This window comes from Ovis aries, chromosome 26, assembly GCF_016772045.2.
Source record: "Ovis aries strain OAR_USU_Benz2616 breed Rambouillet chromosome 26, ARS-UI_Ramb_v3.0, whole genome shotgun sequence".
Classification (NCBI taxonomy): Eukaryota; Metazoa; Chordata; class Mammalia; order Artiodactyla; family Bovidae; genus Ovis; species Ovis aries.
Window position 1 is genome coordinate 14,973,396 of NC_056079.1, and position 288,358 is coordinate 15,261,753.

Here is a 288,358-nt window from a genome sequence, read left to right on the forward strand (position 1 = left end):
CAAAGGAGAAAAGGAAAGATATACCCATTTGAATGCAGAGTTCCAAAGAATAGCAAGGAGAGATAAGAAAGCCTTCCTCAGTGATCAATGCAAAGAAATAGAGGAAAACAATAGAATGGGAAAGACTATCGATCTCTTCAAGAAAATTAGAGATACCAAGGGAACATTTCATGCAAAGATGGGCTCAATAAAGGACCGAAATGGTATGGACCTAACAGAAGCAGAAGATATTAAGAAGAGGTGGCAAGAATACACAGAAGAACTGTACAAAATAGATCTTCAAGACCCAGATGATCACGATGGTGTGATCACTCACACTCACTGAGAGCCAGACATCCTGGAATGTGAAATCAAGTGGGCCTTAGGAAGCATCACTATGAACAAAGCTAGTGGAGGTGATGGAATTCCAGTTGAGCTATTTCAAATCCTAAAAGATGATGCTGTGAAAGTGCTGCATTCAATATGTCAGCACATTTGGAAAACTCAACAGTGACCACAGGACTGGAAAAGGTCAGTTTTCATTCCAATCCCAAAGAAAGGCAATGCAAAAGAATGCTCAAACTACTGCACAATTGCACTCATCTCATATGCTAGTAAAGTAATGCTCAAAATTCTCCAAGCCAGGCTTCAACAGGACATGAACCGGGAAATTCCAGATGTTCAAGCTGTTTTTAGAAAAGGCAGAGGAATGAGAGATCAAATTGCCAACATCTGCTGGATCATCGAAAAAGCAAGAGAGTTCCAGAAAAACATCTATTTATGCTTTATCGACTATGCCAAAGCCTTTGACTGTGTGGATCACAGTAAACTGTAGAAAATTCTGAAGGAGATGGGAATACCAGACCACCTAACCTGCCTCTTGAGAAACCTGTATGCAGGTCAGGAAGCAACAGTTAGAACTGGACATGGAACAACAGACTGGTAACAAATAGGAAAAGGAGTACGTCAAGGCTGTATATTGTCACCCTGCTTATTTAACTTATATGCAGAGTACATCATGAGAAATGCTTAGCTGGATGAAGCACAAGCTGGAATCAAGATTGCCGGGAGAAATAACAATAACCTCAGATATGCAGATGACACCACCCTTATGCAGAAAATGAAGAAGAACTAAAGAGCCTCTTGATGAAAGTGAAAGAGGAGAGTGGAGAGTGAAAAAGTTGGCTTAAAGCTCAACATTCAGAAAACTAAGATCATGGGAACCGGTCCCGTCACTTCATGGCAAATAGATGGGGAAACAGTGGCTGACTTTATTTTTGGGGCTCCAAAATCACTACAGATGGTGACTACAGCCATGAAATTAAAAGACCCTTACTCCTTGCAAGGAAAATTATGACCAAACTCAGTTCAGTTCAGTTCAGTTCAGTCGCTCAGTCGTGTCCGACTCTTTGCGACCCCATGAATCGCAGCACGCCAGGCCTCCCTGTCCATCACCATCTCCCAGAGTTCACTCAGACTCACATCCATCGAGTCCATGATGCCATCTCATCCTCGGTCGTCCCCTTCTCCTCCTGCCCCCAATCCCTCCCAGCATCAGAGTCTTTTCCAATGAGTCAACTCTTCACATGAGGTGGCCAAAGTACTGGAGCTTCAGCTTTAGCATCATTCCTTCCAAAGAAATCCCAGGGTTGATCTCCTTCAGAAAGGACTGGTTAGATCTCTTTGCAGTCCAGGTGACTCTCAAGAGTCTTCTCCAACACCACAGTTCAAACGCATCAATTCTTCGGCGCTCAGCCTTCTTCACAGTCCAACTCTCACATCCATACACGACCACAGGAAAAACCATAGCCTTGACTAGACGGGCCTTAGTTGGCAAAGTAATGTCTCTGCTTTTGAATATACTATCTAGGTTGGTCATAACTTTTCTTCCAAGGAGTAAGCGTCTTTTAATTTCATGGCTGTAATCACCATCTGCAGTGATTTTGGAGCCCCCCAAAATAAAGTCTGACACTGTTTCCACTGTTTCCCCATCTATTTCCCATGAAGTGATGGGACTGGATGCATGATCTTCGTTTTCTGAATGCTGAGCTTTAAGCCAACTTTTTCACTCTTTCACTCTTTCACTTTCATCAAGAGGCTTTTCAGCTCCTCTTCACTTTGTGCCATAAGGGTGGTGTCATCTGCATATCTGAGGGTATTGATATTTCTCCCGGCAATCTTGATTCCAGCTTGTGTTTCTTCCAGTCCAGCATTTCTCATGATATACTCTGCATATAAGTTAAATAAGCAGGGTGACAATATACAGCCTTGATGTACTCCTTTTCCTATTTGGAACCAGTCCGTTGTTCCATGTCCAGTTCTAACTGTTGCTTCCTGACTTGCATACAGATTTCTCAAGAGGCAGGTTAGGTGGTCTGGTATTCCCATCTCTTTCAGAATTTTCCACAGTTTATTGTGATCCACACAGTCAAAGGCTTTGGCATAGTCAATAAAGCAGAAATAGATGTTTTTCTGGAACTCTCTTGCTTTTTTGATGATCCAGCGGATGTTGGCAGTTTGATCTCTCGTTCCTCTGCCTTTTCTAAAACCAGCTTGAACATCAGGGAGTTCACGGTCCACATGTTGCTGAAGCCTGGCTTGGAGAATTTTGAGCATTACTTTACTAGCATATGAGATGAGTGCAATTGTGCAGTAGTTTGAGCATTCTTTTGCATTGCCTTTCTTTGGGATTGGAATGAAAACTGACCTTTTCCAGTCCTGTGGCCACTGCTGAGTTTTCCAAATGTGCTGGCATATTAAGTGCAGCACTTTCACAGCGTCATCTTTCAGGATTTGAAACAGCTCAACTGGAATTCCATCACCTCCACTAGCTTTGTTCGTAGTGATGCTTTCTAAGGCCCACTTGACTTCACATTCCAAGATGACCTAGACAGCATATTAAAAAGCAGAGACATTACTTTGCCAACAAAGGTCCGTCTAGTCAAGGCTATGGTTTTTCCAGTAGTCAACTATGGATGTGAGAGTTGGACTATAAAGAAAGCTGAGCGCTGAAGAATTGATGCTTTTGAACTTGGTGTTGGAGAAGACTCTTGAGGGTCCCTTGGATTGCAATGAGATCTAGCCAGTCCATCCTAAAGGAGATCAGTCCTGGGTGTTCATTGAAAGGACTGATGTTGAAGCTGAAACTCCAATACTTTGGCCATGTTATGCAAAGAGCTGACTTGTTGGAAAAGACCCTGATGCTGGGAAAGATTGAGGGCAGGAGAAGGGGCAACAGAGGATGAGATGGTTGGATGGCATCACCAACTCAATGGACATGAGTTTGAGTGGACTCTGGGAGTTGGTGATAGACAGGGAGGCCTGGCGTGCTGCGGTTCATGGGATTGCAAAGCATTGGACACAACTGAGCAACTGAACTGAACTTACATTACAGAGAGAAAACTAATTTCTACCAATTTTGAATTTATGAAATCCAAATATAATAACAGGATAATGTTTCTCTAATATAGACCTACAAGTGAAAAGAAAGGGATTCTTTTTCTGGGGAGAAATGTTTGAGTTAATTGGGGCTCAAAGTCAGTGCTCCTTATCATCAGATCGATTGCCCATGTTCATCTGTACAAACCATTCTTAACTTGCAGACCAAATAAACACAGGCGGCAGGCTGAATTTGGTCCACAGGCCATAGTTTACAGTTTCTTGTTGTATACTCTCTACAACTAACACCAGTCTCTGCTTGTGCTCTAACCCAATCATCCATGATGAGTAAATCATTTGAAATCATAATTGCTACATAAACAACAATTGGAGGGCTACAATCTGGAAAGGAAGGTGAAATAATTCAATCTGTAAATAGGCTTTTGGAAGCTGACAAAGTGCTTATTCTATCTGATCCATTTGTGGCTGAAATCAGGAAAACAGTAGGAAGAAATGATCAGGCAACACAAACTGACCACCTACACACAGAGATCAAGCCGTGGATCATCATGGCAACAGTTACTCTATCAGGTTCTTTCTGCTTCTTATCAAATAAGAGGTAGACATGCATATGTGTATTCATTCCCACCCCCTCCGTGCAAAGGAGGGATTAAAATTTGGCACAGAAAATGTCAGAGGGTCCCTTCCCGCTGCCCCTCCCCTGACCCGGCTGGCTGGTTGGTGCACGGGTGTGAGTCTGCAGCCCACTGAGGCCGACGAGTAGAGACAGTGCTCTACGGGGCTTATTGTGTTGGTTTCACAACAAAATGGATCCGATTCTACCTAGCAAGGCAACCGTTAATGGCGTAAATGAGGAATTTCATTGATGATCGTGCATTGACATAAAATCAAGCAAAATAGGTCACTAAGCATCAATTTTGGAGCAAAAAAAAATAATTCAGCATTCAACCCAGAGTTCTGGCATCGCTGAACGCTGGTTATGGCTAGTGTGGATCTTACAGCAGTGCTGGGATGGCTGAGTCAGAAGTCTGGGCAAAATGCAAAGCTGTTTAGGAATTCTTTGTACTATTTTCATTCTTTTTTTTTTTTTCCACCTGTGCCATGTGGCATACAGGATCCCTGACCAGGATCAAACCCATGCCTCCTGCACTGAGAGCACGGATATCTATCACTGGTTAAGAAGCACTGGACCAGCAGGGAAGTCCCTGTTTAGGCATTCTTGAGCTTGGGCTTTGACAGAGTTGCTGTTGCGTCTCAACAGATTCTGCAGAGGAGCACAGATGATAAAATTCTCCAGTGAGACAAGGAAATCCAGATCTTGATGCACGTGGTTTATAAAATCCCAGATTTACATATTTAGAGTGCCAATCATTTGGCAGATTCTCTTGCAGAAAGTTCACCAACAGCCTCCTGCATTTGATCAGATTCACCTGGTTAAATGACCATAACTGTTCTCACAAAACCAGGGACTAGAAGAATAATACAGGGCGTATTCTTCATACAATGGGAACATACCTTTGTGGAAAGCTAATACATGGTGGAAAGTACCCAGTGGAATAGAGGGGATCAGGGTGGATGTTTGGGTGAAGCTACATGATAACTAAATTGCCAACAGAGGAACGTCCATGTTTCTGAGTATGTGAGTGATAGATATGGAAGAGGGCTGAAGCACATAGAGCCAGAAAGGACTCCAGTTTATTAGAAATGATCCAAGTGGGAGAGCTAGCTGCTTACTATCTGTTGAGATAAAGGAATGACACCCAATGGCAACACATAATTTGAGATTCATTGAGTGCTTGTGAGTATTAACAGTTTGCCATGCCAATGGTGATAAAGCTTTTTGGGGCAAGGATGTTGAACTGAAGATTGTTGAATTTGTAAAGAGCTTACAACTTCTTATAATTAACTTCTCCTTAGAAAAATAGCTATTTTTGAGGCAGAAATATTTTAAAATGTGTTGGTTTAGCTGAAGAACAATCTTTAGCCAAAGCGTATTTAGCAAAGGAGCTTTGGTGATGGTTTTAAAAAATATTTCTTATCTGAGCTGATCCAAATGCATCTTTTCTCCATTTGTGTGTCAAGAGAACACAGAGCAAATGCATGTTATCTGAGTTTATCTAACAGGTTGGAATAAAATACACAATTCATGTAAGGATAAATGTCAAGAAGAAAAGCTGAAGTATATGTCCAAGCAAAATTTATTAGATGTCTATTCAAGAAAAACACAATGACCTTTGCTTGTAAGAATTTGAAGTCAATTACCTAAAAGCTTGGTATGAATATTTTTCCTTTTAAAATCAGATACAGAGAGTAGAAACATTAATTTTTCTTAAGTATGACAGGCAACAGATATTGAAGTCTTCTCTCATAAATGGCATCAAAGGTAATTATTCATTTATCAGCAAAGCTGCATGCAGTTGACCTAATTTCAAACCCAAAGCCTTTAAAATATAAAGCTGGCTGTGAACTTGACAATAATCAAGGTAGGCTACTCAAAGATGTTTCTTTACCTTCTTCCTAGTGAAATTCCTCTATAATCAGTATTTATATACATTTTAGTTTGGCTGCTAAAATCTTATATTCATAAACTTTTGCATAAGTGCTATCTTACAGAATCGCACTGTCGAGTCATAATAATGATTTGTGGGAGATGTAAAGGATGCTCTGTTGAAGGTGTTTTAGTTTAGTTTAAATGAAGGATAAAGACCAAATTAGGAAATTCCCCTGTCTTCTCAACAACTAAATAGTCTGTACAAAAAAAAGAGCAAATGTATGTACAAAATTCTAGAGTCTACGTACATTGTGAAAAGATCAATCACTGTTCACAGAAGAAATGCTGTAAAAAGTTTTATCTATAAGGTGCTAAAGATCCAAATATGAATAGTTCTTATGCAAAGTCATAAGAAATACAAAGCTAGTTCTCGGGGTATGCGTAATTCAGGCACTGTTAACCACATTAAATCTTTCAGGTCCCAATATCATCTCGTAGGTTTCTACTTCAGGGCAGAAAATATAACCTGAATGATTTAACACTGTCTCTAAAAAGTGCCTAATGTATTCCGAGGAAATAGTTTACACACACCAGGAAAATCAGGCTCAACATATTCCTGTCCTCAAATGTAGCCAGGATTCTGAGTTCCAGAGAAGAAAAATAATTGTCATAGTAAAAATAATTGTATTGATCATAATCCTTACTAAAACCAGCCTTAATACTTGTGATGCTTCCAAAGTACTCTATTTCTATAAAATAATGTGTGAGATTCTTCTACATTTCCATAAAACGTACAACATAGCATATGGATTGTCTGTTCTCATACAATCTCAGATGTATATGTGTACACACAGTGAAATCTTACCTATGAATATTGCTTACACATACTTTCAAGTGTCTATGTTAGAATAATTCATTGCCCCTGTCACTAACACTGCTTTTATTTAACTTTTATCAGATAAATAAAACACTAAGAGCTCATTGTTCATTATGCTGATTATTACATTTTAATATAAAATAGCAATGCAACTTTACAACACAATAGTTATTTTTTTTTGTAGTCTAGCTAAACCTCTTATATTCTCATGATTATTACCAAAGGCTCTTATTCACTTATTGTTTGCACTTCTAAAAAGTACAAAAAAAAAAAACAAACAAAACAACAAACCTGCAGGAAAAGACTCCTACTGGAAACTCACATTCAATTCAACAAAATCACACTCATTCGAATTAACTTTCCTACTCTTACTTTAGATTTTGTAATCACTGTGCATATTACAACAGATAAGTGCAGGCAAACAATAGTTGGAGTACAGTTGTCATATCGTGTAAACCAGGACACTAGGCAAACTCGTGAAAGGAAAATATACTGCCAAGCTAAGAAGGTGAAAATGCGAACCACAGCAAGTAGCAAGAAACAATCTTCTGGTTGCCTGAAGGGAGAACAGCTTTCAAAGTGGACCGGAGAGCCTCCTTGAGACACTTATTTTTTTGCCTCAACTGCTCAACCCTTATTAAGCATAGGGTTTTCTTTCTGATGCCACAGATCCACTTTTCCGAGTTTAGAGCAGAAAGCAGGAATATGCACGTTCACACGGAGGCTAATCCGCCCATCTCCCCATGGCGTGGCAGTTCAGTTGCTGGTGGTTTGGTGGCAGGTGGAGATGGTGACGGTGGGTGACTTCTGTTGGAAATGGAAGGCATGACAGCAGGAGGCCTGCGGGATCTCTCAGGCAAGGTTATGCAGATGTGCTGCTGAAATGCGGCATAAATAACCAGGAGAGTGATTCACAGCCTCTTGACATAGTTTCCGGGAAAAGTACCAAAGAATTTGGTTCTTCTAGAGGTTCCTGAAAATAGAAATGATAAATGAAATTGAGGGGAGGTAACAACCGTGAGATATCAGTTCATCAGTTCAAGGGGGCTTGAAACTCACTAAGAGAGCAAGCCCTCAGAGTTTGGAAAAGAACTGAGACCCACTGAAGGGATGGGATGACAGAGTCAGCAGTCTAATCTCTACTGCCCGATGCCTTCATCACTTCTTAAGCTTAAAGGCTGTGCTCCCATCAGTTCAGTTGAGTTTAGTTCAGTTGCTCAGTCGTGTCTGACTCTCTGTGATCCCACGGACTGCAGCATGCTGGGCTTCCCTGTCCATCACCATCTCCTGGAGAGCTTGCTCAAACTCATGTCCATCAAGTCGGTGATGCCATCCAACTGCTCCCATCACACCAGGCTAAAGAGAAAAGCTCAGGTCTGAGGGAAGAGACAATCTCGCCGAGGAGGTGGGTTTTTAAGAACAAGGATACTTGAGTATCATGGGGCTCCATCACTGAGGCTGCTAGACAGGAGTGAGGAGCGGAAGAGGAGATGCGTGTGGGTACAATCTTCTCAATAAAGACCGGGCTGGCCGTGGGATAGGATGGACTGGAAAAGGCCCACACCAAGGCTTGATTCTCTGAGCAAGAGGTCTGTCACGGCTCCTTAGCACAGTGTAACACGAAAGCTTTATCAGGAATGCCATCACCACCCAGGTCTGTTATTTCATAGACGATCATGCTGAATGCCACAGCATTCATTTACAAATAGCCCTGCCAGGGTCCTTCATAAAATGTAGAAAATTTGAACAACTTACCAAATCACTAAAGAAAAAAAGGCAGACCACCGTTAGCAGGTGAGGGTTCTATCACTGGGGAAGTTTTCAATATGAGGAGTAAAACCAAATGCATAAAGGACCATCATGATGATCACCTTTGGATTCAAATATTGTAATTCCTTTGAAGCTTTCTGGAAAAGCAAGTGTACCAAATTCTTCCTTAGGTTTTCCAGCTCATGTAGAGTGAACACAGTCTCTGTACTTCCCTTTCTCATTTACCCTCTAGAGCTTACTGTCTTGGTTTGATGACTGATCTTCTTTATCCCTATGCAGGTAAGCCATTTTACTCTTCTTCTCAGTGGGGAATTAATATAAACAGAGGCAGAGGCTTGTGGCTGCTAATGTGACCTTTGTTCCCTTATTTCCCCACAGCTGGCCTGTCTACAGAAAGCCTTCATACCTCCATCAGCTGTCTCCATCTTCCTACATCTGTTTCCTTTTTATCTCTTTCCTCTGTGACTTAGTGTATGATACTCTTGTCTATAAAAATTTTCTCAGAAAACCTTTAGTTTTCTTTCAAGATGGTAAGAATGGGGCTGTTTTGTATGTGGTAAGAATGGAACCTCTCTCTACTTGGACCACATACTGAAGCTAAGGTGGGTCAGTGGATTCTTAAGAAAAGCTATGACAAACCTAGATAGTGTATTCAAAAGGAGAGACCTCACTTTGCCAACAAAGGTTCCTCTAGTCAAAGTTAAGGTTTTTCCAGTAGATGTGAGAGTTGGACCATAAAGAAGGCTGAGTGCCTAAGAATTGATGCTTTTGAACTGTGATGCTAGAGAAGTCTCCTGAGAGTCCCTTGGACAACAAGAAGATCAAACCAGTCAGTCCTAAAGGAAATCGACACTGAGTCTTCATTGGAAAGACTGATGCTGAAGCTGAAGCTCTAATACTTTGGCCACTTGATGTGAAGAGCCGACTCACTGGAAAAGACCCTGATGCTGGGAAAGATTGAGGGCAGGAGGAGAAGGGGGCAACAGAGGATGAGATGGTTGGATGGCATCACCGACTCAATAACATGAGTTTGAGCGAGCTCTGGGAGATACTGAAGGACAGGGAAGCCTGGCATGCTGTAGTCCACAGGGTCGCAAAGAGTGGGACACAACTGAGTGACTGAACAACAACAAAGGGCACCTCCAGCAGACCTAGTCAAGCATGAGTTATTCATTTCATCTGTTTTCTCTGATGTTTTTCATCTGATGAGATCCTCACTGCTGATGACCAGCATTCTTTGCTGAACAGAATATTCGTGTTTCTCATTTAGGGGACAGAGCATTGTTATTCTAAGATCTCAGTCTTTACTGGTTGGTGCTATTTAGAGAAATTTTCTTCTTTCAGTTGACTTGGAAATAAAACCAGCAGGAAACCACATATATCTGAAGCAGTAATACTAAGCTCTGTTCAAAATGCAGTTGCTCTAGGATTACATAATGCATACGGATGTGTGAAAGATAAAGGCATTATGAAATCAAAGAAAGCTTGACTATCACATCCCACCATGCATGGGAGCAAACATAAGCAAATTATAAAATGGCCAAATGCCTGAAAGGAAATGTACACATACCCACAAACCATCCATCATCACATTTTTCCATCACATCAATGACATCACTTTCTCTGAGCTCCAGCTCATCTTCATTCCTAGGAGTATAGTTATACAGAGCCTGAAACCTTAAACAAGACAAATGCATGTGTTAAAAAAACATTTTGCACTTCTATGAAACTACTGAAAGAATATAATATTTATTTTACTTTGAACCTATCCTTAACATATTAATTAGGTAGTATAAGTCTTTGGTAAGATTGTAAAGTAACTAGAGGTAGTTAAGCTTTCATAAGAATTAGACCACTCTAACAGCATTTCAGAACTCACAATGAGGAAAATTTATGGAAGATTCTAATATTCATGAGTTGTATTAAAACATTTTAACGTTTATAAATTCGACCTGCACTTCAATTGTACAGTCATAGATAGCTATCATTTGGACATTAAATAATAATACAGAATATAAGAGAAGTGCTATGTGTACTTTTCAGCTATGCAACGTGAAGTCACTCAGTCGTGTCCGACTCTTTGCGACCCCATGGACTGTAGCCTACCAGGCTCCTCTGTCCACGGGATTTTCCAGGCAATAGTACTGGAGTGGATTGCCATTTCCTTCTCCAAGGAATCTTCCCAACCCAGGGATCGAACCCGAGTCTCCCACATCGTAGACAGATGCTTTACCATCTGCAATCTCAGCCAAAAGGCCGAGAAGAACAAGAAGGAATCATAGTTTTAACTAGCCATATTCAGAAGCAAGGAACTGCAACTTGCAAGTGGAATTTTCAAATGATTCTAAATTGAGATGTACCAAATGTCTCAGATAAAGCTTTTATATTGCTGTGTGGAAATTACTATAAAAGAGAAGTTTATTTTTTTTTTTTTACTGGGAGGAAGTCTTTAAAATAGTTTAATTTCATAGTTTGCATCCGTGTAAGTGGTGATCTCAAGCAGTAGAGTTAGAGACATAAATTCGTTTTTAAAAGGTCCTGGAAAAATTGTGCTTAATGTAAAAACTCTCTCTTGAAATAACTGTATGTAAAAGTATACTCATAGAATGCTGCCACTTTTCTTTCTTTCTTTGAATTCTTTGAGAGCATATATTTTGGTGGCATCAGTCAGTAATAAACTCAGAGAATTTGGGGTAATAAAATAGCAGGCATATTAATATGGACTGGCATTTTGGAAGGACACTGATTCTAGCAGTTTAGAGGGTCAGGAAGCATTTGATATGCAGTTAACATGAAAATGTCATATTACTACTAAAATATTGCCAGTATAAGTTAATGAATTTGTTTCTGCTGTTCTTCTTAACAGTTAATGTAATTTTGCCAAAGTAGGAAATAAGAACCATATTTCAGGGCACTTTGGATTTTTTCAAGCCAACTTAAAAGGCTGGTAATATTGGATATTGCTCAGGAACAAGAATGATTTGTTTTGATTACGTCATTCAGTCAAGAGAATCCTGCTCTGGTAGGAACAAAACTGCTCCCTCACCTGAACTCAAATGTCGTGTGACAGATCAGAGGCAGCCGCACTGGCTTCTCCCACTTTTCAGGTTGCGGGAGGAGGGAGTCTGGATAGAGCTGGACTGGAGGAAGGTGTACTGGGGAAAGACCTGATAAGATGTGGTGTCTAACAGCCTCACCTAGAAAACACTATCTTCTCTGGCCTGAGAGCAAAGCCTGGAATTCCAGTGTTAGGGATTTCTTCCCCTGTTAACACTGTTTTCTCTGGGTCAACCTTTTTAGCCACTTGGGGTTTTGAGGTCTTCTATGGAGAAAGGATTCTGGTTGTGGGGAAGGGCTAAGAAAGATACCTAAATCCTAGAGCAGTGGCAAAATAGACAGGGAGCTCTTGAGTACCAACATTCCTTAATTTGGATATTTGCATGGGGCCAGCCCCGGTTGGAGGAGTCAGATTATTTTCTTGTTTGATTTGAAGATGCTCAGGTGGAGGAATGGTATCTTTTGTTCATTCCTGGGGGAAGTTAGTTTTACCACCGTTCCTTTTCTGGTCTCACATTTGAGGGAGATAGGCATTCCTGGGCTGCTAAGTCTATGGATATACACTGCATCTCTCACTTTGGGAAATACTGGATCTCTTCAGGCTTCAGCCTTGACCCAGGCCCATCTCCAACCACTCCCAGAAATAGGCCTATTTAAGGCCATAAATCCCAGCTGCTTGAAGAATCTCAAGGTCCCAAGAGCGGAAAAAAAAAAAAAAAAAAAAAGAATTGGCACAAACTCCTACTTCTCTTTAACATGATGAAAACCAGTGTGCTTGTCAAAGTTTACTTACCATTCTGGTTTAATTAGACCACCAAAAAAAAAAAAAAATTGGAAGTTTCATGGAAACATAAACAAACCTTTCAGAAATCCTCCTGCCTCTGTTGGCTATCAAAATCAGTGTTGCACGACAGGAAATGCAGTCAAATTACAATTTTAAAAAAATGCTGTTTTGAAGGATGTATTGGTGAGATGAATGATGGTGGTGGGGTCAGGATGCCTCAGAAAGAAATTTGTCTTTAAAACAGGAAATGCTCGGCCAATCATGAAACTCTGTCTATAACTTGCAGCTTTTTCTGTAACATATTTTACCATACTTCTGAACTGGAGTGACATGATAACATTTTGTTCCTATTTTCAATCAAAACCTATTTCTTGAATGAAAGAGATTAAGTGATACCCTGCAGTCCATGGGGTCACAAACAGTCGGACATGACAGCGACTGAACAACAAGCTATACTTGGCATTGTAATCAAATAGAAACTTAATACAGAATTTTTCTAATGTTCAAAGCAGGGCATTGAAAATGTGCCTTCTCCCACCTGTGAGCTCATAAACACATGTGAGTATTAACTTCATATGACATGAAACAGAGTAACATCACCTATATCCTAATCCATAAATTGATTAAAAGCTGCTAATGCATTGATGCAGTGCAGTAAACCTAATCAGTCTTGGATTTATTCTCTATGATTCATCTCATAGTCAGTTGAGTAAAAAAGAACACAAAGTCAACCTTTAGGCTTAAGGGTTGTACTTAAACTTTTTTTTCCCCAACTAAATGAAAATTTAAATGATTTGTTCCTCCAAACCTTTTCTTTTCATTAACAAAAATTTCTTTCTAGCTGTACCGAGTGAGAGCTAGTTTGGTGTTAGAGATGGTTTCTGAGGCCTGTGCTTTTAGCTAAGCACCAGGTATGTGAGCAGTGAGGAGCGACTAATGGCTGGGAGATCGCCAGGCCCTGCTGGATTGCTCTGCTCCAGCCTGGCGTGCTGAAGTCCGTGAGGTTGCAGAGTCGGACTGAGCGACTGAACTGAACTGAACTGAACTGAGGGGAGTGGAACTTGGCCAGCCAGCAGGGGGCGCACTATGTATCCTCAGCTCAGCCCGACAAGGTTTAGCCCTGTAACTGCGCCTTCCCCGGGGCTCGCTCCTGACTCAGAGAGGCAACAGCCAACAGAAGTGGATAACCTCTAAATGTCTCCCTTGGGCAAAATGGTACAGAAAGACAACCTTAAAGACAGTATGTGACACCTTCAGGATTGGTTGAACTTAGTATCAGGAGGTGGGGATTTGAAAGAAGGTGTGAAAGGCATTTATTTTCCTGGTCCTTTGTGTAAACATCACATAACTTAATAACAATGCATGTTTTAAGACTGACATTTCCAACATTCTGGAACTTCAGAATTATGTCACTAACTTATCACTGTAGGTCTACTTTGACATTCTCTTGCTTTTCAAATATGTATAAAAACAATGTTAGAACATTTTCAATGTCTTTAAGGCTGCAGTTACTAGAATCTACATGCTGAGTAGGACAGGGAGAGAGACAGATTCATGAATCTTAGGAATCACTACAGCATTGGAAGGTTTTTCTAGTGCATAAATCAATCTTTGCAAAATCATGGATTTTTTTCAAAAGTAGCTTCTGTTCTCTGTTGTGAAAGATGGAAGTTATTGCAATTACTCTTAATCTGGGAGGTCTTATCTCGTGTTAGTTACTCTGGTCTCTTTCATGTGCAAAGTTGTATCATCCTCGCTCATGGTACATCAATGGTCCATTTTGCGGGTCAAGGTTAGTCTCAAATTTATAAGATAAGAAGAATACTTACGGTTCCCCCCCACCTTGAATGTTTTCATGAGTAAACACAGGACGCTGTGGCTGAAATGAAATGATTTTCAATGTAATCAATGCTTAAACTGGTACTAATTAAAAGATAATTTGGATAATGGCATGGCACTTTTCTTGACATTTAATATTTCCTGTTGTAAAAAACCAAGAGGAAGAAAAGAAAAACCAAATAAAGGGTTTCTACAGGATTCATAATCAAAATATTTTGAAGGGTGCTTTAAATTAAGTTGAAATAACCAAAGTTCAAATGTTTGAAACGTATCTGCAATCTCGTCTGCTCAAGCTTTAAGGAAGACTCAGTCCCATTGATTTTTCAAAGGCCAGGAACAATGGCAAGAACATAAGACACCAAATAACTAGACTGGGGAGTTTGGACATCTTCATTCAACCTTATTCTTCAGCATTTTCTCAAACAAGCAAAAAATAAACCACATGTAGTCTTAACAGCAAAGTATCCACATTCATTCTAATATACTTTTCCTTCACAGACAACATTTTCACATACGGTACAGAGGAACATGTCAGGAGGCAGACATGCCATGCTACATTTGAATTAACACTCTCTGTTCTCAATGTGGAGGAAACACATGCATTTTTAAAAACAGAAAACAGAGAGTTTTAAATTGCATGTAACAAACAATATCCAGGTAACACGTAACATTTTACCTGAGAAGAGAAATATTGGTAGAAATTCCCAGTGCACTGAACTCTCAAAAGAGTTTCCTTTCTTTTTAAACTAAGCATCAAGACCAGTATCTGTAATAGATACTTATAATATTGGAAATGACAAGCCTTTGAATCCCATATATCCACATAAATACTTCAATGAATGAAAGTTAACACGTTTCTTGAATATGTAAACTCAATGTCATTTATACCAACTGTCTAAATGTTACCTTTTAGAGGGGGAAAAAAGCATCACAGTTCATTCACAACACACTTCAAAACCATTCTCTTATAAATGATGGCTATGTGGTAAAAATGAGATAAATCAGAATCTGAATGACAAATTGCATGGCAATTATAAAAGTGATTCCTTATTGATGATTAGATTTTAGATCCCTGCAGACTTCAGGGTCAGTTCCTGGATCCTGGAGTTATAAATGGATAACTGAGAGACTGGGAATTCCCCCCTGCAAACTGTTCATCAAAACCCCACTGGTTCAAGAATGGAGGGTGACTCTGGGGTTTCTTTCAATCTACAAGTCTATAACCTGCTCCCTTCCTGCATTCTTCCTCCATTCCCTTCCCATCCAAGCTGGCTGTCTCACATAGAAGACTAGGTGCTTGTTACTATACTACTAACTCGATGGATGTGAGTCTGAGTGAACTCCAGGGGTTGGTGATGGACAGGGAGGCCTGGTGTGCTGCGATTCATGGGGTCTCGAAGAGTCAGACACGACTGAGTGACTGAACTGAACTACACTACTAAAACATCAAGCTTTCAGTTAATTGGAACCTAATATTTACCAGCAATATTCTTAGAAATCTCACTCAACAGTCTATGCATGGAATATATAAGATTAAAGAGTGGATAAAAATTGTTGGACACATGTATGGCTTAAGAGTATAATACTTAGCCTGTACATAAATGTAAAATAACTAACAATGTATTTATTATTAAAATTATAAAATATACTATTTAAAGATTGATTAAGACTAAATCAATTTAAATAAATGAAGAGGTAAAGTTAAGTCATTCTTAGGCCTACATTTCTTCAAGTTTTTGTTCAATCATATATATATGATATATTACATATATATCTTATGCAGAAATAAGATTTGTATTTATCAGTTGCTATTTATGTTTTATAATAATTTCCACTCTCCTTTTCTCAGTCTTCTTTTTCATTTTAAATCACTGCAGAATAATGTTCCCTCACATATGTATATATATCTTTTTTGATTGTCTTAGTCATCTCTCTCTCTTTTTTGCTTTTGAAATTAAGATTGATCTTGCCTTTTTCACTATCATAAATATCAAAGCTATAAACATTTTTATACAAAGAGTATTTTCTTCTTTTGAGCTATTCCTTAGAACACATTTCCAGGAGTAAGATTTCAGGCCAAAGATTATGCATTCAAGCCACATGATATTGCAAATGCTGGTGTTAGTTTCTCAAAAATACTACATTTAAAAATGCAACTTAGGAACATCTAAAATGCCATGTTTCAAATCTCATACCAAGATAGCTACTAGTTCTCTCACACACAAAAAGTCATAGCGCCATGTACAGTGCATAACAAAGTTATAAGAAAATAATATATGTTCTTGCTTTAAGAGAAAATGTTTTGTAAAATATATTTCATTGCGCTCTAAAAATGGCATGCCTATTTTCACGCTTTTAAACCATTCTGGTATTTTTGAGTTGAGTAAAAGTTTCACTTCTACATCATGGCATCAGTGCTTGGTTAAACTGGTTGGTCTAATTTCATTGCCGCCTCTGTTAAAATGTGAATACAACTTGAAAATCAGATTGTTAACATTAAAAAAATTTACTTATTACATCCCATATAGCACTTTTCCAGTGTTGTCATTATAGTTCTACTAGTTTAATTTCTTTGATTCAACTCATCTCCTAAATCATTTAAATGAACCATCTCTTTGCTAATTATGAAAGTCAGGCTTTTGCCAGAATCATGTGGGGCTACCTTAATTCCAGGGGCCTCTGTATCTTAATAATTCACGTTCCTGGGTGTGTCAGCCAGTAACATCCTTGTTTTTTAACCAATCTCTCCCAATACTTCCTTCATATCCTTTAAAGAACCCACCCCCACTTTTTTTTTTTTCCTGAATCACTAATTTTCTATACTGTTCACATACTCAGGCCAGGATTTATCACAGCTTTTATTAGCAGAGAAGTTCTGTATCTATTATAATAGAGAGTTTTAGAACTTTTCTGAGGTTACCTTTGATAGGACTCATCTCTATGTGAATGTGGATACCTGGGAACCAGTTACACCAACTGAAATAATTTATTTTAAAAGTATTTGGTCAGCAGAGGAGTGAGCAGTATAGGTACTTGTGAGGGCACGCTTGTGTCTTTCTGGCGTTGGCAGTGACTAACTGTGTGACCTTGGATACGCACTTCAGTTTCTTTATTGCTGAAATCAAGGAGTCAGACACAATGATGGTTTAAGTCATGTCCCCCTTAGGGAATCCATAAAGGAATCCATTTTGTCTCCATCACATAAAAGCAATTAATTTTAAAACAGTAATTAAACTTCATTTTTCAGGTCAGTAAACTAAAGCCCAAAGAAAATTTCTTTATACCACAAGCAGGTAAGAAGAAGGAACTGAATTATAATTTTGACTCCCTATATTGGATTAAAGATGACTATAGTCAAAATTATAATTCAGTTCCTTCTTCTTACCTGTTTGTGGTATTAAGAAATTTTCTTTGGGCTTTAGTTTACTGACCTGAAAAATGAAGTTTAATTATTGTTTTAAAATTAATTGCTATTATGTGATGGAGACACTTGGAAATTAACCAACGTCCGTTGTCACAGCTCTCTGACAACTGAACGGGTAACAAGGGAAAGACATCTGTGGAAATGGGATTCCTTTATGATGGAACAGATAGTGTGGGCTTATTAAAGTCACATCTTAATTTCTTCCTTTAGGCAAGTGTTTATGTTCTGTGTGGATACTCAACTGAACTGTTGTGGGAGGCTGTCTTTTGCTTTCCCCCTCCTGATGTTGAAACTGGGCACAAAGCTTGAGGCAAAGACCTGTGTCTGCACTCTATTGCCACCTAATGGTGAGTAACGGCAGCAACATGTTAAAAAGTGTTAATGCCTTTGGACAGCTCTCACCAAGTTCCTTCAGCCTGGAGTCATTTTGAAAGGCTATTTTAAAGACCACAGAGCGATGTGGAATACATATTCATCTCTGTTTCTGACCTGTCTCAGATTTTAAATTCTGAGAAAGGATCGGTCTTTAGCCACCAGTATTTTTGGTCTGTGTTCATTTGTATTTTCACTGTCTGCTCAGGCATTTCTATTACTCTTAACTTCTTAGCGGTTTTGTGATAAATATAGAACCAGATACATTAGTGACATTCAAGGCTTCCCTGGTGGCTCAATAGGTAAAGAGTCCGTCTGCAAAGCAGGAGACCTGGGTTCGATCCCTGGGTCAGAAGATCCCCTGGAGAAGGAAATTGCAACCCACTCTAGTATTCTTGCCTGGAGAATTCCATGGACAGAGGAGCCTGGTGGGCTACAGTCCATGGGGTCACAAAGAGTTGGACACAACTAAGTGACTTTCACTTCACAGTGAGTCTTAAGAGCACAATAAAAATTAGAAAATTCAATGAAACATGATATTTTTGTAGAATCCTAAATATTAGCTTTTTCCTTGACAATGTAGCAATCTTTTTTTTCTCTCCTAGTGTAGCCATTTTTTAGTGATGTCAAAAGCAGATACAAGAGAGAGAGGTTTTAAACACATGCTAATTTCGAAGCCAGAACCAACCACAAACCACTGCTCATAAGAAAGCTGGTTTGAAATATCCTAGAATCTCTGGTATCAGTAAAATATATACTTTTCTAGTTCAGATAATAAGTCTGTCCTAAAATTAGATAATTCTTACATAAATATTGACCTTTACTTTAAATACTAATGTGGAAAAATCTTGGAAAGAGCTATAAGCAGTTCTAGAGTTCATTCCCCCCCCCCCGCCCCCCCACCACCGGAAAATGTTAAGTGTGGTACTTTCCAAGCAGAATTAAAAAAAAAAAAAAAAGAAATTCTCTTAATAACAGTACCATGTTTATGTTTATAGATATATTTTTCTTCTTACATTATACAATTGTTTTAATATTTAAATTATTTTTAAATTGCAAAAATACAACTTTTCATAAATCTAAAGAATATAGAATATTTGTGTTTCATACAAATATGTATAATAGAACATATAAGCACATAATGTAAAAATCTGGCAAAGAAAAAACTTAAGGTGACCCAAAGCATACCATCTCACTGACCCAAGGAGGTTTATGGATGGGCCATATTAATTTTGGAAAATGCATTCTTTTTGTTTTGGCTCTGGAAAGCCCTTCCATGAGACTTTTTTCCTAGTCAACATTCCTCATTCGCTATGGCAACAAAAGAAGCAAAATCAGGTCTTATTATGCAAAGCAAAAAGCACAAAAATGGCCTAAACACAGAGAAGTATCTACATTTCTAAAAAACAGAAAAGGAAATCTTTTCCATCAAGCCCTTAAAAGCCCGCAGAACCACAACTTCATCATGTGATGAAACATGTGAGATTGGACCAGCATCCATTAAAATAGAAATGGGAGAGGACTGACTTATGCAGAGATGAAAATTCTCAAACTCCTCCACTGTCATTCTCAGAACTGATGGCACCAGTTAGAATCAATTTATTTTCAAGGGCTGTTGATGCTACAGAACTAAGTAGTCAAAGGGAATGTAATCTGACCTTTAAGTTCATTAAAAGCTCTCAAGAGACTGGGACACCCTGGAACCCAGAGAAGTAGCATTGGCTTGAAAGGGTCATGGAGCGAATGCAGCATATGTCAGCAAAGCAAGAAGATACTTTACAACAAGGATCATGGATTAAAGGAAATCCAAATAAACTGAACCACCCAGAAGCAGACATGCCCTGAAGGGTGTAAGTTCAGTGTGTGATTGGCAGCAGCTTTATTCTTTGCACTAAAAATAGCGGTGGGAGAGCGGTGATTCACACGAGATGGGGGGATTGAAGACAACATGTGCCACGCCCTTTTGTGTACTGAGGAGAATTGGGACATGTCTTTCTGGCGTTTGGCAGGCTTGCACACGCGCATAAAAGAGAAGCACACTGCTCACAGACGCAGGATAGGATTTCCGTGTTGATCTGACTTCGTAGCTTTTCATCAATAGATCATCTCCTTTCAAGGGTACGTCCAGTCCTACTTCCCTGGCAAAGTATGGCAATGACCACTAAGTAAGAGCCAGCCCGCCGAGGGCGGAGGGGTGGCCAGGAGCCTGGCTCAAGGTGGGGCGTTCTGACCCTACCCTGTGGGAACCGCCGAGCCCTCTGACAGGGGAGCCGGAGGTCCTCCTGGACATCACTGGGCTACGCGGAGGCTTACCCAGGACAAATACCTCGCTTTTAAAATCAGCCTGGAAAAGCCATAAGAAGTTGATTAGTTCTCGTCTTCATTATCCAGCCTTCAGAGGAGCTTTCTGGTTTCTTTTTTGTTCCCCCCATGCACACACAGCATGCCAAACTACCGAATAACAGAGCCGGAAGGTTAACGGTCCGCAGACAGCTCGCCTGGTGGCCCAGAGTTTTCACTACACAAGCATCAGTTGCTGCCTTAATAAGGAACTCACGAGCAGAGCAGAGAGACATTTATGGAGGGAAATTGGTATAGATGTCTGAATGCAATATTGCATGGCATGCAATATGCACCTGCAAGAAGTTTATGTCTGTTGAAATGCTTAACGATTGGTTTCTAGAGACTCTCAGATCTGACCTGTTTTCTTTGTGTTTGTTTGAATAGATCCGAGGTAAGATCCACGGACATTTCACTCAATATCCATCAGATTTCATAGATGGTGTCAATCATTTGTCAAAGGCAAACTTTCTAGTAAGACACATACGAACAAAATATGACTTTTCTGGAGGAAATGGTGAAATATAATTCAGAATGCTGTTCTAAATCCCAACACATTGTGACTGTTTTGATGTTCCTTCAAAGTAACATTTTTTAATACAACAGTGAAAAAGCTAACCTTTCCTGTGTGCCTGTCTGATTTTCTGTCCATTCATGGACTGAACCCAGCAGTGTATTGTCTAGTATTTGATTTGGCTTATGGGAACCTTGGGCTTCCCTGTTGGCTCAGATGGTAAAGAATCTGCCCACAATGCAGGAGACCAGGGTTTGATCCCTGAGTCGGAAAGATCCCCTGGAGATCTTCCCTGGAGAAGGGAATGGCAACCCACTCAAGTATTCTTTCCTGGAGAATTCCATAGACAGAGGAGCCTGAAGGGCTGCAGTCCACGGGGTCACAAAGAGTTGGACATGACTGAGTGATTAACACTGTACTGTACTATGGGAACTTTAGCAGGACTAAAGGACTTTTAAATAAAAGCATGTGGTTTTCTCAAATCTCATAATAGTTAGTAATGATTGACCTCCTATCTTCAGTCTCTGGGGATGAAATACATCAGGCACTTTTCTTTTAAGTCTTGGGGCAGAGAATGATTCACATTATCCAATATCCATTCTCTTCTTTGTCATCCCAGGAATGGAATCCTGAATGTCGGGTAGGCACACGGCCATTCTGAATAAAGTTTATTTTCCAGCCTTCCTTGTATCTAGATGTGCTCATGTGATAAGTTCTGACAGATGGGATACGTGCAATTACTAGCAAATGTACTTCAAGAAAGAAAGCATAAGCTCCCCTCCTCTTTTCTTCTTCCTGCTAGCTGGTTTGAGGAAGGGACTGTTGGAGCTGCTGCAGCCACTTTGGATCACCAGCTGGAAGGTTTTCATTGAGTATGGTGATTTGCCAAAATAAAATGGAGTCTCCTGATAAATATAGAGCAACATACCAATCCTGGGTGCCCTACATTTATGCATAAGAAATATATACTTCTACCTAATTATTTTGAGTTTTTTGGCACTGCAGCTGCCCCAATCTTGACTAATACGAGGTTTCTATAAACATCAAGAGTCATAGAAAAAAAAAGTAGCACTGGAGTGATGTGGATAAACAGCTGGAAAGATCATTTGAACATATTAGGAAGAATCAGGACTTAATTTCATGTTAGAAACTGTGTTCAAGGGGATCACCTTCTGCTGGGATGGATTTAAGGTGAGGAGACTTCCTTATGGTACCATAATAACTGAGTTTCTTGGGAAAAAAAAAAAACGAAGAGTTTTTCTATCTCTTTACAAAGCACCTCCACTGCAGTTTGAATCCATGGGCTACACGGATTTTTACAAAAGAGTTTTACATAGAATTGGAAGTTCAACTTACATCCAAGCTGAGGATTATAATAATTCCTTTTTGCAAAACATTATTTTCAAAAAGATGCTCAAAGACTAGAAAAAATATTGGATTCTGATTTATGTATCAAATTCTTATTTTATATGTACATTTCAGTCTTCTGTAATCTATAAAGTAGTGGCAACTTTTACAAATGATTTTGCATTGCATGTGACAGACATATTATCTCAGAAAATACTTTAGAAGAATAAAACTGCATTAAATTAATATGGATTAGGTAAAATAGTGGTTGACGAGTACTGATAAAAATGTTATAATGATTTCACACATACTATACTATGCCTACTAAAACATTATTGCCATCTTATTTTCTCTTTGTTTTTAGTGCTAGGTTACTTTTCTCCTTTGTAACGAGCATAATTTTTAACATTCTTGAAACAAGAGAACTAGGAAACCTTCTTAAAGGATTCACATCAATTTTTACTGTGTCAGATGTGGATTAAACCATAATGCTGCTGCTGCTGCTGCTAAGTCGCTTCAGTCGTGTCCGACTCTGTGCGACCCTATAGACGGCAGCCCACCAGGCTCCCCCATCCCTGGGATTCTCCAGGCAAGAATAGTGGGGTGGGTTGCCATTTCCTTCTCCATAATAATGGCCTAAAATTTGTAGTTGATTCAATTTGTATCTACACTTACAAGCATAAATTCAGTTGACTTGTATTCTTTCTATGAATAAAAAAATTGACTTATAAGAGTCTCAAAAAACTCAATAGGGGATTAAAATTAACATTTGCTCTCAAATATGAGATAAAAGGAGAAAAATAACTTAATTTTTCTGGAATTAATTATTTAAGTATTCTTTGAAAACATAGTTACTATGAATATCTCCATGGTCTCATATCACTTCATGAACTGAGACATAGAGAATGCATGAGATGAGCTTGGTTCTTGCAGGAGAATAAACCTGTTTAAATTCTGGTTTTGTCCTTGACACTACAATGGTGAGTGTTCCATCTCTCTAAATTAGAGAACTCCGATTCTCAAGTTACTTGCCCACTTAATGGCTAACCAATTGGCTGAAGAACAGGTAGGGAAAGGCAAGGAATAAATATTTTGGCTTTAAAAGGAAACCACACACACACAGAGAGAAGGCAAATTCTTAGTCTTAGACCTTATCTAAAGAATTATTATTATTTTAAAAATTTCCTAATTATTTCCTGCCAGCTAAGATAAAACCTCAAAGGGCAAAGAACAATTAGTCTTTAAAATATATTACATCCCCCCCCCGCCCCACCTTCCAAAGATTCCTTTTCTAAGTAAGATAAAATTCACATAGATGGACTATTTTGGCAGATAGATTTGGTGATTGGGGTTTGGAAGATTGCATAAATGGCATTTCTTAGGTGTTGGTGCTTTCTATTATTAGTTCAAAAACATGACCCTACCAGAGCCTTCGTTTTGCTTCATTTTTTTCCTTATCTGAAGAGGCTCTCATTCCAAGTGGAGAAGATTGCATGCGAGAATGAGTCATTATCTGAAGTCCTTTTGTATAAAGGAAAAGGTTTTGAGGATCGTTCTGAACACAGAAGTAAAACTTTTCTGTGATGGATTGATTTCATGCTGTGGTTCTCATTAAATGTCTTTCCAAGGTCAGTTATTAATTGTGTTAAAAATCTTTTATCACGGTATCCTAAGAGGGAGTTAAACAACCAGCAGAGCCGCCCGCCGGCCTGCAAGTCTCAGAGATGGGTGCTTTGTTAACTGCTACAAAAGAAACCTCCTTCCCACATCCCCATTAGTTTCCTGCAATTTTGTGGAAGAACAAGGCTCAAGACAGTCAGTGTCGAAGATCATCCAACCCTCAGGCTCTGCTGAACCTGCTGATTAGTTGGGAAACTTGGGAGGCAACGAGCCCACTAAGATGTAACAGAAGATGACAGGCATATAGCTGATGCCTTTAAACGGGGATGGTTCTCCTGCTGATCCTCAACTTAAAAAAAGAAAAAGTCTAACAATCACATTTTATTACTATACAAAGTTTAGCTTTTCTCCTCACTCTTAAGTATAGCTGCTGTGCAAATATATCTTTCAAATTTTCAGACAGAGGCCATGCTAATGATGTTAAAAGTTAGCAACCAAAATTGAATGACTTTTTAGATCTTGTAAGACAACATGACTCTAAAGACATACATTTAATTAATGAAGTTCATTGAAAGACATGCAATAAACCACACTCAAGATGCAGTTACCTTTAATTGTGGTGAACTTATCTCCTGTTGGTAAGAGTATTTAGGGAGGAGCGGAGATGAGTAGGGCTGGGTAGGCTGAGAGAATGTGGGGACCAGGTCAGAGACAGTGGCGAAGGAGGAATGAAAGGGAGGGGAGGAAAGCAGACAGCTGGGAAAAGATGTAGACGTTCGATGTCCCGAAGAGAATGAAGATGGCTTAAATATTGAGGAAAGACAAGATGCAATTATGCTTGTGTCCAGAATGAGGAGGTTACATGCTTTTCAGAGAATACCGCCCCCCAACACACCTAAATATTTTTAAAGTTACTACATACCCTGGGTGTGTGACATTTATGACAACTTCTTGCTTTGAAAGCACTAACTTCTGAATTTGATTCAAAATTCCCAGTGGGTTTGATCAGTTTCATTTTTCTGATATGAGGGGCTGGAGATCAGCATTCCCATAGTCTACAATTCCATAAGGTATTTGTGAGGTGGGGCCTTCTAACCATGAAGGGAAAAAAGTGTATAACCCTGCAATGACTGTCTGTAACTTGCTTGTGAAGTAGATCGCAATTTATGAAGAGTAGGTTTGTTACAAAGCTAGTCAAGTTAGGGCCTCTGTGCCTGTGTGTGCTTGTTGGGAACTGGCTGTGAAACTCAGCACCCGCTTCCTGAACACCATACCAGTGGTGCTGCCTACAGCCTGCAATAGCAGTTCCTAGGAACCAAGCCACGTATCTAATCCCATCTTAAAACTGATTAAATTGAAGGGAAAATAAGTTATTTAAGTAAGTGACTTAGAAATATTTTTTATTTACTGCAGTGAATGATCTCTATTGCTAAAAAGTGTGTTTATTTTATACAAATGCAGGCATGGCTGGGTTCTTTGTCCAGTTGACATTTCCTCACCTGGCTGGGGAACTGCCAAGACTCAGGGTTTTGTGGCTGTCCAGTGACCTAATGGACACTTACCATCGTTTAATCTCAAGAATACCCCATATAGACCAAATACCTCTACATTTGTTATTGGTAAGGTCTTAATAGGAAATTACGAGGTTTTAAAAGTGATTTTCATGATGGAAAAATGTTTCAAATAAATGAAATACACAAGAAAAAAATTGTCATTTTAAAAGATTTCTAAGTTGAGGAGCTATGGGAGAAAGTGACTTGCTTAGCAGCAGAATATGATTCATTGATTTGGTTTCATAATTTTAATATTTGCCAGTAGTCACATTTGCTTTTCTAATTCACAGATTAAATATTTGGTATATCAAGTTTTTTGTTTTTGTCTTTTTTAGAAGAGAGAAGCTTACAAGAAGCTTAAATATTTACAGCATTTCTCTCTTTATTGATTAAAATCATTGCCCAAGGCTCTTTGTTGGTAAGGTGAATATGCAGGACCCAATTCTTAAGTAGTTACCAACTTAAAAAATTATGTCTTCAGAGAGAATTGAAAGGGAACTGGCATGTATATATATATTTTTCTTTTCTTTCTTTCTCTTTTTTTCCTTCCTTCTTTTTCAGATTGCTGTTATATCAAAGAAATGGTATCTAGTTTTTACACTCTGGAGGTGAACTAATCTCTCGCTCTGTGTATCAATTTCCTCATCTGTATAGTGGGGATGAAAATAATATTACCCACCCTATTGAGTTTTGAAAAGTAAAGATGTATTGTTCTTAGAAAACTATTTGAAACTCAATAAGACCTCAAATATTAACTATTATTATTAATATTAAAATTAGACTTTATAAAAATGTTTAAATATGGATTTATAGTAATGAATAGCAGAATAACAATACATATGTATATCATTTTATTAAAATTTGATGTGTTTTTCATCCATCCTTCCACCTTGCCCTTATACTGCATGGTGCTGTGTTTATCGTGTGAAAACCATCTAAGACAATGTCAGAATTGATGTTTATTAATATGATTAACTGTCCTAGCTAATTGAAGTAAGACTGGTTAGTTCTTCAGGAATTAGGCAACATGAAAATACCTCATCTCTGGTTTTTGCTGCATTGCTGTCTTCCTTAGGGGCCCTAGGGCCTGTGAGGGTGGCTATCGGATATCTTGGGCAGTCATCTTTTCTCTCCTCATCCTCCTCTTCAATGTGCAGGTGTGACATCACCTCTGTGCCATCACGGCCACAGCACAAGGCATCTGGATCTTGAGATTCCAGCCCTCTTCGGTTGCCTGCCCTGACCCCCTCATAGACTTCCTCATCTTCCTCTCCAATGACAGGGAGGGTTTGGGGCAAGGGACCCAGGCCAGGGTGTGCGGAGGTCACAAACTTATCACCTAGGACCACCAGTACCTTCTCTGTGCCTGCGGAGCCCTCTCTCATTTTGGTCACATCTGCAGACTTGTTCGGAGGTGTCTTTCTAGAATCCGGGAGCATCATGGCCTCCTGAGGCCGCGCTGCAGCTGAGGTCGTAGCCGAATGGAGCAAAGGCAGCTGAGAGGAGCGGGCTTTGGCAGGTGTGGGTGCTCGCGGCCATGGGGGGAGAGTGGAGGGGTCCTCCTTAATCTCAAGGCTGATCTCCTCTGGGGTATCTGGTTTGGCTGGGTCAGCTGGTAAAGCTAAAGCACCAAGCTTCTCTAATTCATCCAAGAATTTGTCCAGAAAATGAGGCGGCGTTGGAGCTGAAGGATTTACCAGTGCACCCTTGGCTGGCAGGGACAGCCACCCCAGGGTGGTTCCCTGGAGAGCGTCACTATCTGGGTCACGTGAAGCTTTGTGCAAGAGAGGGGGGCGTGGTTCACTGGAAGCCAGCTTAGAGATGAGCAGGGATTATGACGTTACAGAAAACGTGAAAGTGAAAATGATGCATCAAAACACAGAGACAGAAATGCAGAAAGACATGGTGGTGAATATAAAAAATACGTTATGCTATGGTATAGATTGGCCGATAGCTTTTGAATTTAAATACACAAAATCCTTAGCATATTAATTAAAGATTGATCTGAACTATGCTAGCATTTGGAAAGGGCCCGTTAAATGTCAAATGACAAGGTAAAACTATCATAGAGATGATAAAACCAGGAAAATTATTTAGAGATTTAATAGACTACTTCTTTGAAAATAGGTTTCTAGATATTGATTTAATATAAACACCTCTGGAATAATGTTAATGTAGGATGAAAACCAACAATTAAGCCTTTTTTATTCCCAGACTTTGTTTAGTGTTCTTCCTGTGCCAAATCTTTTGAACTTTCATCATTTTCTCACTTACGGTTGTGAGGTGATTATAACATATAGCATAAACTATTTTTACATCATTATACGCTAACACATTTCTAAACGAATAAGTTCTGAGAAAGATTTTTTTAAGAAGAGAAACTTATGATCAAAATGACACTGAACTTACATAACTACTACTTCAAAGTTTAAAAAAATTCAAAGTAAATGTTTACACAGAAAGGGAGCATAAGATGTGAACAGGAGTAAATTTCTGGTAGGACTTCCATTCTCTTTTTCAAAAGCTTGACATTTTATGTAAACTAGTGGAGGTCTAATTTATGAAACTTAATCTGCTGAAGTACAAAAAAATACTTCTGTATATCTTAATATTACCACTGCATTTTGGATGTACTGAACAAAACAGAATTTTTATTCATTAAAAGTTTTTCTTGACATGTGCCTAGGAGCATTCTAATACATTTATATATTGCTTTTGGAGTCGGAAGAATGTTATATGCTACACATGTGAAGTATTTGAGAGGCTGGTGGAAGACATTTTACTTTGGCTCTTTCCAAGTAGATGATTGGGGTTTAGAAAGAAAAAAATCTTTAGGAGAGATTGCACTTTCTGGCTGACTGTTTTGAATGTCACTGGTGCACTCAGCACTCTTGGTCCTTGGGCCTTAGTATGGATCAGCGCCCAGTGCATTCTGCACTTAATTTTAACTTCTATCCTATAAGAGGAATGGGGTTTAATGAATTCATCTAGATTTTTTTAAAAAAAGGAAATGTGATGTCACATCACTGTGGGGTAGGATAAATGAGACAAAGCGTCACAAAACATTTATGAGCATCCTTATAGAAGATTCAAGACTAAAGGCTACATAGCACCTTTTAGTGCCAGGAATATGGCGTGGCTGAGGAAGAAAGGTCTTTAAATTCCATTATTGTCATGACTACCAACTACACCATTACTACCACCATTACCACCTGTTACTACTACCACTTCAATGCCATTACCACCACAGGCACTAATATACTTGTTAATGGGTTCAAAGTGCTTAGCCTTACCATGGGCTTGCTTCAAGTTAAATCGAGTACCCTGAGATACCTATACCACAAAAAATATACCTGTAGTACAAGTATCATATAATTATCTTATCTTCTAAAAGTATTAGAATTGGATTCTACTCTACTAAAAGCAGAAATATCAGAAATAATATCAACTTACATTTGAACCTCTCCTAAATAAAGATAGTATGTCTAAAGAAATGTGATTGGAGTGATTCATAAATCACAATGAATTCCCTTCTCTATTTACCAAGATCAGTTAGAAAATAGGATATTTAACATTTAGTTTATTTTGGGTGTCATGGTTTAGAAGTACATTACAGTTTTGTTTTTTTTTTTCTGAAAATGATTCGGTTCAAAACTATAGGAGTTTCCTTCATTTAGCCAGTGACATCATAGTATAGACTCCAGTTGGTGAACTGTTAAATATTTTTTGAAATTTATGGACATAAGCTTTTTAATGTGTTTTCCCCCAGCAGTGAGAATAAAAGACTAATTAGTTATTAGTGAAATTTGTACACATCTCTACTTATAAAATGTAGAATATGATATCCTAAGAAAAACCTAGGAAATTGAAAATACATTTAAATCATATTCACAACAAAGATCAAAACGTTGTGATCTAAACTATTACATTGCCAATATTTATTAAGAATTCATGGAAAAATTTCTTCTGATTCTTTCTTATAACCTTTTATTTGAAAGGACGGTCACTTTGAAATTTACCCAGGAGTTCTTTTAAGATGACTGAATGCTAGATAAGACAGATACTTAATACAGAGATGAAGATTTTTTTCTTTTTATCAGTAGGAACTACCAAAGGAAGGATATTGCTATCTAAATGCTGAGCTCTGCTAGCGAAGTATACATACTAAAAAAGATTGTGGAAAATTTTGTTACTAGTCAAAATTAGCAAGTATTAAACTGTTTTCACTCTCCAATGCTAAAGGATTGAGAGTAATTGCTCATAAACCCAGTCTTCAAAGAAAAGTAGAATAAATAAAATGCATAGCCTTAGCCCTCTAAAAGAAAATTCTTCTCTTAAGATAGTAGATTCTTTATGTCATTTCCCTTTGTGTAGCTTAAACCATTATGCTAGCACCCATAAGAAAAACTAAATTAAACACTGACCTGACCTGGCACTCACACTTAGAAATGCAACATGTAAATCTTTCATTTTGCCATAGATATGATGTTATAGTCTAATCCCCTAATATGTACCAATTATCTTACTCTGAGTTCCCAAGTATTATACTAATATGCTAGAATGTCTTCTTACCTTATTTGAACTTAAGCTGTGGATCCTATCACTGGAATAGCTGTGGGGTATTGGAAGTTCAGGATAGTCCTCAGCACCTTTGGTTGTATTCTTCTTGACAACTTCTACATAGGAAACAGGGAAGATGCCTTGTCTGTTGGTTCCTGGAATTTTACCTTCATACCAGTTTTGATCAACTCTTTTAAGAAGAATAATTCTATCTCCCTGTAATGAATAATAGGAAAATGCATTAGAAATAGACATGCAATAACATAAAAAGTTATAATTGTCAGTGTTTTTTAATAACAGTTTTCTGCCTGGGAAAGTCTTATACTTTGAGCGTTTTGTTTTTGTTAGGAGAATGCAACTAAAGCCTCCAGAGCTCACTCCTAAATTATAGGTCATCAACATATATAGTGTAATCATCCATTTATTAGAATCTTTCCTAAGGATACTTGGGCTTTAGACATGTTCAGATTGGCCCTGTGGGAAATGTCATGTGTGAGTTATTTCAGAAAGTGCAGTAGTTTAACCTGCAGTGTGTCGGTGACAAGACCATCCTCTGATCACTGACAGACTCAAGGGGATGAGCTGCAGTGGGCAGAACTTCAGAATGTGCACCAGAGGTTGCGGTGATGGTGTGTCTGAAAAGGGTTACAGAAAGCAACCTCTGGAAGGAATGAAGTTGGACAGTGCACCATTTTTCTTCTTTATCTAATGCGCTGCATAGTAACGAAAGAGTAAAAGCTAACAGGATGGGGCATAGCTAGCATCCTAAATAATGCATAGCTGTGCCAGGACTCACGTCCATTTGGTCTGCATCAAGACGGTGTAATACCAGCATCCATTCTGACTGGTGGGTGGTCATGCCATAGTGGTCAGTAATGTTTTTCATAAAACCCCTGGCTTTGGTAATGCTAGGACCTTCTACAGGAGAAGGCAATGGCGACCCACTCCAGTACTCTTGCCTGGAAAACCCCATGGACGGAGGAGCCCGGTGGGCTGCAGTCCATGGGGTCGCGAAGAGTTGGACACAACTGAACAACTTCACTTTCACTTTTCACTTTCATGCATTGGAGAAGGAAATGGCAACCCACTCCAGCGTTCTTGCCTGGAGAATCCCAGGGACGGGGGGCAGCCTGGTGGGCTGCCGTCTATGGGGTCGCACAGAGTCGGACGTGACTGAAGCGACTTAGCAGTAGCAGCAGCAGGACTTTCTACAGTCACTATTTCTGTGACTTGAAGGATCAAGCCAATGCTGCAAAACTCAGTTTGATATAACCTTTGAATAACAAGGCAGCAGAAGAACAATATTTTGAAGTGTGCTGCTGCTGCTGCTGCTAAGTCGCTTCAGTCGTGTCCGACTCTGTGCGATCCCATAGACGGCAGCCCACTAGGCTCCCCCGTCCCTGGGATTCTCCAGGTAAGAACACTGGAGTGGGTTGCCATTTCCTTCTCCAGTGCATGAAAGTGAAAAGTGAAAGTGAAGTCGCTCAGTCGTGTCCAACTCTACGCGACCCCATAGACTGCAGCCTACCAGGCTCCTCCGTCCATGGTGCTAGTTTCTTTTGATGTTTTCACTTGTACAGCTCCTGATATTTAGCCCAAGGCACCCCTGGGAGACAATTTGGAGCTCTCCCAGAGGAAAAGTCTCTCTGCAAAGCTTTGCATCTCACAATGACCTCATCAGGAAGCGCACAGGAGAGGTAGGTAGCAGTGACTCAGGGCAGCCTTACAGGGTCCTTTGCAGAAAATGAGGAAGATGCAAAAATTGTCGAAGGAAGAAGATGACCTGTCTTAGTTTTGAAACTATGCAGCCTTTCAAATGCACCAAGGAAAAAAGCCGCTTACCTTCCTCAGCGATAGCTCCACATTGGTGTCAGCACTGAAATTATATTTGGCGATAGCTTCTCCGATTTCACCAGGCTGGGCTGGGGGAGGTGGTCTTGCAGGCTGTGCTTTTTCAGGAGGTGTGAGTTTCTACAAAGGAGAACAGTTCTCTTTATTCTTTGTTTTCTTTTTAAAATTTTATTGGTGTATAGTTGCTTTACAATGTTGTGTTAGTTTCTGCCGTACAGCAAAACGGATCAGCTGTATGTATACGTATATCCCCTCTCTTTTGGACTTCCTTACCAATCAGGGCACCAAAGAGCTCAAAGTAGCATTCCCTGTGCTGTGCAGTAAGGTCTCATTAGTTATCTATTTTATACACAGTATCAATAGTGTATGTGTGTCAATCCCACTTTCCCAATTCCTCCCACGCCATTCCCCACCCCTCGCTGGTGGGAGTGTAGATTGATACAGCCACTATGGAAAACAGTATGGAGGTTCCTTCAAAAATGAAAAATACAACTAACATATGACCCAGCAATCCCAGTCCCGGTGATATACCCAGAGAAAACCATAATTCAAAAGGATACATGCACCCTAATATTCATAGCAATGCTATTTACAATAGCCAGGACATGGAAACAACTTAAATGTCCATCAGCAGAGGAATGGATAAAGAGCATGTGGTGCATGTATAATGGAATATTACTCAGCCACAAAAATGAATGAAACGGGTCATTTGTGGAGACATGGATGGTCCTAGAGATGGTCATATAGAGTGAGGTAAGAAAGAGGAAAACAGATATCATATATTAACTCCTAACTGTGGAGTCTAGAACAACGGTACAGATGAACTTATTTGCAAAGCAGTTATCTATTCTTGACCCATGATGACTCTAGAAACAATAATCACATAGGGGGGAAGGGGAAGGGCTTACCTCTACATATGAGATTGGGAAAATGCCCACTCTCCCGTGATGCTCTCCCTCATACCAGTTTTGGTCAATTTTCCTGAGGATGTAGACAGTATCTCCTTTCTTAAATGACAGCTCCCTGGAAGAAGAGATACATTTAAATGTGGTTTCTTTTTTTTCTGTGATGTACAGCAGTTATTCTTCAGATCAGCATTCTCACTGGATCTGCATTTGACTGGTTAATGTACTTTGAGTATTAAAAAAAAAATCTGTTGAGCCCAGTTAGCTAAGGATGCTCCTTGAAAGACTTTTAAAATTCATTTGAAACATTATCACTTTAGAAATAATTGAAAAAGAGCAAATATAAACATCATGACTGATTTAAATCACAGGCAGATTAATATGAAATTCAAAGGTGGGGACAGACGATTGCCATCTTGTCTTTGGTTTATGGGAGAAGAGTTGTGACGCTTGCCATAATGCTGGGTTCATTCTGCACTGATTTTTTATTTGTCCTGAAGTTAGTTAGCTAGTTAGTTACTTCTCTCTCTCTCTCTTTGTCTCCTCCTGTAAGCTCAAGCTTACAATGAGGAGTCCAATATCATTTCACCTTAGCACACAAGTGCTTACATGAGAAAAAATTTTATTTGTAGTTCCTTGAAGCTGGTTGACAGGCACTTAAGTAGAGTATCTTGATAATGATTTTATCTTGTGAAGCAGAAAAGATTTTATACTTTGATTTTTCAATGAGGCACAATGAGAAACATTTTTAAAAAGTGGAATATAATTGATATGGAACATTATGTTCGTTTTGGATGTACAACATAATATTTGTATATATTTCAAAATGACCACCACAATAAGTTAACAGTCACCCCATATAGTTATCAGTTTTTTTCTTATGATGAGAACTTTTCAGATTTATTAGAAACTTTCAAATATACAGTAAAGTATTATGAACTATGGTCACAAAGATAAACTTGTTTCAAGTGCAAAGACAAGCACAGATTGCTTGTACCCTCCTTTATATTTTTTGTTTTCTAAATATAAAAATAATTTCAAGAAACTAAGTATACTTTTCCATTTTGGCTGTTTCTAAGGAGACAGTAGGTAGACTGGGGTGTTTAATTTTAAGTTATAAAGATATTACTCATCATGAATAATTCATGCCTAAAGTCTCACCCTCACTGCTTTAGTTTTCATGGCTTCATCTCCCAGGTGATTGTGTCTCTGTGTTATTTTGCCTCCACAATTATCTCTCGTTGAAGGGTACTTATTTCAGATCTTTTGTCAAGAGCCCCACAGTCCCACACATCTGCCTTCCCACTCCCAAATCTTCTGTGTTGTTTTGTTCAGGATCTTGAGTTGGAGCATTTATGTGTGCAGAGTATATAATGCAGAGAGGTTTATAGTAAATGTAGAATATTTCGCATTGATTAAAAGAATTAATTGAAAAAAGTTGCATAGTAAAAAGAATTATCACACATTTAGAAGTGCTAAAACCTTCACAATGCAAGTGTGTTAAACTTTCAGTAACCCTAAAAGCAAAGAAGATTCACAGAGCCTTACATTCAGGCACAGTACTTCTTCCCTCATTATGCATGTGGCTAATACAGAAAATAAAAACCTAAGTATTTTCATGTTTATAATCCAACAGTTTTATTTATACTAAGTACATTTTGTATCTGGAAATGAGATCAGAAAGCTTAGCTTTAAAAAAAGAGTAATTAAGAGACAGCTAATCATTTTTTTTAATATGAAAAGATATCTTTTCTATGTGTGAAGACTTGTACTTAAATTTTTCAAGTCATCTGGGAAAAAAGGACACTGGTCTCACTTTTCAGTTTTCAAAATTATGTTCATCTCATCTCAGAGCCAGAATTTCTAGAAGTCTCATTTTTTAATTTTTTTCTTGAAGGATAATTGCTTTACAGAATTTTGTTGTTTTCTGTCAAACCTCAACATGAATCATCCATAGTTATACATATTCTCTTCCCTTTTGAACCTCCCTCCCATCTTCCCCCACCACATCCCACCCGTCTAGGTTGACACAGCCCCTGTTCGAGTTTCCTGAGCCATACAGCAAATTCCCATTGGCTACTATTTTACACAAGGTAATGTAAGTTTCCATGTTACTCTTTCCATACATCTCACCCTCTCCTCCTCTCCCCATGTCCATAAGTCTATTCTCTATGTCTGTTTCTACATTGCTGCCCTGTAAATAAGTTTTTCAGTACCATTTTTCTAGATTCCATATATATGTGTTGCTGCTGCTGCTGCTGCTGCTGAGTTGCTTCAGTCATGTCTGACTCTGTGCGACCCCATAGACGGCAGCCCACCAGGCTGCCCCGTCCCTGGGATTCTCCAGGCAAGAACACTGGAGTGGGTTGCCATTTCCTTCTCCAGTGCATGAAAGTGAAAAGGGAAAGTGAAGTCGCTCAGTCGTGTCCAACTCTTAGCGACCCCATGGACTGCAGCCTACCAGTCTATGTGTGTTAGAATACAATATTTATCTTTCTTTTTCTGACTCACTTCACTCTGTATAATACGTTCTAGGTTCATCTACCTCATCAGAACTGACTCAAATGTGTTCCTTTTTATGGCTGAGTAATATTCCATTGTGTATATGTACCATCACTTCTTTATCCATTCATCTGTTGATGGACATCTAGGTTGCTTCCATGTTCTAGCTATTGTAAATCGTACTGCAACGAACAACGGGATACATGTGTTTTTTTCAATTTTGGTTTCCTCAGGGTATATGCCTAGGAGTGGAATTTCTGGGTCATATGGTGGCTTTATTCCTAGTTTTTAAAGGAATCTCCATACAGTCTTCCATAGTGGCTGTATCAGTTTACATTCCCACCAACAGTGCAAGAGCATTCTCTTTTCTCCACACCCTCTCCAGCATCTATTGTTTGTATACTTTTTGATGATGGCCTTTCTGACCAGTGTGAGGTGATATCTCATTGTAGCTTTGATTTGCATTTCTCTAATAATGAGCAATGTTGAGCATCTTTTCATGTGTTTGTTAGCCATCTGTATGTCTTCTTTGGAGAAATGTCTGTTTAGGTCTTTTTCCCACTTTTTGAATGGGTTGTTTGTTTTTCTGCCATTGAGTTGTATGAGCTGCTTGTATATTTATGAAATTAATGCTTTGTCAGTTGTTTCATTTGCTATTATTTTCTCCCATTCTGAGGGTTGTCTTTTCACCTTGCTTATCATTTCCTTTGCGGTGCAACAGCTTTTAAGTTTAATCAGGTCTCACTTGTTTGTTTTTATTTCTGTTACTCTAAGAGGTGGGTCATAGAGGATCTTGCTTTGATTTATGTCATCAAATGTTCTGCCTGTGTTTTCCTCTAAGAGCTTTATAGTTTCTGGTCTTACATTTAGGTCTTTGATCTATTTTGAGTTTATCTTTGTGTATGGTGTTAGGAAGTGTTCTAATTTCATTCGTTTACATGTAGCTGTCCTGTTTTTCCAGCACCGTTTATTGAAGAGGCTGTCTTTGTCCCTTTGTATATTCTTGCCTCCTTTGTGAAAAATAAGGTACCCATAGGCACATGGGTTTATTTCTGGGCTTTCTATCTTGTTCCATTGGTCTACATTTCTGGTTTTTTTTTTTTTTTTTGCCAGTACCATACTGTCTTAATGACTGTAGCTTTGTAGTATAATACGAAGTCAAGAGGGTTGATTCCTTCAGCTCCATTCTTCTTTCTCAAGACTGCTTTGGCTATTTGGGGTCTTTTGTGTTTCCATATGAATTGTGAAATTTTTTTGTTCTAGTTCTGTGAAAAATGCCATTGGTAATTTGATAGGGATAGCATTGAATCTATAGATTGCATTTGGTAGTATAGTCATTTTCACAATATTGATTCTTCCTACCCAGGAACATGGAATACCTCTTCACCTGTTTATGTTGTCTTTGATTTCTTTCATTAGCATCTTATAATTTTCTGTGTACAGTTCTTTTGTCTCCTTAGGTAAGTTTATTCCTAGATGCTTAATTATTTTTGTTGCAGTGGTGAATGGGATTGATCTCTTAATTTTTTTTGATTTTTCATTGTTAGTATATAGAAATACAAGTGATTTCTGTGTATTGATTTTATATCTTGCAACTTTGCTAAATTCACTAATAGTAATTTTCTGATACTATCTTTAGGGTTTTCTATGTACAGTATCATGTCATCTGCAAACAGTGAGAGCTTTACTTCTTTTCTAATCTGGATTCCTTTTTATTTCTTTTTCTTCTCTGATTGCTGTAGCTAGGACCTCCAGAACTATGTTGAATAATAGTGGTGAAAGTGGACACCCTTGTCTTGTTCCTGATCTTAGGAGGAGTGCTTTCAGTTTTTTGCCATTGAGAATAATGTTTGCTGTAGGCTTATGGTCTTTACTATGTTGAGGTAGGTTCCTTCTATGCCCATTTTTTGAACAGTTTAAATCATAAATGGGTGCTAAATTTCATCAAAGTCTTTTCTGCATCTATTGAGATGATCATATGATTTTTATTTTTCAGTCTAATATAGTGTGTGTATATTGAAGAATCTTTGCATTCCTGGAATAAACCCAACTAGATCATGGAGTATGAGCTTTTTGATATGTTGTTGAATTCTGTTTGCTAAAATTTTGTTGAGGATTTTCGCATCTGTGTTCATCAGTGATACTGGCCTGTAGTTTTCTTTTTCTGTGTTGTCTTTGTCTGGTTTTGGTATCAGGGTGATGGTGGCCTCATGGAATGAATTTGGAAGTATTCCTTCCTCTATAATTTTTTGAAAGAGTTTTAGAAGGATAAGCATTAGCTCTTCTCTAAAGGTTTGATAGACTTCTCCTGTGAAGCCATCTGGTCCTGGGCTTTTGTTTTTTGGGAGATTTTTGATCACAGCCTCAATTTCAGAGCTTGTAATTGGGTTGTTCATAATTTCTATTTCTTCTTGGTTCAGTCTTGGAACATTGAACTTTTATAACAATCTGTACATTTCTTCCAGGCTATCCATTTTATTGCCATATACTTGTTCATAATAGTCTCTTAAAGTCCTTTGTATTTCTGCATTGTCTGTTGTAACCTCTCCTTTTTCATTTCTAATTCTGTTGATTTGATTCTTCTCTCTTTTTTTCTTGATGAGTCTGGCTAAAGTTTTGTCAATTTTGTTTATCTTCTCAAAGAACCAGCTTTTAGTTTTATTAATCTTTACTATTGTTTCTTTCATTTATTTCTTTCATTTATTTTGTATTTATTTCTGCTCAGATCTTTATGATTTCTTTCCTTTTGCTAATTTTTTTTTTGTTCTTCTTTTCCAGTTGTTTTAGGTGTAAAGTGAGGTTGTTTTTCTTGTGTCTTGAGGTAGGATCGTATTGCTATAAACTTCCCTCTTAGAACTGCTTTTGGGGCATCCCATAGGTTTTGAGTTGTGTTTCCATTGTCATTTGTTTCTAGAAATTTTTTGATTTCTTCAGTAACCTATTGGTTATGTAGAAATGTGTTGTTTAATCTCCATGTGTTTGTGTTTCTTACAGGTTTTTTCTTGTAATTGATATCTAGTCTCATAGCATTGTGGTTAGAGAAGATTCTTGACATGATTTCAATTTTCTTAAATTTACTGAGGTTTGATTTGTGACCCAAGATGTGGTCTATCCTGGAGAATATTCCATGTGCACTTGAGAAGAAGGTATATTCTTCTGCATTTGGATGGAATGTCCTGAAGATATCAATGAGATCCATCTCATCTAATGTATCATTTAAGACTTGTGTTTCTTTATTAATTTTCTGTTTTGATGATCTGTCCATTGGTGTGAGTAGGGGGGTGTTAAAGTCTCCTACTATCATTGTGTTACTGTCAACTTCTCCTTTTATGTCTGTTAGTGTTTGTCTTATGTATTGAGGTGCTCCTATGTAGGTTGCATAGATATTTACAATTGTTATGTCTTCCTCTTGGATTGATCCCTTGATCATTATGTAGTGTCCTTCCTTATCTCTTGTAATATTCTTTAAGGTCTATTTTGTCTGATATGAGGATTGCTACTCCAGCTTTCTTTTGCTTCCCATCTGTATGGACTATACTTTCCCATCCTCTCATTTTCAGTCTATATGTGTCTTTAAGTCTGAAGTGTGTTTCTCTTAGACAGCATATATATGGATCTCGTTTTTGTATCCATTCAACCAGTTTGTGTCTTTTGGTTGGAGCATTTAATCCATTTACATTTAAAGTAATTATTGATATATATGTTCCTATTGCCATTTTCTTAATTGTTTGGGGTTGATTTTTATAGATATTTTTTCATCTGTTGTATTTCTTGACTATGTAAGTCTCTTTAACATTTGTTGTAAATCTGGTTTGGTGGTACTGAATTCTCTTAACTTTTGCTGGTCGGAAAAGCTTTTTATTTCTCCATCAATTTTGAATGAGATCCTTGCCAGGTACAGTATTCTTGGTTGTAGATTTTTCCCTTTCAGTACTTTAAATATATCCTGCCATTCCCTTCTGGCCTGCAGAGTTTCTGCTGAAAGATCAGCTGTTAAGTGATGGCGTTTCCCTTGTATGTTACTTGTTGCTTCTCCTTTGCTGCTTTTAATATTCTTTCTTTGTGTTTACTCTTTGTTAATTTGATTAGTATGTGTCTTAGTGTGTTTCTCCTTGGGTTTATCCTGTATGAGAATCTTTGTGCCTCTTGGACTTGATTGACTATTGCCTTTTCCATGTTGGGGAAATTTTCAACTATAATCTCTTCAAAAATTTTCTCATACCCTTTCTTTTACTCTTCTTCTTCTGGGACCCATATAATTCGAATGTTGGTGCATTTGATATTATCCCGAGGTCTCTGAGACTATCCTCAGTTCTTTTTATTCTTTTTACTTTATTCTGCTCTTCAGAAGTTACTTCTACCATTTTATCTTCCAGCTCACTGATTTGTTCTTCTGCTTCAGATATTCTGCTATTGATTCCTTTTACGGTATTTTTTAATTTCAGTAATTGTGTTGTTTGTCTCTGTATGTTTATTCTTTAATTCTTCTAGGTCTTTGTTAATTGATTCTTGCATTTCCTACATTTTGTTCTCAAGGTTTTTGATCATCTTTACTGTCATTATTCTGAATTCATTTTCAGGTAGTTTGCCTATTTCCTCTTCATTTATTTAGACTTGTGTTTCTAGTTTGTTCCTTCATTTGTGTAGTATTTCTCTGCCTTTTCATTATTTTTTTAAACTTACTGTGTTTGAGGTCTCCTTTTTCCAGGCTTCACGGTTGAATTCTTTCTTCCTTTTGGTTTCTACCCTCCTAAGTTTGGTCCAGTGGTTTGTGTAAGTATCTCACTCTTCCTATAGGGTGAGATTTGTGCTGAGTTTTTGTTTGTTTTTCCTCTGATGGGAAACACTGAGTGAGGTAGTAATCTTGTCTGCTGATGATTGGGTTTGTATTTTTGTTTGTTGTTTAGATGAGGTGTCCTGCACAGAGTGCTACTGGTGTTTGGGTGATGCCGGGTCTTGTATTCAAGTGGTTTCCTTTTCGTGAGTTCTCACTATTTGATATTCCCTAGGGTTAGTTCTCTGGTAGTCTAGGGTCTTGGAATCAGTGCTCCTGCTCCAAAGGCTCAGGGCTTGTTCTCATGGCATGGGAGGCTCATCTTCCTAGAAGTCTCATTTTGATAAGTTTATTCCACCCCCAACCCCCACCACCTTTGAATAGTGGCCATTGACAACCTTTGGGTTGGGTTATGTATTCAGTAAAAAAAAAAAAAAAAAAGCATTTAAAACAGATAATTATTTCAAACAAATATCTGTCTCTTGTTTGTTAAGATGTTAGGCACAAGAAGTACTCACATTTCTTGCAGGACATTTTATCCTGCCCAGAACGTCTGTAAGACATTTGGTTTCCACCAAAAGGTCCTTGATACGTGCTCCTGTCCAAAACCATTTGGCATGGACAAATACACTCATGGATAGTTTGGATAGGACTAGATTTCAAGGACCTCTGGGCCAGATGTCTGCTAACCTGCACATCTAGCTCATGGTTGAAATGACTTCACAATGTGGCCAGTCCTCCTGAAACTTTCAGAGCTGTCTGGATGTGTGAGCCTTTTTTTTCAAGCTGTATGAGTCATCCACAACCATAATTTTGGTGTCAGGTATATAACTACATTGGGGGTGATGCATAACCACTCTTTTACATTTCCTGAGAATAGAAAGAGAGGAAGGTGATTAAGCTGCAATCAGGTAAATTTATTGATACTATGAGGGAAACAATTTTTTTTTCCTTCCTAAAGAATGGGAAAGTCTAAGGATCTCTTCAAGAAAATTAGAGATACCAAGGGAACATTTCATGCAGAGATGGGCTCAATAAAGGACAGAAATGGTATGGACCTAACAGAAGCAGAAGATATGGTGAAGATATGCCACCTTAAGAAGAGGTGGCAAGAATATACAGAAGAACTATACCAAAAAGATCTTTACAACCCAGAGAATCACGATGGTGAGATCCAGACATTCTGGAATATGAAGTCAAGTGGGCCTTAGGAAGCATCACTACAAACAAAGTTAGTGGAGGTGATGGAATTCTAGTTGAGCTATTTCAAATCCTAAAAGATGATGCTGTGAAAGTGCTACACTTAACATGCCAGCAAATTTGGAACACTCAGCAGTGGCCACAGGACTGAAAAAGGTCAGTTTTCATTTCAATTCAAAAGAAAGGCAATGCCAAAGAATGCTCAAACTACTGCACAGTTGCACTTATCTCACACACTAGTAAAGCAATGCTCAAAATTCTCCAAGCCAGGCTTCAGCAGTATGTGAATCATGAACTTCCAGATGTTCAAGCTGGATTTAGAAAAAGCAGAGGAACCAGAGATCAGCTTGCCAACATCCGTTGGATCATTGAAAAAGCAAGCGAATTCCAGAAAAATATCTACTTCTGCTTTATTGACTATGCCAAAGCCTTTGATTGTGTGGACCACAACAAACTGTGGAAAATTTTTAAAGAGATGGGAATTCTAGACCACTTGACCTGCCTCGTATGCAGGTCAAGAAGCAACACTTAGAACTGGACATGGAACAATGGACTGGTTCCAAATAGGAAAAGGAGTACGTCAATGCTGTATATTGTCACCCTGCTTATTTAACCTCTATGCAGAGTACATCATGAGAAATGCTGGGCTGGAAGAAGCACAAGCTGGAATCAAGATTGCCGTGAGAAACATCAATAACCTCAGATATGCAGATGACACCACCCTTATGGCAGAAAAAGAAGAAAAACTAAAGAGCCTCTTGATGAAAGTGACAGAGGAGAGTGAAAAAGTTGACTTAAAACTCAATATTCAGAAAACTAAGATCATGGCATCTGGTCTCATCACTTCATGGGACATAGATGGGGAAATAGTGGAAACAGTGACAGGCTTTATTTTCTTGGGCTCCAAAATCATGGCAGATGATGACTGCAACCATGAAATTAAAAGATGCTTACTCCTTGGAAGGAAATTTATGACCAACCTAGACAGCATATTGAAAAGCAGAAACATTACTTTGCCAACAAAGGTACATCTAGTCAAGGCTATGGTTTTTCCAGTAGTCATGTATGGATGTGAGAGTTGGACTATAAAGAAAGCTGAGTGCTGAAGAATTGATGCTTTTGAACTGTGGTGTTGGAGAAGACTCTTGAGAGTCCCTTGGACTGCAAGGAGATACAACCAGTCCATTCTAAAGGAAATCAGTCCTGAATATTCACTGGAAGGACTGATGTTGAAGCTGAAACTCCAACACTTTGGCCACCTGATGTGAAGAACTGACTCATTGGAAAAGACCCTGATGCTGGGAAAGATTGAAGGCAGGAGGATAAGGGGACAACAGAGGATGAGATGGTTGGTTGGCATCACCAACTCAATAGATGTGAGTTTCAGTAACCTCCGAGTTGGTGATGGACAGGGAGGCCTGGCGTGCTGCAGTGCATGGGATTGCAAAGAGTCAGACACGACTGAAAGACTGAACTGAACTGAAAGTTATGGGATGGCTTCCATGGGCGATTACTCACTCCACTTCTCTAAAGGCGTATAATACAATTAGATTTCGTTGGTTGAGGAAGACCTTGTGAAAGTGGGGGTAGTGCAGGTGCCCTTGAGAACAACTGTGTCATATACACTCCCGTGGGCAGTGTGTGGGAGAGGGGGTTTCTCCGAACCTTTGCCACGCTCACACATTCACAATGAGGACATGGCCATGGAGGAGGGTGAGGGGCTTGGCACTTGGAGCAGGTGAAATCCACTGACACAATCGACACCACAAACGCCTTTCCTCTGCATTGCACTTCATCTGTCTTTCGATGCTTGTTTCTAATGAAGATTTCTCAAAAAGCTTCTGAGCCCTTAGCATATGTTATACATCCTGTCATTCCTCAGGGCTTCACACATCTAAGACCACATTTGGTTGTCATAAAGAAGAAATGAAACTTACACGTTTTAAATCATTATTTTATAAAACTGACATGCCTTGTATGAGTGATCACACTACATCCGAAGAATAGCAGTGGAAACAGGGCAGATGTTATTTCTCTCATCAAAAAAAAAGGTTGTAAGCTTTCTTTTGGAATTTTTTTTAACCCCAGATTAAAGTCATGTTCAACATCTTCACCTCTAAATAGCATTTTCTTATTCATTCCCAAATTTTGAGTGGTTTTATTGTTTATATGTCTTCTGCCAGAGATGGATTCTTTAACTATTAATTCATATAATATTCATTTCTATGAACAAATGCTTTGGCTATTATATATATTCCATCTAAACGACATAGTGTAATTTAATGCCAGTATCTTGAATTCTATTGGAGACCACAGTTTCTTAAGTTAGGCATGTGACATGGACCCTAACAGAGCCGGAAGTCTTGCTCCTATTTAAACCTCCTCATGTGCTTACTATTAGCTTTCCCTAACCATGTGCTGATCTGATGAACAAGTTCCTAAAAAAAAAAAAAGTGAAAAATTCCAACACAATTTGTGTTGTGAAAACACCAACATTAAAGACCACAGAATAGGGAATTCCCTGGGAGTCCAGTGGTTAAGACTCCATCTCCATGCTTCCACTGTGGAGGGTGAAAGGTTGGATCCTTGGTTGAGGAACTAAGATCCCACATGACCCTCACTGTGGCCAAATAAATAGATAAAATGTTAACCTCTTGAAAAAAAAAAATGGCACAGGATAAAAATGTACTCAGAGTCTTTAAGCTCTGAGTATTGAGAAATGGTGATTTTTACTATTGGAGTTTTTGTACACAGTTATAGTCTTTAACCACAAACTATCCTTGATATAGTTGGATAAATAAATGTTATCAAATTCTCTAAGTGTTAATTACTCCCCAACACTTTATTTTTACTTCACTCTTGACATGAAAATTCTAGAAACAAACCTAATTTCGTTTTGTTTTTCGTATCCTTTTGAACTCATTGTGCTCAAACATATTTAGTGTAATTTAAAACTCAATGTTTCTCAATGAAACTCAATATGAAAATAAAATTACGCCCACATCCCAATTAATTCAAAAGGAACCGCTTAATTAGAGTTGATTGCTGAATTGGGAACTAGGTCTTATTTGTAAAACATCACAGTGCAATATTTGTCTTTTAATGTATTATTTATGTATGTAAAGTCAACTTAAATCATATGATGAATGCTTATACTTACTTGGATGTCTGAGCCTTAAAATCGTAAACAGCTTTTGCAGGCAGTTTCTGAAAAGGAAGGAAATGGTTGATGCTAACTTAAAATTTTGGATTTCCTATTAAAAAATCAGTTTCATATGAATTAAAGAGAAATGAAACTTGAAGGATTGATTAAACATATACAATGTAAATCATATATGCAATTTATAAGCAAATCAATTGGTTCTTTTTAGATAGTTAAACTATAACAGATGACCTATTCACCATAATTGTTGAATATCACATTTCATCTTAGGGACTAAGGTAAATGTATGCCATGAAAGGGGAATAAAATGTCTGCAGAGGATTTGGTCCTATGTATAATTTTGGCTTTTCCTGGGATAACTGTGGAAGATCAATTGTTCTGTGTCCTAAGTATTGACACAGCTTCTGAGCCATAATTAAAGGACTGGAAAAAGTCACGAAGGAAGTCATTACTCCTTTTACCAAACACTTGTTAACATAGTAGCAAAGAAATATAGCCTAGTTATCATGGAGAGGCTAGTTAGTGGCCAAAAGCATGGATTTGGTCATTTTGTATTCCCTGGGGAGTTCAGGAACTCTTCAGCACCCAGTAAACCAGCTGCTCATCTTTGAGTCCTGACCAGATTTGACACGAGCCCACACTCGAGCTCTGGGGCCCACAGATCTGCCTGGCGCACCTGTAGCTACATACCTGAGCTCTTCCTTTCTGATGCCAATCATCCTCTCACTGCTCTTTCCCTGAGACTCTGGTGGACTTTGGGCATCCTGGATCATTCCTGGCTTTGGATCCTGGATCCACAGGCATTGGACTGTGTTAGACACTGGTAGAGAACTTTCTGGAGTGGCTGACAGTCCAGGACTAGCCTTCTGGTTTTATCAAACCTTCATGGCTCCAAGATAGTACAAGCCAGACCATCAGTCCTGGCTCAGGACCACGGACAAGAGCCAGCAGGCTGGGGGTTCCCAGAAACAGCGGGGTTTTTTTCAGGGATCCTCCCCCAAAAGAGCAGGGCAGCAAAAATTATTTCCATGGAATCTGTATTGATTTGCAGCACAGCTGATAGGACTGTCCCCTTCATCGCTGGGCCAGAAATCTCGATAGGGAAAGCTTTCTTCCTCCAAGGGGTGGCCCAGCTCAAGACTGTTTCAGACAAAGCTATTAATCTATAGGTCAGGTTAAGACTCAGAGAGTCACTCTCAAAACTGGACTACAACTGGGGGAGACGTGCTGCTCAGGTTAGAATGCCGTGGCTTCAAATCTTTTGCTTGGTCTCCAGGGAAAACTAATTTCTAGTTTCTCCATCAACACTTTAATGTTTTTAATCAGGGCTCTTAACTGGTTTTACACTAACTTCAGCTGGCAAATGCTTTCTCAAGTATATTGTTGAAAAAGACTCAAGTGCCACTAAGCAGACTACCTCTTTTTCTGGAGTTCCTCTTCTTTCCCTGGGTGCGGTCCTTCCAAGATCAGTCAGTGTGGCCGAGTAACTCCTAGGGGACTCATGGTCTGTTGGAAAGGACAGGGCCAGAGTGAGTATCCACATAATCAAAAGCAGACTTGATTAGCCATTTTCCCTGGTGGCAACTATATTCCCCTTCAAATGTGGAAAGACACCACAATGGAAAACACAGGCCTAAAACTCATAGGTAATTACAAAGATGTGATATAAGACACAAAAGAGAGCACTTTTAGAGGAAAAGAATCCAAGATTTCAGAAGTATTATAAATATAAAGGTTTAATTGTTACACTGCTGATATAATTATGCTGCAGCACCAACTATAGGTAATTCAAAGTTACAGGGATTTTTCATCTCAAAGATGTAATACTTGCTGTTCTTTTTGCCACCAGTTTATAATTACTATGATAGAGCCTGTAGAAGCTGAAGACGGGAGCAACCGTTTATAAAAACTGAAGCGTGTTATGGAACAATTTAAGGATGTAGTAATGAAAAACAAAAAAATATGATGGCAGAACTACATCGTGACCATTCTCTTCTCTCTTTCTCTCTGTGTTTAGTGACTTATTGAGTCTGAAGATGACATCTTAAGGCTTAAGGCTTAATAGGCCATCATCTATTTGCTTCCTTTGTGTTCCAACTATCTGATTAGAAAGTGAATATTTATCCCAAGAAACAAAAGGATAAAAGTTTTCTAAACAGAAAGTGTCGTACTGGTGGCCAATGGCTTATGAACTGTTGCATTGTTTTTGTTTGCCTTAAAACAAAATATACACAGTTAATTGCATTATAAAATAAAAATGCAAGTATCTATCTTATGCTTTTATATGTGGACATGTAAATGATATTGAATAACTGGAAAAGGTAGATAATTTATGAAAACATTCCATTATGACAAGTCTCAATCAGTGAAAATTTCAAGCTGCTGACTTTGATTTTAAAAATGTAAATTTACTGTTTTTGAAGCATGTCATATGGTATAAATGAAAACAAACATAAATACTAATAAGATAACAAAATTTGTGCAATAGTTACTAAGAGTTGGGTTATACATTCTGTGCTCAAATTCTGAATTGCATGAATTTGAATCTTGTTTCTGCTACCTACTCATTGTGTGACTGTGGTCAGATTTATTGTCCTCTTTGTGTATTAATTTCCTCATCTGTAAAACAGTGCTTACAATAATATCTATCATCTAAGTTTATGCCTTACATAGAAAATATGTGTAAGGCACTTTGGAATGTCTGGTGCTAAAAAATTCTGTGAACAATCCAAGTTTCAGCCTGGAAAATTCATTCCAGCTTCTTAAAATTTACACAGTAAACAAATGCACTTTAAGCATTAATGAAAAGGATTGGATAAAAATATCAAAACATCCTGTGTTTTCCAGTGATGTATACCTGAAAAAATGTCCTCTGTATTTGTTCTTGTGTTCCACTTTAAGAAATCTATGAAAATGAAGTTGAGAGTCACTTTTATCCTAAATAATCTAATTCAGATGTCAGTACAGGATTGTTTTAGCAGAAATAGAAAATAAGTTAAATAATGGAGAGGAAGAGAAAATGAATAAATGACTGATGGAAATATGACTTTTACATATACAGCTTAAAGATATATTCACAAAAATTTTATCAGTTGTATCTTTTAAAAGAAGAAAGTTATTAAACAAGTCCTATTTAATCTGTTAATTGCCCATCAATTACTACATTACATATTTTGGTTTTGCTTCCTGAGTGTGCTAATTTTTTATCTTCTATATAGAATGTAAGCAAATTATTTATTGGGCGAGTGACTAGAAAGTTAATATAATCAAAGAAAAGATGTTAAACTAGTGATTTTGATTCATTTTTACACAATGAAAAAAGAGTTAATGCAAAGTTGTCAGTTTCTTAAGGATACTGATATTCAATTGTGATTTGTCTTGAAATTCTTATAAACTGGTAAATAAGATTAATTTGTCATTTCTATGTAACAGTGATCTCAACCCCAACAACAAGCTGCAAAACTGTTTATCCCTTTTGATTCCCAATGAGTAAATTTTTGTGATCACTTTAAGCCACACATCAAGTCCACATATCCCAGGAACAAATGAGAACTATTTGGTAAGATGTTTGTACAACAAGCATTTGCTTCACAACACATAATGAATTCAGGTGGTCACCGCTCAAGAATGATGAGATGTAGGGATGAAGCATGAAAGAACTGGAGGGTGTGTATGTGAACCACAAGGAAAAGGAAAGAAAAGCTGGTCCACCTTGGAGGTGCAGTGCACTGGTGTGGTCTTGGTGGTGGTAGTTGTTGTTGGTGTCGTCTTGGAAGGAGGCACTGTGAGGCATTCTCCCACAATCGTTCTGGTACAACGGACAATGAATAGCACCTTCTTGAGGCAGTGGGTGAAAAGGCTGGTGCATGGGGCTCCTTTTTACGGCTTTGAGAGATGAATTCCTTTCAGGAATATCTGGCAGCAGTTCACTGATAAGACGGTGCAATATACTGTTGTCTGGCAAACTTCCCCTTCTCTTTTCAGCCTTAATTTGGTCACAAATGTCTTTAAGGGCAGAGTCCAGAGCCTCAAACACAGACGTCTTACATTTTGCCTTTTCCATCTGTTTTTTGGGAGTCGAATTTTTTTTCCTCCGGAAAGGCACTGGACTGACTAGAAATGCCAATTTAGAAAGGCCAGGGTCCATTTCTTGTCTTCTGGGCTCATCAATGTTTTCGTGTTTGGCTCTTTCGTGTTTTAACATCGTGGTAAATCGAGTGTAGGAGGCAGGGCATCTGCCTTTGCAGGAGCTGATGAGGTGCCGGTGATGGTGGTGGTGATGGTGGTGATGATGGTGGCTGGATCCATAGAAACTCTCAGAGGATGTGAAAGAGAAGTGATCAAAATCACTCTCGCTGCAAAAGGACGATCCTTCAACGTGAATGTAATCACTGTGGTCAGACACAACTCCGTCCTGGTCACTATCAGAAAACTCCACGTGGGTTCTTGGTTGATCGTCACTGGTGACTTCAATGTGGATGGGCACCAGGGCTTTAGACTTGTAGCTTCGTGGTACCTGAGAAGGGTGTCTACCTTGATTCTCTTCCTCCAGCAAAGACTCAATGGAAAACCGCCTTTGGGGACATAAACCATTCTGTTGCGGCTCTAGGGTTACAGGAGATAACATTTCATCTCCCAGATTCGGCATGGACTTTGACTTCTGAATCAGCTTTTCAAATTCAGAAATGCGGGTGGGGACCATGTCCCTGGGCACCTCCTCCGTGGAGGACTGGCTCCATCCGTGGAGCAGCCCTTTGTGTTGCTGTTCCTTCTCATACTGCATTATTCTCGACTTGACGGAGCAGATGACCTCGGAGTTCATCAGATCCTTGCGGTTGATGCGGTGCATTTTCTTGTACATCTTTAGGAAGCCCGGGGCGTCATGGGCCGACCTGTGTCGGAGCCTTGATCTGCCGTTACTGCGGCCCTCCTGGATGTAGGGGGAAGCCCACGTCACTGGGCAGCTCTCCTTGGGGTCCTCCTCGCATAACAGAGAACCCATACTTTCCGACTTGGTTTTCGGGTCAGGCAAGCTGTCGCAGTCATCATTTAAAAGGTCGTCGCAACTACGGGATTTGATTTTGGGGGAGACGGTTTCTTCAGTGCTGCTCCAGACCTCTGCATTTTGCCGGGCCATCTGCCAGCCATTTTTGAAAGTAATGGCCCTCTGCGAGTCTTGTGGGACATCTAGATGCTGTCTGTAAGTGTTACAGTAATCTAACTCGTGGGAGGGGTGGCCGTTGAGCCCTGAGAAACTGCAAAGGGATGGACACGTTTGGCTATCGTCCCCACCTTTTAGTCCAAGGCAGCATGGTGGAAGAGAGATGTTGGAGAAGTTAAAAGGCTCGTAAAGAGGACAGCATGTCAGTTAGCATCAGACAGCACAGCAAAGAGAAAGCAGTTAGTGGGGTTCAATCCAGACACCGAATGTCATAGATGTAGCTTTAACTTAGAGAAAAAAGTCTAATTCTAAAGCAATAAGCATAGCTTTGCAGACAATAGTTAACCAAACCGTGTATGAAAAGTAACTGGTATTGCTAAATATATTTATTTCCATTGCGTACTTCATCCATCTTTCTGAGAATATGGTATGTCAAAAATCTAATAGTACCTTGTAAGCCAATAGCATGACCTGGTAGTGATTTAAAGGTTTTGTAATTAATACCAAAAATGTTATAGATTTAATCATCTTAATAGGATCAGAATTTGAGTCTTATTTGATTTATAATAATACGGACATAAAGAGTAACTTATACATTTATATTTAATTAATACACCAATAATGATATCAAATAATTTTTCATGGGCATTATATAGAAAAAGCTATAAGACAGAATATTTTCCAGAACTGCAAATAAACCAAAAAAAAAAAAAAAAGAAATAAACCAACTAGCACCTTTTTAAACAAACGAATTTACCTCTTTGATTTCTCTACCTTCAACCTCTTATTAGCAGGTTCCCATAAGGATAACTGGATATATTATGAAACTTTGATCAGAGGTAAATGCATTTGCTTGTTTCCAGGAAAGGTCTTTTTAAAAAATCATTTGCAGTATAATAATGTAGAGCTAACCCTGATGGAAATAGTACTTATGGAAATAGTCTTTTGTTTTGTGTTGCTGATCTAATTAATAAATGATAGACCACATTACATCTGATGTTCTTAAAAATAAGCCCAGTGGAAGAAAATCCCTCTGTTGACAGCTCCTGCCTTCTCCAAATTCTTCAAAAGTACATAAACACATTAAGTAGCTATGTAGTATTTGGGAAAGGAAGTTAACAGCCCCCCTAGGATAAAAGCAAAGATCTGAAGTAATCAGAAAGAATCCTTTTAACTTTTTGGAGGGATCCAAGCATAGTGAGTCAATGGCATTTCATGACCTATTGGTTTCTTTAGGATATTTGTTTGTATAAATCAGTAGAATCTGGTAAGCGTGCTTCTGATAATTGAGGAATGGTGTATTGAAAGGGACTTCCTCCTTCTGAATGCTGGAATCTGAATCTTCCAGCAAGTACAGCTTTACTAGGTCATGGACAAGAGCTAGCACCTCCTGCCTCTCCAGAGCCCAATCATCAGAACCAAAAATCCTTTCTCACAAACCAGCTAACTCTTAGCTTTACTTTTATGTGGCAGCACTTTCAGTGCCTGCCTTTGGTATGTGTAGCTGAATCTCTGCTACTTTATGGAAACTTCATTTACAGCTCACTTTCTTCCACACTTCAAATTGCTTCTGTCTTCTGTTTCAACCCTAGAGAGTTGGAAAAGACCTTGGGTCCCCAAATCGTAGGTACCTATGGATGCTGGTTCAATCCTGGGTTTCTGTTTTGGGACTATTCTTGTTACAGCTGCAGTAATATGTAACTAAACAGAGATTTGAAGTAGTGACTGCTCCCTTTCAACACAACTCACTAAACTTCCAGAGAGGAGACAGGCCATATAGAAAAATGGCTTGTTGATAAACAAACTTCACAATAATGGACTGTTGTGAATTGAACACTATGTTACATACGGAACATGGATATTCTACTGTATGTATGAATACTGACTAAAATATAAACCAAGTGATTAAAGAAACAACTTTCATAGGTTAGAAGAACTTTTGTCTAGAATTAAATAATTTTAAAAAAACCAACCCAATTTATGTTTTAGGCAACAATGTTCTCTGCTGCTTACTACTAATTTCTATTCTATAACTCTGATTAATTTTACTAGTTGTAGTAACATTAGAAAATTTTGACAGTATGCAAATATTTATAAATACAATCTTTTAATAGCCTGACCATACATTTTTTGATACTTTAAATTTGTTCCAAATAACACACGTGATATATCTGGAGACAAGAAAGCATTAACAGATGAGAGTCAGAGTCCTTTAAGCCATTCAGAAGGTTCATCGTCCTGACTTAGTCTGTGTATAAGGAAAGCTATGGTTTTGAAACTATATTTTATTAAAATACCAACCCTAACCATCTCTGGGTGGTCATCATTGGACCAGCTCTCCCAAGGTTAAAACTTGAACTAGTAAATTATTTCCACGCCATTTATCGCCACTCACCTTTTGCTCTTGACGGAGAAGAAGGAGAAGAACTAATGAAGGACTTTGTCAGGGTGGTGCTTGATCCCGGGAGGTCTGCTCGGCCTGGGCTAGTGCTCCTTGCACTTGGGTCCCCCAGGCCCCTGGGCTGCCCTACCGCAGGCTCGCTCCTCCGCCTTTTCCTAAAGTCGCTGGCCATGCCTGCAGAACTGCAAGAAGGAATCGGCTTCAGTTTGGCTGGTGTTGCAGGGATTCAAACGTGAACCAGAAAGACTAGTGGAAGGTGCTGGAGGTGGCCACAGAATGCCTCTCACCCTTCATCCCCCAAAATTGCATTTTTAGGAATTCATTCCTTAATATAAAAAACTATTTCTTTACAGTCACCTCTTTGAAAATTAACAGGCTCATCTGCAAAGAGTGACAGATTCATTTCTTCCTTTACCATTTGGATATCTTTTCTTTTTTTGTTTTTGTTTTGTTTGATTGCTGTGGTTAGGACTTCCTAGACTTTATTTTTCAGAGCAGTTTTATGTTTATAGAAAAATTGATTGGAAAGTACAGAGAATTCCCATGTACTCCCTTTCTCTTGCACACGGTTTTGCCTGTTATTATCATCTTTTGTTTCTTGCAGTTGATGAATCATATCAGTATCTTATTATTAAATGTAATTAAAGCCCATAGTTTACATTAGGGTCCATGTTTTCTGTTGAACAGCCTATGGGTTTGACAAATGTATGACAACATACACACATACATACATCCCTCACTTTTGTATCATATAAAGTAGTGTCATTACCATAAAAATCCCTTGGGCTCAACCCCTTCATCCCTGCCTCCCTATGACACCTGGTGGCCACTGACCTTTTTATTGTTTCTAGTTTTCCCTTTCCCAGAATGTCATGTAGCTGGAATCAAAAGTATAAAATGTTTTCAGATAAGTTTCTTTCATTTAGCAGTGTGCTCTTAAGGTACCTCCATGTCCTTTCATTGCTGGATAGCTCATTTCTTCATATCATTGAATAATATTCCATTATATGGATGTACCATTGTTTATCCATTCTCCTACTGAAGGACACCTTGGTTGCTTCCACATTTGGGCAATTATGAATAAAGCTACTGTAAAATCCATGTACAGGTTTTTGTATGAACATAAGTTTATAATCACCATTTAAAGTAAAAATTCTCCTATTAGAGTAGTTTTTTGTTACTGACAATTCAGTGCTATGATTTGCACCATACATCTTTTCTGTATATAGAGGAATTGCACCAACATGAATATATCCAGAGGAGGGATGCCAAAATGGAAGAGATGATTGGAAAGGAAGAAATCTGATAAGACCAATTTCTCTTACTTCAAGCTTTCCATAAGGCTTTTCCTAATCATCTTAGCTTTAAAAATCTTACACTGCAATTCCAACATTTAATTAATGAGTAACCAATAATCTGGTCATCATAAACTATTTAGAGTCCTTTCACTTAATTGGGTTAAAAGATGTTGATAGTCTGTAAGGGCAGGGGAATTTTTTTATCATGGTTCTGAGTATAGCATCATTTAAAACAAACGCTAATGAATGAATATATACATCATGTAGCATGCTGTCTGTCAAATCATTAGATGAAATTCTACCACCACCAGCAGCAACAGTACAACAGGTCCTATGACCAAAGTATGCTATTTACTTTACCGACATTATTGTCTTATACAGCATGCAGGCACAGTAACCTATGAAGTATTTCAGTGTTTTACAAATAAATGGAACCTACAGACTATGCACGTATAGAGGTGGAGCCAGACCTCGGAATTTGTCTGCATTCTTCCAAAGAGGATGCCCATCTTCTGTTATTATCCTGTCAGGGTCTGTGTGTCTTTATCGAAGTTAGATTAGAGCTCTAAAATTCAAATATTCCAGGTGCATACATAGTCGCACAAGATGTAAAAGGAGGGGTTTGGTGGGCTCTTTTCTTAGTGACCTTAATGCTGTTAAATGGCACTCGTGAAACCAATGGACAAAGGATCCAGTTTACCAAGTTTTTCATTTATGTTGATAGAAATTTGCAGAAGGGTAAATTATTGTTAACTAGTTGTTGCTGATGATATGATAGGGCTGGGAGTCTGCATTTTTCAGTATTGTCACTGAACTGTGTCTGAAGTTCTGTAGCACTTTAAGGTAAGTGAGATATTGAAGGCCTACAAACAGAACTTGCCTTGGTGGTCTCTTAGGGCAGTTAGGACCTACAGGTAATTTGGGTTCAGTTATACTTTGTCCCTTGCTGACTGTGTAAACCTGGCATGTTATGAAGCCTAAGTTTCCATTTGCTAGAGATAAAATGTAGATAACAGTACTTAATTCATAATTAAGGCTTGAGTATATTTTATGTACTTAGAATGCCTGGTATATGGTAAGTCCTCATTTATCAGTTCTAACAGTATTTCTAGGCCTCCCCTGGTGGCTCAGTGGTAAAGAACACGCCTGACAATGCAGGAGACACAGGAGATGTGCGTTCGATCTTTGGGTTGGAAAGATCCCCTGGAGAAGGAAATGGCAACCTGCTCCAGTACTCTTGCCTGGGAAATCCCATGGACAAGGGAGCCTGGTAGGCTACAGTCCATGGAGTCGCATGCAACGACTCCATGGTATTTTGAAATGTGTGATCAGAGTATAATGAACAAATATATGCAGAACATAATTTATAAAATAGTTTATAATTTACTACAGTTTTAAAAAATGTATCCTCATCATATCATCTAACAGTATTGAAAATTAGATGTTTATAATCCTTATCTAAGGAGAAGACAACTTGAGTATGGAGGAGACAGGAAAGGCAAGAGTTTCTCGGCCTGTAAAGTGACCTAGAATTATTTCACTTAAACTTTATACATTCTTGAATATTTCCTCATATAAAATGATGCAGAAACAAAACTATTTCATGAATTATGGTGTTTAAAATAAAGATGAAGGATAAAAAAATCATCATTACTATTTCACTGAAAAAGAAACCACTGGCATAAAATATTCTGGTTGCATAATGTAAGAAGATTTAAAAAATTTTTCATTTGGAGAATAATTGCTGTATAATGTTATGTTGGTTTCTGCTGTACAACAATGTGAATCAGCTTCAAGTATACACATATGTCCTCCCTTTTGAGCCTCCCTCCCACCCCCTCACCACCTGTAAAGAGATTCTTACCTAGTGGGTCTTTCCAGGCTTCTGTCTATAGAGGATTGATACAATGAGGCCTGTTAAGACAGAAGGATAGTTAACATGAAAATTTTTACCTTGGCAAAATTCTGTGTGTCCCTGGACGTTAAATTAGGTATCCTAAAAAGAATACTGTCAAAATTGACATTAAAAATACCATTTGTTGTGGGCATAAAAATGTTTTCCCCAAAAGAAGTCATGCAGCCTAATTTCTACTTTCCTCTTATCTACTTTTTCATCTAATATATAATTTGAGGGGAGTTGGTTCCAGGAGCTCCCCAAGTATACCAAAAATCTGAAGATCTCAAGTCCCTTATGTACAATGGTGTACTATTTGCATATAACTTACCCACATATTTTGTATACTTTAAATCATCTCTAGATTACTTATAATACCTAATGCAATGTAAATGCTATAGAAATAGCTGCTAGCATGACAAATTCAAGTTTTGCTTTTTGGAAATTCCTGGAATTTTTTTGTGTGTGTGTGTGGGAAATATTTTTGTCCCTAAGTTGGTTGAATCCATGAATGTGGAACCTGCAGATATGGAGGGCCAAGTGTACAACACTACTTTTCTCTGTATAACTAAAAATATTCATAAACGTTGCCTGGGGTGAGAAAAAGAAAAATTACCCCTTCATGTAGAAACAGCGTATAAATAGAAACTTCTCACATAAAGAAATGGTTGATGTTTAAAGAAGTATTGGTAGCCATCATTCAATCCTTATAAAGCATAAACCTTTATAAATTTTTGTCATATTGCCACGTGTAATTTTTATGTAGACATAAAATTTAAGCAGAACTTCTTTCATCTGTCAACATAAACATGACTTTTTAAATAAAAAAACCATAGAATTTGGTTTGAAATTAAACTACCTGGTCCTTGAATCAGGTACAGATTTGTATCTTTGAAATTATTTACATTCAGGGTTAGGTTAAAATAGAAGATTTAATGAATCAAAGTATCAACTTTTCTTTAAAAGTGGACTTTTAATCTTTTAGTCAGAAAATCAGCTTTCAGTTGTCCATGGATATAGGAACAAAGAAAAATAGATACTATAAATTTGATAAATAATTCCAAATGCTTATTGTACACACCATTTTCATATTCCTTCATTCTGAACAATACAATGAAATAGATATTAATATTTTTGTTAGACATGGATTTGAGAGGCAAGTAGTTGTGGTATGATGTATGATGTCTCGGAAAATGCATACCAAGTATTTGTAGATATATACTGACAAGCCCCATTACACACAACTCTAAAATATCTTCTATTAACTATGATTTTCATTTAATTCTCTCTTACTGAATGAGAATGGAATTGCCCCAAAACAAACAAAGCATGCCTATGCAAGAGAATACTACTCCCTCTTTTTAGACAGAGAAAAAGCATATTAGAATACTTTTAGTTCTTATAAAATATTTAATTCTGAGGTTCTCAACAAATAAAAAGATAGAAAAAAAATTGGTCTGCTAATTGGGTAAGTTTAATGACTGTTTTAACTTGCTACTCTAAATTGGACACTGGAAGGGTGGAAAGATAAACACAGATAAGAAGGATTGAAAACAAGTAAATAAATAAAACCAGATAATTATATTCTGATTTATAAATATTAGTTCTTCATGTTTGCAGAAGAGCAGCACCAAAGAGCCTCAGAACATCTGTGTGGTTCACAGCTTTCATGGGACACCCAACCACAGTGCCCAGTTGGCCAAAAAAAGTGTCCATTTGTAGACACTCTTAGAATACGCTTAAAGTGATCAGAAATTTTGAATCACTAGCTTGAGATGAGCATAAACACTATAGTAATATGAAATAAAACATAGTGTAAGAAGTGAAGACTCCATGCTGTTAAATTGTGTTTTAGACTTATGCTAAGAAGCTAAAATTATTCCTCCATGTGCTGGTTTCCACAAGGTAAAATAAATTGAAACCAGTATCGTGATGTATGCTCAAAGGAAATGGTTCAGTATTAAATTATAAAGAAGCAATAAGAAGTTTAGATAGATGACTAAGAGAAAACTTTGTATATGATTGGTACTCATTCTGAAATGGAAATTGTCTTCAGAGAGGAGGTACCTGTTTTACCTATTATAATGTACTGAGTGTTTACATGTTACCATTATTTTAATACACCCAAATGAAGGATGTATTAATAAAGTACAGACATTGAGTCTAAGTGATCATGCGGTTAAACATTGCTTAAAAATCCTTACTTGTTCCTTATTAATGTCAGTTTCTCACTTATGGATTAAAAATGTGTTATTCATGGCATATAATAGGCACTGAATAAAAAATGGTAGCTAGGTTGATGTCCAATCAATTATAAATTTTATCAGAAATGTTTTACATGAGGTTATTAGAGACAGAATTCAGTACCTTATCAGAGTATTTTTTAACACTGAAAAACTATGATGTGAAATTAATAATATAGTTAATATGCTATCAGAACAAATAACACCCTCTTCTCAGTCCCAAAGAGAAGATGAAAATCAGTTTAAATATCCAAGTGCGTCTATATGATATTTTCATCACTATCGTTAACATTACAGAATGCATAGGATTAATTTTCTACTATTTTTATACCAAGTATTACTATGTAATATTAATTACAGAAATGTATTTTATAAAAATCTATTATTATTAAGGAATAGTATAACTTGTATAATAGTATAAACAAATAAAACAAATAATTTGTATCTAAAAGGTTTTAGTTCTTAGTACATCTCTTGGAAGTGCTAAGAAGTATGGTATAAAGCAAGTTTAGGAGATGTTTTTTATCTTTAATTTGCCATATATTATCATCTGGTTTTGGATGTATTTCTTAAAATAGTTGGACTCTACCTTTCTTGACTGAAAAATGTGTGGGTTAGACATGGTGATCTCTGAATTCCATCTCAGTTCTCAATGAACTGTCTTAATAATATCCTTGAAATATTTGGCCAGGATATCTAAGAGAAATATGTGACCTTATCGAATTCTGAAGTAAATCCTTTGACTGCTCCTATGTTGAAATGATACTCTTTCTTCAGACTCTATATTACTTTTTATTTAATATATAAATATTTATACACTTTTAACATACACTCTGATGCATACCTCAGGGAAAGTCATTTGGAATTGCAGATTGCTCTAGCTAGTTGGGTTATTTTCTCCTGCAGCTGTGCCTGGAATTCCAGTTATCACCTTCGTGTATCAGTAGTATATCCTGCAGCATAGGTGTCCTACTAGCTTTATTTTCTAGTTGAATATATTTAACTGAATTAAGACTTTTTTGATGAAAATATTTATTGCTTTTTTCATTTATTTAGGATCACAGAGAAACTACTGTGTAAAAACTACTGCAAAAGCCAGTTTATTCACTTTGCTCTCATCCTAGCTGCATCTATAAATTCCCATGGGGGGTTTTTTGTTTCTTATTAGCTAATGTTTAAACAACCATCACTTTTGCTTATGTCTATTAATGGTCCTAAGTCTGCTTTCCAAAATAATTTCATTCTTCTTTGCAGAGAAAAAGCTTTTGGCTCTGTATAATTTCTTAGGTTCTTTTGGACTAATTCAAATAATACTTTACATTGCCAGGCATATTTTTTATGTATCAGATTGTAATGAACATCATATACAGAGGTGGAAAATACATTTCATCTCATGTGCCAGTGATAATCTAATCTATTATAGTGGCTGCCTGGATCACGGCATTGAGAAGGATCCGTAATGTCTGCCAAGGGCGTAGTAATGTTTGCCTAGGAAGTTGTAACATGTGTGCCAGTTATTTGTCAGTCCTATTCTTGATTTTATCTGATGTTAAAATCTAGAAATTGTATCTGTGAAAAAGAAAGAATTGAAATAAATTTTAGGAATATATGAGACATAAAAAAATCTGATTATGGGACTTCCCCAGAGGTCCAGTGGTTAAGATTACATGTTTCCACCATAGGGGATGTGATTTTGATCCCTGATTAGGGAATTTCCTTGTGCCACATGGTATGGCCAAAAAGAAAAAATCTGATCATCTAAGAATCCAAACTGTCATTCTATACCTCCAAGCATGATGATAAAATGGCTCTGAGGAGATTTTCAGTAGTATTTTATTCAGTATAATCAGATATAAGCAATAATGCTTTTTGATTATCACACTCAGATACCAGGATGCATTGAATAGTTCACCTGAAAGTAATGATTGGCATGACTGTTCACCTAAGAGCCAACAACTGTGATGTAATTAATGTCCAAGCAGTGATGATACTGGATACAACACAATGGTGCAAAGATAGACTTTAAAAAACAGGTTATAGATACTTCAGTGACTCGTAAAACATGGATGTTCAGAATCACAGTAACAGCTCCCAAGAAAGAAATCTGAAAAAGAAAGTAATTTGTTTTTTACCTCATTGGAAACACCAGGAGAGTGATCTTGAACATAGTCCAGAGCCTTTTTGGGAGGCTGGGTGGAGATGCACCACATAAGCAGAAGTGCAGAGATGGAATGGAGGAGAACCAGTGGCAGCAAGGAATGACCATGTGGGAAAGGTGACAACAGTTAGAGACCGACCAACAGCATCAGATACACACAAAAGAGCGACGTGAACGGAGCAAAACGGCGAGGCAGGGCCCGGTAGCCCGGGAGGAGGAGTGCAATGCTCGTAACTATTTCCAAGCACTGGGCAAAATCACGAGTGATTGGATTAGTATAAACTCATTTCAGCAAATCAAAATCAGCACTCCTAGTCTCTAGCCGCAGAGGAATGCAAGGTACATTAAAGAAACACCGAAGGAGCAGGTGGATAGCATGCTGGTGAGTTTCCATGTGTAGCTGAAAATGATGTTAGAAAAATGGTGATAATTTAGGCTCAGAACAGAAATTGGTTCTAGCCCCTGTGAACTGTCTAATCAACAGTAACAACAACACATTTAAAGCTGGGACATTTTTTTCTCTAAAGTAAAATGCATTTATGTGAATTGTTGCTGTTTTAGTCCCTATGTTGTGCCCTAATCTTTCGTGATCCCATGGACTGTAGCCCGCCAGGTTCCTCTGTCCATGGAATTTCCCAGGCAAGAATACTGGAGTGGGTCACCATTTCCTTCTCCAGGGGATCTTCCCAACTCAGGGATTGAACCCAGGTCTCCTACATTGGTAGGCGGATTCTTTTATCACTGAGCCACCTGGGAAGCCCAATTTATGTGAATACTTGGATACAAATTAGGGAAAATATTCTTCCTATTACTTACAGAAATTCTAAAAAATTAGTTGGTTTATATTCATTTACAGTCACTTTTGATCCAGTTCAATAAGATATAATGAATCTAATCAAGTCTCCTTTGCATTTTAATGGATAAAAGGGACTAACCATTATAACCACCTAGTATATAATACATGGTCAGTATATGAGTGTATAAATCAGTACATGATATGATAAAAGAAAGATTTACTAAAACTTCTGTGCAGTGCATTCAGTATGTTCTTCAGGCATTTAAAATTCAGAAACACCAATGAAAGTATAAAAACTGTGACATCGACAGACATCAAATGCACTGCTGTTGGCATCTGCACTTCCCCAATAAAATTTGAGTTGATAGAGGAAATTGTTATTTGAAGCTTGGGTCAACTCTTTATCCCAAACAGACTAAGCAATTCTTATTGGTGGGGTTTTGGGGACCAGAGATGTTGTGATTTTCAGTAGCAGGAGGGGAAATCAAGGTCTACAGAGTTTCCTTGTTTTTTCCTTTCTTTTCATGCCTAAGAGCACAAAGAGCAAATGAGACTTTTATGGTGGTGATATTCTAGCAGTATATTATAGTAGGGCTTTCCCAGGATGTTTGCTTTTTGTTTGTTTTTTGATAGGTCTGGGATTAACTTCTGACTCTGCCAGTTGCTATCTTGGGCAAATTAATTAACCCCTCTGTCCTCTGGCTTTTTCTTACAGGAGGGATGCTGTGAGGTCTCTCTGAGATCACACAGAACAGGCCCTCTGCAGGTGCTTGGTGATTCCAAACCAAACAGGAGCTATCATCATAGTAATTTTTATTATCGTAAATTTTACAGGGTACTCTTCTGATTGAATTAGACCTAAATGGACTGTAAACAAATACAAATCTTCTGTCAAGAATTGTCTGTCTATGGGAAGACAGATACTGGTTCAACATTTTGAATTTGCAATTAGATATAAAGTAATCCTAATGTATGATTTGGTGGGGAAAAAAAACTATATAGGCAGTGTCTGAACATGTTTAATTTAACCATTTGGTAGAGAAGTGAGTGTGAGCTAAGCTGTACCAAATTTGTGTGTATAGAATATACTTTTTTCAGTGGTTTTTGGTGTCTATAGAATTCAGCTCTTATTCTCTAAATGACACCTATCTCTTCTGATAACGATTATGTTTTAAAAATCAAACAACATTCTCCTAATTGTTTTATATTAACAGTCTAGCCTCACTTACCGGGCGTCCAAACTCCAGTTCTGAAAAGAATTTATACCAGGGCTCATTTTCTAAATCTATGTCATCTGGATTTATGCGATCAGTCTGGAGCAGATGTGAAGGAAAAGGGAAGGAAAAGTCACACTGAGCTAAGTGAGGGCAACGCTGTGAGGCATGAAAAACACACACGTTCGCACACAAACATGCATCAACTTTCATCCAACAGATCTCAGCCAGAGAGAACAGAGGTGGTAAAGTAAAATGAGTCACATTAGGATATGAAGGCTTAGCTTCGAGGGCGTCACTTAGGCCCTAGTTGTTTTCTCTGCCATCATTTCTGGTTTCCTCCTTAGCTGGATGCATAAACTATGACAGACTCTCTGTGACAGTGAGGTTGAGCACTGATATAGCCCAGCAAGGTATTAAAACAGCCTCAACTCCCTCCCCAGGTAGCTCTTCTGGGCGAGTGCCTGCATCGCCCTGCCCTCAGGGGTCCCAGTGAGTGAGCCTGCCTTCTGCTCACAGTTGACTTGCGTGCAGGCCCTTGGAGAGCCTCGGGGAGGAAAGGGGGGACGTGGAAGAGATACAAGGTCGGGGGAGGAGTGAGCAGTGCTGGGAGACTGTTAGCGGGTCCCTGGACGAGAGGAACCCGGAAGTCTCGGTGAGAGAGAAAAGGGCAGCAAGGAGGGGGGTGACGGTGAGTAGCCAGCCTCTGATTATCTTCTCAGCTTCTGGGGAACAAGGGCTACACCTGAACTTCCTGACGGCGTGAGTTAAAGAAGGAAGGAGCTCACCCGGATCGGGGAGAGAGCCGGGGCGCACGGGCTTGGTGCGGGGATACTGGTCCTGGGCGGAGGGGAGGGGCTACCAGTTACTTCTCCGCAGGGTGACATAGAAATAGGCTTCCGGCCAGGGTCCCTTGGAACAGGTGTCGGAGTGGTTGGGAGAGGGGGCTGCAAGAAAAAGGGGTGAAGGACAAACTGATTCATTAGATAGAGGTTCTTGGGGGAGCCAACAGGACACCAGCTAGCAGTGCGTTGTGCCCTACCTTAAGTCAGGCAGAAGAAAACGTTCCAGGAAAGTACATTGCCCCAGGGGCCCCCAGATAATTTAGGACTGATCCGAACACTGAAAACAGTGTGAAGAGCCTTCACAAAGGGAAGAAAGGTCTCATTTTATGATACCCCAAGTACCACCTACCTGTCCACCTTGAGCCTAGAGGCATGGATGTGGGTGGGGAAGGGTTTTTCATATGGTTAATCAAGGGTTGGGGAAGAGAGAAAATCCAACCCTGGTTAACATTCTAGAGAAAAACTAAAAAAAAAATTTTTATAATTGACTTTCACCTCTCCAGTGGTTTCTGAATGTCATATTTAAGGTACAAAACCTAGGACTGTTAATATCAGCAGGTTGAGACAATATATACAATTGTTTTGATAATAGGAAAAAAAAGAGCATTGACTTTACCCAGCAATATCCTTAATGCTTTTAAATAATACATGCCTGACCAGACTGATTCAGGCTACTGATTTTACATTCAAAAGGGATGCTTAAAGTACTACGTATGGGTTATGACTTTTTTGAGAATTCACTGTTTAGTTGCTAAGTTGTGTCTGGCTCTCTTGTGACACCATGAACCATAATCGGCCAGGATCCTCTGTCTGTGGGATTTTCCAGGCAACAGCGCTGGAGTGGGCTGGCATTTCCTGCTCCATTACATGACATTAATTAAATGTGGAGCAGCTGGACGGTAGTATTTTAAGTCAGGGGGGAAAAAAAAGCTCCTGTTTTCTAAAAGCCATTCACCTGGTCCAGGAGAGGACATAGTCCAAGAGGTCTGTGATGTGCTCACGGCCTCAAAGTGGATCCTTATATTCTCTTCCAATCCCTAAAGCTCTCAAGGACCTGCACTGAGTAACTAAATGTCAGCTCCAGAAGAAACGCTCTAACAACCTCTGAGGTACGCCATATTCAAACAGAAGCCATTGTTTGACCCTAGCTTGTCCAAGTGTTTTGTTGGCCTGTTGCATTCCCAATAGTTTTGTTAATAACACACGGTCTGTATTTAATAATCAATTATATCCAAAGTCTTTTAACAGATGTGCTTTTTATTTCAGTATTTTCTGAGATTGTGATAGTAGTTACAGGCAGTGATAGAAAAAGTCTGAGACATCATAACAGAAGGCTGAAATGGCCTACAATACCCGATATATTGTGGTGAACAAAGTGATAAAGCCCATGTAGTAACCTTGTAACACATTTACGATGGGGTGCTGAGTGAGTCAAAACAGACTGTGATACTAGTGATGGCGGTGTCACAAAGCTTGTGCCTCGACAAACACAGTGCTGAGACTTCTTTCTTTTCAAATATTATTATCCTTGACTATTATAACATTATGGAAAACACTGTATGATTACTATGAAAAATGCTGCAGAAATCTTGAGATGTATTCTCCATTTAGTAAGCATTATGTTTGGTTTACATTTCAGAAGTAATGAAATGGATAGAAAATATTCTGGTAACTAATTTACCATTTCCTTAATTAAAAAACTTGTTTCAATTTATTTCTGCATTGATAGTGCAAAAGTAGTCATTGAGATTTTGATTGTACTAAAATATTATTTTTCTCCAATTATCGTTTAGATTATAGCTGCAGCATGTAGGCATTTTGTGGAATAGTTTGGCTGGAGCTGATTTTTAGGGTAAATGATATTAGAATTTTCCAGCAATTTTGTTCTGTGTATAAGAGGCCCAGTACTGGTTCCAGAGGAGAATAATCTTTAACTTTTTCAAATCTCACTGTTTCTCATGCTACACCTTTAAGAATATTGCTAATTCTTGATTTTATAATCTCTGTTTTCATGTACGATACTTTATTTTTGTTAAGGGGAGACAGAAACTTCTCTTAAGAGAAAACATTTGTTTTAAAAACGTTTTGAACAGTAGAGGGCAGCAAATTTACCAAACAAATAAGTATATTTTCCAGTGGTTACAACTTCACTCTGTTTTCACCTTAAAAGTGTATATATACAGCAAACAAATATACTAAGTTCTGATTTATAGAAATCTATTTCACTGATAGACTAGGGAAAAGGGAGAATACTGTCTACCCTCCCGCATCCCACCTTAGAGCGGCAACTTCCCATGACTTATAATTTTGTAGAATAAAACTTCAATTTACTATTTCAATTAGAAGAGAACCCCTCCCCCCATCCACCCCCCCAGCCCACAACAATGATCATTAGCAGTTATCCATAACTTTGGGGCGTAATGAAAGGCACAGGCTTGAGCAGAGCCTGCCTGGTAAAGAAAAGCTAAGTGGCAGAACTGGAATTTTCTCTTTGCTGTGGTTGACCTTTTGAATCCCTTTAGTCAGGCAACAATTAAATGTATTATGTAGCAACCTAGAGTCACCCTAAGGCACACAGGGGCCTCATGGAAGTCAGTGATACACATTCGGATGGTCAGCCCACAGAGAGACAGACATACTCATGATCTCACAAAACAACACTTTCCATGAGCAACTCAAGTGTTTTCAATTGTGTAACACAAAGGTTAACAACACAAAGGAAACATTTAGGAGGCACAACCATGCTCAAAAAAGACAACAGAAGACCAGCGGTTCTGGTGCACCTCTTTCTACCCTCCTTGGGTCTCCTCTCATTTTGAAAAACTCGGCACACCTGTGCTCACAGTGAACGCTGGGTCATCAGCGCGAGAGGAAGGTGTGTGAGAAAACCGAAAACTATGAATCACATACGATTCTTAAAGGTAACCTATTTTTCAAGGTTTGTTTTCTACAGTTGAAATGAATTGAGTTGCTTTTCAGATTATAAAAAATCTCCTGTTCTCAGTATTATTGCAGGCATGGGGTTTCTATTTGCAGTTCTGCACAAAAAGAAATTGCCACTGTCATATGGTCATTAGATTTTTAAGCTTTAAGGATGTTGGCAACTATGTTTTATATTTACTGAGATTCCACAGTAAATGCTCTACAATTGTTAGGACAATTTTTATGGTTTAAACCAACAGATGAAACTCTCAGTTTTTATAGCTTAAGCTTCTAGTGACAATCTTCACTGCTGGAGAAGTTTAACTTCACTGAGGATTTAAGTTGCATTTCAACTCTGCACTGTATTTTCAGTGGTTGTTTGCTCACTTTTATGATGTGTGGGTTTAGTTACCGTAGAGAAAGATTACATCTCCAGGTTATTTTCTATTTTCAAGCATAAAGGTGTTCTAAACCAGAGCTTAATTGAATTTAACGTGGTTCACCTGTAAATATATCCAAGCCAGAGAGGATGTAGAATTTTTATCAATATAATCCCAGGAGAGATTTTATATGATTGTCTTGTGGAATAAATTGTGGTTCAAGTCAGTTTAAGATAAATTCCTGGTGATTGCAGAGTACTTTTCTAGATCAAACATTAGGGCCATTTAATCATCATTCCTGAATTTATAGTCGAAGAGTATGCAGGCACTTCCAAAAAACTGTATTCATTTTTACTTTCCTGTTAAAGAATATGAATATACATTATAAGGAAGATTTCTAAGGAAGAGGAGGATCCCTTTGGCCAGGGTCTTGGGGAGGACTTCTGTTCAGATAGCACTGTCTCCTCTCTCTACTTCATGTGCCAGGGAATCAGGGAACCACAGTTTCTAACAGCAGTGTGTGGGACCCCTTGTGTGTGCTTTGATGGAGACCGGGGGTGCCTTTCGTCCCTAGAAACATACAGACTTCACAGATAAGCAACATAACAAGGATTCCATCCCACCAACTTGACCACTTACTCCAAGGGGAAAACCTATCCCCATTCTCTTATTATTAATTCAGTGTGTGTTCACTGAGCACCTACCCTGTGCCAGGCATTGCTCTAGGTGCTAGGGATTCAACTGGTGCATCAGATATGGTCTATGCCTTCAAGGGGCTTAAAGTCTAATGAGGGACACAGACAAGTCAGCAGGCCGTTAACAATTCAGGGTGGTAAGGGGCAGTGCAGTGTGCTTTAGGGGGGCTTCTCACAGCAGGGGAAGCAGGAATCTGGTGTCTAGAAGTTAGGGTGGTGCCCTGGGGGAAGTGAGCCAGGCTGAGCAGGAGATATGGGACTTTCCATGGGAGGAAAGAGGTGGTGGAGAGAGCATTCCTGGCTGAGGGACAGCTGGACAGAGGTTCAGGGAGGAGGGCATGCAGAGCTCTCTGTAGAGCTGTAATGTGGTGAGACAGGAAGGGCAGGGAGATACTCAGGGCTGCAGAGGTCAGTGGGGCCAGACCATGAGGCTTTTTGTGTATTATGTTAAGGAACTTGGTTTTGCTCTAAGGACCCTTGAGAGCCAGGAGAAAGTTTTGAGCAGGAGGCTTTCTAAGGTTGTCATAGCTATGGTGTGGAGACGAGATTGGAGAATTAGGGAAATGAGTTAGTGGCTGACATTCTAATCCAGGTGTGGACAGCGGTGGGCCAGATGGACAGAGAAGGGCAGTAGCCCTTCTCCCACGAGGCAGGACTTTGAGATGGTTGGGGAGAGGGGAATCCAAGATGACAACTTGGGAAGACTGGGCAGATGATGGCATCATCTCGGAATTCAAAAGAGAAGCAGAGAGTACCCTAGCTGCGGTGTATACTTTACAGAAATTAAAGATGAAAAGAGCAAAGGAATGCTCACAAACTGTCTTGGAGTAAAGACATGAGAGTGCTGTCCATTTGCTGTCCCATCCCTCTTATTTAGCAAACCTGCTCCCTATCCTCTATCTCTTCTGTCTAAGACAGTCTCAAATCTTAGGTAAACTCTATCAAAATATCAAGACATAGCCAGTCTCTGCAACCACGCCCTGTGGCACCACCACCGCCCTTTTTTTTTTTTCTGGTTTAGAGAGGCAATTGGAATGGATTCAGGGTTGATGAAAAGAAGATCCTAGACCAGCTGAGCCCTATAATAAAAAGCCTGGCCAAAATGATACAGATGACTGGCTGAGATCATCTTGCATAAGGCTGGCCCTCAGCAAAATTGTTTAGGAGGCATAAACATTTTGGTTCTTTCTGTTTCTTCATGAGATATCCATTCTCACTTTTTTCCAAGTTTCTAGGTTCCTTTCACTGCCCTTTCCCTGTGGCAGCACAGAGCTATCGATATCCGAATCTTCAACCACACCCACCCTCCAGATCTTTCTATTCCTTTTAGAACTAGTTCAGTATACTGGGTATATTGGTTTTGTGTCTTAACTATAATACTCAGGGCCCAGGTTGCTGGTCAGATAAATCCAGTACACTATTATAAATGAACAAATTAACTTATACTATAAAATAATTAAAAAATCATCTAATTAAGGTGATAATGACTACTAGCTAAATGTGTTTGCAGTTGAGCATTGTGAAGGTGATGAAATGCACCAGGTATGAGTCTGCCTGGGCTCAGCTCCCAGGTGCAGTGCTAACCGGCCATGGGAAGCTGGGCAAGGTTGCTTAACAAGTGTTCAGTCTCTCTATCTGTAAAATGGGAATTCCATACATTTACTTCATGGAATTGTTGGGATCATGATATGGTAATGAGGCATGAATTACAAGGCCTGACATCTTAAGTAAGTGCTCAATAAGGAGCTACAACTATTGCTATTGCTTTTGTCGTTGCTGTTTTTAAACTTCGAGTCTTCAAGGCATTAACCCAAAGACGTGACTAAAGTGGACATTTCATTCACAATGACAGGGCCTGTGAATAAGCTCTTGAGGGGGGCAAGTTCATTCTGCATGTCTCCGTTTTAACCGCACTGGAGATGGTCTGCTTCTTACAAATGTGGGTCTACTCTGCATATTGGTTAAACGATAGACTCCAGGTTCCTTGAGGTAAAGACTATGTCTTGCTCATTGCCATGTCCCCTGCACCTAATCTAATGTCTGGCACATAGGTTGTGCTTCATAAATTTTGTTGCATGAGTAAATACTAGAAATATCCTGATGGACAGCTTCCAAAATCAGTCCTGTTTCCTGACACCAAAGCTGCAACAGCATTTCAGGACAGTAACAACCCCCATCATCCTAAGGGTCTCAGACATTGTTAGAATGATCATTAATGTTTTGGTAACTACATTTAACTCTGAGACTCATACTGAATGATGATTTTGATCTTTTCCATTTTATGCAATGGTGAATTCACGGTTCTCATCCTAAAAATTTCAAAGATCATGATATTAAATGATATTAAAACCTAGTGAATGAGTTATATGTTTGCAGTGGAACCTGCAGTTCAGTGGTGTTCATTTTTTTTTCTTTCAGTTTTTCTGGTAAAGTCATGTTACTCTAAAAGATACAAGTTAATTTGAAGAAAGGCAAAGAAGGTTTAGAAAAATATCCTGTATGAATTATGTGATTATAAAGTTTTGGGACATGTTTCTCAAGAACATAACCATAAATACAGGGTTTGAAAACTAAATCAAGGACACTCATATTGGGTGTGGTGTGCAACAGTTTCTAATCAAATTTCAGGGCTGACCTTATATATAATGATGTGGCTTCCTGGGTACTCTTAAAGACACTAACAAAGAAAACTCTATTTCCTGTTCACTGACACCTAACATTCTTTCAAGACAAGGACAAGAGTAAACCGCACAATTGTTTTTCTAGAAGCAGGTTTTGATAGAAATGACGCAGAGGAATTTCAGAATTTCAAAGAGATCCTGAAGGCATTGGTCTAGGAGAGAAAGCAGAGGACTCAGAAAGGAGGATTAGGGGAATTAAGAGGGCCAAGGAAGAGCCTGTTTGTTAAACTGCACTTTGAGGAGACATGCGGTTATTTTCAACTTTATAGATCTTTTCCTTTGCAGATAATTAAAACATATAATTGGAAAAAATGCTGCAAAGTTAAATATAATCTTGATCCATTAGATTGACAATCAGTCAGGAGACTTGAGGCTTGGTAACCTGAGAGAGATTTAATAAGAATCAATTAAAACAACTTTTATAAAAAAGGGCATTTGGAAAATTTCCCTTGAAGTCAAAGAAATACTAAGAAACCAATAATGGAAATGAAGGGATGGAAATGCCTGATCGCTTTGTATCAGAGAGGTCCAAGAATGATTGTTCTCACTGGCAATGTAGATGGGCAATTTAGTGCAGCATTTGAGTGTTCTTTTACTTTAAAAAAAAACCAAAACATTAAATTCAGGATCATGATTAGGCATAGTCATAGTTCCATGCCAATGAGTCCTATATTTGGTGGGTAGGGACAGTATATTAGTGAGTGCATCTTTGATTCTAAGATAAGATGCACAAGTCATCAAGATTTTTTAAATAATGCCAACTAAATAAATTACCTTGGTGATAAAAATTGCTAAACAATATGAAGTTCAGGTTTATTTGGGAACCCATGAAGCCTAGAGAACTGGCATTCTGTTTAATGACAAGCGCTTACTGGTCTCTCATGCTGCAGAATGGAGGACTTCCCAGGTTCATATTCAAAAATACTCCTCGGCTCAGAACGAAATTTCCTTGTGTCTACTTTTCTGTCTGGAGGATCCCAGTCATGCCTAGAAATCAACAACAAGTTACATATTAAAATCATTCTCTATGCTTAAAGCCATTGTATAAAACCACTGTTTTGAAAACAATATCTGTTTTTAAAGTTAATTCTGATATAGACTGTTTAAAAGTGTCTCAGGATAAAATGTTACCCTGAAAAAAAAAGCACATTTATGTTCTGTTTTACATAAATGATGTAAAGAAAGCCATTTCTTTGTTTTCATGTTGTATGTTCCCTGTTTTTTTCATACAAGGATGTGCCTCCTGCTGGTTCAGTAAGTCACAAGAGGGGTCTGTGCAATAGATATGCAGTCAGTGATGTGCTAGTGAACCCTGGGGTCACAAATGGCAGCTGTGTATGTTTGTGTTTAGAGTAAGTGGTGGCTACCCGCCATTAAGTCCTGTGAGTTTATCCCATCACTCTGTGACCTGGCGTCCTTGATCTGAAGTGACAGGGAGTAATGTACACGTCGTGTTTGATCTTGTTTATCTTGCAAATGGCATCGTAGTTTGCAAAATGTGCAAAAGTTTCACTTGGGTTGCTGTCCATAGGAGCAAGTTGTGTGACAGGCTAGCCCCTCCACGGTTTTACCCTTGAGAAACCAGAGCCTGGCATCTGTCCTGTGCATAGGAGACCTTAGAGTCAGCTCTTTTTCCTGAACTAACATCCTTCAAGAGGCACTCAAAGGGGGACTTCAAAAGTAAAACTCTTCTAGGTAGCTGAGGCTGAAAAAGGCTTCCTTTGGGAGGATCACTTTTGAGGAAGAAGAATTTTTTGCCTATAGATGGGGGCAGTTCTGGCCTATCGAACAGGATGAAATTCTGACTGAGAGGTTGGAGACACTCATATTCTACAAGACAGGAGAGCTAGGGGAAAGCAGGTCCTGGCTTTCTAGTAAATTGATGAGTAGTATTCGGCAGAGAAGAAAGCATTCTAGAAAATGTTAAGGGATTCTCATGTTTCTTAAGGAAAGATTAATTTTTACTAGACGTATAGGACAAATAATACATTTAAGTCTGAGTTAATCTTGGTTCTTTATGGCAGGGATACTGTTTTGTGTCTAGACTATTATTTCTCAAATTTAAGATATCATACCTGTAAACATATAATAATCATGAGGATATGGCATTAAAATAGAATCTCTTCACATATAATGTATGTCTTGTCTTTGTGCTGTCTTATAACCTATCTGATCGTCAATTACTCTTCATGGTACAGCAGGGTGTTGAATATAATTTCTGGGATGGGTCAGATAGATGGATGCTTAATAACCATATTAATACTAAATAATCCTTACATTTTTATTTATCATTGCTAGTATGGAATGAGCTGTGGCTTTAGTCAGAGACAAGTGTGAGTCTGGCTTGGACATACTAGCTGCATGAGCTGAGCAAGTTACTTTGGTTTTTGAAACTAAAGTTTTCTTCCTCTCTAAAATAGCTTTAAAATAGAGCATGTCTCGTTGGGTTGTGTTCAGAATTAAGTGATATTATACAGGAAAAGTACTTAGATGAGTGTTCGTAGGGAGGTCTCAATGAAGGTTACCTATAAGTAGGGCTATTAGTCATCATCCTAATAAAAATGGCACAATAAAAGTATGTTTATAAATTTTTTATTTTTGTTTGAATAGTTTCTATAAATGTATTTCAATGGGGAAATTAAAATTAGTGTGTGAAATGAGTCATAGGTGGACACCTGTTAACTAATGCCTTACTTATGAATAACCTTTTCTGTACTTTTGGATATCAGAGGGGAATTTTTAAATCAGTAATAGTCCTAACAGTTTGAATCTGAGGAACCTGAAATTTAACCTGCATAGTCTCTGACCTGCTATGCCAAAGGGAGTGGGTGTCCATTATTTCTGTTTGTCATATGCATTTATTGATCAAAGAGTGGAGATGGCGCTCAGTTACTTCAAGTCTGATTAAGGTGACTAGGGTTTTATGAGGCAAGAGTATGAAAGTGTTTGCTGCACTCTTGATAAAGGAGGTCAGCATGGCACCTTTACTGGTTGATAAGATGATACGTATAAGGTTATGCACAAACTATCTCGTAAGGTAAGCACCGATTCTTCTGCTGAATGCCGTGTGTGGAATTAGTTTTATCCTAAACTTACTGTTGGGCACTTTAAGGGGGAAAGCCTTACTTTTCTGTTGAAGACCGATCTCTTGCTCGAAATGGTGGAACCGGAGGAGGAACAGGCGGGGGAGGGACGGGGGACGAAGCATCCTTAAACGCATTGGTGCCGTTGTCAGAGTGGCTCTTGGAGAGCGGTCTGTAGGTCTGGGTCTTGGCAGCAGGATGCGACTGAGTACTGTAGGGCGAGTTGTATAGGCCTGTCAGGAAGCATAGCACAGCGGAACAAAAAAAGAACAGAGACAAGTAACGTTTTTAAAGTGCATTACACTATTTGTAATAAATAAAAATTCTTTTATTTACAAAATATCCCATGATTTTACCAAGATTATAGTCGGTAAACATATTCATAATGCATGCATTGAATGATATGCTCCTGATTGATTAATGTTGTTAATCATTGTTAATTCATTAATGTACTGTAGGCACAAGCATTGGTTACAGTGAATCTTCATCAATTATTATGGAATTAGTAATAATTCAGACTGGTACTAGAAACAGACTTACAGATACTTAGCAAATTTGCTCCTGGATAATGTAAACTAATAACATGTTTCCAATTATCTTCTGTTACTTTAGAAGCTTTGATTTGTATATAGTAATTGACATGTTAATTACAATCATATAAAATATTGAGCAAGTTATCTACATGCTGTGCAAGGCATAAGGAAACTTAAACCCTCAATAAGCTCATAGGACATCTCTGGAAAAGAGACATGATTAGAATTATGATTGAAAATAATTGGTAACATGATAAAGGCCACATGCAGAAACTTATATTGGGAAGTAAGATTTTAGAAGATGGTTGATAGGTTGGAGAAGATATAAAAAACCGAGGGCACTAGTGTGAGCCCCGAAGGATCGTTTGGGCGGGTAGGGGAAGAGGTTGTGGAGATAGCAGAGGAAAAAAAGAGGCTCAAAGTGCAATGCATAGAACAGCACCATGCAAGGTTAGTAAATGGGGAAGAGACTGATTAGAGTTGCTTTGTCTACTGATTAAATGGTAAAGCTCTCTAGAGGGCTCTGTGAGTTGATAGGTAACTGCTCTTCGATTTGTTAATTATGCATGGATACAAACCTCAGTATGAACAATAATTATAAAAATTCTGAATTTCCTGCCACCTCAGTCTTTTGAGCTATTACTAATTTCACCCCTCTCCTTCTCTTGGAAGCTCATGCACATTGGCTATGACAAATAAGATACAGTCTCTACACTTTGTTTTGCCTCAGTTCCACAGTTAGACTTCAACTGTAGTGCTTTTTAAGAAAACAACAGACCCAAAATGGAGTCACTCATGCTAAGCCCCACATCATGAAACCGAGACTTAAACTTAGTTATAGTTTTGACTCTCCTAGAAACAGAATCTTAAACCAGTCCATCAGAAACTGCCTGGTCAGCATGAGTTAAACACTCTGCTTGACAGACCTCTACCCTCCCGTCAAGGAGAGTGACCTTGAGGCAACGTGCTGGCTTTTCTCCTTGGTATGATTTCCTTGTTCCCGCTTCCCTCTGCCTATTTAAATTCTTTCCTTGAGTTCAGCTCCTAGGAGGTCCTTTCGGTCTGCTGGATTGAATGCCACCTGATTCATGAATTGTCATATAAAGTCAATAAGATCTTTGAAATTTTCTCAATTGTGTTTTGCATTTTAACAGGCTAAACCCAAGAGGGGAGTTGGGAGGACCTGTGACCAGAATATAAAAGTTGAGGGACTCTTAGGTGGCCGCCTGCTATCATCGAGAGGAGTGAGAGCTGAAAGCCAGATTCTTGAAGCTTGTTGAGCTTGTTCTGCTTGTATTTTTTTTTTTTTTCTCTATTTGTCCTTGGACGCTAGTAGCAAAATCCTCAACAGTTAAAAAGGCCAAAGTGCTGGCCTTCAAGTGTCACGGAGAGGGCAACCTCATCTAGTTCAGGGGCCAGGCTGACCCAGGGGACCCTGACAGGAGGCCGCAGCTGCCAAAGGGGACGTAGGCCTCCAAGCCTGCTCTAAGAAGGGAGTACAGACACAGTGCTGTAGTCCTGAGCCCGGAACTGGCAAGTGACCGGAGGCCCTGTGCAGGATCCCCTGATGTGATATTTAGAAGACAGCTGTAATCAGAAACATTTTTTAGGGGCCCCTCATTCTAGCCTGCAACCGTTCCCAAGATACCAGCTCACAGAAACACTAGTGGAAACGCCCGGGGCTGAAGCCGTTCCATCATGACCACTGGCAACTCTCAGTCAGAAAAGTGGTCTGGCAAACTGGGATTTTTGAAAAGCTTTCTGCGAATGGTTGCATTTGGAGCAAAAGCATGGACAGGGTCACAAAATACTTTGCTTGACTGTTTTACTGTGAAGTGTACTCCGAAAGATCTTAACGCAATTGTAATGATTCTTTACTGATAAAAGGAGACCTTTGTCTTACTTTGTACCCCCATTACAGTGTGCTCTTCCCTGCTGTCCTTCATATTTTGGTTAAACATTCCTGAAGCCGAGAATAAACTAACAGTGGGGGTGAAGCAGATAAAATAGTATTCGTTCTCATTTGCATGAGAAAAGATGCACCTTTTTTTGTTACACATGCTGAGAAAAGAAAGAGACACACACACACACAAAAGCATCTTCCTAATTGTAGAAACTGAAATCGTGCACTCAGAGTGGTTAAAAAAAAAGTGGGAAGTTCTTCCACGCATGGCAAGGCACAGTGTATTCATGGCAAGCAAGGAAACCAGCCTACCTGCATTATATGTATAAGGAGTATTATACATGTCTGTGTCATCATCTAGAAAACGAAACATAAATATTATGGTAATACAGATTCGGTCACCACATCCTATCGAGATGGCAGAAACAACAGATCTGTTAGAAAGCTAACATGGTTTGCCTAGTTCATAATACCATTTAAAAATTTTCAAATATTACATTTTGGTTTGTTTTGCTGGGCCTCAGCAAATTGACTTCTCTGGGCTGTAACAGCTTTGCTCTGCTGCCCACTTCACAGCATACGGACGTCAGTCCCTTTCCCCTCTTTCCACCTGTTCTGGATCATGAATTTCCTTTGGTAAGTGCTTTAGAGATCTCTTATCAGCTTGGTGAGACCCAGCTATGGCCCACTCTCTTGACACGGGGTGGATCTGTGTGATCAGAGGAATCCTGAGTCTGTTTAAGCAGACAATAGCCAGGCTTGTTTATACTGTGAACAGGGAAGGATGAACGGATAAGGCCAGAACCTCTGGTACTCTTCGAGGGTCATCTTCTAAGAGGCTTTCTGGCAGCTCAGGGGTGAAGAAGAAGCACAGGTGTCTGGGAATTGAGGGGTGATCTAAGAATAAGGGCTTCCCTGGTGGCTCAGATGGTAAGGAATCTGCTTGCAATGCAGGAGACCCTGTGTTTGATCCCTGGGCCGGGAAGATCCTCTGGAGAAGGAAATGGTAACCCACTCCAGTATTCTTGCCTGGAGAATTCCATAGACAGAGGAACATGGCAGGCTACAGTCAATGGGGTCACAAAGAATCGGACAGGACTGAGTGACTAACATTTAATACTAAGAGTAAGGAGGAGTGTTGAAAAGAAGGGAGGGACATGAAGTTTGCTAGAGTCTCGACATTTTGTGTGAAACAAAATTTCACAGAAGAGTACTTATTCTTCCACCCACAAGGACCTGATCAGAAAACAGAGCTACATACCAGGCTTGTGTACCATGTGGATTTGCTTAAACATGGTCTTGTACCAGTCCTTCGGTCTGTCAACTGTCTGTAAAAGAAAATGTCCAAAAGTTACAAAACTGGTCACAAATAGACGTTGTTCTGCTTTCTATATTTTATCTTTCTTCATAGCAGAGTCTGTTCTGTAATACAATTTTCTCTTTATTATTTCATGATGACAATATCACATTATTGACCAGGGGATTTTTGTAGAAATCAACACCTGTGGCTGGTGATTTGTTATGTAAGTAAATATTGAAACACTCAGGTCAATACTGTTTGGGTAACAAAAGATGTACTAATACATCTCTGGTCAATAAGCTGATGTCACTAGACAGCATATTAAAAAGCAGAGACATTACTTTGCCAACAAAGGTCCATCTAGTCAAGGCTGTGGTTTTTCCAGTGGTCATGTATGGATATGAGAGTTGGACTATAAAGAAAGCTGAGTGCGAAAGAATTGATGCTTTTGAACTGTGGTGTTGGAGAAGACTCTTGAGAGTCCCTTGGACTGCAAGGAGATCCAACAAGTCCATCCTAAAGGAGATCAGTCCTGGGTGTTCATTGGAAGGACTGATGTTGAAGCTGAAACTCCAATACTTTGGCCACCTGATGCAAAGAGCTGACTCACTGGAAAAGACCCTGATGCTGGGAAATATTGAGTGTAGGAGAAGAAGGGGATGACAGAGGATGAGATGGTTGGATGGCATCACCGACTCAATGGACATGGGTTTGGGTGGACTCTGGGAGTTGGTGATGGACAGGGAGGCCTGGCATGCTGCGGTTCATGGGGTTGCAAAGAGTTGGACATGACTGAGCGACTGAACTGAACTGACCCACAGTTTGTAAACATATTACCCCTTGTTTGAGTTTAGGATGAGCTGGAATATTATATGCTATGGTTTTTTTTCCAGATCACAGCTGTGCCCAACCCGGGGTAGTTGATATTTTTGCAAGCTTATTTATATAAAATTAGCTAAGCTGAGAAAATTCTGAGAGACAGTGAAGGACAGGGAAGCCTGGTGTGCTGCATTTCATGGGGTTACAAAGAGTTGGACCCAACTTAGTGACTGAACAACAACAAGTTGAATCAAAGCTATAGTTTTGTAATTATAGTTCGTAGTTATAGTTTTTTGTTTCACTCCTTTTGGTGATAATTATCATTATCCATAAAAACTTGTTAGTATACTATTCAATACATTATTTTAAAAATTAACTAGGCAATATTTTGGATGCAAACTGTATTCTGATCATTGGCTTAGAACTAGAGAAATAAAAATTTGATATTTACTAGTCTAAGTTAATAAAATACTGAATATAGTAAATAATTTAGTGTCCTGGAGCGAGTCCAAAAATTTAGCTATTGCTTCAAAACTCCTTTAACATAATAATAAAATGTTGGCAGTACTTGCTGTGCTAAACTGTAAGTTCCTTAAAAGCAGAAGCTTCTTATCCACTCTGCTTTTGACATAATATAAACAGTAGGCTACAGTGGAAAGCTGAGATTAATGTCAGATCAACCTAGATTCAGTTCTTGGTTCCTTTAATTACTGTTTAATATTTCCCAGCAATGTGAATTTGGGCAAGTGAGGTAACCTTTTAGAGCCTCAGTTTTCTCTAAGATGAAATAATTATATCCACATCATAGAACTGTTATGGAAAATGAAAGAGACAGTGTATGCAAAAAGATCTAAAACAGTGGCTAGAATATAAGAAATGTTCCATAAGTCATATCAGTAGAAAACCTCAAATATTTACAGAATAAAAAAATGAATGACCCAGGTTTTTGGACGGAAGTCTGCCTAATAGTATACCTGTAAATGGGTACATATGCCTTATAATCATAATCAAGATTTTGCTTGGCAAGCTGTTCACCTCAGCTTTTCCAGGGTTATTCTGGTAAGAAACATGACTGTTCTGTATATAGTAACTAAATATACCATGTTTTTTAGATAGTTCTCTTCATATAAAATATTCTGTTGGGACAGCCATAAAAGTAGTCATGTGTTTGTTACACTGAGCTTTGGTGTACATTTTGTATCCTGATTCTTCTCTCCAGTGTGGTCACTGTGTTTTTCTTCTGGAGACTGAGAGTTTGTCATATACCTAAATTTCTTTTGCTAAGACTATCTGATTCTGATAATTCCGACAAATACAGAGTACCATCAAGGGCTACCTGACTTTGTTGGAAATCGCTTCTTCATTCATTTTAGGCTCTTTCTACAGGGGAAATATTGGGTGGATTTATACTCATATTGTGGAAGCTGGTGGGGGAGGTAGTGATAAAGCAAAGTCTAGCTGTTATTTGCTGGTTCAAACAAAGTAGCTGAACTTGTATTTTTAAGGGACATTTAGTTTCATAAAAGATGGGTTTCTTTTTTTTTTTTTAATTAAGCTTTGATTCCTTTGTAGTCTTTAGCAATAAAAAATAAGACATAACACTGTGTAAACATGTTTCCCAGCCATACCTGAACACCACCGATGGCAACGGGGAAGCTGAATAAGTGAGTTATATCACTGTATATGGCAAGGTATCCTGACAGACGGGATTTTTTTTCCCTTCACTTGCTGGAGGGCACATATCAGGCAGGATCTTCGTTGTGCCATCTGCTAGCTTTATATGGTGAGCACCAAGATGCCAGGAAATGCCCAAATTGGTTGACAAAGAGGACTATGAACCTGGTAAATGGGAACACTTAACCTCTCCATTTCTTTCTCAAAGAAGTCCTCTAACCATTTAAAGTTCCTTTTATATATGTCCTCATGTAGGTTGTTATGGCAAATAGTGAGATTAAGTAAACAGAAGTCTACTTGAATTTGAGAAAGTTTACTGTCTTATGTGTTCTTCAAAATGGTTTTGCATGGACCGTAGCTATTAGTAAATCACTCTTTGGTTGTTTTCTCTAACTTGGCTGAATAAACCTGAAAATTTACATTCCTGTAGTTTACAAAACATCAGAACTCTACATTGATTTATCAGGCAGAGATTTCCAAAAAGGAGAAAGACACGTATTTTCTGCCCACCAGTGTTCATTGTTCTGTTCTGTTTTTGCCTTTCCAGCTTTGAAAAGGCTCTACCGGTGTTATATTTGAGGTAGAAGAAAAGAATCTTGTATTTCACTTAACTAGTTGGCCTTAATTACACAGTCTTGTGGGAGCTGGACCCCAGCGGGTTTTGTTGTTGTCGTTAAGGATGGCAGTAAAAGGCTGGCATAGACGCCCCAGGTCACATGAGAGAGGGCAGTCTGGGGAGCTGCTCCCCTTCCTGCAAATAGCTCAAAGGTGCGTTTGTTTACCTCTTGGCTTTCTAGAGCTTCTAGGTGACTTTACAAAATTCTGTGTCCTTGGTCTATGGAAATTGAGAGAAACAATGTATATAAAGAGACCTAGCACAACACCTCCGAGAAGGCAATGGCTACCCCCTCCAGTGTCCTTGCCCGGAGAATCCCAGGGACGGGGGAGCCTGGTGGGCTGCTGTCTATGGGCTCACACAGAGTCGGACACGACTGAAGCGACTTAGCAGCAGCACCACCACCACAACATCTAGAATATGTCTAAAATGAGCCTACAGTCTAAAATGTCTAACTGAGACCATGAGGCTATAAAATGGTACATTGACACAGCACTGCTTTTGGTGTGCACCCTGAATGGAAAGCCCATGTGAAGTAATGTAAGTCAGATAATCATTGCTTTCTATGCAGATGAGAATGGAAAACAGCCTTGGAGATTCTTGGCCTGCTGTGGCTCCGAGATGGCTTGACTCCACATTTATAAACACAGCTATACTTGGGGATGTGCTGTGCGGGGCTGACAAATAAGAAATGTGAATGAGTCTTCAGACCTGTACCTTTTTTGTAAACCTTGAAATGTCTACAGAGGAGCCTGGCTGTACATAAAAATGCTGGTTCCTTATAAGGAACTTCTCAGTTGCTTATATTTTATTTTCTGTTTTATAGAAGGGAAGCTTGCACTGAATGTCTAGTATATGCATTTGTTTATGCACATCTAAACATGCTTTTCATTTGGCAGTAGATAAAACAAAATATAAAAATTTTAATATTTTTGGATTTTTCATTAACCATCTCTAACATCTGTTTTTTCCTTTTAAAATGTGAAAAGCAAGGCCTTGTTATTTAAGAAAATTATATCTAATGGATAAAAACAGTTCTAACTTTGCAGTGTACTGACTTAAAAACACACCTAGAGGTCTCAGATAAAATAAGAGAGTCTATAACTACGCAGAATCAGGAATCTCTAATTCGTGTAACTGTTATGTTTCAAGGGTCAATTTAACAAAACCAGTGACACTGTACCTGTCTGACACTGTATCCCTACTCTATTAGGGAAAAAAAATAATTAAAGCATTTGGGGTCAGAAATCTTAAAAAAGAAACATACAAGGAAGCGCCACCACCAGAAACATGCAGTCACTGTTAAGATTAAAAATGTTAGTCCCGATCACAAACTTTTCCTGTCACTTAAATATAACAACCATTAGTGCCAACATAGATTGTTTTTAGGTCTTTATAATTAGCCACGTTCAACATTCCCTGAATCTCATGAGTCTAAAGCCCTAGCAATGACTCTACAGACTTACCTTCTGGCTTCCCTTTCTAATACAGATGCTTGGAATAATCAGTTTTTAACTCTTCTCTCAGATCGTGGGATCCATGTAATAAATGCAAATTCAAGGAGAGAAGAATCCCACCCCACCCCCCCACTCTCTCGTTCTTTTTGAGCAGATTCCAATTGCCCCCGATCTCTTTTTCTGATCTAATGCCGCGTCTTTTCCTCTCTGCACTCTCATCTTTGGCCCTGCAGGTTTGCATTCCAAACCAGTAGCCCTCCGCAACCTCCCAGCCAGGTATGCGGACCCTGTGTATGCAGTTGGCCCTGCGGTCCCTCCCCGCCCCCCCAGTTTCACCTGCAGAGGTGCTGCGGCTCTCATCCTGGCGCCCTGTCTTCTTCCCCGCAGGCTAGCACAAACCTCCTCTCCAAGTGGACTGGCTCAGCAAGCAGCTGCCTGCCCGAGCTCGGACTCTGACGCTGCTGAACTTTGCCAGAAGGGGCTGCCCTGACACACTGAGCAATGGTCTGGCAGAGTTTACAGACTGGAGGAAAAAAAAACAAAAAACAAAACCCAACCCAAACACTTCCACCGATCGCCCCAGAGAGCTCTCGGCAGGCACAGCCGAGGACACTCAAATGTGCTGTGTATTTTCCTCGGACAGCTTTTCTTTTCTCTGACATGAACTCCCTTCCCTCCAATCATCAGGCTTCTCAACTCCCAATCCAGGGCTCCCAATCTCCTGGCGGTAAGGCACATCCATCTCCAGACACAAATCACTGGCTTATTCTCTGTGCACGTGGGAATTCAGTGCAGCCAAAGAATTCACATTTAATTCTCCCTTCTCTCTTCTCTCTCTGTTGCCCTCTCTGTTACCACTCCTTGGTAAAAGGTGAAGGCAAACAAAGCTTACTTCTATCATCTCACAGAATCACAATTTTCCTGCTTTTTTAATTGAAATAAACAGATTGGGTCATTATCTTCAATGGACAGTTCCTTTTCTCTGCCACACACAGCATAATATTCATGAGAACTCAGATGGCAGAGAGGGCAATCCTCATTATATAAGAGTGTAGGAATGCACAAAGCCATCGACAATCCATCCTTTGTGGAGATTTGCACAGCCCCGGAGCAAAGCGGGCGCTGGCATTTCCTACCGTTCTGATTGCCGTGGGGATTCCGGATTCATCCACCGGCCCGATCCCTGGGTAGTGGGGCGCCTTGATGACTGTCACTCTCTTCTCCTCCTCAGAGGACCTGTACAGTGGTATCGAGCTGCCCATGCTGCCATCCAGAGACTGGGCATGCTGGGGGTATGCCTCCGAGGAATCTGCAGAGAAGATGTGAAATATATTTGATGCACAGGGTATCAGATTAATGAAGCCTCATATTCATGCCTACTATAATACAGTATAATTATGTGTAATAACAGTTATATGTGATTAATTATGCATAAATATGTAATACTATGGGCTTCCCTGCTGGCTCAGACAGTAAAGAATCTGCCTGTAATGCAGGAGGCCCAGGTTTGATCCCTGGGTTGGGAAAATACCCTGGAGAAGGGAATGGCAACCCACTACACTATTCTTGCCTGGAAAATCCCAGTCCATGGGCTTGCAAAGAGTCGGGCATGACTGAGTGAATAACACACATGTAATACTACATTTATAAATAAATATAGAGTGTATTTCCATCACTATTTCTTTTAACTCATTTATCTTAAATTTGAGCCACTCTTTGTTAACATGTAGGTATATACTGCTTGGACCTCTGAAAACAAGATCTTCATCATTCAGTGACAGGGGTTAAGGGAAGAATAGTATTTGTTGAAAGACCATGTGGCCGTGTAGCCACCACTGTGTTAAGAAAGTGCTTTTAAGATTTTCCTGGTGGGTCCAGTGATGATGACTTCCTAATCACATCAGAAAATCTTCACATCCAAACATACACTTGGATGTTAAGGCATATGGGTAAAGAAATGATCATACGCTATTAGTATTATTTTTATCTAAGACTCTATGATGGCCATAATAGCTTTGTTTTTACTTTAAAGAAGCAAAAACCATGACTTCCCACCCCTGGGATGTGAAAGTTGCCATAAGCATACAGTTTGGCTAAGATTTATCACATGCTTATTTTCAAGCCATCTTTGTTAACTTTTGTAAGAAACAAAGAGGACATAGGTGTACTATATATTCCACTTATAGTATACGGGTATTTCTACATTATTATCATTTATTTAGGACAATTGATGATATGACTTTGTTTTTCTACAGTAAATTTCAAAGTTTTGCTGACCAAGTATGACTCTCAGCCATGGTTTGCCAGGTCTGTTGCTCATGTAACTTGGGTCTTTTTTTCTATATGGATAAGGAAGTCTTTATGTCAGGGTAGCAGTCATTGATTACATATAAGTATAGATACAGATATAGCAGATCTTAAAAAATCTAAAAAGATCTGACTGTGTTTTGTAGCAGAACTTCATACGATATTTTAAAAATTTGACTCATCATTATAAGGATAAATAAAGATAAGTCCTCTTCAAACTAAAATCCATTGTAACATTTATAACTTCTATACTCTGATTATGTTTTAGTCTGCAACAGAAAGGCTTTTTCAGTCCATTTCAATTCAGGATGAAGGATAAATAAGGCTAAGAATAAAACTGCTTTATGCGCTATTGTATATAAAAGTAATATCTTTCCCAAACAACTCCAAATTAAGATGCAAAGTCATATTTGCCTCTGATTTTCCATTTAATTATGGAAAGGATTCGAGTGGACACCACGATGCTAGTATTTCTATCAAATATTTTTTGAGCACTGAGTATGTGCAAAGTCCCAGTGTAAACGGTGTTAACTCTGTCTTAATATGTGATTCCTAGGATTCTGTGAACTAATAGCTTACATAATATGTTAGCCTTTTATTTTATTATGCTTTTATATGGTTCACTAACTCTCATTTTCAGTCTTTTTGTCCTCAATTCTATAAAGTTCCTTTAGGGCAGAATAGTTCCTCTAGGCAGAATTTGTTCAATATTTATCTACAGAATTTCTTTCTGTGTAGTATAGTTTATATGTAAAATTGACCCATTGATATGTTCTAATATAAAAATCTGTCCATTCTCAAGTATTTATATATTTTATTTGTTGGAGTGGGAGGGACAAAACTGTGTTCCTTAAGAGAGACAAAGAGGAGAGTCTAATTTTGATAATAATTATTTGGAAAAATATTATGGCAAGGGTGGGTATGCCCATGCATAGCTCCATAAAGAATCTAAATATGTCAGACTTCTATTATAATACGACACCACAGAGTGCTTACCGTGTTTTGGCACAAAGACGTTCTACTTTCTTATACTCTAAAAGGACATCATTATAAGATTCACAGATGATCCCAGAAGCAGCCTTAGAGAAGGAGCAAGTATATTTAGACTTCTGCTTAATGAGTCTCATGGCTCCATATAAGTCTTATAATTAGAGAGCTTTTGTTGGCCACAGAAGTTTGAGTTGCATAATCCATAGGCTGGTGTTCCTGGGTAAATTAATACCCTTATTTTCTTTCAATACAGTTTCAGGGATGAGAAGATACTGTCTAGTGTCAATGAAGACATGGGAGTTAAAGCCCTGTCTAGTTCCTTTCTCTTTGCTGCTTGGTGGTTTCCAGAGGACTGGTCTCCTGCTTTTCTGAGAGGTAGGTTGAGGTCATGTGGCCCACCGCTGGGTTCCCTGTTTCCGGCTGTCCTGTAGGCCTTCCGGTTGCTAATTATGGAACCTTTTTCAGCTTCAATTCAGACGATGATTTGATTTGGTCAGTTTCCCAATGTTTGGGGTTTTTTCTTTACCCTTTTCAAAGCCAATAAATACTTATTACATTATCTTCTAAATTGTCCTAACGTAGTTTGCTGCATAAAAATGTTTCTAGAATTACATAGCATAGCTTCTTTTCCAGGAGGCTCTAAAGAGTTCATTAGCCCCATGAAATTATGTGTTAAAATTTCTGTGGCTGTTCTAATGTTCATTTCTTTTTCTGGAGGAGAGCTCTATCTTTGACTTAATTCCCCAAAGATTTAGAAATAACTTCCTATAAAATTCTGGAATCATTTAAAGGAACTCACAACCCTGTCTGATGGTCTTCTGGTCTCGGTTCCAACAGCAGTTTACTACTTTGTGAGGTGCCTGTCCCCTTGTTAGGCTGCTTTAATTGCTAAACAGTTCTATAATGAAAGCTTTTCCATGAAAGAAAGGGCTGTCTCGAACACATGGTATTTGTCCCTCATGGAATGTTCTCCTGGTATATATGTGCACTCACTTCTCCCTAAATGGCCATCTCTTTCTTTCTATGCCATCACCCCAAATATCTAATAGCCCTCTCCACACACAGACATAGATGCAGTCATCGTCTTGGAATAGTTGGGTGTCTATTTTCTCCAGTGTTGAATCCTCTGCCTTTAATTCCTCTCCTAGGATAGGATCATTAAAAAAATGGAGTGTTGCATGTTGCTTCTTCCTTTTCCAAAAATTATTTGGATGCTTTATATATTTCTCATGTGGTTTGTACCTGCTATATTGAAATTGTCATGAAAATCATGACTATCAGATGACTTACCAAGTGACCGGCCATGCTGCATGATCAAGCTTGAATTGAGTGAGCCTGGTAGCGAGTAAGCAGAAGGGGAAAACGGCCTTTGATAGTAACTCATTGGACTCACAGTGCCTCCAGAGTTTCCGTTGACTGTTATCTGGCTCTGAGAAAAGTGCAAAGACATCCTGTTAAAGCACACATTCCCCTATACACCACACTCCTTTAGATGGCAATAAAGACTTCCACTCACATGACGGTAATCAGCTGTCAAGTGTTTATTTACTTTGAAACTGATGTCAAGAAGGGCATGGCATGTTCTTTTCAGTGTCTTTTCTATTTTCCTTTACTTTGAAAATCACTTTCTTTTTATGTCAGAGACCATAGGAGGTGATGAGGGAATGCAAGCAGCTGACCACTGGGCACAGCACTCTGCCAACAGTGATGTCCAAAAATCTCACAGGAGTCAGTTACAATAAACACGAGGGTGAATCTGTTCTTATGCTCAGGACTTAAGTAGTCAGAACACTGTCATACTGCTCTGCGTGTAGGATTTGAAATGAATGTTCTTTGACAAGAAGAAAGGGATTGGGTCTCAGGTTTAATCATGGATGTATATCCTCTTGTGAATCAGTGTCTCCAGGGCAAGGTGACTAACAGAAGGAGGATAATTGTTTGGATTTATATGTCCTGAAGCAATCTATTCTGGAAGAATCAAATACCTCGCAAAGCATCAGAAAGATGTGTTAAATCTCTGGCTACTTCCTGCTCTCATTTCACTTTTTAGCCCTTTATAGTAATACTAATTTGTTGTTTTGATAGCTTTTTATCTGAGTATTTTCATATCCCAATTGGTATTTTTTTTCCCTGTATAACATGCAACCTGGTGCTAATAGCATAGTAGATATTCAGTAGATACATATTAAAATTGAATTGAATCAGCTCAGTTCAGAGAGGTTGAACTCACTGCTATTAAGCTTGCCTGTCTGTCCACAATGCAGCGCTGGGCACTGTGCAGATGATATAATGCATGCAAATAAGATAAGACGTTAGCAAGAGCACTTAGTTAAAATACAGCTGAATATAGTATACGCACAACACACATATGCATACAGATAAAGAACCATAATTTGTGAACTTAATCTACTTATTTTAAAACAATTAAACTTTTGTTGTACAGGCCTGAAACATAGGTAGTCAATTAATTTCACATTTCCATGATTTCTCACTTTAAAGCAGATGTTTTCGAATCATGTAGAATTAATCTAATTTTGTTACTTTCTAGCTGTGCCACATCTGTCTAAAGTCAGTAAACATTTCATTACAATGATTGTGCTTAACGATGAAGTACTTCTCTGAGCTGTTACAGAAATTACTCTCATATTATAAGCAACTCTGTCTTGAGGGTCTTCTAACTTAGAGCAATGGCCATTCAAATAAGTGTGATGCACAGATCTCCCCAAATGCTTCAGAATGCTTATATACCTTTGATGAATTATTTAAGAATATTTTTGCCTTGTGGCCCAAATCCAGTTTGGTTGGTCTTTGTAAATATATTTTCAATATTATTGTTATAATGTGTTTGAATTAACATTAAAGGTCGGAGAATTAAAAACTATCATGTTTTGTAACTAAACTTAGGAAAGCTGCCCTTCCTTCTACATTGATGGTTTCAATAACAATGGCTATGGGTTAAGAAAAAAATAAACACTGCAAATAGATTTAGTCTTTCATCATGTTAAATCAATTAGGATTTTACTAATTGAATACTACTATTAGAACTTTAGAATATATTTTATTGTTATATGAAATGATTATTAGGAAAGCCATCTCATGGAGAAGGTATATGCAATTTAAAGTAAGTTCATATAGTGTTGGTTTTTGTATCAGTTAGCTATTGCTGCTTAACAAGCCACCTAAAACTCAGAATCTAAAACAATAAACGTTTATTATTGCACTGCAAAAAAAAAAAAAAAGGTAAGTTCAGTTACAACTAGCTCCACGAGGATATATGTATCCCTTCCAGGCATATATGCAGTATACATAATTGAAAATCTGCACCATAAAATTTTGAAGCACTTCAGTCATTCATAAATCATTTATTAGGGGCTGCTTGTCAAATAGACATATGTAAATGACATAAATATGTATGGAAAATATATTTAATCTAAATGGAAGACAAATCATTTCTATATAAAACAATAAATATTCATAAATTTCTATACTGGAATGGCTTGGGAAAATGGTTCCAAAAAATTCATAGGGCTAAATTCCTGCAGTGTAGATTATTTACATTATTTACTCCTGTTGGACAAATGGGTTCAAAAGATGTAGCTGCTAATGAAGGAGCAACAAGAATTAACATCATATAGTGATCATGTATGTGATGACTAAGGAGATGTGAACTGCTCACACAGGGCACATTCATATGAGTCTCTGAAGTAAATTATTATCTACCAGGATTTAGACTTTATAATCTAATCATAATATTATATGGATATCTAAATTTTTGAGAAACCTTCTTATTAAGGCACATCACCGTACAACTCACTAGAGCAACACCTTGTTAACATAAGTGACCCTAAAATGAATTAAGAGAATATAACTGACTTTTTCAGCCCAAAATAGGCTTATGAGGATGACTCTAATGGAATTTTCCCTAATAGATGATACAGGATTGGTTTAGATGAAATCAACACCTATGCAAGTAAAAATGCTCAGGTGCAAAATCAGGTGGCAGACAAGAAACTGGTCCTTTTGGCTTTTGGAGATCCGTTTTAAAAAATGGTGGCGCAAAGGAAAGGAGTAATTCCATGCATGATAGCAGGGTGGTTAAGGTGATGCCATCTGTCATGGCAGATTGCTGATCCAAGGTTGGGGAAAGTAATTCAGAATGGTCAGCGGTGTCGGAGTCAGCTATCTGCAGTTCATCTGGGGTGGCTGAGGAGGACTCCCTGGAGGAGCAGGAGGAGTGCTCCCCCTGGGAGATGTGGGTTATAAAAACAGCATGAAAAGGTTGGGGGGTATTTGCAGGTGTGAAGACCCCAAATCAGCAGGTAGTAGCAGGGTAAGTGAGGCTGGGCTGGAGCCACCGTCTTGTGAAAAAGGGTTATGAGGTACTCCAGAAGGTGGGCATGGAACAGAGGCTTCTGATCAGATTTGTCTGTGAAGCATTTACCTCTAACACATTGGCAGTTAAGTTCTGGTTTCCAAGCTGAGTTTGAGGAAAAAATAATGAGAAGAGAGATAAATTATCCAATTAATAAAAACATCTCTTTTTTTGCAAAGTGACAGAGAAGGCAAAGCACAGATTTATTTGCAAGCACTTTAAGGAAATATATTTAGAAGGATTAGGTGCCAACCACACAGTAGAGGAAAAGCATGAAAACATGCAGAAAATGAATCCAGTGCTTTTTGGAAATAAGAAAGACCAGTTTTCACACAGCTTTCATTTGGGGTAGGGGCTTAAGAGTGTTGGCATAATGGAATTTTTTTCTCCTAAGTTTTAGTTTTTGTACTGGTGACAGCAAGTTAATACCTGGTTATCCATCAGTTGGCAGAATTAGTTTCCCTTCACCAGGAAAATCTTACAGCAATTTTCTCCTACTGCCTCCTTCTTGGAAAGTGTCCCCCAACTATAAATGGGGGAGGAGTTTTCCTTGTGTTATGCTGATTTACAGATATAGAGACTGATCAAACTAAACACAACTAAGTGGAAAGGGAATTTTGTTTCCTTTCCACTTATTGAATCTCTATTTTGATTTCACTGTAAGATGCTAAAGGAATTGAACTTTAAGGTATCCTAGCAGTGAAAATAGTGGCATCTTTGTGTGAAAATGGGAAAAAAAAATCAACAACAAAACAAAAACCAGCCATTGATGATGTTAGAGTACATCCTACTTGGTTAGAACTACTGTTGGCTTTAAATCTTAGGTAAAGGAGAAAGAAACTGAAGACAAAAGAGAAGGTTTAATACCTCCAAGGCTATACAACCCAAGAGGCTAAACATGGTGGGAAGGGTGGTCTGTAAAAGGAAGAGAGTGGATGGCTCATTAAAGATAACTATTTGTCCTAACCTTCTGTTATCTGACCACACAGGTCAAATATGATGATAAATGTATTCACTCAACATGAGTAAATGGAACTCTGAACCAAAATATTTTTTCTTACTCCTCGCTCTGAAACCCCCACCTCCAGAATAGAGGCTTTTTGAGTGTTTGGTATGGTGTCAGTTGTAATGTAGATAGCCAAAGTATTATATTAATACAAGGATGGGGAATACAGTAAACAGAACTGTATAAACTTAAAAATCTTGCCTAGTAAAGATTTAAGTGGTTCTTGGCCAGTCGTCATGTTCATAACAGTTGATCTCATGTAGACTGCTGATCTCATAAAAAGTTAAAATTAATTTTTTCCTCAGATGTTTAATTAAAGAATTTTTAAAAAACCCACTATATAAAATGATCTCTTGGTCATAGATGCCTTGAAAATCTGAGAGCTCTTGATCCTTCTCAGGAAAAATGCACAAATTCATAAAATTTCATGTCAACTTTAGGAGTTCATGAATACTCAAAAGCATATCTTTAACAGGTTAAGAAACTCCAGCCCTGAATAAAAGTCAGATTTCTCTATTCTGTTCTTATCTAGTAAGCTTGTGTTGTTGTTTAAAGACACTCACTTTAGCTTCTTTTCCCATTTAGGTTGTTACATAGTATTAAGCAGAGTTCCCTGTATATACAGTAGGTGTCTGTTGGTTATCCGTTTTAAATACAGTAGTGTGTACATGTCCATCTCAATTTGAAAAAGAATAGATAGGTATGTGCATAACTGAATCGCTTTGCTATGCGCCTGAAACTAACACAACATTGTTAATCAATTATAAGCCAAAATAAAATTAAACATTTATAAAGTAAAAAAACCCCACTCATTTTAAATGATACTTTTATACTTGTATAGTTTTAAGATTTTATAATTAACTTATAGAAACCTTAAAATAACCCAGAATTTGAAATGTTTTAGAAGGACTGCACCCTTTTTATTAGTAAGTTTTAAATCATAACTTTAGATTTTAATGGAAGTAAAACTGTAACATTATGAAACTATAATAATTACAATCTAATAGGTTAGAATTTTGCTACAAGTCTGAATGGAATTCAGTATAGAACAGTCTTGGGTTGGATAATGTCAATGAAATTCCTCATAACAATGCTGTTTCATTGAAGACATTTTCATATAATGTACATTTCTTTAGTTCTGTTTATGCTAAATAAAAAATTTTTAATTAAATCATTCAAAAAGATTTGAGTAATCTGCGTAAAGCAAGTTTTTTTTTCCCTTAAAATAAGAAGAAAAATTTAATGATTGTACCCCTCTTGGGACTGGCTTGCCCATTTTCTTTGGATGTGAAACATGTCAAAAGCTGAAGAACATCATCTCTAAAACCACCATACTTATGGGGAATATGATCAGTTTGTTTGTAGAGCATTGTATCTAGGAAAGGTCCTTATTCATTGTTTTTCTAAAGAGAGTGTCTACAGAAAACAGAGCTATCTCACTTTCTGAATTTCTCTCAAGCAGCTGATATGCTTACAATTTTCACGTGTATGTGTGTGTAAATAACAGTAAAATGCCTCTTGTTGACTCATATCACAGTTAAATTTCCAGGGATAAAACTGAAAAGTTCAACAGTCAATTGGGCACCCACACACAAACTTTGAAATATCTTGGGATAAAGCTGTAACTTTTCTCTTAGACTAGCTGGAGCTTCTTGAACATAACCCTGATGCCTGCGTTAATGAAATACCCTCTTAGACACAGAGGGAGAAAGAATCACAATACAAATGTTTCCCTGAAGAGAACGTAAGAGGAGGAAGATGAAAGTATGAAAAGGGGAGGGAAGTATTTTCTCATTCCTACTCTGAAGTAGGAAAAACTAGTTTAAAACAAGAGCAGACTTTTTCCCCCTACGGAGTTGGTGGCAGATAGATGACTGGAGAAAAGTGTCATTGTTTTGTATCTCTGTCTTTTCATGACCTAATAGAACACATGAGTGACTGGGGCTGGCGTTGATGGGATTGGTCCAGAAAGTATAATCCGTAGTCTCTACCTTTTCTGGTATCCCACTTTGCTGGCATTTATCCGTTCTCAGACTTCCTTCACATTCTACGTCTTGACCCCATGGAGCCACAGAGATGAGTTCTCTCCCTCTTCTATATGACACTGAGACAAAGTCCCCTCTGAGTCCTTAACATTTGTGCATCAGCAGCTGTGAAATAAAGCTTTGGCAAATGATTGATAACTGTATTTCATAATAGATTTGTGATATATTATATATATCATAAAGTTTATTCTCCTGAAGCAAAGGACACAGCGGTAAAAAAATGCCAGAGAAAATGTATGAGGTGTAGATTTTGCTGTCTTTCAAAGCTTCTAATTTAGACTTGCGCTTATCTGACATTGGGAACAATGCAACATTTTTAGCAACAGGGTATCAGTTCACATAGTGACAGAGGGTAACATACCTCATTTTGTGTTCTCTCTATACATAAATGTGTAGGAGGTAAATTATATGCAGCTTATAAAGCAACGTGTTATATTATCAAATATGGAGAGAATGAAAATTCCTAATGGTAGGCTATAGTTTTTTTCTTACACTAATGGTCAGATTTTAATAAAAACAGGAGAAGTATATAAACGAAACTTCTAGAGCACTAAAGTTTCCTTTTTACTCTCAATAGAGCATTTTTGTCAGAGAAGGCAATGGCACCCCACTCCAGTACTCTTGCCTAGAAAATCCCATGGATGGAGGAGTCTGGTAGGCTGCAGTCCATGGGGTGGCTAAGAGTTGGACACGACTGAGCGACTTCACTTTCACTTTTCACTTTCATGCATTGGAGAAGGAAATGGCAACCCACTCCAGTACTCTTGCCTGGAGAATCCCAGGGATGGGGGAGGCTGGTGGGCTGCCGTCTATGGGGTCGCACAGAGTCGGACACGACTGAAGCGACTTAGCAGCAGCAGCAGCAGCAGAGCATTTTTGTTTCTTGGGACTGCTATTTTCTTGGGAGGATGATTCTTTATAATAGAGAATATATTTGGCTGATTTACGATATGTAGCTGATAGCTCTTGGCATTTACTGAGACTTTCTTACAAGAATATGGAATGTGGGTATTTAAAACAAAAGGTCACTGCTGTGAAAGGCCATTCCATGGCAAATGAGACTTCAAGTATATCACAATAGGCAAGATGTGGAAACGTGTCTAGATCCTCATCAGTGGGGATGAATGAATAAAGAAAATGCAGTATATACAGGCAAGGGAAGATTATTCAGCCTGAAAAAAAGGAAATCCTGTCCCATGAGATAACACAGATGATATCCAAAGGCATTATTCTAAATGAAATAAACCAGTCACAGAAGGAGAAATATTGCATGGCTCCATTTTTATGAGGGATCTAAAACAGTCAGGCTCATAGAAGCAGACAGTAGAACGGTAGTTGCCAGGAACGGGGGAGACAGGGAAATGGGAGCTGCTGTTCACAGGAGGAGTTTCAGTTATGCGAGATGGTGACGTGCTTACAGTCTAGAGATCTGTTGTACAAAACCATGCCTGTAGTCAATGATACTATATTGTATACTTTAAAATGTGTTAAGTGGGTGGATCTCAGTTCAGTATTCTTACACAATTAAAACAAGTCAGAACTGCAACAGTTTTATACCACTTTTTGACAAAGTGTTATAAAACAAACTTTAATCCACCCATTCAGAAAATGTATTGTTGAGAATAATATATTTCCTTTTCCCAATCAGATGCACAGGAAAAAGGATATTTAAAAATAACCACAGTTACTCCATACTGAGGGATTATCATGGCAGTCACTGTACCCAGCTCCTTATAGGCAGTGAAACCTCCCAGCAATAGTATGCGATGAATGCTACATTATTATCCCCATTTTATAGATGAAGTAAGGTTTTTATAGATGAAGTAAGATGAGGCTCAGGGACAGATAATCATTCACTGAAAGGTCTAACATTAATAACTCCTTAAGGAGCTGACTTTTCAACTTTTCTCCTCCCGGTCTCTCTCAAGCTCGCAAGAGAGCTTGGGAAAGCCCCCTTCCCCACTTCTAAGTCAGCGCCAGGTTAGCAGGTCTCATCTTACACATACCAGCAGCATCAGTTGTGCAGTTAACCATCTCTTCTTAATGAACTTTCCCCACTTGGTTTTCAGGAGGCCACATTTTCTGGGTTTCCTCCTTCCTGAGTAGACACTGCCTTTAGTCTCCTGAGTTGGTTCCTCCTTACTGTCGGGAGGCCCTTGGGCTCAGTCCTTGGGCCTGCTCCTCTCTTTGCAGCTGTGCTCTGGTCATCTCATTCAGTTTCATGGCTGCAAAAGCATCTATAAGCCGATGGCTTATATCTCCAACCTGGGCCTTTCACCGGATCTCTAGACTCCTATATCCAGTTGCATCCTGGACCTCTGCACATGGATGTCTAAAACCCACCTCAAACTTGTCAGGTCCCAGATGGAACTTCTGATCTTTCCTCAAACCTGCTCTACCCATGGTTATCCAGTCTCAGGGGGCAATGGGTGGCAAACTCCATCATTTCCCTGTTGCAAAGATGCAAAACTTTGAAGGCAGCCTTGCCTCTTTCCTTTCCCTCACCTCCCACGTGCAATCTGTCAGGAAGTCCTATGCACTGTATTTTCAAAATACATTCAGAATCCGATTTCTCACCACCTCCCTTGCTTCCACCCTGCTCAGAGCCACCGCCATTTCTCACTTAAGCTGTTGCCATTGCCACCTGCTTGGCTTGCCTACTCTCCGTCTTGCCTTCCTGTAGTTTGCTCTCCACAGAGCTGCCGGAATGATTCTGTTAGACTGTAGATCAAATAATGACAGTCGTAGCCTTAAATTCCCCCACTGACTCCCATTTTCATTGAGAGTAAAAGTTGAAATCCTTACAGTGGCTTCTTAGAACTTTTGCCATCTGGCCTCTGTTACCTCGGTCTTGACTTCCTCTTACTCTGAGCCTCACTTGATTCCTTCCTTCCCGCTGGCTTCCCTGATGGTCTTTGAGCAGCCCCAGCATGCTACAGCCTGAACGCCTTTACACTACTAAATATTCCCTCTGCCTGGAAAGTTCTTCCCCCTTCAAAGCCGCTCTGTCTGCTGCATGAGGGCTCTTTGACTACCCTATTTAACATGGACTCTGCTCTCCTCACTCCTGGCCAGTGCTGTTTAGTTTATTGACATAACCTCCTTCTAATGTATGCAATCTACTTATCTAAGTTTTTATTAATATTTGTTCCCCCTGCCATCGACAAGACTTTAATCATCAATGGTTTCAAATGCAACTCTGTGGCTAGAATAGATAACACACACCCAATAAATATTTGTTGAATGAATTAAGTGTGTGCTAAGTTGCTTCAGTTACGTCCAACTCTTTGTGACACTCTCCAGACAAGAAGACTGGAGTGGGTTGCCATGCCCTTCTCCAGGGGATCCTCCTGACCCAGGGATCAAACTGGCATCTCTTGTGACTCCTGCATTGGCAAGCAGGTTCTTTACCAGTAGTGCCACCTCGGAAGCCCTAAATGAATCAAAATGACAGTATCTCAAATCCTGATTTGTGGATCATGCTGATTCCCTGGGGACTGTATAATGAAACCAACTGTCTCTGGCCAGCCTGGATGGTGACAAAACCATAGGGAAGAAAGTTCTCAAATTAAGTTTCTAAGCATAATAAAACAAGTTTTAAAAGCCAGACTATGTCAGATGAGTGAACTGAGTTGTGAATGTGGTGGTGTCTGCTCTGACTTCTACATCTGCTCCCAGGGACACGTTCTTGGACACAAATAAGTCTGCTCTCTGACACTAGCCCATCCCTGTCTGTGGTGTCTCCGCTTGATTTTGCTCCCTACTTTATGGGATTGTGAAAGTAGTTAGTAAATGTGAGTGGTTTGAAACAGTACCTGCATATAGTGAACTCTTGGTATTTGTTAGCTGCTCTTGTCATTTTTACTGTTTTTATTATTATTTCATAGGGGCTCTCAGAAGATATTACCCTAATTCAAAGAATTTGCACTGATGAAGGAGGTATTTTGGTAGGAACACCCACTTGTCTTTTTAATCATCTAAGCTTAAGGTTTCTGCTTTTTGGGTGGGTGGGTGTGTGGGGGAAGGATGTTGATGTCAATCAGATGTCTGTTGAAGACTTTCTATAAAGACAAAAAATACCTTGCTTCAAGGATATGTCTTGGATGACTTTTAATAGTCCAGCTACAGTAGATACCATTCTTCAAATTATTTACTTAAGTATAAGTGTTTTCTGGACTCCGCTACTGCCGCAGTTGCCAGTATGTCCTTATAAATGGCTACCATTTAAGCAGAACTTGCTGAATCCCAAGTAATGTACCTCTACTGACTTCCTACTCTTAGCATAGCCTATGAATTAAGGGTTAATTAATACTCTTATTTCTTTGTTCAGACTCACAGAGAAGTTAGGATGGTTGTCTTATCACATAGCCAGTGATGGAGTTTGGCTTGGAATCTACAGTTTAGCCTTAAAGCTTATGCTCTTCACATTACATTATTTTGTGAAAAAGCCAAGAAAAGGAACACATTTCTCTTCTAACTAGATTCATAAATGTCAGCAGAATGACACTATGGGAGAATTTAACATATGAGGAAATATAGACTTACTTCTGAATAGTCTGAGTACTAAAGATTTATTTATATACTTTCTGAAATAATATAAACACATAGAAATTTATCGACTTTCAATGAAAATGAATTTTGAACTATAAGAAAATAAATTCTGCTAGAATTAAGATAACTGTTTCTTTCAAAGTGAATTATAATGGACAATTATTTTAAGAGATTTTACCCATGTAAATAAAGTAAAATCTAAGTACTCAGAAATCTGGCATGAACAATATTTCTTTAAAACTTAAAAGTACTTTTCAGTTTTAATTGTTAACCAATTATCAATGATTTATAATAAATACCTAGAAGGAAGATGCTTATAAAACATTATTTCTGGGTAAAAGATCTGTAGATTTTTTAAATTAAAAGATCCCTAGAAATTTATTGATGATTTTGATGGGGTTTTAAATAGGAAGATGGTTTCTTTCTCCTTTCCTGATTGCAAACTAACAAAGCATCGGGTTATATAAGAAGCACAAACCAAAGGAGTTAGGGTCTCTACAGAAGGCTGTAAGAAGAGATCGGAAGGTGTAAGGTACCACTTGGCAGTCTGAGGACTGAGAGGCCGCAGCAACTGCAGGTCTTTGTCTCTCTGGCTGAAGAGGTATCTTTGCAGTCTCTGGAGAAAGCTCAGGTGGCTGTTTGTGGCTTTCAGGATCGTGTCCCGAAAGGGGAGCTATCTGGATGGAAAGAGATGCTGTGTGTTTCTCAGGCACTGGGTTAGCGGGTGGTGAGCAAGGCCTTTTGAGCAATGATGGTACTTCAACAGATTTGGGAAACTGCGGAGGACTAAAGGTAATGATGCTTCCTGGATCCTGGTTATGGATTAGTTTCAGTGTGGAAATTCTCCGAGTTTGAGAATCTTGGGTGTAGTCCTCTTGGAGAAATGGGGTACTCATATCAGCTTTTGGTGGGGGACCTGTGCTGGAAGGTGGTGGTAGTGGATTAGTGATTTTTTGTGTATATGACACGGTTGTGTTAGATTCTTCAGAATATACAATTGTCTGGCTAGAATCATCATTAGAATACATAGTTCCCTGGAGCGGTGTTTTGTTAGTAAAGAACTCTGTACGAGATGGAATTTGTGTGTTAGTTACTGATTGGTCTAAAATGTCACCCTTTGTATGATTGGTTATCAAGGAGCTACAAAAGCTCTCTTTTCTGGGTGGTGGAAGGGGTGCCTGGGTTACCAAAAGCATCCAGAGAAAGAAATAATGTTGAAGGAAAAACAGAGAGAAAGTCAAAGTTAATCATTAAAGAAACCAGTGTTAACTCTACCCTTAAAGAAAGTAAAGCAATGTCATACCTTCTTATTATGCTATACATTTTGTTGGCCAGGTTGAATGATCACGTTTATTTCATTTAGAATGCATTTTAATTTATTGTCAATAGTTGCCTTCTGGGGGAAAATAGTTTTATGGAGAATATACTATCAAGTTTGTCTCCATCTACTTTCTGGGAAATTAGGTTAAAAGTGAAAATATTTTCTCTTGGTATATTTTCAGACCTTGAGATACATATACAGTATTTACTCACATTGTTTTGGTAACACGTTTCATGCCTGTGACAGTTTTACTAATAACTCATATTTATTCAGTAAATATATTGCTGGCCTCATAACTTTGAAATCCAAATCATCAACTAGCTGTTTTTCTAAGAATTAGAAAATATCCTGAAAATTATATGCTATATCAGAAACTGATGTGCTTTTATCAGCTGAATCAGAAAAAAAGAAAAATCAATAACCTGTTTTGAACTTAAGACTTGTCTTCCATGTTTTAAATACAAGTCAATACAAATATAAAAGCAACATATTAAGAATAAAACATATCAAAACATGCGTGTTACTAGAAAAGAGACCCTAGAGCGGTGGTTTAAATTAACACAGTAGACAGCAGTGTGCAGGATTACCTGAGTTGGTGATTTTTTTTCTTGTAGATTTGGTCGAACGCTTCTAAAACCTTTTGCTGCAAGAGAGGAACATGTAGCATCTCCATTCAGTGTCTCTTGATTTCGATCATTGTAACATCTCCAAGCTTTTATTAAGAGAAAACAAATCGGATACAAAAATATCTACATTCACTTTTAACATATTTTTAAAATAAAATTTATTTTCATTTCCAAAATTGAAATTTTCTTTTTAGACGTTAAAATGTGTAACTGTGTATGCAATTTAAGTTTACTATAAGAGTAACAATGTGGCTATGAATATGTTTTTTTAAAAAACCCACAACAAATGTAGTAGTCATTCAGAATAGTGTTTTGGTACCTGAGTCTGGTGACTGAGAATCACGCCCTAAAAGAAAAAGAAATGTCAAAATTAGTTCTCTGGTAAAATGAACAATGCAGTAAAGATCATTTAGCAAAAAACCATGTACATTTTGGTTTTGGGGCAAACATTATCTCAGTTCTAAAACTCTGGGTATATAAAATATACTAATGGAAATTTGTGCATTTGTTTTTACTTCAATTAGATTAGAATTAATTAAATATGATATATAATTAAAACATATATCAAACACTTATCTTCCCCTCAGTATTACTGCAAGAATTCAATTTTATCTTATTACTGCTTAAGGTGAATATATGAGTTTTTAAATATCAGTTTGAAGGATCAAAAGTTTGGTAAACAATGAATGGTTCTCCTAACAGTGAATCAAACCACCAGATCCTTAGATTTCAATGCCATCAATTTTTTGTAGCTTTAATTCTTCTGTACTTTAAGAAAGTGTAAAATACACTGCCATATTATGTGATATTTTCAAATCACTCTTAGACTTTGAATTTTCTTCTTATTGCCATTTAAGAGTGATTTTATATTCAACAATGAAAAAGCTGTTTCAAGTATTCTACTGTCTTGCAGTAAGCATTTCAGTACTAATAAATTGCTTTTGATAATACAGCTGGAAAGCAGCCTGATGACATATTTACTCTCAGTTTTATTTGGAATTATACTTTCAAGAATCTCCTATAAATTATGCACAATTTTAGGTACTCAGTTGGTATTGCTTGGTTCTATGATAACCACGGGGCCAGCTTCACCTAGAATCATAACGCCTTAATTTTGGAAAGGATCTTAGAGATCATTCAGCCTAATCTTCTGTCCAGGTCCTGGACGTTAATGATTCAAATTTACTTTTAAGTGAGTGGTCCTTTAGGATTCCTTAGGTGTACAAATATTTCAGTTTCTTTAACATAAACCTAATTTTAGATATATAAAACGCTGAGTGCCAATTTGCTGCTTTACTAATATTATAGTTCTTCAGAGGAACTGAAAATCATACAGCATCCCACATGGACACTGTTCACCATAGCTCTGTTTTTATTTCACCCCTGCCAGGAAAGCTTAGGAAAGGGAGGGCAGGTGTGATTTGGAGTGGATAATAAGAAGCATCCTAGACACATGTCAAGTAAAGAGAATAGAGCTTTTTGGTTATTTTTTAAAGAATTGGCCAGGTAAATAACTTGGCAGATGCTTGGAGAAAATGGTTTTGTCTAATATTTTGAACACTTATGACCATTCACTTGTGAAAAAAAAAAAACCCAGCTAGAATTCTAGGGATCAGAGCCTTTAATTTTTAGTATTCTTTAGTGGGTGGTCATTGCTTCTTTGAAAATTTAAGAATGAGTAAATGGGATGGATTTAATGTTCCCTGGCTGTTCTGTGCGTGAAAATAGTCTTTGAGAACCAAGAACTTTAACTGCTCTTCCCTCTTACAACAAGCACGCCCTGTATGCTGCAGAAGGTAGCAAACACGTCAGAGAAGTTGTTAGGGCCTTCCTGGCTTGGTGTCGGGGACTGGACTTCATGTCCTTAAGCGGTCCTTTCCACCCTTATGATTCAAACATTATTATTTTTATGTAGCTGTGTTTGCAGTACCCCCTACCTCATAGTCTCTATTCTTGGGTTTTACTTAAATTTCTTTATGATATGCTATATTAGATACTTTTCTTTAAAGCTATGTTGATTTTAATTCTTATAGCCCCTTTCAAGTGGGTTCAAGTGGCTTGCAAGAATTAAATGTATTAATTAAATTCAAGTTAACTTACTGAATGGCTACTGTCTTTGTCAGTACTATGATAAACCTGTCCATTTATTTTCTTCATTTACCCTCATTTACTTCTGACAAATCCTTATGAGTTTGGGAAATGATTGTTTTTCTAACATTTTCTATGCTCACATCCACATGAACAAACAGGTACAAATATATAGATATAAAGATATTTTTTTTCAAACCAAAATGAGATCATTACTACATCCGTTGCAATGCAATTTATATTTTTTAATAAAGGTTATATATTATGGAACCACCTGGCTTTGTATTTAAACTTAGACATTGAAATCTATTTATTGATTGAAGGTGGTAAGCAGGAGTAGGATTCTCCACATGGAAGCTTGATTTTTCCTCAACAAAACTGGATAGTTTAGAGTCAAGTGGCTTCAAAGTCAAGGACATCCTGAATAACTGACTAATAAATGCATGTGTATAAAAGACACTAATACACACAGTGAGAATTAGAATTATTTAAATATCCTTCATCCCTTTCCCACTTCTGTTCCAAAACCCATGAATATTATTTTAAAAACCAAAGGAAACCCCAACTAACCAAGGAAAAATAAAATTGACCAACCAACTAACCAGTTACCTAGTGATATGGGTATATTTCAGGGTCTAGGGAGACTAGGGTTGAAGTCATGAGAGATTATTTATTATAAAAAGATGCACTTCAGTGGATGCTGAAATATCACACTCCCAGTTACTTTCTAGAGTATATTTATACTTGCGAGTTCATGTTAATTTTAACTGGACCAAGATGTTTAAAAATATATATTAGAAAGCTCTTTGTTGATTGCATTAAAGGAAGATTTAAAATCTCTTTCAAAGTTAATATTCTCTCATTTTATTTGCAACCTTTGACAGAGAAGCAAATTAATAAAGATTCAATTTCCTGCAAATCCCACTTCTGACACTCTGCCTCCACCCTCAACAGTTTTTAGGTAAAAAACAAGAAAAGTACCCATGAGTTATCTTAATTAAATATTATGTTACTTTAGTTCATGCAGTACAAAAACTTAGTTGTTAAAACTTGCAGCTACTTAACACATTTTTGGCAAGTGACTCTTGTTTTTAATTAGGTTTTTAAAATATTTTCTACAAGATATCAGTTCCCTTTGACATTTTTTATTTTTAGAGCAAAACAGTCATAAGGGATAGGAGCTATTCTTGAGACAAGAAAAATAAGAACTTGTGGGGCATTAGAAAGGTATTTACAGCCACTTTCGTCATCAAAACAGGATAATTCTGGAAAGAGAGAAAGGTCAGAGAAAGCCATTCAAATGTGACATTCTGTGAGTTAGTGATATTATACCTGCAGCCAACAGGTTTGGAGAACTCTGAACTCTCTTCACAGATGTTAATGTAACAGACATGGCGGCACGTTTGCGAGCACACCCACCGATATCTGGAAGCAAAAAAATGACATAGCAGAGGCCACAGCAAAGGAGAAAGCACATGCGTATCATGCATCTCAGTGAAATGCGACAGACATCCACGAGAGAGATGAACAGTCAGCGCTGGTAACCACGGAGGACGTCTGCAAACTGTACACCCACCCCAGACTAAACCGAAGCAAGACAGAAGGAGCACGCCAGGGCTATGGCTTAGAAATAGATGCCAATGATTTAGTAAAAAAAAAAAAAAAAAAAAAAATCAGAGTTTATACTTAATGTTTTATGGTTTTTCTTTGAGGAACACCACATATAGAACTGAACTTTGTGTATACCATTTGAATTCAATGATTAAATTTACAAGCACTGTAGCTAGTTTTTTTAGTTATAAGTATCCTATATTTCAGGATTAAGAGCTATGGTATAACATACTTTCATATCCATCATTTTAGATTTTACTGTATTCGAGCTATTATGATTCCTGAAGGATCTCTTGAAGTAAAAGTTGTTATAGGCAGAATACATTTGATATGTAAGATTCATAAAGAAAAACATTCTATGTCTTCCCATAGTTATTATTAGTTATGGGAAATTTTGCCTAATTGAGATAAAACAATATTGATATATACAGTACTGAAATGACCATGTTTAAAAAATTAGTTTTTGTACTTTTGAACAAGAAGTATATGATTTATGTATTTACGCTTGATGCAAATCACAACATGAAGCAAAAGAGGTGAAAATGCATCAGCTATTTTAATATGATTTGAGAAGCTTAGCATAACAAGACTTCTAAAATTGGAAGGTTAATGTTCTATTTAGGAACAGATTCCAATTCCATTCCCACATTCCTTTGTAGCTGGAATGTGCAATAAATAGTTTTGCTCATTCCCCTGGAACCAAAAGAACTTAAATTTAATTCTTTTTGAAAGCTATAACAAAAAGATAAATTCTATAACCACCAACATTATAATTATTACATTTTGCCACATGCTAGTCTTGCATATTACTTTCCTTTATTTCTTAAGGATTGTATCCACTTCATTTATTGGACATGAGGGAATCGAGTGCTAAAAAGTATGATTTGAATTAATTGTTGGTAAAATCACAAGTAGTAAGGTCAACAGACCTTTAAATTGACAGAATGATTCTCATGTCAAAATACGTTTTTAAATATATACTTAAAATAACAATTTTGTAATGCAAATAATAATTAATACAGAGAAATGGGACAACAAAAGAAAGCAAATCAAATAAACCAAATACCAAATATAGAAAGACATAAATGGTAAAAACATACAACCAAATGTATCTTCAGGAGAGGCACCAACAGGATTTTAGCAAACTCTGCAAACTGAAAATAGCCATGGGGGATGAGTGTTTCTGATAAAATAGAGGCAATATTATTGAATATGCAACATACAGCAGCTATCAATGTCTCAAAGGGTTAAGTATTCCAGGGTGTTGACAGTGTGAATGGAAAGCTCTCATTTACTAGAGATTACATTTTCTAGTTCTTTTAGTTCTGAACATCTGAAGAACAAGCAGAGATGCAAAGGGAAAAATTCAGAATGAGGAGACCCAAGGTCACTGGTCAAACCTTTGGTTTCCAGATCTCTGTATTAAGCACCCACCACAGTGGATTCACAAGGGTTTGGGAACATAGTTCACATTTTTGAGGAAAACACAGTGATGTGTATCAGACAGACACTGCATCCACCACTAGCCTGAGGCAGTTCCCAGTTTCAACATCAGAGATCCTGTTATCTTCCTTTAGGTGACGTCACATCTTTTGTAAATCTGGGTTTTTCGTGATTGTTATGGTGGAGCGCAAGTGCCCTGTGAAAGTAATCCGGGCCAGTAATTGAGAGAAGTGAAATACAATCTAATTCTGAGTCTGAGAAATTTTATAGCACCCGGTACACACAGGCATCCCAGTAACAAGTAACTGTGATTATAGGGAATTGGGTAAATGATTATGTTTCAGTTGAAGTATATGAAATGAAGTGAAGTGTTAGTTGCTCAGTTGTGTCCGATGTGCTGTGAGTCCATGGACTGGGGCTCACAAGGCTCTTCTCGCCATGGGATTCTTCAGGCAAGAATACTGGAACGGGTTGCCATTTCCTCCTCCAGGAGATCTTCCCAACCTAGGGATCAAACCTGGGTCTCCTGCATTGCAGGCAGACTCTTTACCATCTGAGCCACCAGGGAAGCTCTAAAATAACCTTGGCTATTTGGAGATGCCGGGGAAGTATATGATTTTGTTCGGTTTGCTTCTGAGTTGATAGAATATGAGCACTTACTAACCTGTCTGCACCTAAGTGCTTACTAAGCACAACTATCAGGTATTTCTTTTGGCCTGAGGGTGTGTGAAAAATTACTGAGCTCTCTTGGCCCCATCAACCAAGCAAGTGTGGGAACCTCTGGGTTAAATAATTTTTGTATTCCACGTAACTCTAAGAACTCAGTAAAATGATTGGAGAATTTTTCCTTATTAATAGTTTAATAAAGAGCTTAATTTGAAAAGTTGAGGCATTGGTGAAAGTGCTGGAATGAAGAAATCTATGATATCCTGTTTCTTCTTACTTATGTGTTGATACCTCCTGCAATTTCTTGAAGATATTCTTTTAGATCTCAAAATGAGGATGCTATCTTACGTGCTTAGGTCATCCGAAAGAACACTAATGCTGCCCTCGCCTTCACACTCACTCATAACCTGCTCACGCTTCCAGGTAGTGGCAAGACCCTCGGGAGCTGCTTCTACTGCTGGAAAACACTCACAGGAGTAAACCGTATACAATGGAGCATTTGATGTCTTTCTCTCTCTCGTCCCCGGCAAAGATTTTCCTTCGAAAATAGTGGACCAGAAATTCTAAGAGTACAAATACAGCATGTTTTGTATATTTTATACATTATTTAGATACTTTAGTATGAGAAATGTGTCACAGTTCCCTGGGCAGGTTTATTATGTATTGGGCTAAAACCAAAGAGCTGCTTTGAAAGAATCTTTTTTTTTTTTTTTTTTATAAAAACTTTAGTGACTGACAAATGAACCTTGAAATAGTAATATCTGTCTTTAGTGATTGAGAGGTAGATAATGGAGACCTGTTTTATTTATTGGATATTTGGGAACTAATTTCTACTTTGTTTTGAGATACAGTGACAACACTTTCTTCAGCTTCCTACAGTGTTGAAAAATTATGTGTGTGTGTGTGTGTGTATGTGTGTGCATGTAGTTCTCTGTGTCCATGTGCTCAATCACTTCAGTCGTATCCAGCTCTTTGTGACTCTATGGACTGTAGCCTTTCAGGCTCCTCTGACGAGCTCAGTGATGGGCTCTCTGTTCTATTTGCTTTCTTCAGTTTCCTTTGCCTAATAAGATTTATCCTTTCATTTCCCATGTGTAATTCTCACATCTCCAATTGTCCAAATGACTTTACTTGGTTCATTTCCAGGATTACAATTTCTGTTGATTTCTAACCCTTCCCTGTGCTTGTTGACTGTCTCCAACATCCTCATCTTGCCTGCACACCTGTGAGCTGACTGCATCCCCAAGGGGCCAGCTGACTTCAAACTCTCAGAGGTCGGTTGCAGCCAGTTTCTGCTAAGGGGCAGCCGCAGAATCACGTTCAGAGCGCATGTCTCTACACTTGATCTAGGGACTAGATATTGGTTCTCACCAGTGGTTGTTAATCCTCCCTCGAGGCATTTTGATAACAAGAGACAGCAAAAAAGCAACTGGCTTAATGCGAGCAAAATATCTTCCACTATGCTTTCTCCTCTGCTCTGGAGTGATCACTTATGGGTAGGAAGTGGTATTTTCGAAATAAGTTGAAAATTACAAAATTTCAACTTGCTTTCCAGAATTATTCAATACTGAATATAAGAATTTCAGAAGGAGAAGGTGAAAATGTAAGCTAAAATAATTATGGGGAAAAATCATATGTATCCAGCAAGTATTACAAATTTTTTTTACAATTAATCTGTATACAGTCTGGGGTTCTGAGCACCAATGTTAAGCTATTTGGAGATACTGTTCTCACATCTAAAAGTATAATACTTAGGACTCTAAGTGTACTGTTTCTGTGGATTAATTAAGCTGATTTCCTGTAAAGTTTTGGCACTCTATCTACTCTCGATGTCAATGTAAAATGTTTATAGAATGGAGAACTTTAAATGTTCTCTCACTAGAGCAACCTGCCTATGAATTTAGCCTATTTTAAGTGAGAGTTTTCAAATGTATGCATCGGATGATATACTACCTTTTCTTAGGGTTTATAGGAGTTAATGTCATGATACAATTACAGAAAAACAGGAGTAAAAGACAGCAAAACAGAAAATTCTACTTTTGATGGCTGTAAGATTGAAGTACAAAAACAAAGAAATCAAATAATGAATTTGACTATCTCAGAAACTCAGTATCACATTTAGGATCAGCCAGGTGCTAAACTAATGATTTAGGGCCAAGATGATTTTTAAAGAGTGAGGCTGAAGAGTTTAAAACTAACAGAGACAGCATACCTGCGTTCATTTTGACCTTGGAGGGTTTGTTATTTAAGTCTTCAGTTTTCCTGTAGAAAGAAAATGATGTATTAATTTGTTCACTAGCGTGGGGAGCAAAATATTAAGAAAGTGTTTTTCTTTGGTTTTGGTGTACCTGTGAGCTAGTATCACATTATCATTAGTCTTATTTAAATGAGAGTTTAATAAAGTGGGCAGAATTTATAATTCTATTCAAGTTAAACTTCAATTATTATTGGTCTTATTATCATAAACATAAACTCATGTTTTTGTTTAATGGTGATCATTAATGGATGAAAATGGAGTAGGGTTTCCATGGTTAAAAATTAAATTGCTCTCTCAAACATTTATAGTAACAGTTTTTGTTCTCTAAGCCAGAAAGGATCATTGATGGTTAAGTGCCCTCTACCAGAATTTTAAAAAACACTCTGATATTTTGAAATCATTAACTTTACCTTATTCAGTTTATTGCATTATTTAATTTATTTGAGATTATTACTTTATATTATTTAATTTATTATATTCAATTTATTATTGAGTTAATTTATTGCCAGGAAATATTTAATGTATTTAAGCAATGTACTTGTATTTTGAGCAAGTATTCAAGGGTAAGATTCATCTATTTTTACTAAAGTGCAAGAAATGAATGATGACTACTAAACCCAGTTCTGTTTCAGTATCAGATGTGGTGGTTTTCCCCATTGGAGTGCTTGCTGTATGACAGTTGAGATTAATTTATTGGAAATGGGTTGGAAAAATGGTACTTGTTGTAGAAAACAAGTTTCAAAATATTTATAGTATTTCTTGATGTGTAACATGACTTAATTCTTTTCCTGGCATATTCTCTGTGCTCATTTTTAGAGTTTCTTACTTCTCTATACCCTGTAACCAAAGTGAAAGGATAGGCTCTTCAGGAAGCAATGCTTCTAAGAGGAAGAGCTCTCTGATAGTTGTTTAACCCTGGTCGCTTTGCCTTAGCTCCTGAGTAGGGCCTATTGTCAATGAACATGAACTTCCCCTACACCACACTTTCAGTTTCCATGTGTATTAGCACTCTAATATCTGATAGGTTAAAAAAAAATTATCTATACCTCATGGTCAGTAAATAATAATAAATTAAAATGTCCAATTGGGAAGACTGGACAGCTACATTAAAAGAATCAGAAAGCCCAGAGATAAATCCACACACATATGGACACCTTATCTTTGACAAAGGAGGCAAGAATATACAATGGAGTAAAGACAATCTCTTTAACAAGTGGTGCTGGGAAAACTGGTTAACCACTTGTAAAAGAATGAAACTAGATCACTTTCTAACACCGCACACAAAAATAAACTCAAAATGGATTAAAGATCTAAATGTAAGACCAGAAACTATAAAACTCCTAGAGGAGAACATAGGCAAAACACTCTCAGACATAAATCACAGCAGGATCCTCTATGATCCACCTCCCAGAATTCTGGAAATAAAAGCAAAAATAAACAAATGGGATCTAATTAGAATTAAAAGCTTCTGCACAACAAAGGAAAATATAAGCAAGGTGAAAAGACAGCCTTCTGAATGGGAGAAAATAATAGCAAATGAAGCAACTGACAAACAACTCATCTCAAAAATATACAAGCAACTTATGCAGCTCAACTCCAGAAAAATAAACGACCCAATCAAAAAATGGGCCAAAGAACTAAATAGACATTTCTCCAAAGAAGACATACGGATGGCTAACAAACACATGAAAAGATGCTCAACATCACTCATTATCAGAGAAATGCAAATCAAAACCACAATGAGGTACCACTTCACACCAGTCAGAATGGCTGCGATCCAAAAATCTGCAAGCAATAAATGCTGGAGAGGGTGTGGAGAAAAGGGAACCCTCCTACACTGTTGGTGGGAATGCAAACTCGTACAGCCACTATGGAGAACAGTGTGGAGATTCCTTAAAAATTGCAAATAGAACTCCCTTATGACCCAGCAATCCCACTGCTGGGCATACACACCGAGGAAACCAGAATTGAAAGAGACACATGTACCCCAATGTTCATCGCAGCACTGTTTACAATAGCCAGGACATGGAAACAACCTAGATGTCCATCAGCAGATGAATGGATAAGAAAGCTGTGGTACATATACACAATGGAGTATTACTCAGCCGTTAAAAAGAATTCATTTGAATCAGTTCTGATGAGATGGATGAAACTGGAGCCGATTATACAGAGTGAAGTAAGCCAGAAAGAAAAACACCAATACAGTATACTAACACATATATATGGAATTTAGAAAGATGGCAATGACGACCCTGTATGCAAGACAGCAAAAAAGACACAGATGTGTATAACGGACTTTTGGACTCAGAGGGAGAGGGAGAGGGTGGGATGATTTGGGAGAATGGCATTCTAACATGTATACTATCATGTAAGAATCGAATCGCCAGTCTATGTCTGACGCAGGATACAGCATGCTTGGGGCTGGTGCATGGGGATGACCCAGAGAGATGTTATGGGGAGGGGAGGTGGGAGGGGGGTCATGTTTGGGAACGCATGTAAGAATTAAAGATTTTAAAATTAAAAAATAAAAATAAAAAAATAGAAAAAAAAAGAATCAGACTCGACTACTTTCTCACATCATGCGTAACAATAGATTCAAAATGGATTAAAGACGTAAATATACAACTTGAAACCATAAAACTTCTATAAGAAAATAGAGGCAATACTCTCTTTGACATTGGCCTTAGTAATGTTATTTTTGGATATGTCTCCTTAGGCGAGGGAAACAAAAGCAAAAATAAACAAGCAGGACTACATCAAACTAAAAAGCTTTTGCACAGCAAAAGAAACTGTTGACAAAACAAAAAGACCACCTACTAAATGGAAAAAGATATTTGCAAATAATTTATTGGATAAAGGATTAATATCCAAAATATATGAAGAACTCATACAACTCAGCATCAAAAAGTCAAACAACCCATGTAAGAATGGGCAGAGGATTTGAAAAGCCTTTTCCCCCTAGAAGACATACAGATAGCCGACAGGCACGTGAAAAGACACACACCATCACTAATCCTCAAGAAAATGCAATATGGGGTGGGAGGTGGGAGCGGGGTTCAGGATGGGGAACTCATGTACACCCGTGGTGGATTCATGTCAATGTATGGCAAAACCAATACAGTATTGTAAAGTAAAATAAAGTAAAAAAAAAAAAATGCAAATCAAAACCACAATGAGATATCACCTCACACCCATCAGAATAGCTGTTATCAAAAAGACAACAAATAACAAGTGCTGGCAAGGATATCAAGGAAAGGGTACCTTGTGCACTACTGGTGAGAATATAAATTGTTGCAGCCACTATGGAAAAGACTATGGAGATTCCTCAAAAAATTAAAAATAGAACTACCATAAGTTCCAGCAATTTCACTCCTGGATATTTATCCAAAGAAAACAAAAATACTAATTAGTAAAGACATATGCACCCCTATGTTTGTTGCAGTGTTATTTACAACAGCCAGGATATGGAAGCCACCCAAGCACCCATCCATAGATTAATAAAGACGATGCGGCTTATATGTGCAGTGGAATATCACTCAGCCATAAAAAGAATGAAGTCTTGCCATTTGTGACAATGTGGGTGGACCTAGAGGATATAAGTGAATAAGTCAGGCAGAGAAAGACAAATAGTGTATGATTTCACTTATATGTGAAATCGAAAAAACAAGATAGGGAATTCTCTGGTGGTCCAGTGGTCCACATTTTCACTGCTGAGGGCATAGGGCTAATCCCTGGTCAGGGAACTAAGATCCCACAAACCCACATGGCAAAGCAAAAAAAAGTTTTTTTAATAAAAAAGCAAAGCAAATGAACAAAGATAACAAAACAGAAACAGAGTCACAGATAGAGAGAACAAACCGGTGGTTGCCAAAGGGGAGAGGGTGGGTGGAACAGAGAAATAGGTGAGGGCCATAAAGAGGCACAGACTTCCAAGCAGCAAAGTCAAGCTGTCAGGGTATGAAATGCGCAGTGTGCAGGATGTAGTCAATAATTATGTAATATCTTTATATGGGGATAGATTCATAACTAGACTTAATGTAGTGATTATTTTGAATTGTATAGAAATATCGAATCACTATGTGGTGTAACAGAAGCTAGCATACTATATTGTAAGTCAGTTGTACCTCAACAAATAAACTAACAAGCAGACTCATAGGAAAAGAGATCAGATTTGAGGTTGCCACTGGTAGGAGTAGGGGGAATTGGATGAAGGCTGCTAGAAACTACAAAACTTCCCCTTATAAGAGAAGTAAGTACCAGGTATGTAATGTACATGATAAATACAATTAACACTGCTGTAGTTATCTATGAAAGTTGTTGAGAGAAAGTCCGAAGAGTTCTCTGCACATTGAGAAATATATATTTTTTCTAATTCTTTAATTTTGTATCTATATGAGATGATGGATGTTCACTAAACTTACTGTGGTCATCATTTCATGATGTACATAAGTCAAATCATTTTGTTGTTTACCTTAAACTTATACAGTACTGTATGTCAGTTATATCTCAATAAACTGGATTATTTAAACCTGCAAAAAAATTTTAAAATGTGGATACTGGCTAAATAAAATGATACCTTCTCCCCCAGGGTAGAGGGAGAATTCGAGAAATAAACCGGCATGAAATCAATACACTCAAATGATGTGAGATGTACATATGAAGCAAGAAGAGAAGGATTTTATCTTTTTATGCCTACACTTGAATTACTAATATCCTGGTACTTGTACTAAGTCGCTTCAGTTGTGTCCGAATTGTTGGGACTCATGGACTATAGCCCATCAGGCTCCTCGGTCCATGGGATTCTCCTGGCAAGAATACTGGAGTGGGTTGCCATTTCCTTCTCCAAGGTCCTGGTACTCAATGAATACTACAGCAGTGAATATATAGAATAGAGAAAATGATAGTACTGATGTTCACCCCAATTTATTTTTTAGAGCTATACACTGAAAACAACACAGATGACATCCTCATTACGTAGTGTTTAGTGTTACATTCTTGCCCATCCACCCTGAAGGACGCTGCAGCTGCCACAGCCAGGACCGAGAGAGTCACAACATTACACTGAATTTCACCGTAAAATTTCATGCCAATCGACTTTAAATAGTGATTGCAGGACACTTTATTATGATGAGTTGTAACTCTTTTTTTCAGCTAGTATAAATAAAGAGGCAAGGTTCTGTTTTCTTTTTCCGAATACAAAAATAAACGTGGTACATAGCTAAGGAGCTCTACTCTGTAGCCTTAATACCGCCTGGATTGAGGGGATGCCAGTGAAGTCAGGGAAGAAGGCAGTGGTCAGTGCAGGAGCCTTGAGAAAGCCCCAGATGTATTTATTTTAATGTCTCTGTAGCAAAACTCCTAATATGTTAACCTTAAATGGGCAAAATAAATAGAAAAGAGAAGCCTCAGGGGATGTCTGTGACCAAGGCTGAAGCAACTGCTAAAACAAGAAGGAATAAACAAGCCTCCAGAAAAATGAGGACTGGAAAGACATTTCCCCAGTTCTATTTATCACTCCTTTTCAAAATACTTGGTGTTTAAAACTGTTTGAAGTTTTTCAAGTGGGAGGGGGCATAGGTAAACCTGTGGCTGATTAATGTTGATGTTTGGTGGGAACCAACACAATACTGCAAAGTGGTTACCCTTCAAATAAATAAATTTTAAAAAATGTTTTAAGTTTTAAAACTGAATCGCAAAGACAGTGTTTGACCTGGGATAGTAATAATTGCTACAGAAAACATGAAACTGAAGGAAGGTTAGTTCTCAAAACATGAAACCTGCTACTATAATAATGTTTTGATACCAAGTTTGAGGAACTAATTATCAGCATTTATTGTCTGAATTCAAATGCCGATATTTACAAAGTATCTGACACTCAAAAAGGTAGAATAGGATTATTAGGAACAAAGAAAGGCATCACAAATCCTTGAACTTGTCATCTTTAAAGTGATGTATCTTGTTACTTATAAATGTAATTTGTGAGGGTTTTTTTTTTTTTTTTTTTAACTTTGCGTTTAGATGTCGAAACGTGAAATGACTAACTTCCTAATCAGGAAAGACATTTTCCAAGTTGTTAAAAGAAGTGTCACAGTGATTGAGCTCTGCAGAAGAACCCGAAACCCAAGGCTTCTTTGGTGACTAATAAAAATGCGTGATTTGATTTCCATTATTTGTGCTAAAGCCATTAACAAGTCTACAGCTGAGAAGTATCTTTAGACAGTTAGAACTAAGGCGAATCTAATCTCTTTTGTTCTGTTTTGAAAAAGTGCCTTTGATGGTACTTACATAACAAGCACAGATTATTCTGGAAAGCATCGAATTCCTGGAGTGTTTACTTGCTACTAGGAGAGACAGTATTTCAAGTATTCTCTTGAACTGGAATTATACTAGGGCCGAGACTATGAAAACTGACCATAAAATGCAGGCTACCTTGAACCTCAGCAGATAATCCACAGGGCAAAGAACTATCTGTGCATTCAAGTGTCAGAAGGATATTCAACAGGTGGTGTGGAGCTATATTTCCTTAAGGTCAGTTCTTGCTGAAGTTTTTATATAAAAGGCAACATAAAGGCTTCCTTGGTGGCTCAGATGATAAAGAATCTGCCTGCAAATGTGGGAGACCTGACTTCAGTCCCTGGATTGGGAAGATCCCCTGGAGAAGGAACCCACTCCAGTATTCTTGCCTGGGAAATCCCCTGGACAGAGGAGCCTGGCAGGCTACAGTCCATGGGGTCACAAAAGAGTCCAACATGACTTAGCACTAAACAACAGCAACAATTTGTATATAGCAGTGGGTTTGTTTTTCTCATAGGTCAGAGGGCAACGACATGATTTTGTGGCTATGGTCTCTTAATTTCCCTTGAGTTACTTTCAATGATCAGATCTCTCTTTTTTAATGGAACAGAGTAGTCTTTATTTCCAACATGACAGCAGATTGGGTCATTTAAGTTTTGAATGAGGATCTTAAGATGTTTGATTGCTCATTCATGGACACCAACATGAGTTCGTGCCCATAATCTTATAGTTCTGCTTGAATTCTTCTGATTATTGGACATTCCATTCTGAAGAGGAGCAGGGTCAATGCCTCTCCTCAATTTTGTCCAAGAATTCTGTGTTAGTTATGTTATTTTTGTAGACTTGAATTTAAGCACCAAGGCCAGCTGTACAACTACAGGACTACATTTTAGCTCAGTTAATATGAGGATTTTAAGACTGGAGCCTGAAAGATTTTCCATGGAATAATTTTAATCCAGTAAATTGCTAGGTCATTTTAAAATTATTCTATTCAGAGTTCATATATAATTCAGAAGATAGGACACACAGAGTGGTGGGAAAACATTGAGGAATGTTAGATTTTTTTTTAAGAGATATATTCTAAACACAAGAATAAAAATATGGTGCATATTAATTTTATGCACCAGAGTTTAGCCTGAATTTACTTTGAAATGGGGTCATATGTACCATTCTTTCTGCATAAAATACCCTGAGTGGTCAATGCATTTCTCTCTCTCTCTGGTAGGATTAGCAGTATTCATAAATGCCAAATGATTTCACTTTTCAATTATAGCCAAATGACATAATTTAAGTTGTTGACATGTATCCTTTCTACTGTGTTAATAGGCTGCTTTGAAATGTTCACGGAAAATACCCCAAGTTGTTTATTATGTTCTTTACAATCCCTGAGCTTAGATAAATGAGAATCCACGTCAACCCCTTTTCTGAATGGTTTCTCTGAGCTGACAGCCGGTCTATGATGCCAGCTCGGGGGCTCCTTTGCCTCTGAGTGGGTGGCACAGATCATCTCAGTCAATAATGAGGGCACAGTTGTCCCTGCTCAGCCTCCATATAAGAACTTAAATCCCTCTGAACATTCCTGAATGAATGCTGCCTAAAGATGGGTCCTTAGTATGCAGAAGTCAAATTACCCATAGCATTCACACATGAACGATGGGGTCAGAACACATTTAGCGTCATTTCATAGGAATAAGACAAAATCATTACTGTGAATAGTGATGAACAAAAGGACATGAGGTCATTGACTATTTTCATAAAAGTACAGTGTTCTTTTTCATTATACCTGGAAAAATTTCCTGAAGACTATAGAAACACATGTTATAGGTGAACTGAATAGTGTTGGTTCAAGAATAGGTCTTGAAGTCAAGTAGACCTGTATTCAAACCCAGTTTTGCCCATATATTTTTCAAGGAAACTAGCAATTTTATTTCTGAGACTTTACAATGCAAGCTAGTCCAAATATGTACAGATTTTCCTTACAAAGAATACTAGTCGATCCTGGTAGATAATTTTCTTTCTGATGCTATTCCAAAGTTCCAAAGTCTGTAATTTACTCTCTTATTTAATGATAAAAGAATATTGGTTTCTTTTTGTACTAAATGATCAAGTGATTTAATATTGCTCTAGTATCCTACATCCATAATATCTTTTACTTTCATAGTACTTAAGACTGATTATAGAATACATATAAGTACTTACAAATGCATTTTTTTCTAAGTCAAAGCTACTGATCGACTTGATAGTATAGTACTAGGAAATTTCTGTTGGTTTCTATTCTGTAAATCAAAAGCCAAATATATTCCTAATGAAAATAAGCCAGAACTTTAATGTGGACCTGGTAAGTCAGACACATCATCAAAGAGACATGTAAAGAATTAGACTATAGAAACACATGTTACAGGTGAACTGAATAGTGTTGGAACTATAGGTCTTGAGGTCAAGTGGACCTGGATTCAAACACAGTTGTGCCCATTTGCAGCCATATAAATAATTTATTCACTCAGTGGTGTCCAACTCTTGTGACCCCATGGACTATAGCCCACCAGACTTCTTTGTCCATGGAACTCTCCAGGCAAGAATACTGGTGTGGGTTGCCATTTCCTTCTCCGGGGGATCTTCCCAATTCAGGGATTGAACCTAGGTCAGTCTCTTGGATTTCAGGCAGATTCTTTACTGTCTGAGCCATCAGGGAAGCCCTTAAAAATGATTTATAGCAACATATTGTCATCTTCAGCAGCAGCAGCAGGAGCAGGATGAAACACCCTCCCCAACTGTTGTGAACCATCCCCAGATTGGCTAACTGGCATCATTCCCATTCACCAACATTTTGAAAATTTTGAGACAGACCTTTACCTTTGATTGAGTCATTTGAATGTAATCAACACTTTCCTGAAAATACACAGACTTTATTTTATTGCTTTAGATTGAACTAAGCCACTACAGTCTATAAAGTTAATTTGTGTGTATTTTCCCATTACTCAATTATTCCATGCTCAACTTAGTGACATATTGGAATTGAAAAGGAATTCTGCTTTCCAGGCAGCTTTTCTTCCTTAAACAGAGCGTTCTTTTAGCTGAGATTCTCCCCCTGCCCTCTGCCCACTGCAGTGAATAAGAGGAGACAGACCCAAAGAAATAGTTGAATCAAACACTAGCCTCTTGCCCCAGTGAAGTTCTTACTACTGAACCTAAGGGGAAGGGACACTTTAAAGGTTGTAACAATTAGCTTTAAAAAAAGACTTTCCATTACCTTTGACAGCTTGTAACCTAAGGTGATGGTTGGAGGAAAGAGATGTCTATTAAATGTCACATAAAGAATTGTGTGGCAGATTGCAGAGTGACATCCTGGTGACAGCCATCCTTGTTTATTTCACTAAGTGAATGTGTCTCCCCTGCCATCCACCGTTGCAGAGAGTACCATAAATTTCTACTTTGAGAAGAAAATCTATGATCTTTTAAAAGAAACGCTTTCTTTCTGATTTGAAAGAAATGAAACTGTCTCTATTTGCAGATGACTTGATATCACGTATGGAAACCCTAAAGATTCTACCACAAAAACTGTTAGAACTAATCAATTAACTTAGTAAAGATGCAGGATACAAAATCAATGTGCAAAAATCAGTTGCGTTTCTATCCACTAATCACTAATATCACTAATCACAAAATATCAGAAAGAAAGATTAAGAAAATAATCCTGCTTACAATTGTGTAAAAAATAGCAAACTACTTGGAATCAATGAAACCAAGGAGATGAAACACTTGTACACTAAAAACTATAAGACATCAGTGGAAGAAAAGGAAGAAGCTATAAATAATGGAAAGATATTTTATGCTCACGGCTTGGCAGAATATTGGTAAAATGTCTGTACTACCCAAAACAATCTATAGGTTCAAAGCAGTCCCTACCAAAATTTAAATGACATTTTTCACAAATAGAAAAGACAATTCTAAAACCTGTATGGAATCACAGAAGATCATGACTAGCCAAGGTGATCTTGAGAAAGAAGGACAAAACTGGAGACATCACACTTCCTCATTTCAAACTCTATTACAAAGCTATAAAATAAAAAATATGGTATTGGCCTTAAAAACAGACACAATGACCAATGGAACATAATATAGAGCCCAGAAATAAACCCATGCAAATATGCTCAGTTTATTTATGACAGAAGAGCCAAGAATATATGATGGGGAAAGGATTGTCCCAAACGGCACGCCTATCTTACCCCATACACAAAAATCAACTCAAAATCCATAAAAGATCTGAATATAAGGTCTAGAACCATAAAAGTCCCAGAAGAAAATACAAGGCATAAGCTTGACTTGCTAAGTCGCTTCAGTTGTGTCCGACTCTGTGTGACCCCGTAGATGGCAGCCCACCAGGCTCCCCTGTCCCTGGGATTCTCCAGGCAGGAACACTGGAGTGGGTTGCCATTTCCTTCTCCAATGCATGAAAGTGAAAAGTGAAAGTGAAGTCACTCAGTCGTGCCCGACTCTTAGCGACCCCATGGACTGCAGCCCACCAGGCTCCTTCGTCCATGGGATTTTCCAGGCAAGAGTACTGGAGTGGGTGGCCATTGCCTTCTCTGACTTAGGTCTTTGCAATATATATATATATATATATTGTACTTGACAACAAAAGTAAAGCAACAAAAGCACAAATACACAAGTAAGAGTATATCAAACTAAAAACTTCTGCACAGCAAAGGAAATCATCACAGAAGGAAAAAACAGCCTACAGAATGGGAGAAAATATCTCCTAGTCATATAGCCGATAAAGGGCTAATATACAAAATATATAAAGAACTCCTATAAATCAACTGCAAAAAGCCAAAACTCAAAAAAGACCAATTTGATTAAAAAATGGACAGAGGAACTGAAGAGACGTTTTTCAAAGAAGGCCATTCAATGGCCAACAGGTACATGAGAAAGTGTTTACCATGACTAATCATCATGGAAATGCAAATGAGAACTACAATGAGATTTTACTTCACACCTGTTAGGACAGCTACTATCAAAAAGGCAAAGAGATAACAAGTGTGCTGGTGAAATGTGGGGATAAGGAAACCCTTGTGCGCTGTTTGTTGGTGGGAATACACTGGTGCCGGTACTACAGGGGAAAATATAGAGGTCCCTCAAAAAGTTAAAAACAGAATGACCATATGATCCTGGAATCCCACTTGAGGGAATATATCCAAAGGAAATGAAGACAGAATATTGAAGGGCTGCCTACACTCCCGTGTTCACGGCAGCATTAGTCACAGCAGTCAAAACATGGAAGCAACTTAAGTGTCTGCCAACCGATGAATGAATAAAGATGTGGTGTATTTACACAATAAAACGTTATTCAAGTGTGAGAAAGAAGGAAGTATTGTCATTTGTGACAACATGGATGGACCTTGAGGGCATTATGCTAAGCAAAATAAGTAAGACAAATACTGCATGGTGTCGCTTATATGTGGAATCTAAAACAGGAAAAAAAAAAAAAAAACCAAAACATCAAACTCATAGAAACAGCGAGTAAGAAAGTGGTTGCCAGGGGCTGCAGGTGGGAGCAGGGATATAGGGAGAGGTTGGTAAAACGGTACAAACTTTGAGCTGTCAGAGGAGTAAGGTCTGAGGATGTAATGTATGACATGGTGACCGCAGTAGATAACACTGTATTGAAGAATTGAAATTTGCTGAAAGTAGAGGGCTTCCCTCGTGGCTCAGTGGTAAAGAACCTGCCTGCCAATGCAGGAGGTCCCTGGGTTGGGAAGGTGCCCTGAAAAAGGACATGGGAACCCACTCTAGTATCCTTGCCTGGGAAATCCCATGGACAGAGGAGTCTGGAGGACTATAGTCCATGGGGTTGCAAAAGAGTCAGACTGACTTCACGCCTAAACAACAACAACAGAGAAAATAGAATTTAAATATTCTCAACAAAAAAAGAAAGGATTAATATATGAAATGATGGATGTGTTAACAAATGGAGAGAACCCCTTCACAGTGTACACGTATCATCTCTATGTACACTTGCAACATCTTACAGTCGTGTATGTCAGTTATAGCTTCCATAAAGTTGAAATTTAAAAATGTTAATTATAGTTATTTCAGGATTTCCCTGGTGGTTCAGATGGTAAAGCATCTGTCTACAATTCAGGAGACCCGGGTATGATCCCTGGGTTGGGAAGATCCCCTGGAGAAGGAAATGGCAACCCACTCCAGGACTGTTGCCTGGAAAATCCCATGGACAGAGGAACCTGGTAGGCTACAGTCCATGGGGTCGCAAAGAGTCGGACACGACTGAGCGACTTCACTTCACAGTTATGTTCAATGTAAAAAAACAAAAGAACCATATTTTTTAAAAATTTGAACTTTGAAAAATTTCCTCCGTTTTCAAAATTAAAAAACCATTATTTATCAAAGTATAACTCATTTACAATATAGTGCTAATTTCTGCTGTACAGCAATATGACTGAGTTATATACATATATACATTCTTTTTAATATTGTTTTCTATTATGGTTTATCCTGGGGTATTAAATATAATTCCCTCTGCTATCAAGTAGGATCTTGTTGTTTATTCATAAATTTCCTCCTATTTTTATTTTTAAACCTTTCATTTTAATTTTTATACACTGATATCACGTTAGCTGATATAAAAGGAAATTAAATAATCTAGTTTAATTTTGTATATATCATATGCAGACTTTAAGTGGAAGCAAACATTAAATGCTGTGGTAGTAGTAAAGAAGTATAATTTTATGTGTTTTATTTTTTAAATTTCAACTTCTGAAAAGGACCTGGGATCAGTCATTTCAATTTTTGAGGTTAGGCTTTTGGGGAATAAGAGAAATGACTGCTCCAAGATCAAATAGGAACAAGTTGACACTCAAAACTGACTTAGCTCTCCTGACAGTGAAGAAAAGGCATCTCCTTTTAAGACATCTTCAAATGTAATTGAAATCAAGCTGCTTCCCCTTAACACATTACAAGTAATTATAATACAGTATATTAGGCATAGTGCCTAACTGGGTGCTGAATCCTACCTACACGGCAGGGGCTACCAGACAGACAGACATGTACCTCCTACATCTGAGGAGGTGTGATAGATTCTGTAGGTAAAACACAGACCTGGTTGATGAATAAGTAAGGACTGTTAACAGAGGACCATAGATTTATTCTTCTAGAACTAACATGGAGATAATGCTTGCTTCTAACAAGGATTTCTTTTGCCCAACTACTACACAAGCCTAAATAGACAGCTTTATTTAGGCGTAAGCCTAAATCAATAACTATTGCTTTTTTTTTTTTTTAAGAAAACCTCAGAATTTTAAGTTAATATTTATTTGGACGTATTTCCATGGCAATGTTATTTTATGAAATAACTACCTTTAGATAATCTGCTTATTGTTAATTGACTATTAAAGAGTCACATTTTTTCTTTTGATTGAACGCACCTGCTTCCTGAACACCTGAAATAATGTTTGCATAACTTAGCAAGGGCAAAAAGCCTGCTGTATACCGCCAGCAGTAGTACAAACCTGTGTTGTCCGACATGACTGAAGTGACTTAGCAGCAGCAGATATGACATGGTAAAACTCTATTTGCTACTCTATCTGGGATTTGAATTTGAGGGGTGCTGGTGGTGGTAAGAACTTTGCTCTAATTTGGTCACTTAACACTTAAATAATATTTCTCTCACAAAGTTTATTTAGAATGAAAATGTATCTCAAATCAGTTCACAAACATCTTAAGATAATTGGACTAATTTGTGAAAACCCAAGGAAGAAAATAAAGAGGCCACTGAAGGAAAATACTGCCTCTGAAGAAATCCTGAATTTATTAAAAGTTGAAACTTGGTATTTTTGCTGAAGAGTGGGTAGTTTATGACACTATTCATTGGAGCCAAAGAAAATAGATAATAAAGACAGATATCTTCTATTTTCATTGTTAAAATTATTGACTTCTTATATCCAAATGTAATATTCAGAGTGCAAAAGTAGTTCACTAGATCTTTAGCAAGCAATCTGGCAAAATGCTTCATAACATCTCTATGATGTCATCTAATGTGAAAGTGTTAGATGGAATTACAGATGAATTAAAAATCATTTTCAGGAGCACCCTTCCCCAGCTGTGTGTGTTCAACGTTTTTATTTTTTGGGAAAATAACTAGTATGTTTATCAGTTCCACAGAAGGCATATACCCAAGAGAGGACTAGGTAACAAGTAGAAAGACAGATTATCTTAACAGGCTGAGTTAAACTTTAACAGGGATAAATAAAAAGTCTTGCAACTCAGCTACACCAAATTATTTCATGATAAGGTTGAAAAGATTGATTTCTCAAAACTTAATCGGAAATATGTCTGCGAGCTTTAGTGGACTGCGAGCTCAGTGTGACACAGGGGTTTAAAAATGTGATTGTATCAATATAAAAATGAGCAGTGGTTGTAGAAATCAAGGAAGACTATGATCTCACTTTTACACTCACGTTGGCACCTCATGGCCTCAATTTTTTAAAAAATGTCATTTTTTTGGTTTTGTCCATGAGCCAGCCTGCTGTGGATGTGAGTGTCTCCCCAGATTTTAGAGGCTAGCTCTGAATGCTGAAGGGAAGTGGAGAGGCCTCTGAGTGATTCGGTGGAATGTGCTGTCATCTGAGTGTTAGCAGCCATAAGAAAATTATCGACAGTGCCCTGATTTGTTTGTTTTGTTTTTTCATCTCAGGGAAGTCATCTCAGTGGCTTTTAGGATTAATACTCTTAAATTATTCACACTGAGGCTTTGCACTGACAGGGAGAAGAATAACAGTTGTAACTCAAAGTTTCAGTATCCCTTAGGATGCACCTGAATTTAAGAAACATGATATCCAAGCGTTCCCCGGTGGCTCAGACTGTAAAGAATCCTCATGCAATGTAGGAGACCCGGGTTTGATCCCTGGGTTGGGAAGATGCCCTGGAGAAGGGAATGGCAACCCACTGCTGTATTATGTCCAAATGGAACTATTTCTCAGTGCTGCGTTTTTAACGATTTGGTTTACAACTATCATTAGGAAGGATATAAATAACCCCATCCTAGAACTAAGGGCTTTAATAATTCTGCATTAAACAACAAAACTGGAGTTGATATCTGTTCCTCTTTTGCTCAACAAGATGCCAACTCAAATGACCTCACTTGTAGGTCTTAACCAAGTCACATGTTCCCAGCATTCTTCACTTTTTAATACCTAATATAGTCCTTCATACCCTGCCACTATTTAAAGCTAAAACTTTCACTCAACCTACCAAAAATAGGCAAAGAAAACAGCATACAAATTTATACTTAAATTAAACATTGGCAAACAGTGAAAATTATCTGAACAAAGATTGTGCCCTTTCATGACACCTTGGACACACTCGCTACATCAAGAAATGACTGGAATACTCTTTAAGATGATTGTTGAACATATTTTAACATGTACAGTTAAAGCCTTATTTGATCTGCTCCTTGTTAGTCTTCCCTCCCTGCTTTTATCTATGGGGAGAAGTTCTCTACTTTCTTCTTTTTGAGTTTTGGCTGCTCTTTGAAAAGCAGAAAAGACTTCATCTTGGCTTCCCAATGACCTGAGGATTCAGGGCAGGCTGGGTTCCCCTCCAGGGTAAGCTGTGGCATGGGGTCATGATCTTAAAAACCCACCCTGGGCTTTTTGTGCCCATCATGTGGACTCTGCTGTGAACTCCATCAGGTTTACAGATAGCGACTGTATCTGCAGTGAACATCCCATGACCAAAACCTGACACTCCCTGACTTCAGCATCATTTCTTCTCTATTAATGGAGAGCAGAAGCATTCCCTCATTTCTCCTGCAACACTGGAGACCTAAAAACTGTGTTATGATCACATGCTGTCATAGTGATTCTAGCAAATGTAGTTGAGAGTGATCACATTTCTGTTTTCTAATGCGAACTCATTCAGTTGGGATGTTACCTGTCTGCCCTTCCTATGTCAGGGTGAGAAATGGAGCCCATCATATTATAATTCACGTCAGGTTGTACACCTCAAACTTACAAAATGCTGTATGTCAATTATAGCTCAATTAAAAAAAGAGAGAAAATATAGCTCATATTCCCTCAAGTCAGGAGAGAGCCAAAGATAATGGGTGGATCAGAAAGTTAGCAACTTTCCACTTTGTGGGAGGGACAACTTCAGAAATGTATTAATACATATACCGTCATCAGCAGCTAGGAAGTGGCAGAGTCAGGATTCAACAATCCATGTTTCAGGGAACCTTCAGGTACATGTTGTTTAACATTCCCTCAAGGTCTTCCTTGTATGAAAGTGAGTGTCAGTAGTTAGTCTTCTGTGCCTATATGTGCTTGGGCAAATCTCTGCAGTTCTTGTTGCCTGAGTGTTTTAACTTATAAAATGAAAGTCTTGTTTTAAAATGCAAAAGCACATAAGGTTCTTCCGTGGTCTGAAATTTTCCTAAATCCAAAAAAGGTATAGTTAGTTTATATGTATTGAATGGTACAATCCAGTATCCTTACTAACATGATTGTATATGATATAAAGCAGAATCTTCTTGGAAGTCAGTATTTTAATGACTCATTTACACATTAAAATTCAGAAAACAAGATTTTGAAAGACCTGTATTTCTAGTAGCATCAGTATGTGACAGATACATATTAGTGCGAGTCTGAGCTCGCCCATGGCTGCTGTCCTCTAGCTGCCCCGTTTACGTAAGTCCAGGAATGAGGTCCATAGCACTCTTTCTATATGGCATGTCTTCCCATATTACCTCAAGTGCCTTTCAGTGGAGATGATCAATTTTAAGATTTCATGTGGCCTAAAACAATATCCATTTTATAAATGTACATCCAAAACAATTTGTATAAAAATAAAGTTCAGTCAATAAATTATCATCACCTTTTTAAAGCTTTTTCCATTACAGGTGGTGTGATGGTGTCAGGGACATTGGGAGTGACAAGGATCATTGATTTTGGGGGTTTTCTATTAGAGTTTGCAGTGGAAAAAACAGATAAGTCAAGAATGTGGTTTCAAATTCCAAATGTTACATTATTTTGCATATCTTGTATTTCCAAGAGTAAAGTCTGTTGACCTTTGAGGAAACAAAAGGCTGAAAGATCTCAGCACATTGTGTTCCAAACTAGTATTTTTATTACATTTTCTTAGTGGCTGAATCGGTCATGTCAGCGCTTGCTAAATTATAATAGCATGTGAAGTACAGTGTTATTCCACATGATTTTTCATGTGGATGATTGCTATTATATGCTTTGGTTACTGTGGAAGCTTGACATCAGGCTCACACACAAGTTACCAAAGTCTTATGACCCACAGAAATTTCAAATCAGCCTGTTCCTCTTTTCAGAAGCTTTGGAATTAGACTGTTTACTTAGCATAAGTCATGATTTTAGGATATTTGGTTGTTTATATGGCAATTGTATGATACACATGTTATTGAGTTACAGTTGACTAAGAAAGAAAATTAACTTAAGGAGAAGGATGAATTAGCAAATGTTTGTGAAGAAACAATTTATTTCCTTCAAAAACGTAGATTAACTTTAGGTCCAGGAAATAATGCCAAAAAATGGGTTCTTTATTTTAATAAACACATAAGAATCACTTGTGCATGTGACGTCAATTAACATGTACTAAATGTTTCCAAAAAGGCTTATTTTATGTCGAGTAGGTATTTATGCTAGCATTTTCTTTAAGAACCTAGCTTTTAATATCATCAAAAGTAAATGGCAGCCTAGACCCTCATCCAATTATTCTCATTTGTAAATTGATACATCTAAGTTACATTTCAAATTTTTTCCCACTTCATGCTGGGTTCATGATTCTTTCCCTCTCCCCAAACCTCACCCCATTTTTTAGCATTCCTTAACTCAGAGAATGTCTCCATGCATTCATTATTCAATGCATTAATTCATTAATCAAAAAAATTGAAAGCAGACATTGTATAAGCAGAACTTGGGAACCTTGACCATTCCCTGTCTCTCAACTGTATGTGTTTGAAGTTAAAGAGGAGACATCTAGCCCTGGAAAGGACAGTATGCCCCTATCGCAGCCCCACAGGAAGAGATTTGGGTATGAGAGGATAAGCATTTTTAGCTCTCTGAACTTTCTGTGGGCCAAATACAGGTAAAGCATATAAAAGCGCCTTTGTGTAACGTCTGCCTTTCTCTTTCTGACTTCAGCCTGTATGACACACTCCAGTCACATCCACACCTGCAGATTTCAATGCTGAAGGTATCACTGCTTGCCCCGCCAGCCCAGTGGTGGCAGCTCTCAGATGCACTTGTCACATCTCTCCACATCTTTGCATCGCTCTACATGACAGTCAGAGGATAGCATCTTCCCAATCGCCTTGCTCATCTTCATCCGCCTTTAAGGGGCCCCTGTGTGCGCATGCTAAATCACTTCAGTCGTGTCCGACTCTTTGCGACCCCATGGACTGTGGCCTGCCAGGCTCCTCTGTCCATGGAATTCTCTGGGCAGGAATACTGGAGTGGGTTGCCATGCCCTCCTCTAGGGAATCTGCCTGACCCAGGGATTGAACCTGTGTCTCTTACATCTTCTGCATTGGCAGGTGGGTTCTTTACCATTAGCGCCACCTGGGAAGACCCCTTAAGATGCCCAGGCTTCCTCTATGCCTTGGCACTAAGTGCACAGTCTGGGCACTTGGTGGCTCTCAGGGAATCAGATCATGATCTTAAGGGAGAGACAACTTGGATGCTCTCTTCCTAGAGAAGATGTTCCTACATGAAGAGCAAAATGCTCATGGACCAGTAACGCAGCATCCTCAGCAATGTATGGACATTCTGGCAAGCGACGTGTCTCATGTCTTCCTTTAAGTTTACATATGTCACTGCACAGCAACTCATAATAAATTTACTGGGTCAAGAAAGGCTATTGCCATAAATATACATAAAATATCAGAGACAGGAAGCACAAATAGCATTTGATTCCTTTGCCAGCACCAAAACCATCATCAGAGCCACCCTCCATGGCTCCATTAAGCTCTTGTTCATCCTGATTCTGAAGGTTTATTATCAAGAGGAAGAATGAGCCATCAGATGGATGAGTCATATTTTAGTTATAATCACAGGAACATTCAAAAATGAAATCATTTTATTCAGCTGAACAAATCTTATAAAAAGTAAATTACTTCATTTACCTTTGGCAAAAAGACTAGTTTAGCTATTTTGAGTTCTCCCTGGAATTATCTCACCCATTCTTTCCACCCTGTGTGACACCTGCTCCCATCTCTCCCCTTTCCCAGTGCTTCCCTGGTCACACCAGTAAAACAGGAAAAAAGCAGGAAATGTGGTGCTGAAAACCTTCATATCATCAAGGCACGAGGGAAAAGGCCCCACAATCAGCAGTCTTTCAAAAGCATGCATCTTTCAAAGAAGCAAATACTTTCAAGACAGTTTAATATTTTCATCTTTATTGTTGCTTTTTTATGCCATCTTTTAAAATCCGAACTGGAACATTCTTTCCAAGCTTCAGCTGTCTCTCTGTCTATCTCTACATGTGTTTGAGTATACATGCTTCTCCCCTCACTCCAAATTCTTCTTACTCCAAATTTTCAAGATAGAGTAACAGTGTTTTCCCCTATATTTACTGTTTAAGTTCTTTTCCACACAACGGCATGATGCCTGTATTTTTTAGTATGGCTGTTAGTTTCTAGCACTTGAGTTGTTTTTATTTCAGTCTTTATTTTCTGTGTGAGATACACAGCTGCTTCTGTGCCGTGGGAGCCCTCGTCTTACGAGTTATGGGCTTTGCGTTGCGTGTTAGCGATGAATGTTAATGGCAAAGTGAGCATCACCAGTCTGCTGCCCACACTGTGTGGGAGGCAAGAAGGTCTGGCAAGTGGAGGTGCAGAGAGACCATGTACCTGATGGGGCTGTGAGAAACCAAGCTCTTCGGGTAAACGCTGAGGGACCATAACAGATGCAAAACTGAGTCACAGCTCTATTCGTAAATTGCACAGAAATCTATCCCAAACATAACAAGGATCCTACTAATTAGACATTTGGAACTATTTTAAAACCAATGTAATGCCTTCTACAACGAGATAGAATTATGTAACAGATCTCAACAACTTTTTATTACAGATATTTTGCTTCTCAAGTTCAGGTAGAGCAGTTCACAGAAATATACAGGTCTGACCAGCGTTTCCGGGCACATGGTCTCTTGCTGTGCAGCCTCGTCCAGGTGAGCCCTAAGAGTCAAACACCTGCTAACGTGGCAGAGTGGGGCAGCACATCGCTGGTGTCCTTCCACCCTTGTTCCGTGTTTTTATTGCCATCGTCTTTTCGTATTATTTTTTTTGTTTGTTAGTTTCATCACAGTTGGGTTTATACTGAGCCCAAGCAAAATTCCCAAACTTAATGTTGGGCTTTAGGCAGTCATCCTTGAAACAGTGGCAGAGTAAAACATGAATGTGTTTGAAAGAGAGACTGGGTAACTTAAAATTACAACTATTTGAAGACTCATAAATTGACTTCCCAAGCCCCTGCCTGTCCTCAGCGTGCCAGGCTTGGAACATCACCTGCCTGCTGGCCGTGTCCACCTGGATGTCCACCGGGCACGTCACCCACCCTCTCCTCCCTTCACTTCTCCGTAAACAGCATCACCATTTCGGTTGCTCAGACCAACAGCAGTGCCATGATATTTGACTTAGATTTTCTCTTATATCCCTGCCCCTCATTTATGAGCAGATTCTACTATCTCTGCCTTCAGAGTATGTCCAGAATCCAAATGCTTTCATTGCCTTCTCCACTACGGCCTTTCACTTTAGTCTAAGAACTATTTCAGGAGGCTTACAACTGGTCTCCTTTCGTCTGCATTCTGCTGTCCCCAGAGTGTTCAGAATGATCTCTCTAAAAGCTGAGCCCTATCACTCAGTCCCCTCGTGGAAACCCTTCAGGGCCTCTGGTCTCCCATGCTTACTGTAGTCTACAGGGTCCTCGGGGTCCTGGGCCCTCACTCAACCTCGGGCTTCATGCTGCCCCTCCCTCCCTGCTTGTTCTGCTCCAGGCTTACAGACCTCCTCCCCGTGAATACACAGGCCAAGCTCACATGGTCCCAGGTCTTTGCCTTTGCCTGGAACACTCCCTTTGTATCTGCAGCTCTCTCCTTTAGCCCTTCGTGTCTAAGTTCAAACACCCCGTTGTCAGAGAGAGCTTTCCTAACCATCCGTTACAGAATTCCCCCTCCATGTTTCCTTTACCCTTTGCAAGCTTTTTTCATCAGAGCCCTTCTTATCATCCCTCACCTTATGTTTGTTTATTATCTCTTTCCCACCCCAAGAACATAAGCTCAGAAGACCAGGGACTTTTCTCAGGAGAATGTGATTCAGAGGCAGGAAGTTCAGTCATGGGGTGGAGCCTCCCAGGCAGTTCCACCGACACACCGGCCTCCTGTGGCTCCACCCAGGGTAGTGCTACCAATTCCTGAAATCAATACCCCCCACCTCCCTTTATAGTTAATGCAGAGACAGTCAAACGTTACCACTTAGGCAGCAGTGGGAACTTTTGCTGTTATGAACTGGAGTACAAGAAAAAGAGTGGATCAGATCAGTGTTTTATAATTGGATCAATAGAAACTCTAATCATTATGATTAGCTAATTGCTCCACTGTCATGTTGCAGCATCGAACACATCAATACTGCCGTATGTTCATCCTGAGCACCATTATTTGCCTTTGTTGTCTTCTCATGTGAAACTAGACAAACAGTCACCAATCAAGTTTGGACTCTGATCAGGGGCATTGGTTCCAAACAATGCTGACGCAGTTCAGTGAAATTTGGAATCAGTACCACTACTTGTGATCTTAACTTTAAGTCTAAATGGGACAGGTAGCTACCACCTATCCTAAGTATAATGAAAAAATTACTTCCTTGGTGGGAAGAACCTTCATTATTTAATTGGCTGTATGGTGGATGTTCTATCTTACATTATCAAAACATCAAATTTTGTTAAGATCTTGAGTGGTGAGGTTTTGACTTCTAAAAAGAACACATTAAAATTTTTAACAGGTTGTCTTTCATTTATTTCTAAAGGAGTATCCCGAATAATGGGAGGGGCCAACAGGCTAGACTGTAGTATATTTTTGGGCAGTGTCTTACAAGTGAGCCTCAAAGAACCCCTTAGCTAGACCACAGATTCTATACTTGGTCTAGACATGGTTCATATCAGGTCAGATTGGAGTTTCATGGATACGCTAAACTGGTGTCATGTGGAATGATGGCAGATTGTACAAGCTTAGTGTTTATTTAAATTTGCTTTAGGTCTTTTCCTCATTTGCACACAGAATGTATCCTGAAATTTGACGGAGATATGTTTTATAACAGCAATAAGCAATACTATCTTGCCACCTGTGTATTTTGAATGATTTTAGGTTTTCACTTACATCAGCTTCAGAACATATCTATGACAAGGTAAGGAGTTGTGTTTCTGGACTACAAGTTAAAGGCTTATAAGCCACTGTCAAAAAAAGAAAATCTACTTTACAGTGGCAGTTTTCAAGGAAGGTTTTAGGAAATAAGGTTTTCTGGTATGTATACATGAATTCTTGGAAATAAAAACAAATGTACTTAATCATTAGCTTTACACTACTTTTGGAAAGCATGTCGAAATAGAACAGTAGTAAAAGGAAGTATCTTTAATATTTATGCTGACATAACAGGCATAAATTGGAATTATCCCAGATAATAAGGCAAAAAAGGGACTTAACAAAATTCATTCTCTTTTAATATTAACATAGTTAATATTATTCTCCAGCAATTTATAGAATTTAATATTATTCTCCAGCAGTTTATAGCTTTTTTTCTCTAAGAAATATCCCTGCATTCTAAGAAAAAGATAACGAAGTTAAGAAAAGGCATATAACAAGGTCAAAGGGACAGATGTAAAACAAAATAAAATAACTTTTCAGATTAAATAAGAAAAATTATAATTTAGCCCCCCCCCTCAAAAAATGGGACTGAAATGTTAAAATCAGGAAAAACATTGGTAAAGTTAATTCTACTTTTTCCATAGACCTAACTTAGCAGGATTAAAAGATATTCCTTATACTTCAAAAATCTTTTTGATAAATGTAGATGAGACACCATTTTATATAACGAGTAGAAAATTTCTGGGGATCAATAATTTGAACTATACAGACTGAAAATGTAGACAGAATCCTCACAAGTATGCATGAGTGACAGTCCCATTCATGTTTCCCTCTTGACTTTAAATGGCTTAAAAGACAGAGATCATAAATAATAAATGAAAAATACCACATGCTCAACAGATAAATAATAAATACTGACCACCCATTAAATGTTTTTAGAATATCTAACAGAATATTTTAAAAAGAAGGCTGTTCATGCTCACTGCAGTGTTCCATAATGTAACTTTACTGGAGGGCTTGGGACTAAAGTTGATTACGTATTTTTGTCTGGTCAGAACAGGAATACTTTTCCGTACAGAAAGCACAGCAAGAAACCTAAAAGATAACAGTCCTCTTCTTTTTTACCAAATAAAAATGGATATAATTTCTACATCAGAGGATTTCATGGAAAAGGCATGTTAGAACTAATGCTTATAATCCAAATTATGGGCATTTTCAAGAACTGTATCATCATTACCTTTTTCCCTTGGTTTCCAGACAGAGCTGGGATTGGCAAATGAGAATGCCTACTGCTGGGGCGGCTGGTGCTGTGATCAAGAGTTTGGGGCCAAGCCAGCTGGGTTAAAAGCCCATTCTACCATATCCCCAGATAACTTCAGGAAACTTATTACTTCTCCTCTCCTTGCACCTAATGGAGCTTCCCACTCTTTAAATAGGAGTAATGATAGTGCCAACCTTTTCGAGTTGTTTGAGGGTCCAATGATTAATATACATAAAGCTTGCAGACGTGGGTCTGGCGTCCTGCCAGTAATGTTACTACTGACTACCCCTGCTGTGAAAAAGCGAGTGTTTCTCTGGTGTCGATTCCTGTGACTAGCGCCTGGCTGACCCCTTCCAGACGAGGGGCTCTTTCTTGCCAAGGTCATTCATTCAAACAAATTCTCTAGTCAGCTTTCCTCTTTTTATAAATTAAAAATTCTAAAGGAGCCCACTAACTCTTGGTTTGAAGAGCTCAAATGAATTCTCCGAGTCACAGTTGCTTCCTGGAGGCACAGATGGCTGAGTCAAATCTGCTCTGATGGCACCTTCGTTTGGCACACGGTGGCTCCCCCAGACTAACGAGGAGCCGATGTTGACTGACTGGTCTCATCAGCACAGCAGACTGTTGGGGCAGAGAACGAAGCCCCCACTGGGAGGAAACACCCGGGACGGCAAGGCTGCCATGACGCAGCCCAACCCTAGGCGACAGATGTCCCTTTATACAGGAGAGTCGGGGGACAGGTGTCAGCAAAAGGGGAACCTGGAGCCGCAAAATGATCTTGATGCCTAGTGACACTGCACTGCCGTGAGATTTTTTTTAATGACAACAAAAAAGATTATAAAACTCTTTCAGTGTCTTTCACATAAAATTGTTCACACTTGGGATATTTTAGTGCCTGTTCTTCCTGCAACATCATCAAAAATGAGTTCATTGTATCTGCAAGATACGGAGAAGAGTTAATGGCCAGGGAAGAAGCTCTGTTGGCTTCAAAGTTACGTGCGCTCCAGCTCAGCCACACAAATTATTCCCTGGGAGTAATCTTCAGTGAGTTGCTAGGAGATGACCAGTTTATGTTTTCCTTTGATTACAGGGCATAACCACCCCACTGTCAGAATGCCAAAAGTTAAAAAAAAAAAAAAAAGGCAGTGATTGCTTAAGGATCATTTTTTCCTGTTACTTGCAGTGAGGTATTGAAGCCCGGACCATTCTGCATAAGGACAGGAGGGTAAGGGAGCCACGGAAATGAATGTAGAATTTTAAGAATTGTTATCTGAGCAGGGCCAGTAACAGTTGGTATGTCCAGTGTGGTTGGCATGTCACCAATGTTTAATACATATCATTTGTTTAATCAAATGGAATAATAATTTTGAGTAATTTCTTCAAAACCAGTATCATGCATAGGTGTAGTGCGAGGCTTATGTCTTAAAAGAAGTGCTCATACATACAAGCAGGAGCTAACATGGGTCAAAAGAGATACACAAACAGAGGAGGACAATTAGCTCAAGCCTCTGGATTGAAATAAAATAAAAAGAGGAAAGACTGTGACCCTCCTGGCTCCAAGACTAGGGCTCATTTCATCATGCCACACCATCCTCGGTACATACTGTATATGTATAGCTACATATGTTATGAACTCTAGAATTCTCTTTCTATGAGAGCTAATATGTTTTAGTGACTGAAACCGACGACTCAATTTAAACAATAACTCTTACTCTTATTTCCCTGGGGCTCAGACGGTAAAGCATCTACCTGCAATGCAGACCCAGTTCGATCCCTGGGTTGGGAAGAGCCTCTAGCAAAGGGGATGACAGCCCACCCTGATATTTTTGCCTGGAGAATCCCATGGACAGAGGAGCCTGGTGGGCTACAGTCCAAGGGGTCACAGAGTTGGATGCGACTGAATAACTAACATACACGCTTATTAGCTGTGGGACTTGGGGTGAATTAGTTACATGCTCTGTACCTTGGTGTCCACAGTCATAAAATGGGGGAAATACTAGTACATACCTCACAAGATCCGTGTGAGGATGAAATGAAATAATATATGTAATATACTTAGAAAATAATGTGCTTAAGAAAGTCCCTGGCACTAAGAATGATTAAGGGAATATGAACTATCAAAGAGCCTCTTGATGAAAGTGAAAGAGGAGAGTGAAAAAGTTGGCTTAAAACTCAACATTCAAAAAACTAAGATCATGGCATCTGGTCCCATCACTTCATAGCAAATAGATGGGGAAACAATGGAAACAGTGACAGACTTTTTATTTTCTTGGGCTCCAAAATCACTGCAGATGGTGACTACAGCCACAAAATTAAAAGACCCTTGCTCCTTGAAAGAAAAACTGTGAACAACCTAGAAAGCAAATTAAAAAGCAGAGATATTACTTTGCCAACAAAGGTTCATCTAGTCAAAGCTATGTGGTTTTTCCAGTAGTCATGTATGGATGTGAGAGTTGGACCATAAAGAAAGATGAGTGCTGAAGAATTGATGCTTTTGAACTGTGGTGTTGATAAGACTCTTGAGAGTCCCTTGGACTGCAAGGAGATCCAACCAGTCCATCCTAAAGGAGATCAGTCCTGAATAGTCATTGGAAGGACTGATGCTGAAGCTGAAACTCCAATACTTTGGCCACCTGATGCAAAGAACTGATTCATTGGAAAAGTCCCTGATGCTGGGAAAGATTGAAGGCAGGAGGAGAAGGGGATGACAGAGGATGAGATGGCATCACTGACTCGATGGACATGAGTTTGAGCAATTTCCGGGAGTTGGTGATAGACAGAGAAGCCTGGCGTGCTGTAGTCCATGGGGTCGCAAAGAGTCGGACACAACTGAGTGACTGAACTGAAGATATAATTTTCACTATGTTTATGAGCATTCTAGAATACAGCTCACCACCACCCAAGAGTTAGAGAATCGCAGGTATATGAAACCTCAAAAGTTTGGAAAGCCACATGTTCAGATAAAAAGGGTAGACTCACCAAAGTAGGAAAGTGTCAAGGAAGCAAAGAGAAAGCTAAAGTTTTCTTAGATTTCCTGTGTTGGTAGCTGCTGATTCTCACTGTCACAGTGACATTACAAATTTAGTGTGTACGTGCTCCAGGCTGCCCAAGGTTAGCTATGTATTAGTTAGATTCTGTGCACAAGGACATCTGTGTTTATTCCACTTAAAAGTCATGTGGTCCTAGGACAGTTCTGTGGGGTTTGGGAGAACCTGGGGTCCAGGTTCTGGTTGCTAACTGTGTGGAATCTTTGTGGATTTCTCTGTGTCCTCATTTGCTAATGCAAGTTGGACTTTAGACAATGTTTCCTAGGTCTCCACAACTCATAATTTTCTGATCCCTCTTCGGAAGAGCAGTCCTGTACAATAATTTCTTTCACAGGGTAACTCGAAGCAAACGTGCCCGTGTGGAAACTCAGAGTTATAAATCAGGAACAGTCAGATGATTTATTTTTGCTCTACAAATGAGCAAATGCATGATCATATTCCATTACATAGCATGTTTGCCCAATGCCTTTAAAAGAGAATTGGATTTTTAAAAAATCAGCTTGTCTGTTGTCTATTGCATCAAGAAAGGTGTGTCATAGAGTTGTTAAATGGTGCATTTTAAAAACTCCTCCGGCAAATCATTTTCTTAGAGAGAGGTTACCAAAAAAAGAAAAGAAGAAGAGGAAAATTCAGTCTTTCTGATTTGGAGAAGCAGCAGGTACAAGTCACAGCTCTGGTACTAAATCGAGACAGCTCCTTAGAGAATGACATATCCAGACTTGCCTGTAATATTTTTATAAAGGCTCTCAAACCAGTGTGAAAACCACTGTGATTAATTATTAAATGTGATCCAGGCTGGGAAGTCCATGCTAACACAATTCAGATCTGTTTTGCTCTGCAGCCTTTGGTTATCAGTTGTGGGGATATATAGAGTAACAGTCATAAGGATCAGTTTCTGCAGCGCCGTGCCTCAACCTACTTTTATTGTAAATAAACCAGACTGGGGGGCGGGGAAGGCAAAGGGAGAAAGTGCCATGTTTCAAGAACATTTGTCTTGATATTTTAGTGACAAGCTTAATCTAATTAATCGTATTTGGCTCTGACTAGCTTAGCATAAGGTGTGAGCTTTCAGCTGCGAGAGGGCAGCTCTTGACAAGGTGAGAAATCCTCTTTTGATTGTTGAAATCGTCCAGGGTGCATCTCATCTGTTTTTGAAAATGAAAGCTCTAATAATATGTGATTTAAAAAAAAGATGCTTTTCTCATACATGACTCTCAGTCCTGCGGTAGGAGGTGGCAGAGGCAACTAGCAGTCTTCTTATACCAATGTCTCCTTCTTACCCTATAACTGAAGTTTTAGTTGGGCACATGGCTTAAGCCAGGTAAGGACTCCATGTCTCAGTTTTCCTTCCTTTGTGACCAGAGTTTGGCTGGTAAGCATGAGACAAATCATATGTGCGCCCTCTTACAGGGAAGGGGTGCTTTTGGCTTTCTGTCTGTCTGCTCTCAACAGACCTAGTGTTAGGATCTGGAGTGGCCATCTTGACCATGAAAGGGAAGCCGTAAGTTGAGTGTGCAAGAGGCTGGTTCCCTGATAATGACGCCAGTACCCACCTGCACTGATACACGAGTGGGCAACAAGCATCTCCTTTATTTAAGCCTCTATTATTTTGGATCTCCAGGAGCACTGAGCTTTTATCCCAGTGAATGGACTACCACAGTTGGAATCCAGCAAATCATAATTTCTCATTCAACTTATATGTAGGAATAGTTATAAGGGAAAAATCTCCAACTTTATAGGAAACTTCATTTTCTTTCTGTCACTGGCTGAGTGAAATATTGGCTAGCAAACATATTCCTGGTGGCACTACAACCCTTGTGTCTCTTTTAAAGATCTTGTTTCCTTCCTCCCTCTGTTTTCCCTTCCACTCTTCCCTGAATGTCTTATCATCTCCATTGGATTATAGACTCCTTCAGGTCTAGACCTACATTCCACGTTCCAGAGTTTACTATCCCATTGTCTAAACACGACGTTTTGTACATAAAAAGTTCAGAGTGAGCCTTTGTTTAAAGAGATACTCCAAAGACATGCACAGAGCTGTGTTCATTTTTCACACACCATGCATGTAACTGAATTCCTAAAATGAATTTGAAAACAACTAAATTAAATACAAAATTAGATTTCTAGGTTTTAGACAGATATTATTAGTTGTTAGTGATAACACATTAAAAAAAAAATTCAGTGGCATTTTAAGTGATTCAGTGCCTCAAGAATCAGTCCTGGACACAACAAAGAGTAGCGTGACGTATTAAATAAGATGAAATTCTCAAAGCCTTTAAGTGTAAAGCACTTCATGCCCAATATTTATTCCCTTATTATCACTTCCAGTAAAAGTTACTTAAAGGTTAAGGAGGCCAAAAACCATAAAAGGCAAAATATCTATGGAATGTCCTATAGGAAACAAAATGATTTATTCTGAAGTTTAGAAAATAAATTTTTTAAATGCCTTAAATTTCTCATATTGTCCTGAATTCTTCATGTTGCCTGAGTTGATGTTACGACAGTAGATTCTGATTATCCACATGTAATATAAACATTTGAGAGGATTGCTACTGCCAAAAGACGAATCAAGTTACATTTTACCTTGTCTGTGGACTGCATTAGGTATCTTTGCAGTATAGGAACACGCCCAAAGTTAAGGTTTCTAGATGTCTGGAGAAAATTTTCAGAAACATTTCTCAGCCAAGAAAGGCATCATCTTTGCAGTGGGGATGATGCTACAATTCCTGATCTGTCTCCCTCATGGGGAGACAGAGACTGGGGTTGGTCAGAGACTAAAGTGATACCGTTTCGGACACCATACACTGGGGACCAAAGAACAACTATGTTGAAAACTAACTTCCTAATAACTTCTCCTCCCTCAGCCCCTGCCCCAACTCTTAAGTGTGCTAGAAATGTTTGATCTCTAACCTATTTGTAGATAAAAATCACCATGGTAATTGAATTGGTGCCCTAACTTCCTTAAATAGCAACAGGTAGCGGCTCTTGGTGCAGAAGGCAATGGCAGCCCACTCCAGTACTCTCGCCTGGAAAATCCCATGGATGGAGGAGCCTGGTAGGCTGCAGTCCATGGGGTCGCTAAGAGTCGGACACGACTGAGCAACTTCACTTTCACTCTCCACTTTCCTGCACTGGAGGAGGAAATGGCAACCCACTCCAGTGTTCTTGCCTGGAGAATCCTAGGGATGGGAGAGCCTGGTGGGCTGCCGTCTATGGGGTCGCACAAGAGTTGTATCCTACTGAAGCGACTTAGCAGCAGCAGCAGCAGCAGCTCTTGGAAGCTAGTATAAGAAAACTTCCTGGAGCAGCCAGTGCAAATCTTGCTCTCGTCCCTGTTTTGTCACATTTAATGAGAATTTTGATCCAGATGTGACATGCAAATGGGGTTGAGAACCAAACAATTATGAGAAAGAATTCTGGGGAATAGCCAGAAGATGAACCCAAGACCACAGTTTCAAATAAGCCAAGTATTTTACCGTAAAGTGAAAGAGGAAAAAAAAAACCACCCAGATCTTTCTGTAAAATATAATGGTTTCTGTATTAATACATACTGAAAAAAATGGGGAAAACAAGAACTTTCTTTAGGAGATGAAATCCATCACTTGAGGAAAAGCCCTGTTCCAGAGAACTGAGGTCTTCCTTTTAATGATAGGCTTTTGTTCCTGTGTTGCTCAACTTCTAAATAATTTAGGGAAAACTGCCATGTGAGATTATAATCTTTATCCAAAACAACCTTCTCAGTGGTAGTAAAGTGTAGTAAGGAAGAAAAATGAGAAGTTGTTCAAATTTTAGCCAGAACAACAGTTGAAGTCTCAGGATATTATATAAATGGGCACCACTGATACCTGTTGAAGGGTCATGAGTTCTGTAATGGCTGTTAGAATAAATCGTACTTCAGAATAATCTGCAAAAAATAAATAGAAAGGAGATCATGTTTTGTCACTGAGCCCAGACAGGGTGATGAAAAAGCCATGATCATGTATAAGCTTTACTTGCTTATCTGGAGAACGGTGTTAACGATGGATGTGTTACTTTTGTGTGTGTGTGTGTGTGTGTGTGTGTGTTACTTTTTGAGTTCTGTTTTTTTTTTCTTTAATGAAAAACATCTATGAAAGTCTAGTCTAATGAGACAGAAAAGTTCCTAATCTTTGAATCTCAAAGTGACTCTTCAGTCCTAATAAGCTATGAACAATTAGATTTCAGTTATTATTATTATTCACGTGGTTATTTAGCTAGAAAGTGGTGTTATTTGGGAAGGACTTCCCAGGTGGCACAGTGGTAAAGAATCCACCTGCCAATGCAGGAGATGCAGGTTTGATTCCTGGGTTGAGAAGATCCCCCGGAGACGGAAACGGCAATCCACTCCAGTATTCTTGCCTGGGAAATCCCGTGGACAGAGGAACCTGGTGGGCTACGGTCCCTGGGGTTGCAGAGTTGGACACGACTAAGTGGCTGAGCATGCACACACACACACACACACATTATTTGGAAAACTGTTTCTATAATTTATTCTAATTGAATTTAACATGAAGCAGCTATGTTGCCTTTTTGAATATTTTTAGAGTTGTGAAAATGCTGAATATCACTTCATACTTTGAAGAGCAGAATGACATTCTGCAATGAGTCTGTTTGTGGCATGCAATTGGTGATAAAAAAATAATCAGGAATGGGACTTCCCTGGTGGTCCAGTGGCTAAAGACTCCACGTTCCCAATGCAGGCAGCCTGGGTTCAATCCCTGGTCAAGGAACTAGATCCCACATGCTGCAACTAAGAGTTCAAATGTCAAAACGAAGACCCAGGGCAGCCAAATAAGTCAATGCGTTAAAAAAAAATCATCAGGCATGGATCATAAGTTATTCTGGGACAGAATTCTGAGAGCTGTTGAAAACACGGGACTTGAAGAGACCATAAGGCTTCTTTTCCTTCATCCCTGTGTTAGGTTTAAGAACTTCATCTCCTTTTTCTAATGGCCAAAGCATTGAGAATAGTATTGATATCAAGTATCTACTAACCAGAAACACCTGAGCTTTTCTTAACACCCCTTTACTCTTATCCAAAATACTACCCAAAGTGGGCACCCAAAGTGCCAGGAAAATAGCCAGTTTTCTAAGACTCCATGTAATTTTATTTTGTGTAATAGCTGAAGAGGGCCAGAGATGAATTTCACATCGTCATGGAGGGAAGAAGGAAAACATCTGAGAAATTAATCAGTCTCAGAGCCATTTAAAGGTATATTGTATTTGGAGGCACAACTCTGGCCATAAAGGTGAGCACCTGAAATAACACAGGTGCCTTCTTGCTGGAGGGGAGCGGCAACTTCACCGAAAACACGAAGAAAGGGGACTCTTTTGCTCCATCTCCCTTAAGGAACTCTGAAAACAATTTTATGTTTTGGAGAATAAGACCCAATTTAGTAGAAATACAGATCGTATAGAACATATTGAGTATGTTCCAATAAGCTGACAGCTAAGCAACAGATGTTAACAGAGCAATCTATTTCTATGAGGATCGTGAGAAAATAATTATGAAGCTTTGCAGGAAGCCAGGAGGCAAAAAAAAAAAAAAAAAAAAAAAAGATCCAGGGTACCAGTACCAGTGTGTTCAAATATCCAGAAGGAGAGATGCTGATTTGCTTTAAGAACTACCAAGTCTTAGTCCATTTCACCTTAGAATAATTTCCAGTGTTTGTTAAGGCATACGGAATCTGGAGGCTCAAGGTAGAAAGTGTCTTAATCACACTGGAAATTTCATAGCTTTGGGGAGTTTAGTAATGCTTCTTTTCGAAGCATGCATCTTTCTAGTTCAGTGATCTCTGGAGCTGAGGGAGAAGCAGGAGAGTTCACAGTCACAAAGCAGGGCATTGACCTTGCTTCTGTGACTGTAAAGGCCCTGGGTTCCCAAGGAGTGGGGAGAGAGTACAGTATATTAATCCATAGACTCCAGCTGCATTGAGGCCTCATATTTTTAATCACTTTACTTACTTTAAACTTTTCTTGTATACTACATACACAAAGGGAAAATACCCAAGAAGTAAGAATTTTCAGTTTTTCTAGCATTTATATGTTAGCAGGTTATTTAAATACTCCAGGTAGTTGCACTCCTCCATGCGAAAGGTCAGTTTCTTTACAGTTGGAGAGCAGGAAACAGTTTTGAGGCTGTAAGTTATCTTTCGTTGTTTCAGCTCTCAAATTAATGATCCAAGAAGCTTTGTATTAAAAAAAATAATAAAAGATCTTAGGGGAAAAAATCCTGGGCTTCTTGACTTACATATAGGCATCTCTGACTATTTTTGAGGATGCTTGGGTGTTTTAAAAGGCTTTTTAAAAGATACTGTAAATTTAGGTCTTAAACTGTGCTGGGACCACTTTGGTGTGTTTTTCTTGACTACTTGGCAGTATTTTTTCATGCGCAGAAATTGAAAGAGGAATGAGCAGCTAGTTAATGGTCTTCTTGGCTTCTAGAAGGAGCTAGTTATCCTTCAACAGCAAATGTTTGCTGGAGTGCTGTCATATTTGCAGAACTGACCTAAGTTTCCTAACATAGCATCCAGGGATCAGATCCATACTTTGCGACATCAGGTAGGGGTACCTAACCTGACTCCTCTACTTCTCACCATGATTTGCACTGTTGCCCTTCCTAAAACCTAGCCCAATTATGCCGCTCCTCCTGAAGCTTCTCAAGGCTCTGGTTGTCCAAAGTCAACTTCCCACAATTCAGTGTGACCATAAGGCCATCCCCTGATCTGATGCCATCCTCCGTTCCCAGCCTCCTCTTCCACCACAGCCCTCACTTCAGCCGTGTCTGCCTGTTCTTTCAGAAAGTCCACCACGGATGGTTATGCTCTTTCCCCATCTGGGTATAGAATTTCCTTTTGGAAATCTCTAGGTTTCCTCAAATCTCACCCATTCTTCAAGGCTTCTGTCTCCCTAATTAATTACTCTTTCTGTGCATTTACAGGTGTTTTAATCTATTCAAATCCTGTAACATACAATTTATTTTCCCCTAGTCAGGAAATGGTCACCCACTCCAGTGTTCTTGCCTGGGAAATCCCATGGACAGAGAAGCCTGGCGGGGCTACGGTCCACGGAGTCGCGAAGAGTCAGACTCGACTTAGTGACTAAAACAACGAAAACCACCACAAATAAACAGTGAAAAATAGTCTCTGAAATCACGCGTGTATTCCTCATAGGCTCCAACACAGAAAGAGGCTCTAAAACCAGCTTGTTCATATGCCTGTTGCATTGACTGTCCTGATTCTTCTTGCAGGTTCTCAAAACACACTCCTCTGGCAATACTGGTATGCTTACCTATTTCGTATCTGTCTGTTTCATTGACTATAATACACTTGAGATTAAGGCTAACTTCTTTATCACCATTTATCTCGCATTCCATCTAGTTCAGGACCTTGTGCATCTTATGTGCTTATTAGTAAGTTTTTTAAAAGGTGAATCCCATATAAGATTGTTGCTGGTTTATATTTTAATGGAGAGTTTTTAAGCAATTACAGTAAATCTTTGACTAGTTCCTGAAAAAGATTTAGACATCTATTTTTGAGCATTTCTCCTGTTAATATTTACAATGAACTTCAGTTTTCTATGGGGTCAGCAGCTATAAACCATCACAGCCAGCTCACATCCAGTAGTTACAAAAGCATGGAAATTATCCTGCAAAAAAAGCACCATGCTGCAGAGATTCTAGTTTGGAATTATTACCATTGGTGCTGAATATTCGAGCTAATCATTTGTATTCAAAGGAGAAGCTGCATTTGATAAAGCTTTAAAGGTGGGTTTCTGACACCTACCATAGAATTCTGTTCCAGAGGATCAAACAAAATGTGGCATCCTAATATAGTTTCTAGCATAGCTTCTCTGAGGAAGTTACTTAGTCCCTTCCAGACTCAATGACCTATAAACTTGTGAATTACAACTTTGAAGTTAGAGTCCTAAGAGGTAAATTAATAGACATTCTGACCTTGTGCCTGGATATAGCATTGATCATTAAATATTAGCTTTTGTTATGTTTATTATTTTTGCTATTGTTCATAGAGTTCTTGTAACCATTGCTATTAATTTCAGGATCATTATTTCTGTTATTTTAATTTGATTTTGGCAAACAAATTATCATTTTAATCTTTTGGTTCATTTTCCCATCTCTAGTCTCCCCTCTGACCTCTCAGTCTCTCTTGGTTTGATGGTGGAGTGTTGCAAGGTTTATCTTTGACAAGGACCAGTGACTTCACATTATCTATTTATACATTCCAAATCAAGCCCAGCACAATATGTTCCCATCCTAATCTTCAAGATGTTCTATTCTATTTCCCTTCTCATATTCTGTTCTTTAGCCAAACTGGACTTTCTGCTGCTCCTTTTTATACACATTTTATGTTTCAGCCTGCCTATGAGTTTAATTGGCACATTTTAACTGGGCGCCTCCCATGTGTCAGGCATAGTTCTGGGTCTCAGGGGTGCCCAGATCATCAAAACCCATCCCTGTCTCCCGGGAACACATGACTGGTGTGGTGAGGCAAATATGATTTTGAACCACCTTTTATGATATCTTTCCTTAATTGGCATTACTCCTAATCACTCTTGAAATCACACTTATTCTTGGAGGTCCACTGAAAAGTTGCCTGCTGTGTATATGACATAAATTGCCCTCTTTCATTTAAGTGAATATAGTTCCTTGTCTGAACCATTTCATCTTGTCTTACTTGTTGTTATCTGTGTTTATGTTCTCTTGAGGGCAAGGACCATGCTTTATTCACTTCTGTGTTCTTCATTGTGCCTTATATATATTAGGCTTTCAGTTAATACTGGTTGACTATCAAATGAATGTATCAGTAGAATTTTATTTTAAATAGAAAAATGCCCAAAGTTTTCATGGATCATTCTTTATCGCTCTATCCCCCAAGATACTTCATCTAAAGAAGCTTTGTTTTTGTTCACTAAGTCGTGTCTGCCTCTTTGCGATCCCGACCCCATGGACTACCGCATGCCAGGCTCCTCCGACCCCCGCTCTCTCCTGGAGTTTGCTCAAACTCTTGTCCACTGAGTCGGTGATACTATCTAACCGTCTCATCCTTTGCTTCCCGCTTCTCCTTTTGCCTTCTGTCTTTCCCAGCATCAGGGTCTTTTCCAGTCAGTTAGCTCTTCACATCAGGTGGCCAAAGTATTAGAGCCTCAGCTTCAACATCAGTCCTTCCAGTGAATATTCAGGGTTGCTTTTCTTTAGGATTGACTGGTTTGATCTTGCAGTCAAAGGGACTCTCAAGAGTCTTCTCCACACCATAATTCAAAAGCATCCATTCTTTGCTGCTCAGCCTTCTTTAATGGTGCAATTCTCACATTTGTATGACAACTGGAAAAGCCATACGTGTGTGTGCTCAGTCCAACTCTTTGTGGCCTCATGGACTAGCCCACCAAGCTCCTCTGCCCATGGAATTTTCCAGGCAAGAATACTGGAGTGGGTTGCCATTTCCTACTTCAGGGAATCTTCTCAACCTAAGGATCAAACCCTCATCTCCTGCATTAGCAGGAAGGTTCTTTACCACTGAGCCACTGAGCTACTGAGCTACTGAGCTACCAGGGAAACCCATACATATATATATCCACACACATTTTACTTGACTAGATGTAGGTTAAGCAAATAAGGAGACTGATTGCCCCCCCTTTTTTTTTTTTTGACGTTCTTTTCTTATCCGTTTGTCCTACAAGTATTCACATATTAAAAAATCCTGGAAACAGTTGCAAGATAAATAGAAAGACACAAATATAAAGATAAATATAGTATGGGATCCTGGAGAGGGACCAGGGCTTTCAAAATAGAAGTAGTAGAAATGTGTCTGGGAGGAAGGTCTGTTTTTAGCACATTTGGGCACACGTCTTTAAATATGAGACACACTTCTGGAAAGAACATGGGGTCCTGTGAGTGAAGTATTGGGTTGCCTTGTTTTATATTTACTTGAGGCTCTTCTAGAGGACCAACAAAAGTGGGAAGGGAAAGCAAAACCACACAGTTCTGTGAGACCTTAAGTGTGCGTCTCACAGAGCCGCAGCCCTGAACAGATGCCCCCACAAAAGCAGCAGCGTCTGGAAGCCTGCACACACATCACACATTGCTCCCTTCGTACTCCTGGGCGTCATCTCCATGGTGACTAAATGAGTTATTCACTTCAGTCAACCCTGATGTGATAGAAATAGCTTCATCAGAGCAAATTCTCTTCCCCTCTGAAAAGCCGACAGATTTATTGAGGAACTTCCTCAGTTTGCATCAGCGATCCTGTAGCTTCGATGGTCACAATTACACACTCACAGCTAACAGAATAGGTGTGTCAGAGTCAACATGCTGTGTTAAGTACAACACATGTTGCAACTGTTGTGTTAACATGTTGTGTTAATTATTACACTGACAGTGTAACAATGCTCACATACAAGAGGAAGTTAGGAGGATTTTAATAAATTCAGTAACTGACTCTTTCTTATACTCTTGTATGGGGCATTTAAATGAACCAAATCTTGTTTATTTAAATACTTTTTATATTTTTTAAAGTTAATGAAGAATTAATGATTTTGTTACCAGATTACCAAATTAAGCCTTTTATGGGATCATACTTAAAGTAAGAAAGAAAAGCCTGAAGAGAAATTCATTTCATTTCAATAAGCTCCTTTAACTAAATGTGTTCATTAGGACGCAGGCTTATTTATCATGGTTATTAAACTGTTATGCAACAATAAAACTTGATTTCCAAAATAATGTCCCATAATTAAGCTTATTTTCTTTTAATAAAACCAGTTTGCTATACCTTTTAAGGTAAAGCAAGGGGAATAGCTTGTTCAGGAAAAATAATTAAACAGAAATAAAACACCTCAATCCTCAATCACTGTTTTGAATTACTGTTAGTATTCATACCTGGGCTTCCCAGGTGGTGCTAGTGGTAAAGCACCTGCCTGCCAATGCAGGAAATGTAAGATATGCAGGTTTGATCCCTGGGTTGGAAAGATCCCCTGGAGCAGGGCATGGCAACACCCTCCAGTATTCTTGCCTGGAGAGTCCCATGCACAGAGGAACCTGGCGGGCTACATATAGTCAATAGGGTCACAAAGAGTCGGACACAACTGAATTGACTTAGCACTCATGCATTCATTCTTGAGTCTGCTCCAGATAGGTTTTATGCTTTCTTTGATGACTAACTCTTATGGAAATATGATTTGCTTTTAAGATTAAACACATCCCAGAGGTACAATCCTTGACTAAGGGTTCCAATATTTAAAAGCACTTGAAATATACATGGTCAATACTTTCAAATTAGTCTGAGTTTTAGTAAACCTAAGGAGAATAGCTTTTCTGGACATTATTTAAATGTTCAAAAAAAGATTTTTATTCCAAAAATAAAGTGTTTTGAGTTCTGGGTCTGTGGGTTTATCCAGTCAGTCCACGAATAGGACTCAGATAAGGTTCTGTCTTCCTTTATGGGGACCGGAAGATCTATCGTAGTGCCAGTGGCTGCATTCCGTGGGAAAGCCCACTGCATGGTGAATGGAAAGAATGTGGCTGCAAATGGATGCTTTCAAGCTCTGGTTCTTCCATCTGTCACCTAGGCAAATGTTTTCATCTGCTGTGGCTGAGAAGAGCCCTTGGCTTGCCAAATAAAACTGTATTTGTGAATGGGGATCACTTGAAAATATCTTGCTAAGGTCCTGTCTTTGCCATTCTATCTAATTCTGGTCATTGTGATGAACCTCGTGTTCTAGGTAAATACTGGTGGTGCTTCTTTTACTGTAAGCATTCTTCTGTCTTCTGTGGCAATCGCTAAGATTCTTTTTGGTAAAGCAGCAAAAGCACAGGGCTTTATTTCTAAATCTGGTTAACCAAACATCTCCCGCCTCAACTCATCATCACAGAATAATGCACACTCGCACTGGTTATTTTCATTCCAGGTTCTGAAGTTAGTCACAGTGATTCTCAACTCAGGAAGAAAATTAATGAAGATGCAGTGCGATTTGCTGGTCTCCTGTGAGACTGCGCAGGTTTCTCTATTAAATAGCACTGTTAGTGTTGGGTTCTGTGGTTTGGAGATGGGTTCAGTTCAGTTCAGTTGCTCAGTCGTGTCCGACTCTTTGCGACCCCATGAATCGCAGCACACCAGGCCTCCCTGTCCATCACCAACTGCCAGAGTTCACTCACCGATGCAAATCCCTGGCTGCTTAGGGAGGAGGCAGAGGTGACGGCCATGTTCCCAACCTCATCTCCTTCATTCAAACCATGCTGGCCACACATTAGGAGCCAAATACATGTTCTGTGAGGGAGTAGGTGGGGAAATGAATGAAGTCAGCCCTCCGGTCTCTCCTACTTCTGCTGTAGAATAAAAATGATTGCATCTGTTTACCACTGATTATGTGAGAATTACGGAGAAGGCAATGGCACCCCACTCCAGTACTCTTGTCTGGAAAATCCCATGGATGGAGGAGCCTGGTGGGCTGCAGTCCATGGGGTGGCTAAGAGTCGGACTCGACTGAGTGACTTCACTTTCACTTTTCACTTTCCTGCATTGGAGAAGGAAATGGCAACCCACTCTACTGTTCTTGCCTGGAGAATCCCAGGGATGGGGGAGCCTGGTGGGCTGCCGTCTATGGGGTCACACAGAGTCGGACATGACTGAAGCGACTTAGCAGTAGCAGCATGTGAGAATTAAGTGTTGAGCACAGGGGTGCTGCATATGATGAGAATTCTGTGACTGGTAATTGCTGATCTTCCTACACGGAGGTCATGTCTCTGATTCACAGAATTCATTTATTTCTTACTCTCCTGTGTTTTCTCATGTGGTAAATTGTAAGGTCTACCAATATTAAATAAGTATAGTCACGATAAAGCTGCTTTTAAGTCTGTATGCTTGAAAAATGAAAAGACTCTAAGAGGTTTCATTGACTTTCTACCCAGGTCTCTCTGGGCCAGCTGAGCAAATCTCTACTCTTTCAGAGGACTCCCCTCTAAGGGACTAGAGGCAGGATGCTCTTCTGTGGTTTCCTCTCTACTTCTAGTTTCTGAATAAGTAGAGAGCAGAGCTAGATGCTTAGTGCTGTCTCCATCTGCCTGGTCCTTATGTTAAACTGATTCGAGGAGAACAAACCCTCACATCAGGCTAGCTGATGGCCGTAGTTCTGTAAGCACGTGGGTTACAAGTACTCAGGGTGCGTTAATCGTACAAAATGGTCCAATCTAAAGTTCGCCCAGATCCCTAGTTTCCAGCCCGTGAAATAAAAGGAATAATACAGATCTTTGGTTTCCTGGGAAAACACCCTATTACTCTTTCTCTTTTTCTACTTACTTAGTTTAATGATTCATATTCCAGGTGGTTCTGGCCCAATTTTAGAATTATCAAGATCTACTTTGTAGGAAAAAACCCCTATCACATTTCATTTACAGTATAACTTATGTAATTTTTTTTTAGGGAATGAGAAAAATCTAACATTCAATACAGAATTTCTGGCTCCTTTAACATTAAGAGAAAATTTTAGTTTTTATCATTGGGTTGTATTGTATTATATTTATCTATTATGTAACTCCTCATGTCACTAATTAATTTAGATTTTTCAAAAACATTTTGTGAATGGAAAAATACTCTCAAAACAATGATGTCTAATTGAAGATGCAGACCAACACAGTGTAATTCCAATTTTGGTTTTTAAAAAGGTCACTATTAAATTTTTTTAAGAACAGGGGAAAAATATCTCCAAATGTTCATCATCTCTTAGATGGGTTGGATTTTTGTAAAAGTCATCTCTCATTTTTGAGAAGCATGCCTTCTTCCACTCAGGGGACACTTCAGGACAGCCAAGAAACTTTACCATGTCATATTTTAGCTCTTATGAACCTTCACAAATAAAGGCAACATATGTCCGCGATGAATTGTAATAAAACATTAATGACTCAGCATTTCTGACAAGTAGTCCTTGAGTGAGTCCCTTTTAAGTTCCTTTAAGAAAGGACAGAGATTCCTCTTGTGGACTGCTGCAGCCCAGGTTGCAGTAGGCAGTTTACAGCTAGAATGCACAAATAATAGCTCAGCTCAGGGCCCTGCCCTTAGAAGTCACCGGCTGGAGGAGGTCCAGGCTTTAAATGCTGTCCCACTTTTGGAGCTGGGCTACCAGGCACCTGCCTGCCTGCTGGAACAAGTGAGCAAGTATCAACCATCTTGAAACCCCGAAGGCGCTTTATCCTGACTTAGCTGCAGCGTTCTACCCAGATTCCATCCTTATGGCTAAAATGTCATATAGATATATTTTTTAATTGATGTTATCTGCTTAGTGGATATTTTTCCTATCAAAGTCACTAAACAAGTTCTTCCCTTCTATTAAGCAACAAATGACTTATGCCACTCATTATTTTGTATCTTTTTCTTATGTGCAAGTATCCATATTCTTTAAAAGGCTGTTTTAAAAACCAAATCCCATTGGTTAATTTAAATCCTTCCTTGAGGCAGGGAGAGAAGAAGAAAGGAAGAAAGTATGACCTCACTGTAATGATGGATCAAGTCTAAATTAAAAGTAGCAGCAGCAGTAAAATAAAATAAGATAACTTTTTACTTCATCTCTGATACATAGAACTAACTTGGATACACAGTTTCATCTGGACAGATTCAAATACAGACTCTCCATTACTGCCCTCCTAATATGGGAGGAGCTGGAACTCAGAATAGAACATTTCTCCAAATGGAAAAGAGCTCAGATGGTTAATGCAAATGAGGAATTTCAGTTGCCTTTGGCCATAGCATAATGCAAAATTACCGTCTCACAAATCACTTTCTCCTGTACCTGCGTATCAAAATATTTATAAAATGTCTTGCATAGTCATACCTAACTAAGCCTCTTGATATTTACCTTTTCAGTAGGATTCTCTTTGTCTTTACACAGAACGCAATGACTAAGCAGTGACTCCTAGGAAGGGGAATGTCTCTCTCATTCTGCTCCTGTCTCTCTCTTCCCAGATATACTTTCAAATCAGTGTGCAGACAAAGGACTAAAAGTATCACACAGATTCTTATTTGTAGATCATGGATAATAAATTCCACAGCCTGATATCTATGCTCTGATATCTGATCTGCTTTCTTGAGAAATATGCCCCTTTAAAACCCGATTTACAATAGAGGAAGTAAAAATTTTCCTTTTAGAAGTAATATACAAGTAGAAAATGGAAAGTTCAATGGAGATGGGTCATTTTATAAATTCTCTGCATAGGAATAAGTAACTCCGGCGTACTCTGCAGCCCTCTAAATTCAGAACAATCAAGGAGACCCATGAAGTTTTAGGAAAACTTATTCCCTTGAAAGATAATCTCAATGTTGTGTGTGGATTACAAGGGCATCAAAGTGTGACAGAAGGACTGTGAAAAAAGAATGATCTATTACATGATGGTCCTAGTATTCAGGAAGAAGTAAGTTGTGAGCATCTGGTCCTATCACTTCATGGGAAATAGATGGGGAAACAGTGGAAATAGTGTCAGACTTTATTTTTTGGGGCTCCAAAATCACTGCAGATGGTGACAGCAGACATGAAATTAAAAGATGCTTATTCCTTAGAAGAAAAGTTATGACCAACCTATTCACCATTCTAGGTTCGATGCAGGATACAGGATGCTTGGGGCTGGTGCACCTGGATGACCCAGAGAAATGGTATGGGGAGGGAAGAGGGAGGGGGGTTCAGGATTGGGAACACGTGTACACCCGTGGTGGATTCATGAGGATGTATGGCAAAACCAATACAATACTGTAAAGTAAAATCAAGTAAAAAATAAAAAAATAAAGAAAAGTTATGACCAACCTAGACAGCATATGGAAAAGCAGAGACATTACTTTGCCAACAAAGGTCCATCTAGTCAAGGCTATGGTTTTTCCTGTGGTCATGTATGGATGTGAGAGTTAGACTGTGAAGAAAGCTGAGCACAAAGAATTGATACATTTGACCTGTGGTATTGGAGAAGACTCTTGAGAGTCCCTTGGACTGCAAGGAGATCCAACCAGTCCATTCTGAAGGAGATCAGCCCAGGGATTTCTTTGGAGGGAATGATGCTGAAGCTGCAACTCCAATACTTTGGCCACCTCATGTAAAGAGTTGACTCATTGGAAAAGACTCTGATGCTGGGAGGGATTGGGGGCAGGAGGAGAAGGGGATGACCGAGGATGAGATGGCTGGATGGCATCACTGACTTGATGGATGTGAGTCTGAGTGAACTCCAGGAGATGGTGATGGACAGGGAGGCCCAGCGTGCTGCAATTCATGGGGTTGCAAAGAGTCGGACACGACTGAGCAACTGAACTGAACTGAAGTTGTGGGCTTAAGGTTCACTCAGACCAAAGCTCCTGAGTAATGGTGAGGTGATGAGTCCTCCAGGCTCTGATCTCACTCAGGAATCACCTGGACCAGGTGGGCCTGTCCTGCCAGTGAGACACTGGACCACGGCCCTCTGTGCTCCCCGTGGAGTAGGTCAGTTGCACAGATGTGGGAGGGGGTGAGTGCTGAGTCTGGGACTGAAGGGTCACCAGCCAGTGATCCACACTTGAAAGATACTTCTTGCTCGGACATGACCCAGTGCCCAGGAGTGGTGATCCTAGGGTGAACTGGGTCCCCAAAACAATATGGTAAAGTCCTAATCCTGGTACCTATGCAAGTGACCTCGCCTGGAAATAGGCTCTTTGCACATGAGGATTAAGGACATCAGTGGCTGGTGCCCTTATAATGGCAGAGATTCAGAGAGAGACAGACACACAAGGAAAAGGAACACCTCCATGAGACAGTAAAAGGAGAGACTGGAGCGATGCTGCCATCGGCCAAGGGATGCCAAGCATTTCTGGCCACCACCTGGAGCAAGCAAAAGGTCAAGAGGGGTTCTTCTCTAGCGCCTTTAAGGGCAGAGTGACCTTGTTGACCCCTTGACATCCAGTGGTGGCACCTTGCTGTCCTGTCCACTCTTGGAGCCCAGTGGGAAGCCAGGGAAAATTCACTGGTAGGTGGCTTGGAGGGCCTTAGAAGTCCTGCTCTCAGGGGTGTGCATGGTGGTCAGGGCATCCCGTGCCCTGTCAAGTGCCAGTGAGCGAGAGGCATCCCCTCGCTATAACAAGTAGGACCACACGGGCGTGACTCTAACTGAGAAGCAGCGAGACGGGAGATATTTCAGACAAGGATGGGGCCCGACTGGAGAGGGAAATGGCACTATTCTGCCCGGAAAATCCCATGGACAGAGGAGCCTGGCAGGCTATAGTCCATGGGGTCGCAAAGTTGGACATAACTGAGCGACTAAGCACAGACACAAAGCACGTGGGGCCTGATGAGTTTCCTCTTTAGGACAAGGATGGGGCCTGATTATAGTTTCCTCACAGCATTCCTAAGATTCCTTGTCCCAGCCCCACCACCCCCCGCCCCGCCCCCCGGCCTCACCCCTACACAGCACAATATCCTACTGAGAAATAAGGCAGAGTCAAGAATTCCAGAACCATCACTCTGGCCTCCCCCCCGCCCCCCCCACCTCCCAACTTCCTCTGATTTCCCCACTGGCCTCCTTTACATCAATCAAGTTAAACCAAGGGCATCTCTGAAGAATCCCAGCAGAGTTTCTGGGGATGAAATCTGGAGGAATGAATATCAGGAGAGGGCGGAGCAGCCTCACAGCCTTTGGTGCCCATCATTTTACGTCCCTCACTTCCCTGGGAAATCTTATTAAAACACACGCACAGACTTTCCTCCCGGCCTTGTCAGCCCCACTCCCAGGCAGCCGCAGTTCCCCATGAGCACAGCATACCTTCTGAAGAAATGCACCCAGATCAGAATGGTATATGAGTCTGTCCTATTCTGGCTCTAGAAAAGAAACGTTACAATAAATAGGTGGGTGGGATCAGCTCGGTGATCGCTAAAGCAACCAAAATAGCAATGAAATCAAGCTCAGGAAAGCTTAACTTTATCGTTGTATTGTGTATACCCTTCTTCCTTGACCAAGTTTGATACCTTGTTCTCAAGAAACAATAGGAAAGGAAATATTTGGGCCAACACCTGTCGTTATTTTTAGTTTGTGACACACCGCAGCTAGTCGGTTGATCGGGGCTGTTTAACCCACGGTGGTCTCAGGTGGGGGTGAAGCAGGCAGTGTGGCTTTGGCAGCCCTGAGTTGTTTTGCTGATCCATTTCCACGTTCCTCGCCCCATTTATTTAAAACAAACTTTCTCTAACAAAGCTTCATTACCACCGATGAGTATTTTAATAGAATGGAAGTATGCAGGATAGCAAAGACTATAGTGTCAATATATCTTGTATCCACCATTCCCATCTCCTGTTGGCTCTTCCAGAGTCTTTTCCAAATCTGCATGGAGCAGGATAGGAGAGGTGGGAGGCATTAAGGGTAGGAGGGAGGCAACCCCACTTCCTGCAGGATCCAGGCAGTTCTCTGGAGTGTTCTCCCCCCACCCCCACCCTCACTCACCACGTGCTTTGCTGTCTGCCCTCCACCCACAGCCAGCTCATCCTGCGAGGAGACCCCATTATGTCCCCTCCTCAAAGGATCTCTCCTCAATTGATTCGTCAGCTCTCAACCCTTTCCTTACAAGTCAAAGTTTAAGTTGCCCAAATGCTTTTTTCAAATTGAAAATCACCTTTCTGGGTCTGCTCACTGAATCTTGAAGGGGTACAGTAGTGTATCTCACCATTTAAGGCTCTGTGAGATGCTAACAAGTTGAACACACTCTCCTCTCAGTATATCCTATCTTAAGTTTATCTGTGTTTTTGAAACATAAGATTGACCCTGTGGGCAAGAATTTCAGACCAGCCAGGAAGCAAGGGTCATGGGAGGTAAGGAGCCACTTGGAGGCCAGTGGGAACTTCTCAGGGGTCCTCCTATCTTGTCAGTCAACCTATTTCTAGGGAAGGCCCTGATTTTCAGGTGAGAAGCAATATCTGTTTCCGCAGATAAATCAGTCTCTCATAGTGATAAAAACTCCCTTTTGACATTGTAGGAGATTTGTTTCAAATGAATCATAGTAAGCTGTTTTTTCCCTTCTGGGCAGAATACTATTTGCAGACATCTGCAAATTTGGGAAGAAAGCTTGTTTCCTAAATGGAACCATTCGGACAAGGAAAAAGGCAAACTGCACACACAGACACACACACTCTCTCTCTCACACATACACAGTCTCTCTCTCTCTCACACACACATACTCACATGCAACCTTCCCCCCCAAATCTAAGTCTTCATTTTGTTTAAGCTAACTATTTATAAATAATATCTGATGAAACCTCATTAAAAGTGCATCCGCTTTTCTGTTAAACTTTAGTTAAATTGCCACTCCTGGACTGTATCTTTAAAATATTTGTGTGTGTGTCCTCTTCATCACTGATGGATCAAAACAAATGATTTACCTGCAGAAAACTAAAATCCTGTGTATTGCATGTGCCTTGATGAAGTTAAGTTGCAGTGAACAAATTTCTTAGAAAATGTTCAGAATTTGATTTTTCATGCAATCCTAATGTTGCTGAATTTCCAGCAACACAGTTATAGTATCTATTGCAGCCAATGTGTTTTGTGTTCAAGCTCTTTCCCAAAGCATTTCTATTAATCCTTCCAAAAATGCGCCAGGCGGAGCCATGGTCAGCCGCCAAGTTACCCAGGTCTAGGTGGGGGGTGGGGAGCTGGGTCTCCCACACAAACAGGGCTTAGATGTACTCTGCTATGGCTGCATTAAAAGTGGCCCATTCTAACGGTCCCAAAGCATTTGCTCATCATGGCTTCTTGAGAGCTTGGGATACCGAGTCAGTCAGGAACCATCTCAACAGCTGTGTCAGCCTCAGAAATCACCAGCTTTCATGCAGGTGCTATACTGCAAGTCTGGGTTTGCACTGAACTAAAAGGAGAAGTACGCTTTGCATCGAAGGCAATTACAGCATATAGGTGTTGTCATTTAGCGGTGAAGGCCTGCAGAATATACTGCCCCAAGTTATGCTGCTTAGGTAAATGAATATTCATTATTTTGAGCTGTGGGCACTTGACAAACAGCAAATGCAGGAGAGGCTTTTTTCTGAGTTCCCTTATCTGCCTAAAGACAGAAGCTCCAAAAGGAACTCAGTGGTCATGGAGCCCCTCCAGGAGTTTCATCAACGAGGGAAGAGGGACTCATCTTTGGAGACTAGGAATGACACCACAGCACACGCACATCGCCACAGATGATCGCACCTCCCACGCACTCTCCTAAGGGCCCACTCATCTTCCTAAAAGTCATTTACCCTCTCCTAAGAGACCTGCATCTTCCTCCCCTTTCTCTGCAAAGATGGCAGTGAAGCCTGAATTCTAAGCCACCCTGGGGAGTTCCTCATTTTTCCCTGTGTACCTCCATGTACACAACACATACAGGTTAATAAACATGCTTGTTTGTCTCTTGTTCATCTGTCTTCAGTTAGTATTACAGGAGCTGTAGCTAAGAACTCAGGATAGAGGGGAGGATAGAGCGGAAGTTACGTTCCTCCCCTACGAAAGTCTCCCCTTTTCTGCAGGTGCCCTAGGATCATTAAAATCAATGTAGAAGTCTGTTCATGAAGGAACTGGGTACTCTGGTGGTCACTGAGCAGACCTGGGACCCAGAAGAATAAGGAAGTTGGTGAGCTTTAAGGAGAGGTTGAAGCCGATGACATTCAGTCTTCACAGCACTCAGCTCTGTCTGGGTACTTTAACACAAACTCAGAGGATGAGGCTTCAGACAAAACGCCTTTTGCAAAGGAGCCAAGGCTGCCTGGTCACAGCTCAGGGTTTGTACTGTGGGTGACCCCCAGCCCCTAAGAATCTCCAGGTGTTCCTGAGTGACAACCCACTCAACCCAAGGGTCCTCCAGGACGGGGCTCAACACCCGTTCACTCAGAGATGGGTCATCCCACACAGCGGCCCACTCTCAGGGGTGACTTGCAATCAGGAACTGAGCCCATAGTGAGGTTAACTGGAGGGTTCCCCAACAAGAAAGCCTGATCCATTTGACCTGAGAGTACAAGCTTACCTGGCTGTCCTGCACTTTCTCCCTTGGCCCCTATCGCTAACGTATTCACTTCAAGTTACAAGTTGAGTAAAGCACGTAAGGATGTCTGAGTCCTAGGTCGCCCTTCGCAACACTTATGAATCTGAGCTTCTCCCCTCATTTACTAAAGAACAGGAGCCAGGGTAAGAATGGTCAGTGTTCATTGCTATTGAGATTGCCCACAATTTCTCCCTTTTTAGCAATTATTTAAGGGCTTTCAAACCACTGCTTCTTTCACTGTGTTTCAGGGTGAGCTACAAGGAGAGGTTGATTTTCCAATGATGGTTTGGACTTTGCATTTACAAGTAGAATTTCCACAGTAGATTGGGGTTTAAAGAGGCAGGGCAGGAAGAGTGGTAGCTGTCCAGCCAGACCACGGCTGACACCTGCCCAGCCAGGGAGGAGCGAGGAGGGGAGGACCGAGGGATTGTCCTGCACCTGGATCTCCCCTTCCCATGATCAGAACCAAGACTTTGTCTGCTCCTTTACAACCTGTGTCTCCCCTCGAATGGCCCTACCATTTAGGGGGACCCATGCTGACATAAGGCGCAACTCAGAAGAAATGAGGGTTTCTTAGGAGAGGATGGAAGGGAACTCTATCATTCAAACAAACAAACAAACAATGTTAAAACATTGTGTGCTCAAAGATTAGATGGTCTGTAAGACCCTTGACAGTGTGAAGGTTCTGATTCTTGGGTGGGAAGGCGAGGAGCTTCTGGTTATCTCCCCAGCCTCAGGCAAAGAAAGTAGGGCATCTTTGTGAGGATTTATGTTTTACATTGTGGAAGGAATTAAAGGACTCTCCCACAGATAAAGCCAAATCTCCCCCCAATCAGGTTCTGTCTGCTGCCTACCTCTTGTTGACCTCTGAGGTAACATGGAAAAAAAATTAATAATACAGTGAAATTTCCTTTCAATAAACAAACCTTTCCACTCTCTACTCAGCGGACAGAAACACCCTTTGTTGACTCCAGATACAAGATCAGAAGAGATAGTTTGCTCACCACTTAATCTACCTCAGTGAAACTGTTTCAGGGAATACAACACACGAGGGGACAAAAAAATAAAGGAGATGTGAGCTCCATGCTCTGTTCACCAGCTTCTGCCTGCACATCTGATCCAGTCAGGGCAGCTTGTTTGTGAGTGGCTTTCAGCACACACAGAGACTCCACGGATCCGGGAAGAACACGTGATCCATGTTTGAAGCAAATTTTGTATAAAAGATTGTGCTGTTAACCTCCGGGGGTCATTCTCGTATTTTCTGAGAAATTGGCTGCTTTGGCTTCTTTCTCAGAATGCCGTGTGTCTCATTCGGGGGGCGGGGGGCAGGACAAATGACAGCTTAGATATTCCAACAAGCGCCGAGTTAACGTGACTAACCCCCATCAGGATAGGGGACGTGATGGGACTCAGAAGGCCATCCCCATTGAGGCTTTTCCTTCTCCCCGAACAGAAAAGCAAAACATGCTGTGTGGTTTTGCAACTGGTCAAATTGGGAAATAATTTTAAGCTTTCTGCTTTGCCAAGTGCTTCAGAAGAAAAAAGTATTTTCTCTCTCTTTCCTGCCAAAACAAGTTCCCCCTTAAATATTTTTTCCCATATCTGGCTACATGTCCAGGATTTCTTCTTTTCTAAGAATAAATAATTTTTCTGGAGTATAAAAATGCCACTTGCTTTATCAGATTAAATGTCTCTTTATATAGAAAAAGCATTTGAAACATTTCATCAGTGGGTCTAAGGAAGGATCCTTGCTTAATGTGATTTTGTTAAATTAATTTTGATTAAATATTTGGTCTCTGAATTCTTTTTGTGATCCTCACTGGAATGTTCAGGCTTGTTTTGTAACACGTTCAATACTACTTTTTCTCTCACTGCCCTCATATGATTCCCTTTTACTAGAGAGCATTAAACATGAATTAATTTCTGTATTTGACCAAAATAAATACCTTGGAAATGATACCAATGCAAGGGAACCCTCTGGGTTCATTCTCTGTTTGCATACTTAGCTGAAGTTAAAAGGGTTCAGCTGTCAGGGTTTTAAGAACTCCAGCATTAAACAAGTGTGAACATGCAAATTAGCTGTCAAGTTTAATACAAAGTGGACAATGTAGCCCGGAGCTGACTTGTTTCCCTTCCTGGTGTCCTACAGATCTTGCTGTTAGGTAGAGCACAGACACACAGGAACACTGAAAAATAGCAGTTCATGTGGGTTGGTTGGATGTTTTTGTTTTTTACCAGCTGAAAATGGCAATAACATTTGCAAAACCAAAAAGCTGAATAGAGTTAGAGTTGAGAATATAGGCCAAAAGAAAAACAAGCTTGAAAAAGCAATAATAGCTGTGTACCTGAAATGTGATAAATATGCATACGGAAATAAAGATCATTAGCTCTCATAAAACCACAAACGACCTGGTGAAATACACTACAGATTTAAAGCTTAATATTGGGCAACAAATACAGTCGTTTATTATTGACATTTAATGAATCATTCTACGTAAATCTAGTGTAAGCCAAAAGCATTCTAAGTTTATATATAATGCTATTACTAGTTAATGTTTAAAATCTTTTTATGTTTGTTAGTGTGTGAGGGTATGTGGAGTATTCAATATGAGAAAAGTGGCTTATGGTCCTTTATAAATGGTCATCTTTAAATTTCCTGGTTTGCAAATCTTTATCAGTCTTCGTAGAGAAGTCTAAAAATGCAAGCTTATTCTATTTGGCGAGCATATAAAGATGAGAATATGCGAGCATCTCAGAGAAAGCAGATGACAGTATGATTCTGAAATGTCACAAAACTGCCTCAGAATAAACTAAGATTCTCTCAGAGGTTAATGACATACTGAGAAACTGGAGGTTGCCACAAATTTTTGCTTGTCTTCAAACCCACTGTCATCCTGCCACCAATGGTACCAAATAAAATCCCCATCCCTCTTCCATCTTATCACACGGCCCTTTGCCCCTCATGTGTGGGGAAGTAGATATTTACATTTTGAAAATACCAGGCATCTCAAAACACTTACGTTTTGTTGAACTGAGTCTCCCATGGTAAAGGATAAAAGCTAACTCAGCAAGCCTGCTTCCCAGGAGGGGCAGATCAGCATGGTGATGCACCCGAGCCAGAAAGAATACCCTTCATCTGCTGCAGCCGGTTTAGTATCAGTGCTATAAAAAATAGATGATGGAAAACAGAGCCTTGGACAGAAATACAAGTCTGCCGTGGGTGTCTTCTACGGGACTGGAGCAGAGCAAAGTGCCGGTCTCGCCTGTACATTGAACCTGGACTTGGCCTGCGTTGGCCAGCAGCCACACGTGCACAGGATACTCATCAGGGCGCCAGCCATGCGGGCTCAGCGATGCTGTTTCATTTACATAAGTGACGGAGAGCAAGCACGGGTGAGGAGTCCGCGGGCACAGAGGCTCCAGCCGACGGAGTATCACTAGGGTGGACAGGCCAAGTTATCTGTGCTGCTTGGCTTTTCCTCTTTGCTTGTGCAAAAAGGTGATTTCAAACCCAAGAGTGATCTGTGGCTTTGGCATTAAGGAAAGCTGGCAGGCAGTGAAGTGAAGGCTTGAAGGTCAACTTGTCTGTGCTGTGGCATGGAGGGATGCTGAGAGGGCAGAATTGCCAAAGAAGCACCTCAGACCAGTTCCCGCTGCGTGTACTGGTCCCTTGGCAAGAAGAGTTAGAACCCGAAAATTCGTAGGGAAAATCTAACCAAAAACTGCCAAGTTAGGACCTGTGGTCCATGCCTTGCCTGAATACAGACAAGGTCTTTGAGTATAAGACATGAAAGAGAAATGTCAGCTGAAGACCTGATATAAAGAGAGGACGAGAGGAGTCATGAAGGAAAAAGAAGAGGGGAACAGAGAAAAGTGCATGATGGATAGTACCTTCCAGTTCTCCAGCCCAGTCACTGCTTCAGAGCCAGGCTCAGGCCCCAGACCTCCCCTCCTCCTGACTTCATTACAACGCTTGCTTTTGTGGCCCCGATTGGACACTGTGCTAGACTCTACACAAAGCAAACTAAAAATACATTTTTTGTTTTTGTTATCTGCTTCATCTCTGGTCCTTCATATTGGACTAACCTAGCCACAAATCATACAGTGGCCAGCGGACGAGAGCAAACTTGAACGCCTGACTTTTAAGGTGGTTATTAAGATGCTCACCGCCTCCCGCCACCCTCCCCCCCCGCCCCGCCCCCGTCCTCCGCCTGACCCTGGTCGGCACTGGCTCCCCTCGTCTCCTGCATCTCAGAATCCTTCTGGTTTGATGCAGCCTCGAGTCCCTTCCACAGTTGGCAGCCCTTCCCAACGCCCCCACTTGCCTTTCTCAGAAATAGGTATCTCAGCTCCCTCACATTCTTCCTGACTGAACTCGCCCCACTGACTTCTTAATTTTGCTCATTCTTGGTAAAGAAAATAGTGTCTAGTTCTTGAGGACACATCCCTGGCTCCAGGAGTTTAGCTGTGGGATTCAGACAACCCTTCAGAATCCTATCTTTCAAGCCTGTCAGCTGGCACTTGAGGACGACTCGGTACCTAAAGCAAGCAGTGAATAAAATACAAAACCCACCTTGTGTGAAGTTGGCACCTGTACGCATCAGAAGCACTGTCTGTGGGGACAGACTGCCCGGCTCCGTGTCTTGTTCTCACCACTGACTGGCCACTGTTCATGTCACAGAATGGGAATGATCATAGGACCCGCTTCCTAGGCTGCTCTTTCACTCATTCATCCATTTGGTCATTCCTTCAGCAAAAATTTATGGAGTACTTACTACCCCTGCCCCCAGGCAAAAGGAATTCAGACAAGAGTCCTTGCCCTCATGGAGTTTATACCCCAGGGCACTTTACTTCCAGGATTGAATAAACGAATCCACCAGAATGGTTCACCATCGTGTCTTTGACATAGGAAATACACAAGAGTTGTTAGCTTTAACGGTAAACTTATAGCCAAAGTTTAAAATTAGAAGTAAAGATGTATCCGCTATGGTAAAAAGGACAGAAAATAGAGGGAAGTCAGGAAAGAGAAACAGTTGCTAAAATCACGCATGAATTTGGTATTAAGTGGACTCAGTGTTTCCTAACCCGTGAGCTGTGCTATTGGATGGGCGTTACACAGCTGGAAAGGTGTATTTATAAAGCCCTGCAGGGTCGCAGACTGAGTCGGACATGGCTGAAGCGACTTAGTGTGCATGCATACCTGTGTGCTCACGGTCTGACCCCACTCCCAGCCACACAGCTTGCGGCGCGTGTCAACAACTCCCACCCCCCAACTCTAAAGGGCCCCGGGGAGAGTGGCGACAAAAAGCCCTGAGTCCTTGGGACACACTTGGTACCAGCTCCAGTTTCCTGAGGAGGCATCTCTTTTACCCCCATCTACAAAGCACCACAGATCTGAACCTCAGATCTCAAGATTAGACAGTGGGTAAGATTGAGCTTTGGTGCTGTTACTTTTTGGTTGATACACTTTCCTTTTGAAGTGTATCTTAACTGTATTTTTATGATCATGCTCACATTACTCTTTTTGTAGCATCTTCGTGAGCAGGCTTGTTTTATAATCTGCTGCTTAGAGGGAACTTTCGATAAGTCATTTGACTCTCTAAATTTCAGCACAGTGGGAAAGCCTACAGTGGTAACTCGCTGTGTCTTGAGAACCCACTAGATCCTGGATATTGATGCTGACTTTGCACAGGCGGCTCACCTTGCTCCTTGCCTGGTACCCAGGAGGCTAAAGACCAGGACTGGTAACCAGACTATGAAGCTTGTAATTACTTCTTCCCCATCATCCTTTGGTCCTCAGGATGAAGTGAGGACATGGAGCTAAAAAGTGTGATGTGCAATGGTTTATTGCCTCCTTGCAGGGTGTTCCCCCAGTAGCTGAGAGCTCTTTTTTTGTTTACTTCATTATCTACTCAATTACCCTTCCTTCCCCTCTCCCACTCCTGCAAGTTCAGAGAGGCTTCAGATATCAAATGAGTGGTGGGACAAGGCAAACTTAAGATTCTTTGTATCATTTCTCTTCCCTCTCCTAATTCTTCCTCTTCCTCTCTTCCTCCTCGCCTTCTCCTTTTTGCTTTATTTTTCTGTCTCCCACTTTCTCTTCCTATAAGTTCACATGGCTGGATGCTATTGTAACTATATAGTTACACTATGGTCATGTCAGTGCCAGTGATTTCAAAACAAATAGCCTATCCTGTAAGTTCCTGCATTCCTGTGGGATTTGGGAACACAGTAGTTCCATAAAGCCTTTTCCAAGGCTCCCCAGAATACTTGGTGAATATGGAATCCACTTTCTTGTACCAGTCAATCAGTGTACTAACCTATCTAGAGTAGAACTGTAATATTTAGTAGAATATGATCTTAATACTTGGTGAGGATTTAAATTTTATTTTCATAGATAAAGAACAAAGTAGCAACAGACAAATAGCATTTCTCTTTCTGGTTCTCTTTAGATGGTACACTTTTATTTTTAAACATATACTACCCCCACCACCTACCACCCACGCACATTTTGAAGATACCAACTTAGGCGCCTGTGATGAAAGCCTGTTTCATTGATCGCTTGGGTTTCTGTCCCCTGGCCATGACGCTGCCATTGTGGCCTTCCTGAAAAGTGGGGCAGCCCCAGCTGTCCCAAATAAGTCTTCCTGATCATATTTTAGTTGTCGCCACTCATCAGCAATACTTCAACCCTATCTTTCTACAGTATAAGCCGTGGAAAAGATAGCAGAGGGAGAAATCACGGAAGGAAGAACAAAATGGCAGACACTTGGGGGAGGGACAGCAAGTGACTTTTCATCAGGGTCGCCTTTAGGTAAGATTTATAGGTGAGAATGTTTTCTCTACACTTAAGTGACTCGAAAGGTTATAGAAAGATGATTCCCCTGGTGACATAATTCAAATACATTTTGTTGTTTCTGCAAAGTCTGCCACTGACATCACCGTAAGTCAGTTTTGGGGGGTTTGTTTTTGAGAAATGTGATGGATGTCTATGGATCCACATGGTCTCTTTTACCTCATCCGAGTCACTTAAGTGAGAATGGAGGCTGTGTTTGAAGGGCGGGAGCAACCATGACAAGCTGTGACAAGCTGAGTTCATCCTAGACTGATGCACAGTTAGGAATGCCTGGTAAAATGTCTCTGTGTGGGGAGATTTTTTTTCCTCATCAACCAGACTGTCTCCTAAACTAGTTGCAGCCTGTAGGCTTTAAGCAGTAAGTAAGGGATGCACTTTTTCCCTGATGCAGTAATTTGAACTTATTGCATATGTCTGGCTGTGAGTGCAAACAGGCTTTTGATGATCTGTGTGATAGGAGAACCCTGGAGGCTCGTAGTTAATGGGCTCTGTGTTCAGGATGGCCTGACTTCTCTCGATAAGAGCCCACGGCATCGAAACCATTCTGTCCTCTCTCAGGAACAGCCAGAGGTAGCAGGTTGTGCCATCATTAGTCCCTTCCTGGGCCCCAGACAGTGAGTTAGACTCAGAGGCGATCAGGGCAATGGTGTCCCCTTGTCCTCTCCCAGCATGCACTGCTCCCCGTCTGGAGGAGGAAGATGTGGTCTCTGCCACCTCCTGGACCTGGGATTCTTACACGTCTCCCCAGGTTTGGTCTAAGATGCTGTAAGAGCTGGTTACAAAGCTGTCTTCCATTCAAGGCACATTTTGTGAATTTTGGGGTGGTGTGCTCTGAGGTAGAGAGGGCTGTTCTTGGTGGTACTGTGTAACTGGGAAATTATATCAACCCTACAAACATCTGATGAGCTTCCCCAAGGGCTCAGTGGGTGAAGAGATGCAGGAGATGTAGGAGACATGGGTCGGGAAGATCCCCTGGAGTAGAAAATGGCAACCAACTCCAGTATTCCTGCCTGGAGAATCCCATGGACAGAGGAACCTGGTGGGCTACAGTCCATGTTGTCGCAAAGGGTCAGACACGACTGAGTGACTAAGCATGCACACACGACAACATCCAGGCCTGTGGCCTTGGCCTCATCCATGACAACTGGGCTCTAATGAAGCGAGCTGTGGCCCAGGGCCTCAGGGTATAAAGTAGGGTGACTGAGAATGACAGGCTAGGCTTTCTGGACCTTATACGAATCCTCCACAAATCCCACCCGAGGATGCTTAGTCATTCAGGGAAGCTCTTTTTAATCATGCCGCCTTTGATTCATGCAGTTGGTTCTTGAACATAATTTCAGGATGTATCTATCACTCTTACCCCTCTGCTATAGACATCTGCTTCTGGGGTTTGAGGTAAAGGGAAACGGGGAGCAGAGTGCTGAAACCCTCTAGGGGGTGTATCATCTCCTTACACATTAAAGCAAGAACACCCTCCACAGCCTTCCCTGGTGGGCTTCCCAGGTGGCTCAGATGGTAAACAGTCTTCCTGCAGTGCAGAAGACCCGGTTTCAATCTCTGGGTTGGGATAATTCCCCAGAGAAGCGAACAGCTACCCACTCCAATATTCTTGCCTCAGAAATCCCATGGACACCTCAGTCCATGGGGTCGCATAGAGTCGGACACAACTGAGCAACTAGCACTTTCTTCACTTTCTTTCACCCTCCACAGCCAGTCGAGGGTATCAAGGGAGGGCCCAGGGCAATTTTAAGGAGCCTGGTGGGCTGCCGTCTATAGGGTCGCACAGAGTTGGACACGACTGAAGTGACTTAGCAGCAGCAGCAATAATGGATGGGAGAGATTTATCATGGGCTTTGTGTCTGTAGTTTTTATATTAGTGACATTTGAAGCATAAAATTGATTTGTTCACCACCTCAAAGTAATCTCTGATGCTATTAGATTTTGCTACTGAGTTGATTTATCAGTTTGTGTTGTTTTTTTTTTTTTTTTCGGTAATCCAAGTAACATATTGAAAAATGATAGCCAAACCTGGCTTATGATTAGAGCCAGTTCACCTTTTACCTTTGGCAACTATAGGATTTCTTTGGGCTGTTTCTGGAGCCTAATTTATTGATGAGCTCCAGTGCCCAAGTGCAAGGAGCAGCAACTTTCCACCTGCAAAAACCAGAGGCTCCACCCTTTGGAACAGAACCTGAGGAAGAATGAGAGAGAATTCCAAGCTAAGATGCTGTTATTTTCTCAGAGGGGAGCAAAGACCAAAACGATGTTTGGAAAAGTAGCTCTGCTTGCTATGGTTATGTGTTTGTTTGTTTGTTTTTTTAATGCATATTTAGGAAACTTTGAGTAAGGCTCTTTAAAAAAAAAACTGGTCCTTGATAAAGCCATGGAATTCCACAGCTACCAGTAGGGACCAGCCACCAGTGCATGAGTCAGCCTCCTGGCGGTGCTGAGGAGACTAAAGTGCCCAGCCTCCCTGGAAGCAGAAGTGGCTTCTGACCATCTGGAGAGAAGAGGAACACTGAGACAATGTAAGTCACTGCTGCAAAAACCAGTGCCTTATGGGAGTGACCCTAGAGCCTCAGTCAGGAGGCAAGACGGCATGGTTTTGCCAAGAGCAAACAGCGCCGGGAATTGGCCCTGCTCTGAGCCACTCCTGGGAACGGCAGAGACTGTCAGAGGAGATTTAATTACTTTGAGTTTCCTGCCTTGTTGATACCCCACCGAGAGTCAAGCCTTGAGGGAGATAGAGACAGAGCCTTCATGTTGTCTTAAGTAACAACAAGAGAGAAAGAAAAAAAAAACAACACATTTTTTTTTTTTTTTACCTGAAATCTTAGTGGGATTGGATATCAGAACTAATTAGATACCAACTCATTAACACGTGGACCTCTGATTCCTGGCCATCTGGGGCCAGAATTACAGAGACAAATGTGTGAAGCTGTATAACCTCAGAGTAAATGGACTTTTAGGCCAGCGCAGTTTTAGGTAGGGAAGAAACTACACAGATATGTTAGTTAACGTACGTGTTGACGGATGAGGAAATAATTTTGGAGATGTTGCAGAGGCCAAAGCAGAATGGGCCAGAGTGGACTCGTTTGCCAGGAGTTTACAAAGCTAATGGAGGACTCTGTGTTGCCCGTGTAGACAAAACAAATACGAAAATGGAGATCAGAGCCTCTGATGCAACCCCCAAAAGAAACTGCATGCCTACTGAGTGTATGCCCATTAAACTCCTTATAAACCAAAAATTAGCTGTTCTTTGGGGAATTGTTGCTCACCTGCAGCCCTAACTGGGTGCTGTGGCTTAATTTTCTGTCTGGTAGGGCTGGTTGCTAAGTGTATTCACTGGGGAAATAGTAAACTGTTCAAATGTAACCATTTATATGGCTACTTGCAAATACCTCCTTTTACCTGTCTCCTAATATGGAGAGATTCCCTGCTGTCGTGGGCTGACCTGGATACTGGAATGTGGCACAAAGCAGGTTTGAATCCCAGCTCTGTAACTCACTAGCCCAGGGACTTAGAGAAAGTTAACACTTCTGAAGCTCTTCCCCATATGTAAATGAAAATGATGATACAAAGCATCATATTAAGAGTCAACTATATGTATCACATATGTATAAGTTATAAACCAGGGGTCTAAATTTCCTCATCATCCCCGCAATGCTGTCTCTTTCCCACTGGAAAATATCAAGAATATAGACAGCATCTGTATTCAGAACCTACACACCTGAAATCACATATTTGAAAAGAATTTAAGCAACAATTCATTGTGGTTAGACTTCTCTACATTTACTGAGAGACTTTTAAAAGACTATATTCAGTTTCATCACCCTTTTAAAAGAATAAACTGAAAATATTTCCATCAAAATCATGCCAATGGAAAGCAACGATATTCTGAGCTTAGTCCTTTACAGAAAGAATTCAGATGTAATGAGCAGAAAATTGCCTTAAAGAAAAAAATTGAAAGAAGTGACAACTTAATTAAACTCAGCTACTGGTCAGACTTTATATTTGTCTTTCCAAACTGCTAATGAATTCTGACCCATTTAGTTATGAAAAAATGTATATCCTGAAGAATCTGTATCCCTTTTGAGGTAATTAATGTATATCTATTAGACAAAATGCATGTCTGTTATTCATAATATTTGATCTTTAAATTGGCATTAATATGCTACATTTAGACTAGTAGGGGAAACCCCAGCCAAATTATATAAAGCAGCTACTGAGATGAAAGGCATTCTACAAAGGGGGACCCAATCTCAGAACCAGTTAACATAGTCATGAATACTTTATGGGTTCTACAGCACATTAGCCACAAACAATTTCCATCCTAGGAAATACACTCAGTGTAGCTACTGATGCATAAAAAATATTTGATCCTAATTAGACCTAATGAATGAATTTTAACTCTGTAGCCACTATGCTTTGTAGGACACCGACCCATGAATACCAAAATAAGGTTTTAGAGGAGTGGATATAGAACCACGGCTGTTTAAACACCAGCACTATTGTTCATTTTCCTGTCATTTAATGATGATGAAGAACTGTCTGGAAGTCTTTTTTAAAAAATAGGTTTTGGTAAAAAACACATCAGGGAACTATAAGTTGTATAAAGATGCAATAAGATCTACTACTTTACAATAAGAAAATCTTAAATTCCCTTTGTTTAACTTATTTTAATACATGGAGGAGTTCAAGGTAAAAGATGCCTCCTAAATATCTAATCTGGAAAGTTTTAATTTGGAACTTGACAGGTTCAAATCTGTTTTTAAAGATTATTCATAAAAATACTCTTTTCAGATAAAGTAGAAAGGATAACAGTTTCATTTGGGGGGATTTAAAAAATTAATATCTTGTGGATTTTTCCTTGTGTTAGAATAACTGATATCCTCCTAGAAAGCAGAAATATTTAATGAGCATTGTCCAAAAGACATATATGTAACTTACATACTTTCAAATGAAATCAAAAAATTAAATTCAATATTTTTAAAAATTCTTGTAAAATCATAGTACCATTGGATTTGAGTTTCTGAAATTATTCCTGTATCTTTTAATAATATAAAAATTCAGAAATATATCTTCATATGTAATCATTAAGTCTTTTAGGCTATGTTGGCATATTTCACTATGGATTCATGTAGCTATATAGTGTCACCAACTGTGTAAGCTTGGCCAGTGTCTATAATTGACAAGCCCTGTGTTTTAGTGGCTTAACACAGGAGATTAAATATCCAGTGCAGGTCAGTGGAGGGTGGGAGTGAGAGTGGGAAGGGGAGGTGTCTATTCCACCCAGTCATTTAGGAACAGACCTGGTCAGTTATCATGCCCAGACTACCCTCTTGACCTTGTGAGTAATCATGCTCCTTTCCTTCTGGAAAGAGCAGTCCTGTCCAGTTCAGGGAAAGATCTGATTAGTGTCCCCTGCACCTTTGTCTTAACAGGGGGAAGAGTCACTGTCACCTGGAATGTGACTATCGATTCTGCCATTCATTTGTCATTGTTGTTATTTTTCATTTGCTAAGTCATGCGCAATTCTTTTGCGACCCCATGGACTTCAGCTTGCTAGGCTCTTCTGTCTATGGAATTTTCCAAGCAAGATTTTAACTGGCAGACATTAGCAGAGGAGATAAAACAACAAAAATTGTCACAGAGCTTGGAAGTAGCACCAAGTCTTGAAAGCTGGGTTTGACTACCAAGAGGGGCTAAAGCATTCATTAACTTGGATCACAATGGCTAACGGTCTCATGTGGACCTTCTTGTCACTCATCAAACATCACTGCATAGAACATACCCTCAATGGCTCACTGAGGTAAAAATCTTTCATTTGTTTATCTCACTGATCCTGATTTCATACCCAGTTACATGTATTAAAAGATCAAGTTTCACTTCAAATGTTAGAAAATAGTTCTGCAGTAAATATCAGTGTGTATACTATCATATGTGAAACAGATTGCCAGTCCAGGTTCGATGCATGAGACAGAGCACTCAGAGCTGGTGCACTGGGATGACCCAGAGGGATGGGATGGGGAGGGAGGTGGGAGGGGGGCTCAGGATGTGGGACACATGTACACCCATGGCTGATTCATGTCAATGTATGGCAAAACCCACCACAATATTGTAAAGTAATTAGGCTTCAATTAAAATAAATAAATTAAAAAAATATATCAGCAATGCATTGGTGTTTAGTGAAAGTCACTCAGTCTGACTTTTTTCGATCCCATGGACTATAACAGTTCGTGGAATTCTCCAAGCCAGAATACTGGAGGGGGTAGCCTTTCCCTTCTTCCTCTTCTCCAGGGGATCTTCCCAACCAGGGATCGAACCCAGGTCTCCCACATTGCAGGTGGATTATTTACCAGCTGAGCCACCAGGGAAGCCCAAGAACACTGAAGTGCGTGGCCTATCCCTTCTTCAGCGGATCTTCCCAACCCAGGAATTGAACCGGGGTCTCCTCCATTGCAAGCAGAGTCTTCATCATCCAAGCTACCGGAGAAGCCCTATATTGAAATTTGAAGAGTAAAATTCCCTTGCTGCTCTTCAAGTTTTGATTTCTGGATAGGAAAACACAACTAAACTTTATATCAAATTTTAGTCTTTAACTGTACATTTGAGCTTTTAGAGATTTTTTTTAAAATTTCCCTTTCATTGTTAACCTGATATTTTAAAGACTTCAGAAACTAATGCTGTTATAAAATAATTTCAAGATAGGAAAATAGCATTTACCTTCAATATCATTTGTTGCAATGCAACATCACAATTCTATTTTAATGGTTATTCTGAGTCCTTAGAAATTAAAACACTGTGTTTACCTTTTTCAGGATAACATAATCAAACACAGAAGCACAATAAAAGTCTAGCAGAGAGAAACCTGTTTGGTATAGGACTGTATTGTATAACACATCACACAGATGAGAGCATACATTAGTTCAGCTGTTTCAAGTCCTTAAAGCATCTGCTTTCTCTCCAGCTAGGAGATGGTAAAATTCAGGCTTAAGTGTTTTAACAATAATTTCCATAATGGTGGTTTTCTTATTTTACTCTTATTATAGGAGTTATTTGCAAGACAGCTTGTACAAATTGGCTGATTCACGCATGTGATTGAGTGTAATAAGTGGAAACTACTATAGATTGTTAACATGAAGGTTGATAACCAGAATATCATGTAATTCTTCACGCAATTAGTAAGACTGGTGGTGCAGAAACTCTCAGGTTCTAAACAACAATTCACAGATTGCCATTAAATCTGCATGAATTTGTTTGTGTTATACCTCATTTTTTTGGAGTAAATGTGTTTATTGATATCAGTTTTATATAATTCAGTGAAGTAATCTATAAGTATAAAAGCATTTTTATTTTGGGTATTGCCATGGTCCATGTAAACACTCAGCAGTCAGAAAGTGGATCTGCAGGAAGCACTCCAAGTCTCATGGTGAAGTTTACCGACCTGAAGACACATATTTCATTAAACACTGGCACCATGGGCTCAAGTGGTCCAGTGACTGTGGAATCTGTGACTGCTGGGCATGTGGAGTAAAAATAATGTGGAAGTTTAAATCGATCAAAAAAGCTATTACCCACCAATAAAAACACTTCAGTTTTTTAAAAATTAAATATCACGCCAAAGACCTTCCAGAATTATACCACTCCGCCAAATTGCTCTTGTCAGGGTCACTAATCCTCTCCAATTTGTGAAATTCACTGGCCAAGTCTCAGTTGTCATCTTACTTGATCATGCCTCCTCCTCTGATACAATTTTCCCTCTTGGTTTCCAGCACACGGCGCCCTCTTGCTTTTCCTCCTGTCTCTCTAGATACGTCTTCTCAGGTCCATTGATTGGTTTCTCCTCTGCGTCCTGACCTCTCAATCTTGGAATGTCCCAGGGATCTAGATACCCATGGAAGAACCAGCCACTTCTTGTCACCTCTTCCATTCCCACCCTGTCCAAAGCCGTCATCTTCTCTCACTTGGTTATTGTGCTAGCTTCCTCCTTAGTTCCCTAGCTTCCACCCTTCCCTTGCAGATTTCTCTCAATAGAGCAGCCAGAGGGTAAGTGTAAGTGCCTTCTGTAGTGTAAGTGCCTCTCTGATCTCATCTTCCAGGTGCTCTCTCCTCTCTCGGCTGCAACTGGGTCAGGCTCCTTGCTGTACCTCGAACAGGGAAGCCTTGGCTCCTTGGGGGCATTGGGGGGGGCACATCCTTCTGCCTAGACTACGGTTCCCCCAGAGATCCATATGGACAGCTCCTCACTCCTTCATGTTCTTTGCTCCATGTTTAAAATCCCGAGCCACAGTGTCTTCAACACATTCTCCACATCTTTCTTAGTCTGTTGTATTTTAAAAGCACTCTGTTACTTTCTCACCTACTACGTAATTACTTATTATATTTATCTTCTATTGTTTGTTTCTTTTCATGGGAATGTAAGCTCTTTGGGGGCAGAAATTTTGATCAGTGCTGTTCACTGATGTGTCCCAAGAACTCAGAGCAGCGCTTTCCTCTTAGAAGGTGCTCTGATTGCCTCTGTCTGAGTGAATGGCTGTGCTGTTAATATCTCTAGAGAGACAAGGAACTTGGTCTAAGTTTAGAAATGAAACATGTCCTGTGGTGCACCAAATGCCAGAGGAAAGAACAGTTTCTGGGTTAAGAGATGAAGTAGGAGTTAAAACTATTTCTGCCTAATGTAAGGAAAGCACCTTTCAAGTAACAGCGATAAAAGAGTTGATTGCTTTTTTTTCTCAGTAATTCTCCTAATACCAAGCATTGTCAGGTTCATAGATGAGGGTAAGGTTTTCCATTTGATATATTTAGAAATCAAATAAGATGTGTGTGTGTGTGTTGGAAGGAAGAGGGATGTCTTTTCCTAAGGGCTGAGCTACATGACTATAGCATAGGACAGATTTATTGACCGTGAGTAAAGAGAACACGGAGAAGGCAATGGCAGCCCAGCCCAGTATTCTTGCCATGGACAGTATTCTAAGTCAGCTTCAGTAATCACGCAAGGTCAAATCTTCAACTTCTATAAAATACTCTATGCCACAGCACTTTCATATTCCTATGAGGCAGATTTCTGTTTTCTACTCAAAGTTGGCTCATTCAGGAATTGCACAGTTTAGGGATTCTAGCAAATATTCTGATTCTCCTTTTTTTGACATATTTCTATTGCCCATGAATGCCCAGGTTTCCCAGTTCTTGGGTTCAGACTTATATTAGGAATACAATATTCATTGAATTGGAAGTGCTTTGTTTAATACTCTTTAAACTGGAAGTTCATTGTTTATTGCTCTCTCTGATTCCTTTTTGCTACTGTTCATGGTAGCATGAGGAAGGAATAATCTGAAAAATTAACAAAAGATGTCTACACAGATACCCACTTTGTGATTTCAAACAGCAGTTTCTAGAGCAATACTGATCCCTGGAAAAGAAATGTTATAAATGTGCTCAGCTACCTTTTACAAATATAAGTTTATGATTATTTCTGGAAAAATTCCCTGGTGGCTTAGTGGTAAAAATCTGCCTGCAATACAGGAGATGTTAGTTTGATCTCTGGGTTGGAAAGATCCCTTGGGGAAGGAAAAGGCAACCCACTCCAGTCTTCTTGCCTGGAAAATGCCATCGACAGAGGAGCCTGGAGGGTTACAGTCCATGGGGTGGCAAAGAGCTGGACACAATCGATCACAGTAAATACCTAAAGTAAATAATGCATTAAAAACCATGTTTCTTTCTCTCTCTCTTTTTTTTTTTTTAGTTGCATGCAGGTATTTTTGTTTGAAAACCTTGGAATTCTTAAAATAAATTAGTCTCATTGCTGATTTTGAAAAATGTAAATAAGGGTATATGAAGCAGAAGAAATATTATTATCAGTACTACTCTGAATAATATTATTAAAGCAGAAAATATTTTAAATAGTTGCCATTATAGATACATAATAAAAATTAACAGATATAACCCCAACCATGAGATTTAATTCACATTCATACACATATTTGTGTTGGTCTATGGAGGAAATATGTTTTACGTTGAAAGTATGTATTTCTTTGAAATGTAGTTCAAAGTGAGGAAGAGAACTTTAAACATTTTCTTTCACTTTTAACTCCTTACATGCCTCAAAACAAACACATGAACATATGTCAAAATACTTGAATTCATAGCTGCAATCAGTAAGGTCTTTATTCATTGAGAAATTGTGTTTCAATATCCCTCTTGTTAGACATTTCCTTGGATGTTTATCTTGAAAATCCTACTTAAAGCTCAAATAAGTTTTACTCAAAGTCACATTCATCTTTCATAAATCATTTCAGAAATCATACTCCTTCAATATTTAAGCAGGAGCAAACACAACACTATATAATCCATGGAGAATTTATATATATAAGCTAGTATATATATATATATATATATATAAACTAGTTTGTATGTATATATACACACATACATATAAATTAGTGTGTGTGTACGTGTGTGTGTGTATATATATATATATATATATATATAAGTTCAGTTCAGTTGCTCAGTCATGTACAACTCTTTGCGACCCCATGAACCACAGCACGCCAGGCCTCCCTGTCCATCACCAGCTCCCAGAGTCCATGCAGACCCATGTCTATTGAGTTGGTGATGCCATCCAACCATCTCATTCCCTGTCATCCCCTTCTCCTCCTGCCCTCAATCTTTCCCAGCATCAGGGTCTTTTCAAATGAGTCAGCTCTTCGCATCAGGTAGCCAAAGTATTGGAGTTTCAGCTTCAACATCAGTCCTTCCAATGAACACCCAGGACTGATCTCCTTTAGGATGGACTGGTTGGATCTCCTTGCAGTCTAAGGGACTCTCAAGAGTCTTCTCCAACACCACTATATATATATACTAGCACAGCTAGCTATCATTCTAAAGATATTTTCCACAGGACAAAAAGTCCATCACATGCACTCACTTGTATCGAGAGGGTGGATGTTCACAGTGATGGCTGACGTATCTATTTTTGGAGGAATCGTGTCCATCTCTCTTCATTCTTTACCCTCAGTAATTGGTAAAAGGGACCATCATTCCTGGCACAGGAAATGCTTCTTCTGGTTGCTACCCCAAGTGACTCACCTTCCTAATAATTTCACTAAATTCCAAATCTAGCTGTCTTTTTGTCCTTGACCCTTGGTCCTCACAGTTGTGAATTCTGCTCTTCCAGCATCCTTTATCTTTCTTTCGTGGCTCTTATTACAGTTTTAATTATATGACTATTTGGCCAATTACCTTTCAATAACTATCTCCTACTGCACAGGGATGGGGGGTGGTGTGGGGGGATGGCTAGTTCTCAGGGACTGTCACAGAGGCCAGAACAGACTACTGAGTAGCCTCTTAATAAACGATTACTGATCAGATGACTAAAGATCAATGGTGAAAGAAACGTTAAAAGATCCAGAAGTTTGGTATTTAGAATTTCACTCTTTATATCCTACTATTCAGATAAAGTTATATTTACTATAATTATGATAGTCATTCAATGAGTGGGACCTTTATGGTGTCCCCCCAAACAGCTCCATTCCTTGTTTTTGTATTTTTTAATGGACTATTAGAGCTTGGTACATTTAACACTTGACTGTGCTTATGTTTAAGAAGAGCGTTCTTACATATAAATCAGAGAGGAAGGAAATTAGGAATTTATTAGTAAAACCAATTGCATTTTAAGTGACCACAGATGATTTTAATACCTTGAGTGATTTCATATTTATTGAGTGAAATATTGTCATAAGGATCTTTTTATATTATTTCAGTCATTTCTTTGTTTTCTACTTAGTTCTGAAGATGTTCACATATTTTAGAGTTGAATGGCTATCATCAAAAAGATAAGAAATAACAAGTCTTATTGAAGATGTGAAGAAAGGAAACCCTTGTACACTGTTGGTGGAAATGTAAATTGGTGCAGCCTCTATGGAAAACAGTATGGAGGCTCCTCAAAAAATTAAAGTCATTTATTTCTCAAAGACTTCTTCCACTGTCACTTATGAATCACATGGGGTTTCTGGCTTAAAACTTTGTGTTCTTCCTATGGTCTTTTTTTTTTTTTTTTTTTTAACAAAATGTTCATCGCTTAGCCTTTGCCTACAACCATCACATTGTACATAATAAGTGCCAATGAAACAGGTTATTTGTGAACTACTGTTAGAAGGAGAATCGGAGGGAAAGGATTTTTTGAGAGAAGTAACTAGACTGACTTTGGATCTCTATTCCATGGCTGGCACAGCGAGCCACACTTTTTCTTACTAATGAATCTGGAAAGGTTGCCAACTCTGCCTTTTGTCTGGGAAAACCCAGGGCTATTTATGTCTGAACACCATATATTGAGTTTTACTTCCATTGGTTGACATGACCATCTTTCCTGGTCCCGCAAGCCTGAGGAGAGAGCAAAGTGAATGTAGTTGCTATATGATAGGGGAGTGTGGTGTATGGGAAGTCTACATACCAAGCTTGTTTATTTCAACAAAGCATCTCTGCTTCAAGGGATTAGACTGGAGGGCAGAAAATATGGATGTCAAGAGTAATCAGGACAGTGCTGAGAAATTCTAGTCAAGAATGTTGCAGTGGCTTTTAAGCGAGGGCAAGGGGCGATATTGAAGTTGTGTGTGTAGGTAGACTCGACAGTGACTAAGCTGGTATGAAGGAACATTTGAGTGCTTGTTTAAGATTCTAATTCTGAATAACTCGGTGACACAATTATTAAAACAGAGCCCTGGGGAAGAAGAGCAAGTTGGGAATTGGAAGATAATGAGTTTTAAAAGTACTGAGTTTGAAACACACTGAAGATATTCATATGGGGTGTTTACCATTTCCTTATAGATGTGAGGCTGGAACTCATGAAAGAGATGAGGGATAGAGGCATAGATTTTAAGATAGTCACAAAGGAGGATAAAGGTGAACTGAGGGGATATTTGACCCGAGGAACAGAACCCAAGGGAACACCTTTAAGGTCAGGCAAAGAAAGATTCACCTGTCAGTGGAATTCAGGAGTGATCAGAGACTGGAGGAAAATATTTCAGTGTCACAGGAGGCAAAGGAGAAGAGACTTTAATGGTCAGGGAACTGACAGTGTCTAATGCCAGAAATCGAAAAGCCTCTTCCTCACATTTGTTTATAGATATTACTCTGGAAACTTAGGAAATATATTTTCTTTGAATTCTGTGATTTAAGATAAGGGACTTTTGGCTTGTACTGAATTTTCAGACTAAGTGTAAAATCACTTGCAATAAAAAAAAGACAGTTATTCAGTATAATCCATCATTCATCAAACCTCCTAAAAAAAAGATAGTGCTGCCTGCCAGCTTTTCCATTTTAGCATTTTGAAATAACTCTATGGATAAAACAAACAACAAAAAAATCAGAATGAAAATTCTCATTTGGCAGGTTCCTACCAAATGATAACGAAAAATCACTGGACTTTCCCCTGCCCCATGATATCAAAGTGTTAGTGTGAAAATTAAGGAACAGTTGTGTGTATGTAAATTTTTTAATAAATTTTAAGAAATGTGTTATTAAGTTACAGAGTGAAGTCTTTATAGTAAACATAGGTCGTCCTTACTTTGCACAGGATAACATTAACTGGAAACTCATGCATATCAAACCACTGCTATGGTCCTGTGGCCACTGAAAGGCTTGCCTATATGTTATAAAATCGCTTTTCACTAAAATTAATATTGTCTTCTCAATATTAGCAGCTGAGAAATATACTTAAAATTTTCAGTATATACAATGTTTATCTTAAATTTAAGGCATGGAAGATGCCAGCATTTACTCAGACATTCAAAAGATAAAAGGAATAATATAAAAATATCCATGTCCCCACGATTCATCTTAAAATATAAGACATTATGAATTCAATTAAATTCTGTGGTACACACCTCTGATTGAAATATCTTCCCTATGTCCCCCAAGGTAACCAGAATCTGAGAATCATAGTTTTTAGTGCATCTTTTATCATACAGGTTTTTAATTGATACTTTTTTTTTTTCTTTAAGGTAAAAGCAATTCTTTCCTATGGCTGGTTGTGAATTTTTAACTTGAAAAGTTGTTTTGGATTTTATCAGTGTCTTCTACCTTGAGACTGCTCAGTAGTCAGAGTGTCAGAGTGTCAAGTTTTAAACCTCAAGCTCCATATGCTTCATATATAGGATGGTGGCGGCAGTCTTTAAGAAGCAAATGACTGAAGCAATATAAAAAGACCCTTATGACAATATTCACTCAATAAATATGAAAATGCTTAGGATATTAAAAGTAGTTATTTGTGGTCCCTTAAAACACCATTTGCATTTACTAGTAACCTCTTAATCTTCTTAAATTAAAAAGCACGTCATGTGTTAGTGAAAGAAGCTATAATGTTCATTGAAAAATGCAAACTGATCTTCTGCCAAGTATTTTTGCATGTAATTTTTTGTATGCTCTTATATAGTCATTCAGAATGTTGATTAGGAAAAGGATGTACATGATTTAGGCACAAGTGATTTTTAACCTCAATGCTTTTTGTTTAATTTCAATATACAAAATAGGTAAAATGTTATAAAGAGGATAAAACTCTCACTGTAATCAAAATCAAATTTTCTTACCTTAGCATAAATATTATCACTTCATTTCCAGACAAGTTTTTACACAAACTATGGCTATTAAGTGATGGATCTTACCATGTGAGATAAAGTGCAAATGCCAACTTTAATTTTGGAATATAAAATTCATCCATTCATTTATAAAGTAAAGTAGCTTAAACACTAAAATGAAATATGTTTTATATTGAAAACTAATAGTCATCTTTAAAAAGCTTTTTGTTTTTTTACAAAGTCAACTTTCATTATTTTTTCTACAAAAAATTGTCTTTTGCCGAATTTACCATTTCACTCAGTTTTTCGGTCTCTTGGTTTTTAAAAGTTTCTCATCATAAGTCACAGTCTTTTGTGATATCAATATAAAGTTTAGAACTTGTTTATATGTACTTTTGGTTTTATCTTGCTTTGAATGAAAAAAATCGTATTTAATATAAAAAAGAAAATTTCAGGGATTTAATTTTATGCCCCACATCAATAGTAAATTATTGAGTTTTATAGCAAATAATTTATAAAATATTGTTTACATTTTATAAGTAAAATAATTTATATTTCAAATTTTAAAACATTTATAAACAAACAGAATGAGTTTATTTAAATTTTTAATTAAATAAAAATACTAAAAGATGTATATTTCAAAAATTTTTATTCAAAGCAATTTAATTTTTTTAAAATCTCAATCTCTAAGACGTGATACTCTGTAAGCTGTTTACTTCTTCCCAAAGTTATCATTTTACTGCCCTGTACAGTCAGGGATAATGACCACTTCTTACATCAGAAAGAGGTGTGGATCTCTTAGCTTGACATTTAGCATCCTTCTTGAATTAGTGCAAAACTTCCTCCTTAATCTCCAACACTCCCCTGCTGAATCCTTCAGTACAGACCCACTGTTCTGGACTATTCACAGATGTCCACGTGAAGGTCAACCAGATGCCAGACAATACCTTCAAACACTTGGCTTTGCTGGTACCACAAGGATGTGGTTTCTAGTCTAACTGCACATTTACTCAGCCATATTTGTTTGGGGATAGATTTCCATGCTTCTCTTTTCTTTTCTCTTTAAGAGAATGTTTTGGCTACGCCCTGTGGCTTGTGGGATCTTAGGTCCCCACTCGGAGGTTGAACCTGGGGGGAGCCCAGGCCCTCGGCAGTAAAAGTGCAGAGTCCTAACCCCTGGACTGACAGAGAATTCCCAATTTTCTGTCCTTAACCATGATCTTTAATCCCAGTATAATAAAAAAAAATTTAAAGTGAATACTTTCATAGTAAACCATACAAATGTGGAATAGAAAATAGTTTTGATCTACAGATCAAAACTGTGTTTGTTAACTATATTTGGTTGTATGCTCATTAAATTTGCAGACAGTGTACCTACACATAACTTTTTCAACATTCTTAGGTATTTTTAACACTAGGAATTCGTTCTAAAGTTGAGTGTTATGTGGTTTTAAAATATTTAAATGGTCAGGTCGAACAAACACAAAAGTTCTGAACACTGCTTGGAGCTAAATTCGAAACCAACCAAATTTCTTAGGTTTGCAAAACTGAACAAGAGAAGTACCACTAAGCTGAATGCATGTCAAGAGCAACGGCTCCACTAGAATTAAACCAATTCAAAGTTGTGCTTGGACCAGGATTTGTATCAGGTCAAAGTAACCAAAACACAGTGCTTTAATAACACAAGCTGTACATGTGTTTTTCCATTAAACTAAATTCACTTTCTTTTTTCAAGTCCAAATTTATCTTCAAAACAAGAGATTAGTGTTTCTGTCCTATCTTTTCTAATACTGGATTGACCTTTCAGTAGCAATTTTATTTAAGCTGTATCAAGTTACTAACGTGATTCTTTTCACTGACCTGCGTCTTGTTTTGATCACCAAGTCATAACTTTTGGTTCATTATACCACTGGCACATGCTTGTCTTTCTCTGTAATCTTCATCCTACTTTTGATTATTTGGTTATTTGATTATTTGATTATTATTTCTCAGTGAAGTACAGAAACTCAGAAATTGTTATGATTCCAAATAGCGTTCCCCTCATAGCTTGGACTAACTATTTTCTTATTATCCTTTGGCTTTTATTTTTAACTTGTTTTATATCTTTGTATTATGTAATGAGATGGAACGGTACACTTTGAAAACTCTTGATATGAGAGCCAACCTACCATTGACTATTTTCTAGGGATGTAAAATAGATACTGTGGCAACGTTGGGGATCAGTGTCCTCACCTGTACATTGGGAACACACTGCCTGCATGACCAACCCCATATTAGTAGGAATACCACCCTACCTTAAGACAGATGACCCAGGAAATCAGTTATTGAAAGTGAAACAACTATGCATGGGGTGAAATAAAAGCACAGTCTATTATCTCTGATAACCCTGAGTATTAAATAAAATTACAGGTGTGGGTATTTTGCAGGTAGAGTTTTAGTTTCCAGGACAAAGTTGTGTTAAAGAAGTCACTATTGAACAGTCCTGATTCCTCAGCCTCTGCACCAGATGGTCTCCTCTTACTTCCAGTGCTCTCATCTTTGTCTCCTTCTTCTTCTCAGTTGTTTCTCGTGTAAATGTAACATTTGCTGAACCAAGTTTACAAATCCCATCTTCCTTTCCAGCCACTCAACACACACACACACAACTTCACAACCCAGCCCATTTGGCTGTCACGCAACAGCTCGAGGTCAAGCTTTTCTGAAGAAAATTGACTGCTGAGGATTCCTTTACCCTCAGTATACATTACAAGTAACGTTACTAAACTTTTCAATGCTTACAATGTTCCCTAGGAGTGTGTCAGTTGAGCAGGCCAAAAAAAAAAAAAATCTGTAAGTTTATTATTTTTCCACCAATATATTTGACACCACCTTTGGAGAACGAACAAAAGGCATACTGTCAAGCAGATAGACCTGGACAAAATGTTACTGTTTGTTCCACATGAGCACAGAAGTATATTTAAGCAAAGAAAGCCACTCCATGACTCTCCTGGGACTGACTTCCTTCAGCTGAATTATACCAACATGTTCACACCACTTGCTTCAGACTGTGTTGGAATTTTAAAATGCAGACTTCTATTTGCCAATTGCTTCAATACCCCAGTGATAAAAATTCACGTTAGGATTGAACCTGGCTTTAAAGTATCACAGAACAAATGGAAGTTTATTGCAAAAATGTATGTATACATGAAATTATAGTCAGAGATGTGAAAACAAGGGGTGCCCTTGTTTGACAGATTCTATACTTCTACAGGACAGCCTCAAAGTCACCAGAAGTCACTTGACTTGGGATTATGTTTCAAATCCAGGCTCAGTGACATTCATGAAACTTTTGGCAAAACATGGGCCAAGTTTCGAGCAAGGCTGGGTAGAATACTTCTTTCATGTGGAAGCTGTGTGAAACTCAGTGGTTTTGGCTACGTTTATCCTTGAGTTTCACATTCAAACAAGCCAAAGTTTCAAAGTAAAATTAAGAGGCAAAAGGAAACAAAAAAACAAAAAAACCAACAGAACAGGAAAAAAATGGCTTGTTCAAGAATGGAATGGCTTCTATCACATTCCAAACACATTTCAGCCATTGGATTCTGCAACTGAACTGCTACTGCTGCTGCTAAGTCGCTTCAGTCATGTCTGACTCTGTGCGACCCCATAAACGGTAGCCCACCAGGCTTCCCCGTCCCTGGGATTCTCCAGGCAAGAACACTGGAGTGGGTTGCCATTTAACTAGCATTGCCTTTTTAGCAGCACATTTCTCCTCAGCAATGCCAAATCAAGAATGCCTAGTATTAAAGGGAAGACCCCCACCGAAGGTAATGAAGGATATGCTCAAAATGACCAAAGGATTTCAAGTTTTGACTATACACACATCACAGAAATGAGATGATTCAAAAGCTCTTATAATAAAGATCGGAAGAGAGAAAATTAGTAATTAAATGTCCAGCTTTGGGAAATTTAAAAAAAAAATTAGACTGAACAGCTCTAGGTTTTCCTTCAATCTCAGTCCTAGTTCTAGAGATCATGTTGCATCTGCTTCTAATCCAGAGGGACGTCTCCCATAATTTACTCCCTAGCTCCACCCTCTGAACCTGAGTCCGGCGGCCACTGGCTTCCTTTCTTGTCAGCACGATGCAGGGCACAGGGTGTGTCCTGTGTCAGCTCTGAGGAGCCAGGGTCCCTGCCTGGCACTTAGTCTCCTGACAGGATTAGGCTCGTCCTACTGTTCACCTTCACCAGGACGCAAGGCCAGATTGCCATGAGACGACAAACTCAGTATCTGGCTGAGGACTTTGAAAACACCCTTTGTTTGCAGTAGAGAAGAAAAGAGTGACAAACAAATGTGATATACCCACGAATTTTCTTGAAAACAAAGAGAACATCTAAAGGGTGACTGAATGGCTAGAAAGTGCTACACTCTGCCTATTTTAGGAAATACATTTTTTTCATTCCTTATCCCTCATTCAGCAGAAGTTTCACTAGCATAACAGACTTCTGGCTACAGAGAATTTTTTTTTTCTCCTTTCCTTTTTTTCTAGTTTTCCTTTGTAACATGTTCTTTTATTTCTTAAAAAAATTTTTTTTCTTCTTTTACTTTCTTTTTTGAAAAAAAAAAAAAAAATTACCTGCAAGATGTGTGTTTAAAATGCTTGCTTTCTTTCGACATATGGTGAGATACCAATAAACTTCTTTGGAAATAAGAATCTCTAAATTCCAAGGATTTCAGTGTCCCTGTTAAACAGCAACAGTAAGGGCCCCAAGGCATATGGCAATTTAGAGGCACTTACATGAGGGGTTGATAGAGTCTGGTCTGTGCACCATTATTTCCTGCTTGATTTTAGACATCTGCTGAGTGGAGCAGAGAGCTATCATAAACTCTGTGATGGTCAGAGAAACCTGCCATAGAAGTCTTTGCTTTTCTGCTGGGGGGAGGGGGATCCCTGTACTAATAAAACCTAACACATATCAGTGAGAGAAAACCAAAACCCAATAGATTATTCCAAGGAAATGATATAAAAGCCTTAAACAAAAAAGAAGACGACTTTTTACCGAACATAGTAAATACCCACAATCAAAGTAAATGCCATGTTTGAAGTTAAAGTCCACAGATCAAAGTGCTTTGCAAAATGTCAAGACCAAGCGTAAGGTGGGGGAGGGAGAAAGCACAGAAAACCCTCCAAACTATTATATTGTCATAGTAGAGAAAGAAAACTTCTAGCCGAAGACCATCGGCTAGGTAAGGAAACCTCAAAACTGAGTCACTGAATTGTGGTAGGAAGATACAATACAAAAGCAAACAAAAAATTGTTCTAATTCCACAGTAGCAATGAACAAAGCAGTGGTGAAGGAAGGTAATAAGATAGAGCCGCTCATTGTCCTTAAAGAATAAATCACTAATCTAGCTCCTTTACTCAGGTAGTTGCATCTTTTCCCTTAAAAAAAAAAAAACAACACCCTTAGAAAGTTAAAAATAAGTAAACCCCGTCTAAACAAGAAAATGAGGGTGTCTGAAAGGCTCTGGGATGACCCTGGCAAGCAGGCTTAATTAGCGTTCTGCACCGGCTCAGGCTCAGGCACAGACAGCTCTGTTCTGCAGGTCAGCATCGTCCAGAGCGCGTTCAGCACTGTTTAAAGCTGCAGTCGCAGAAAGGCACTCAGGCGGCTGCTGCTGGACTGTGGAACACTGTATCTACCTGGAGGGCGTTCAGCACCCCCAGAACCGTCACCCCCCACCCCCTGCTTATTTTCACCATTGACAAGTTATTTAAAAAATACTGAGTCCATGTGATAACCCAACAAAATAATTCCAGAATTAAAAAAAAAAAATCTTACCTACAGGCAGCCAGGTTCAACAGTTGCTCTGAAGAGAGGAAGTAGGAGTCAGTGGCCTTTTACATGTGGAGGTTGTTTATTTAGCCCTTTTTAAAAGGTCTTGAACTCTAGAGGTTTAAGATTAAGTCCAATCCAAGTGTCTGAAAAAAAAAAAGGTGGGGGGGTGGGCAAGAGAGAAAGCAAGTGAGAGAGAGAAAGAATCTCAGCTGCTGGGTGGTGCTACTGTTCTGAGAGCATTTGAGCTATTTTCAGCATTTAACAGCAGCCGGGGCTGTCTGCAAGGGATGAAAAAACCTTGCCTGGATCGCCACATCCCGCCCCCCCCCAGGGGTGTGTGTGGGGGGGCAGGGACACAAACCAGGAAACCCACAACAACTTGCTTCACTGTGCAAATATTCATTTATATTTTGAGGAAAACTGCCAGCATGATTGAAAGCAAAACACACAGTAACAACAACAAAAAAACTTAACTGGAATCTTAAAGAAACATAGTACTTTGCCATAATCCTTGCGTTTTCAAAATGATTCACCTGATTCGTTGAAAATCAGATGTCCTATTTATGCCGTATTGAGAGGAAAGACTTTTCTTCTGATAGTTCCTGGCCGGCTTATATGGGTCTTAAAAAATATTTTACATTTCTCTCTGGGAGGAATAACTGTTGTCAGCCTGTCCTCCTTAAGACTGAAGACAAATGATTTATTTCTAGCCCACACCCACATTTCCAGTCTCATCAACCATGCTATTTTTGAAAGCTACTGGGTTAAGCTGTTGACATTTCTTATCTCTTGGCAGAGATTGGGGGCCATTCAGTGACAAGATGCAGACAGGCACCCATCCCCTGCTCTCTCCCCGCTCCAAAGGCCAGTGAAGAAATACTTCAGACTGGGTCACCAGCAATGACTGGCAAACTCTGAGCTTTCATTTTGTTTGTAGAATGATGAATTAAGATCTGGAAATTGTATTCATTCATTCAACAAACATTTTTGTGGCAAAACTTCTGATATGCCAAGCACTCTGAGAATACAATAGCGGACAGAATTAATTTCTTTGCCTCGAAAAGTTTACAGCACACAAACGCAGCGAGAGTAAGGACAGAATTTGTTACAGACGTTTACAGCTTCTTTTCCACAGGCTATTTAAACCATGGCAACTGAAGATGTGGAGATCTCTTACTCTGACCCAGGGAATATATGCGTCATCAGACCGACTCCTGACGGCCATTGCTTCATTAGGCTTTTTGCAACATTCCGAAAAAGGAAAATTAGTTACTTCCTACCAAGGAAACACTTAAGTATTTGTATAAAAGCCTCTGTTCTAGATGAAATCCCTGAAACCTCTGAACTCCCCATTCTTTGTAACAAAGAAAATGCGTGTGCAGTCAGGAAGTACTGCTGAGAGATAAAAGGAGATCCCCTGATCTTAGTCCATTATAAAAACCACCTTGATATATTTTATAGTGAATATTATGAAGGCTGGCTACCAGAGGCTCACATCAAATTCAGTTCTTTCCGTGTAACTGATTAAAGAAAATACTGAGGAAAGAAATAGGTGAGGCAGATTGAGGTACAAACTTCCAGTTGCAAAATAAATTGAGTCACAAGGTGTGAAATGGACAGTGTGAGGATTATATATAGTCAATAATTATGTAATATCTTTGTATGGTGACAGATGGTAACTAGACTTACTGTAGTAATCATTTTGAAATGTATAGAAATATCAAATCACTATGCCATGTAACAGGGACTAAACTTTTTAACTGTTTTTCCTTTTGCTCCTTATAGTAATTTATAATGAAAAGGAAAATGCATTTAAAAATGGACCTTCCTTGAGAAACTGGAAGTTAAGGGAACAGATAAAGATTAACTATTTGAGTACTAAGTCAACCATTATTTTTAAATTACAAACTGGGTGCTTTTCACACCAATACTGAGAGAAGCCCATTGCTTCACATTGAACTATTTTTAGAGTCATTTTATGTCCATCTGTACTTGAATGAACAGGTTATGACCCAACTCCCTGTTCCATTTAGGATGAGTCCTACCCTGCCAAGTAACTCACCCAGGGCTCCCTTGTTCCCCAAAGATCTTGACTGTCCAGATAGCCTGTCCCTAAGAACTTTTCAACAGATTTGGCATCACAGAAGAGTGCAACTTGAGGCATATTTTTAAAGGTTAGAGTACTTACCCAACTACTATGTCTTTTGTAAGTTATTAATAACGTAACAGTTATATCAACTGTACTGTTAATGGTTTTATTTCTTTTTTTTTCTCCTTTGTGTTTTTTTTACCAAAAAAATTGATTTAAAATCATTCAGAAATGCTTATATTAGAGTGGGCTTCTTATATTGATGAAACATTAAATGGGCCTTTGGCATAACTCTTCTTCTGTATAAGATGGGGTAATAACGCCAATCCATAGAGCTGTGGTCGGGTTTATATGATTATGCACATAAAATGCTTAACCAAGTAATGCCTGATACACGGAAAACATAAAAGTTAGTGATATTATCACTGTTAAGCCTTGTTGTTGTTGCTGTTGAGTCGCTAAATCATGTCCAGCACTTTGCAACCCCATGGACTGACTGCAGCACTCCAGGCTCCTCTGTCCTTCATGATTCCCACAGTTTGCTCAAATTCCTGTCCATTGAGTTGGTGATGCTATCTAATCATCTCATTCTCTGTCGTCCCCTTCTCCTCCTGCCCTCAGTCTTTCCCAGCATCAGGGTCTTTTCTAATGAGCCAGCTGTTCACATCAGATGGCCAAAGTACTGGAGCTTCAGCTTCACCATCAGTCTTTCCAATGAATATTCAGGACTGATTTTATTTAAGTCTAGAGCCTGCCTATCTAATGTGGTGGATACATGTGGCTGTTGAGCCACATGTGGTTTGTCAGAACTGAGATGTCATATAAGTGTAAAATATATACCAGACTTTAAGTATGAAAAACAGATTGTAAGCACAATTTTTTAAAAATCTTGATCATATGTTGAAATAGTATTGCAGATACATTGCATTAAATATTTTGTTAAAATTAATTTCACCTTTTTATTTTTTTAAATGACAAAGCCTTTTATATTATAAATATGACTTGTATTATATTTTTATCAGGCAGTGCCATCTAGGCCAGTGGTTCTAAACTGCAGTAAGCATCAGAGTCACCTGGAAGGCTCATCAAAACACACATTCTTGGGTCCTAGCCCTAGTTTCTGACTTAGTATGTCTGGGGAGGGGCCTTAAATTTTGATCACTAACAAGTCCCCAGGTGATACTTGACCATACTTTGAGAACCACTGCTCTTGATCCTTGCTTGGAGAAGGCAATGGCAACCCACTCCAGTACTCTTGCCTGGAAAATCCCATGGGCGGAGGAGCCTGGTAGGCTGTGGTCCATGGGGTCGCTACGAGTCGGACACGACTGAGCGACTTCAGTTTCACTTTTCACTTTCATGCGCTGGAGAAGGAAATGGCAACCCACTCCAGTGTTCTTGCCTGGAGAATCCCAGGGACGGGGGAGCCTGGTGGGCTGCCGTCTATGGGGTCGCACAGAGTCGGACAGGACTGAAGCGACTTAGCAGCAGCAGCAGCAGCTCTTGATCCTTGCTACTTAAAAGAGTGGTCCACAGATCAACATCTAATGCTTGGAGGAATTAGGACATTTCACAAGATTCTGGGCAGCAATTCAGGCTCTGAAGAAAAAGATAAGAACCTAGTTGCCCTGGTGCCAGATATGAGTGGGACTGGCACCCATGTTCACTGAGATTCTGAAACTCTCCAGAAGGACAGGCTTGGTTTCAGAGGCTAGAGCAGGAATAACCTTTCAGAGATGAAGAGGGAACGGGGGAAATGGATGGAAATGTTGAAAGTCAGTTTAGCGTTTCATTTCTTTTTCTCCCTCCTATATAGCACACAAGAAGTACTGAGACTGTTTTCAGCTAAGTATTGGTCTCATCGAAACTGTACCTAAGGCACAGCTGATGTAGAACAAACCATTCTAGAAGGTATTTATGTATCAAGGAAGGATCTTACTAACTCAGATAACCCTCCAATTGTTAGAAGCACAAGAGATTGGCATTTTGGAGAAGAGAGGCTTCCGCTGTCCTCTGCCGCACTGTTAAGTACGTGAACACGTTATTTTGAATGCTTTCACCAGTTTGCCAAATGCCTTCTCACCTTTTCAGGTGGCACCAAAGCCTCGTGGGCTCAAAGGGCTTCCTAAAAATGAAATCCTTGTTGTAAGAGAAAATGTGGACCCACGCCAGTAATATTTAGAACTCCCAGTTCTGTATGCAGCGATTGTCTGTAGCTTTAGGTCTTACTGGTTGGTTGATTGTTTCAGAAAACTTAAAAAAGTGTGTAATGCTTAAGAGCAGAGAGTCTGGGACAGTGTGTCTGTTTGAATCCACTTTGGTGTGACCTTGGGCCAGTTGCTTCACTTCCCTGTGCCTCCGTTTCCTCTTCTTTAAATAGGACTTATCTCAGTAGGCTGTTGTGAGGATTAGAAGAGTTGTCATTTCAAAGGAATGTAGAAAAGTCTGCTAAGTCACTTCAGTCGTGTCCGAGTCTGTGCGACCCCATAGACGGCAGCCCACCAGGCTCCCCCGTCCCTGGGATTCTCCAGGGAAGAACACTGGAGAATTTGCCATTTCCTTCTCCATGTCGCAAATGCTATTAATGTTATTGGTTAACTAATTAAAACATAGTAGAATAACTGTGCAGGTTTCCTTTTATGGCCAAACATAGTATTTTGTTTTCAGAGACCATGATGGTTTCTAGGGACTTTTATGTGCGTGGTTTCTTCAATACATGCGTTTTGAGGGTTTCTTTGAGAGTTGTTTAAATTTTTTTCCCCCAAGAGAACTCCAAATTCTCATTGGATTCCTCATCGCTTCCTATGATTTGAGAGGATCTCAGTAGGAAGGAAGTGAATGTAGTTTTCCCATGAATATTGTTTTCTAGGTTACACATTCTCCCCCCCGCCCCCACCCCCCTAAGTCCTTTGAAAAGTGAGTTGCACTATAAATGTTTGAAGGCTTTCAGGGTCATGTCAGTTGGGTAGCATTGTCTAATTTTCCAGGAGAACAATGCGTCATTCTCTTAGATATTTTAGTGCTTAGGGAGAGGCAGCAGGACTGCCTGAAACACTGGCATGAGTTTCAAAGATGTATTGAAAAGGCGGTCAGATTCTGATCCTATAGAAATGATAGAACTCAGATAACGCTGATGAAAGGAAGGGGCAGACCCCCAAAGCAGACATGCTGGATGCAAAATGAAGACTCAGTTAAGTGTACTGACATCTTTTACACTTGTCTGCTTCAACCACATGGAAACAGAGTGAACCACGTGTGTGTGCAACGAAACTAGTGATGCTGAGAAGCATCACACACTCAGTAAGTGCCAGCAGCGTCGTCTCCAAGAAGTTCAGTGTGCTGAACAGTGAATAAATGCACCAAGTGGGGAAACCCAAGCCCGTGGGTTGAATGGTTTCAGACCAGTCATACAAGTCCTCTGCGAGGATACCCTAAAAGACAGAAACATTGAGCTATATAAAGCCCATTCCTAACTTGAACAGCTCGACTTTTGCTTGGACTGCTAAGAGATCTCATTTGGCCATTCCCGCTCACCCTCATGATCTACATCTGCAGGCATAATTATTTTAAAGTTGTCAAATCATATGTCACTGATTTCTGCTTCCTGGTTTACTGACATGAAACGAAATGTGACTTGCCATCCCATTTGCCATTATGCAATCTGGGACTGGATTTTACCAAATAAGGTGAGTGTCTGAATGAACAATCCAGACTAGAGATTCTATCTATCAAGTACTAGAGATTCTATAGAAATAACTTCTTAAAACCTTTGTTACAACTCACTTTTCTAGTGAAAACATTTTTGTTTTTAAACTGACTGTCTGAACTCCATGTGTATTTAGCAAGTGCCTCTGCTGTTTTATATAACTATGACTTAGTTCTCGATATTTATATTCCATTGAAATTGAGCATATGCAACAGTTGCTACATATGGTAGAAAAATCATCAAGATAAGCCTTCATAAAGGGGCCTATTTAAGGCTCTGTGCGATCTGCTGTTTCTTATCCCCATGCACATCTCCCTCCCTCCTCTAGCTCCCTTTCTTCCGGTTTCTCTGGCCTCCCCTCAGTTCCTGGGTTGGACCACAGTCGGGGCCTGTGTGTGCTTTATTCCCTCTCCTTGCCACCTGCCCTGCTTGACGTGGATGCCAGGCACCCTTCAGCTGTCAGCTCAAGTGCCTTTTCCTCAGGAAGGGTTTCCCTGCTCTAGCCAAGGTCAAGCATTTTTTTTTTAACTCTTAAAGAATCGTGTTCCTCATGTTCCCTCCAACATCAAACGTTGCCTTTGTTTGAGTGATTGGTTCATGGATTTCTCCTCTGATTCCCATTGAACCCCCGACAGGTGTGTTATATTTGTGCCTGGCACTGAGGGAGGACTCAGTGTGCATTTGTTGAATAAAGAAGCAATTCAATAAGTTCTGCTCAAGGCATTAAGCAACACATGATGGTATTTTTGTTATATATAAATGAGAGCTTATAAAAGTATCTTATCTTCTAAAAAGCAAAAACTCTGTATTCTGATTAAGCAGCTGTTTCCAACCAAGAGGATTCTCTGAACGGTATTGCTTTTTGGTTACATATTTGATTTAAAAAGTTTTTAAAGAATCAGTACTTGTTTTCCTCCTCGGGATAGAATCTATTATCTTAATAACTTGCATTTATCTTCTAAAATAGGCTTGAAATAAATCGATACCTGCATTCTTGCATGATCTCTCCAGATCTTTTTAAAAATCATGTAACACTCCATTAGGGTGTATTAATCACTCAACTGGGATCCCTGATCAAAATTTCTTTTGATTAGGGTTATTGAGAGAATGACGTATTTGTGTGTGGGCTGCCATCTATGGGGTCACCCAGAGTTGGACACGACTGAAGTGACTTAGCAGCAGCAGCAGACAGTTATACCGGAGAAGGGAATGGCAACCCACTCCAGTACTCTTGCCTGGAAAATCCCATGGGTGGAGGAGCCTGGTAGGCTGCTGTCCATGGGTCGCTAAGAGTCAGACATGACTGAGCGACTTCACTTTCACTTTTCACTTTCATGCATTGGAGAAGGAAATGGCAACCCACTCCATGTTCTTGCCTGGAGAATCCCAGGGACAGGGAGCCTGGTGAGCTGCTGTCTCTGGGGTCGCACAGAGTCGGATGTGACTGAAGCGACTTAGCAGCAGCAGCAGACAGTTATACCACATGGCTTCCTGCAAGCCATACCTGATGCTTTTTATAGATACTTGATGAGCAGACAAACAGAAATGAAGTGTCTCACCTACAGCACTGCCTGCTCAGGCCATTGTCATTCTAGTGGCATGAAACCCTTTGTCATGTCCATATAGTGCACTAGTTATAAACACACCAGGAATTACTGGCCATCGAAAAACTGGGAGATTTGTGATCTCGTTCTCTGGCAAAGGAGAGGAAAGGGAGCTTTGTGTGGCCTGGAATACAGAGCTGAGTTGGAGACTGGGGGCTGGTCTTTGCCCTGTTGCCTGGGAAGAGGCTGTGAGACACTCTCTTCTACCCTGGGCACAAGGACAGTGGTTATAGCCTAAGAATGTTTGAAGATGTACTATTTTGTACATGTGTACATGCTTTTTGTACACGTGTAAGACACTTTGAAATCATGCGTTTTGTACACGTGTAAGACACTTTGAAATCAACACAGTAGAGCATGAAAAATATCTTTTCTGAGGCAGTCAAAAAACAAACTAATTAACCCAACCATCTATGGCATATTTCCATCGTTACTATGACCACAAAAGTTAATTTTGCAAGGACAGGCATACATAAATAATACACAAAATGTTAGAAAAATGTCCTTGAAACCCACAGAGATGAAATATGAGTGAAGAATAATAAGGAAGAGTGGACCAGCATGCAAGGGTTAGAAGGAGCTGTATAGATTTGTTATATCAAGTGCATAAGAAAAACATTTTCCTAAAATGAATGTGGGTTAGAAATGGGAGCTTTCAGATACTGGACATGTTAATGTTTTCTGTGTTATCCGTCCTGCAATCCAGACCTTCCTACCTCCTCGTGTGACCTGTTGGGGTGTCCCAGGTAGGTTACAGATGTTGCTGCAATATTGATCCCTTCAGTTGTCACCAAACTAGATGACACCCAAGGCACCTGGAGCTTTGGGGCCAGTCACCTCTGGCTGTTAGCAACCTCATCTGTTTACCTCCGTGCCTACAGATATGCTCATTTGTCCATGTGCCAGATATAGACAAGTTTGGGTGGGAATGATCTAACCAGCAAGGTCAGCCTCCTAAAAACAGCAACAATAGTCTTGTTAACAAAGGAAACACAAGAAATGAGATGGTATGGGAGAGGCATGTTAGAAATGTCAAGAAATGAGTAATGATAGCTCAGTTTTACCAAAAACAGGGGGGAAAATCATTGTTCAGACTCTGGGCTGAGCCAGGACTGGCCTGGTCTCCAGAGGAAAGTGCTGGACCGTCTGTCCTGTCTGTGGGTAGTGTGTGCTCAGGCAGAGGGGTGGGGAATGGACATCTGAGCCAAAGTAAATGCATGCATTTTCACCTTCTCGTGAGTTTCCTCTTTTCCTCAGCCAGGGTTTCTTTAAGGGTCACTTTCAAATGGAGTTTCTCTCTGACACATTTCATTTTACAATCAAGTCACTCACTATATCCAGACTCATGGCTCGAAAAGAAATAAATACTGTAACACAGTCGTGGCAGACGCAGCTTTCTGCCTAAGGAGGATCCATCTTTGCTTTCAACTCTGCTATAAAATCCTGGTCACAGGTCTATTTAAAAACTTATCTTCTGGGATCCCCTGGTGGTTTGTTCAGGCTGATAAGCTACAGGCAAGACGTCTCACGGATGCGATGCTAACCCTCCTGAGGAGAGGGTGCGCTACCCTTCACCCTGTCACCTGGTACTGCTCCTCTGAGCTGATGGAAATGCAGATACCCTTCTGGGAAGCACCTGCTGAGCAGCCTTGAACCCACTCCGGGCGCCTTGTCATTTTGGGGAAACCAGCCCCTCACCTGGTTAAAGATAATCTGGTCACTGGAAACTAAGAGGCATACCAACACAATCATCCAAGAACAAGTTTCTCAGCTCAGGCTGGCTGAAAGATAGCCGAAGCCTATTAGACTGGCTATGAAGATATCACAATGAACCTAGAGTCTGTCATACAGAGTGCAGTTAACTCAAAGTGAAAACCAAATATCGTCTATTTATGTGTATATGGAATCTAGGAAAATGGTACTGATGAACCTATGTGTAGGGCAGGAATAGAGATGCAGACGTGGAGAATGGTGGATGCAGAGGGGCAAGGAGAGGGTGGAATGAATTGAGAGAGTAGCATTGATACATATATACTACCATGTGTAAAATATACAGCTAGTGGGAAGCTGCTGTAGCAAGGGGAGCTCAGCTGGGTGCTCCGTGATGAACTCTAGGGGTGGGATGGGGTGGGGTGGGAGGGAGGCCCCAGAGGCAGGGCATATATGTAGACATAGCTGATTCATGCTGCTGTGCAACAGAAGCTAACAATATTGTACAGCGAGTATGTTCCAATTAAAAAATAATAAAGATAGTCACGCACAAAATAGTTTCAGAAGTTCTGAAAGTACTTCTGGACATCAACAGTTAGCCCTCACCTCTTGTGAGTTGCTGTGTTCAGTTTGGGGCCCACTGTCATTTTCTAATGGACTGAAAATTGCTGTGAAAAACAGAGCTGATATGTTTGAAGCCCAAGGAGCTGCAGCGTTGGAACCTTTTCGACTTTAAACAAATAGAGTTGAGTAGTTGGCTCTTTTTTTTTTTTCCCCCTAAAACTAACAATTAGTGATCAGTGATATCAAGAGGAATAAGAACATCATAATAGTCTGCAGGAAATAGAAAACAGGAACCCATTGTTTACCCTGTTCAGTGGACATTGCCAGGGCATTGTTCAGAAAACTCTGAGCAGGGTCACTGAAGTGTAGTTTACCAAGGTCTCGAAAGCTAAACTGAATGATGGAATTTGTCCTTGGTACAAAAAAAAAAAAAAAAAGTGATTTTGAGAAGATGGCAAGGGATGTATTTGAGTATTAAATGATCTTAAAATTTTCTACTTAGGATTTCTTAAAATGGTAAATGCTTTCAGTCATAACTGAGGCGAAAGCATGTTGGATTAGGAAGCCAATAATTTTTTCAGTTTCAAATCAAACTAAAGATACACATACAATGTGGAAATTATTTTAAGCATTCTTATCTCATGGCTTCTGGTTGTACCACACATTGAAGAAATGAATATAAAGTATAATACATTCCATTTTGTAACCATCAGTCACGTATAACCATTTGGTCTTTCTGTCTATATTGGTGAGGAGCTTGATGTTCGACAGGAAAGATCTGGAGGCTGTCTGCCACCAGTGAATCTGACACCACTGCCTTCAGTAGCACGGTTACCAAATCTCCTTGAGCTACAGTTCTTGTGTGAAGAAAGTAAGAATTATTGCAGCACTTAACGCATCCGATGGGTATGAAGATTGAACGAGTTAATATACGCAAAGGTCTTAAGACAATACCTTGTATACAACAGGCATAAGTGTTGTTTGCTGCTCTTGATGTGATCATTGTCTCAATGAGGCATGACACACACACACACACACACAGTTAAAAGCACACGCTTTGAGGATAAATAGTCCTTACTTAACTCTCTGGTTCTCTCCCTTATTTGCTCCTTGGTTTGGGCATGATCTCTGAGTCTCAGTTCCCTCAGCTGACAAGTCGCTCAGTTGTATCTGACTCTTTGTGGCCCCATGGACTGTAGCCCACCAGGCTCCTCTACCCATGGAAGTTTCCAGGCAAGAATATTAGAGTGGGTTGCCGTTTCCTTCTCTAGGGATCTTCCCGACCCAGCCATGGAACCCACAGCTCTTGCATTTCCTTCACTGGCAGGCAGATTCTTTACCTCTGGTGCCACCTGGGAAGCCCACTTAATTACCATAGAGCATTATTAAGGGGATAGAAGAAGATACTCGGAGAAGGCAATGGCACCCCACTCCAGTCCTCTTGCCTGGAGAATCCCATGGACGGAGGAGCCTGGTGGGCTGCAGTCCATGGGCTCCCTATGAGTCAGACACAACTGAGCGACTTCACTTTCACTTTTCACTTTCACACATTGGAGGAGGAAATGGCAACCCACTCCAGTGTTCTTGCCTGGAGAATCCCAGGGACTGGGGAGCCTGGTGGGCTGCCGTCTATGGGGTCGCACAGAGTCGGACACGACTGAAGCGACTTAGCAGCAGCAGCAGAAGATACTGCATGAAAAGCCATACCTGCCACAAAATAATCATCAGTTATTTTAAAAATCAGATAGAAAAAAATTATTTGTCAATGTAATAATTGATCTTTGCAAATGTGTTCTTTTATTAGTTTGCAAATGGGGAAAATGAAATGGATAGGACACACTGAGGTTCTGAGTTTAATTTCCTTATAATTCATTTCAGAGAGCTCACATTCAGACTTCTTTGGGACTTTAAAAAAATTTTAGTTTTAAATAAGAATTCATAGAATTGTCAAGCAGATGGATTAAGAAAATTCCCAATCTTTGATAATGACTTTCTCTATGATTTATATTTCCCCCTTAAAGCAACAGCATTATCATCATCTTATTTGGTGAGTAACAGGTTGATGAGGGAATTTATTACCATTAAAAGGAATAAACCAGAAGAAGCAAAAAAAAAAAAAAAAAAGAGTGGACTTTGTAAGTCCCTTTAAGAGTCTGTCGTTCCCTTAGCAAGGGGGAGGAACAGAGTTATAATTCTATCCATCGTTGCTAAAAACAAATGCACACTAATTATATCCATTGACTACAATTTTGATAAGTGATTAATTGAAGTAGAAGTACCCCTATTTTAGCAATAAGTACATTGCTGGGGAAAAGATTCAAGGTTTGGAATCAGACTTAGCAAGCCCTGTCACTTTTAGCAAGCTACTTAGTTCTGAGCCTTGATTTTCTGGATCTGTAAAACACAAACAATGTTCCCTGCCTTTGGGGGAGCCTTTGAGAGGATGGCATGAGGCTGTGGGGAGCCAGTGAGTCAAGTACCTGCAGTGGAGGAGCGATGTGCTGTTGCTGCTGTTTGCTGTCATTTTTCTACTAGAGTGTAGGCTCCTTGAGGACTGGCCTCCCTTTAGAAACGCAAGTATCAGGACCCTCCTGGCAATCCAGTGGTTGAGACCCTGCACTGCTAATGCAGGGGCCTTGGGTTTGATCCTTGGTCAGGAACTAAGATCTCACAGGCCATGTGTGCCCTGAGGTGTGGCCAAAAGATTAAAAAAAAATTTTTTTTTTTTGAAGCCCCATAAATATTGCCAGTTGCCAGCACAGTGTCTGGGCCCCAGAATCTTCTGTGTGAATATTTATCTAATGAAAGGGATACCCTGCATGGGGGACTGAAACAACCATGGTGATTTCTGGCAAGCTCGACTTGCTTAAGTGAGAGAGACAGGCACTGCCCAACTGAACCACTGTTCTGGGGAACAGATTTAAGTAAAAAAGTAAATCGCTTCCCTGGTGACTCGGCGGTAAAGGATCGTCTTGCCAAGCAGGGGACATGGGTTCAATCCCTGGGTCGGGAAGATCCCCTGGAGAAGGAAATGGCAATCCACTCCAGTATTCTTGCCTGGAAAATCCCACGAACAGAGGAACCTGGCGGGCTGCAGTCCAAAGACTAGGACACGACTTAGTAACGGAACAACAACAAAAAAGTAATTGAAAGACAGCCTCTTCCTCACACATTTAGAGGGAAAGGCAGACTGTAAGGGACAGAGAAAGGTTGTTACAGGGATCCCTTTGCTCGCTGAGGGGATGATAAATAACGTTTTTAAGTGAAACTGTCTATGTATCACCTATATTTTCTTTATTAGTTCCTGTTTTCTGTGAGCATTGTCTGAATTCTTCTTTGATTCACAGGCGTTTTTATATAAAACTCAGATCTCCTGATTTCTCTTTGATCCCCAACAGCATTGCTAAACAGCTATACTCCAATATAAAATTAAAAAGTTAAAAAAAAAGAACACTGGGGTACAGAGGATCACTTTATAGAAAATCACTGGGGCCAAAGTCTGAGAAACCTTGTCGTTGTGAGGCTGAAAGGTCAAGCACAGCATCAACAGCAGATTTGAGACCCGAGTTGGGATGAGCAGCCCCACTGGGTCCTGTCGGTCTGTACCATGAGCTCCAGGGCTCCTTCGTCACTAACTGCTGTTTTCTTTTGCTGGGAGCCGCTTTGATCGAAACTTGGATTCAACCCCTCAGTGAACTAAATTAGAGTGAATGCTATCCACAGTAGTAGACTCATCAAAGTATCAAGTGATGGCTTCAACGTCAACCAAAAGAGGTTTTCAGAGAGATAAGAAAACAGACACAAACAGTAGAGAAGTAGAATTATTTGCAATAATTCTAATGAGAAGGGATTCAGTGGGGGAAAGGAGTTAATAGACCATCTCATAAAACAGAAGTAAAATTTGGAGCTTCAGAGTTCAATACTAGGTCTATTTTAATTGAAGCATAGTCAGACACGCAAGCACAATAAAGTGATCTTGGAATCAATCATTAAAGGAGAAGAATACCATTTAAGATAATTAGAAAATGGCTTGAAAAATGAGGTAATTCTCAACAAGTAATTATTTTTATGAATGCAGGGCTCACTTAGTAAAACTCTTCTAAAAAACAGAACCCTGAGTTCATTTAATAGCATTACATTAGGGTGCTTATTTGCCCAGTTTTACAATTCTACTCTGTAATGAATCCTACCTGCAAAGACAGATAAAGAGGGCTAAAACCAGGTTGCCTTTAGATTTGCATATACAACGTAGAGTAAGAGAAGAAAGAATTGGGAAGGTCTTAACAAACGCTGCCCATCACCTGTGGCCAAACCAAACCTGAGCTATAAATTGCAATGGCTCTAACATTCTGTAACACGAACTCTGTTTTCTTGTTCCTGATTAAGATCTATCCACTTGGCCTCTTTTTAAAGGCTTGTGCACATTTGAACACACCTTTGAGACTCCAAACTGGACTTCTGTACCACGTTCTATTTTGGGTAACTACAAAGGTGCTGGAAATTTCAAGTAGTAACAAACACCACAACCTACAAACTGAAGAACGGGATCTGGTGAAAACCTGGTCCCCTGGGCTGTGGGCTCCAATTATTCTTTGGAGTGTCTGACTTAGACATTTAGACCAGGTTAGGTCATCTTTGCTGTGATGATTTTATTCTTCCAGCTAACGTATTATTGCTCTTTCATTCCCCCTATAACCACAATTCAGCTTAAGGCCATTTTTAAAGCTTGCTTTTGTGTGCCCTGAGATGGGTACTAGGTCCTTTCTCTGTTCATATTGAATGATGCTGTCTCCATGGAGAACTCGTTCCTATTCATAGGCGGAGCTCATCTTATCTGGATTTTAATTGAACACAAGGTTATCAGAGCCTTCATGTTTCACGCATAACTTGTTCAGAATGTAGTCAGAATTGATTTATCAAAATATAATTTATCAAATCAGTGATAAATTACATTTATAATTTATATATAATATAGTTATATAAGTCGATATATTTATAGAAGGAAACCATTGTGTGGTGCCTTCAGAATATATGTTTCTTACAACAGAATCATTCGAGACAGACATAACATTGAATTCGTCTTGATTTTTAATGCAATATTTCATGCATCTCCTTCTTAAATAGTAAAGAATCTTGAACGCATACAAGGTGAGGAATGGTTATGTAAGTTTGCTGCTATTCTTGCTTCTCAACTGTCTTCTCACTGTCTTAGTATATTTAGAAGTTTTGAGTTTGAAGTGTCTTCCTACACATGTAAATTCTTGCACAGTTTCCAAATCAAAGTGAGCAGTGCCTCAAGGGTTGTGTTTGCCACTTCTGTTTCAACGAAAAATGATATACTACTGTCATGAAAAGGTTTATCAACGGCCCTTGCTAACTTCTAGGTTGATGAAACAGGGCTCTCGTTTCACACACTTCAGCAGGCAGGATATGCAGGGTCTTGTTTCTTATTACTTATCTCCACTGTCTGCTTCAGTGGTTTTGTTAACTTTGTTCTCAGAGGAGCTAGCATTGGGTTAAGATATGAAACACCAGAACAATGAAGTGAGTAAATCAGTCTATTAACACATACCGATTAGTGCCCACACCTGTACACAAAAACACACTTAAAACTAAAACGTTCCTGATTCTCACTTACATGATAATCTCTGTGGCTCTACAAGTGAAATAAGTGTATCTCTGTCGTTTCATCTGTTGGATATGTACTAATGGTTTCCTCCAAATGGATAAAGGGTATAAACTTTGGGAATTATTACAAGATACCTGAGTAGCTGCGTGACTCAAAAATTGGAATGGTTTCCACCTTTAAAGAGTCAAGAAATATATGGACTCGTATTTCACTCCATTTATCTGGATAGCCAGTCACAGTTACAGATAGTCTCTTCACGTAAAAGAAACTTTAATATTTTTTAAAACTGAAGTATAGTTGATTTACAATATTGTATTTGTTTTGAGCATACAGCAAAGTCATTCAGTTATATGTATATATAATCTGTACATATTGCTGCTGTTGTTTAGTGGCTAAGTTGTGTCCAACTTGTCCAGGCTCCTCAGTCCTTAGGATTGTCTGGATATATTAATATACCTATACAGGGCTTCCCCGATGTCTCAGTGGTAAAGAATCTGCCCGCAATGCAGGAGATGCAGGTTGAATCCCAGGGTAGGGAAGATGCCCTGGAGAATGAAATGGCAACCTGCTCCAGTATTCTTGTCTGGGAAATCCCATGGACAGAGGAGCCTGGTGGGCTACCGTCCATGGGTTTGCAAAAGAGTCGGAAACAACTTGGCAACCAAATAACAACAATATATACCTGTGTATGTGTGTGTGTGTGATAGGTTATTACAAGATGTTAAATATAGTCCCCTGTGCTACACAGTAAATCCTGTTGTCTATTTTGTACATGGTAGTGTGTATCTGTTGATCACATACTCCTGATTTATCCTTCCCCTCTCCTTTCACCTTTGGTAACCATAAGTTTGTTTTCTATGTCTATATGTTGGTTTCTGTTTTGTAAATAAATTAATTTGTATTTTTTTTTAGATTCTACATATAAGTGGTATCATATAGTATTTGTCTCTGTCTGACTTACTTCACTCAGTGTGATAACCTCTAGGTCCATCCATGCCATTGCAGATGGCTGAGTAGTAGTCCATACCACGTCTTCTTTATCAGCTCATCTGTGGATGGACACTTAGTCAGCTTCTGTGTCTCGGCTACCGTAGTTTGTGTTGCTGTGAACACTGGTGTGCGTGTATCTTGTACAATTAGAATTCTCGTCTTTTCCAGATATATGCCCAGGCGTGGGATTGCTGGATCATATGGTAGCTCTATTTTTAGCTTTTAAAGAAAACTCTATACTGAGAAGCTTTCACATTTTAATGTCATGAATGTTAACTTCCTTATTCTTATAATAGTCCTCTGGGTGGGTAGAAAGCATCTCTCATTTCACATATAATAACTCTAAAATTCATTTATTACTTAACAGCTGGCTTTATTAATTTAGGGCAGAATTCGAGATTCCCTGGTCACATTTTCCTGAAATGAATGACTTTTGTAACTCAGCATTGATTCTGTATCATTGAGACTGCTTTCCTCTTTTACATCCCATAAATGGAAAGAAGAGCTGATTCTGGTGTTTGGTTATAAATATTCCATAATGTTTATAATGTTTCCTCTGAAAAAGTTTGAACATTGAGTTGGAGACCGTGAATGTGGGGAAAAGCAATAAAAGATGTCAGTGTGATTTAAAAGCATAGTAATATACTGTTTTTAATGATGCTTATTAAAATGGCATTTTTAATAAACAACTTTAAAGATTTTCCTAAGCACTAATTCTGAAAAGTATGCTTATTTTCAATGCAACTTAAAAATGACATCTATTTAAATTAGACTGAGTACAGTTTGCCAAGGCACCATTTAATTACCACTCGATGGGATGCATGCATTCACCATCTACATTAGAAAAAAAATTGGGAAATATATTTATGAATACAGTAATTGTTTAAGAAAATTTTCCACACTTCATATCATCATATGTTTTGTGTGTATAAGCTCACACATTCATGAATTAGGCCATTCAGCTTCATATACAAAGTATAAATAAACCTTAAGACTGTAAGCTCCACAGGGACAAGAACGTCTGTTTTGTTCACGTCAGTACAGTACTAATACAGTACTCACAGGAAGAAGCTTACTTAATGCTGGTGGAAAGTAAATGACAGAATAATGGAAGAACCAAAGCACTGAGACAGGCCATGTGATGTATATTGAACAAATGCTTTGGAAATGATCTTTTGAATTTGAAATGATCTTTTTTCCATCTTATTTTTATTTTAAATGTTCTGGATCTATTTCACCTAGTGTGTTAGTGCTTACAGGTTAGGAGTCTCAATGGCTATCTATAGTTCTAGTTCCTATCTTAAAAATGTGAATGAGATAAGATTGTTTCCCCTCAAAGTATCCATACGTGCTCTCAGAGTGGCCACTTCTCCTTTAGATCACAGGGCCCTGGTTAACAAAGGGAAACTGTCCCACGTGCACATAGCCACAAGACGCTTAATTCTTTTCGAACTCCGGTTGAACTGTATTTGATTCCAAAGTAGAACTAATCATTCTTAATCCGGAGGTAAAACCATCACTACCAGTAAACAGGCCCACTGACACTGAACACAAAAAATCAAGCTGGCAGTGATCAATTTCTAGTGGTTCATCTTCCAAATAGTCTCCCAAATTAAAGTGGAGGCAAACTGTGGCAATAAAAGGAAATTGATAAAATATGTATAACCAGAGATTCATTTTTGTTTTTAATTTCTATTGCTTCGCTTTGCAACATCAGATTGGGATGTCTAAGCGCCTTTGGTGCCCCACAGATTTCCTTCGGCCCTCACCAGTGTGCATCTCCTTATTTTGAAATTTTCAAAACTCAAGGTTGATTTAGAAAATATGAGCAAGCGAAAGAAGAAAAGAAAATTTCATCTGCAATCTCACCACAGAGAGATAATCCTTACTTTCCTTCTAGATTGATTTTTCCCCCTCTCCTTAATTCTATTGTTGTGTTGATTCTCATCTGTGAGAATAAAGATACTTGGTATAGTCTGGTAAATAAATATTTCTATAGAGTCCACAAAGAAAAAATATAGAGAGGAGGATAACATGGGAATTATAATATTTTGGGGGGAGCTCGTCAGAAGTTCCCACAAAGAATCAACCTAGAAGAATGTCAGAGCACCGGTTTGGAATCTGGCCGGCCCAAGTTTGATTCCTCCCTTCCCCTCAAGTGTGACCCTGTACAAGATGTTTAACTTCTCAGACCCTGTTTCCTCTTCCGTAAAATGAGAATAATACCCTCATCAGAGCGTTTCTGTGAATAGTCAGTGAGAGGTATTTGAAGAATTTGGCAAGCTGCCCAACACAGTATGCATTCAGTGAATGATAGCTAACATTTATAAGAAAACTTACTGTTATTTTACATTCCTAAGTAACAGTTGCAGGTCACCAAGCTCAGCACCACGTGACTTGAAGATTAGTTTTAGATCAGCTCAAGAAAAACATAATTAAGCAGGTAAATCTATTGGCAAAAGACCCTATAAGGCATTCTGGAGCAAGTCCTTCGGGATTGTAGGGCTCATTAAAATTCTTCTCTATTAGCTCAGTTAATGGTGGGATGGCTATTTGGAATTAGGATCTTTAAAAACAATGATCTCCCCCATTCTATCTTAACATGGTGTTTTCACTTAATAACTCTGCGAAGTTTGCCTTGGCATGAAATAATTCGGTGATAACCAGAAGATACAAAAGTACGTGGGTTAGATTCTTCTAAAAGCTGCTTTGAGTTTTAAAGGTCAAGTTTAAGAACTATGTGATCACTGAAAGTCTGGTGGGTTTTATACTAAGATGCTTTACATTATCTATTATGGAAATTCATGTAGATAATTCTGCAGTATATAGTTTTTGCCCTGGGCCCAATCCAGGTCTATCATGTCAAGACCTCTCTGTTAGATCCCCATTTCTCTTTCATCCCAGAAGACTTTTGATGGCAGAGTTGTCATTTATTGAGAGCCAGTTATGTGCTAGGCACTGTTGTGGGTACTTTTGCATTAATTATTTCATGTACTAGAACTAACAGGCCTATGACCCAGGCATAATATCCTCATTTACCTGGTTCCAGACCTGTGGTTGAAAGATGTTCACTCGCACGCCTGCACTCACATCCTTTGAAGGCCATGCCCATGACTGGACCTTACTCTACCCTGCAGGCTCCTCCCTGCCTGCCCCTGCTGCTGCTGCTAAGTCGCTTCAGTTGTGTCTGACTCTGTGTGACCCCATAGATGGCAGCCCAACAGCCTCCCCCGTCCCTGGGATTCTCCAGGCAAGAACACTGGAGTGGGTTGCCATTTCCTTCTCCAATGCCTGAAAGTGAAATGTGAAAGTGAAGTCACTCAGTCCTCTCAGACTCTTCACGACCCCATGGACTACAGCCTTCCAGGCTCCTCCGTCCATGGGATTTTCCAGGCAAGAGTCCTGGAGTGGGGTGCCATTGCCTTCTCCGACATTATAACATGAGCAGATTTATTACTCATCTGATAATCTTCTTCATGTAATTTAACCAACCAAATAAACACAGTTTAATATCTCTCTTTGGAATGTTTCAGGGGCCCTCTGAAGCACCCCAATATTAGCTAGAGGTCAAAAGAACTTCAAAAGAATGCTATTTAGGAAGTTTTATCGAAAAGATCAATTAAAAGGGTTTAGAACATTTCATCAGATTTAGTCAATGTTGATGGGTGTATCATTTAGCTTGCTGATATGTCACAATAGGCATAAATACCAAGACTCCAGGTCTAGTGAAAGTCAGCTCCACGATCTTGGACCTAGTTGACTCTAACCAGTTCTCTTACGGCTGTGTCATTTCTAACAAAATCCATTTATCTAACTAATTGTAATCCAATTTTACAAAATCCTGATCATGCATAACTCTTTTTAGTATTTTTTCATACCTTTTTCTATTCTTTTTTACTGAAAACACACTTCCTACTTTCCTTTAGCAACCTAGAACTAACTTTTATATTAGCATTTTATAGATTGGTGAGCATAAATACCAGTGATAATTTCTAAAACCCTTGCTTTCTTAGAACATTTTAGGATGGCACCAAACATTATTCATTTATAGTCCCAAATCTCTTGAGTTTCTCTGTAAAAGGAAATTAGTGTTTAGTAGTAAATGTTTCAAAATCTCATTTTATTTGGAAATGAGCGAACTATTCAATAGACTACCAACACTTAACACACTTGGCTCTTTCTTTAAAAAAATCTGTAGGGACTTTGATGCAGAATTAGAGAAAATTGGTCTTTGACAAGGCTCATACAAAGGGAAAAGCAGTTATGGGCTATTGAAACTTAAAAAGTACTTAATTCATACTGTAATTTACTGACCTTTAAAAATCAGCAACCAACAATAATGAGCATAAAATTGTTTACTAAATACAATTAACTGGGACTTCAAACTGTAATTTGGATTTTTACAACAACCACATGAATGAATGACATCAGACGGAAGGAGAATGGAGACAGATGGAGGAGGAGGAAGGGCAAGGCGGGATCAGGGTAGGGGGTTTTGGGGGGCACACACACATTCCTGAGTGTCTGGGGCCCTCTTGGCACCTGGTGCTATTCAGTGAGGGAGATTCCATTTGTGATGTACTACAGGGAAAGTCTGAAACTGATCAGTATGTTGACACTGTTAGGGTCAAGGACCTTCCATTCACAGAAATCCATAAATACAAAAATCCAAATGCATCTTCAAGCATTGGCCTGGACATAGAACTGCAGGCACACAGTCCACCCCAAACTCTCAAGCTATTTGGCTTATCTGAGAGCGTTCCAGATTATGCTTCCTTGACCCAGTTCTTCTTCCCCCATCCTCTGGGAAGGCTCAATCTTCCCACTTCCATGTTGGAATGCCCTCTTACCACTGGAAAGGTGGGGAGAGAGGGTTTTCTAGAAGGTAGAAGAGAAACGAGGGTTTTTAGAAGGTAGAAGAGAAATTAGATGCCTCCCACATTGGGAACTTTAAGGGCCCCCTTGACATGATACAGGGGTCCAGGTGATGATGTTCTGATGACCTTTCCCTACCTATCCCTACCATGTGGAATATGGGAAGAGTATGGCAGGACTCACGCATCCCAAGGGCCCCAGCCAGGGGAGAAGCTGATTTTCCTCCAACCAGGAAAAGTGGCTGCCAGTAGTGGTAGTCAAATTCATTACTCATTAAGTCCATTGAGTTTGATGCACAAAAGGTAAGCGTGTTCACATCTGATGAATAAAAATGCAAGTTGTGTGCAGGGTTGGCTTTATGGACCTGTGGTGCCTCGGAAGTAAAGAATCCACCTGCCAGTGAAGGAGCTGCTGCTGCTCCTGCTAAGTTGCTTCAGTCGTGTCCGACTCTGTGCAACCCCATAGACGGCAGCCCACCAGGCTCCCCCGTCCCTGGGATTCTCCAGGCAAGAACACTGGAGTGGGTTGCTATTTCCTTCTCCAATGCATGAAAGTGAAAAGGGAAAGTGAAGTCGCTCAGTCGTGTCCGACTCTAGCGACCCCATGGACTGCAACCTACCAGGCTCCTCCGTCCATGAGATTTTCCAGGCAAAAGTACTGGAGTGGGGCCAATGAAGGAGATGTGGGTTCAATCCCTGGTCCAGGAAGATCCCCTGGAGAAGGAAATGGCACTATTCTTGCCTGGGAAATCCCATGAACAAAGGAGTCTCGGTGGGCTACAGTCCATGGGGTCATAGTGAGTCAGACACAACTTAGCAACTGAACAACCACCACCACCTGAGCATTTATACCTGGTGCTGTGCTTAGAAAGGGCAGATGCTGGGTTTAATACTTTATGGTCTTCATCTCAAAATTATCAATAATTTTTGAATAAGGAGTCTCATAGTTTCATTTTGCATTAGGCTTTGCCTATTACATGGCAATTCCCGTTTGTATGAAATTTCAACACAGATAATCAAAGTTTCCTGAAGTTTCTGAAACTCCAATCTGATGTCCCACATCCTTAAAAGATAAAAGATCAAGGTCCAGAGCAGTGTTCTTCCTGTAATTTGCACCATCCTCTGTGAAATCCTTGAATTTAGTCTCACCACCTGCCCCCACCCTCGCTGTACTTTATACCGGAATAAAGGTTTTATAATGGAAATCTTATTACAGTAGTTCCCCTTCCTGTTTGAACTCTTCCAAAGCCTTCTCATCTCCCTGAGTGTGACACATGGTGCCACCGTCTGGCTCTGCTGTTCTTGGCCGTGTTACCTTCTCTCTGTCCATGTCAAGCACCCTGCATTCCAGCCACACCCAGTGACTTGACTTTCAGTCCTTAGAACACCTCCTTCTGGCTCCTGTGCTTCAGCACATGCTGTTTGTCAATCACGGAGCTCAGTGCGTTCCAAGACAAGAGCCCACTTACTCTTTATGCCGCAATGTTTCCTTGTTGATACCTCGGGAGCACCGCCCCAACAAGCACAGTAGGTCCTCTGCATGCCCTACATTTCTGTGCGTACCATACCACTCTGAGTGAGAATCACCTATTTTTAAGGCTGCTGAGCAGTCCTTGTTTGAGATGCAGCCCAAACACTTAGAAGAGTTGACCTGAGTGTTCCCTCACCTCTGTGTTGGTATTTGTGATACTTTTTGGTCATCCTTAGCATCCTTTCCCTCATCCCTGAAGACTGTGAACTGTTCTCAAGAACCGAGTCTGGCAAGTCACCACTGAACTTGCAGAGTCTGCACAGCACATGCCTCTCTACTTAACTCATTTATATATACATGACTGCTAATAATATTGGGTTGCCCAAAAAGTTCATTCAGGCTTGTCTCTAAGATGGTACCAAAAACCTCAATGAACTTTTTGGCCAATGCAATATTGCTAGCACTTCATGAGCATCTTCCACATGCTGGGGCCCATTCTACACACTTAACCTTTATAATCCAGTTAAGCCTCAAAAACCCTTTGAGATAATTTATTTTTTTAAATCCTTATTTATTTTTCCCAGCAAAATTGAACTAGTAGTGCTCATAACTTCAATAGGAAAAATAACTTTTGCTCAGTACCAAACTACACAAAGGCATATCTTTTGAGGAAATACATAAATGCATGATTATACTTCCCTTATAATAGTTATCACTCTTCATCTTCTAATTATAAAAATTAGTGTTCCTGTCTTATCTCTATTACTAAACTATAAGCTTTTAAAATGTCTCTCTGTTTCATTTTCTTATCATTTTATCCATGCTAAACACACTGTAGTTCCTTGAGGATGCAATAAATGAAAAAGATGAATGATATGAAAATTCAAGAATGATTTTTAAATATAGAGTTAAAACTGGTATCTGTATTTGAGTCTGGTCTTTCCTTACATTGTTCTCGGAACTTAGCATCTCTCTCATCCTCTATTTTTCCTATCAAAGCCTTTTCAATATCAGATAAAATCAGATGCCAACTAATGGATGTGAACATACCAGCAATTGAGACAACAATCCTCAGAAGTCTGGGAAGAAAAGGGAGTTAGAGACTCTTGTCAGTGTGTGGTCAAGGGAGGCTGCAGGAACAGGGAACTCTAGATATTCTAGTCTACTTACCAGTTATGGACTCACAGTTCTGATGTGTTTGCTGGGCAAATCTAGTTTGAGGATAGTCTTCAAATTGTCCCTGACATTCTACTTGTCAGATGCAATTCTGATTTTATTTCTCTACAGAACGCACTGACCAACTATATAGTAATCTGACCTTTTGGGAAGTGACGTTTCTTAATGTGAGTCAACAACAAACCATTCTGTTTTGTTGGCCAGATAAAATACTGTCACTCTGTGAGATGCATTACATAAGAGTGTGCACTGATTTCTCAAAAAATGCTTTACTTTTCTCATAACACAAAATAATATATACAGGGAGCCAAACAACAAAATGTTGGTCCTGTATATGAACTGTGCAAGTGTTTCATTAAAGAAAACTGAGTAAATTGTCATGGAAATTGTTCTAATTTGAAACTTATTAGATACATCAATATTTCATTTCTGTACCTGCCATATCTCCCTAAAATGTAAGACATGGAGCTTCATAGGAACTCAGATTTTGTTGTAAAAGGGAATAGCATTGGTATAGGTCTTTTTCCACTAGTCATGTATGGATGTGAAAGTTGGACTGTGAAGAAAGCTGACCACCAAAGAATTGATGCTTTTGAACTGTGCTATTGGAGAAGACTCTTGAGAGTCCCTTGGACTGCAAGGAGATCCAACCAGTCCATTCTAAAGGAGATCAGTCCTGGGTGTTCATTGGAAGGACTGATGCTGAAGCTGAAACTCCAATACTTTGCCCACCTCATGCAAAGAGTTAACTCATTGGAAAAGACCCTGATGATGGGAAGGAGTGGGGGCAGGAGGAGAAGGAGATGACAGAGGATGAGATGGCTGGATGGCATCACCGACTCGATGGACATGAGTTTGAGTGAACTCCGGGAGTTGGTGATGGACAGGGAGGCCTGGCGTGCTACGGTTCATGGGGTCGCAGAGAGTCGGACACGACTGAGCGACTGAACTGAGCTGAACTGAGGTCTTTGTAATAGTTAGAAGAGGAAAAGAGCATAAACTGTATTTCAGCTTCTGTCATTAAAATTAGAACTTGAATTTTCAAAAGAAATGCTTTACTTCTGGTTGGAAATCAGAACATGTGACTTTTTCTAATTTCTACTAAACTCCTAGCTCTTTCAGTTGAATGACCTCATCCAATAGCAAATACCTTGGAGTACTGGGATCCTCCTGGGCCCTCATTGTTAAGCTCCTGTCCTCTCCTCCCCGCTGAGCTTTCTCTGGACCATGGAAGTCAGCACTTCCTCTCACAGACTGGGTTATAAACAGAATGCAGAGGAGTCTGGGAGCAAGGCAGTTCCTGAATGGAACACTCCCCAGGAAGCTTAATTTTATGATTGTAATCTTTCAGTTCTTGACAGTTGCAAAGTTAAATGTTAGTGCCAGGAGGAGTGAACAAGAGTTTCAGGGGTATGCTTTCCCAGTTCATCCCAAAGGAAGCAAAAGTTTAGGGTTCAAAATGATTATGATGTGTTAATACATCACATAAAAATACATACACCAGGTACAATTATTTTACCAGAGAACTGTCAATATGAGAGGACATTTGGGACTTTGGGTCAAAAGGAAGGAGATTTTCCAATTAAATTAGATTATTCATGGCTTTTTCATTTACTTTTGTTTATAAAATGAGAATGACGAAACGCCTCTCTGCTGCCAATAAACCTAAAAGTTAATTTAAAATGTATTAAAAGCATGTTGTTCACTTCAGAAGGAAGGTTTTTTAAATTCAAGAAAAAAGTCATATTAATTATATAAATCAGTTATGTTAGTCTTCTAAATTTAAATTTATGTTTGAAAGGAAGTCGAACTACATATAGTAGACTGCATATAATATAAAAAGTCATGTTTCTAAGTAAAGTCAGTGTCAAAGAATTCAGAATATATTAGCAGTCATCTGAAGTTTTGATCTAAGAAAAAACCCTTTTCCCAAAACAGATTTTCAACAAACGAATAACAGTTTTTCTGGTAAAGGAGATAACATGCTTTCCCACATTTTTATTGTTTCCTTGATTGTCAGAGATACAAACATATAGTTAACTTGTTCAGGAGATTAAATTCTGGGGGAAAAGTCTAAAGTGGTTTAAGTGAGCAGGAACATTTTTGGTCCTGTCATGATTTCCTCTGTTGAGGAGGTCCCATGTATTAAGAAGACTGGCTCTGACATTTAACTTAGTGCTTTAAATGAAAAGCATACTAACCAAAAACAAACAAATAGTAAAACCATAGCAAAGAACAACAAACATTTAAAGATATGTAAACTGAATTCATTCTCATGATGGTTACATGGAATCACATACAGTTTTTATTACCGTGACTCCATCTCTTTTCCTTGGTGTCAATTTTATTTGTTGAAATTGATTTAGCGGACTACTTGGGCTAATCATCCAAAGTCATCTACTCTTGGCCATTCCCATGACAAGTTGATGGAGGTAAAATGGACATAAAATACCATCACTCCCTCATGGAATTTACTTTCATATGGAAAGATGAGACACTTATAGGGAAAACACATATAGGGAAAATTAGATAAAAATAATATAATTTACAAACTGGATAAGAGAGCATCTTAAAAGGAGCAACTAAATGTGCTATTCATTCAGTCCCTCTTTGGGGACTAATTTAAGATCCCATTATGGAAAATTCCAGTTAAAATACACTTAAAAGCTTCATGAATTCTCAGATCCTTCATTAAAAGTTAATATGTGTAAAGTTCTTGGGGTAGTAGCTGCTGCTGCTGCTGCTGCTAAGTCACTTCAGTCGTGTCCAGCTCTGTGCGACCCCATAGATGGCAGCCTACTAGGCTCCCCCGTCCCTGGGATTCTCCAGGCAAGAACACTGGAGTGGGTTGCCATTTCCTTCTCCAATGCATGAAAGGGAAAAGTGAAAGTGAAGTTGCTTAGTCGTGTCCGACTCTTAGTGACCCCATGGACTGCAGCCCACCAGGCTCCTCCGTCCATGGGATTTGCCAGGCAAGAGTACTGGAGTGGGGTTCCATTGCCCTCTCTAGCACAGAGTAAACTCCACACACAGTAGCCAGATACAGTAGCAACCTAAATGTCCATCACAAGATGAATGGATAAAGATGTGGAATGTGTGTACATATATAGGTACACACACACACACACAAAGTAATATATGGAATATTACTCAGCCCTAAGAAAGAATTGAATGTTGCCATTTGTGACACCTATGAACGGGCCTAGAAGGTCTAAGTGAAATAAATCAGACACAGAAAGACTAATACTATATGACCACTTTTATGTGGAATCTAAAAAAACAAATGAGTAAACTTCACAAAGCAGAAACAGACGTCATAGATACAGAGAACCAACAGGTGGCTGCCAAAGGGAGGAGCTGAGGGGAGGCAAAAAACAAGTGAGCGAACCTAAGTGGTACAAACTTGCAAAATAAATGAGTCATGGGCATGAAGCGTACAGAGTGGGAAATACAGTCAGTAACTATGGAAAATCTTTGTATGGTGACAACAACAACAAAAAGCTAATATATGTAAAGCTCTTCAGATAGCAGCTAGCACGGAGTAAAGTCCATGTAACTTTTCATTAGTAGTAGTATCTTTTGGATTGAAAAAACTGAGCAATTTTTTCCTGCAGTTTATTGAAATCATGTCATTCAGTTTTCACCGTTTTCTTGAGTTTAAACAGAGCAATTTTCTTTGGCCATGGAAGGTCTCCCAGTTCCTATGGTTTTTAACTTGAAAAAAAATCTCCCAGATGGATGCCTTTTTCTGTCTTGAATTCTCTGTTTAACTATATTCGAAAGCCTTAAAATAAACCTTTTAATTTTTGTAACTCTAGGTTTTAACATTTTTATCTTGTGCTAAAAAGCGCAAGATACTTTTACTCTTTAGTGTTGATCATATTTTGATGAATGTGATGGTAACCAGAGATTTTAAGAAAGTCAAAAGAGTGGAAATCAATTTGAATTATTGACTAAATGATGTGTGTCCTTCGAGTTTTATCCAAGCTTCTGGTTATATTTCTGCTCTATATCATTGTTAAAATATATGAGTCTTCTCATCAGAAAGACTATATTTTATTTTTTAAAATAACAGCATTTAAAAATTTTCCCATCTTTTTTTCTGTCTCAAGTTTCATGATTTCCAAAAAAAAAAAAACCACCTCAGAAAATCTTGTCAGTGACCTTTTAATCTTTAAATTGAAGCAACATCTTCTGATCAACATTTGCCATTAGCACAACATCAAGGGAAAAACTGTGATCCATTCATTCAGTCCACAAATACTGACTTAATATTTAATAAATCGACTTGTTTGCTACGTGCCTACAAGTTTCCAGCTGCCCTTGCAAAGCAAGCTGAGTTGTCCCTGGAACTTTAATTCTGTGCAAGCAATCTGTACCTTTTCCTGTTCTTGCTACAGTCAGCATCTTCCTTTACCTAAACTGGTTCAAGCCGGTGCTCGAGGTGTATCAGCCAATACAAGTCTATTCACTCTGTTCCAGAACAATTAAGTTATAAAATTTTTATCTTCACTACTAAGTAATGCTATGCTATTGATTTATACATCTCCACATTTGGATACTGAGGCAATTCTTTCAAAAGTTACTTATCCCCACAGGATACAACAGTATTTATTCTACTGCAGTTATATACCTGACAGATTACGTGTGCTTGTTTCAGAAAGTGCTCAAACAGTTCACCAGATGACATGGTTAGCACAAGAACAGCTGAAACTGTTATCTAATCTCTTTCCCTTTGTTAACTGTAGCGCAGAAATTTGACATCTTTTGATGTGTGAAGGCATCTTGATAATCTGTGAAAAAGCTCGCTTGCAAACAACCAAGCTTTGCTTTCTTAATTTTTTTTGGTTAACGTATAAAGCGAAGGAAAACCTTATTAAACATTAAGATCTGATCGCAAAAGAATCCAAAGAGGCAGAAGTAGCTGATGTGTCCACAGGTGGAGGATGAGACCTCAACATAGTCAAAAGCTTAAGCAAGTTTCTTTCGATCCGCCACCTCCGCACAGAACTAAATGTTTCCGAAGAAGATAACTACCTCCGACTACAAGTAGCGACAGCGACTTTATAGAGGCAGATAGAATGAACGTTTATACTAATACATTTTCTGTAACTTGGCCAGTGTTTCCTTAGAATGTCTCATTTGCATATATTTGTGTAGATACATTAAAAAAATTTCCATTCTTTATACTATTCCCTGCCTGGACTCAGGGATTTTTGTAACAAGTGCTCTTGATTAGAAACCTATTTTTGGTACAGTTTGTTTGGATTCCTTTTGGCTGATCCTTAAAGCCACATTTGTCTCTAGAAGATACCAAATTCAGTAGAACGTCAGAAGGCTTGGAGCTTGAGAGGTTTATTCTGCCCCTCACATTCAGCCATTCCTGAAAAATTGATCAGGAAAGGACATCTAAAAAGAAGTATTTCTAATTGGTTGGATTAACTTTCCTACTTAAAGCAGAGGATAGGATTCATTATAAGAAAGTCTTTTTGGCGTGTAATTTACACCAGCTGTTGAGAAGACATCTCAAAGGAAAGTTAGAAGAATTGAATGTCTAGGTTACTGAAAAAGTCAAAAATTTTAAAAGTAGGCAACAATGCACATTAAAAACCCAAAATATAACTAAAACTTTAAAATAATGTTCTTATTAAAAATAAAATTTTCTTAAATTCTAACATGGATAGAAAAAATTAGGAAATATAGTGAGAGTATGGCTAGATTTTTTTTTTTTTTTTGAGGTAGGAAATTTTTCTTTGAAAGTGAGACTTTTCCTTAGAGTTAGGAAAAGTGAAAGATTTCTGGATTTTGGCTCAAATAATGCTTTTCAAAGGTGCAAAGTTAATCCTGGATCTATATCATACCAGACCTGTATGGGGAAGAAGAAACCACTGTATTTTTGACTAAATTCTTGGTTGACAAAACTTCTGTTTTGAAGACTAGGGTAAAGTATAATACAGTTCCATACGTATATATTATGTTGTTGAAACTCAAAATAAAACTCTCTTTTTGATGATTCTCTGTCATATATCAAATAAGATCATCTTAAATGAGCTTAATCTGGAATGAGGGTTCTTATCCATCAATATTTAGAACTCAATTAATTATAGAAGTGTTCCCTAATAGCTAAATGTATGTCTTAACTTTCTCAGAAATGTAGATAAAGGGATCTTGAAAATCTCCATATAATTCTTTGCAGTAACAAGTTAGAATTTAACAGACATCTATTATTAAATTATTTGAGGAACTTTTAGAAAATTATCTAATACAATTATATATTACATTACTTCATTATAAAATGCAAGCAGCACCTTCATTTCATTTGAATGTCAACATACTTATATGTCATACATATATATAAGTATGTTGATATTCAACTTAGTTATTTAAATAAGAAAATCTTAAAAATGATACAGAAATACTATGGAATCATGTTTCCCGAAATCTAATTACTATATACAATATAAAGTAATTAATTAAGCATGGTTAGTCTTTAAGACTACTAGAACCAATTTCAACTTTAACTATTATTTAATCAGCATGCTATACATTAATAACAGCTAGAAGATAGTAAAAATAAGCCTTTAAAGGACAGCAAGATACTTAAGAGTTACTATATATCTTATGTTGATTATAAAGTTCAATGCTGGAAAATAGTGTAAAAAATATGAAATATGAATTTAGGTGGTTTCCTAAATATTTGGCTTAGTAATTACAAACATTTAGATATTTTAAATTCCCTAATCTTTGCTACTTTATGTACAGGAATTCATATTAATTCCAACATTTGCTTTTTAGGTGAGTATCTTAGAGATGAGGGATTATATATTTATTCATTTTTAATGTAACTTTTGATGCATTCTTATTTTTATTACAACATTGTGATAAATTTTCCATAAAAAGTCTGTAAAATTTAGGCTTTAAAAAATAACAATCATGCCATCTAATATAGAAGAAAGAGTGGGACGTCTCTATAACCAAATGCATACCTATACAAGAGTATAACAATTCTCTCCATCACCCAGGAACTCAAGTTATGGAAAAGTGTAATGTAACTAGTTATTATCTGTAACCTTTCAGGTTTACATGGAAAATCAAAAGAAATTCTGCTATTATAGGCATTAATCCTTTGGTTTCTTCCCAGTTCATGGCCTCTACTTTCCTCTGAATTTTATGGAAAACAATTCCATAACTAACATTTTTATAATAACTACTAATCATCATCAATTCAACGTTAATTATAAGTGACCTGATTTTAGAGCATATTTCTAATAGGGATATTTAATGTGCTCATTTCCCCCTGCAAATTCTGTAATAGCTACAAGTAGAAAAACAGTATCTTCTAGATATTAAAGCTTTTAAGTTGGTTTTATTTAAAACTTACATATTGTAAAATTTTCCTTGAGAAAATTCAGATGTATTACAGGACATGTATTCTATTAAATTGTGATCTTGAAGCTACAGTTTGAAATCAGGGAAATTAAAGGCTCATTGCTGTTTTTAGATGTTTTGAGTTTCTCTGATCAAATGCAGTATAATTGATAATAGGACTTCCATTTCAAGATTAAGCCCATATTTATGGTAACTAACAGGAAAACAGTGAAGTTGAGGTTACCAGTACAATGTCAGAATGCCAAGTTCTAGACACTCGACCAAGTACGTTCAGAGGTCAGTAATACTCTGGAAGCCCTTGAGCAGAGCCAAGTGCAATTTGGTGTAGTGGGCAGCACTACGGACGTAAGATCGGCTGGAGCTGAAGCAGAAGGTGAGGAAGTGTCAGGGGAGACATTCTAGCTGGATTTTGAAGGGTGCCTGGCAGGTGGCTGCCGCTGTGGGGGTGATTTAAAGAAAAAATCTATACAGAGGAGACGGGCTTTGCCGAAGTTTGGTATAGTGCATTTGGGAAATTACAAAGTATTTGCTATTGCTAGCGGGTGACTTGGGAAGTAGCAGAAAACAGTCAAAGCTGCAGAGTCTTGAAAGATAGGGATTAACATCTCTGAGTCTGCTTCTCAAAATTGTTGCGTTCATAACTATGAAGATGTGCTGTGCAAGTAGTGGACCGAGACTGCTAATCTTTCAGAGCACATCACCTCAAAGGTTATTAATGCAGGGGAAGAAAGCACAGGTATAAAGTCTGTGCATCCCTCTTCCCAGAGTCTGACTCCCGTCACATATGGTGCCACGCAAAAGCAACAGCAGACAACCTTCGGTATGTCACACCTGGTTCTTCTAAAAACTTCCCCAAGAAAATCTAATACAAGCGCTCTTGCTGCAGCGCTTTTCACTGTGTTAATTCTAAAAATTCCTTTTGCCATGCAAAGCTTCAACAAGAATTAAGTTGATGAAAGACCTCCCCCACCTTTCTTTTTGCTATAGCAGACTCACTTTCTTGGCTGATGTTATTTATAAAATTGGACTCAAAACTGAGTCTGTTAGTTCAACTTTGCTTTGAAAGTTAAATGTAAGTGAAGTACAACGCTATCACCTCACTATTATAGCCTATACATTGTCTCACACACACAAACAAACAATATTCCTAGTTAGAGCTCTTATCGTTAAATGTTTGGAGATGATTTTCTGGACTGAGATTGCTTATATCTTGAATTTTTTTGAATATTTCTGTTTCTTGATTATTGGTGACATTTAGAACTGAAGTTTCTAAACTATTCTCCTTGTGCTCTATAACTCTCTTATCTGCGGGCATAATGACAAACTGCTATATTTGTGAAACAGGTGATGTACACTCATACATAACTATGAAAATTATATTATCATACTTAAAAGGTGTATCCTATGTCATTCACATGTTGGGTAAAAGAACAGCAAATAAAGATATATTTCTTAGAAGTAGATCTCAGATCCTATTTATTTTACACTTCATGGTAGATTTCATCTTTAGCATTTACAGGTTTTTATTCAACATTTTCAACACAATATTTTTCCTTAAATATTTTCTATAGCATTGTAAATGATCTGACATTTTCCAATACACCAACAACAGAAGTGATTTACCTAAAACTGAAATGTTGCTGAAGTAGAACTTAATCATTATTTGATCATTTCCTTACCAGGAATTTCGATTTGACTGACCAATTTCAACCCACAGTAGCAGCTTTGTTCCTAAGAGATTATACTCGGTAAGGAGCAATTCCTACTGCAATTCAAAATCTGTGCTATTATCATGTAGCAATGGATAGCAAACATCCACCGCAAATATTAGTACATCTGTCAGAGGAGTGCTGTGTTTTTGGTTTCACTCTCTCTCTCTCTGAAACCTATCTGCTTGTGAGAAAAGTTGTCCAATAAAAGAAGTTTCACTGTCACATAGTAATGCTGTGCTTGAACTCAAAGCAGCGATTCACTTCCTTTCTCTGCCTGGATTCCAAGCTAAGGCACACAATGAGGGTGTTGTGTTCTGGGCTGGCGTGGCATGCATGATACTCAGGGAGGACGTGTGAGCAGCTTCCAATACCTACACTATTTGCTTTGCAACTACCCCCAACTAAATCAAACAGTACACCAAGAAGAGTCTGCTCAGAGTAAGCAGGGGGCATGATCCACTGGCTGTTATGACCTACATAGGGAACAGACTTCCTTAATGTAAATGTATATAGAGGTGTGTTAAGAGTTAAATACATCATTTCAGAGGCTTAAAAATAAATGCTTCACAGTTTTCCAGCCCTGATTTTCAATGTAATTGTCTTATTGTATGTCAAAGTGCAGGTTATAAAAGCCTCCATTGTTTCCAAAGGAGAAAGGTTGTTGATTATGAAGGTTGTCCAAAAGGACAAGCCATCATGGTGTGTTAGAACAGCAAATTTTTATCTGAAACCCCAAGGCATATATATTAGGAATTTTTTTTTAATCGCTATGATTTCTAGAACCTGAACTTACTAAAAAATTCTGTCTCTGGGATTATTGTGTGTGTGTGTGTGTGTGTGTGTGTCTGTGTGTGTCTGTGTGTGTCTGTGTGTGTCTGTGTGTATCGCCTTGGTAAAGCCAAAGAACCAACAATGAATGTAAACGTCTAGGTGAAGTTTTGCCCAGAGTTATTGTTATGCTGTGCTGAAGAAAGGACAAAAAGGCTTACCTCTGTCAGTCAAGTGGCTACACGGGGACCCTCCTTCTCAGCCTCGGCCTCAGTGTGCAGGCAGATGCTCTCTGAGCCAACAATCTGTTAACAGGAAGCAGGTAAACCCGAGCGCGTCCGCCCGCGTTACAGTCCAGTGCCCATCGGAGCACGCACCTGCTTCTTCAGACCTGCCACTCATACGCAACAGCCACGCAGCGGACCGGTGTTTGCAGCCGGAAACACCTCCTGCGGGGTCAGTAGTTTTCAGGGTAAGCAGCTAGAGAGCTGCCGAGATAACACTGCAGGCCAGGCGAGCCTTCCCAAGACAAAAACCTTTCCTGCTGTGTGATAGCAGATAGGCAGCGTTATCTCCTTGCATTCCACGTCCTCAGATCAGCTACTAGGAAAAGCAGTCAGCAGCTTGTCCAAACGGCAGCTGGCAGGCATGCCTGGCTGTGCTAATTGTATACTAACATGCCCACCGCTTCTCTCTTCCCTCAAATAGATTTTTTTAAAAAATGCTCCTTCCAGGGTAAAGCTCGGCAGAATATGCCACCCTGTTTTCCATAAGTAAAATGGCTGGTCCTCCCAGCAACTGCTTGCAGACAGCTCATTGGGTTCCACTGGCTTTTCGTAGCCATAGCAACAACCAACAGACAGACTTAGCAAGCACGGCAGATCACGTGCGGCGCCCCGACACAGCTTGTTAATTTCTTTTCATCGAACTCATCATTTTGGGAGGAGGGTAGCTTCTGTGATCATTCTCAATATTTCACCCATCGTACAAGTGCTCTTGAGTTTTCAGCTTTCAGGAGGAACTTCTGTTATCTGAGCCATGTGAAATTGAGCCAGGGAAGCCCTTCTCGATACATAGATTTGTGTCTTTCCAGGTTAATAACATGCAAATCACCTAGCAACGGTAATTGAAACCATTGTCTAAACGGGGTCTACCTTCCTCACAGCCTCAAGGAGACTGGCAAATATGGGCAGTTATATCAGTACTTTCTGTTTTTCAATGATGATCTTTTAGCCCCTCAGCTGAAACAGAGCCCTTTGACTCATTATATGTGGCCAAAATAACCAAACCAGTTAGGATATTTTAATGAGGTGTTACTTATGGATTCCATGTATTTAATTACTTTAATACACTTTTCGGTTCTACAAACTTTAAAATAAAATTCTAAAAATTCCTATTGTCTCCTACTGTGGAAAAGGACTCTTTAACTAACTTATGATTTACTTGTAGTATTAAAATACTTTAGAAAATCAAGACCAAGTTAAGACTCTCTTGCTTTAAAACTACCTTCGAAGCAGGAATAGTTTTACTTCCTCAGTTAGATGGATCTCATCCCACACTTCCTTAAAATTTCACCTCTTCCCGGGAAGTTCCCGTAATCCACACCATTAAGCATTTATACTTTCTGCAAAATCCCCACCCTTCAATACTGTCACCAGTCATATTCTATTTGACATACTTTCATGACACCATCCTGTTTTTTTTTGTTTGTTTGTTTCTAGCAACTTGATTGGAATAGTTGTATTAATACTTTGCACTTATAAGCCCAGATACTTCCTTCATTTGCTGGTAGTCATCGGTTTACCGTTTTGTAAGTATTGTAATACATTTTTTCCCTTCCCACTTTAGGATTCCTGCTTCAGTAGTAATTGCCAACTTTACTGTGCATAAGAATCCTGTGCATGCAGGTTTGGGGGGTCCCATTTTCATTCTGTCTCCAAGCATATTCCCATTTGGTCGGTTTGAGCCTGCTCAAGTTATCACATCTGCTGAAGAAAAGTCGGTGGGTTGTTCCTACCTCACATTGTTTTCAGCCTGCTCTGATCTGAGTTACTTTCCCTTAAGTTGTTTTGAGTGTTCTACTCCTGAACTTGCCTCTGCCTTCCACTTCAGCCTCAGGTTCTGTTCGTCCCCACGTTTCAGCATTTTTGAATGACATCCCATTTCTTGCTTCCTGGCCTTGCAGGTGTTCCAAAAGCTTCTCCATCAAGTCCATCCCCCCAGCATCTTCCGCCTGCATCCCGGTCTGCTTCCTACTGTATCTTTCCGCACCTTGCTCAAATAGACCCCTTCCCTAAAGACAGTCCTGGATTTGCAGTGGTCTTCTCTGTGCCCCCACTGTACCTGGAATCGGCCTCTATTGTCACATCCTTGTTGTGTGCTCTAGGTTATTAGCAGTTTTCCTTTCTTGTCTGACTCTTCTACTGCTCCATCAACACTCTGAGGCCAACCTGGTCCACGTCTTATTTATCATACTTCAGTCAGTTCAGTTCAGTCGCTCAGTCATGTCCGACTCTTTGCAACCCCATGGACTGCAGCACACCAGGCCTCCATGTCCATCACCAACTCCTGGAGTTCACTCAAACTCATGTCCATTGAGTTTGTGATGCCATCCAACCATCTCATCCTCTGTCGTCCCCTTCTCCTCCTGCCTTCAATCTTTCCCAGCATCAGGGTCTTTTCAAATGAGTCAGTTCTTCACATTAGGTGGGCAAAGTATTGGAGTTTCAGCTTCAACATCAGTCCTTCCAATGAACATTCAGGACTGATCTCCTTTAGAATGGACTGGTTGGATCTCTTTGCAGTCCAAGGGACTCTCAAAAGTCTTTTCCAATACCACAGTTTAAAAGCATCAGTTCTTCAGCACTCAGCTTTCTTTATAGTATGACTCTCATATCCATACATGACTACTGGAAAAACCATAGCCTTGACTAGATGGACCTTTTTTGGCAAAGTAATGTCTCTGCTTTTTAGTATGCTGTCTAGGCTGGTCATAACTTTCCTTCCAAGGGGTAAGTGTCTTAATTTCATGGCTGCAATCACCATCTACAGTGATTTTGGAGCCCCCCAAAATAATGTCTGCCACTGTTTCCACCGTTTCCCCATCTATTTGCCATGAAGTGATGGGACCGGATCCTATGATCTTAGTTTTCTGAATGTTGAGCTGTAAGCCAACTTTTTCACCCTCCTCTTTCACTTTCAAGAGACTCTTTAGTTCTTTTTCACTTTCTGCCATAAGGGTGGTGTCGTCTGCATATCTGAGGTTATTGATATTTCTCTTGGCAGTCTTGAATCCAGCTTGTGCTTCATCCAGCCAAGCTTTTCTCATGATGTACTCTGCATAGAAGTTAAATAAGCAGGGTGACAATATACAGCCTTGACATACTCCTTACCCAATTTGGAACCAGTCTGTTGTTCCATGTCCAGTTCTAACTGTTGCTTCCTGACCTGCATACAGGTTTCTCAAGAGACAGGTCAGGTGGTCTGGTATGCCCATCTCTTTCAGAATTTTCCACAGTTTGTTTTCCTTTCCTGTCTGACTCTTATACTGCTCCTTCAACACCCGGAGGCCAACCTGGTCCACATCTTATTTATCATACTTAGAATATTCTAATTTTTCAATATACTTTTAGTGACAGCCTAGAACAGTGTCTGAACAGATGTTGAAAGACTGGCTAGTGTAAAGTCTGGGTTTTAATTCATCTTGTCAATACCAGGCATTACTGACTTAATATGACTTCAGAAAAATTTAAGTTATTTTGATTAAATGTTGGCATTAAAAAAAATTATCAAGAAACATCCTGAATTCATCTGGTATTTTAGGGTGGATTCTCACTACCTGTTCAAGAATGTCTTTATTCTCCCTTCACATGTGATTGATTGTTTAGCTAAGTTTAAGCATCTTTGAAGTCATTTTCCTTTTAAATTATCAAGGTCTTCTTTTGTCTTGTCTTCTTGCCGCAATACACCCCCACTGTACTCCACTGAAGGAGAGAGCTAGAGAATACCCAAAGCTGCACAGGATGAGGAGCTGGGAAGCTGGCAGGAACTGGGATGAATCATTTTGCTCCCATGGTGTCCGTCATGGCCCCTCTGTTAGTTGTTATAAATCACTCTGTGCAGCGGGGGATAGGGAGGTTGGTGGTGGGGTGCTGTGTTGTTTGCAGAATCAGGCTTCACCACCTGCCCCAGGTCTCTCCTCTTATCGCTCTTACTGCCGGACGCATCATTCTGGCCCTCTGGCTCTGCTCTGCCTCATCTGACTTTTATTCTCCTTTCTAACTTGCTCATTGCTAAATACAGAGTCCCAAGAAACAAATAGGATTTTCCCAGCTCATCTTTCTGAGCCAGATGAGATACATCATAAGTTGCTAGTAACTGTATACCTGGCCTGCCCTAAATGCCAGCTAGAGTAGAGACTCTTGGCATTATATGGCTTTCAAAATGTTGCCAATATAATAGGTACAAAGTAGTCACTTATTATTGTCTTAATGTGCATTACTTTAGTTACTTATGAAATAGAACTTCTCTTCATGTCCAGTGGTCTTTTGAGTCATCTCTTCCGTTAATTTCCTGTTCATAGGTCTTGCCTATTTTCTCTATTGAGATTTGTTGTCTTAGTGTAGAATTTTAAACAAAATGTCTGTGAAAAGTATTTTTTAAATTTTTATATATTTAAACATAATTAAATTTGGTACCTAATTAATAGCTAATAAGTTATCCTTTATAAAGGGAAACCAGTAATTCACTGCCAATTGTTTTGGTTTTTATTATGAAGAATGTGGGTAAAAATCCACGTGTCTAATTTTGAAAATTTTTTTCAGTATAAATGTGTATACTGCCACCCTACAATATGAAGAATGATTTTCTAAAACAAAATCTAAAATCATATAAATCACATTCCCCTTTTAAAATGTTGTCAGCAAAATTGCCTTTCAAAATTACTATTACTTTTATCTCTAAAATAGCAAGTATCATTAAAGAAAAAGAAATGGTGAGGAACTGTTGTCTGCAACGAACATATATTGCTTGTAAAATTAGAAAGAAAACAATAAGTGTCTTTAAAAATGAAAATAAAAGGCCTGAGGCGCTGATGCAGATACAAGGAGACTTAGGAGACTGACTGAAAGCTGCGTGTGATCCTGGATTGGGCACTGGATCAGGAAGAAAGATTCCCTGAAGTCTGCGCTGGAGACAATTCATGCATTTGAAAATGGGCTCTGTGATATTTAATAGTGTTGTTCCCATTCTATATTATAGTATGATTTTAAAAATAAATGTCTTTGTTCTTAGGGAACATATGTTGAAGTATTTAGGGTAAAGGACCATGGACTCTGCAATGTACTTTCAAATGGTTCAGCAAAAAGAATAATAATGCATGATAGTTAATATATTTATCTTTTTTTTTAAGTATCCATCTTATGCGTGCATGTTCATGGTACAATTTACCACTTATAAGAATAGATAGGGACATATGTATACTCATGGCTGATTAACATTGTTGTATGGCAGAAACCAACCTTACATAGTAAAGCAATTATTCTCTAATTAAAAATAAAAATTGGAACTTCCCTAGTGGTCCAGTGGCTAAGACTCTGAGCTCCCAATGCAGGGGGCCCAGGTTCGAACCCTGGTCAAGGAACTAGATCCTACATGCTGCAACTAAGACCCAGCACAGCCAAATAAAAAAATAAATACTAAAAATAAAAACTATAAGAAAATAGATGACGACTAGATTTATGTAAACCTATGTACACATCTATCCATCAATCTATCAAAGGCTAACACAGATGTGGCAAAACACTAACACCTAGTGAATCTTAGGTGAAGGGCATTCCAGTTTATTTTTTTATGCTTTGCACTTTTCTGTAAGTTTGAAGTTATTTGTTTTTAAGATAAAAAATTTTTATAAATGAAATAAAACAAGTGTTTAGAACAAAAACAGATTTAAGGTAAGATTACTTGATGGGAGACAAAGTTAAAACTAAAGTTATTAAGTTCTAGACTAAGATGATACTGATTAGTGTTATGAAGAGGCTACTCTGGTAGAGAGTATTAGAAACATTCTGTACTTTCAGAGAAGTTTGTTGTTTCCCTACATTTACTGCTTTCCTATATCCTGATAGTAAGCCACGTATCCCTTGTTTCCCACATAGAAATCCTTCTTAATCTGGTTCCTTCACTGCTGTAAAAATTCAGCAAGATCACTGCTGATTGAAGCAGTATTCTGCAGTCACACCGAGCCCTCCAGCCTCTGCAGCTGGGTAACAGTCTTCCAAGGGACCCCATCCCTGTCGTAACAAAGAAGCTCTTTGTACAACTAAGAGAACAGAACTTGAGCATGGTTTGTTTAATGGGATAGTACAGACTGTTATAAAGCTTAGACTGAATTTTCTAATTCCTAGCAACACAGAGAATATGCCAAAGAATCTTTCTAAATTTTGCATAATTAGATATGTTAGCAATAACATGAAAAATGTGCTTTTAAGTGGGACCAAGATGGGAAGTGTGACAGCTACCCTGGATGGGATTAGAAAGAGGCTTGGGGTACCTCTGTTAAGCAAATGGGATTTATTTCTAAACTTCCATCCTCCAAGAAATATATGCTGGGAAGCCAACTGACTCACAGGCTATTAGTCAATGCCTTCATATCCTCTGAGGAAGTCTAAGGTTGATAAGGATCCAGAATGACCTTGATAAATCAGAGGTACCTGAAACCAAAACAAACCCAGTAGAGTGAAGGCTTTATGGACATCCACTTACTGACTGAGTTACAAATGAGAAAATGATTACAGAAGAACAAAACCTTACTAGAGGGCAAATGATAAGAATATAAATATCAGCTACATAAAAATGTTTTTAAAAGCTGAATATAAAGTGAAATCTGTTAACACAAAAATACCATATGTGTACCACAGAAGTAGATTCCATTGGTAGTTCTGAGAACCCACTAGAAATTCTGTATCCCCTCTGGATGAAGAGGAAAGAGGAAACTGTAACAGAAGGTACAGAAAGAAGATTTGGCCAGGCTTAAATACAGAGAATGTGGTCTTGACTGGCTAATAATAACAATGTTGTTTTAAGCATTTTGGGTTTCTCAAAGCTCTGGGCTTGCAGATACCTTTAATTGCAGGTGCTTTCAAGTGTGACTTTATCTGAAAATGTCCATTAATATGTGTCAGTACCAGGTGGGGGGAAGAAATAGTGTTAGCCAATAGCAAAAGGGAAAACCTAATCTACAGTGAACTTTCCACACCCACCAGTCCCTCAGCCCTGGTAACCCCCACCCCAAGCAAATACATCTTGCTTGCTCCCCCTTCCTGCCTTTCCTCACCCGCAAAGAAAAGCACCCTTTTATTAATATTAAGCCCACAGGGTGAGAGATTCTTCGAGCCCCATATAGCAAAGGCTGCACTTGGTCCCAAGGAAGTTGACTGTTTGTACTTCATAATGATAAGCTTGAAAAGCTACCTAGAAAGAGGCGGCTGGTGGCTTTTGCTCTCCTACAAGGGGCCGGGCTTTGTTCTCTGAGAGGTACTGTGACCAGATGAACAGAGTGTCTCTCGAGGGAGCGTTTCCACCTCCCGTTGCTTCCTTGTGGAGACAGCGGCTCCCGGGTACCTACGGGCTACGTGGCACAGCGCCTGACCCCACAGCAAACCACAGGCTCAGGCGTCACCACATTATTGAATTAGTAACGAAGCCCCATCAGCCTGGGCAAACAACTCCCGGAGAGAAGCACTCTAAAACAAATGCCGCTGGTTTCACCTGAGCCACTGAAACAAATCATGAGGCACGAGGTGAAACTTGGCAGGCTCTGCGAGCTCTGAAGAGGCAGTTGCCAAAGCCCTCAGCCACCAAACACACAAATCTCAGAGGAATGCAAATTAGCAGGGGTCGCCCTTTGCCCTTTAGACGTTTTTTCTGATGTAACTGTTCAGTAAGATTTATTCATCAAAGTGAACAAATAATGAGGTCTGAGTAATACATGATTTAGTACATATTTTAGGATCCAAGTGTTTGATACCAAATGAGAAAAATGTTGAAAACAAACTAAAAACCATAGGGACAAAATGTGCTAGATTTAGGAGATGCATAGCTGAAAGCCTCCCAGGGACGGCATACACAGCTAGAAGAAACGAACAGCCTGTGTGCCCTTGCAGGGGCTTCCTGGGTGGCTTGGTGATAAAGAATCCACCTGCAACGCAGGAGCCACAGGAGACACGTGTTCTATCCCTGGGCCGGGGAGATTCCCTGGAGGAGGGCATGGCAACCCGCTCCAGTATTCTTGCCTGGAGAATCCCATGGACAGAGGAGCCTGGTGGGCTGCAGTCCATGGCGTTACATGACTGAAGCGGCTTAGCAAGCATGCACGCAGAATACTGAATGGGAGCTCCCTTTTTTCAGTGTAGAATTGTAATCCAGAATGGTAATTATTCTACCGAATCTACCCAGAGCAGAATTCATTTCTCATGCTGTCTAAAGTCCTAATTGCCAGATAGTTCCCTTGAAATGATAGTTGGATAGAATATTCTCCTTTTAGGCCTTTTCTACATCAAAAGGAAGATGATTAACTCTGTAAACAGTCCTTGTGGGTTTAAATTAGCACAGAATATCATTTCATACCAGCTTTGCCAGAGGAGGGATAAAGAGTTGATACCTAAACTATATTTTGAAAGATATGGAGGCCTTGATGAGGGAAAGACAAAAAAAAAAAAATCTATAAACCAAGGGAATGACATGAGCCAAGTGTAAGATATATGAAGGACCTTGGTGGATTTTCTTTCACAAATTGGGTGAAGTGACTGTATCCCCTGAGTGTCTCATAGGACTTTGATGAGGATCAAATAAGATAGTATGACCCAGCTCAGGGTGGCCCTTTCAAGAAAGAGTCACATTTTCCTTCAAGGCTTCTACAACTGGGCTTTTGAAAGTGATGCTGCTCACAGACAGGGCCCTGGGGCACCCCAGTTCCTACGGGATTATAAACTTCGGAACAGGAATCATGTCTGTTTCATCATTACCCTGTTTTGATTGCTTAGCATAGCACCTGGCACGCAGAAACAGACACGATGGCTGAACAGATGAATGAATGAACGGGCTGGGGAAATCCTGGGTTTATTGTATCTTCCTTCTTGGCCGCCCCTCTATGCAATGCAACAAACATCCCCCTAACCTGTACTACCTGCCAAGAACCTCATCCGGTGTCAGGTTACTCAATTACAGCTCTCCTTCTGAGAGAGGAAAATACAAGTAACTCAAGGAGCTACGTTACAATGGGACTTGCTCTTAGGTACAATTATGCCCAGGGAGCCAGAGAAAAATGACTACGGGCTGTACTCGACCTGGGCTAAGAGGACTAGGAGGGGTTTTTCATTCTGGGCACTGGGGCACAGGGCAGCCAGCAGAGCTCAGGGACAGGAGAGCAAGTGTGAGATTTGTAGGACCTCAGTTGAGTGTGGCGGAAACACGGGCCGGGGCAGGCGTGAAAGATGAGACCGAAAAGGCAGACGTGGGGCAGTTTGTGAAATACCTTGTTCTACTTGTTAAGGACTTTGGACTTTCAGGAAATGGGAAGCCATAACAGAGTTTTTAAAAGACCAAAGATGTGACCATATTTGTACTTTAGGAAGATAACTCTGGGACACATTTACCGAGGCAATACGTTTTAGTGGAGCAACTCCGTGAGCTGGGTGTTTTGATGGCTTTTTTTTTTTATCAGACCTTTACTGAACATCTTCTTTATGTGAGGTGTTAGATCAGGTGCCAAAGACTTGCCAGCAAAATGAAGGACTCATAAATCATAAGACATATCCTTATCTTACATTCCTCTAAAGATTAAAAAAAAAGCTTGCCAATAAACTGGTGACACAATGTTCCATTTTATGTTTGAATACTATTTGTTGGAAGAGTTCTTTTAAATGGATGTGGAGTGAATCTCATCATCCCTCACTCTGGGCACACAAAAGAGAAAGAAAGAAAAAGTAGTTAGTTAAGATATTCCTAAAATTCCTCATGTTCAGTGTCCAACTCCTCTGAATATTTAGATGCCCTCTTTCCTCATGACACACACAGTATTGTCACCTGTTTAGTGGTAAAATTTAAAACTTGGCCTTTAACCTTGAACCTGGCAGGTCCCCACTTGCCCTCTGCCAGGAGCTGGGCTAGGAGAGCCGGTTTGGGACTGCTGGCCCAGCCCCGCCCCGGAGCCCCTTCTCACCCCTACTGCAGGCTCACCATCTTGCCTCTCTGCCAAGGTAGTTTTCCTTTCTTTTGTGTGTGTTTCTATGTTCTTGCTCCCCAACCCCTCCTGTCACCTTTGTGGATCAAGACCAGGTCCCAACCACAGTCAGAAAACAACACCATGTACAGTGGCATGCCTTGACCAGTCTCTAATTTTCACTGTTGTGAAAGTGATTGGATTTAGAATGAAACAAATGGTTTTACATTAAAAAAAAATATTGGCCAAAAAAACACACAAAAAACAAAACTTGGCCAGTTTTAGAATCACTTAGAAAAGTGGTAAAGTTAGAGCCCCAAGTCATGCTTCATTCTGAAAAGCCTGGGCTTCCACGTTCTTTGCTGTTATTCCAGGAGATTCTAGGGCACCTGACGTTTGCAAGTCACTGCTCTGTGCCACCAGGAGGGCTGTTGGCACAGGAGCACTGCTAGAAGTGGTGTACCTCTTCTGTGTTCAGAACACTCCCTGACGTCCGGTGAGTGTCGATGTCCACACACATGGCAAGAGTGTCAAGACTGCTGCTGCCTGGCTGAGAAGCATATGGTTTTCTGAAATGTTTCAGTGGCAGAAAGCATTATCTCAGAATTATTGAAAGACTATTATTTCCTTTTAGAAATAGAATGGGAACTTTACGAAGTAGGCAGGGAATTCATTAAAGATAATGATTACCTGAATTCTGTCATAGGGAAGTGATTAAATCGATTATGGTTCTTCTACACCTAGGAAGCTTTCCAGGTGGCTCAGTGTTAAAGAATCCACCTGCCGATGGAGACGCAGGTTTGATCCCTGGCTTGGGGAGATCCCCTGGGATAGGGAATGGCAACCCACTCCAGTATTCTTGCCTGGAAAATTCCATGGACAGAGGAGCCTGCCGGGCTACTGTCCATGGGGTCGCAAAAGAGCTGGACGTGACTGAGTGGCTGAGCACTCTACTCCTTTACAGCCAGGATATGTTTAGTGTTTTAACAGTAGTTAGGTAGTATGATATCTACGGAATGTGTTCTATGAGAGGCTGTTCAAAAAGGGCACCACAGGCCAAAACAGTGTGGGAAACCCTGTGAACTGTGTCTCTTTGGTAGTTTCATGGTGTACTTGAGCATTTTGAAAGACATGAAAGAGCAATCAAGATCCTATTTGACTTTTAATATAGAATTGTCCTATTTATAGCACAGAAGATGTTCATATTAGATTTACATAAATAGCAACAGCAATAAACCCATAAAAATAATGCAGTGACACAATTTCATTTTTGTAAGTAAAATTTGGAATATATTTTCATGGAAGAAATATCGGATTTATACTAAACATTGCCCATATTTAATAATGAGTGATTGGATTATATACAAATTGTCTTTATTTGTGTTGAATTGTATACTCTTCAATAAATGGACATATTTTCTGTAAGAAAACAGTTATTAAAATAGTAATAATGAACTGACTATATGAAAACATCAAAGAAAAATTTGAGTTTTACTGATCTGTTCTCCATGGGAAGCTTTGATGAATGTAATTTCAATGAGAAGGTAGAAACCTGTTTTATGAGCCACTGTCAATTCACATCAGGCTGGGAGGGGAGTGTTAGTCATAAATTATAGTAAAAGGAGAGAGGAACAGAATAAATGTAGGCATTGGGTGTGATTCTCATCTGTCTTTTTCAAGGTCATATATTTATGGAATCGAGATTTTGAAACAAATGAGTCAGACTTTGTCTATAGGTTGGTATAAAGGCCAAGTAGAGAATTCAGTGTATTGGACCTCAAAATTTTGTTCGGCTGTTGAAGAGAAATATCCTGAAATGAATAGTCTGCAGCTGACGCTGCTGCTGTGTGTGTGCTCAGCCATGACTGAGCGAGTGAGCGTGCAACACATACCTGTTTGGGGAACACAATTCAACCCATAACAGTTATGGTGTTGTAACTATCATTTCTTTTGGAGCAAAAAGTTTTAGCTCTCAATCCAGAGTTGGGGCTGCAGAGAACTGAAACATGGATAATATCAAACAGGATGTTTATTTAGATGCCCTTTTTCTTTCCCTCCACTGAATTGCCTAGAAGATTCTTCTACCAGATACAGACTGAATCTACCATGATAAAATTGAAGCAGCGACAACACAAAGGGATATAATTGATATGTTGAAGAGATCCTACCAAATCTCTTCCAGACTGAGTGCTTTTTTCCAGAAGAATCTTCCAAAGCAAAATTCTCCAAGCCTATATATTCTCACTTCAAAATGTGTTCTCCTCCCATGTGGCTGTGGACAGTCTGATGCCCATGTGTGGATTCTGAGATCCGCCTGTAGCCTTCCATATTCTCTTTAACCATCAATTTCTGAGAAAACATGTATGATTTCATTGCATCTTCAAAGGCAAGCATTGCTTGTGAATCCAGACTCTCTCAGACTTTATGTCATTGTCTGGTTATAGGTCAAGTATGGCAGCATCGGACACCAGTCCTCTAAAGCAGTTATTGCACCTTTCAAATGTACCTAAAATCTCAGAGAATTATTAGGCACATGGAGAACATCTTTTTGTTGTTCATTTTGTTCGGTGGGTGTTTTTTTCTCACTGTGTTGAAAATCATTTGCAATTTCAGAGCATAGTGTAATGGTCCCATTGCTGTGTCAATGTAATTTATTGAGCAGATTACCATGTGCCAGGCACTATGCTACAAGTTTTATAAATATTAAATCAGTTCCTCATAGAGACCTGCCAAGTAGGAATTATTTTTATGTGAGAGATGAGAAATTAGGTTTCAAAAATCATGATGTCCAAAGTCAGAGAATTACATGATATTTTTGCCATATGAAATTTCTTATTGAAACACTTTGGAAATTAATTTTCTGTAAATGTAGAGGCTCCTGTGGTTTGTTTGGATCAGATTACTGGAAGTCAGCTATAGAGAAATGGTGATGTTTTCAGCGATTTTTTTGGCCATTTATCTAGGATAAATCATTTTGATTGTTCTCATTATAGTTTCTGCATCATAAAATATAAAGTATTATATTTTTTCAATGCTTTAATGCACTGCACATAGGACTGTGGTGAGGGAGAAAGCGTTATTAGACTTTAAATGCTAAGTTATTTTACCAGCAACTGTTATGACTTTAATATCAAACTACAGAGTTTCTCCTGACATGAATGAAACAATTTCTGCTCTCAGCTGTTCTATACACAGGGTCTAAGTCCACTGTGAAGAAAGAGGAATAATGGTTTTGATTTTCTCTCAGCTGCAGTGACTTCACTTGCTTAAGATTTATTCTCTCTGCTATAGAACATCTTCCTCTAAAACTCCTACAAAGTGAAATAACTTAGGTCACCACAGGGAGTCTTTCTGCAGTTAATGAAACAAGCTAGCCTGAAAGCATTTCAAGTCCATGGCTTAAGAAGCCAAACAAGAACTTAATTCAAGCAGAATCAAAGTAGGGGAGCAACATTTAGTCAGCAATATTTAAGTCAGTGACACCTCATCAAATGTGGACTCAAATTCTTGTAAATTCTTTCACCACATTCATGCATGTACAATGGGTTTCCCTGGTGGCTCAGAGGGTAAAGAATCTGCCTGCAATGCAGGAGACCTGGATTCCATCCCTGGGTTGGGAAGATCCCCTGGAGAAGGAAATGGCAACCCTCTCCAGTATTCTTGTATGCAGAATTTCATGCATTCTCCATGCGGTGCTAGAGGACTCTTGAGAGTCCCTTGAACAGCAAGGAGATCAAGCCAGTCTATGCTAAAGGAAATAACCCCTGAATATTCATTAGAAGGATTGATGCTGAAGCTGAAGCTCCAATACTTTGACCACCTGATGCAAAGAGCTGACTTATCGGAAAAGACTCTGATGCTGGGAAAGATTTAGGGCAGGATGAAAAGGGCGTGACAGAGATAAGATGGTTGGATAGCATCGCCGACTCAATGAATATGAGTTTGAGCAAACTCTGGGAGATAGTGAAGGACGGGGAGGCCTGGCGTGCTGCAGTCCATGGGGTCGCAAAGAGTTGTAGACAATTTAGCGACTAAACAACAGTGTGTGTGTATCCTAAGAAACATCTTTTAGCACTCAGATGCTCTACAGAACTAGGGGAATTTTCTCTAATGTTTTCCTTTACATCCAGGACTTGGTAGAAAATTTTTTAATCAGAGTGACCCATAAGGTACACTCACCTAGCTGAGGTTTGTGCATTTACTGATTATTAATACCTGTTATTCAAGTTATACTGGTTTATGATAGGCATCAGTGCAGAAAAACAGCACAGTACATCCACATGTTGTGGAAATATTTCTTGAGTTTCCTTTTGAAAATTTTCATTTTCTTTGGCTTTTTACATTATTCTTATACAAGTCATATTTTCTGAACAAAATAAATTAGTTCTCTTAGCTGGTGAGTATAAGCAGATTTTTGAAAACAGAATTCAGAATATTTGAAATTACAATTGTCTTGCAAAATCAGGTAACATTCTACCTTTCCCTGATTTGCAGGGTCAGTGGGAGAAAAGGGAGGATAAAAAGTCAGTGAAATCACACTAATTTACCCAAAAAATAGTTCCTTGAGTTCTATGAAGTGTCAGGCACTAAAATTAGGTGAAATAACATTAAAATGAGAACCAGAAGGCAAGATTTACTGTAAAATTTATCCCTAATTCTGGGATCTTGGACACATCACTGACTTTATGTTTCTCAGTCTCCTTATTTGTAGACTGGGGATTATTTGGGTTCCTACCCGTTCCGTGTTATTATGAGGATCTGAAGGGTCTTTGTATTTGCTAGCATAAGGGATAATGCAAATGAAATGCAGTTGGTTTCCCTTCTCCACTGCTACCACTACCTGCCCGTCCCCCACCAGCACCATCTTTGTCACCATCATCATCATTAGCGCTGTGGTTGGTTCTCTAGAAATGGATAGTGAGGAGGCGCTTTACTCAACAAGGTTACTGGGGAGTACCCTTAGCTATAATACCTGTAGGAGAGTGGAAGAAAGAAAACTGAACAAAGAGAGAAGGTGAACTCTGATGAAGTGTCTGCAGAGGACACAGGAAGCTGTGGTGCTAAGATTTCGCTTCCAGTGTGTCCCAAGTAAAGCCAAGGTGGACTGGGCCTTTTTATGCCTTCATCCACTCATTGCATGCAGACCGCCTACATGTGTGCATGCTAAGTCACTTCAGTTGTGTCTGACTCTTTGTGACCCCAAGGACCATAACCCACCAGCATCCCCTGTCCATGGGATTCTCCAGGCAAGAATACTGGAGTGGGTTGCCAAGCCCTCCTCCAGGGGAGCTTCCTGACTCAGGGATTGAACCCACATCTCTGATATTTCTTTCATTGGCAAGGGGATTGTTTACCACTGATGCCTACATGAAGGGGGCATAACTTTCGGTAAAAGCACTTGTGAAAGGAGACTCAGTTGTAAGCCTTCAACAGTACACACTCCTGGGGTAGGGATGGAGGGCTGGGTGGGTGAGCACTTGGTCCTGAAGGGGAGATAGGAGGGATTTTAGCATCCTCTAAAATTATTGTCATCATTTTCATCTGGAGCTTGAAATGACCTTTAAGAAATCCTTGAGAGGCACTGTCATTTCATTTACCTTCTATAACATAACAAGGAAAGAAAAGATAAAGCTGCTCTGATAGCAGTTAGGCACCACATGATAGCTGAACCTCAAGAGCATCCTAGAACAGCAAGGAACCCACAGTCATGGCAAGGTCAGGTCCCATGGCCCAAGAAGCAGACACATAACAGGGTACATCGACTCCATATTAAATATCTCTTGTCTCCGCATTTATCATCCTTCAATTTCCATTTCTTTCATCGAATGATAGATTCTCAGGGTGGGAGAGGGCTTTGCAGGTCAATTGACTGAAGTACCGCCTTGTGCTTGAGCTCTGCTTAGAACCCTGACAAGCCCTTCCAGCCTTTATTGGCTGGACCGACTCCTGTGATGAGGGCTCCCTGCATGCCCAAGCAGCCTCTGTTGTCAGGGACTTCCTGTGTAAGTGGGGTCTGCTTTCCCAGTTCCGACCAACGGTCCCATTGCTGTGGTGTGAAACAACAGAGCAGATCTAATCTATCCACTTTCTGTTCTATAAACATACTTTTTTTGAACTAACTGTGCCTAGTCCCTAAAACTTGTCCCCAGTTTATAGTAATTTTATAATCATTTCAACTGTCCTTTGAATATCTTCTTTTTCCTCTTAAACTGTGAAGATTACTCTAACTTTTCTCTAACCCATGCAAAGGATGAGACTGCCATAGTTCTTGCTACTGCCTCTGTTCATGTGGCTTAATATTAACATACTAGATGCTAAGCTCCACACGTAAACTGTGTGTTACGGTTGCTAAATACAGCTCTCTTTTAAAGCCATTTGTCTCTTAGCCTTGTACAGTGCAGCTGGGTTTCTTTGAATGTTAGTGTATAACACTGCATAGACCTTGGTAAAACTTAATTTTGTCTCTCATTCCAACTCTTGGAGATCTTGGTGGACCCTAACTTTGTTCAGGCACAACTGTAATTGCATATCTCTGATTACACATTTATACTCTCAATTTTGCAAGTCAAGTTGGATTCTTTCCACTTCTTCACATTTTTTAAAAATTTCCATTTCTCTGATTACTATTATTAATTTGTCATTGTTGTTTTAGGTGCTAAGTAGTGTCTGACTCTTTGCGACCCCCTCCACTGTCCATGGGATTTCCCAGGTAAGAATACTGGAGTGGGTTGCCATTTCCTTCTCCAGGGAATCCTCCTAACCCAGGGATCGAACCCACATTTCCTGCAGTGGCAGGCGGATTCTTTACCACCATGGAAGTCTTTCACTTCTTTTTCACATTTTTGGTCATTTCAATTTTTCTAATTACTATTATTAATTTAGATGTAGAAAATTGAAAGAAAAATAGTGAGAAAATTCACCTTCTGGTTGGCCATCTAGATGCTCTCAGACCATAGTTTGGAGAATGAGACACTGAGCTATTGGAAGTTTCCTGATTAATGAATCTGCCGGATAGTCATATAAAGGCAGGAACTCCAGCATACATGTTGAGGGACTATGAGATGATAAAGCACATTTTTGCTGAATCGTTCTTTGAATTACCCAGTATCTAATTTTGAGTCTGCAAACAGAAAAGAGTTATGGGAGGAAACAGCTGAACAAACACGATCATAAACATGGAAGAAATAAGAGCATATCTAGTGTGTTGGAAAGATTTCCTTTTGATCTCTGAAAGGCAGTCTCGTCCAGTTTAAGAAGAGTGGCTTCTGTAGTAAAAGTAAAGACGCTGAGGTCCACAGGATGAAGAAAAAAGCTTCTCAGGATGGAGTCTTGCTGGTACTAATGCTTCCTTTTTCAAGGTATCACCTGAATAACTCAGATTCCTGCTGTTTGTCTCAGTAACATAGTTAATTATTTACCTTTCTCATCATTGGTTCAGATTCTTTTCTTATCAAATTGCTATGCCCAAACCTCAAACAAACAACCTCCCTAGAACAGTTAGTGATCATGTTAAACTGGGTTGGTGTGACAGTGATGGAACATTCTTCTATTCTTTATCTCATGGTTTCTCTCGTTTCCCACAACAATTCTGCTAGTGAAGGTCAGGGATAATTTGTGTTCCTAAGTTGAGGGCACTTAGGATTTGCTGTGACTTGGTTCTTTCTGATCTTTTAAATCTGTCCTTTAGACCTCATCCCTAAGTTTTGAGCTAGTCCAGTGTCTCCATTCACTGCCCCTTGTAGCTCAGAAGATGAAGAATTCTCCTGGAATGCAGGAGACCTGGGTTCGATCCCTGGATCAGGAAGATCCCCTCTCCATTCAGCAGAGTATCTCACATTTCACTAGAGAAAGCCCATTTGCCTATGCAAGGTTTTTCTGCTGTTCGGACTTTTGATCATATGCTCTAAAACAGACCTAACATGATCATCTAGAATTGGAATGATTTAATGATTGAAAATAATTAGACAGCAAAGCAGCTATTTGGGTCCTTTTCTTTTCTCCAAGAATCCTTTCAGGTGCAGAACGCTCTGCCCAAATTGTGGCAGAAGAGCTGGCAGGTGAGGTGATTGCAAGCAGATGCTCCTTTTCTGTTGCAACTTTCAGTCTAAATTTCATGCTCAAATGAAGCAGTTATTTTTATCCTTGACTTTAGGTATGATTTTTTCCTACTTAAGGTATATCACTCTTGATCTTTTAACATTACTTTAAAGGTCTTATGCAGTTGTATCTTTTATTATGACATCTGAAATCATTTGTGGAAGCAAGGAAGATACAAAATAGGAAAGAAATAAAAAAAGAGGGGAGCCCAAAGGGATTAAACAACTTGGCCAAGATTATATACCAAGTTAGTGGCTCATTCAATCGTTCAGTCATTCTAGAATGGCTCATTAAGTATTCATTATGTCACAGGTATTGGGAGAGGTGTGGGCATAGAATGGTAACCAAGATAGAGGCCTTAGGGAGCTTACAATCTAGAACAGAATGCAGGTCTCTTGACTCTCAAAGTTCTGCTTTTGCCACTGTACTCTGCCGTGTTATTGGTGTTGAAAAAAAATGCATTCCCTGTGTGCCTACCCGGGGCTGAACAGAAACAAAACCGTGAAGCTATAAAGACCTCAATTTCCTCATCTCTAAATTGGAGCTACTAATACCATCTAACTAGCAGGGCTACGGAGAAGGCAATGGCAACCCACTCCAGTACTCTTGCCTGGAAAATCCCATGGGCGGAGGAGCCTGGTAGGCTGCAGTCCACGGGGTCACGAAGAGTCAGATACGACTGAGCGACTTCCCTTTCACTTTTCACTTTTATGCATTGGAGAAGGAAATGGCAACCCACTCCAGTGTTCTTGCCTGGAGAATCCCAGGAACGAGGGAGCCTGGTGGGCTGCCGTCTACGGGGTTGCACAGAGTTGGACATGACTGGAGCGACTTAGCAGCAGCAGCAGCAGGGCTACAGATTAAATGAAATAATTCCTATGAAGGGCTTAGCACAGTGTTTGAAAAAGACTCTTGAGAGTCCCTTGGACTGCAAGGAGATCCAATCAGTCCATCCTAAAGGATATAAGTCCTGGGTGTTCATTGGAAGGACTGATGTTGAAGCTGAAACTCCGATATTTTGGCCACCTGATGCGAAGAGCTGACTCATTTGAAAAGACCCTAATGTTGGGAAAGATTGAAGGCGGGAGGTGAAGGGGATGACGGAGGATGAGATGGTTAGATGGCATCACCAATTCAATGGACATGAGTTTGGGTAAACTCTGGGAGTTGGTGATGGACAAGGAGGCCTGGCGTGCTGCGGTTCATGGGGTCTCAAAGAGTTGGACATGACTGAGCGACTGAACTGAACTGAACTGTGCAATACATGTTAAATATTATTACCACTACTGCTGATGTTCTCTGGCTAGCTAGTCTTATCATTATCAGTACCCATTTTCAAACTCTAAGTTGGAAATCATTGCTGAACCAAATGAAACTCTTCATCATTAATCATTAGTCAAGTGTAATGGTTGAGGTTTAAATATTTTCTGAAACTTGTCTTCCCTTCTTTGAAAAATTCTTTTCCTCTCATAATAGAGTTTAGCAGGTTTGATATTTCTAAGATCTCACCATTCTAGCTGTTACAGAGTGTTAAAACCATTACAGTACAATCTGGAACATTTTTCTGAATTATGTTGTTCTCATACATGGTCTTAAAATGGCTAATTCCAAAGAACAAAGGCTAAGTTATCCATGGAGAATGGAGTCATAATTTTATTTTTATCTCTCCTGTCTGAGTATAACTACCACAGCACATCACGTCCAAGTAATGCGAACATGTCTGGTTGGCACAGCTACAATAGCAGGACTGATAAGTAACTGATCAGCTTATTCACAGCATTCTTTTCATGGGGAGGTCACTGTCCCCTTTGTTCCTAAAAGTTCCAACAAAGCTTAAACATTCCAGAAACTAGTCATTGAAATTAATTAAATGGCTTCATGTACACTGCTCCTGGATTATCTGCTTGTAATACGGTAGCTTCTGTGCTTTTAAGTTTGCCTAATTTAATTAAATCCTTTCAAATGTGACGAGTTAAGCAATTAGCACTACTAAACCACATAATTAATACATGCCTTAAACACACTTTTAAAAATAAAATGGTTTGGGAAAGAACTATTTTGAGTAACGGATCACTACTGCATATGAAATACAAAAGAATTATCCATGTCTATAACTATGACTGTGGAATAGTATCTTAATGTTTCTTCATACAAATTACAGCACCTAATTCACAGGCTTTTATAAGGATTTTCACAGGGCAGTCCATTCAATTAATATTTAATCTTGATGTTTAATTTTCATTTAATATTAATTCTCAACTAATTTTTCTTTCAATTAATACAAAGCTAAAATGTAGTGAAATTCAGTACTATAGTTCTAATGGAAATAACTGGTCTTCAGTTTTGGTTCAGAAGGCACTTGATGTTTTTGTATCACATAGATGGTATCTAACTCTAAGACATTATCTTCCATGTCTAAGCCTGTACCGTGTAGCACAGTTCCTGGCACATAACACATGCTCAACAGATAGTTCTAGAGTTAATCAATGGAAAATGTGAATATAAAGTTATGACATTGGAAATGTCAATTAATAGATATTCAGATGATAAAATAATGAGTAAACCAACTTCTACACTCTGCTGCTGCTGCTGCTGCTAAGTCGCCTCAGTCGTGTCCAACTCTGTGCGACCCCATAGACGGCAGCTCACCAGGCTCCCCCGTCCCTGGGATTCTCCAGGCAAGAACACTGGAGTGGGTTGCCATTTCCTTCTCCGGTGCATGAAAGTGAAAAGTGAAGTCGCTCAGTCGTATCCGACTGTTAGTGACCCCATGGACTGTAGCCCACCAGGCTCCTCCATCCATCTAAGTAAACACAAAATATAAAGGTATATACATGAGACCCTAATTAGATAGACATATGTATCTTACAGTGTACTTTTAGCTTATGTCCACTTCTATGAGATGTTTATGAGTAAAATATGCCCCCTTGCTCTTGAAAAGTTTATTCATGAATTGAAGAAAAGTATACACACAATTATTTTGGAATCAGACAGCATTTGAGCAAAGTTAAATGTGTATACCATTCTACTAGGGGTATATGCTACCCCTCTATATGCTACTAGACCCTAAAATGAGAATTACTCTTCATTTTACCAAAATAGTGAATATAAATATTTCTATGTAAAATAATTTCAGTGTTAGGCCTTATAAATTTTAACACCCAAAATGACTTAATTTGGATATTATGGAATGTCAGTATACATTTGATTTGTTTTGGACATGATAAAAAAAATAATCATTTTTGCTAGCAACTGTACTACTATTTTTCAACCATACTCCCAAAGTAAAAATGTTTATAAGTTATAAAATAGCCTAACCATGGAAGTTATTATAAAACATCAAAAATATCTTCAAAAATAGTTGGCAAGCAGTAGCAGTAGCAGTTATGGGAAAAAGTAGAATGAAATAAAACATGTAAGTGACTATCAAATGTTGCTAGTACAAGGAAAATAAAAGAATATTTCCATTCCAGTGAAGCTTAAAACTTTATTGACTTGTTTAGTAGGAAAAGGAATAAGACCATGTTATCTTATATTTGGTGACCCATAGACATTTTCCCCTGAGATATATAGGCTATGCTAGAAAAAAGAATCTGTCAACAGAACATTAGAATATGCTTACATGAGTAAAAATTTTATATGAGCTTTGCTCAAAATAATAAAAACAGAGATTTAAAATATGTGTGTGTGCGTGTATGTGTGTGTGTTTGCAGTATTCAGCTAACAGGTTCTAAGTAATAGAAAAACACTTCCGTCAGTTCTCCTCCACCCAGAAACCAACATGATGGCACAGGATTCAAATTTGAAAGCCCTCACTTAAAGGTGGAAGACTCGCTTTCTTCACAAGACAAGGGATTTTGGAGGAGACTGAGCCTGACCCGTGGCTTTGAAGCTCCATAAACAATCTATTACAGACTCAAGGAAAATATGAAGCCTCTTGACATTTTCATAGTTGAGGTTTCTAACTATGATAGTGAAATTTAATTCTGGGAAACTTAAGCAAGGATGTAATACACGATGACCTAAAAGGTTCAGGTGAAGGGTTACAGCTGCCTACCTGGAATGCTAACACAAATCCATGTCTAATTAAAAAGCATAACCCTAGATCATCCTAAAATGCTTGGGAAACTAATGCATTAAAATTTATACTGAGCCAGTGAAACGAACTGAACTATCATGCCCTGTGGGTTTCCCCATTTTACATCCTCTTAGCATCTCTTTCTACACAAGCTTTATTTTCCACTTTGAAGCAGCAACTACACAGCCAGGGTTCTTCCTGATCAGGGCAGATAAAAGTCAACTTAGAGAAGAGGCCATGCGATGCACAGAGGGATTCTAAGGGCAAGTATTTTATAAAATTATCTCACAATTGAAACAATAATAATTTTAAAATCAATATTTATTAAGTGCTATGTAGTCATCACTGAGTGCTTTATAGAAGTCACTCATTTAATCTTTACAATGAATCTATGAGGTAGGCATGGTGTTTATCCCCATTTTATAGACCAGGACACAAAACCTCAGAAAGTTATAAAACTAGTAAGTGGCAGAGTCTTGATTCAAATGTAGCTCAGAGCCTGACACTAGAATGTCAGTAACACTCAAGGGTTAAGCTCTTCTTAGCCAAATAATGCCATGGGGGGTGGGAGGGGAATCTTATTTTGAATCTTAATGTTTGAAAGCACAGAGATAAGAAATTACGTGAATAGTCAGAAGTTTGAAAAGATGCATGTTTGCCTAAAAGTGGGTCTGTGACCTAAGACATTCATTCAGGATCTCTTGACTCCAGTGTACTCGATTTACAAACATGGCTATGCTCCTAATTCTAAAAGTGTATGGTGTTTATGTCCACATAGCACCTGAAATAAACACCAGTCACCACCTCTTAGTAATGGATATTTGAGTATGAGTCTACATTACCCACAAGGTGTTAAAAAGAGATCTTAAGTTACTCCTATTATATCTCTTGCTTATGCATATAGGGTTGTTGATGAATTCATATATTATATATATGCACACATAAATATGTAAGAAACAAAATTTATAACTCTAAGTAATCTTGCTTATATGCAGAATTTGTTAAATTTACATGAATTTTTTGAATTTTACATAAAACAGAATTCATCAACTCTTTATGCCCAGAGAAATGCCGGTCCAAACACAGATAAAGGCCAAAATATTCTCTGAAGGTTGCCATACCATTTACTCCTGAGCCAGGGGATCTCAACCCAAAAAGTGTTTTTAAAATTGTTGATTTTTGGCTCTAGTGTTCTCCACATTTTATAAACAGGGAAGCTATTGCTTTCAAAGCTCTTATAATAAATACTTTTTTCCCTTAAGCATTTCAAAAACCTCAGAAGAAAAGCCAAGTGTGAGGAAAGTTCTCATACCATCTTTAATCAAACACAACTAGGTTGAAAGAAGATATATACTGCTTTGCTGAAGTGGCTTTCATCCTAATTAAGTTGAGGTAGATCATTCTTCTTCAGACTTATGAACATAACCCCTAATATGACTGTTAACATTCCTGCAGTCAGATTGTTCCATGTAAATATAACTCCTGGAGATATGTTGAGATATTGCTTTTGAAAGCTTATAAATCTCTATGTAGTTAATCATCATAAAAGTATTAAAAATATAAAATCATAAATATGAAAAAGATCTAAGAGAAAAATTATCTAAATTACTCAGACTATCCCCAAAATGTACAGCTTTTTTAATTAAAAAAAAAAAAAAACCTAAAAACAAAAACCAGCATTGCTTTGAGAAAAGGAAGGATGCTGGATTCTTTTGTGTTCTGTTTGGGCAAGTCATCTAACCTCTTCCATCTGAAGAGTTTTTTAACCGGGAGATGGTCTCTAACAGCTCCTCCACTGATCCCAGTCTAGGAGTCTCTATCCCTGCTGAAATTTTGCTTCTTCCTTTATGATGCTTCTCAGTTGATGCTGATTTCTGGCACCCTGGAAGGTGCACAGGACGCCTCCCATAGTCACCCCAGGTCTGGTTGGCCCCACCCACCCCATCCGCCTCAGTTGGCTTCCTCCTTCCCGGCTGCAGCGGTCCAGCCATCAGTCACGCCATTCCTGTGGACGGAAAGCCACAGCCGCGGCCTCTGCCGTCTCATCTCCTAACTCAGACTGCCTCCGCCTCCCCCGCGGGCTTAAGCAAAGCTTCCCTCATACCCAGTAGGGTTGCTGGTCACAGCAACTCACCACCTAGGTCTGCCCCCACTCAACCACAGACACCGTGGTTTCCCCTGAGGCTCAGGTAGGAAAACCCGAGAGCATGGAGGGGTTAACACCGACCAAGTGAGAAAAGAGAGAGGGAGGAGCCAGCAGAGATGCGATGCAGGGCTCACTCCACATAACCTAACAACCGCCGGTGTTTCCTTGAGAAACTCAGCCCCCGCTCAGTAATGCACCACCTCCTATTTGCTTTGCCTCTCCCCCTGCCTCACTTTCAGTTTTCCCTCCATCTGCCGACTTGGGTTTGCATATCGTCATCCCTTCCCCATAAAGTAATAACTTAGCACGTAAGCACTGCTGGGCTCTGGGTTCTAGAAAAACTGATTAAGCCCTAGTGATAGCAACCATCCAGATTTCTCTGTCGTCACCTGACATACGCCCCCTTATCGCTTAGAGCTCGCCATGAGGACCTGCAGCTCCCGAGGAGGCATCTCATATCTGCTCACGGACAGGTCTGCTCAGCTGCCATGGGGCACCTGGGGGTGTTGATTTATATGATAAACATTCGTCTTTCCAGCAGGTCCCACTGTCTTTCTTGGGCCATCAACTGGGTATCCCTTTCTTGCCCTGACTTTGAGGCACTAAATCTTTAAGGTCCAAGTGCTAATTGGTGTTATTTTGCAACCGAAAACATTTGTCTTTTTTTATTTTGTGCTGTCTTTAGAGAGACCCAATGACAGCAGGGCTCTTGCTCTGTTATGAAAAAGAAAATGTTTTAGGGGGACTTCCCCGGTGGTCCAGTGGTTAAGACTCCATGCTTCTTCTGAAGGGGAAATGGGTTCCATGATCCCTGGTCAGGAAGTTAAGATCCTGCATGCCCAAGGCATGGCAAAAAAGAAAAACAAAACCTTTTTTTAACTTTCAGAAGGGAACTGAGTCAGAAGATAAATTCAAAAGGCAGATGTCCAGGGTAGCTAAGATAAGCCCTGGGATTCAGTCTCTGCACTGGCTCCAGGCAGAGAAAAAGGGCGTATAGAAAATGAATACGTTTCTGAGAATTTCCAAATGAGTCTCTAGACAAGGATTGAAGCAGATCTGGGAAAGTCAGGATATTTTACCCAAGATTCATGCCCCTAATGCTCTTCTGGGGATGCTGGCAGTGGCCCCAGGGGTCAGGTTAGGAGAGCTGCAAGAGATGGTTTTTATTTTTATTTCCTGGTGATATTTACAATATCCATGTGTCCTGCAGTCCCTATTCCAAAGAAAAAACTCTAGAGCACTAGGTGTTCTTCAGGGGAGAGGCTAGGAGAAAAACGAAATTTCTTCTCATGCACAGCAGTGCTTCAGTGCACTTTGACTTGTTTGCAGTGTTGTCAGGAGCTGTTTTTTGATGGGACTGTCTTCCAAGTCTTGGCCCATGAAGGGTGCACTTCTGAAACTCTTAAGAAGCCAGTGCACCATAAAATAAAGGCAGTTTGTACAAATTAAAATGCTGTGTGCTTTGAGTCTGGGGAGGTGAAACAAAAAATTCTTAAGTTACTACCTAGGATCATTAGGCATTTGGCTTGATCACAGAAGGGCCTTCAGAGGGACAGAGTCATAAAGGCAGGGGGCATGGCACCAAAGAGTGGAGAGCATCAGTGAGCAGGTAGAGAAATGAAGCATCGTGAAATGTGCCTATTAGGTAGGGCACAACCTGGTGCTCCCCAGGTAGCACTAGTGGTAAAGAACCCACCTCCCAATGCAGAAGACATGAGACTCAGGTTCCATCCCTGAGTTGGGGAAGGTCCCTTGGAGGAGGGCATGGCAACCCACTCCATTCTTGCCTGGAGAATCCCACGGACAGAGGAGCCTGGTGGGCTACAGTCCATGGGGTCTCAGAGCCAGACACGACTGAAGTGATTTAGCACATAACAACCTGGGGCTCCCCATGAATCATTTCCCATGGAAGAAATGGAAAGAGTGGAGAAGAGCAGCTGTGAGCACTTCCTGTAAGTATGGACGTAGCTGCTGGACACAGCCCAGGAACACAGGTGTGTTCACCAGTTATGAAGGTCAATAAGGAGGTTCTGTGCTGTGTAGCTTATTGGTAGAGTCAGGGTATTTTGTGGATGAATAGGGCCTACCAGTTGTAAGCATATTGTTGAGATAAACAAAGAAAGGTCAGATCTTCCTGTATTACAGAAATGCTCTAAGGAGGCAACTTCACATGAATGGGTCATAAAGAATGTCAAAGTATTAAATGCCTATGTATTTGTAGACCGAAAACACCTCTCATTCAGGCTAGATGGAATCTGGCTGGATTTTGCCGTGGTTCTTTTCTAAGCATCTCTTTTGTGTGGCTGACTGCTTGTGCTCAGAAGAATAGGAATGCTGCTATCTTGCGTATCTGATCGGCCACCCCTGCTATTAATTTCCTCCAAGCATGTCTGTCAGCTCTCTGAGCATACAAAAGCCTTTTAGTTCCTTTCCAATCTTCTTTTTCCATCAAATACAAGTAGGCAGGAGGAAAGAAAACATGTTACTCTTGGAAAAGAAATCAGAGATGGTCTTTGAGAAGTATGATGTTCTTGTCCCTTTTTATGTGCAACTCTATTTCACTTCTCTGAATTCTTTCTTTGTAAATACTCAGTCCTTGAAAATCATTAAAGGGACCAGATGCATGTAGTACTTACGCATCATTCATTCATTCATTCAACCATTCATCAGATGCCTTCTGTGTGCTCTGAATCGTCAAGCACTCGGTGCTGAGACAGGTGGCAGAATCCATCCTTGGAAGATGCTCACTGTCTTGCAAGGAAGACTGATCCATAAACTGACTTGATCATTTGAACAGAGCATCAAGAAGGTGCTCCTAACTCAGATGGGGTGTGAATGACAGCAGAGGGGGATGGAGGGGGGAGCAAGGCATCCTGGGGAAGGTGACGCCTCAGCAATGTCTTAAAGGAGAAGCATGCACGAAGTGGAAGAGGCTAGGAAGCACAACCAGACAAAGTGGATGAGATGAAGAAAAGCCAAGAAGTGAAGAAATGGGTGATATGCACAGTGTTGCAGAAGAATGAGGGAGGTCGAAAGACCAGGCCTTCCTCCCCCTGTTATCCAACTTGAGTTTTCCTTCTAGGTGATGCCCAGCATCTAAGATGTTTGCTTTCGGAATAATACAGAGCTGTATTTTAGACAGATTAGTTTAAGAAAACAAGGCTGAAGAAAGGAACATCAATTAAGTTGTTGCAAAAGACAGTGAGGGCCTGGAAGGAGGCAAGACGCTGAGAAACGTGAGGGAAGGGCAGCTGCAGAGTCTCTAGCAGCTTCCGCTATGTGTTGCAGGTGGTTGAGCTCATGGCTGGATTGTTGGTGTCTCAATGCTGTTCTTTCCTTCTGTTTTCTTCCCCTAGATTGGAGGTGTCAGAGCCCTACATTTTGGTCATTCTTTGGCCATCAGAGTCTCCTGTTAGGTTTCCACAAATAGTACTCAGGAAAGATCAGAAGGCAGAAGAGAAGGAAAACCTCCTATTATCCCAGCACTGGTGGGTAGGAGCATGTGCTTTGGCAGATGACGGAATGAGGTTTTGAGAGTCGTTTCTGGGTCATTTCCTGAGGACCACTCCCTTTGGTGTTGTAGACAGCTGAGATCTTAGGTGGAAGTTCTTTGAGATTCTTATTATCTGTTTTCTTAAAAGCTAGCAGTGACTTCTCTGACCTTTGCTTCTGTGGGAGCTTCTAATTGATTCTTTAGTTTCCTAGTTGCCAGTATTAAATTCTTTCCTGCTTAAACTATCCAGAGTGCTTTATGTTTTACTAAGCTAACTTTTATGGATGATACCCAGGTTTCTGCCTTACATAACGAGGTGGATGGACGACTGAATTATAGAATTCATCCATCCATTTAGTCCAGTTTCATTCCACCCAGGCATTGGTATAGATACTACAGATACAGTCACTACTATCAAAATGATCAATGAGCCTGCCCTCGTGGAGCTTACCTTTTAGAGGCAGAAACAAAAGGGTGCAGAAAACAAATAATTAGGCAATGTCATTTCAGATGGTACTAACTATTAGAAAATAAAAGGATCATAGGAAAGAGAATGTGTAGGCAGTGGAATGGCTAGACTGAATAGAGAAATATGTCACTAAGGAGGTCACATTTCAGCCTGCATGACCTAAATGACCACAAGCATTTGTGTTGCAAAGATTTATTTCTGGCATAAGTAACAACAAACTTGACTGGCACAAGGAAGAGAATGGGGGGCCACGTGGCTAAATTGGGCCCTGGTGAGGAGGAGAGTATTAGGAGAATACTCTTGAGAATTAGGCAAGTCAGGTCACGTAGGGGCTTCCCAAGTGGCGCTACTGGTAAAGAACCTACCTGTACATGCGACAAATATAAGAGATGGAAATTCAGTCCCTGGGTTGGGAAGACCCCCTGGAGGAGGGCATGGCAACCCACTCCAGTATTCTTGCCTGGAGAATCCCATGGACAGAGAAGCCTGGCGGGCTACAGTCCACAGAGTCACAAAGAGTCAGACACGACTGAAGCAACTTCCCATGCACGCACACACAGGCCACGTAGGGCCTTCTAAGCCCTTGTGAGTTGTTTGGAGCCAGCCTTCAAAAGGTTTAAGCAAAGGAGCAGCAAAATCAGATTTGTGTTAAAAAAAAAAAAATACCATTAGAGAAAACAGTTTGTAGAGGCATATAGAGAGAGTAGGATTAATGGAGTAAATATTGGAAATATTAAATCTGACATGCCTCTGGGACATGTAATTGGCATACAATTGGATAAATAAGTGCTAGAAAAGGTCTGGTATTGAGTATGGAATTAGGAGTCATCAGCACATAAGGGACATTGGATACTTCAAGAGTATGTGAGGTAACATGGGGAGCGTGTGTAGAGAGAACAGAGCACCTGATTAGACAGACTTTGTGGAATCTCTAAGGGTAGCTGGAGGAAAAAGTTCCTACCAAAGAGACAAAGGAAGAAGACCCAAAAGGTGCAGGGTCACAGATGTCAGGAGTTTCAATAAAGGGAGTGACTGCCCAGTGGCATGGGGTTTCCTTTAGGAGTGGAGAAAATGCTTAGAACTAGATTATCGTGATGGTTGAGTAACACTGTGAGTTTACTAAATGTCACTGAAATTATATACCTAATGTGGCTAAAATGGTAAGTTTTATATTTTATGTAGGCGCTGGTGGAAAAGAACCAGCCCGACAGTGCAGGAGCCATGAGACGCAAGTTTGGTCCATGTATCAGGGAAGATTCCCTGGAGAAGGAAAGGCAGCCCACTCCAGTGTTCTCGCCTGGAGAATCCCATGGACAGAGGAGTCTGGTGGGCTACAGTCCATAGGGTCACAAAGAGACACAACTGAAGCGACTTGCTGCTGCTGCTACTTGTAAGTCGCTTCAGTCGCGTCCGACTCTGTGTGACCCCATAGACAGCAGCCCACCAGGCTCCCCTGTCCCTGGGATTCTCCAGGCAAGAACACTGGAGTGGGTTGCCATTTCCTTCTCCAGTGCATGAAAGTGAAAAGTGAAAGTGAAGTCGCTCAGTCGTGTCTGACTCTTCGCCAGGCTCCTCCGTCCATGGGGTTTCCCAGGCAAGAGTACTGGAGTAGGGTGCCATTGCTTTCTCCAGAAGCAACTTAGCACACCACAATTAAAAAAAAAAAAAGAAAGAAAGAAAGAAAGAAAGAAACTACAGAAGAAAACAAAGGGGAAAAAATCTTTGTAGTAATAAATGTGCATTAGAGAAAAAATTTCTTAGGTAGCACACAAAATACACAAGCCAGAAAAGGAAAATTTTATATACTGAACTTAATAAAAACTAAAAGCCTTTGTGTTTTCTACTGCTATGAAAACGAATTTTCACAATACATGTATGATAACAGGCTGGTATCTAGAACATATAAAGAACTTTCTTTTTTTATTATTTGTTTTAATTTTATTATTTTTTAAATGTAAATTTATTTATTTTAATTGGAGGTTAGTTCCTTTACAGTATTGTATTGGTTCTGCCATACATCAACATGAATCCACCACAGGTATACATGTGGCAGGATGGGGAACACGTGTATAAAGAACTTTCATAACAGAAAAATTATGAGATAACCTAATTTTTTAAAAAAAATAAGCAAAAGTTTTGAACAGAAACTTTACCAAAGATGAGCTACAAATGGAAAATAAAGCATGATAATATACTCAATATTATTAGTCATTAGGAAACTACAAACGAAAACAAGATATCACCACACACTTTTCAAAATGGCTAAAATTTTTTAAAACACAAAAAATGTAATACCAAAGGCTGGCATGGATATAGTAGAGCAGTAACTCTCAGTCTCTGCTAATGGGAATCCTAAGTGGTACAGCCACTTTGGAAGACAGTTTGGCAGTTTCAGATATAGTGAAATTATAAATTCAGGTAACCCAGTAATTCTACTCCTAGGTATTTATCTAAGAGAAATGAAAACTTTTGTTCACACAAAAACCCATATATAAATGTTTCTAGAGGCTTCATTTATAATCCCACTAAAACCTGGAAATAACACACGTATCCATTAGCTGGAGAATGGATAAATCAACTATGGTACATCCATACAATAAAATGCTACTCTGCAATAAAAAGTAAAAACTACTGGTGTATCCAACCACGGGGACAAGCCTCATATGCGTGATGCTAGTGAAAGAAGCCAGACACAAAAGGCTCCATATTATATGTTTCCATTAACAGGACATTCTGGAAAAGACAAAACTGTACAGACAGAAAATAGATTAGGAGTTGCTAGGGGCTGGAGGGTGGGAAGACACTGGATACAGAGGAATGCAAGGAACTTTTCTGGGGTGATGGGAAATTTCTGTATCTTGATGTGAAGAGAGTTACGTGACTGCATGCCTTTTTCAAAATTCATATCACTGGGCACCTAAAAGGGTGAAATTATACTTTTATAAGCCTGACTTTGAAAAATGATTGGGAATACCAGTTGGTTACATCAAATGAAAGGGTATTGGCAGTTCTGTTGAGAGCAGTTTCATTGGTTGAGTCTGAAGCCAAGATTGAGATCAGAGCATCCAGTTATTCAGCGAGGTAGAGAGCAAGACGTTCTGTGGAGAATGAGAGTGGGCCTCTCCTGAATGCTACATTAATCAGTTAAATTGCCATGTGTCTTTTCCTCTAGGCTTGTAATTCAAAACCAGTAAAGTGTGAGTGGTTGGCAGAAGGAGGGGCACGTGGGGTTATGATTCAGAATCTCCAAGGGCATTTGTGTTTGAAAAAAATCTTATGATATTAATTTGGAGAAAGAACTCTATTCGTCCAATAAAAACTAGGGAAAGTCAAGCTTGACAAAATCTTTTTGTTTGATGAGACTACTCAGAAAACAAACAAAAATGGCTCACTGTGGGGTCATGCCTGCGATGAGGATTCTTCAGTGTGGCTTGCGTGGGATGGAGATGAGATATTTTATGACACAAGGGAGCAGAGGCTAAGACAACTAGAGAAATTCTGCCTCACAATAGACACAATACTGATATTATTTTAGTTCTTCTCACCACCTCATATTTAAGCCTTAACTAACAAGAAACATCTTGTTTTACAATAAGAAAAAAAAAAAAAGCCCTAATTTTCTTTCTGCCTACTGAGTAAATGGTGAAGTAAGTCAGTTTCTTTGGGGTTGGAAGAAATGACCTGATCTGATTTCCCTGTGAAAACCCCTGCCGTATCTTTTGGATCAAGGCACCAAATTCTCACCCTGCCCAGCCATGGAGGTGACTTCTGAGTGCTGAAATGCTGGTACCATAAAATCAACCCCAACGAGTGAGTCATGGTGACCAATTATAGCTCAGAGCCCATCCTCAAAGGATCTGGGGTCCCCGTGTGTGGATCGTCCACTCACTCACCCCCTCCTCCCAACGGCAGCAGGCTCCAGCCAGACCTTGCAAGATGAGTAAGCGACACTTGGCATGTGTGAAATTCCTCCCCGCTCTGTGGCCCTTCCCAGAACTGCTGTAGTGACGATTATAGTAACCTTGACTCCGTAAGGAATGTGACAACTTAAACCCCGTAGACTACTTAGCAATGTGTTTTTCCGGAGCAGTAAGTTGTACCCTAGGGACCTGGAATGATGACTAAAATGTGGAAACTCACGTCTAAGGAGACATGTTCATCAGGCCTAAGAAACAGTGACTGAAATGTCTAGAACAGGTGGTATCTCTGACACAATGGGAAGGATTTTTTTACTATCGTTTTTGATGGCTAGTCTCATCAAAGCATAGTTGACTTGGCTTTCGCATTAGAACTAACTGGTTCTTTGCAGGCTTCTCATATTCATCCTGGGATGCAGGGCTGACCCGGTCTGTACTCTAAGATATGAACCATCCAGAAATTTCAGAATGACAAATTTTGCCCCTAAGTCAAGGCTTGGGATTGGGCAGTCTAGAGAATTTGATTAGCCTCAGAGACCCCTGGGTATGATGCTTTGAGCTCTAGCCTCACATACCTCCAAATTATACAGGTACAGTAAAATGGAGGTATCTTTAGCAACATAGCAATATAGGGTGTTGCTATGGCAATTTTTCCATAAGGGCTGTAGGATTCAGGTCAAGTTTAATGGTCTCCATGGTGATTCAGGACTTCAAGGGCATTCCTGGGAAGTCATGTGTCATATGGGTAACAGTCAACCTATATTTCAACACAGATCCTCTAATATCATGAAATGAAAATGGAAGTGAAAGTCACTGCGCTGGGAGGTGAGGGTGAGTGGTTTTCAACCCCATGAAATCCCACTGTGACACACAATCTTAAGCTTTGCTTTAGTGATTTATATTTTCATATCAGTGACTTCTGTGACTCTATGATTCTGAAACTGGGAAATAACCTGAATGCAAAGGGAAATTCAAACAAACACAAATTTATAAGAAGTGAGCTTTTAAAAGTATTAGGACAGTTGTTGCAGAAATGAAGATTCTCATGGCTCATGATAAAACACAAGTTTTGAATGTCCTTTATATAAGGACATCTATATCTATAACTTTTTACAAGCTTCTCTTGTGCCTCAGATGCTAAAGAGTCTGCCTGCAATGCAGGAGACCTGGGTTCAATCCCTGGGTTGGGAAGATCCCCTGGAGGAGGGCATGGCAACCCACTCCAGTATTCTTGCCTGGAGAATCCAATGGGCCAAGAAGCTTGGTGGGCTACAGTCCATGAAGTAGCATAGAGCTGGACACGGCTGAGCAACTAACACCTTTTATAAGAGTTTGGGTCTCTCTCCTCTATTAAATCCAGTGGGTGCAGTTCCAGGCTTCATTCCTATAGGTAACATATTCTAAACATTTTCAAGTTGTTTGAGGTCATTAGATACCCCAGATGAAGCAAATTGAAATATATACTGTGACATTTTTACCACGGTGACTTATCTATATCAAAGAAGCAGATAATAGTGCCACACTCCTGTCATAGTGACTTTGCTGCTAGCTGGCCTGGAAAAGTTTTGTTCCTTTGGATAATGCCCTTTGATCATGAGAGTGGTATCTGAACCTTAGTACAGTGATCACTGGTGTTCCATTTGTCCGCTCTACAGAGCTGTTCCTTTCTACACAGGATCGTATAGATCCTTCCCCTTGGCATACACTGGCTGAGCCTGTTGCCAGATTCTGGTAGATTCTTGATAGATTCTGGTAGATTCTTGATAGATTCTGGTAGCGTTTCCATGATAAAATATGTCATCTCCAGTGCGAGGATAATTCTTCATTCATTTACTCAGAAATTCTTGTTCCTATATAAGCCCTTTCCTGCCTCCAAGATTACTCTTTTAGATGCAATCTTTGATGCTTCAGCCCCCATTGAAGAGTTAGGCAGTAGCCCAGCACAGCGTGGTCTCACAGGGCAGGCCTGGGTCTTTGCCTGTAAAATGGAACATTAGCAGCCCATTGTTTCAATTCCAATGAGTGTGGCAGGACTATAAAAGGTCTTATTTCATCTGGTCCTCTTCATAGGAGACTGAAAGAAGACAGGCGGAATGTTGATGGCCAAAATCATTTAATTTCTATTGGGATGAAAAGACAAAGAACAGATCTAGGTTGCCAGAAACATAAGTTAGGCATATGGTTGTTAAAATTACACAAAAAACTGGAGTAGAGAAGGCCGTCTGCTCTTGCAGCATCAGGGTTTCTACGCTGCCTTTTGATCCACACTTACCCTGGCGACTCCTGCCCTGTATAAGCCTTCAAGTCTTCAAGATTGTGCAGATACTAATTTACACTTGATCTCTGGTTTGTTATCACATGAAGCTTGTTCATGGTATAAGAAGAGAATCTGCTTTGAAGATGCCTAGGAGACTTTTCTTCTCATCCTGACTCTCAGGCATGAGTCACCATTTCCTCCTAAAATAAGGAGAGGGACTAAATTTGGCTTGCATGTGGGTCGTACCACTGGTAATGAGTTGGGAAAAGCGCACAGCTCCCTTAACTGTCCATGTGTCGTGGGTTCTCATCGCAATCTTGAGAGATGCTGAGCTGTCTCAGGAAGTTTAAGATTCTGTTCCACTGACTTATCCCATATGTCACGTCTAACATCTTTGTGAGAAAGTTGCTGGAGAGAAAGAGGACCGTTTCTTCATGGTTGTCAGAGAAACACAAGCATATGACAGTGTGTAGCTCTTTAATATCCTGGCATCACTGGTTTTAAAAAACTCTTATTCTCAGTCATAGTTGACAATAGTTATCCAATTCAAAACCAGCCCAAAAAATGGAGTTTCAGATAAACATATCAAAATACTACCACCATCCATTTGGCAGGTATTATATAGCTAGTTTTATGGGAGAAGAAATCAAAGCTAAAAGAAGTAGTATCACTTCTCCAGAGTTTCATAGGATGAAGTATTTATCCTTTCTAAACACATAATGCCTAACCAGAGAGTATGCTATCCTGGTATTCTCTGAGGCATGATCTTGGCTTCATTTATTCATAGATAGGATTCCTACCACACCCCAAATGTGTGCAATGGGGTGGGTTCGAGATCACTGTCCAGTGGTGACAGATGAAAGCAGCTGTATAATTCTTTCCTGTGCGTATAATAAGGATAAGATACAGGGGTACATTAATAAGGTATATTTCCTGTCCACCTTTGGGGAGAAATATGCAAGCATATAATGTTTCAACATGAGATGTAAAGTAACTGTCAGGATTTTTTTCTCTGTACTATACTTGTAAAAATTCTCAAACACTCTTCTGGCTATATGCATATGGTACTGTCACGTCATCAGATGAGGAACAGAAACAGAGAGTGTGCCAGTAGACTTCTTTTTGATGGAGTTGAAACCTAGAAACTGAATAAGGTCTAAGGAGGAAATGGAAGGAAAATCAGGTTTGTGTTTTCTCTGCTGAAGGCAAGATTATGGAGCCTTTGATTTGTGTTTTGGATTTTTTTCATGCTCTCAATGACTTGATTATTTTTTTAATTGAGGTATAAATGACATGTATCTAGGACTTTTAGTAAGGCTTTCAGTCAGCACCAAATAGGTAAAAAAAAAAAAAAAGATGTTATTCATTTGTTATTCTTAAGTTTCTTGTAGAAGTCAGCCATCTGTACTACTGAGGGTTATCTTTACACAAGAGTTTAAGAAAATAGGAAAATAGTCTCTGGAGTGAAATATTCAACGCAGAAATTATCCATTACAGTCTTTAAGTGTGTGTGTGTGTGTGTGTGTGTGTGTGTGTGTGTGTGTGTTAGTCGCTCAGTGGTGTCTGAGCAACCCCATGGAATGTAGCCTACCAGGCTCCTCTGTCTATGGGATTCTCCAGGCAAGAATACTGGAGTGGGTTGCCATGCCCTCCTCCAGAGGATCCTCCCAACCCGGGGATCAAACCTGGGTCTCCTGCATTGTAGGCAGATTCTTTACCGTGTCAGCCACCAAGGAAGCCCACAGTCTTTAAACAGGTGACTATACTAAAGAGTGTGATAAGTGCTTTATTCGAGTATGAACAAGTACGAATGTTACTAAGAGGAAGGAATTGAGGAAGGTGTCCCAAAGAGAGCAGAAACCCAAGCTGAGTTTTGAAGCTGAGCAGTAGCTGGTTGGCAAGGGTTGGGGGGGTGGGAGAATCTAGCAGACCCAGATTCACAGGAAACATGAAAAAGAGTAATGGCAATGATTTCTTGGTTTGAAGTTTTCCTGTGAAATGCCATGGTCCCGTTTGAATTGAAATCTTAATTACATAAGGTCATTGAGGTAGGTATATTGAATTTTCTTTACCTCATCCTCCTTGATGGTGGGGGAACCTGTTACCCTTCTAAAGGCTTACTGTTGTAACGGCAGCGCAGCATATTCACGCCACTGTGAACCTGATCGCCTGGCTCTGGCTGACTGCTTCAGGGAACAGCAGCTGTCCTAGGCGAGGCAGGAACGCGATTGTTGCTGTAATTAACATCTGGGATTCTACTTTAGCATTCAGATTTATTGTAATCACTTGAGGTAGACTTGGCTCCGTCATCAAAATATGACAAGGCACTGTCTTGGCTATCCATTTTGCGGAACAAATCACTGTGTTTTAAAGAAACAAAATGTGTCTGTTGTGAATCTAAATTTGGAGCTGAAAGAATGCGTTCTCAAAATGATTCTCTTGATGAGAGAGAGGCACAACTAGACATGCTTGTGGTGGCCGGAGAACTGCACAGGAAGGAAGAGGAATGAAGAAGCAGCTCAGAGAGAGAGAGAGAGAAGCAGAGATACGAGAGGGAGAATGAGAGAGAGAATTTGAGTCTCTAATTCCAAAAACATCCTTGCTCTTGGGTACCACGAACCTTTCCCCACAACATTAAAATGCTTTCTGCTAGTTTCACACTATATAGTACTAGCAGGTTTCTCATTCTTAAAATCACAGCATTTTATAAGCACACATTTGTATGAAGCCATCTTAAAGATTGTAACCTATAAATTAATAAGTGTATTTAAATGATGGCAGGATAAAAATGGACACAATAAAGGATAGAAATGGTATGGACCGAACAAAAGCAGAAGTTAAGAAGAGGTGGCAAGAATACACAGAACTGTACAAAAACGATCCTCGCAACCCAGATAATCACGATGGTGTGATCACTCACCTAGAGCCAGACATCCTGGAAAGCAAAGTCCAGTGTGCCTTAGGAAGCATCACTATGACCAAAGCTAGTGGAAGTAGCGGAATTCCAGTTGAGTTATTTCAAATCCTAAAAGATGATGCTGTGAAAGTGCTACACTCAATATGCCAGCAAATTTGGAAAACTCAACAGTGGCCACAGGACTGGGAAAGGTCAGTTTTCATTCCAATCCTGAAGAAAGGCAATGCCAAAGAATGCTCAAACTACCGCACAGTTGCTTTCATCTCACACGCTAGCAACGTGATGCTCAAAATTCTCCAAGCCAGGCTTCAACAGTATATGAACTGTGAACTTCCCGATGTTCAAGCTGTATTTAGAAAAGGCAGAGGAACCAGAGATCAAATTGCCAACATCTGCTGGATCATCGAAAAAACAAGAGAGTTCCAGAAATCATATACTTCTGCTTTATTGACTATGCCAAAGTTTGACATGTGGATCACAATAAACTGTGGAAAATTCTGAGAGAGATGGGAATACTAGACCACCTGACCTGCCTCTTGAGAAACCTGTATGCAGGTCAGGAAGCAACAGTTAGAACTGGACATGGAACAACAGACTGGTTCCAGATCGAGAAAGGAGTATGTCAGGGCTGTATATTGTCACCCTGCTTATTTTATGCAGAGTGCATCATGAGAAATGCTGGGCTGGATGAAGCACAAGCTGGATTCAAGATTGCCAGGAGAAATATCAGTAACCTCAGATATGCAGATGACACCACCCTTATGGCAGAAAGTGAAAAAGAACTAAAGAGCCTCTTGATGAAAGTAAAAGAGAGTGAAAAAGTTGGCTTAAAGCTCAACATTCAGAAAATGAAGATCATGGCATCTGGTCCCATCACTTCATGGCAAATGGATGGAGAAACAGTGAAAACAGTGACAGACTTTATTTTGGGGGGTTCCAAAATCACTAGAGATGGTGACTGCAGCCATTAAATTAAAAGACACTTGCTCCTTGGAAGAAAAGTTATGACCAACCTAGACAGCATATTTAAAAGCAGAGATATTACTTTGCCAACAAAGTTCTATCTAGTCAAAGCTATGGTTTTCCAATAATCATGTATGGATGTGAGAGTTGGGCCATAAAACTGAGCACTGAAGAATTGGTGATTTTGAACTGTGGTGTTGGAGAAGCCTCCTGAGAGCCCCTTGGACTGCAAGGAGATCCAACCAGTCCATCCTAAAGGAAATTGGTCCTGAATATCCACTGGAAGGACTGATGCTGAAATTGAAACTCCAATACTTTGGCCACCTGATGCAAGAAACTGACTCATTGGAAAAGACCCTGATGCTGGGAAAGATTGAAGGCAGGAAGAGAAGGGGTCGACAAAGGATGAGATGGTTACAGTCCATGGGGTTGCAAAGAGTTGGACATGACTGAGTGACTGAACTGAACTGAACTGAACTGAGAATAAAGACCACAGTTGAATAGTTTATTCTTCCCTGCAAAAATGATCATAGCTGATCAGTTTCTCTATAACTTAACTATTTTATTTGGGGCATAGCTTTTCCTCACATTACCTTTTGACGTTCTCACCTCCATTTTAGGAACTCAAGTGAAAACTTTTTAGTTGTTTTTGGGTTCACTAGGATGGCATTTCCTCTCTGAAGCCCTCAGACTTTTGAAGAGTTCATTTAGGGATGTGCATATGGTATATTTAGCTTTATCTACACAGTCCAAGTGGAGGATGTCCATAAAGCTTTTGCTTCAGTACTTTTTGTGGACATGCAAATGCATCTATTTTGGGGGCCATCTTTATCCTTGTAGCAACATTTATGAAGTGTACCTCGGAACACACAAAACAACAATAAGCACTTTTCAGAGAAAGCACTAGATTTTATTAACCACTTGAAATCCCTGGGGGGAAATGTCATTTCATTAGGAGGCTTCTTGGGGGCTAATTAAGGACTTTTCATTTCCTTAAGCACATTGCTGCTGCTGCTGCTGCTGCTGCTGCTGCTGCTGCTAAGTCGCTTCAGTCGTGTCTGACTCTCTGCGACCCCATAGACGGCAGCCCACCAGGCTCCCCCGTCCCTGTGATTCTCCAGGCAAGAATACTGGAGTGGGTTGCCATTTCCTTCTCTAATGCATGAAAGTGAAAAGTGGAAGTGAAGTTGCTCAGTCGTGTCTGACTCTTAGCGATCCCACGGACTGCAGCCCACCAGGCTCCTCAGTCCATGAGATTTTTCCAGGCAAGAGTACTGGATGGGGTGCCATTGCCTTCTCCGTTAAGCACATTGATCTGGTAGCAACTTTCCTTCTCTGAAAAACAAGCCATTCAGGGAAAGCACTTTCTGAGAGGTCTGTTTGTGTTTGGTAAATATAAACACTGAAGAATCATCAGGAATCAAAGCAGAATAAAAACCCAGCATCCGTGCCCTGATTAGATGTCGGTATTCACACCACATCCTTCCCCAGTCTCACTGCCCACCACGGTGCTGCCTATGATGTGAGTTGTTGTGGTTTATACCTGGGATCCTCGTTTGGCATGAAGATGCCATTGTCTCCCAGGCCCGTGACATAAACCTTGGTTGGTTGTCAAAAGCTGATGAGGCACCGCCTTGGGCTTGTGAAATGAGCCACTTTTTTAAATGAGAAAAATATGCCATTGTGATTCTCAGCACTTACTCAGCACTCAATAAATGTAAGTCAAATATACGTTTGCATGGTAGATTACAATACTCTACTGCCACTCAAATTGCCATTGATTAGAAAGTACAAAAGTCAAACACATGAACACTAGGATACTAGTCAGTGCATTTCTTACATTCCTTTCTGTTACTCATTGAGTCCAAAGTCCAGGGTAAATCGTGCATCCAAACTAGGATGTTCCTCATTTAGAATCAGAAGCAGTGTCGTAAGGCAGAAAGATCACAGGCTTCTGGACCAAGCTGGAATCCAATTGCATCTCCCACACTGCTGTGGGACCAGCTCAGGTTACTGACTCCTTGACTTTTATTCATAGCTTTCTTATTGGTAAAATCCCAATCGTACTATCAGACTGTGGTTCAAAATCATGGCAAATAATAAAGAGGATTATGAATCAATATGCCGAGGTCACTGCTGACATGAAGAAGACACACAGCAGAGTTACTTCCTCTTTCCTCCCACCTCCTGCCTTTTAACTAACCTCTTATCTAACTCAGACCTTTGTGAAGTTCATAATCCTCTAGATTTTTCACTGCTGGCACCACTAGCCACTCTTTTCGTCTAGCAACACAAGTTAAAATACTCTGTTTTTCTTTGCTACTTATTTTCATATTTCCTGTTCTCACCCTTCCTCCACATTCTCCTTACACAGCAGAAATGAAAAGGCTTTGGTAAAAATAAGGCGCTCTAGATTTCTTGGGGGTTGCAGATTGCTATTTGACACATTTTCTTTCCAGCAGGTCCATAAATTGCACTTTTTTTTTTGCTGAGGTTGCCCTAAGCACTGGTTTCTCTCAGGCAAACCTGTATATCGGAGCATGCTGCTGAAAGGGGAGGCACAGGAAAGATTTTAAAGGAGCTCACATCACGCACCATGTGTAATAAGATCAAATCTCCCTTTATGCAGAAAACTGAATACATTTTTATCCCAAGAATTAATTGGATTAATTGGCTTTGTGAACTTACTCTGTGTAATAATTGGAGAAAATCCAAAACAAAAATGTATGGGCAACATGTGACAACTTTCCGATTTCTTTCCTTGTGACAATGTCATCTATTTTTACGATAAAGTAAATGCTGCTGCTGCTAAGTCGCTTCAGCCGTGTGAAGATTCGACAATCAATCAAAAGGAGTCTACATATTTACAATAGTTTCCAAGGATGCCTTGAAATTACTATTTATTGATTTCTGTAAAACCTTTAAAATTTTCTCAATATTAGGACTGGTCCATTTATGCATTATAAGGCATATGTACTAGCTTTAAGCTAAGTCACTTCAGCCGTGTCTGACTGTGCAACCCCATAGACGGCAGCCCACCAGGCTCCCCTGTCCCTGGGATTCTCCAGGCAGGAACACTGGAGTGGGTTGCCATTTCCTTCTCCAATGCATGAAAGTGAAAGGTGAAAGTGAAATCGCTCAGTCGTGTCCGACTTTTAGCGACCCCATGGACTGCAGCCTACCAGGCTCCTCCGTCCATAGGATTTTCCAGGCAAGAGTACTGGAGTGGGGTGCCATTGCCTTCTCCTGTGTACTAGCTTTAGGCGAATGCAAAAGGCTGGTGGAAAACAAAGACAGGAGGAAAATTGCAGGAAATTGCAAACCAGACAACCATCAGCGCCTTGGCTTATTTTGTTGCCTGTAAAGGAGGTTCTGGGGCTTCCCTGGTGAGGCAGTGGTAGAGAATTGCCTGCCAATGCAGGAGATGCAAGTTCAATCCCTGGGTCAGGAAGATCCCCTGGAAGAGGAAATGGCAACCCACTCCAGTGTTCTTGCCTGGGACATGCCATGAACGAGGAGCCTGGCAGGCTACAGTCCATGGAGTCACAAAGACTTGGACACAAGGAGGTTTCTATCAAGTCTTAAAAAAAATACAGTATTGGCCTTAGTAGGATGTATTTTAGTCAAAAAGACTGAGTAAATAGAACTCATTCTAAAAATAGACAATGGTTTTCTCAGAATTTCTTGGGGTGGAAAATAAACACCTTCGCTGGCCATGTTTTCCACGGGATAAAGCTCAGGTATTTCTGCAGAGTACATCTCATCTTCCTCATGACTCTGCCTCTGCCTTCTCTGTCTACCATCCCCATGCCCTCCACCCCAAGTCCTTGCGGTTCCTGCAAGCGCTTACAGCTCCTACTCTTACTGGCCTTGCTTCCTTGCTAGGAATGCCTGTTTCTGCGCTGTGAGGCTGCTCCATGGGGCCCTCATCGCCATGGAAAACTGGTCTCTCCCTCAAGTTTTGCCCCACTATTTCCTGCATATACCTGATTTCTAGGCCTTATGACACATATTGCTTTTGCTGGTTTCCATAGCATACCAGCCCTCTCTAGCAGACTGTAAGCTTCCTGAGGCTGGGCCATTTAAAAGCCACCTTTCTATTCTCAGTGCCTGGTGACCAATAAAAGATGGTGAATAAATGTTAAGATAGTGTGGGATAAAAACTTGAAGCCAGAGCTATGTGAATAATGAATAAAAACCTAAGGGGCCAGTGGCTATTATTTCCAAGAACAGGTGCCTGGAAAGAATGAACTGGTAAAGAAATCAATACCATGAGTCACTTAGATGAATGGCAGGTAAAAATGGCACTGAGTCTTTACCATTTTTACTATATGCAAAAGATCCTTCCGTACTTTATGAATTTGTTTTTTTCCTGTTTAACAGTGGAAGTGGCTTGAAGGTGGCCCATAAATAAAAGGTCGCTGGTAATTGCACAAGCAGCTGGGGTTCTGGGAAACTTTCCACTAGAGATGAAATAGAATTACACAGAATTATAATGAGCAACTGAAAACAGAGAAGAGTGAGAGAAAGAAGATTTGCTCATTAAATCAGGAAACAGTGGTTAAACCTTTATAAATCACCAGCCTCATAGGCACTGGATAAACAAGACAGTCAAGATAAAGTCAAGGTTCTTTATCTTGACGAGCTTGCATCCCAGTGCAGGGGGAGATGGACAAGTAAACAAATAAATCAGTGGTCAATCATTTCAGATAATGAGGAGTGGGAGGAAGATTATACAGAGCACTTTGTGTTAGGAACAGAACTGAAGGGCTACTGTCATTGGGCTGATTAGAAAAAGGCCTTTCCAAGGAGTTGGCATTTGTGCTGAAACCCCGGTAAACAGAAAAACCATCAGAACATCTGGGAGAAGAATGTTCCAGGCAGATGGGGTGTGTGTGGGTCCCTGAGATCAGACCAAGTTCAGAGAGCTTGAGAAACCAAGAGAAGGCTTGTGTGGGCAGAGCGCAGTCAGAGGGAAACTGTGATTCATGTAGCGGGGCTGGAGAAACAGAGAAGGCGGCTCACGCGGTGCCTTGGGGGTCACGGAAAGGAATCTGGCTTTGATTATGGCAGAATTTTAATTAAAGAAGTGAAAAGAGCTGTGATTTTTATTATAACAATAAAGAGCACTCTGCCTGTGGTGGAAAATCCTGATAATTGGGAAGCAATTGGATATGGGGCAGTGACAGCCATAGTCTAGATAAGAGGTTGCAGCTTAAGCAGGGTCGTGATGGCAGACAGAACATTGAAAGGGCAGGATTAACTGGGTACCAAGGGTGGAGAGGAGCATGACTCCCAGAAATATTGTACAAATGGAATAGAAAACTGTGTGTGTGTGTGTGTGTGTGTGTGTGTGTGTGTGTGTGTAAGAGAGAGAGACAGACAAAGGAATTAAGATTAAGTACATAATAGGCTCTAGGTTCATCCACCTCATTAGAACTGACTCAAAGGTATTCCTTTTTAGAACTCAAACTGGGGCTCAGTAACAGGTTAGAGGGGTAGGATGGGGAGGGAGGTGGTGGGAGGTTCAAGAGAGAGGGAACATAGTTATGCCTATGGCTGGTTCATGCTGATGTTTGGCAGAAACCAACACAATATCATAGAGAAATTGCCCTTCAATTAAAAATCAATAAACATAAATTTAAAAAGATTAAGTGCCGTTGAAACCTAGAAATGCAGCTGTGGCTGGGCAGTGACTACAGATTAGATCCGTGGAGGCCAGCTTATGCAGAGCCTTGAGGCTTACAGGTCGTGGTACAGGGTTTAACTCAACTGAGAATAAGTGAAGAATGGCCACGTGGTTTTCAGCAGGAGCCGGACTCGAAAAATTTGACTGTGAACAAAGCTTGCATTTCTGTGACTCCAGGGGAGAGAAGGGTGGGAAGGTCACCAGGCCTGAGCTCAGCACAAAGGTGGGAGAGCTTTCCGAGCTCTTTGCTCCTGAACCTTGAGCCTTGAGTCCCTCACGTGGCAGAGATCACCGCCTGCCCTGCTGTGTGATTATTGAGACATGGCCCTTGCCTCTCGAACTAAATTCTTTGTGCATTGAGGGTAGCAGCTTATGTGACTCATTCCCAAAGTATTTGACAATAATATTCAAGAAAACATATTTCTTGAATGAATGTTCCAGTTACAGGGTCCTTCTTGCTCTGAGGTGAAGCTTGGCGACTCTGCCTCTTCTTTCTCTGTCCCTGATTCCCAGGTCCCCCTCGTGTTTCCCTTACTCTGGAAGTGGTAACGGGGGTGTCTTCCCTCCTCACATGCACCTGCCACCTTCTGGACAGGTGGCTAAGTCTGGATGTACTGCCGTTGAGCAGCTGCTGAAACTCATCTTTGTACCCTCCCAGCCTGTTAGAACCCTTGCACCTTTGCAGCTCAGCACCCCAGTGGTCCAGTGCTATCCTCTGCATCCTGTCATCCCCGCCAGGGTCCACCCCTGCACCCCAGGCCAGTGGAGAGATGGGCCAGGGAGGGGGTGATGGAAACCTCTCAAATAGCATCCATTATCTGTTATTCTAACATGCTCAGTGCTGAGGAGACTAAATGCATGATCCCCGCCTTCCACATGGCATTTGCATTTTTATAATAGGAGAGGCACAATATTAAAATTTTTTCAGAATTATAGGATCTGCCTTCTTTCACCAATGTCTATAATCTGAATAACAATAAACGTTTATCCAGTGCCTTTATATGCCAGGCAATGTGCTGGATACTGAGGTTGAAAACAAAAAAGAGATTAAAGAAAAAAGCTATGTAGTCCTATGAGACTACAAACTCTATTTTCATTTAGTCAGGGAGACAGATAGGTGAATAGACAATTGCAACCCCTTGCAAAGCCCTGTCCTCGTTTCATGAGGGAATTTATCACCATTTACCATCCACCATCATTGCAGCTTTAACTCATCATCAAAAGAACACATGTTAAATGTACCATTATCATATCCATTGGGATTAAGTCATTTCATAAATTAGTTTATAAATATCAGTGCTACTGCATACAATCATTATAATTATTCAGTCTCCAGGTTTCTTATTTAGTCAGGCACCTTAATTTCATTTATTACTCTTCCTTTTGTTTGGGATTGAAATTCCAAACAGCCTTAATGGTATTCTTGTAATTTTTAAACAGAATAGGGTCCCTCAGGAAATGTGGGAATAATATGTCATCTTCACAGGGAAAGAGCAGCTTGCCAATTATCACATTTTTATTAACATATCAAATGTTTATGATTATGAATTCAGCGTGACCACTTCATTATAGGATTTATTTGCTCTTCATTTTAGGGTTATTTAGAAAGAACTATATTCAGAAAAACTGTGTTCTTTGTTTAATTTTTTGGCTGTGAAATACAGCATAAAAGGAAGATAAAAGTCCCTACAGGAACACAGATTATCATTTACAAAGACTTAACAGCAAGTTCACATGTTTTCCACCCTATTTATTTTGCTCTGTGAGATAGGGGAGGCATGCAATGGCTAACTCTTACGTTATAGTTAATTTTAACTCCCATATCAATAAGCAGATGCCTTTTCAAGTTATAAAAAGTATGTCATTATTATCAACTGGAGAGAATGAGATCATTGTGCTTATCATACTATAAAAAGCCAGAAGGGTGAAAACATACCTCAGGAAAAAAAATCTCATCTAACCAACGAAATACCTTTGAGGCAAAGAATATCACACTGAATTTTCCCCACAAGAAAGGGTTCAATTCAAAGAAAGAGATTAAAAGCCCCGAATGAGTCACAGGAGTGTAATGTACAACTCAGGGAATGTAGTCAATATTTTATAATAACTTGGTCTGATGTTTAATCTATAAAAGTATAGAATCATTATGTTGTAGACCTGAAAGTCAACTATACCTCAGTAAATAAAAATAAATAAAAGTCCCGAATGAAAATGATCTCTCAGAAACGAAAGGATTGTTGTATGTAAGCTTCTTTCATGATGCTGTGTTTGTTTCTTGTATGGTAAGGCTTTCTCCCTATTGATTTATGAGCTCTTCTACAAAGCGGAAAGATTAGGATAGAAATATCCAGTTGACATTTGGATGATTATCACGTTTGAAGACTGAAACCATCACCCCCATCACTAGATTGGTTCCATTGGATTAAGCTCTACGGATTTGGGAGGGGGAAGCAGGAAGGAAATTATTTAACGATTTACCGAAAGAAAGTAGTGCGATGGAGACAAAGCAGACGTCCTGTGGAAAGTGGGTTGTATGTAATGAGGGTGGGAGGTAAAGATTAATAGAAGCTGGCACACAAGAGAAGTTCGGGTGGGCGCTTCAGGATAAACCTTCTCCTTGCCTTGCCCAGTCCATGTTCTTGTAGCCCTGCTATCTCCCCAAAGAAATGCTTAGTTTAGACATTACCTAAGGCATCTTTCTGGTCTGTATTTTTCTGTCTTTGATGTGGCTGCCAAGGTGGAATAATTTAGAATTGCCTTTCATAGTAAAAGAGAATAATTCACATAAGTTTAATTATCAACCTCCAACTCAAGTGACTGCAAAGTCAGCCACGAAAACAATGGCACAGTGGCTGGGCCTGCCCAGGAGCAAAGCAGCCCAGGGCCCGCGTGACCCAGGACCTCTGCAGCGTCTTTCCTGCTGCCCCTCACTCCCTGCCCTTGGCACCCCTGCCCTCACCAAGGCCCACTAATTAGCTTAACGATGCTGGAAATAATCCTCTTTGCTGAAGTGCTGTATACAAATCTCAGACCTAAAATCAGATTAACTATTTCCTATTTCTATTTACTATTTCTAGTTATAGTAAATGGTTAACTATTTACTCTTTCTCCCCGAGACCCAGAAAAAAGTAAAACTCTGAGGGATTTAGAATACACACACACACACACACACACACACACACACACACACAGGCTTTGAAGAATATTTTATATACTTTTATTTATGTATTTGTATATATGTATATATATATGTGAGTGTTTGTATAGATAGATAGGCTTTGAAGGCTATCACAGTCTAGCTAGGCTGTTGTTGTTCAGTTGCTCAGTCATGTCTGACTCTGCGACCCTGTGGACTGCATCACGCCAGGCTTCCCTGTCCTTCCCTACCTCCCAGAGTTTGCTCAAACTCGTGTGCACCAAGTTGATGATGCCATCCAAGCATCTCATCCTCTGTCACCTCCTTCTCCTCCTGCTTTCAATCTTTCCCAGCATCAGGGGCTTTTCCCATGAGTTAAGTTGGAGTCATTGAAAATCACACCATACCTATCCAAGAGTATCCAATTATTCACCAACTCAGAAAATATTCATCTTATTCCTACCTTCACCCTTAAGAGTTTCCTTCTATTTCAAACACTGCATTTGTGTCTAGTTCTTTTTGATGTAAGCTCTGGTTCTAGTCTCAAAGAACCCTAGTCAGGCTGTAGCACCATCAGATTTTAAATTCTGCTCCCACCTTTTATCAGATACCCAATGCAAAAATTCTAGCTCTTCCTTCTTCTTTTTTTGCCACATGGCATGGGGGTCTTGGTTCCATGACCAAGGATCAGATCCATGCCCCTGCAGTGAAGCACAGTCTCAGCCACTGGATTACCAGGGAAGTCCCTCGAGCTCTTTCTGGATAAATGTAACTTAGTTTCTCCTGCCCATGGTGCTGAGATTTTTATTTTAGCAATGAAACAGCTTTGGCTCTGAGCTACAAACTGTCTACAAGCTAGTCTCAAACAACATGATTTAACTAGGACTTTTGCCAAGTGTCGTCTTGAACTCTCACCCAGGAAACGCAGATCATGATTCGGACAGATTTCTAAGGGACATTCTAGGTTTAGAAAGTCTCAGAACTGTAGTCACGTTTGAGAGGGTTTTGATAGTTGTTGATCCGTGCATTGGTTTCTGTAGTTACCAGCTGGTGGGCATCATAAGACACAGATCACTATTACTAAAGAGCAGCTGAAGGAAGTTGGTGTTGGGTGGGTACCAGGAGACACAAAATGGGCCAGTATTTCCAGTCACACAGCAAACAAACCAAGTACATCAAACAAGCCAAAAAGGAAGACTTGCTCCAAATCAAATTTCATGTCACTTCTAATTCAATTAATTTGTTAGCAACAACACTTCATTAAAATAAAACATTTTACAGTGGAAATGAGATCAAGTTAATTGGATGCACACAGTTAAACCCACACACAAATACATAACATTTAATGCACATTCAGTTTTTAAAAGGCCATGAACTTGATTCTAGAGGCCTAATTTTTTTTCTTCCTGTTTCTTGTCCTATCATATATGTGAAATAATAACGGATACAATGGACATTGTTTTATATGCTACCAAATGCATTTAGTTCAAATCACTTTAAAAAAATTTCCAGATGTGGCAGAGTCAGTTTTTTTCTCATTTCCCCTTCTTTCTTCATCTCAAGATTCTTAATTCTAATCTGTGAAACAAATCATATTTTATGACCAATGTATCTGTTTTCCATCCTGATAGCTGGCTAGAAACCTCAATAAAAGACATAGATTTGTAAGATTTGTATTTGCAGATCTTTCATTTCCTCCAGAGATGATATAGTAGGTGAGAATCTCTGTCTAAGAAGTCAGGTAAGATGGAATTGTGGTGACCCAAGGACGAAAGAGCAGATAAAACCAAGGAGGGTCTTGGAATTTGCAGGAGGGGAGACCATACCATTATTGTCCTTCCCTCCCCCATGTTGTAACTATAAATGGAACAATATAACCTGTCTCCCCTCTGACCCCAGAGGGAGAAGGGATTTTCCCTACTCTTCCCCCACCCAGTATAAGTGCCTCATCCAATCAGCAAATGACCCATAGGCCCCCTATCCCACTCCTTGTACCCTGCGTATAAACGTGGACTAAGGACCCCTGTTCAATGTCGGTTCTCCCTTGAGCTGGCCCACTGTTCTAACAGCGTCTCCCACTCAAATAAGCTTTATTTCCCTCTCATTCTCTCTCATGTCTGGAAATTCTTTTCCAACCCGTGTCCAGACCACGACAGGAATGTTTGGTTTAAGTCAACTTATATTTGACTTCAACCACTGGTCTGGCAAGAATTAAAACCTTAGTCATTTTGAGAGTTTTTTTCCTTGAGCCCCATCCTCGCCTTGGAAAGATATTGGTGTCTTTATTGTGTCAGAAATAGAGGGGAGGTCCCTGTCCTGAGTACAAATGTATCCATCATCTCACTGTATCACCTCCATATCTGGGGACTCTACCGCTTATGGCCACACGTGGCTCTGGAACTCCCCGGTGGAGCTGTGGTATCTTTGCTGTGAGGTCCAACTACTCATCAGGTTACTCACAGGACAGATACACCCACCTTTATCTTACCTGTTGGGAAATCTCTCCCTCTGGAGGACTTCAAAGGCCAAATCCTTTCTCCATTCTCTTTGGGTGTTTGGTGTTTAATCGCTAAGTTATGTCTGACTCTTTTGAGACCCCATGAACTGTAGCCCACCAGGCTCTTCTGTCCATGGGATTTCCCAGACAAGAATACTGGAGTGGGTTGCCATTTCCTCCTCCAGGAGATCTTCCCAACCCAGGGATCAAACCCATGTCTCTTTCATTGGCAGGCAGAGTGTTTTACCACTGAGCCACAGGGAAGCCCCCTCTCTTTGTGATACCCACCTACTTTCAACTCATTTACACTTCTATAAAAGACAGGAAGTGCCTCTATTGTTCAACAGGAAGTCAGCAAAGTGGCAGAGAAGACAGTAGCATTGAGTAATAGAGCAGAAATAAAATGCTTCCACTTTCTACAGAGCAGAACTTTCAAATTTCAGAAAAAAGGGATTTGTATTGAGGGGAGGTGCAAGGAGGTAAAAAACAGAAAGAAGACAGACACATTTAATATTTCAATAAATTACCTCACCACTATTTAAGATCTTGATTGTTGGCTAAGGACCAACCATCTTTTTTGTTCTATCTCTTCTTGTAATTTTTTCCCATTGACCCCTTTCTATAGAGCCTCATTAGTGTAAGAGAGGAAAAACCAAAATTATGGGGCAAAATTCTGAGGCAAGGAAACTGTCTCCATGATCAGGAGGATGTCACATGGTATCCGATTCCCACCAAAAAGTATTGCTTCTGAACCAGTATGCCAGATCCCTTGTCTTGGGCAGTGGTTGGACAACTTGTCAGATAGAAATCTGATGTTCATTCTAGATAGGTTGGAATGTTCTGCTATGAGTACACAGTGATAAAGACAAACAGAATCTTCTGGAGTTAAATCTAGAGGCAAAACAATGGTGACTTTCTGAAGCATAGCATAAATACACAATCACCTCAAGGTTCTGAATGCTCAGGAGGTTGGGAAAGAATTTGCCTCTGGTGGTGAATGAGATTTAGAAAACACAGTGAACAAGGATTTGGGGGAAGGATGGAGACCACGTCAAAGATGCTGAGACAGTGCTAGGCAGGCAGTTTTCTATTCTGAGCAGCAAAATTTAAGAACAAAGCTGATATAAATAATTGATTAAAATGCTGTTTTTCTAATTTTTTTATTTACTAAAGACTGTATTGGGATATGCTTTCAATTAGGATAGCTACTCAATTGATTAAAAACAAAAACAAAAACAAAAAAAACCCTGAAAAACTACTGCTTAAACAAAGTAAGAGTTTATTTTTTTTCCTATCAAAAATGGTAGGTAGGCAAGTCAAGATTCATAGGAAGAATCTGCTACATTATTACTGTTGCAGGCTCCTTTGTTTTTGCGTTTTGCCATCCTCAGTTTTATGGCCTCATACTTGGCTCATACAGGATGGCTCCTCCAACCTCACCTATCAAAGCAAGAAGGAGAAACAGGAAGCTAAGGCACATACCAACATTCATGAAACCCAGGCAGTAGCTGCAGCTCCCATTTCATTGACTTAAATAGGCTGCAATGGATGCTGGGAAATGTAGTTTTCACTCAGTCATGTTTTCACTTCAAATGCAACTGGGGTTCTCTTCGTAGGAAAGGAGATCAGATATTGAGTAGACAACTTGGGGTACATGCCAGAGTCACCAGGCCCAGAATAAAGTCTCATGGACCATTTCAGGAACTTGGAGATGGAGCTTCATTTCTGCTTTTGACTCTGCATATTAGCAAATTTCCCAGCTATAAAATGAAGGGTTTTTTTTTTTTTTCTGGTTCCTGACAGAATGAGTTTCTTTGAGGGATCATTAAAATGTGACAGTTATTTTAATAATATTTTCTTCAAATAAAAGATAACCATGATGATAATGCTATTGAAAAGTATTTAATCATGTGGAAACTGTAGCTATATTATATTTTAAGTATAAAATATTCACATCATGGTTTAACTTTTGTGAAGAAATACATACATAAATGCAAAAAGAAAAGAAAAAACAGTTAAAGCCCAAACTATAAATTTTAGTTCTGTGTAAGTGGTGAAATTATGGAGAATTTGTTCATTAGAACATAAGCCTCCTGAGGGCAAGGATTTGGGTCAGTTTTTTCCACTATTTTGTTCAACTCCTGGCACAGGGTCTGGTACAGTGTAAGAACCCAATAAATGCATGTTGAATGACTTCATATTCTGTTCTCCATATTTATATTTTTAATTTTCTATTGCTTATTATAGTTAAAATGCATTTTCAGGAGCCTGCTAATGTTAGACATAAGCTTTAGGGCCACATCATTCTCAGATACCATCTCCCCACACACTTTCAACTCCTTATTGCTATTTTTAGATAGTTTTCAAAGAGGACCTAAGTATAAATGAATTTTGCATATCTTTAAGTATTCTACCAATTGTTTTCAGTTACTGTTGACCTCAAACTTCCATTAGTTGCCCTTGACTATAACTGTGTGAATGACCTTGCTACTAATACAGGGACAAGGCCATTTATTTGATTCCAAAGTTAAATAGTTATTATCACATTTTACCCTACTTTTTTTTTTTTTTGCATGTTACAGAATAATATTGTGTTTAGTGTAACACTTCACACGAATGAACATTCGTGTATTTTAAACTTCAGGATCTTTTTTATGACTGAATATCTGGTTGAATGGAATCAGATTTCATCATAAAAGTGTAGGGGTGATTTAAGGAATGTGCTAGGGAGGCAGTGTTTTGGTGATCCCCTGTAAGTTCTCACACCAGAAGTCAGTGCTGAGTCTCTTGTTTTATAATCTACCCAACTCTGAGGTTAAAACTCTGCTAGATAAAAACCAACCAAACAAACAAAAACAACAACAAAACAGAAACCTCTCTTGGAGCCTTCGGAGGCTTCGGAAGTCCCTTTGTGGTCAATCCATGTTGCTGAACCTGAGTGATACTTCATGTTAAGAACATTTGTTGATGACTATGGTTAGTAGCTTCCCAAGTGGAGCTAGCGTAAAGAACCCACCTGCCATTGTGGAAGACATAAGAGACATGAGTTCAGTCCCTGGGTGGGGAAGATCCCCTGGAGAGGGGCATGACAACCCACTCCAGTATTCTTTCCTGGAGAATCCCACGGACATAGGAGCCTGGCGGGCTACAACAGAGTCAGACATGACTGAAGCAACTTAGAACGCTCACACAGAGTGGCTTTTATTTATTCTGTGTTTAGTTTTTAAAGATCATATACAATAGACGTGATTCTATTTTCTCTGTTAATATCTCAAACAACATAGCTACAGAAAGAGTAAATATGGACGTCAGCTCCTTGGCTTCCGCCTTCCATTCATTTCTCTCTCTAAAGGTCAAAGCCAGTTGTGCCTGGCTGCTTCCAGGAGTTTATCTGTGAGATGCTTACATATACATATCACACGTACACACTGACACATGTATACAATTGTTGCTTTGTTCATCATGAATATCATTCTAGAATCTATATTGCTTTTTGCTGCCTTGCTTTTTTTTCATTTAATAACATAACTTGCAAGATTTTTTTTTCTTACCTCAGTATATACAAATATAGTTGTTTCTAAAAGTTTCATAGTGTGGTATAATATGGAACTTATGTACTTGAAAAACTGCAACCCACCCTCTGATGTTCGATCATATTCTCAGGTTTTCTTCATGAGAAACGTTCTCTATATTTGTCCCTCTTCTCCAGACGCCTTTCGGTCTGAGTCTAAAGTACTTATGTGTAACAGAATCGTAGAAGAATTGCAATAACTTATTTTAAGGTTTAAATATTTCATGCATTTTAGACTTTGACCTTTACCGGTTGAGTGCCATAACAAAAGGGGGTTTCCTACTTCATACTGCCACTAAGACTAGAAGGCATTATCTCCCCCTGGCTGCTTATGTGCCCCATGCATTTCATCATGGAGTACCCTTCATTCTATATTTGAAAGGGATTGATTTTAATATGGTGAAGAGTTTTTCTAAAAGACAGAAAGGTTGTCAGTGGTCTGCTTTCAGGTTTAGTCCCTTTCTAAATAAATCCTCTTTTTCTGCTAGTATATCTTACACGTGAACAGACCAAACCATGGCCGAACCTAGAAGAATACAGAATATAATAGTAAGTATTATACTATGGGCTTATTTAAATGAAAATACTAATAACAAATGTGATTGCAGTGCAAATACTAATGCACTGTGATGTTAACAATAACAACAAAAATAACAGTTCTGTTGAAATGAAAATTCCAGGACAAATGCTAAACCAGTTGGGATGCTGGAACAATAGACAGAAGTTTGTACTAGGTAGACTAGAGTGTTATCAAACTCTTCATGTCTCTCTAAAACCAAACTTTAAGAATCAGAGAGCATGCTGATGACGTTAAAATAACATGGTATCTTTTAAGTCGATTAATACTTTATAGTCATGGTTTTGTTTTAGGATGGTTTTCAGTTTTGAAATGCAGTTTCTCTTGGATGATGAGACCATAAGTCAAAGATCTGCTTCAAGACAAGATAAAGTTTTTTGTAATAACCTCTGGATCATGAAGGGTAGAAACATAATTACATTTCCTTTAAAAATGGTCTCCTGGGGGCACAAATAAACAACAGCCATAGTAATGTCATATATATAACTATCCGCCAAAGAGCCAGAAAGATAAAACCTATTATTACAATTTGCAATCTGTTAAACCATTAGCTATAAAATTAAAGGCTGGTTTTTAAAAAACTTAAAATTTATTTTTTATAAAAGAGCCAAGATAAACATAAAAGAGAGATTTGTTTAATAAGTTGCTTTTTAAGGAAATTACTTCAGTTACATAACAATTCAAATGCATTTACAAACCATATTAAACTCTCTAACTAGTCAGTGTAACCCAGGAGTCAGCATCGCATATATTTGATTTGATAATTTTAAAAGTACAACTCTCTGTCCTAAAAATCATAGAATTTTTAAAATCAGATAATCACTAAAAAGGCAGAATTCAACAGTCAATGCTCATTAAAAATAGAAATAAGTGGAGACAACCAAACACAGCAACTCTTTACCAAAAATCAAAAATACATATTATCCAAAAAGGCATGACATTAAAATATTTTTAACTAAAATAAAGAACTAGACAGGAATATTTCCTACTTCTATTATCACCCTTGAAGGTTTCAGTATATATCATTAAGTTATAATGTAACTGCATAAGCATTGAAAAGAAAAAGATCAAACTTCCTCTTATTCCTGGTGATATTATTTTATATCTAGAAAAGCCAAATGATTCTCCCAAAAAGAAATATATGAATTTGTATGTATGTCAATAAAAAATAATATTTGCTCTACTTGAGTGATTGTCAAAGTGGGGATGTAGAAAAAACTATTAATATAATTTGAAAAGCTGTAAAATTTTCAGGAAATCCATATGTGAAGATCACTATAAAAGTTTGTGATGAAACTTAAAAGCAAAGCATTTGCTCCAAGCCCATTCTCTTCCCACCCCACTCTGTCCCTTTCTCCTTTATTCCCTTCCTGGTAAATAACACCTCCTTCTACCCAATTTCTTAGGCCAAAAATCCAGGAGCCACACCTGGTTGCTGCCCTTTTTCTCATCCCCACATCCAAGCCTTCAGCCAGTTTTATTAATTTCATCTCTAACTACTTGCTGAAAATAACTACTTCCCATCGCCTCCAATGTCAAGATTTTAACTTCAGCCATTTTGGTCTCTCCTGGATCCTGGCACCCACCTCCTAGCGGACATTTTTGCCAACACTCTTTCCTTTTTGCAGTACATTTTCCACCCAGCAGCCATAGTAATCTAGAGCTCAAACCTGACTCTACTGCTCCCCAGTGAAGACCCCACTGTAATGGAATGAAATTCCAGCTTCTTATCTTCGTCCGCACAGTCTGGCCTCTGCTTCCTTCCTTGCCGTCATCTCCTGCCCCACCCTCCACTCGTGGAAGCCACTGCAGCGGCACCCGTGTTTCTGTCCCTTGACCAGGCCAAGTTCACGTCTGTGTCGGGTCTTTCTACAACTGCGGCAGCTACTTTGATACCGACTCTCCAGTTTCTTTTTGTTTTCTTCATGAGTACTTACAACCAACCGTCTGAAATTAGTCATTTATTTGATCTTGGTTAAAATGCCTCACACCAACACTAGAAAGAAAGCACCGGAAATGGAGGATGTTCAGGTAGCTGTCTCGTTTCCTGCTTTACCCTGGTGTCTAGATGCAGTGTGGCATGCAGTGGGCTTTCAGTGTATACCAGCTGTGTGACTGAAAGAAAGAATAAGAGAAAACTGGAAATGTTCCCGTTTTACAGACTGAAAACTCGGGACTTGGCAAGATATGTCAATTGCACATGATTCAGTAGCTAAGATTTGGCCAAGTTCAGACTCAAGATCAGTCCTGTCCAATTCCAATTACTGTGCAGTTTCCCCTATGCCTGCTACCTCCCCACTCTACCACACTGCCATCTCTATCTTGATTTTTCAGATTCAACCCCTCTAGAATCAGACATCTTATTGTTTAGTGAACCCAGCTGCACTTAATGATTTTAGGAGCCAGTTGTATTTTGAATCTTCAAATCAAACATGGAGTATGCTGACTCTGTGTAGCTGGAGAGCATGTGAAGTTTGATATGGTTTGCAAATGCATTTGAATTGTTCTATAATTGCATTGATTTCTTGAGAAAAGCAATCTTATTAAAATAAAATGAGGAATATTATGCCCTGTCAAAACTGATCTATCATATTATAACAAGAATAAAGTAATGAATGATGTCTTGAGGAAAAGAACATTGTTTGATGATTGTGGCAGTTGTCCCTAAAGACAAAGAATGTCTTGAAAACATATTTTTACACAAAGAACTCTAGGTTCTGGAAACAAACCTTCTACAAAAATAGCAATTTGTTATTTATAAACAACAAGGATAAATGCAAATTTCTCATTGATGTTTTCTAAAAAACGTTGTGCTTAGGGCCACTTGGCACTTTCTTTTCTTGCCAGACTCTCAAACTGCAGGAAACTAAATAGAACACAATTGCCAATTTCAGCTGATAGCCTGGAGGAAAATAAACTTTGGAGACAAGGTTTGGGATCTGGAAAGTATTGCCTATGGTCAGCATAAGCATCATGAGAACTGGGATGATAGCTGTACAAACACAGCACTGAGAAGAAGGAGGAGACAGAGGATGGGGTGGAGAGATAAAAGATGGGGGGAAAGAAAAGGAAAGAAGAAAAAAAGAGAAAAAAGATAAGGAACGGGAAAGGAAAGCAAACAAGGAATCAGTGAGTATAAGTCTGAATTTAGAAACTAGTAAAATTTAAATGCTCTTGCACAATGAGACGCCTTTCAAATTCTTAGCACTATAGAGGGATCTAACATAACTTCAGTAAAACAGTTTGCTGCTGCTGCTGCTAAGTCGCTTCAGTCGTGTCCAACTCTGTGCAACCCCATAGACGGCAGCCCACTAGGCTCCTCTGTCCCTGGGATTCTCGAGGCAAGAACACTGGAGTGAGTTGCCATTTCCTTCTCCAATGCGTGAAAGTGAAAAGTGAAAGTGAAGTCACTCAGTCATGTCCGACTCCTAGCGACCCCATGGACTGCAGCCCACCAGGCTCCTCCATCCATGGGATTTTCCAGGCAAGAGTACTGGAGTAGGGTGCCACTGCCTTCTCCAAAACAAAGTTTAGATGGTCATATAACAAAACTATGATATAAAAAGGGATATTGCAAGTTAAGGAAATTGAGAAACCAAATAGCCTTCTACAGAACAGTGCTTTAGAGACAGCAATAAACAGATAATGAGAGCAGAAGTGCAGGAAAAGAGATTAAAAGCAAATGGAGAGAAGATAATAGGTTTGCAGACTAGTCAACGGTGATCAGAAGAAAGAGTATTGGGTTGGCCAAAAGGTTTGTTTGGGTTTTTCCATAAGATGTTTCCAAGATTTTGGAAGAAAGAAGCTATCATAGCAGCCAACATTTCTTTTCTGTTTTTGTTTTTTTTTTTGTCTGTTTGTTTTTGTTTTTCCTTTCTAGAGTTTGTTACCCCGCCACAAAAATGCTTTTGTTTTACGTTTTGGTTTTCTGGTTAAGACTCATGTGCGATCTGAGCTTCCCAACCAGGGATCAAACTTGCTCTCCGTGCATTGTAAGTCAGAGTGCTAGCCACTGGACCGCCAGGGAAGTCCCTCAATGTTTCTTTCTCGAAGAATGTTGTACTCTTTATGCTGATCACCATTGTCTAGAAAATTCTCTGAAATTAGGGACAGAAACTCTGTTCCTGGGAAAATGCATATAGAACAACTCATACCAAAATACATTCTTTTAAAATTATTTAACATCAAACATTTAAAAAAAAAAAAAGAATTTTTTAGACATCCAGATAGGAAAAAAGGAAGTTATCTACAAGTGATGAGAAATTTGGGCAAGTCACAGACCTCTTCAGAATTCAGGGAATATGGAACAAACGAATTCTTCTTGAAAAAAAGTGCCAATGACTTGACTGTGATATCTGACAAAATATGTTATTAATCAAAGAGAAAATGTCAGGAATAGAAAAACAGTTATGAGAGGATGGGTGTGGGGATGAATTTTTTTCTTACAATAACACTAAGGTTAAATTATTGTGACAATTTTGGTTATTACAGAATTTAAAGTTTATTAACCTTTTGCAAAATGAATATAATAATATAACCAAAGAGCAGCATGTAAGCAAAGCAAAAGAAGGTATGAAATTGTTAATTTCCTTAGTCTTTCACATGATTGAGTTCATCGATAATATCTAAGTTTAAAACCAAAGTATAAAACACTAAATGAACCTAATTGCTTAATGATTTTCAAAATATTTTTTCATCATGATGTGGTCTTTTATACACTAATATTTCATTTGACAAAGAAATATTTATCTGCATTTCTACAATTCATTCAGCTTTATGTAATTTCTTGCTTCCATTAGTGCAAAGTAACTTTTAGTACCTTTTGAAAGTTCAACTGGTGAAAAAGAACTGAAAATCATACTGATTGGAAAGGAAGAAAAAACTGTCTTTGTTCGAAGACAAATATGATTGTGTGCATAAAAATTCCAGAACAATCTACCAGAGACTACTATATTCATGGATAACAAGACTCAATATTGTTAAGATATCAGATCTTCCCAAACTCATCTAGAGATTGAATGCAATCTCAACAAAAATTCTTTATTATATATTTATATATAATATAAAGAACTTTCAGAATTCACTAAGAAAACAAGTAAAAAACAAAAACCCAAGAAAACTCAACTTGAAAAATGGATAAAAGCTTTGAATAGATACTTCACCAAAAAAGGCATATTAATAATTAATGAAGCATGTTTAATGTAAGTCATCAGGAAAATGCAAATTAAAGCCATCATGAAACACAACTACACACCCATTAGATGGCTCAAGTTACTTTACAGCTTGAGAGTACCAGTGCTGCTGGGAATGCAGAGAAATATAGCCCTCATACATTGCTAGTGAGATTGCAAAATGGTTCAGCCTCTTTGGGAAACAGTTTGCCAGTTTCTCATGGCATTGAACATCTGCTGACAAGAGCAATTCCACTTCTAGGTTTTTGCCCAAGAGAAATTAAAATATTTAAGCAAAGTCCTGAGTACAAATGTTCAAAGAAGCTGTATTTATAGTAGCCCAAACTCAAATATCCTTTGACTGGAACTTTGAGTTTGAATAGATAAACAAAATGTGCTACATTGATACAATTCAGCAATAAAAATTAAGATACAAGCTATTATTACATCAGTGTTGAGGTAGAATGTCAGAAGCACTATGCTAAATGAGAGAAATCAGACACAAAAAACTGCATACTATGTGATCTCATTTAAAAGACTTCCTGGAAAAGCAAAACTGTAGTGTCAGAAATCAAATTAGTTTTTCCAGGATCTGGGAGAGGGAGAAGGTGATTGACTAGAAAGGGGCACGAGGGAATTTATGGGGTGACTCTGATATTCTATATTTTGATTATGGTGCAGCTTACAGGACTGAATTTGCCAGAACTCATAAAACTGTACATTTAAAAAGAGTGAATTTTATTGAATGTAATTATTCCTCAGTAAACCTGACTGTAAAAATTAATTTGACATGTTTGTAGCTCCTATATATGGAAATTGTTCCCATTTATCTTTTCTATCTGGATGTCCTTATAGAGAGATAAATATTAATACTAACACTAATAATGATTATATATCAAGCTGATGGGACTTCAGGCGACATTTTGCATTCTTTATACACTTCTATACTGCTCAATTTTTAAATATGAATATATATTATTTTTAATAAAACAATAGTCATCTGTCTTTTGTTAAAAGTTTAAAATAAAGGCTCAAAAAATAGAAAGGATCAATAAGATCTGAACAAAGGGAATCCAGACCATCACTGAGGTTCCCAAGAGAGAAGATATATTTTCACTGGGGGATGAAGTCACTCTTCTTTCTGGGTTTCACGTCATGAGATGGGCAGGTATTTTGTAGATGAGTCAACATATAGATTGTTACATCTTCACAAGATGACCCACTTCCTCTGTTATCTCTCAACATTCTTTAGTTCTAAACATACTCCTGACTCAGAAGTTTCTAACATTTAGTCTTTTTTGAAGTCAGTGTATTTCTGGAATGCTCATATAATGGAGAGTTTCTTTAGTATTTTTATGTTGTCTACACAATCTTTCCTCAGTCTTTGGGAGAAATAATTACACATTATACATATATATTAAATATGTAACAATAAATAAATATATATACAGTTATATGTACAATTGTACTTGTACTTATGTTAGTCACTCAGTCAAGTCTGACTCTCTGCGACTCCATGGACTGTAGCCCACCAGGCTCCTCTGTCCATGGAATTTTCCAGGCAAGAATATTGGAGTGGGTTGCCATTCCCTTCTCCAGGGAAGCTTCTTTACCCACATAGCGAACCCAGGTCTCCCACATTGCAGGTCAATTCTTTTACCATCTGACCCATCTGGGAAGTCAATAATTACAGTAATAAAGCTATATTCATGCTACTGACTCCCCTACAGAAAAGCCAGCAGCTAACCTAGTAGCACTGGATAAATTGATACATCAAATCCACCATCTGTTCCCAACCTGTGCGTCAGCTCTTCCACACCTGTCCTACAGTTATCTTGGGAATGATATCAATAGGAAGAAAAAGAAAAACCAAAATGTTCAAGTAATGTTGCTAGAAACGATGGTACCAGTTAGTAAAGCTGAACATCGCAATCATTGGAACCAGTTCACAGGTTTCTCCTTAAAGCTCTCAAGACTTGAGCTAGAAGTAAAGATTCATAGTTCTTGTCTGTGGCCTTCTGATGGCATGCTCCGGATATGTAAAATGCTCCTAAGTGAATTACATAATCTGAGAGTGAGGCCAAAGCCCACTCCTGCCCTTTCACATTCCTGCCTCTGAAATAAGATGCAGCCCCCTGTGGCACTTGCTGCTTTGGCTTATGTAAGCCGTTCAGAGTGGTCAAGACCATAATGAAGGCTTAGTTCAGAGTACTGGAGCGTTCTACGGCCGCCCACTAAGGTTCAGGGGCCAAATCTTACCCCAGATCCCTTCTAGTCTCATGGATCCCATTCAGCTTATGAGATTATCTCCATTGCCAAATACACTGCAAAAGGCTAGCATTTCGTAGTTTACTTTTCAAGTTCTTTAGGCCTACCATCTACGTTACCATAAATAAACTCAAAAAAGAACTAACCAGTTATTTTTATCACTTCTCATCATGCGCTTCAAAATTTTTAGGAAAGGATAAAACGTGTAATAATGTAGGCATGAACTTGAACACTTGGCTCTTTGTTTAGAATTCCTCTAGAATATCCTTGGCATCTCTGTAGAGAAAAAAAAGGGTAGCATGATAAGTGCCAAATCGTGCTTCACACACACCCACTCCATTTTCCATTACACTTTTCGGGGATATCATTTTTGGAGGAAAATAATTTGGTCTTATTCATATAAGTTTCCATAAAGATGCTTAACCTTAAAACTTTATATTTTTTAATTGCAGTATAGTTGATTTACAATATTGTATTAGTTTCAGCTGTGCAGTAAAGTGATTCATCTTATATATATATATATTTTTTTTCATCTTCTTTACCATTTTGGTTTATTACAAGATATTGAGGATACTTCCCTATGCATTTGTGTTCAGTCACTCAGTTCTGTCCAACTCCTTATGACCCCATGGACTGTAACCCACTAGGCTCCTCTGTCTATGAGATTTTCCAGGGAATAATACTGAAGTGGGTTGCCATTTCCTCCTCCAGAGGGTCTTCCCCACCCAGGGATCAAACCCACGTCTCCTGCTTTAGCAGGAGGATTCTTTACTACTGAGCCACCAGGGAAGCCCCATAGTTCCCTGTGCTATACAGTAAATCCTTGTTGTTTATCGATTTTATATATCTGTTCATCCCATACTCCTAATTTATCCCTCCTACTCTCCCCTTTTGTAACCATAAGTTTGTTTCCTATGTCTGTGAGCCTGTTTCTGCTTTGTAAATAAATTGATTAGGGTTATTTTTTAGATTCCACATAAATTATATCATATGATATTTGTCTTTCTCTGTCTGACTTACTTCATTTGGTATGATCATCTCTAGGTGTATCCGTGTTCCTGCAAATGGCATGATTTCATTCTTATTTATGGCTGAATACTATTCTATTGTATATGTATCCCGCATCTTCTTTATCCATTCATTTGTCAATGTAAATTTAGGTTGCTTCCATATCTTAACTATTGTAAATAGTGCTGCTATGAACATTGGGGTGTGTGTATCTTTTCAAATTAGAGTTTTCCTCTTTTATGAATATATGTCTAGGAGTGGGATTGCTGGGTCATATGGTAGGTTTATTTTTGTTTTCTAAGGAAATTCCATCCTGTTTCCCATGGTGGTCTAATTTACATTCCCACCAACAGTATAGAAGGGTTCCCTTTTCTCTACACCCTCTCCAGCCTTTACTGTTTGTAGACATTTTGATGATGACCATTCTGACCAATATGAGGGGGTTTTGATTTGCATTTCTCTAATGATTAGTGATGTTGAGCATCTTTTCATGTGCCTCTTGGGTATCTGTATTTATTTTGGGGGGAAATGTCTATTTAGGCCTTCTGCCCATGGTTTGGATTGGGTTGCGGGTTTTTTTGTTTGTTTGTTTGTTTGTTTTTTAATTGAGCTGTATAAGTTGTTTGTATATTTTGGAAAGTAACCCCTTGTTGCATCATTTGCAAATAATTTCTCCCAATCCATAGGCTGTCTTTTCATTTTGATTATAGTTTCCTTTTCTTTGCAAAAGATTTGAGTTTGATTGGGTCCCATTTGTTTATTTTTACTTTTATTTCTTTTACCTTGGGAGACTGATCTAAGAAAATGTTGCTACAGTTGATGTCAGATAAAACTTTTTATTTTAACATAAAAGGACAAAAGGGCGGCTCTCTCAACTTAGCATTCCTATTTAAAAGTTCTGAGTCAATCTATGGCACTTAACATTCCTTTTCTTTTAAGTAACTGTTGTCCTTGGTAAACCATCTGACGAGCTGGTAAACACAAGTGTTTGCAAGCAAATGCAATGTGTTACAAGTGGACCCAGCAAGTCCATGGGCAAGGATGGAAAATTATGAACTGAGAAAGCATTTAGGCTGACTGATGACTCGCTCCCTGCCTATGCCTAAAGAGTTTTAAACCCCTGCTAGAAACTCTTTTGAAAGAAAAAATGAGGTGGACAGCAAAAAGGTAGGGTATTTTAGGCTGTACTGAGAGATGTATACTATTAATGTGGTGCCATCTGGTTCTGCCCCACCAGCCACTGCTCAGGCCAAAGCTGGGACATGGGATTCGGTGCAGGGAAGCACACACTCAAAGGGACTTAGAACATCTGTAACAAGGAAAGGAAACATCATGATGAGAGGACTGGGACTCATGAGGCATAAAGGATGCTCAGCACAATCTGGGTACTTAGCCTGGAACACACTTAGCATGGCAGGAAGGGACATTGTCACCATCTTCAAGCATCCAGTGAACTGTGGTTTGATGGGAGGTGCATATTGTTCAGAGTGCCCCATATGATATAACTTAGACCAAAGGGTTGAAAACTGCAGAGAAACAGATTTCAACTCAAGAACAACCGAGGGTAGAGGGAGAACCTTCCAGCCAGTCTCAAGACAGAAAGAACTGCTTGGGAGGTGCGAGCTGGGTTTGTGGGTACCCTGGGGTCACTTTAGCAAAGACAGGCTAGCCACGCAGTGGGAGCAGTAGGCAGCATTAGCGGAGCAAGGAGATAGAGTCCATGGAACAAAGTGTGATTGTTGAGTGAGAGCGTGGGTGTACTCCCGTGCTTAAAGACTCCCAGTTCAAGTGATGCAAAAAGGAAACACGAAAACATTTCTTTCTGCTAGCAGAACGCTGTATGGGCTGGGAAGAAAAGGTGCTGTGTGTACTGAGGAAGTCTTTGAGAAAACCAAATCACAGTATTTGAAGGAACACACTTCCCTCTTTCACACAGTTCTGAGGCTGTTATAAAGATTTGATTATTTGAAGAGTTGAAAAACTACTGCTTAATGAACAACCGCAGTCTGGCTTCAGGAAGGGGAAATCACAACTTAGGGGCCATCCTAGACTGTGATTTTTGCTATTTAAGAGTTTGACACTGTAAACTCATGCCAGGCAGTGTGCACATTTATGGACTAGAAACATTGTGGTTTGTTAAAAAATATTTTTCTTGAAAGTGATTTGACAAAATGTTATTTTTGATATTTTAGCAAAATGAGCTACTATAACCTAAGTAAAACAGGTTAGCATTCTTAACACAGGGAACTGTAACCTAACAAGTTTTGGAAAGCCTGAGGAGTGGCAAGATCCTTCTAATTTAGGAAAATATTCTTCGGGTACTTTTATTATTGTTGTTAGCATCATTTTCATCTTCTAGAGAGTTACCAATAAGATGTGATTACTGACCTTAATAACAAATAATCCACTATATATTTGTGATTTTTTTCCCTCAAAAATTTTATCCATAAGGATAAACAACAGTTGGGTAGAAAGAGTTACTTTTTTTTGTTTGTTTTACTAAATTATCGTGGTTAAATCACACACACACTATATATATATATATGTATATGTACTTTTTCACTTTTTCACTATAATTTTGATAAGCACAAATTTTGTGAAACCTACCATTCTAGATTTTTTTGTCCTCCAGCATCCAACATGTTGCTTATACAGATTTCTTAATTCTGAATTCTTATTGTGTTAATCTTACTCTGTAAAATGTTTTGCTGAGTGTCAGTGACTTGCAAAGATAGGTCCTTGTACAGAGTCCCAGAATCTGCAACTGTTAATTTATTTGGAAGAAGAGCATGTGCAGATGTGATTCTCTGGGTGGATCCCAGCAGTTGTATGTATCCTTATGAGAGAGGCAGAGGGAGTTTTGAAAAAGACACAGAAAGGAGAAGGTGATGAAAATGAAGGCAGAGGTTAGAGTGATGCCGTCACCAACCAAGGAATGGTGGCAGTCACCAGGAGCTGGAGGAGGAAGGAGCTGGCTCTCCCCTATACCCTCCAGAGGGAGTGTGCCCTGCTGACACCTTGACTTTGGACTTCTGGCTCCCCAGACTGGGAGAGAACACGTTTCCTGTGCTTTACTGCCTCTCCGTGAGACATACTGAAGTTTTCGTTACTCACTTGTCACCTGGGCTATCACTATTACTGCCTAACACAGATTCTACCACCTGCTTTCCTTCTTTTCCACCCCTAACCCTGGCAGATTAATTTTTTTTAAGTTCTCTTGCCTGGAAAATCCCATGGACGGAGGAGCTTGGTAGGCTGCAGTCCATGGGGTCACTAAGAGTCGGGCACGACTGAGCGACTTCACTTTCGCTTTTCACTTTCATGCATTGGAGAAGGAAATGGCAACCCACTCCGGTATTCTTGCCTGGAGAATCCCAGGGACAGAGGAGCCTGGTGGGCTGCCGTCTGTGGGGTTGCACAGAGTCGGACACGACTGAAGCGACTCAGTAGCAGCAGCAGCAGCATTCATTTATACAAAATCCGCTAATGGCTATCCATTTTCTATTGGATTCGGTGTATTCAATTCACTTTACTTCAACTGACATTGAAATGCTCTTTGCAGGCTCTCGTTTACAGAGTGTCCCTGTGTTCCAGGCACCATGAAGCACTCCACAGAGGCGGCCTCCTTGTCTCCTTTGATCTCCACAACCACCCAGTGTGGCAGGAACCATTAACATTTGATGGTTCTAAATAAGGATCCCAAGGGTGAGCCAGAATTAGACCTAATCCTTCTAGCTCTGCAGCCTAAGGAGAGAGTCCAGCAAAGAGACTCCTCCACACATGCTCCCTTCCTGAGTCTGCTTGTCCCTGGCCCCAGAAGCCTCCCTGTTTCCTGACTTTCTGTCCTGATCACGTCCTCAGCTTTCTCATCTCTGCCTATCCAGCTCATCCGCATCCTCTGAAGTCTGTGATGGGTACTAACTCTCTCAGAAATGGTACTGATGAGACTGTTTGCAAGGCAGAAATAGAGATGCAGATGTGAGGGGCAGACTTGTGAACATGGGGGTGGTGGGGAGGGAGGGGGTGGGGTGAACTCAGAGTGGCATTGATGTGTATGCAACTATCATGTGAAATAACTAGTGGGAAGCTGCCGTCTAGCCCAGGGAGCTCAGCTCAGGGCTCTGTGACGACCTGGAGGGTGGAATGGGGGGCTGAGGTGGGAAGGAAGTCCAAGAGGGAGGGGCTGTAACTATTGTTGCTGTTGTTCAGTGACCCAGTCATGTCCGACTTTGCGACCCCATGGACGGCAGCATGCCAAGCTTCCCTGTCCCTTACAATCTCCCAAAGTTTGCCCAAGTTCATGTCCACTGTATCAGATATATCCATGCATATAGCTGACTCAAGTTGTACAGCAGAAAACTAATCCAACATTGTAAAGCAATTATACTCCAATTAAAAATAATAATAATTAAAAAAATTTTTTTTTAGGGTCGCTTATTTTCCCCTAGTGTATTCCCACCTCCTTCAAGTCCTCGTGTGCCCCAAGGCCTCACCTGGCCCTTTCTAACAGTCCAGAGTTTGGTTATGTTGGCTCACTGTTGGCTTCCATGCTCACTGACTGGCTCTGCCTTGTTATATCTTCTTCAGTACAGGGCACCCTGGCCTGAACATAATAGTGACTCTGTATTTGTTGAACTTCAATGCCTAGCATGTCTGTCCTGCTAGAGGTAAGACTCTTTAAGGATAGGAACAAAACTATAAGCACTTTGGTATGTTTTATAGTCTTAGAGACAGTGCATCATATATAGTTGACTCTCAAATATTGAGTAAATGATGACTAAAAGAATAGAGTGAAAAAAGGAATCACATAAGCTCTCTGGATTTGGTCAACTATGAAATAAGGGAATTGAGATAGACTGTCTCTAAAATTCCTTCAGATCTCAAATGTTATGAGTTAAAGATTCTATCTATTCTAGTATTTCTCTTTTGCAGCAGGCAACAAAAAAATTAAATGGAAGTATACAAAAGTACCTCCCAGAATTTAATCCAAGAAACCATTTTTTAAAAACCTATTTTCATACTTTATGTTAAATTTGATACCAAGTTAATTTCTTTACTCTCGTTTATACCAGAAATCCTTAACATCAAAGTGAACTAGAACATTTCAATTGTCTTAGAAGATTATCCTGAGTGTACAGAAGGATAATGATTAAAAGCTTTATTATAAGAAAATATACATCTATGAAAGAACTTTGAAGTTGCTAATGTTTTAGAATCAAGTCATGTATCCTTAAGGGGCAAAGGTTGGGCATCATCTAAAATATCCACTCAGGAAGTTCTACAGAATTTCCTTTTCACAAACACCAAGCAATCAGCGTCAGTTATTCCTCAAAGCAGTGGCAGATTTCCAAAATTTTTGTTTTATTAATGAGGACACTGATTGCAGACCTGTGTTCATAGGATCAGTATACACAACAGCCAAAATGTGGAAGCAACCCAAATGTCCATGACTAGGTAAGCAAAGTATGCTGTATTCATACAATAGAATATCATTCAGCCTTAAAAAGGAGATTCTGATGTACGCCAAAAGGTGGATGAGCCTTGGAGACACTGTGCTGATTGAAAGAAGTCAGTCGCAAGGGATGAAAATTGTATGATTATATGAGATATCTAGACTAGTTGCATTCGCAGAGACAGACAATAGAATGGTGGTTCTGGGCGTGGGGTAGGGAAGAAGAGTTAATATTTTGTTGGGGGCAGACTTTCTGTTTTGGAAGAGGAAAGAGATCTGGAGATGGATGGCGGTGATGGTTTGCACAATAATGTGAATGTACTTAATGCCGCTGAAAAACTATATATTAAAAAATCGCTAAAATGGTAAATATAATATTATCTATAGTTTACCACAAAAAACAAAACAAAACCAGGAACAGTGATTTTGAGCAGGGAAAAGGCAACTATATCAAGACACAAGAACGAGGGACGTATAGAACGTATCCTTCTCTGGTCCATATACTCTGACCAGACGTCATCTAGATCAGTGGAGAGACTCATCTTGGGTTTGCTCAGGTTGCTGTTTCTGAAAGGCAGGAATAAAGAGACAGTTCCGCATGAAATGAGGGAAAGTACTCAATACAATGATTTCTGTTGCATCATGAGGAAGAAGAAGAGGCAGGTCCTGTTAGCCTTCGGCCATGGGCTGTCTTGTGCCGTCCTCGACTATTATGGATGGCAGTGTATACCCCCGCCACCCCCACCACTCATAGGCTGAAGCTTTAAACAGCGATGAAATGGTGTTTTGAGATGAGGGCTAGGTTAGAGTGTAGGGATGGAGCCCTCCTGATGGGATTCACTAACTGTTCTCCTTCCTCACCCCATCCCTGAGTGCACACACCAAAGAAAGACCATGTGAGGAAATAGCTAGAAGTGACCTTCCATAAGCCAGAAGAGGCAGCACCTTGATTCTGGATGTCCAACCTGCAGAATTGTCGGAGAGAAGGTTCTATTGTTAGGACAGCCTCTCTCTGGTATTTTGTTCTGGCAACTCGAGCTGATTCATGCATGTACTAGAGACACGTGTGTGGTAGGAGGTTTGATGTAAGGTGCTGACATTTGCACCCTCGAGCCTGGTTGAAGCAGGTTGTTGTTGCTGTTTTTGTTGTTTAGCCACTAAGTCATGTCTGACTTTTTTGGCAACCCATGGAGTAGTCCTCCAAGCTCTTGGGTCCATGGGATTTCCCAGGTAAGAATACTGAAACAGGATGCCATTTCTTTCTCCAGGGGATCTTCCCAACCCAGGGATCAAACCAGTGTCTCCTGCATTGGCAGGCGGATTCTTTACCACTGAGCCACTAGGGTTGAAGGAGGGTGGAGAGGTTTAAATACAGCAAACACCACACCCTTTGCCACATCCAGGGTGACGTGCGGGGACTGAAGGCTGGTGCTGAAACACACCCAATAGAAGGGCTTGTGTTTGTAAAACTTCATCCTTTGGTGTGATCCTGAGACATCTGGGCCCCTCAGCACTTCATTTATGGATATTATGAAAGTCTGCAAGGGAGAGAATATACATGTGCATATTTCTAAAGAGTGAAAATAGTGTGGGGACACATTTAAGGAGGAAAGATGAAAAAGAATAGAGCAAAAGGATCAAACGTGGAAGAAAATGTTGGCAGGGCGTGTGGGGTGTGGAAAGTGGGAGTACGATCTCCCAAATGCTTTGTGGCCCACAGCATAGTCACATAACATTAAAATTAGATTTTGACTAATTTTCCAACATACGACTTGGCTGCAGAAGTAAGAAACATAAAGAGATAGTCATTTCTGTTATTGGAAGTCTTCAAAAACAAAAATAGATTTGAAAATCTCACCGCATCCTTCCAGTTCCCCAGACATCATCTCCAGCCCCTTTGAGATTGGTCTTAACCCAGGGCAGCTCCGTCCTTTCCAATTAAGCCACACGTTCCCCTGGAGACTCGGTCAAGGGTATCAGAGGCACACAGATGTCTTATCCACAAGGCACCAATTTCCCCCTTTAATTGTTTGCCTGTCAGAATCAATATCTCTCTGGGGTCTGCTTTTGGGGCCCAGCCAATCCGCTCCATACTGCTGATACAGCTCAGCTTATACCAAATGGAGCTACCGCCTCAGTCCCCATTAAGGGGACAAAGCATGCCATCATCCCAGACATCACACCCCATGGCTACGGCAGACACTGTGACTTGAAAATCATAGACTGTCAGAGAAGGAAGGGGGTCTGGAGACTGTCTCAACCCAGCCTGGCATCTTCCTGAAAAAGAGACCGAGGGGAGCCCTCACACGCACTGTGAGTTCCTGCCAGAGCCTGGCCTACGCATGCCTTCTGATTCTCAGGCCGGTTCTGTTTCTACCCTGCCCAGTACCTCGAGAGCATCAGGTTTTAAATGATCTCTCCCTCTGATCACATGGCACATTTGCCTTTGATTTTAGACCTAATAAAATACGATTGGGCTTCCCTGATGGCTCAGATGGTAAAGAATTTGCCTGCAATGCAGGAGACCCAGTTTTGATCACTGGCTTGGGAAGATCCCTTGGAGGAGGGCATGGCTGCTTACTCCAGTATTCTTGCCTGGAGAATCCCCATGGACAGAGGAGTCTGGCAGGTGGTAGTCCATGGGCTCGCAAAGAGTCAAACATGACTGAAGTGACTTAGCACATGCACACCACAAAATGTGATTTACCAGTTGCATGCTTCCAAGAACCCAAGACGTAGAAAAGAAGAGTGGATTAGGGCACACTGGAGACCAGAATTCTGACCATGATCCAACCTCTTATGAGTGACAGGCCAAAAAGGTGATGTCATTGAAGCAAAGGCAGCTGATTATATTAAGGTCAAGGTGTAGAGGACATTGTTTTGACCATGCAGCATTTCTGAACTCAATGCCCGTTCGAGCAATTTCCTACTGTTGGAACACCTAACTCTACTAAACCATTCCAATAAAGATTTTAGAAAAGAAACACAGGGGACTTCCCTGGTGGTTCAGTGGTTAAGAATCCACCTGCCAATGTAGAGGACACAGGTTTGATCCCTGGTCCAGGAAGATCCCATAAGCCACGGAGCAACTAAGCCCAGGCACCTCAGCTCCTGAGCCCATGCATCCTAGAGCTGTGCTCTGCAACAAGAGAAGCCACCGCAGTGAGAGGCCCACGCACCACAACGAGAGAGGAGGCCCTGTGCAGCAACGAAGACCCAGCAAGGCCGAAAATATTAATTAAAAAAAGAACTGAATGAAAGCCAGGTTCACACTTGCGCTGGCCCTGTATCCCAGCTCAGCCTATGCTGCAGCCTCAGACATGAAGTAGGGGGCAGATAACCAGAGGGGCGAGGTCTGTGGAGGACAGGGCAGTAATGGGCATCTGTGCCCCAGGCTGCAGGGGTCCTGGGGCCAGGGGTGGCATCACGGTGATGGCTCCACACCAGTCAGGAGCCCTGACAATGTCATCCCAGCGCCTGGCAGCCTTCTTGCTCAGGGTCCGGTTCTCAGGTTCTTGGCCCCAGACAGCACTTTGTGACTGGCCCAGACAAGGCAGCTGAGAGGGAAGGACTACGGACCTTCTCTGAGAACTTGGCCGTAACAATAAGAAATTTGAATATTGTGACTTCAGCACACTGTAACATTAATAATTTTTTTCAGAGAAGTCAAATGTAGGCAGACTGTAGTTTTTCTTGTCCTTTCAAAAGTATTCTTAATGAAAAATTTGATCACTAATTTGTAGCACAAACCTTCACCTGGATTGTAAATAGTAAGGGTTGATGAAAAGACTGTATTGGAGTGATTTGAAATCTCAACAAAAGGTATGGCCATAATTATTCATCTCTGGAGAAGGATCAAATGATCATTAGCTCTCCCCCCTAAAAGTTTTGAATTAGTCAGAGTGATCTCATTTAATGAAATTGGGTAAAACAAAGACTCTAATGGGTTCCATAGTGATTTTCTTGTGAAATTTGTTATGGGAAGCAGGTGGAAAAGAAAGATTCCCCTGAACTCATGCATAAGGAAATACACTTAAAGAAAATGGGTAATTTTATGCATCAATGGGTTCTGAGTTCAATACAAACTCTGAGAAGAGATTTAGTCACCTTTAATGCTATTAGTATTAACAGGCTGCTGGATTAAAGGGAATAATAGTAGTTAATGATGACTGTATGAACACCTTCCCACGGAGCAAGGATTGCATCTTGAAGTGGTTTTCACAGGAAGAACAGGCTGTAATGGGGGCTGATCTCCGAGAGGCTGGAGACAAAGCTCAGGGTAAAGGAAATGCCAAGGATGTTCTGCTTTCATTTAATCGTGGACATTAATATCGCAAGTTAATTTGGAAAGCAAGGGGAAAGTTCTGACAATGGGCTTTGTACCTTCTCAAACAATTACAAGAATGAGAACTCTAAAAAGGGAAGAATACCAGAGTAATAGAAATATTTGAGGTATTATTTATGCTGAGATTAACTAGAACCTTAATATGCTGATAAGGTAAAACCTGCAACAGTGGAATTTTCCTGAGCTAGCTTCTTTCAGAAATACAAGTAAAGTTTAACTTGGAGGATAATATTTATGTCAGTTGCACTGAGGTTACACATTATAGAATAATTTTCTTTGAACAGTTAATAACTGATTTTTGAGATATGGAAATTCCTTAGTTCTGACTTCCATTTACTGCTGTTTCTGTAAACACAGAACTACCATGTGGTGTAATAAAACGATGGATAAAGGGTGCTGTGTGACCCCCTCCGGGTGTTTCTGTACCCTTTTCCTAGGCACATGTGCCTTCAGTGTGTGCTCAGTTAGAGTCATGCCTTCTGCAGATACTGCAGCCAGGAGGTTCTTATTTGAAGGATGACTTCACGGGAAAGTAGTATCAGTGTGTTGGTGAATTTCACTCAACAGTTTCCAGCTACTCTGATGATACCTGTCCTCCGTTACATGAACACATGGGAAAAAGAGTTACCACATGCCACTGATTAGTATGTATTACTGAACCACTGGAAAAGGTGTAGTCATCTGTAGCAACCATAAACATTGATGGTTGAAAAGGATATGCCCCACAACCTCTTCCATGTAGCCATGAGTAAAAAAAAAAGTCATGGAACACCGATGGATATGGTTTCAAGCCAAGAAATAAAGAGAATTCAAAAGTTTAAAGGGTTTGACAGTTCCATAGCTGAGGTTAACATTCTACCTAAGCACAATGACTATAATACTTTGACTTTTTGGCATATAACTAGACTCTGAATCTTTAATGAATATGTTCTTATTAACACACTATTCCTGAAAGAAGACAGGACAAAGAATCTGATAATACATCTAGTGTGATAGTCAGGAATCTCATAAATATCCTATGCCATCGAAAGTTTTAAAATTATATTGTACATAGGTCATTCTGGCAATGAAAGAGAGGGAATATAAGAAGAGAGATTGGAAAGGAAAATATTTCAGTAGTCTGCGTCAAAGAGTCTTGGAGAAAACTCTTGAGAGTCCCTTGGACTGCAAGGGGATCCAACCAGTCCATCCTAAAGGAAATCAGTCCTGAATATTCACTGGAAGGACTGATGCTGAAGCTGAAACTCCAATACTTTGGCCACCTGATGCAAAGAGCTGATTTGTTGGAAAAGACCCTGGTGCTGGGAAAGATTGAGGGCAGGAGGAGAAGGGGACGACAGAGGATGAGATGGTTGGATGGCATCACCGACTCAATGGACATGGGTTTGGGTGGACTCCAGGAGTTGGTGATGGACAGGGAGGCCTGGAGTACTGTGGTTCATGTAGTC

General features: G+C 39.6%; 1 protein-coding gene and 1 long non-coding RNA gene across 19 annotated transcripts; one reads left to right on the forward strand and one right to left on the reverse strand.

Annotated features, from left to right (window-relative positions):
* Positions 1 to 5,558: 5,558 nt before the first annotated feature.
* On the reverse strand, positions 5,559 to 214,934 carry SORBS2 (sorbin and SH3 domain containing 2). 18 transcript variants are annotated; one of them, XM_060407126.1, is made up of 30 exons: positions 214,862 to 214,934; positions 180,962 to 181,101; positions 156,730 to 156,871; positions 150,463 to 150,518; positions 105,633 to 105,682; positions 101,033 to 101,125; positions 97,932 to 97,958; positions 97,574 to 97,629; positions 96,202 to 96,843; positions 88,133 to 88,168; positions 84,982 to 85,120; positions 81,531 to 81,703; positions 75,790 to 75,856; positions 74,841 to 74,885; positions 72,136 to 72,325; positions 69,882 to 69,996; positions 62,275 to 62,433; positions 61,502 to 61,585; positions 59,451 to 59,507; positions 55,046 to 55,095; positions 51,878 to 52,065; positions 48,033 to 49,613; positions 45,739 to 45,827; positions 44,319 to 44,365; positions 32,686 to 32,800; positions 31,769 to 31,897; positions 29,939 to 30,142; positions 14,187 to 14,236; positions 10,087 to 10,193; positions 5,559 to 7,719 (listed from the first exon to the last, which is right to left on the reverse strand). In XM_060407126.1, the coding sequence occupies exons 3-30, from the start codon at positions 156,751 to 156,753 to the stop codon at positions 7,658 to 7,660; spliced, it is 4,635 nt and encodes a 1,544-aa protein (XP_060263109.1). In that variant the 5' UTR covers positions 156,754 to 156,871; positions 180,962 to 181,101; positions 214,862 to 214,934; the 3' UTR covers positions 5,559 to 7,657. The 18 variants fall into 18 exon arrangements, with proteins under 18 accessions (XP_060263109.1, XP_042097237.1, XP_060263110.1 ...); XM_042241303.1 differs by lacking the exon at positions 48,033 to 49,613; XM_060407127.1 differs by lacking the exon at positions 48,033 to 49,613 and having other exon boundaries at positions 97,574 to 97,698.
* LOC121818050 (uncharacterized) lies at positions 63,267 to 101,373 on the forward strand. Its single transcript, XR_006058155.2, has 4 exons — positions 63,267 to 63,440; positions 82,650 to 82,701; positions 83,945 to 84,066; positions 101,075 to 101,373. It is a non-coding gene; the product is annotated as an uncharacterized LOC121818050 (long non-coding RNA).
* Positions 214,935 to 288,358: the final 73,424 nt, after the last annotated feature.

Excerpts from the sequence above, each read along its gene's own strand:
- SORBS2 (XM_060407126.1), bottom strand. The coding sequence starts at position 156,753 with ATGGGAGACTCAGTTCAACAAAAC. Across the intron at positions 14,237-29,938 it reads ACAGCTTAAGTTCAAATAAG|CCACAGCGTCCTGTGTTTAC; the intron begins GTAAGAAGACAT and ends ATTTCATTTCAG. Across the intron at positions 10,194-14,186 it reads ATTCAAGGTGGGGGGGAACC|GTTTCAGGCTCTGTATAACT; the intron begins GTAAGTATTCTT and ends GTCTTGTTTAAG.